Genomic DNA, 288,358 nt, shown 5'->3' with positions numbered 1-288,358 from the left:
AGTGTTCCGTCGACCTCCCTTGCTATATGTTCGGTCTTTTTGATACATGTATATAATATGTATTTGTATATGTATAGTAAAACTAATCTTCATTTCTCAATTTCCCCCCCTCCTTTCCTTTTAGATGAGCATAGTTTGTTTTCTAAGCCTGTGAGTGTCTTTCTCTTTGGAAATCTGTTCATCTGTGTCAGTTATTAGATAATGCCATAAGTGATAATATAGGCTGTAGGCCTTTTGCTTTCCGACCTACTTCATGTTCTGTGATTATCTCCAGGCTCATCTATGGTGCCTCAAAGAGCAGTGCTTCAATGTTTTCCATGGCTAATATTCCATTGTGTACATGGACCACTTCTTCTTGGTGCATTCCTCTGTTGATGGACATTTTCGTTGCTTCCAAGTGTTGCCTATGGTAAATATTGCTGGAGTGCAGGATTGCCAGCCTGTGATTTTTGATTTTCATTTTCTCAGGTGATAGACCCAGCAGTGGGTATGATTGATTGACTGGTATGGTAGCTCAACGTTTACCTTTTCAAGGCACCTCAATTGTGCTTTCATTAGTGGCTCTTACCACGTCCCCCTTAGAATCGAGGGTACGCATTTCTCCACAATCACGTCAGCATTTATTGTTTGCAGCATTTTTGTTGATGGCCATTCTGACTGGTGTGAGCTGATAGGTTTTTGTAATTTGGGTTTACGTGTCTGTAAAAATTCCTACAATTCATCATTTTTCCACGCCTTTTTCTTTTCTGTTAAAAGAAAAAAGAAAAAAAGTGTGAGTATAATATACCTCTTCAATTTTCCTTTTTGGAAGGTTGCACTCTAGAATTTTTTGGTCGATTTTCGACCTCAGTATTTTTTGGAGGGCAGGTGTCATTTACAGCACTGCAATTGGTGAATATTTAGTGACCTTTTGCAGTGGGTTTAAAGCTGCTGTTGTGGGAAACGGCCACAAGGATGCAGCATTTCTCCATTCCCAAATCTGGGTACTAGGGCAGCAGAGCCGTTCTGGAAGTCGTTTGCCTAGGTTGTAAATTTGAATGGAATGGGCCAGGAAAACCCCCCATAAGTTCATGTCTCATTACTCCTAGTTCGTGGTTTTAATTTTTTCAATTGGGGTAATGGTTAGAATGTTGCTTGTCCAAGGTATACGCACTCTGGTTCATCTACATATTCTATATACCTATTTATGTAGAGATCCTCTTCCCGTGTAAATTATTACAGAGTGTTGCGAAAACCTTCCTTGCTGTATGGTCGGTCTTTTTGATATATGTGTATAATACGTGTTTGTATACATATGATAACGCTAATCTTCATTTATCCATTCCCCACACCTTTCCTTTTAGATAAGCATAGTATTTTTTTTAATAAGTCTGTGATTGACTTTCTCTGTGGAAATATGTTCCTTTGTGTCAGTTATTAGATAACGCCTCTAAGTGATATCATAGGATATAGGACTTTTGCTTTCCGACTTACCTCATGTTCTGTGATTATCTCCAAGATCATCTATGGTGCCTCAAAAGCAGTGTTTCATTGTTTTCCATGGCTAGTATTCATTGTGTACATGGACCACTTCTTCTTTATCCTTTCATCTGTTGATGGACATTTTGGTTGCTTCACTGTCCTGTCTATTGTGAATAAGGCTGCAGTGCAGCTTTGGCAGCCCGGGTCTTCTTCATTCTGGTCTTCTCAGGTGAGAGGCCCATTGGTGCGCCTGCTGGATTGAATGGTACCTCAATTTTTCCTTTTAAACGCAGCTCCTTTCTGTTCTCATTATTAGCGTTTAACCCTTTTACATCTCACCAGCAGCTAGAGGGTACACAGTTCTCTAAAACCTCTTCAGCATTTATTGTTTGTAGACTTTTTGCCAATGGTCAGTCGACTGGTGCGAGTTGAAAACTTTTTGTAGATTAGATTGCATGAGTCTAATAATTCCTGAGGTTGAGCTTTTATCCATTTTCCTTTCTTTAAAAAGAGAGTGAGTAAAACTTACCTCTTCATACTATCTTCTTGAAAATTTTGCCTGTTTTGAATTTTTTTTATCCATTCCCTATCTCAGCACAATTTTGAGGGCAGGTGTCCTTTACAGCCCTGAGTCCTTGTGAATGGTAAGTGACCATTAGCTGTGGGTTAAAAGCTGCTCTTGCGGGAATCGGCCACAAGGCGGCAGCATTTCTCCTTTACCAAATCTGGTTACTAGGGCAACAGAGCCTTACTGGAAGTGGTGTTCTAGGTTGTAAATTAGAATGGAATGTGCGAGGAAAAAGCCCTTTAATTTATGTCTCATTACTTCTTGTTGGTATTTTTAACTTAATTTTGATTTTTTACCACAGCAAACTTGATTACAATGTTTTGTTTGTTCTAGGTGTGCAAGATGTGGTTCTTTCACACATATACATATATCTGTTCTTCTTCGGATCCTTTTCCCATGTAGGTTATGACACAATGTTGAGTAGTCTTCTCTTGGTATTGCGTAGGTCTTTGGTGATTATATATTTCATATGTGTATGTATCTCTCTGTTAACCTCAATATGGTAATGTATCCAATCCTCACACCATTCCATATGGTGAACCATAAGTTTTTTTAATGAATCTATGATAGTGTTTCTCTGTGGAAATATCTTTGTTTGTATCATTTTTTAGGTAACACCTATATGTGATATGATAGGATATGTGTCTTTCGTTTTCTCACTTACTCCAAGTTGCGTGATTACTTCTAGACTCATCTATGGTGCTGCAAATGGCATTGTTTCATTTTTTCACTAGCTCATATTCCATCTGTACGGGTAGCAGCTTTCTTTGTCCACCCATCTGTCGTTGGACTTTTTGGTTACTTCCATATCTTGGCTATTGTAATACTATGTAATGCAGATTTGCGTGCCTGTGTCCTTCCAATTCTGCCTTCTTAGTTTATAGGTCCAGGAATAGGTCTGCTGGATCATATGGTAGCTCAATGTTTACCTTTTCAAGGCACCTCTATTTTGTTCTCCTTAGTGGCTCTTTCCAGGTTACGTCCCACTTAAAGTGGAGGGTATGTATTTCTTCCCAGCACCTTCAGCATTTATTCTTTGTAGTTTTTGCTGATGGTTATTCTGAGTGGTGTGAGCTGATACCTCTTTGTGGTTGAATTTGCATGTGTCTCATAATGCGTTGAAATTGAGCTTTAAGACACGTCCTTTTTATTTTTCCAGCTGTGATTAGAGCTTATTTCTTCAAAGTGTTTTCTTAAAGTATGTGTCACCATTTGAAATATTTTGGCCGTTATCTCCCTCTAGACATTTTGAGGGCAGGTTTCATTTACAGCCCTGCAGTACTTGTTCACATGAAGTGACCGTTCGCTCAGGCTTTAAACCTGCTTTTGCAGGTAACGGCCAGAGAGCGGCAGCCTTTCTACGTTCCCCATGCTGGTACTAGGGAAACAGACCTACCGGCCAGGGGTGTTCTTCGGTTATAAATTAGAGTGCAATGTGCCCGGGTAAACCCACAAATGTTGATGTCTCCTTGCTTTTGTTTGTTTTTAAATTTAATTTATATTTATTATTAGAGTAATAGTCCATTGTGTACGTGGACCACTTCTTCTTGGTGCATTCCTCTGTTGATGGACATTTTCATGGCTTCCAAGTGCTGGCTGTGGTAAATCTTGCTGGCGTACAGGTTTGCCAGCCTGTGACTTTTTGATTCTCATTTTCTCAGGTGATAGGCCAAGCAGCGGTTGTGATTGATTGACTGGTAGCTCAATGTTTCCCTTTTCAAAGCACCTACATTGTGTTTTCATTAGTGGCTCTTTACATGCCCCCGCTTACAACCGAGGGTACGCATTTCTCCACACTCCCTTCACCATTTATTTTTTGCAGCATTTTTCCTAATGGCCATTCTGACTGCTGTGAGCTGATAGGTTTTTGTAATATGGGTATGCATGTCATTAAAATTTTTAAAATTCATCATATTCCTACGCCTTTTTCTTTTCTCTTAAAAGAAAAAATCGTGAGTACAATAGAGCTCTTGAAATTGTCTTCTTCGAAGGTTGCCCTCTTTTGAAATTTTTGGTCGATTTTTGACCCCAGACATTTTCTGGAGGGCTGGTGTCATTTACAGAACTGCAAGTTGGTGAAAATTTAGTGACCTTTTGCAGTGGGTTCAAAGCTGCTGTTGTGGGAAACGGCCACAAGGAGGTAGCATTTCTCCATGCCCCAATCTGGGTACTAGGGCAGCAGAGCCTTTCTGGAAGTCATTGTCCTAGGTTGTAAATTAGAATGGAATTTGCCAGGAGAAATCCCCATAAGTTTATGTCTCATTACTTCTTCTTGGTTTTTAAAATTTTTTTAATCTGGGTAAAGTTTAGAATATTGTTTGTCCTAGGTGTACACAATCTGGTTCATTTGTACATCATGTATGTCTATTAACGTACAGATCCTCTTCCCATGTAAAATATACCAGTGTTCCGTCGACCTCCCTTGCTATATGTTCGGTCTTTTTGATACATGTATATAATATGTATTTGTATATGTATAGTAACACTAATCTTCATTTCTCAATTTCCCCCCCTCCTTTCCTTTTAGATGAGCATAGTTTGTTTTCTAAGCCTGTGAGTGTCTTTCTCTTTGGAAATCTGTTCATCTGTGTCAGTTATTAGATAATGCCATAAGTGATAATATAGGCTGTAGGCCTTTTGCTTTCCGACCTACTTCATGTTCTGTGATTATCTCCAGGCTCATCTATGGTGCCTCAAAGAGCAGTGCTTCAATGTTTTCCATGGCTAATATTCCATGTGTACATGGACCACTTCTTCTTGGTGCATTCCTCTGTTGATGGACATTTTCGTTGCTTCCAAGTGTTGCCTATGGTAAATATTGCTGGAGTGCAGGATTGCCAGCCTGTGATTTTTGATTTTCATTTTCTCAGGTGATAGACCCAGCAGTGGGTATGATTGATTGACTGGTATGGTAGCTCAACGTTTACCTTTTCAAGGCACCTCAATTGTGCTTTCATTAGTGGCTCTTACCACGTCCCCCTTAGAATCGAGGGTCCGCATTTCTCCACAATCACGTCAGCATTTATTGTTTGCAGCATTTTTGTTGATGGCCATTCTGACTGGTGTGAGCTGATAGGTTTTTGTAATTTGGGTTTACGTGTCTGTAAAAATTCCTACAATTCATCATTTTTCCACGCCTTTTTCTTTTCTGTTAAAAGAAAAAAGAAAAAAAGTGTGAGTATAATATACCTCTTCAAATTTCCTTTTTGGAAGGTTGCACTCTAGAATTTTTTGGTCGATTTTCGACCTCAGTATTTTTTGGAGGGCAGGTGTCATTTACAGCACTGCAATTGGTGAATATTTAGTGACCTTTTGCAGTGGGTTTAAAGCTGCTGTTGTGGGAAACGGCCACAAGGATGCAGCATTTCTCCATTCCCAAATCTGGGTACTAGGGCAGCAGAGCCGTTCTGGAAGTCGTTTGCCTAGGTTGTAAATTTGAATGGAATGGGCCAGGAAAACCCCCCATAAGTTCATGTCTCATTACTCCTAGTTCGTGGTTTTAATTTTTTCAATTGGGGTAATGGTTAGAATGTTGCTTGTCCAAGGTATACGCACTCTGGTTCATCTACATATTCTATATACCTATTTATGTAGAGATCCTCTTCCCGTGTAAATTATTACAGAGTGTTGCGTAAACCTTCCTTGCTGTATGGTCGGTCTTTTTGATATATGTGTATAATATGTGTTTGTATACATATGGTAATGCTAATCTTCATTTATCCATTCCCCCCACCTTTCCTTTTAGATAAGCATAGTATTTTTTTTAATAAGTCTGTGATTGACTTTCTCTGTGGAAATATGTTCCTTTGTGTCAGTTATTAGATAACGCCTCTAAGTGATATCATAGGATATAGGACTTTTGCTTTCCGACTTACCTCATGTTCTGTGATTATCTCCAAGATCATCTATGGTGCCTCAAAGAGCAGTGTTTCATTGTTTTCCATGGCTAGTATTCATTGTGTACATGGACCACTTCTTCTTTATCCTTTCATCTGTTGATGGACATTTTGGTTGCTTCACTGTCCTGTCTATTGTGAATAAGGCTGCAGTGCAGCTTTGGCAGCCCGGGTCTTCTTCATTCTGGTCTTCTCAGGTGAGAGGCCCATTGGTGCGCCTGCTGGATTGAATGGTACCTCAATTTTTCCTTTTAAACGCAGCTCCTTTCTGTTCTCATTATTAGCGTTTAACCCTTTTACATCTCACCAGCAGCTAGAGGGTACACAGTTCTCTAAAACCTCTTCAGCATTATTGTTTGTAGACTTTTTGCCAATGGTCAGTCGACTGGTGCGAGTTGAAAACTTTTTGTAGATTAGATTGCATGAGTCTAATAATTCCTGAGGTTGAGCTTTTATCCATTTTCCTTTCTTTAAAAAGAGAGTGAGTAAAACTTACCTCTTCATACTATCTTCTTGAAAATTTTGCCTGTTTTGAATTTTTTTTATCCATTCCCTATCTCAGCACAATTTTGAGGGCAGGTGTCCTTTACAGCCCTGAGTCCTTGTGAATGGTAAGTGACCATTAGCTGTGGGTTAAAAGCTGCTCTTGCGGGAATCGGCCACAAGGCGGCAGCATTTCTCCTTTACCAAATCTGGTTACTAGGGCAACAGAGCCTTACTGGAAGTGGTGTTCTAGGTTGTAAATTAGAATGGAATGTGCGAGGAAAAAGCCCTTTAATTTATGTCTCATTACTTCTTGTTGGTATTTTTAACTTAATTTTTATTTTTTACCACAGCAAACTTCATTACAATGTTTTGTTTGTTCTAGGTGTGCAAGATGTGGTTCTTTCACACATATACATATATCTGTTCTTCTTCGGATCCTTTTCCCATGTAGGTTATGACACAATGTTGAGTAGTCTTCTCTTGGTATTGCGTAGGTCTTTGGTGATTATATATTTCATATGTGTATGTATCTCTCTGTTAACCTCAATATGGTAATGTATCCAATCCTCACACCATTCCATATGGTGAACCATAAGTTTTTTTAATGAATCTATGATAGTGTTTCTCTGTGGAAATATCTTTGTTTGTATCATTTTTTAGGTAACACCTATATGTGATATGATAGGATATGTGTCTTTCGTTTTCTCACTTACTCCAAGTTGCGTGATTACTTCTAGACTCATCTATGGTGCTGCAAATGGCATTGTTTCATTTTTTCACTAGCTCATATTCCATCTGTACGGGTAGCAGCTTTCTTTGTCCACCCATCTGTCGTTGGACTTTTTGGTTACTTCCATATCTTGGCTATTGTAATACTATGTAATGCAGATTTGCGTGCCTGTGTCCTTCCAATTCTGTCTTCTTAGTTTATAGGTCCAGGAATAGGTCTGCTGGATCATATGGTAGCTCAATGTTTACCTTTTCAAGGCACCTCTATTTTGTTCTCCTTAGTGGCTCTTTCCAGGTTACGTCCCACTTAAAGTGGAGGGTATGTATTTCTTCCCAGCACCTTCAGCATTTATTCTTTGTAGTTTTTGCTGATGGTTATTCTGAGTGGTGTGAGCTGATACCTCTTTGTGGTTGAATTTGCATGTGTCTCATAATGCGTTGAAATTGAGCTTTAAGACACGTCCTTTTTATTTTTCCAGCTGTGATTAGAGCTTATTTCTTCAAAGTGTTTTCTTAAAGTATGTGTCACCATTTGAAATATTTTAGCCGTTATCTCCCTCAAGACATTTTGAGGGCAGGTTTCATTTACAGCCCTGCAGTACTTGTTCACATGAAGTGACCGTTCGCTCAGGCTTTAAACCTGCTTTTGCAGGTAACGGCCAGAGAGCGGCAGCCTTTCTACGTTCCCCATGCTGGTACTAGGGAAACAGACCTACCGGCCAGGGGTGTTCTTCGGTTATAAATTAGAGTGCAATGTGCCCGGGTAAACCCACAAATGTTGATGTCTCCTTGCTTTTGTTTGTTTTTAAATTTAATTTATATTTATTATTAGAGTAATAGTCCATTGTGTACGTGGACCACTTCTTCTTGGTGCATTCCTCTGTTGATGGACATTTTCATGGCTTCCAAGTGCTGGCTGTGGTAAATCTTGCTGGCGTACAGGTTTGCCAGCCTGTGACTTTTTGATTCTCATTTTCTCAGGTGATAGGCCAAGCAGCGGTTGTGATTGATTGACTGGTAGCTCAATGTTTCCCTTTTCAAAGCACCTACATTGTGTTTTCATTAGTGGCTCTTTACATGCCCCCCCTTACAACCGAGGGTACGCATTTCTCCACACACCCTTCACCATTTATTTTTTGCAGCATTTATCCTAATGGCCATTCTGACTGCTGTGAGCTGATAGGTTTTTGTAATATGGGTATGCATGTCATTAAAATTTTTAAAATTCATCATATTCCTACGCCTTTTTCTTTTCTCTTAAAAGAAAAAACCGTGAGTACAATAGAGCTCTTGAAATTGTCTTCTTCGAAGGTTGCCCTCTTTTGAATTTTTTGGTCGATTTTTGACCCCAGACATTTTCTGGAGGGCTGGTGTCATTTACAGAACTGCAAGTTGGTGAAAATTTAGTGACCTTATGCAGTGGGTTCAAAGCTGCTGTTGTGGGAAACGGCCACAAGGAGGTAGCATTTCTCCATGCCCCAATCTGGGTACTAGGGCAGCAGAGCCTTTCTGGAAGTCATTGTCCTAGGTTGTAAATTAGAATGGAATTTGCCAGGAGAAATCCCCATAAGTTTATGTCTCATTACTTCTTCTTGGTTTTTAAAATTGTTTTAATCTGGGTAAAGTTTAGAATATTGTTTGTCCTAGGTGTACACAATCTGGTTCATTTGTACATCATGTATGTCTATTAACGTACAGATCCTCTTCCCATGTAAAATATACCAGTGTTCCGTCGACCTCCCTTGCTATATGTTCGGTCTTTTTGATACATGTATATAATATGTATTTGTATATGTATAGTAACACTAATCTTCATTTCTCAATTTCCCCCCCTCCTTTCCTTTTAGATGAGCATAGTTTGTTTTCTAAGCCTGTGAGTGTCTCTCTCTTTGGAAATCTGTTCATCTGTGTCAGTTATTAGATAATGCCATAAGTGATAATATAGGCTGTAGGCCTTTTGCTTTCCGACCTACTTCATGTTCTGTGATTATCTCCAGGCTCATCTATGGTGCCTCAAAGAGCAGTGCTTCAATGTTTTCCATGGCTAATATTCCATTGTGTACATGGACCACTTCTTCTTGGTGCATTCCTCTGTTGATGGACATTTTCGTTGCTTCCAAGTGTTGCCTATGGTAAATATTGCTGGAGTGCAGGATTGCCAGCCTGTGATTTTTGATTTTCATTTTCTCAGGTGATAGACCCAGCAGTGGGTATGATTGATTGACTGGTATGGTAGCTCAACGTTTACCTTTTCAAGGCACCTCAATTGTGCTTTCATTAGTGGCTCTTACCACGTCCCCCTTAGAATCGAGGGTACGCATTTCTCCACAATCACGTCAGCATTTATTGTTTGCAGCATTTTTGTTGATGGCCATTCTGACTGGTGTGAGCTGATAGGTTTTTGTAATTTGGGTTTACGTGTCTGTAAAAATTCCTACAATTCATCATTTTTCCACGCCTTTTTCTTTTCTGTTAAAAGAAAAAAGAAAAAAAGTGTGAGTATAATATACCTCTTCAAATTTCCTTTTTGGAAGGTTGCACTCTAGAATTTTTTGGTCGATTTTCGACCTCAGTATTTTTTGGAGGGCAGGTGTCATTTACAGCACTGCAATTGGTGAATATTTAGTGACCTTTTGCAGTGGGTTTAAAGCTGCTGTTGTGGGAAACGGCCACAAGGATGCAGCATTTCTCCATTCCCAAATCTGGGTACTAGGGCAGCAGAGCCGTTCTGGAAGTCGTTTGCCTAGGTTGTAAATTTGAATGGAATGGGCCAGGAAAACCCCCCATAAGTTCATGTCTCATTACTCCTAGTTCGTGGTTTTAATTTTTTCAATTGGGGTAATGGTTAGAATGTTGCTTGTCCAAGGTATACGCACTCTGGTTCATCTACATATTCTATATACCTATTTATGTAGAGATCCTCTTCCCGTGTAAATTATTACAGAGTGTTGCGTAAACCTTCCTTGCTGTATGGTCGGTCTTTTTGATATATGTGTATAATATGTGTTTGTATACATATGGTAATGCTAATCTTCATTTATCCATTCCCCCCACCTTTCCTTTTAGATAAGCATAGTATTTTTTTTAATAAGTCTGTGATTGACTTTCTCTGTGGAAATATGTTCCTTTGTGTCAGTTATTAGATAACGCCTCTAAGTGATATCATAGGATATAGGACTTTTGCTTTCCGACTTACCTCATGTTCTGTGATTATCTCCAAGATCATCTATGGTGCCTCAAAGAGCAGTGTTTCATTGTTTTCCATGGCTAGTATTCATTGTGTACATGGACCACTTCTTCTTTATCCTTTCATCTGTTGATGGACATTTTGGTTGCTTCACTGTCCTGTCTATTGTGAATAAGGCTGCAGTGCAGCTTTGGCAGCCCGGGTCTTCTTCATTCTGGTCTTCTCAGGTGAGAGGCCCATTGGTGCGCCTGCTGGATTGAATGGTACCTCAATTTTTCCTTTTAAACGCAGCTCCTTTCTGTTCTCATTATTAGCGTTTAACCCTTTTACATCTCACCAGCAGCTAGAGGGTACACAGTTCTCTAAAACCTCTTCAGCATTATTGTTTGTAGACTTTTTGCCAATGGTCAGTCGACTGGTGCGAGTTGAAAACTTTTTGTAGATTAGATTGCATGAGTCTAATAATTCCTGAGGTTGAGCTTTTATCCATTTTCCTTTCTTTAAAAAGAGAGTGAGTAAAACTTACCTCTTCATACTATCTTCTTGAAAATTTTGCCTGTTTTGAATTTTTTTTATCCATTCCCTATCTCAGCACAATTTTGAGGGCAGGTGTCCTTTACAGCCCTGAGTCCTTGTGAATGGTAAGTGACCATTAGCTGTGGGTTAAAAGCTGCTCTTGCGGGAATCGGCCACAAGGCGGCAGCATTTCTCCTTTACCAAATCTGGTTACTAGGGCAACAGAGCCTTACTGGAAGTGGTGTTCTAGGTTGTAAATTAGAATGGAATGTGCGAGGAAAAAGCCCTTTAATTTATGTCTCATTACTTCTTGTTGGTATTTTTAACTTAATTTTTATTTTTTACCACAGCAAACTTGATTACAATGTTTTGTTTGTTCTAGGTGTGCAAGATGTGGTTCTTTCACACATATACATATATCTGTTCTTCTTCGGATCCTTTTCCCATGTAGGTTATGACACAATGTTGAGTAGTCTTCTCTTGGTATTGCGTAAGTCTTTGGTGATTATATATTTCATATGTGTATGTATCTCTCTGTTAACCTCAATATGGTAATGTATCCAATCCTCACACCATTCCATATGGTGAACCATAAGTTTTTTTAATGAATCTATGATAGTGTTTCTCTGTGGAAATATCTTTGTTTGTATCATTTTTTAGGTAACACCTATATGTGATATGATAGGATATGTGTCTTTCGTTTTCTCACTTACTCCAAGTTGCGTGATTACTTCTAGACTCATCTATGGTGCTGCAAATGGCATTGTTTCATTTTTTCACTAGCTCATATTCCATCTGTACGGGTAGCAGCTTTCTTTGTCCACCCATCTGTCGTTGGACTTTTTGGTTACTTCCATATCTTGGCTATTGTAATACTATGTAATGCAGATTTGCGTGCCTGTGTCCTTCCAATTCTGTCTTCTTAGTTTATAGGTCCAGGAATAGGTCTGCTGGATCATATGGTAGCTCAATGTTTACCTTTTCAAGGCACCTCTATTTTGTTCTCCTTAGTGGCTCTTTCCAGGTTACGTCCCACTTAAAGTGGAGGGTATGTATTTCTTCCCAGCACCTTCAGCATTTATTCTTTGTAGTTTTTGCTGATGGTTATTCTGAGTGGTGTGAGCTGATACCTCTTTGTGGTTGAATTTGCATGTGTCTCATAATGCGTTGAAATTGAGCTTTAAGACACGTCCTTTTTATTTTTCCAGCTGTGATTAGAGCTTATTTCTTCAAAGTGTTTTCTTAAAGTATGTGTCACCATTTGAAATATTTTAGCCGTTATCTCCCTCAAGACATTTTGAGGGCAGGTTTCATTTACAGCCCTGCAGTACTTGTTCACATGAAGTGACCGTTCGCTCAGGCTTTAAACCTGCTTTTGCAGGTAACGGCCAGAGAGCGGCAGCCTTTCTACGTTCCCCATGCTGGTACTAGGGAAACAGACCTACCGGCCAGGGGTGTTCTTCGGTTATAAATTAGAGTGCAATGTGCCCGGGTAAACCCACAAATGTTGATGTCTCCTTGCTTTTGTTTGTTTTTAAATTTAATTTATATTTATTATTAGAGTAATAGTCCATTGTGTACGTGGACCACTTCTTCTTGGTGCATTCCTCTGTTGATGGACATTTTCATGGCTTCCAAGTGCTGGCTGTGGTAAATCTTGCTGGCGTACAGGTTTGCCAGCCTGTGACTTTTTGATTCTCATTTTCTCAGGTGATAGGCCAAGCAGCGGTTGTGATTGATTGACTGGTAGCTCAATGTTTCCCTTTTCAAAGCACCTACATTGTGTTTTCATTAGTGGCTCTTTACATGCCCCCCCTTACAACCGAGGGTACGCATTTCTCCACACACCCTTCACCATTTATTTTTTGCAGCATTTATCCTAATGGCCATTCTGACTGCTGTGAGCTGATAGGTTTTTGTAATATGGGTATGCATGTCATTAAAATTTTTAAAATTCATCATATTCCTACGCCTTTTTCTTTTCTCTTAAAAGAAAAAACCGTGAGTACAATAGAGCTCTTGAAATTGTCTTCTTCGAAGGTTGCCCTCTTTTGAATTTTTTGGTCGATTTTTGACCCCAGACATTTTCTGGAGGGCTGGTGTCATTTACAGAACTGCAAGTTGGTGAAAATTTAGTGACCTTATGCAGTGGGTTCAAAGCTGCTGTTGTGGGAAACGGCCACAAGGAGGTAGCATTTCTCCATGCCCCAATCTGGGTACTAGGGCAGCAGAGCCTTTCTGGAAGTCATTGTCCTAGGTTGTAAATTAGAATGGAATTTGCCAGGAGAAATCCCCATAAGTTTATGTCTCATTACTTCTTCTTGGTTTTTAAAATTGTTTTAATCTGGGTAAAGTTTAGAATATTGTTTGTCCTAGGTGTACACAATCTGGTTCATTTGTACATCATGTATGTCTATTAACGTACAGATCCTCTTCCCATGTAAAATATACCAGTGTTCCGTCGACCTCCCTTGCTATATGTTCGGTCTTTTTGATACATGTATATAATATGTATTTGTATATGTATAGTAACACTAATCTTCATTTCTCAATTTCCCCCCCTCCTTTCCTTTTAGATGAGCATAGTTTGTTTTCTAAGCCTGTGAGTGTCTCTCTCTTTGGAAATCTGTTCATCTGTGTCAGTTATTAGATAATGCCATAAGTGATAATATAGGCTGTAGGCCTTTTGCTTTCCGACCTACTTCATGTTCTGTGATTATCTCCAGGCTCATCTATGGTGCCTCAAAGAGCAGTGCTTCAATGTTTTCCATGGCTAATATTCCATTGTGTACATGGACCACTTCTTCTTGGTGCATTCCTCTGTTGATGGACATTTTCGTTGCTTCCAAGTGTTGCCTATGGTAAATATTGCTGGAGTGCAGGATTGCCAGCCTGTGATTTTTGATTTTCATTTTCTCAGGTGATAGACCCAGCAGTGGGTATGATTGATTGACTGGTATGGTAGCTCAACGTTTACCTTTTCAAGGCACCTCAATTGTGCTTTCATTAGTGGCTCTTACCACGTCCCCCTTAGAATCGAGGGTACGCATTTCTCCACAATCACGTCAGCATTTATTGTTTGCAGCATTTTTGTTGATGGCCATTCTGACTGGTGTGAGCTGATAGGTTTTTGTAATTTGGGTTTACGTGTCTGTAAAAATTCCTACAATTCATCATTTTTCCACGCCTTTTTCTTTTCTGTTAAAAGAAAAAAGAAAAAAAGTGTGAGTATAATATACCTCTTCAAATTTCCTTTTTGGAAGGTTGCACTCTAGAATTTTTTGGTCGATTTTCGACCTCAGTATTTTTTGGAGGGCAGGTGTCATTTACAGCACTGCAATTGGTGAATATTTAGTGACCTTTTGCAGTGGGTTTAAAGCTGCTGTTGTGGGAAACGGCCACAAGGATGCAGCATTTCTCCATTCCCAAATCTGGGTACTAGGGCAGCAGAGCCGTTCTGGAAGTCGTTTGCCTAGGTTGTAAATTTGAATGGAATGGGCCAGGAAAACCCCCCATAAGTTCATGTCTCATTACTCCTAGTTCGTGGTTTTAATTTTTTCAATTGGGGTAATGGTTAGAATGTTGCTTGTCCAAGGTATACGCACTCTGGTTCATCTACATATTCTATATACCTATTTATGTAGAGATCCTCTTCCCGTGTAAATTATTACAGAGTGTTGCGTAAACCTTCCTTGCTGTATGGTCGGTCTTTTTGATATATGTGTATAATATGTGTTTGTATACATATGGTAATGCTAATCTTCATTTATCCATTCCCCCCACCTTTCCTTTTAGATAAGCATAGTATTTTTTTTAATAAGTCTGTGATTGACTTTCTCTGTGGAAATATGTTCCTTTGTGTCAGTTATTAGATAACGCCTCTAAGTGATATCATAGGATATAGGACTTTTGCTTTCCGACTTACCTCATGTTCTGTGATTATCTCCAAGATCATCTATGGTGCCTCAAAGAGCAGTGTTTCATTGTTTTCCATGGCTAGTATTCATTGTGTACATGGACCACTTCTTCTTTATCCTTTCATCTGTTGATGGACATTTTGGTTGCTTCACTGTCCTGTCTATTGTGAATAAGGCTGCAGTGCAGCTTTGGCAGCCCGGGTCTTCTTCATTCTGGTCTTCTCAGGTGAGAGGCCCATTGGTGCGCCTGCTGGATTGAATGGTACCTCAATTTTTCCTTTTAAACGCAGCTCCTTTCTGTTCTCATTATTAGCGTTTAACCCTTTTACATCTCACCAGCAGCTAGAGGGTACACAGTTCTCTAAAACCTCTTCAGCATTATTGTTTGTAGACTTTTTGCCAATGGTCAGTCGACTGGTGCGAGTTGAAAACTTTTTGTAGATTAGATTGCATGAGTCTAATAATTCCTGAGGTTGAGCTTTTATCCATTTTCCTTTCTTTAAAAAGAGAGTGAGTAAAACTTACCTCTTCATACTATCTTCTTGAAAATTTTGCCTGTTTTGAATTTTTTTTATCCATTCCCTATCTCAGCACAATTTTGAGGGCAGGTGTCCTTTACAGCCCTGAGTCCTTGTGAATGGTAAGTGACCATTAGCTGTGGGTTAAAAGCTGCTCTTGCGGGAATCGGCCACAAGGCGGCAGCATTTCTCCTTTACCAAATCTGGTTACTAGGGCAACAGAGCCTTACTGGAAGTGGTGTTCTAGGTTGTAAATTAGAATGGAATGTGCGAGGAAAAAGCCCTTTAATTTATGTCTCATTACTTCTTGTTGGTATTTTTAACTTAATTTTTATTTTTTACCACAGCAAACTTGATTACAATGTTTTGTTTGTTCTAGGTGTGCAAGATGTGGTTCTTTCACACATATACATATATCTGTTCTTCTTCGGATCCTTTTCCCATGTAGGTTATGACACAATGTTGAGTAGTCTTCTCTTGGTATTGCGTAGGTCTTTGGTGATTATATATTTCATATGTGTATGTATCTCTCTGTTAACCTCAATATGGTAATGTATCCAATCCTCACACCATTCCATATGGTGAACCATAAGTTTTTTTAATGAATCTATGATAGTGTTTCTCTGTGGAAATATCTTTGTTTGTATCATTTTTTAGGTAACACCTATATGTGATATGATAGGATATGTGTCTTTCGTTTTCTCACTTACTCCAAGTTGCGTGATTACTTCTAGACTCATCTATGGTGCTGCAAATGGCATTGTTTCATTTTTTCACTAGCTCATATTCCATCTGTACGGGTAGCAGCTTTCTTTGTCCACCCATCTGTCGTTGGACTTTTTGGTTACTTCCATATCTTGGCTATTGTAATACTATGTAATGCAGATTTGCGTGCCTGTGTCCTTCCAATTCTGTCTTCTTAGTTTATAGGTCCAGGAATAGGTCTGCTGGATCATATGGTAGCTCAATGTTTACCTTTTCAAGGCACCTCTATTTTGTTCTCCTTAGTGGCTCTTTCCAGGTTACGTCCCACTTAAAGTGGAGGGTATGTATTTCTTCCCAGCACCTTCAGCATTTATTCTTTGTAGTTTTTGCTGATGGTTATTCTGAGTGGTGTGAGCTGATACCTCTTTGTGGTTGAATTTGCATGTGTCTCATAATGCGTTGAAATTGAGCTTTAAGACACGTCCTTTTTATTTTTCCAGCTGTGATTAGAGCTTATTTCTTCAAAGTGTTTTCTTAAAGTATGTGTCACCATTTGAAATATTTTAGCCGTTATCTCCCTCAAGACATTTTGAGGGCAGGTTTCATTTACAGCCCTGCAGTACTTGTTCACATGAAGTGACCGTTCGCTCAGGCTTTAAACCTGCTTTTGCAGGTAACGGCCAGAGAGCGGCAGCCTTTCTACGTTCCCCATGCTGGTACTAGGGAAACAGACCTACCGGCCAGGGGTGTTCTTCGGTTATAAATTAGAGTGCAATGTGCCCGGGTAAACCCACAAATGTTGATGTCTCCTTGCTTTTGTTTGTTTTTAAATTTAATTTATATTTATTATTAGAGTAATAGTCCATTGTGTACGTGGACCACTTCTTCTTGGTGCATTCCTCTGTTGATGGACATTTTCATGGCTTCCAAGTGCTGGCTGTGGTAAATCTTGCTGGCGTACAGGTTTGCCAGCCTGTGACTTTTTGATTCTCATTTTCTCAGGTGATAGGCCAAGCAGCGGTTGTGATTGATTGACTGGTAGCTCAATGTTTCCCTTTTCAAAGCACCTACATTGTGTTTTCATTAGTGGCTCTTTACATGCCCCCCCTTACAACCGAGGGTACGCATTTCTCCACACACCCTTCACCATTTATTTTTTGCAGCATTTATCCTAATGGCCATTCTGACTGCTGTGAGCTGATAGGTTTTTGTAATATGGGTATGCATGTCATTAAAATTTTTAAAATTCATCATATTCCTACGCCTTTTTCTTTTCTCTTAAAAGAAAAAACCGTGAGTACAATAGAGCTCTTGAAATTGTCTTCTTCGAAGGTTGCCCTCTTTTGAATTTTTTGGTCGATTTTTGACCCCAGACATTTTCTGGAGGGCTGGTGTCATTTACAGAACTGCAAGTTGGTGAAAATTTAGTGACCTTATGCAGTGGGTTCAAAGCTGCTGTTGTGGGAAACGGCCACAAGGAGGTAGCATTTCTCCATGCCCCAATCTGGGTACTAGGGCAGCAGAGCCTTTCTGGAAGTCATTGTCCTAGGTTGTAAATTAGAATGGAATTTGCCAGGAGAAATCCCCATAAGTTTATGTCTCATTACTTCTTCTTGGTTTTTAAAATTTTTTTAATCTGGGTAAAGTTTAGAATATTGTTTGTCCTAGGTGTACACAATCTGGTTCATTTGTACATCATGTATGTCTATTAACGTACAGATCCTCTTCCCATGTAAAATATACCAGTGTTCCGTCGACCTCCCTTGCTATATGTTCGGTCTTTTTGATACATGTATATAATATGTATTTGTATATGTATAGTAACACTAATCTTCATTTCTCAATTTCCCCCCCTCCTTTCCTTTTAGATGAGCATAGTTTGTTTTCTAAGCCTGTGAGTGTCTTTCTCTTTGGAAATCTGTTCATCTGTGTCAGTTATTAGATAATGCCATAAGTGATAATATAGGCTGTAGGCCTTTTGCTTTCCGACCTACTTCATGTTCTGTGATTATCTCCAGGCTCATCTATGGTGCCTCAAAGAGCAGTGCTTCAATGTTTTCCATGGCTAATATTCCATTGTGTACATGGACCACTTCTTGGTGCATTCCTCTGTTGATGGACATTTTCGTTACTTCCAAGTGTTGCCTATGGTAAATATTGCTGGAGTGCAGGATTGCCAGCCTGTGATTTTTGATTTTCATTTTCTCAGGTGATAGACCCAGCAGTGGGTATGATTGATTGACTGGTATGGTAGCTCAACGTTTACCTTTTCAAGGCACCTCAATTGTGCTTTCATTAGTGGCTCTTACCACGTCCCCCTTAGAATCGAGGGTCCGCATTTCTCCACAATCACGTCAGCATCTATTGTTTGCAGCATTTTTGTTGATGGCCATTCTGACTGGTGTGAGCTGATAGGTTTTTGTAATTTGGGTTTACGTGTCTGTAAAAATTCCTACAATTCATCATTTTTCCACGCCTTTTTCTTTTCTGTTAAAAGAAAAAAGAAAAAATGTGTGAGTATAATATACCTCTTCAATTTTCCTTTTTGGAAGGTTGCACTCTAGAATTTTTTGGTCGATTTTCGACCTCAGTATTTTTTGGAGGGCAGGTGTCATTTACAGCACTGCAATTGGTGAATATTTAGTGACCTTTTGCAGTGGGTTTAAAGCTGCTGTTGTGGGAAACGGCCACAAGGATGCAGCATTTCTCCATTCCCAAATCTGGGTACTAGGGCAGCAGAGCCGTTCTGGAAGTCGTTTGCCTAGGTTGTAAATTTGAATGGAATGGGCCAGGAAAACCCCCCATAAGTTCATGTCTCATTACTCCTAGTTCGTGGTTTTAATTTTTTCAATTGGGGTAATGGTTAGAATGTTGCTTGTCCAAGGTATACGCACTCTGGTTCATCTACATATTCTATATACCTATTTATGTAGAGATCCTCTTCCCGTGTAAATTATTACAGAGTGTTGCGTAAACCTTCCTTGCTGTATGGTCGGTCTTTTTGATATATGTGTATAATACGTGTTTGTATACATATGATAACGCTAATCTTCATTTATCCATTCCCCACACCTTTCCTTTTAGATAAGCATAGTATTTTTTTTAATAAGTCTGTGATTGACTTTCTCTGTGGAAATATGTTCCTTTGTGTCAGTTATTAGATAACGCCTCTAAGTGATATCATAGGATATAGGACTTTTGCTTTCCGACTTACCTCATGTTCTGTGATTATCTCCAAGATCATCTATGGTGCCTCAAAGAGCAGTGTTTCATTGTTTTCCATGGCTAGTATTCATTGTGTACATGGACCACTTCTTCTTTATCTTTTCATCTGTTGATGGACATTTTGGTTGCTTCACTGTCCTGTCTATTGTGAATAAGGCTGCAGTGCAGCTTTGGCAGCCCGGGTCTTCTTCATTCTGGTCTTCTCAGGTGAGAGGCCCATTGGTGCGCCTGCTGGATTGAATGGTACCTCAATTTTTCCTTTTAAACGCAGCTCCTTTCTGTTCTCATTATTAGCGTTTAACCCTTTTACATCTCACCAGCAGCTAGAGGGTACACAGTTCTCTAAAACCTCTTCAGCATTATTGTTTGTAGACTTTTTGCCAATGGTCAGTCGAATGGTGCGAGTTGAAAACTTTTTGTAGATTAGATTGCATGAGTCTAATAATTCCTGAGGTTGAGCTTTTATCCATTTTCCTTTCTTTAAAAAGAGAGTGAGTAAAACTTACCTCTTCATACTATCTTCTTGAAAATTTTGCCTGTTTTGAATTTTTTTTATCCATTCCCTATCTCAGCACAATTTTGAGGGCAGGTGTCCTTTACAGCCCTGAGTCCTTGTGAATGGTAAGTGACCATTAGCTGTGGGTTAAAAGCTGCTCTTGCGGGAATCGGCCACAAGGCGGCAGCATTTCTCCTTTACCAAATCTGGTTACTAGGGCAACAGAGCCTTACTGGAAGTGGTGTTCTAGGTTGTAAATTAGAATGGAATGTGCGAGGAAAAAGCCCTTTAATTTATGTCTCATTACTTCTTGTTGGTATTTTTAACTTAATTTTTATTTTTTACCACAGCAAACTTCATTACAATGTTTTGTTTGTTCTAGGTGTGCAAGATGTGGTTCTTTCACACATATACATATATCTGTTCTTCTTCGGATCCTTTTCCCATGTAGGTTATGACACAATGTTGAGTAGTCTTCTCTTGGTATTGCGTAGGTCTTTGGTGATTATATATTTCATATGTGTATGTATCTCTCTGTTAACCTCAATATGGTAATGTATCCAATCCTCACACCATTCCATATGGTGAACCATAAGTTTTTTTAATGAATCTATGATAGTGTTTCTCTGTGGAAATATCTTTGTTTGTATCATTTTTTAGGTAACACCTATATGTGATATGATAGGATATGTGTCTTTCGTTTTCTCACTTACTCCAAGTTGCGTGATTACTTCTAGACTCATCTATGGTGCTGCAAATGGCATTGTTTCATTTTTTCACTAGCTCATATTCCATCTGTACGGGTAGCAGCTTTCTTTGTCCACCCATCTGTCGTTGGACTTTTTGGTTACTTCCATATCTTGGCTATTGTAATACTATGTAATGCAGATTTGCGTGCCTGTGTCCTTCCAATTCTGTCTTCTTAGTTTATAGGTCCAGGAATAGGTCTGCTGGATCATATGGTAGCTCAATGTTTACCTTTTCAAGGCACCTCTATTTTGTTCTCCTTAGTGGCTCTTTCCAGGTTACGTCCCACTTAAAGTGGAGGGTATGTATTTCTTCCCAGCACCTTCAGCATTTATTCTTTGTAGTTTTTGCTGATGGTTATTCTGAGTGGTGTGAGCTGATACCTCTTTGTGGTTCAATTTGCATGTGTCTCATAATGCGTTGAAATTGAGCTTTAAGACACGTCCTTTTTATTTTTCCAGCTGTGATTAGAGCTTATTTCTTCAAAGTGTTTTCTTAAAGTATGTGTCACCATTTGAAATATTTTAGCCGTTATCTCCCTCAAGACATTTTGAGGGCAGGTTTCATTTACAGCCCTGCAGTACTTGTTCACATGAAGTGACCGTTCGCTCAGGCTTTAAACCTGCTTTTGCAGGTAACGGCCAGAGAGCGGCAGCCTTTCTACGTTCCCCATGCTGGTACTAGGGAAACAGACCTACCGGCCAGGGGTGTTCTTCGGTTATAAATTAGAGTGCAATGTGCCCGGGTAAACCCACAAATGTTGATGTCTCCTTGCTTTTGTTTGTTTTTAAATTTAATTTATATTTATTATTAGAGTAATAGTCCATTGTGTACGTGGACCACTTCTTCTTGGTGCATTCCTCTGTTGATGGACATTTTCATGGCTTCCAAGTGCTGGCTGTGGTAAATCTTGCTGGCGTACAGGTTTGCCAGCCTGTGACTTTTTGATTCTCATTTTCTCAGGTGATAGGCCAAGCAGCGGTTGTGATTGATTGACTGGTAGCTCAATGTTTCCCTTTTCAAAGCACCTACATTGTGTTTTCATTAGTGGCTCTTTACATGCCCCCCCTTACAACCGAGGGTACGCATTTCTCCACACTCCCTTCACCATTTATTTTTTGCAGCATTTATCCTAATGGCCATTCTGACTGCTGTGAGCTGATAGGTTTTTGTAATATGGGTATGCATGTCATTAAAATTTTTAAAATTCATCATATTCCTACGCCTTTTTCTTTACTCTTAAAAGAAAAAAACGTGAGTACAATAGAGCTCTTGAAATTGTCTTCTTCGAAGGTTGCCCTCTTTTGAATTTTTTGGTCGATTTTTGACCCCAGACATTTTCTGGAGGGCTGGTGTCATTTACAGAACTGCAAGTTGGTGAAAATTTAGTGACCTTATGCAGTGGGTTCAAAGCTGCTGTTGTGGGAAACGGCCACAAGGAGGTAGCATTTCTCCATGCCCCAATCTGGGTACTAGGGCAGCAGAGCCTTTCTGGAAGTCATTGTCCTAGGTTGTAAATTAGAATGGAATTTGCCAGGAGAAATCCCCATAAGTTTACTTCTCATTACTTCTTCTTGGTTTTTAAAATTTTTTTTAATCTGGGTAAAGTTTAGAATATTGTTTGTCCTAGGTGTACACAATCTGGTTCATTTGTACATCATGTATGTCTATTAACGTACAGATCCTCTTCCCATGTAAAATATACCAGTGTTCCGTCGACCTCCCTTGCTATATGTTCGGTCTTTTTGATACATGTATATAATATGTATTTGTATATGTATAGTAACACTAATCTTCATTTCTCAATTTCCCCCCCTCCTTTCCTTTTAGATGAGCATAGTTTGTTTTCTAAGCCTGTGAGTGTCTTTCTCTTTGGAAATCTGTTCATCTGTGTCAGTTATTAGATAATGCCATAAGTGATAATATAGGCTGTAGGCCTTTTGCTTTCCGACCTACTTCATGTTCTGTGATTATCTCCAGGCTCATCTATGGTGCCTCAAAGAGCAGTGCTTCAATGTTTTCCATGGCTAATATTCCTTTGTGTACATGGACCACTTCTTCTTGGTGCATTCCTCTGTTGATGGACATTTTCGTTGCTTCCAAGTGTTGCCTATGGTAAATATTGCTGGAGTGCAGGATTGCCAGCCTGTGATTTTTGATTTTCATTTTCTCAGGTGATAGACCCAGCAGTGGGTATGATTGATTGACTGGTATGGTAGCTCAACGTTTACCTTTTCAAGGCACCTCAATTGTGCTTTCATTAGTGGCTCTTACCACGTCCCGCTTAGAATCGAGGGTACGCATTTCTCCACAATCACGTCAGCATTTATTGTTTGCAGCATTTTTGTTGATGGCCATTCTGACTGGTGTGAGCTGATAGGTTTTTGTAATTTGGGTTTACGTGTCTGTAAAAATTCCTACAATTCATCATTTTTCCACGCCTTTTTCTTTTCTGTTAAAAGAAAAAAGAAAAAAAGTGTGAGTATAATATACCTCTTCAAATTTCCTTTTTGGAAGGTTGCACTCTAGAATTTTTTGGTCGATTTTCGACCTCAGTATTTTTTGGAGGGCAGGTGTCATTTACAGCACTGCAATTGGTGAATATTTAGTGACCGTTTGCAGTGGGTTTAAAGCTGCTGTTGTGGGAAACGGCCACAAGGATGCAGCATTTCTCCATTCCCAAATCTGGGTACTAGGGCAGCAGAGCCGTTCTGGAAGTCGTTTGCCTAGGTTGTAAATTTGAATGGAATGGGCCAGGAAAACCCCCCATAAGTTCATGTCTCATTACTCCTAGTTCGTGGTTTTAATTTTTTCAATTGGGGTAATGGTTAGAATGTTGCTTGTCCAAGGTATACGCACTCTGGTTCATCTACATATTCTATATACCTATTTATGTAGAGATCCTCTTCCCGTGTAAATTATTACAGAGTGTTGCGTAAACCTTCCTTGCTGTATGGTCGGTCTTTTTGATATATGTGTATAATACGTGTTTGTATACATATGATAACGCTAATCTTCATTTATCCATTCCCCACACCTTTCCTTTTAGATAAGCATAGTATTTTTTTTAATAAGTCTGTGATTGACTTTCTCTGTGGAAATATGTTCCTTTGTGTCAGTTATTAGATAACGCCTCTAAGTGATATCATAGGATATAGGACTTTTGCTTTCCGACTTACCTCATGTTCTGTGATTATCTCCAAGATCATCTATGGTGCCTCAAAGAGCAGTGTTTCATTGTTTTCCATGGCTAGTATTCATTGTGTACATGGACCACTTCTTCTTTATCTTTTCATCTGTTGATGGACATTTTGGTTGCTTCACTGTCCTGTCTATTGTGAATAAGGCTGCAGTGCAGTTTGGCAGCCCGGGTCTTCTTCATTCTGGTCTTCTCAGGTGAGAGGCCCATTGGTGCGCCTGCTGGATTGAATGGTACCTCAATTTTTCCTTTTAAACGCAGCTCCTTTCTGTTCTCATTATTAGCGTTTAACCCTTTTACATCTCACCAGCAGCTAGAGGGTACACAGTTCTCTAAAACCTCTTCAGCATTATTGTTTGTAGACTTTTTGCCAATGGTCAGTCGACTGGTGCGAGTTGAAAACTTTTTGTAGATTAGATTGCATGAGTCTAATAATTCCTGAGGTTGAGCTTTTATCCATTTTCCTTTCTTTAAAAAGAGAGTGAGTAAAACTTACCTCTTCATACTATCTTCTTGAAAATTTTGCCTGTTTTGAATTTTTTTTTATCCATTCCCTATCTCAGCACAATTTTGAGGGCAGGTGTCCTTTACAGCCCTGAGTCCTTGTGAATGGTAAGTGACCATTAGCTGTGGGTTAAAAGCTGCTCTTGCGGGAATCGGCCACAAGGCGGCAGCATTTCTCCTTTACCAAATCTGGTTACTAGGGCAACAGAGCCTTACTGGAAGTGGTGTTCTAGGTTGTAAAGTAGAATGGAATGTGCGAGGAAAAAGCCCTTTAATTTATGTCTCATTACTTCTTGTTGGTATTTTTAACTTAATTTTTATTTTTTACCACAGCAAACTTCATTACAATGTTTTGTTTGTTCTAGGTGTGCAAGATGTGGTTCTTTCACACATATACATATATCTGTTCTTCTTCGGATCCTTTTCCCATGTAGGTTATGACACAATGTTGAGTAGTCTTCTCTTGGTATTGCGTAGGTCTTTGGTGATTATATATTTCATATGTGTATGTATCTCTCTGTTAACCTCAATATGGTAATGTATCCAATCCTCACACCATTCCATATGGTGAACCATAAGTTTTTTTAATGAATCTATGATAGTGTTTCTCTGTGGAAATATCTTTGTTTGTATCATTTTTTAGGTAACACCTATATGTGATATGATAGGATATGTGTCTTTCGTTTTCTCACTTACTCCAAGTTGAGTGATTACTTCTAGACTCATCTATGGTGCTGCAAATGGCATTGTTTCATTTTTTCACTAGCTCATATTCCATCTGTACGGGTAGCAGCTTTCTTTGTCCACCCATCTGTCGTTGGACTTTTTGGTTACTTCCATATCTTGGCTATTGTAATACTATGTAATGCAGATTTGCGTGCCTGTGTCCTTCCAATTCTGTCTTCTTAGTTTATAGGTCCAGGAATAGGTCTGCTGGATCATATGGTAGCTCAATGTTTACCTTTTCAAGGCACCTCTATTTTGTTCTCCTTAGTGGCTCTTTCCAGGTTACGTCCCACTTAAAGTGGAGGGTATGTATTTCTTCCCAGCACCTTCAGCATTTATTCTTTGTAGTTTTTGCTGATGGTTATTCTGAGTGGTGTGAGCTGATACCTCTTTGTGGTTGAATTTGCATGTGTCTCATAATGCGTTGAAATTGAGCTTTAAGACACGTCCTTTTTATTTTTCCAGCTGTGATTAGAGCTTATTTCTTCAAAGTGTTTTCTTAAAGTATGTGTCACCATTTGAAATATTTTAGCCGTTATCTCCCTCAAGACATTTTGAGGGCAGGTTTCATTTACAGCCCTGCAGTACTTGTTCACATGAAGTGACCGTTCGCTCAGGCTTTAAACCTGCTTTTGCAGGTAACGGCCAGAGAGCGGCAGCCTTTCTACGTTCCCCATGCTGGTACTAGGGAAACAGACCTACCGGCCAGGGGTGTTCTTCGGTTATAAATTAGAGTGCAATGTGCCCGGGTAAACCCACAAATGTTGATGTCTCCTTGCTTTTGTTTGTTTTTAAATTTAATTTATATTTATTATTAGAGTAATAGTCCATTGTGTACGTGGACCACTTCTTCTTGGTGCATTCCTCTGTTGATGGACATTTTCATGGCTTCCAAGTGCTGGCTGTGGTAAATCTTGCTGGCGTACAGGTTTGCCAGCCTGTGACTTTTTGATTCTCATTTTCTCAGGTGATAGGCCAAGCAGCGGTTGTGATTGATTGACTGGTAGCTCAATGTTTCCCTTTTCAAAGCACCTACATTGTGTTTTCATTAGTGGCTCTTTACATGCCCCCCCTTACAACCGAGGGTACGCATTTCTCCACACTCCCTTCACCATTTATTTTTTGCAGCATTTATCCTAATGGCCATTCTGACTGCTGTGAGCTGATAGGTTTTTGTAATATGGGTATGCATGTCATTAAAATTTTTAAAATTCATCATATTCCTACGCCTTTTTCTTTACTCTTAAAAGAAAAAAACGTGAGTACAATAGAGCTCTTGAAATTGTCTTCTTCGAAGGTTGCCCTCTTTTGAATTTTTTGGTCGATTTTTGACCCCAGACATTTTCTGGAGGGCTGGTGTCATTTACAGAACTGCAAGTTGGTGAAAATTTAGTGACCTTATGCAGTGGGTTCAAAGCTGCTGTTGTGGGAAACGGCCACAAGGAGGTAGCATTTCTCCATGCCCCAATCTGGGTACTAGGGCAGCAGAGCCTTTCTGGAAGTCATTGTCCTAGGTTGTAAATTAGAATGGAATTTGCCAGGAGAAATCCCCATAAGTTTATGTCTCATTACTTCTTCTTGGTTTTTAAAATTTTTTTTAATCTGGGTAAAGTTTAGAATATTGTTTGTCCTAGGTGTACACAATCTGGTTCATTTGTACATCATGTATGTCTATTAACGTACAGATCCTCTTCCCATGTAAAATATACCAGTGTTCCGTCGACCTCCCTTGCTATATGTTCGGTCTTTTTGATACATGTATATAATATGTATTTGTATATGTATAGTAACACTAATCTTCATTTCTCAATTTCCCCCCCTCCTTTCCTTTTAGATGAGCATAGTTTGTTTTCTAAGCCTGTGAGTGTCTTTCTCTTTGGAAATCTGTTCATCTGTGTCAGTTATTAGATAATGCCATAAGTGATAATATAGGCTGTATGCCTTTTGCTTTCCGACCTACTTCATGTTCTGTGATTATCTCCAGGCTCATCTATGGTGCCTCAAAGAGCAGTGCTTCAATGTTTTCCATGGCTAATATTCCATTGTGTACATGGACCACTTCTTCTTGGTGCATTCCTCTGTTGATGGACATTTTCGTTGCTTCCAAGTGTTGCCTATGGTAAATATTGCTGGAGTGCAGGATTGCCAGCCTGTGATTTTTGATTTTCATTTTCTCAGGTGATAGACCCAGCAGTGGGTATGATTGATTGACTGGTATGGTAGCTCAACGTTTACCTTTTCAAGGCACCTCAATTGTGCTTTCATTAGTGGCTCTTACCACGTCCCCCTTAGAATCGAGGGTACGCATTTCTCCACAATCACGTCAGCATTTATTGTTTGCAGCATTTTTGTTGATGGCCATTCTGACTGGTGTGAGCTGATAGGTTTTTGTAATTTGGGTTTACGTGTCTGTAAAAATTCCTACAATTCATCATTTTTCCACGCCTTTTTCTTTTCTGTTAAAAGAAAAAAGAAAAAAAGTGTGAGTATAATATACCTCTTCAAATTTCCTTTTTGGAAGGTTGCACTCTAGAATTTTTTGGTCGATTTTCGACCTCAGTATTTTTTGGAGGGCAGGTGTCATTTACAGCACTGCAATTGGTGAATATTTAGTGACCTTTTGCAGTGGGTTTAAAGCTGCTGTTGTGGGAAACGGCCACAAGGATGCAGCATTTCTCCATTCCCAAATCTGGGTACTAGGGCAGCAGAGCCGTTCTGGAAGTCGTTTGCCTAGGTTGTAAATTTGAATGGAATGGGCCAGGAAAACCCCCCATAAGTTCATGTCTCATTACTCCTAGTTCGTGGTTTTAATTTTTTCAATTGGGGTAATGGTTAGAATGTTGCTTGTCCAAGGTATACGCACTCTGGTTCATCTACATATTCTATATACCTATTTATGTAGAGATCCTCTTCCCGTGTAAATTATTACAGAGTGTTGCGTAAACCTTCCTTGCTGTATGGTCGGTCTTTTTGATATATGTGTATAATACGTGTTTGTATACATATGATAACGCTAATCTTCATTTATCCATTCCCCACACCTTTCCTTTTAGATAAGCATAGTATTTTTTTTAATAAGTCTGTGATTGACTTTCTCTGTGGAAATATGTTCCTTTGTGTCAGTTATTAGATAACGCCTCTAAGTGATATCATAGGATATAGGACTTTTGCTTTCCGACTTACCTCATGTTCTGTGATTATCTCCAAGATCATCTATGGTGCCTCAAAGAGCAGTGTTTCATTGTTTTCCATGGCTAGTATTCATTGTGTACATGGACCACTTCTTCTTTATCTTTTCATCTGTTGATGGACATTTTGGTTGCTTCACTGTCCTGTCTATTGTGAATAAGGCTGCAGTGCAGCTTTGGCAGCCCGGGTCTTCTTCATTCTGGTCTTCTCAGGTGAGAGGCCCATTGGTGCGCCTGCTGGATTGAATGGTACCTCAATTTTTCCTTTTAAACGCAGCTCCTTTCTGTTCTCATTATTAGCGTTTAACCCTTTTACATCTCACCAGCAGCTAGAGGGTACACAGTTCTCTAAAACCTCTTCAGCATTATTGTTTGTAGACTTTTTGCCAATGGTCAGTCGACTGGTGCGAGTTGAAAACTTTTTGTAGATTAGATTGCATGAGTCTAATAATTCCTGAGGTTGAGCTTTTATCCATTTTCCTTTCTTTAAAAAGAGAGTGAGTAAAACTTACCTCTTCATACTATCTTCTTGAAAATTTTGCCTGTTTTGAATTTTTTTTATCCATTCCCTATCTCAGCACAATTTTGAGGGCAGGTGTCCTTTACAGCCCTGAGTCCTTGTGAATGGTAAGTGACCATTAGCTGTGGGTTAAAAGCTGCTCTTGCGGGAATCGGCCACAAGGCGGCAGCATTTCTCCTTTACCAAATCTGGTTACTAGGGCAACAGAGCCTTACTGGAAGTGGTGTTCTAGGTTGTAAATTAGAATGGAATGTGCGAGGAAAAAGCCCTTTAATTTATGTCTCATTACTTCTTGTTGGTATTTTTAACTTAATTTTTATTTTTTACCACAGCAAACTTCATTACAATGTTTTGTTTGTTCTAGGTGTGCAAGATGTGGTTCTTTCACACATATACATATATCTGTTCTTCTTCGGATCCTTTTCCCATGTAGGTTATGACACAATGTTGAGTAGACTTCTCTTGGTATTGCGTAGGTCTTTGGTGATTATATATTTCATATGTGTATGTATCTCTCTGTTAACCTCAATATGGTAATGTATCCAATCCTCACACCATTCCATATGGTGAACCATAAGTTTTTTTAATGAATCTATGATAGTGTTTCTCTGTGGAAATATCTTTGTTTGTATCATTTTTTAGGTAACACCTATATGTGATATGATAGGATATGTGTCTTTCGTTTTCTCACTTACTCCAAGTTGAGTGATTACTTCTAGACTCATCTATGGTGCTGCAAATGGCATTGTTTCATTTTTTCACTAGCTCATATTCCATCTGTACGGGTAGCAGCTTTCTTTGTCCACCCATCTGTCGTTGGACTTTTTGGTTACTTCCATATCTTGGCTATTGTAATACTATGTAATGCAGATTTGCGTGCCTGTGTCCTTCCAATTCTGTCTTCTTAGTTTATAGGTCCAGGAATAGGTCTGCTGGATCATATGGTAGCTCAATGTTTACCTTTTCAAGGCACCTCTATTTTGTTCTCCTTAGTGGCTCTTTCCAGGTTACGTCCCACTTAAAGTGGAGGGTATGTATTTCTTCCCAGCACCTTCAGCATTTATTCTTTGTAGTTTTTGCTGATGGTTATTCTGAGTGGTGTGAGCTGATACCTCTTTGTGGTTGAATTTGCATGTGTCTCATAATGCGTTGAAATTGAGCTTTAAGACACGTCCTTTTTATTTTTCCAGCTGTGATTAGAGCTTATTTCTTCAAAGTGTTTTCTTAAAGTATGTGTCACCATTTGAAATATTTTAGCCGTTATCTCCCTCAAGACATTTTGAGGGCAGGTTTCATTTACAGCCCTGCAGTACTTGTTCACATGAAGTGACCGTTCGCTCAGGCTTTAAACCTGCTTTTGCAGGTAACGGCCAGAGAGCGGCAGCCTTTCTACGTTCCCCATGCTGGTACTAGGGAAACAGACCTACCGGCCAGGGGTGTTCTTCGGTTATAAATTAGAGTGCAATGTGCCCGGGTAAACCCACAAATGTTGATGTCTCCTTGCTTTTGTTTGTTTTTAAATTTAATTTATATTTATTATTAGAGTAATAGTCCATTGTGTACGTGGACCACTTCTTCTTGGTGCATTCCTCTGTTGATGGACATTTTCATGGCTTCCAAGTGCTGGCTGTGGTAAATCTTGCTGGCGTACAGGTTTGCCAGCCTGTGACTTTTTGATTCTCATTTTCTCAGGTGATAGGCCAAGCAGCGGTTGTGATTGATTGACTGGTAGCTCAATGTTTCCCTTTTCAAAGCACCTACATTGTGTTTTCATTAGTGGCTCTTTACATGCCCCCCCTTACAACCGAGGGTACGCATTTCTCCACACTCCCTTCACCATTTATTTTTTGCAGCATTTATCCTAATGGCCATTCTGACTGCTGTGAGCTGATAGGTTTTTGTAATATGGGTATGCATGTCATTAAAATTTTTAAAATTCATCATATTCCTACGCCTTTTTCTTTTCTCTTATAAGAAAAAACCGTGAGTACAATAGAGCTCTTGAAATTGTCTTCTTCGAAGGTTGCCCTCTTTTGAAATTTTTGGTCGATTTTTGACCCCAGACATTTTCTGGAGGGCTGGTGTCATTTACAGAACTGCAAGTTGGTGAAAATTTAGTGACCTTATGCAGTGGGTTCAAAGCTGCTGTTGTGGGAAACGGCCACAAGGAGGTAGCATTTCTCCATGCCCCAATCTGGGTACTAGGGCAGCAGAGCCTTTCTGGAAGTCATTGTCCTAGGTTGTAAATTAGAATGGAATTTGCCAGGAGAAATCCCCATAAGTTTATGTCTCATTACTTCTTCTTGGTTTTTAAAATTTTTTTTAATCTGGGTAAAGTTTAGAATATTGTTTGTCCTAGGTGTACACAATCTGGTTCATTTGTACATCATGTATGTCTATTAACGTACAGATCCTCTTCCCATGTAAAATATACCAGTGTTCCGTCGACCTCCCTTGCTATATGTTCGGTCTTTTTGATACATGTATATAATATGTATTTGTATATGTATAGTAACACTAATCTTCATTTCTCAATTTCCCCCCCTCCTTTCCTTTTAGATGAGCATAGTTTGTTTTCTAAGCCTGTGAGTGTCTTTCTCTTTGGAAATCTGTTCATCTGTGTCAGTTATTAGATAATGCCATAAGTGATAATATAGGCTGTAGGCCTTTTGCTTTCCGACCTACTTCATGTTCTGTGATTATCTCCAGGCTCATCTATGGTGCCTCAAAGAGCAGTGCTTCAATGTTTTCCATGGCTAATATTCCATTGTGTACATGGACCACTTCTTCTTGGTGCATTCCTCTGTTGATGGACATTTTCGTTGCTTCCAAGTGTTGCCTATGGTAAATATTGCTGGAGTGCAGGATTGCCAGCCTGTGATTTTTGATTTTCATTTTCTCAGGTGATAGACCCAGCAGTGGGTATGATTGATTGACTGGTATGGTAGCTCAACGTTTACCTTTTCAAGGCACCTCAATTGTGCTTTCATTAGTGGCTCTTACCACGTCCCCCTTAGAATCGAGGGTACGCATTTCTCCACAATCACGTCAGCATTTATTGTTTGCAGCATTTTTGTTGATGGCCATTCTGACTGGTGTGAGCTGATAGGTTTTTGTAATTTGGGTTTACGTGTCTGTAAAAATTCCTACAATTCATCATTTTTCCACGCCTTTTTCTTTTCTGTTAAAAGAAAAAAGAAAAAATGTGTGAGTATAATATACCTCTTCAATTTTCCTTTTTGGAAGGTTGCACTCTAGAATTTTTTGGTCGATTTTCGACCTCAGTATTTTTTGGAGGGCAGGTGTCATTTACAGCACTGCAATTGGTGAATATTTAGTGACCTTTTGCAGTGGGTTTAAAGCTGCTGTTGTGGGAAACGGCCACAAGGATGCAGCATTTCTCCATTCCCAAATCTGGGTACTAGGGCAGCAGAGCCGTTCTGGAAGTCGTTTGCCTAGGTTGTAAATTTGAATGGAATGGGCCAGGAAAACCCCCCATAAGTTCATGTCTCATTACTCCTAGTTCGTGGTTTTAATTTTTTCAATTGGGGTAATGGTTAGAATGTTGCTTGTCCAAGGTATACGCACTCTGGTTCATCTACATATTCTATATACCTATTTATGTAGAGATCCTCTTCCCGTGTAAATTATTACAGAGTGTTGCGAAAACCTTCCTTGCTGTATGGTCGGTCTTTTTGATATATGTGTATAATACGTGTTTGTATACATATGATAACGCTAATCTTCATTTATCCATTCCCCACACCTTTCCTTTTAGATAAGCATAGTATTTTTTTTAATAAGTCTGTGATTGACTTTCTCTGTGGAAATATGTTCCTTTGTGTCAGTTATTAGATAACGCCTCTAAGTGATATCATAGGATATAGGACTTTTGCTTTCCGACTTACCTCATGTTCTGTGATTATCTCCAAGATCATCTATGGTGCCTCAAAGAGCAGTGTTTCATTGTTTTCCATGGCTAGTATTCATTGTGTACATGGACCACTTCTTCTTTATCTTTTCATCTGTTGATGGACATTTTGGTTGCTTCACTGTCCTGTCTATTGTGAATAAGGCTGCAGTGCAGCTTTGGCAGCCCGGGTCTTCTTCATTCTGGTCTTCTCAGGTGAGAGGCCCATTGGTGCGCCTGCTGGATTGAATGGTACCTCAATTTTTCCTTTTAAACGCAGCTCCTTTCTGTTCTCATTATTAGCGTTTAACCCTTTTACATCTCACCAGCAGCTAGAGGGTACACAGTTCTCTAAAACCTCTTCAGCATTATTGTTTGTAGACTTTTTGCCAATGGTCAGTCGAATGGTGCGAGTTGAAAACTTTTTGTAGATTAGATTGCATGAGTCTAATAATTCCTGAGGTTGAGCTTTTATCCATTTTCCTTTCTTTAAAAAGAGAGTGAGTAAAACTTACCTCTTCATACTATCTTCTTGAAAATTTTGCCTGTTTTGAATTTTTTTTATCCATTCCCTATCTCAGCACAATTTTGAGGGCAGGTGTCCTTTACAGCCCTGAGTCCTTGTGAATGGTAAGTGACCATTAGCTGTGGGTTAAAAGCTGCTCTTGCGGGAATCGGCCACAAGGCGGCAGCATTTCTCCTTTACCAAATCTGGTTACTAGGGCAACAGAGCCTTACTGGAAGTGGTGTTCTAGGTTGTAAATTAGAATGGAATGTGCGAGGAAAAAGCCCTTTAATTTATGTCTCATTACTTCTTGTTGGTATTTTTAACTTAATTTTTATTTTTTACCACAGCAAACTTGATTACAATGTTTTGTTTGTTCTAGGTGTGCAAGATGTGGTTCTTTCACACATATACATATATCTGTTCTTCTTCGGATCCTTTTCCCATGTAGGTTATGACACAATGTTGAGTAGTCTTCTCTTGGTATTGCGTAGGTCTTTGGTGATTATATATTTCATATGTGTATGTATCTCTCTGTTAACCTCAATATGGTAATGTATCCAATCCTCACACCATTCCATATGGTGAACCATAAGTTTTTTTAATGAATCTATGATAGTGTTTCTCTGTGGAAATATCTTTGTTTGTATCATTTTTTAGGTAACACCTATATGTGATATGATAGGATATGTGTCTTTCGTTTTCTCACTTACTCCAAGTTGCGTGATTACTTCTAGACTCATCTATGGTGCTGCAAATGGCATTGTTTCATTTTTTCACTAGCTCATATTCCATCTGTACGGGTAGCAGCTTTCTTTGTCCACCCATCTGTCGTTGGACTTTTTGGTTACTTCCATATCTTGGCTATTGTAATACTATGTAATGCAGATTTGCGTGCCTGTGTCCTTCCAATTCTGTCTTCTTAGTTTATAGGTCCAGGAATAGGTCTGCTGGATCATATGGTAGCTCAATGTTTACCTTTTCAAGGCACCTCTATTTTGTTCTCCTTAGTGGCTCTTTCCAGGTTACGTCCCACTTAAAGTGGAGGGTATGTATTTCTTCCCAGCACCTTCAGCATTTATTCTTTGTAGTTTTTGCTGATGGTTATTCTGAGTGGTGTGAGCTGATACCTCTTTGTGGTTCAATTTGCATGTGTCTCATAATGCGTTGAAATTGAGCTTTAAGACACGTCCTTTTTATTTTTCCAGCTGTGATTAGAGCTTATTTCTTCAAAGTGTTTTCTTAAAGTATGTGTCACCATTTGAAATATTTTAGCCGTTATCTCCCTCAAGACATTTTGAGGGCAGGTTTCATTTACAGCCCTGCAGTACTTGTTCACATGAAGTGACCGTTCGCTCAGGCTTTAAACCTGCTTTTGCAGGTAACGGCCAGAGAGCGGCAGCCTTTCTACGTTCCCCATGCTGGTACTAGGGAAACAGACCTACCGGCCAGGGGTGTTCTTCGGTTATAAATTAGAGTGCAATGTGCCCGGGTAAACCCACAAATGTTGATGTCTCCTTGCTTTTGTTTGTTTTTAAATTTAATTTATATTTATTATTAGAGTAATAGTCCATTGTGTACGTGGACCACTTCTTCTTGGTGCATTCCTCTGTTGATGGACATTTTCATGGCTTCCAAGTGCTGGCTGTGGTAAATCTTGCTGGCGTACAGGTTTGCCAGCCTGTGACTTTTTGATTCTCATTTTCTCAGGTGATAGGCCAAGCAGCGGTTGTGATTGATTGACTGGTAGCTCAATGTTTCCCTTTTCAAAGCACCTACATTGTGTTTTCATTAGTGGCTCTTTACATGCCCCCCCTTACAACCGAGGGTACGCATTTCTCCACACTCCCTTCACCATTTATTTTTTGCAGCATTTATCCTAATGGCCATTCTGACTGCTGTGAGCTGATAGGTTTTTGTAATATGGGTATGCATGTCATTAAAATTTTTAAAATTCATCATATTCCTACGCCTTTTTCTTTACTCTTAAAAGAAAAAAACGTGAGTACAATAGAGCTCTTGAAATTGTCTTCTTCGAAGGTTGCCCTCTTTTGAATTTTTTGGTCGATTTTTGACCCCAGACATTTTCTGGAGGGCTGGTGTCATTTACAGAACTGCAAGTTGGTGAAAATTTAGTGACCTTATGCAGTGGGTTCAAAGCTGCTGTTGTGGGAAACGGCCACAAGGAGGTAGCATTTCTCCATGCCCCAATCTGGGTACTAGGGCAGCAGAGCCTTTCTGGAAGTCATTGTCCTAGGTTGTAAATTAGAATGGAATTTGCCAGGAGAAATCCCCATAAGTTTACTTCTCATTACTTCTTCTTGGTTTTTAAAATTTTTTTTAATCTGGGTAAAGTTTAGAATATTGTTTGTCCTAGGTGTACACAATCTGGTTCATTTGTACATCATGTATGTCTATTAACGTACAGATCCTCTTCCCATGTAAAATATACCAGTGTTCCGTCGACCTCCCTTGCTATATGTTCGGTCTTTTTGATACATGTATATAATATGTATTTGTATATGTATAGTAACACTAATCTTCATTTCTCAATTTCCCCCCCTCCTTTCCTTTTAGATGAGCATAGTTTGTTTTCTAAGCCTGTGAGTGTCTTTCTCTTTGGAAATCTGTTCATCTGTGTCAGTTATTAGATAATGCCATAAGTGATAATATAGGCTGTAGGCCTTTTGCTTTCCGACCTACTTCATGTTCTGTGATTATCTCCAGGCTCATCTATGGTGCCTCAAAGAGCAGTGCTTCAATGTTTTCCATGGCTAATATTCCTTTGTGTACATGGACCACTTCTTCTTGGTGCATTCCTCTGTTGATGGACATTTTCGTTGCTTCCAAGTGTTGCCTATGGTAAATATTGCTGGAGTGCAGGATTGCCAGCCTGTGATTTTTGATTTTCATTTTCTCAGGTGATAGACCCAGCAGTGGGTATGATTGATTGACTGGTATGGTAGCTCAACGTTTACCTTTTCAAGGCACCTCAATTGTGCTTTCATTAGTGGCTCTTACCACGTCCCGCTTAGAATCGAGGGTACGCATTTCTCCACAATCACGTCAGCATTTATTGTTTGCAGCATTTTTGTTGATGGCCATTCTGACTGGTGTGAGCTGATAGGTTTTTGTAATTTGGGTTTACGTGTCTGTAAAAATTCCTACAATTCATCATTTTTCCACGCCTTTTTCTTTTCTGTTAAAAGAAAAAAGAAAAAAAGTGTGAGTATAATATACCTCTTCAAATTTCCTTTTTGGAAGGTTGCACTCTAGAATTTTTTGGTCGATTTTCGACCTCAGTATTTTTTGGAGGGCAGGTGTCATTTACAGCACTGCAATTGGTGAATATTTAGTGACCGTTTGCAGTGGGTTTAAAGCTGCTGTTGTGGGAAACGGCCACAAGGATGCAGCATTTCTCCATTCCCAAATCTGGGTACTAGGGCAGCAGAGCCGTTCTGGAAGTCGTTTGCCTAGGTTGTAAATTTGAATGGAATGGGCCAGGAAAACCCCCCATAAGTTCATGTCTCATTACTCCTAGTTCGTGGTTTTAATTTTTTCAATTGGGGTAATGGTTAGAATGTTGCTTGTCCAAGGTATACGCACTCTGGTTCATCTACATATTCTATATACCTATTTATGTAGAGATCCTCTTCCCGTGTAAATTATTACAGAGTGTTGCGTAAACCTTCCTTGCTGTATGGTCGGTCTTTTTGATATATGTGTATAATACGTGTTTGTATACATATGATAACGCTAATCTTCATTTATCCATTCCCCACACCTTTCCTTTTAGATAAGCATAGTATTTTTTTTAATAAGTCTGTGATTGACTTTCTCTGTGGAAATATGTTCCTTTGTGTCAGTTATTAGATAACGCCTCTAAGTGATATCATAGGATATAGGACTTTTGCTTTCCGACTTACCTCATGTTCTGTGATTATCTCCAAGATCATCTATGGTGCCTCAAAGAGCAGTGTTTCATTGTTTTCCATGGCTAGTATTCATTGTGTACATGGACCACTTCTTCTTTATCTTTTCATCTGTTGATGGACATTTTGGTTGCTTCACTGTCCTGTCTATTGTGAATAAGGCTGCAGTGCAGTTTGGCAGCCCGGGTCTTCTTCATTCTGGTCTTCTCAGGTGAGAGGCCCATTGGTGCGCCTGCTGGATTGAATGGTACCTCAATTTTTCCTTTTAAACGCAGCTCCTTTCTGTTCTCATTATTAGCGTTTAACCCTTTTACATCTCACCAGCAGCTAGAGGGTACACAGTTCTCTAAAACCTCTTCAGCATTATTGTTTGTAGACTTTTTGCCAATGGTCAGTCGACTGGTGCGAGTTGAAAACTTTTTGTAGATTAGATTGCATGAGTCTAATAATTCCTGAGGTTGAGCTTTTATCCATTTTCCTTTCTTTAAAAAGAGAGTGAGTAAAACTTACCTCTTCATACTATCTTCTTGAAAATTTTGCCTGTTTTGAATTTTTTTTTATCCATTCCCTATCTCAGCACAATTTTGAGGGCAGGTGTCCTTTACAGCCCTGAGTCCTTGTGAATGGTAAGTGACCATTAGCTGTGGGTTAAAAGCTGCTCTTGCGGGAATCGGCCACAAGGCGGCAGCATTTCTCCTTTACCAAATCTGGTTACTAGGGCAACAGAGCCTTACTGGAAGTGGTGTTCTAGGTTGTAAAGTAGAATGGAATGTGCGAGGAAAAAGCCCTTTAATTTATGTCTCATTACTTCTTGTTGGTATTTTTAACTTAATTTTTATTTTTTACCACAGCAAACTTCATTACAATGTTTTGTTTGTTCTAGGTGTGCAAGATGTGGTTCTTTCACACATATACATATATCTGTTCTTCTTCGGATCCTTTTCCCATGTAGGTTATGACACAATGTTGAGTAGTCTTCTCTTGGTATTGCGTAGGTCTTTGGTGATTATATATTTCATATGTGTATGTATCTCTCTGTTAACCTCAATATGGTAATGTATCCAATCCTCACACCATTCCATATGGTGAACCATAAGTTTTTTTAATGAATCTATGATAGTGTTTCTCTGTGGAAATATCTTTGTTTGTATCATTTTTTAGGTAACACCTATATGTGATATGATAGGATATGTGTCTTTCGTTTTCTCACTTACTCCAAGTTGAGTGATTACTTCTAGACTCATCTATGGTGCTGCAAATGGCATTGTTTCATTTTTTCACTAGCTCATATTCCATCTGTACGGGTAGCAGCTTTCTTTGTCCACCCATCTGTCGTTGGACTTTTTGGTTACTTCCATATCTTGGCTATTGTAATACTATGTAATGCAGATTTGCGTGCCTGTGTCCTTCCAATTCTGTCTTCTTAGTTTATAGGTCCAGGAATAGGTCTGCTGGATCATATGGTAGCTCAATGTTTACCTTTTCAAGGCACCTCTATTTTGTTCTCCTTAGTGGCTCTTTCCAGGTTACGTCCCACTTAAAGTGGAGGGTATGTATTTCTTCCCAGCACCTTCAGCATTTATTCTTTGTAGTTTTTGCTGATGGTTATTCTGAGTGGTGTGAGCTGATACCTCTTTGTGGTTGAATTTGCATGTGTCTCATAATGCGTTGAAATTGAGCTTTAAGACACGTCCTTTTTATTTTTCCAGCTGTGATTAGAGCTTATTTCTTCAAAGTGTTTTCTTAAAGTATGTGTCACCATTTGAAATATTTTAGCCGTTATCTCCCTCAAGACATTTTGAGGGCAGGTTTCATTTACAGCCCTGCAGTACTTGTTCACATGAAGTGACCGTTCGCTCAGGCTTTAAACCTGCTTTTGCAGGTAACGGCCAGAGAGCGGCAGCCTTTCTACGTTCCCCATGCTGGTACTAGGGAAACAGACCTACCGGCCAGGGGTGTTCTTCGGTTATAAATTAGAGTGCAATGTGCCCGGGTAAACCCACAAATGTTGATGTCTCCTTGCTTTTGTTTGTTTTTAAATTTAATTTATATTTATTATTAGAGTAATAGTCCATTGTGTACGTGGACCACTTCTTCTTGGTGCATTCCTCTGTTGATGGACATTTTCATGGCTTCCAAGTGCTGGCTGTGGTAAATCTTGCTGGCGTACAGGTTTGCCAGCCTGTGACTTTTTGATTCTCATTTTCTCAGGTGATAGGCCAAGCAGCGGTTGTGATTGATTGACTGGTAGCTCAATGTTTCCCTTTTCAAAGCACCTACATTGTGTTTTCATTAGTGGCTCTTTACATGCCCCCCCTTACAACCGAGGGTACGCATTTCTCCACACTCCCTTCACCATTTATTTTTTGCAGCATTTATCCTAATGGCCATTCTGACTGCTGTGAGCTGATAGGTTTTTGTAATATGGGTATGCATGTCATTAAAATTTTTAAAATTCATCATATTCCTACGCCTTTTTCTTTTCTCTTATAAGAAAAAACCGTGAGTACAATAGAGCTCTTGAAATTGTCTTCTTCGAAGGTTGCCCTCTTTTGAAATTTTTGGTCGATTTTTGACCCCAGACATTTTCTGGAGGGCTGGTGTCATTTACAGAACTGCAAGTTGGTGAAAATTTAGTGACCTTATGCAGTGGGTTCAAAGCTGCTGTTGTGGGAAACGGCCACAAGGAGGTAGCATTTCTCCATGCCCCAATCTGGGTACTAGGGCAGCAGAGCCTTTCTGGAAGTCATTGTCCTAGGTTGTAAATTAGAATGGAATTTGCCAGGAGAAATCCCCATAAGTTTATGTCTCATTACTTCTTCTTGGTTTTTAAAATTTTTTTTAATCTGGGTAAAGTTTAGAATATTGTTTGTCCTAGGTGTACACAATCTGGTTCATTTGTACATCATGTATGTCTATTAACGTACAGATCCTCTTCCCATGTAAAATATACCAGTGTTCCGTCGACCTCCCTTGCTATATGTTCGGTCTTTTTGATACATGTATATAATATGTATTTGTATATGTATAGTAACACTAATCTTCATTTCTCAATTTCCCCCCCTCCTTTCCTTTTAGATGAGCATAGTTTGTTTTCTAAGCCTGTGAGTGTCTTTCTCTTTGGAAATCTGTTCATCTGTGTCAGTTATTAGATAATGCCATAAGTGATAATATAGGCTGTAGGCCTTTTGCTTTCCGACCTACTTCATGTTCTGTGATTATCTCCAGGCTCATCTATGGTGCCTCAAAGAGCAGTGCTTCAATGTTTTCCATGGCTAATATTCCATTGTGTACATGGACCACTTCTTCTTGGTGCATTCCTCTGTTGATGGACATTTTCGTTGCTTCCAAGTGTTGCCTATGGTAAATATTGCTGGAGTGCAGGATTGCCAGCCTGTGATTTTTGATTTTCATTTTCTCAGGTGATAGACCCAGCAGTGGGTATGATTGATTGACTGGTATGGTAGCTCAACGTTTACCTTTTCAAGGCACCTCAATTGTGCTTTCATTAGTGGCTCTTACCACGTCCCCCTTAGAATCGAGGGTACGCATTTCTCCACAATCACGTCAGCATTTATTGTTTGCAGCATTTTTGTTGATGGCCATTCTGACTGGTGTGAGCTGATAGGTTTTTGTAATTTGGGTTTACGTGTCTGTAAAAATTCCTACAATTCATCATTTTTCCACGCCTTTTTCTTTTCTGTTAAAAGAAAAAAGAAAAAAAGTGTGAGTATAATATACCTCTTCAAATTTCCTTTTTGGAAGGTTGCATTCTAGAATTTTTTGGTCGATTTTCGACCTCAGTATTTTTTGGAGGGCAGGTGTCATTTACAGCACTGCAATTGGTGAATATTTAGTGACCTTTTGCAGTGGGTTTAAAGCTGCTGTTGTGGGAAACGGCCACAAGGATGCAGCATTTCTCCATTCCCAAATCTGGGTACTAGGGCAGCAGAGCCGTTCTGGAAGTCGTTTGCCTAGGTTGTAAATTTGAATGGAATGGGCCAGGAAAACCCCCCATAAGTTCATGTCTCATTACTCCTAGTTCGTGGTTTTAATTTTTTCAATTGGGGTAAAGGTTAGAATGTTGCTTGTCCAAGGTATACGCACTCTGGTTCATCTACATATTCTATATACCTATTTATGTAGAGATCCTCTTCCCGTGTAAATTATTACAGAGTGTTGCGTAAACCTTCCTTGCTGTATGGTCGGTCTTTTTGATATATGTGTATAATACGTGTTTGTATACATATGATAACGCTAATCTTCATTTATCCATTCCCCACACCTTTCCTTTTAGATAAGCATAGTATTTTTTTTAATAAGTCTGTGATTGACTTTCTCTGTGGAAATATGTTCCTTTGTGTCAGTTATTAGATAACGCCTCTAAGTGATATCATAGGATATAGGACTTTTGCTTTCCGACTTACCTCATGTTCTGTGATTATCTCCAAGATCATCTATGGTGCCTCAAAGAGCAGTGTTTCATTGTTTTCCATGGCTAGTATTCATTGTGTACATGGACCACTTCTTCTTTATCTTTTCATCTGTTGATGGACATTTTGGTTGCTTCACTGTCCTGTCTATTGTGAATAAGGCTGCAGTGCAGCTTTGGCAGCCCGGGTCTTCTTCATTCTGGTCTTCTCAGGTGAGAGGCCCATTGGTGCGCCTGCTGGATTGAATGGTACCTCAATTTTTCCTTTTAAACGCAGCTCCTTTCTGTTCTCATTATTAGCGTTTAACCCTTTTACATCTCACCAGCAGCTAGAGGGTACACAGTTCTCTAAAACCTCTTCAGCATTATTGTTTGTAGACTTTTTGCCAATGGTCAGTCGACTGGTGCGAGTTGAAAACTTTTTGTAGATTAGATTGCATGAGTCTAATAATTCCTGAGGTTGAGCTTTTATCCATTTTCCTTTCTTTAAAAAGAGAGTGAGTAAAACTTACCTCTTCATACTATCTTCTTGAAAATTTTGCCTGTTTTGAATTTTTTTTATCCATTCCCTATCTCAGCACAATTTTGAGGGCAGGTGTCCTTTACAGCCCTGAGTCCTTGTGAATGGTAAGTGACCATTAGCTGTGGGTTAAAAGCTGCTCTTGCGGGAATCGGCCACAAGGCGGCAGCATTTCTCCTTTACCAAATCTGGTTACTAGGGCAACAGAGCCTTACTGGAAGTGGTGTTCTAGGTTGTAAATTAGAATGGAATGTGCGAGGAAAAAGCCCTTTAATTTATGTCTCATTACTTCTTGTTGGTATTTTTAACTTAATTTTTATTTTTTACCACAGCAAACTTCATTACAATGTTTTGTTTGTTCTAGGTGTGCAAGATGTGGTTCTTTCACACATATACATATATCTGTTCTTCTTCGGATCCTTTTCCCATGTAGGTTATGACACAATGTTGAGTAGTCTTCTCTTGGTATTGCGTAGGTCTTTGGTGATTATATATTTCATATGTGTATGTATCTCTCTGTTAACCTCAATATGGTAATGTATCCAATCCTCACACCATTCCATATGGTGAACCATAAGTTTTTTTAATGAATCTATGATAGTGTTTCTCTGTGGAAATATCTTTGTTTGTATCATTTTTTAGGTAACACCTATATGTGATATGATAGGATATGTGTCTTTCGTTTTCTCACTTACTCCAAGTTGAGTGATTACTTCTAGACTCATCTATGGTGCTGCAAATGGCATTGTTTCATTTTTTCACTAGCTCATATTCCATCTGTACGGGTAGCAGCTTTCTTTGTCCACCCATCTGTCGTTGGACTTTTTGGTTACTTCCATATCTTGGCTATTGTAATACTATGTAATGCAGATTTGCGTGCCTGTGTCCTTCCAATTCTGTCTTCTTAGTTTATAGGTCCAGGAATAGGTCTGCTGGATCATATGGTAGCTCAATGTTTACCTTTTCAAGGCACCTCTATTTTGTTCTCCTTAGTGGCTCTTTCCAGGTTACGTCCCACTTAAAGTGGAGGGTATGTATTTCTTCCCAGCACCTTCAGCATTTATTCTTTGTAGTTTTTGCTGATGGTTATTCTGAGTGGTGTGAGCTGATACCTCTTTGTGGTTGAATTTGCATGTGTCTCATAATGCGTTGAAATTGAGCTTTAAGACACGTCCTTTTTATTTTTCCAGCTGTGATTAGAGCTTATTTCTTCAAAGTGTTTTCTTAAAGTATGTGTCACCATTTGAAATATTTTAGCCGTTATCTCCCTCAAGACATTTTGAGGGCAGGTTTCATTTACAGCCCTGCAGTACTTGTTCACATGAAGTGACCGTTCGCTCAGGCTTTAAACCTGCTTTTGCAGGTAACGGCCAGAGAGCGGCAGCCTTTCTACGTTCCCCATGCTGGTACTAGGGAAACAGACCTACCGGCCAGGGGTGTTCTTCGGTTATAAATTAGAGTGCAATGTGCCCGGGTAAACCCACAAATGTTGATGTCTCCTTGCTTTTGTTTGTTTTTAAATTTAATTTATATTTATTATTAGAGTAATAGTCCATTGTGTACGTGGACCACTTCTTCTTGGTGCATTCCTCTGTTGATGGACATTTTCATGGCTTCCAAGTGCTGGCTGTGGTAAATCTTGCTGGCGTACAGGTTTGCCAGCCTGTGACTTTTTGATTCTCATTTTCTCAGGTGATAGGCCAAGCAGCGGTTGTGATTGATTGACTGGTAGCTCAATGTTTCCCTTTTCAAAGCACCTACATTGTGTTTTCATTAGTGGCTCTTTACATGCCCCCCCTTACAACCGAGGGTACGCATTTCTCCACACTCCCTTCACCATTTATTTTTTGCAGCATTTATCCTAATGGCCATTCTGACTGCTGTGAGCTGATAGGTTTTTGTAATATGGGTATGCATGTCATTAAAATTTTTAAAATTCATCATATTCCTACGCCTTTTTCTTTACTCTTAAAAGAAAAAAACGTGAGTACAATAGAGCTCTTGAAAATGTCTTCTTCGAAGGTTGCCCTCTTTTGAATTTTTTGGTCGATTTTTGACCCCAGACATTTTCTGGAGGGCTGGTGTCATTTACAGAACTGCAAGTTGGTGAAAATTTAGTGACCTTATGCAGTGGGTTCAAAGCTGCTGTTGTGGGAAACGGCCACAAGGAGGTAGCATTTCTCCATGCCCCAATCTGGGTACTAGGGCAGCAGAGCCTTTCTGGAAGTCATTGTCCTAGGTTGTAAATTAGAATGGAATTTGCCAGGAGAAATCCCCATAAGTTTATGTCTCATTACTTCTTCTTGGTTTTTAAAATTTTTTTTAATCTGGGTAAAGTTTAGAATATTGTTTGTCCTAGGTGTACACAATCTGGTTCATTTGTACATCATGTATGTCTATTAACGTACAGATCCTCTTCCCATGTAAAATATACCAGTGTTCCGTCGACCTCCCTTGCTATATGTTCGGTCTTTTTGATACATGTATATAATATGTATTTGTATATGTATAGTAACACTAATCTTCATTTCTCAATTTCCCCCCCTCCTTTCCTTTTAGATGAGCATAGTTTGTTTTCTAAGCCTGTGAGTGTCTTTCTCTTTGGAAATCTGTTCATCTGTGTCAGTTATTAGATAATGCCATAAGTGATAATATAGGCTGTAGGCCTTTTGCTTTCCGACCTACTTCATGTTCTGTGATTATCTCCAGGCTCATCTATGGTGCCTCAAAGAGCAGTGCTTCAATGTTTTCCATGGCTAATATTCCATTGTGTACATGGACCACTTCTTCTTGGTGCATTCCTCTGTTGATGGACATTTTCGTTGCTTCCAAGTGTTGCCTATGGTAAATATTGCTGGAGTGCAGGATTGCCAGCCTGTGATTTTTGATTTTCATTTTCTCAGGTGATAGACCCAGCAGTGGGTATGATTGATTGACTGGTATGGTAGCTCAACGTTTACCTTTTCAAGGCACCTCAATTGTGCTTTCATTAGTGGCTCTTACCACGTCCCCCTTAGAATCGAGGGTACGCATTTCTCCACAATCACGTCAGCATTTATTGTTTGCAGCATTTTTGTTGATGGCCATTCTGACTGGTGTGAGCTGATAGGTTTTTGTAATTTGGGTTTACGTGTCTGTAAAAATTCCTACAATTCATCATTTTTCCACGCCTTTTTCTTTTCTGTTAAAAGAAAAAAGAAAAAAAGTGTGAGTATAATATACCTCTTCAAATTTCCTTTTTGGAAGGTTGCATTCTAGAATTTTTTGGTCGATTTTCGACCTCAGTATTTTTTGGAGGGCAGGTGTCATTTACAGCACTGCAATTGGTGAATATTTAGTGACCTTTTGCAGTGGGTTTAAAGCTGCTGTTGTGGGAAACGGCCACAAGGATGCAGCATTTCTCCATTCCCAAATCTGGGTACTAGGGCAGCAGAGCCGTTCTGGAAGTCGTTTGCCTAGGTTGTAAATTTGAATGGAATGGGCCAGGAAAACCCCCCATAAGTTCATGTCTCATTACTCCTAGTTCGTGGTTTTAATTTTTTCAATTGGGGTAATGGTTAGAATGTTGCTTGTCCAAGGTATACGCACTCTGGTTCATCTACATATTCTATATACCTATTTATGTAGAGATCCTCTTCCCGTGTAAATTATTACAGAGTGTTGCGTAAACCTTCCTTGCTGTATGGTCGGTCTTTTTGATATATGTGTATAATACGTGTTTGTATACATATGATAACGCTAATCTTCATTTATCCATTCCCCACACCTTTCCTTTTAGATAAGCATAGTATTTTTTTTAATAAGTCTGTGATTGACTTTCTCTGTGGAAATATGTTCCTTTGTGTCAGTTATTAGATAACGCCTCTAAGTGATATCATAGGATATAGGACTTTTGCTTTCCGACTTACCTCATGTTCTGTGATTATCTCCAAGATCATCTATGGTGCCTCAAAGAGCAGTGTTTCATTGTTTTCCATGGCTAGTATTCATTGTGTACATGGACCACTTCTTCTTTATCTTTTCATCTGTTGATGGACATTTTGGTTGCTTCACTGTCCTGTCTATTGTGAATAAGGCTGCAGTGCAGCTTTGGCAGCCCGGGTCTTCTTCATTCTGGTCTTCTCAGGTGAGAGGCCCATTGGTGCGCCTGCTGGATTGAATGGTACCTCAATTTTTCCTTTTAAACGCAGCTCCTTTCTGTTCTCATTATTAGCGTTTAACCCTTTTACATCTCACCAGCAGCTAGAGGGTACACAGTTCTCTAAAACCTCTTCAGCATTATTGTTTGTAGACTTTTTGCCAATGGTCAGTCGACTGGTGCGAGTTGAAAACTTTTTGTAGATTAGATTGCATGAGTCTACTAATTCCTGAGGTTGAGCTTTTATCCATTTTCCTTTCTTTAAAAAGAGAGTGAGTAAAACTTACCTCTTCATACTATCTTCTTGAAAATTTTGCCTGTTTTGAATTTTTTTTATCCATTCCCTATCTCAGCACAATTTTGAGGGCAGGTGTCCTTTACAGCCCTGAGTCCTTGTGAATGGTAAGTGACCATTAGCTGTGGGTTAAAAGCTGCTCTTGCGGGAATCGGCCACAAGGCGGCAGCATTTCTCCTTTACCAAATCTGGTTACTAGGGCAACAGAGCCTTACTGGAAGTGGTGTTCTAGGTTGTAAATTAGAATGGAATGTGCGAGGAAAAAGCCCTTTAATTTATGTCTCATTACTTCTTGTTGGTATTTTTAACTTAATTTTTATTTTTTACCACAGCAAACTTGATTACAATGTTTTGTTTGTTCTAGGTGTGCAAGATGTGGTTCTTTCACACATATACATATATCTGTTCTTCTTCGGATCCTTTTCCCATGTAGGTTATGACACAATGTTGAGTAGTCTTCTCTTGGTATTGCGTAGGTCTTTGGTGATTATATATTTCATATGTGTATGTATCTCTCTGTTAACCTCAATATGGTAATGTATCCAATCCTCACACCATTCCATATGGTGAACCATAAGTTTTTTTAATGAATCTATGATAGTGTTTCTCTGTGGAAATATCTTTGTTTGTATCATTTTTTAGGTAACACCTATATGTGATATGATAGGATATGTGTCTTTCGTTTTCTCACTTACTCCAAGTTGAGTGATTACTTCTAGACTCATCTATGGTGCTGCAAATGGCATTGTTTCATTTTTTCACTAGCTCATATTCCATCTGTACGGGTAGCAGCTTTCTTTGTCCACCCATCTGTCGTTGGACTTTTTGGTTACTTCCATATCTTGGCTATTGTAATACTATGTAATGCAGATTTGCGTGCCTGTGTCCTTCCAATTCTGTCTTCTTAGTTTATAGGTCCAGGAATAGGTCTGCTGGATCATATGGTAGCTCAATGTTTACCTTTTCAAGGCACCTCTATTTTGTTCTCCTTAGTGGCTCTTTCCAGGTTACGTCCCACTTAAAGTGGAGGGTATGTATTTCTTCCCAGCACCTTCAGCATTTATTCTTTGTAGTTTTTGCTGATGGTTATTCTGAGTGGTGTGAGCTGATACCTCTTTGTGGTTGAATTTGCATGTGTCTCATAATGCGTTGAAATTGAGCTTTAAGACACGTCCTTTTTATTTTTCCAGCTGTGATTAGAGCTTATTTCTTCAAAGTGTTTTCTTAAAGTATGTGTCACCATTTGAAATATTTTAGCCGTTATCTCCCTCAAGACATTTTGAGGGCAGGTTTCATTTACAGCCCTGCAGTACTTGTTCACATGAAGTGACCGTTCGCTCAGGCTTTAAACCTGCTTTTGCAGGTAACGGCCAGAGAGCGGCAGCCTTTCTACGTTCCCCATGCTGGTACTAGGGAAACAGACCTACCGGCCAGGGGTGTTCTTCGGTTATAAATTAGAGTGCAATGTGCCCGGGTAAACCCACAAATGTTGATGTCTCCTTGCTTTTGTTTGTTTTTTAATTTAATTTATATTTATTATTAGAGTAATAGTCCATTGTGTACGTGGACCACTTCTTCTTGGTGCATTCCTCTGTTGATGGACATTTTCATGGCTTCCAAGTGCTGGCTGTGGTAAATCTTGCTGGCGTACAGGTTTGCCAGCCTGTGACTTTTTGATTCTCATTTTCTCAGGTGATAGGCCAAGCAGCGGTTGTGATTGATTGACTGGTAGCTCAATGTTTCCCTTTTCAAAGCACCTACATTGTGTTTTCATTAGTGGCTCTTTACATGCCCCCCCTTACAACCGAGGGTACGCATTTCTCCACACTCCCTTCACCATTTATTTTTTGCAGCATTTATCCTAATGGCCATTCTGACTGCTGTGAGCTGATAGGTTTTTGTAATATGGGTATGCATGTCATTAAAATTTTTAAAATTCATCATATTCCTACGCCTTTTTCTTTACTCTTAAAAGAAAAAAACGTGAGTACAATAGAGCTCTTGAAAATGTCTTCTTCGAAGGTTGCCCTCTTTTGAATTTTTTGGTCGATTTTTGACCCCAGACATTTTCTGGAGGGCTGGTGTCATTTACAGAACTGCAAGTTGGTGAAAATTTAGTGACCTTATGCAGTGGGTTCAAAGCTGCTGTTGTGGGAAACGGCCACAAGGAGGTAGCATTTCTCCATGCCCCAATCTGGGTACTAGGGCAGCAGAGCCTTTCTGGAAGTCATTGTCCTAGGTTGTAAATTAGAATGGAATTTGCCAGGAGAAATCCCCATAAGTTTATGTCTCATTACTTCTTCTTGGTTTTTAAAATTTTTTTTAATCTGGGTAAAGTTTAGAATATTGTTTGTCCTAGGTGTACACAATCTGGTTCATTTGTACATCATGTATGTCTATTAACGTACAGATCCTCTTCCCATGTAAAATATACCAGTGTTCCGTCGACCTCCCTTGCTATATGTTCGGTCTTTTTGATACATGTATATAATATGTATTTGTATATGTATAGTAACACTAATCTTCATTTCTCAATTTCCCCCCCTCCTTTCCTTTTAGATGAGCATAGTTTGTTTTCTAAGCCTGTGAGTGTCTTTCTCTTTGGAAATCTGTTCATCTGTGTCAGTTATTAGATAATGCCATAAGTGATAATATAGGCTGTATGCCTTTTGCTTTCCGACCTACTTCATGTTCTGTGATTATCTCCAGGCTCATCTATGGTGCCTCAAAGAGCAGTGCTTCAATGTTTTCCATGGCTAATATTCCATTGTGTACATGGACCACTTCTTCTTGGTGCATTCCTCTGTTGATGTACATTTTCGTTGCTTCCAAGTGTTGCCTATGGTAAATATTGCTGGAGTGCAGGATTGCCAGCCTGTGATTTTTGATTTTCATTTTCTCAGGTGATAGACCCAGCAGTGGGTATGATTGATTGACTGGTATGGTAGCTCAACGTTTACCTTTTCAAGGCACCTCAATTGTGCTTTCATTAGTGGCTCTTACCACGTCCCCCTTAGAATCGAGGGTACGCATTTCTCCACAATCACGTCAGCATTTATTGTTTGCAGCATTTTTGTTGATGGCCATTCTGACTGGTGTGAGCTGATAGGTTTTTGTAATTTGGGTTTACGTGTCTGTAAAAATTCCTACAATTCATCATTTTTCCACGCCTTTTTCTTTTCTGTTAAAAGAAAAAAGAAAAAAAGTGTGAGTATAATATACCTCTTCAAATTTCCTTTTTGGAAGGTTGCACTCTAGAATTTTTTGGTCGATTTTCGACCTCAGTATTTTTTGGAGGGCAGGTGTCATTTACAGCACTGCAATTGGTGAATATTTAGTGACCTTTTGCAGTGGGTTTAAAGCTGCTGTTGTGGGAAACGGCCACAAGGATGCAGCATTTCTCCATTCCCAAATCTGGGTACTAGGGCAGCAGAGCCGTTCTGGAAGTCGTTTGCCTAGGTTGTAAATTTGAATGGAATGGGCCAGGAAAACCCCCCATAAGTTCATGTCTCATTACTCCTAGTTCGTGGTTTTAATTTTTTCAATTGGGGTAATGGTTAGAATGTTGCTTGTCCAAGGTATACGCACTCTGGTTCATCTACATATTCTATATACCTATTTATGTAGAGATCCTCTTCCCGTGTAAATTATTACAGAGTGTTGCGTAAACCTTCCTTGCTGTATGGTCGGTCTTTTTGATATATGTGTATAATACGTGTTTGTATACATATGATAACGCTAATCTTCATTTATCCATTCCCCACACCTTTCCTTTTAGATAAGCATAGTATTTTTTTTAATAAGTCTGTGATTGACTTTCTCTGTGGAAATATGTTCCTTTGTGTCAGTTATTAGATAACGCCTCTAAGTGATATCATAGGATATAGGACTTTTGCTTTCCGACTTACCTCATGTTCTGTGATTATCTCCAAGATCATCTATGGTGCCTCAAAGAGCAGTGTTTCATTGTTTTCCATGGCTAGTATTCATTGTGTACATGGACCACTTCTTCTTTATCTTTTCATCTGTTGATGGACATTTTGGTTGCTTCACTGTCCTGTCTATTGTGAATAAGGCTGCAGTGCAGCTTTGGCAGCCCGGGTCTTCTTCATTCTGGTCTTCTCAGGTGAGAGGCCCATTGGTGCGCCTGCTGGATTGAATGGTACCTCAATTTTTCCTTTTAAACGCAGCTCCTTTCTGTTCTCATTATTAGCGTTTAACCCTTTTACATCTCACCAGCAGCTAGAGGGTACACAGTTCTCTAAAACCTCTTCAGCATTATTGTTTGTAGACTTTTTGCCAATGGTCAGTCGACTGGTGCGAGTTGAAAACTTTTTGTAGATTAGATTGCATGAGTCTAATAATTCCTGAGGTTGAGCTTTTATCCATTTTCCTTTCTTTAAAAAGAGAGTGAGTAAAACTTACCTCTTCATACTATCTTCTTGAAAATTTTGCCTGTTTTGAATTTTTTTTATCCATTCCCTATCTCAGCACAATTTTGAGGGCAGGTGTCCTTTACAGCCCTGAGTCCTTGTGAATGGTAAGTGACCATTAGCTGTGGGTTAAAAGCTGCTCTTGCGGGAATCGGCCACAAGGCGGCAGCATTTCTCCTTTACCAAATCTGGTTACTAGGGCAACAGAGCCTTACTGGAAGTGGTGTTCTAGGTTGTAAATTAGAATGGAATGTGCGAGGAAAAAGCCCTTTAATTTATGTCTCATTACTTCTTGTTGGTATTTTTAACTTAATTTTTATTTTTTACCACAGCAAACTTCATTACAATGTTTTGTTTGTTCTAGGTGTGCAAGATGTGGTTCTTTCACACATATACATATATCTGTTCTTCTTCGGATCCTTTTCCCATGTAGGTTATGACACAATGTTGAGTAGTCTTCTCTTGGTATTGCGTAGGTCTTTGGTGATTATATATTTCATATGTGTATGTATCTCTCTGTTAACCTCAATATGGTAATGTATCCAATCCTCACACCATTCCATATGGTGAACCATAAGTTTTTTTAATGAATCTATGATAGTGTTTCTCTGTGGAAATATCTTTGTTTGTATCATTTTTTAGGTAACACCTATATGTGATATGATAGGATATGTGTCTTTCGTTTTCTCACTTACTCCAAGTTGAGTGATTACTTCTAGACTCATCTATGGTGCTGCAAATGGCATTGTTTCATTTTTTCACTAGCTCATATTCCATCTGTACGGGTAGCAGCTTTCTTTGTCCACCCATCTGTCGTTGGACTTTTTGGTTACTTCCATATCTTGGCTATTGTAATACTATGTAATGCAGATTTGCGTGCCTGTGTCCTTCCAATTCTGTCTTCTTAGTTTATAGGTCCAGGAATAGGTCTGCTGGATCATATGGTAGCTCAATGTTTACCTTTTCAAGGCACCTCTATTTTGTTCTCCTTAGTGGCTCTTTCCAGGTTACGTCCCACTTAAAGTGGAGGGTATGTATTTCTTCCCAGCACCTTCAGCATTTATTCTTTGTAGTTTTTGCTGATGGTTATTCTGAGTGGTGTGAGCTGATACCTCTTTGTGGTTGAATTTGCATGTGTCTCATAATGCGTTGAAATTGAGCTTTAAGACACGTCCTTTTTATTTTTCCAGCTGTGATTAGAGCTTATTTCTTCAAAGTGTTTTCTTAAAGTATGTGTCACCATTTGAAATATTTTAGCCGTTATCTCCCTCAAGACATTTTGAGGGCAGGTTTCATTTACAGCCCTGCAGTACTTGTTCACATGAAGTGACCGTTCGCTCAGGCTTTAAACCTGCTTTTGCAGGTAACGGCCAGAGAGCGGCAGCCTTTCTACGTTCCCCATGCTGGTACTAGGGAAACAGACCTACCGGCCAGGGGTGTTCTTCGGTTATAAATTAGAGTGCAATGTGCCCGGGTAAACCCACAAATGTTGATGTCTCCTTGCTTTTGTTTGTTTTTAAATTTAATTTATATTTATTATTAGAGTAATAGTCCATTGTGTACGTGGACCACTTCTTCTTGGTGCATTCCTCTGTTGATGGACATTTTCATGGCTTCCAAGTGCTGGCTGTGGTAAATCTTGCTGGCGTACAGGTTTGCCAGCCTGTGACTTTTTGATTCTCATTTTCTCAGGTGATAGGCCAAGCAGCGGCTGTGATTGATTGACTGGTAGCTCAATGTTTCCCTTTTCAAAGCACCTACATTGTGTTTTCATTAGTGGCTCTTTACATGCCCCCCCTTACAACCGAGGGTACGCATTTCTCCACACTCCCTTCACCATTTATTTTTTGCAGCATTTATCCTAATGGCCATTCTGACTGCTGTGAGCTGATAGGTTTTTGTAATATGGGTATGCATGTCATTAAAATTTTTAAAATTCATCATATTCCTACGCCTTTTTCTTTTCTCTTATAAGAAAAAACCGTGAGTACAATAGAGCTCTTGAAATTGTCTTCTTCGAAGGTTGCCCTCTTTTGAAATTTTTGGTCGATTTTTGACCCCAGACATTTTCTGGAGGGCTGGTGTCATTTACAGAACTGCAAGTTGGTGAAAATTTAGTGACCTTATGCAGTGGGTTCAAAGCTGCTGTTGTGGGAAACGGCCACAAGGAGGTAGCATTTCTCCATGCCCCAATCTGGGTACTAGGGCAGCAGAGCCTTTCTGGAAGTCATTGTCCTAGGTTGTAAATTAGAATGGAATTTGCCAGGAGAAATCCCCATAAGTTTATGTCTCATTACTTCTTCTTGGTTTTTAAAATTTTTTTTAATCTGGGTAAAGTTTAGAATATTGTTTGTCCTAGGTGTACACAATCTGGTTCATTTGTACATCATGTATGTCTATTAACGTACAGATCCTCTTCCCATGTAAAATATACCAGTGTTCCGTCGACCTCCCTTGCTATATGTTCGGTCTTTTTGATACATGTATATAATATGTATTTGTATATGTATAGTAACACTAATCTTCATTTCTCAATTTCCCCCCCTCCTTTCCTTTTAGATGAGCATAGTTTGTTTTCTAAGCCTGTGAGTGTCTTTCTCTTTGGAAATCTGTTCATCTGTGTCAGTTATTAGATAATGCCATAAGTGATAATATAGGCTGTATGCCTTTTGCTTTCCGACCTACTTCATGTTCTGTGATTATCTCCAGGCTCATCTATGGTGCCTCAAAGAGCAGTGCTTCAATGTTTTCCATGGCTAATATTCCATTGTGTACATGGACCACTTCTTCTTGGTGCATTCCTCTGTTGATGGACATTTTCGTTGCTTCCAAGTGTTGCCTATGGTAAATATTGCTGGAGTGCAGGATTGCCAGCCTGTGATTTTTGATTTTCATTTTCTCAGGTGATAGACCCAGCAGTGGGTATGATTGATTGACTGGTATGGTAGCTCAACGTTTACCTTTTCAAGGCACCTCAATTGTGCTTTCATTAGTGGCTCTTACCACGTCCCCCTTAGAATCGAGGGTACGCATTTCTCCACAATCACGTCAGCATTTATTGTTTGCAGCATTTTTGTTGATGGCCATTCTGACTGGTGTGAGCTGATAGGTTTTTGTAATTTGGGTTTACGTGTCTGTAAAAATTCCTACAATTCATCATTTTTCCACGCCTTTTTCTTTTCTGTTAAAAGAAAAAAGAAAAAAAAGTGTGAGTATAATATACCTCTTCAAATTTCCTTTTTGGAAGGTTGCACTCTAGAATTTTTTGGTCGATTTTCGACCTCAGTATTTTTTGGAGGGCAGGTGTCATTTACAGCACTGCAATTGGTGAATATTTAGTGACCTTTTGCAGTGGGTTTAAAGCTGCTGTTGTGGGAAACGGCCACAAGGATGCAGCATTTCTCCATTCCCAAATCTGGGTACTAGGGCAGCAGAGCCGTTCTGGAAGTCGTTTGCCTAGGTTGTAAATTTGAATGGAATGGGCCAGGAAAACCCCCCATAAGTTCATGTCTCATTACTCCTAGTTCGTGGTTTTAATTTTTTCAATTGGGGTAATGGTTAGAATGTTGCTTGTCCAAGGTATACGCACTCTGGTTCATCTACATATTCTATATACCTATTTATGTAGAGATCCTCTTCCCGTGTAAATTATTACAGAGTGTTGCGTAAACCTTCCTTGCTGTATGGTCGGTCTTTTTGATATATGTGTATAATACGTGTTTGTATACATATGATAACGCTAATCTTCATTTATCCATTCCCCACACCTTTCCTTTTAGATAAGCATAGTATTTTTTTTAATAAGTCTGTGATTGACTTTCTCTGTGGAAATATGTTCCTTTGTGTCAGTTATTAGATAACGCCTCTAAGTGATATCATAGGATATAGGACTTTTGCTTTCCGACTTACCTCATGTTCTGTGATTATCTCCAAGATCATCTATGGTGCCTCAAAGAGCAGTGTTTCATTGTTTTCCATGGCTAGTATTCATTGTGTACATGGACCACTTCTTCTTTATCTTTTCATCTGTTGATGGACATTTTGGTTGCTTCACTGTCCTGTCTATTGTGAATAAGGCTGCAGTGCAGCTTTGGCAGCCCGGGTCTTCTTCATTCTGGTCTTCTCAGGTGAGAGGCCCATTGGTGCGCCTGCTGGATTGAATGGTACCTCAATTTTTCCTTTTAAACGCAGCTCCTTTCTGTTCTCATTATTAGCGTTTAACCCTTTTACATCTCACCAGCAGCTAGAGGGTACACAGTTCTCTAAAACCTCTTCAGCATTATTGTTTGTAGACTTTTTGCCAATGGTCAGTCGACTGGTGCGAGTTGAAAACTTTTTGTAGATTAGATTGCATGAGTCTACTAATTCCTGAGGTTGAGCTTTTATCCATTTTCCTTTCTTTAAAAAGAGAGTGAGTAAAACTTACCTCTTCATACTATCTTCTTGAAAATTTTGCCTGTTTTGAATTTTTTTTATCCATTCCCTATCTCAGCACAATTTTGAGGGCAGGTGTCCTTTACAGCCCTGAGTCCTTGTGAATGGTAAGTGACCATTAGCTGTGGGTTAAAAGCTGCTCTTGCGGGAATCGGCCACAAGGCGGCAGCATTTCTCCTTTACCAAATCTGGTTACTAGGGCAACAGAGCCTTACTGGAAGTGGTGTTCTAGGTTGTAAATTAGAATGGAATGTGCGAGGAAAAAGCCCTTTAATTTATGTCTCATTACTTCTTGTTGGTATTTTTAACTTAATTTTTATTTTTTACCACAGCAAACTTGATTACAATGTTTTGTTTGTTCTAGGTGTGCAAGATGTGGTTCTTTCACACATATACATATATCTGTTCTTCTTCGGATCCTTTTCCCATGTAGGTTATGACACAATGTTGAGTAGTCTTCTCTTGGTATTGCGTAGGTCTTTGGTGATTATATATTTCATATGTGTATGTATCTCTCTGTTAACCTCAATATGGTAATGTATCCAATCCTCACACCATTCCATATGGTGAACCATAAGTTTTTTTAATGAATCTATGATAGTGTTTCTCTGTGGAAATATCTTTGTTTGTATCATTTTTTAGGTAACACCTATATGTGATATGATAGGATATGTGTCTTTCGTTTTCTCACTTACTCCAAGTTGAGTGATTACTTCTAGACTCATCTATGGTGCTGCAAATGGCATTGTTTCATTTTTTCACTAGCTCATATTCCATCTGTACGGGTAGCAGCTTTCTTTGTCCACCCATCTGTCGTTGGACTTTTTGGTTACTTCCATATCTTGGCTATTGTAATACTATGTAATGCAGATTTGCGTGCCTGTGTCCTTCCAATTCTGTCTTCTTAGTTTATAGGTCCAGGAATAGGTCTGCTGGATCATATGGTAGCTCAATGTTTACCTTTTCAAGGCACCTCTATTTTGTTCTCCTTAGTGGCTCTTTCCAGGTTACGTCCCACTTAAAGTGGAGGGTATGTATTTCTTCCCAGCACCTTCAGCATTTATTCTTTGTAGTTTTTGCTGATGGTTATTCTGAGTGGTGTGAGCTGATACCTCTTTGTGGTTGAATTTGCATGTGTCTCATAATGCGTTGAAATTGAGCTTTAAGACACGTCCTTTTTATTTTTCCAGCTGTGATTAGAGCTTATTTCTTCAAAGTGTTTTCTTAAAGTATGTGTCACCATTTGAAATATTTTAGCCGTTATCTCCCTCAAGACATTTTGAGGGCAGGTTTCATTTACAGCCCTGCAGTACTTGTTCACATGAAGTGACCGTTCGCTCAGGCTTTAAACCTGCTTTTGCAGGTAACGGCCAGAGAGCGGCAGCCTTTCTACGTTCCCCATGCTGGTACTAGGGAAACAGACCTACCGGCCAGGGGTGTTCTTCGGTTATAAATTAGAGTGCAATGTGCCCGGGTAAACCCACAAATGTTGATGTCTCCTTGCTTTTGTTTGTTTTTAAATTTAATTTATATTTATTATTAGAGTAATAGTCCATTGTGTACGTGGACCACTTCTTCTTGGTGCATTCCTCTGTTGATGGACATTTTCATGGCTTCCAAGTGCTGGCTGTGGTAAATCTTGCTGGCGTACAGGTTTGCCAGCCTGTGACTTTTTGATTCTCATTTTCTCAGGTGATAGGCCAAGCAGCGGTTGTGATTGATTGACTGGTAGCTCAATGTTTCCCTTTTCAAAGCACCTACATTGTGTTTTCATTAGTGGCTCTTTACATGCCCCCCCTTACAACCGAGGGTACGCATTTCTCCACACTCCCTTCACCATTTATTTTTTGCAGCATTTATCCTAATGGCCATTCTGACTGCTGTGAGCTGATAGGTTTTTGTAATATGGGTATGCATGTCATTAAAATTTTTAAAATTCATCATATTCCTACGCCTTTTTCTTTTCTCTTATAAGAAAAAACCGTGAGTACAATAGAGCTCTTGAAATTGTCTTCTTCGAAGGTTGCCCTCTTTTGAAATTTTTGGTCGATTTTTGACCCCAGACATTTTCTGGAGGGCTGGTGTCATTTACAGAACTGCAAGTTGGTGAAAATTTAGTGACCTTATGCAGTGGGTTCAAAGCTGCTGTTGTGGGAAACGGCCACAAGGAGGTAGCATTTCTCCATGCCCCAATCTGGGTACTAGGGCAGCAGAGCCTTTCTGGAAGTCATTGTCCTAGGTTGTAAATTAGAATGGAATTTGCCAGGAGAAATCCCCATAAGTTTATGTCTCATTACTTCTTCTTGGTTTTTAAAATTTTTTTAATCTGGGTAAAGTTTAGAATATTGTTTGTCCTAGGTGTACACAATCTGGTTCATTTGTACATCATGTATGTCTATTAACGTACAGATCCTCTTCCCATGTAAAATATACCAGTGTTCCGTCGACCTCCCTTGCTATATGTTCGGTCTTTTTGATACATGTATATAATATGTATTTGTATATGTATAGTAACACTAATCTTCATTTCTCAATTTCCCCCCCTCCTTTCCTTTTAGATGAGCATAGTTTGTTTTCTAAGCCTGTGAGTGTCTTTCTCTTTGGAAATCTGTTCATCTGTGTCAGTTATTAGATAATGCCATAAGTGATAATATAGGCTGTAGGCCTTTTGCTTTCCGACCTACTTCATGTTCTGTGATTATCTCCAGGCTCATCTATGGTGCCTCAAAGAGCAGTGCTTCAATGTTTTCCATGGCTAATATTCCATTGTGTACATGGACCACTTCTTCTTGGTGCATTCCTCTGTTGATGGACATTTTCGTTGCTTCCAAGTGTTGCCTATGGTAAATATTGCTGGAGTGCAGGATTGCCAGCCTGTGATTTTTGATTTTCATTTTCTCAGGTGATAGACCCAGCAGTGGGTATGATTGATTGACTGGTATGGTAGCTCAACGTTTACCTTTTCAAGGCACCTCAATTGTGCTTTCATTAGTGGCTCTTACCACGTCCCCCTTAGAATCGAGGGTACGCATTTCTCCACAATCACGTCAGCATTTATTGTTTGCAGCATTTTTGTTGATGGCCATTCTGACTGGTGTGAGCTGATAGGTTTTTGTAATTTGGGTTTACGTGTCTGTAAAAATTCCTACAATTCATCATTTTTCCACGCCTTTTTCTTTTCTGTTAAAAGAAAAAAGAAAAAAAGTGTGAGTATAATATACCTCTTCAAATTTCCTTTTTGGAAGGTTGCACTCTAGAATTTTTTGGTCGATTTTCGACCTCAGTATTTTTTGGAGGGCAGGTGTCATTTACAGCACTGCAATTGGTGAATATTTAGTGACCTTTTGCAGTGGGTTTAAAGCTGCTGTTGTGGGAAACGGCCACAAGGATGCAGCATTTCTCCATTCCCAAATCTGGGTACTAGGGCAGCAGAGCCGTTCTGGAAGTCGTTTGCCTAGGTTGTAAATTTGAATGGAATGGGCCAGGAAAACCCCCCATAAGTTCATGGCTCATTACTCCTAGTTCGTGGTTTTAATTTTTTCAATTGGGGTAATGGTTAGAATGTTGCTTGTCCAAGGTATACGCACTCTGGTTCATCTACATATTCTATATACCTATTTATGTAGAGATCCTCTTCCCGTGTAAATTATTACAGAGTGTTGCGTAAACCTTCCTTGCTGTATGGTCGGTCTTTTTGATATATGTGTATAATATGTGTTTGTATACATATGGTAATGCTAATCTTCATTTATCCATTCCCCCCACCTTTCCTTTTAGATAAGCATAGTATTTTTTTTAATAAGTCTGTGATTGACTTTCTCTGTGGAAATATGTTCCTTTGTGTCAGTTATTAGATAACGCCTCTAAGTGATATCATAGGATATAGGACTTTTGCTTTCCGACTTACCTCATGTTCTGTGATTATCTCCAAGATCATCTATGGTGCCTCAAAGAGCAGTGTTTCATTGTTTTCCATGGCTAGTATTCATTGTGTACATGGACCACTTCTTCTTTATCTTTTCATCTGTTGATGGACATTTTGGTTGCTTCACTGTCCTGTCTATTGTGAATAAGGCTGCAGTGCAGCTTTGGCAGCCCGGGTCTTCTTCATTCTGGTCTTCTCAGGTGAGAGGCCCATTGGTGCGCCTGCTGGATTGAATGGTACCTCAATTTTTCCTTTTAAACGCAGCTCCTTTCTGTTCTCATTATTAGCGTTTAACCCTTTTACATCTCACCAGCAGCTAGAGGGTACACAGTTGTCTAAAACCTCTTCAGCATTTATTGTTTGTAGACTTTTTGCCAATGGTCAGTCGACTGGTGCGAGTTGAAAACTTTTTGTAGATTAGATTGCATGAGTCTACTAATTCCTGAGGTTGAGCTTTTATCCATTTTCCTTTCTTTAAAAAGAGAGTGAGTAAAACTTACCTCTTCATACTATCTTCTTGAAAATTTTGCCTGTTTTGAATTTTTTTTATCCATTCCCTACCTCAGCACAATTTTGAGGGCAGGTGTCCTTTACAGCCCTGAGTCCTTGTGAATGGTAAGTGACCATTAGCTGTGGGTTAAAAGCTGCTCTTGCGGGAATCGGCCACAAGGCGGCAGCATTTCTCCTTTACCAAATCTGGTTACTAGGGCAACAGAGCCTTACTGGAAGTGGTGTTCTAGGTTGTAAATTAGAATGGAATGTGCGAGGAAAAAGCCCTTTAATTTATGTCTCATTACTTCTTGTTGGTATTTTTAACTTAATTTTTATTTTTTACCACAGCAAACTTGATTACAATGTTTTGTTTGTTCTAGGTGTGCAAGATGTGGTTCTTTCACACATATACATATATCTGTTCTTCTTCGGATCCTTTTCCCATGTAGGTTATGACACAATGTTGAGTAGTCTTCTCTTGGTATTGCGTAGGTCTTTGGTGATTATATATTTCATATGTGTATGTATCTCTCTGTTAACCTCAATATGGTAATGTATCCAATCCTCACACCATTCCATATGGTGAACCATAAGTTTTTTTAATGAATCTATGATAGTGTTTCTCTGTGGAAATATCTTTGTTTGTATCATTTTTTAGGTAACACCTATATGTGATATGATAGGATATGTGTCTTTCGTTTTCTCACTTACTCCAAGTTGCGTGATTACTTCTAGACTCATCTATGGTGCTGCAAATGGCATTGTTTCATTTTTTCACTAGCTCATATTCCATCTGTACGGGTAGCAGCTTTCTTTGTCCACCCATCTGTCGTTGGACTTTTTGGTTACTTCCATATCTTGGCTATTGTAATACTATGCAATGCAGATTTGCGTGCCTGTGTCCTTCCAATTCTGTCTTCTTAGTTTATAGGTCCAGGAATAGGTCTGCTGGATCATATGGTAGCTCAATGTTTACCTTTTCAAGGCACCTCTATTTTGTTCTCCTTAGTGGCTCTTTCCAGGTTACGTCCCACTTAAAGTGGAGGGTATGTATTTCTTCCCAGCACCTTCAGCATTTATTCTTTGTAGTTTTTGCTGATGGTTATTCTGAGTGGTGTGAGCTGATACCTCTTTGTGGTTCAATTTGCATGTGTCTCATAATGCGTTGAAATTGAGCTTTAAGACACGTCCTTTTTATTTTTCCAGCTGTGATTAGAGCTTATTTCTTCAAAGTGTTTTCTTAAAGTATGTGTCACCATTTGAAATATTTTAGCCGTTATCTCCCTCAAGACATTTTGAGGGCAGGTTTCATTTACAGCCCTGCAGTACTTGTTCACATGAAGTGACCGTTCGCTCAGGCTTTAAACCTGCTTTTGCAGGTAACGGCCAGAGAGCGGCAGCCTTTCTACGTTCCCCATGCTGGTACTAGGGAAACAGACCTACCGGCCAGGGGTGTTCTTCGGTTATAAATTAGAGTGCAATGTGCCCGGGTAAACCCACAAATGTTGATGTCTCCTTGCTTTTGTTTGTTTTTAAATTTAATTTATATTTATTATTAGAGTAATAGTCCATTGTGTACGTGGACCACTTCTTCTTGGTGCATTCCTCTGTTGATGGACATTTTCATGGCTTCCAAGTGCTGGCTGTGGTAAATCTTGCTGGCGTACAGGTTTGCCAGCCTGTGACTTTTTGATTCTCATTTTCTCAGGTGATAGGCCAAGCAGCGGTTGTGATTGATTGACTGGTAGCTCAATGTTTCCCTTTTCAAAGCACCTACATTGTGTTTTCATTAGTGGCTCTTTACATGCCCCCCCTTACAACCGAGGGTACGCATTTCTCCACACTCCCTTCACCATTTATTTTTTGCAGCATTTATCCTAATGGCCATTCTGACTGCTGTGAGCTGATAGGTTTTTGTAATATGGGTATGCATGTCATTAAAATTTTTAAAATTCATCATATTCCTACGCCTTTTTCTTTTCTCTTATAAGAAAAAACCGTGAGTACAATAGAGCTCTTGAAATTGTCTTCTTCGAAGGTTGCCCTCTTTTGAAATTTTTGGTCGATTTTTGACCCCAGACATTTTCTGGAGGGCTGGTGTCATTTACAGAACTGCAAGTTGGTGAAAATTTAGTGACCTTATGCAGTGGGTTCAAAGCTGCTGTTGTGGGAAACGGCCACAAGGAGGTAGCATTTCTCCATGCCCCAATCTGGGTACTAGGGCAGCAGAGCCTTTCTGGAAGTCATTGTCCTAGGTTGTAAATTAGAATGGAATTTGCCAGGAGAAATCCCCATAAGTTTATGTCTCATTACTTCTTCTTGGTTTTTAAAATTTTTTTAATCTGGGTAAAGTTTAGAATATTGTTTGTCCTAGGTGTACACAATCTGGTTCATTTGTACATCATGTATGTCTATTAACGTACAGATCCTCTTCCCATGTAAAATATACCAGTGTTCCGTCGACCTCCCTTGCTATATGTTCGGTCTTTTTGATACATGTATATAATATGTATTTGTATATGTATAGTAACACTAATCTTCATTTCTCAATTTCCCCCCCTCCTTTCCTTTTAGATGAGCATAGTTTGTTTTCTAAGCCTGTGAGTGTCTTTCTCTTTGGAAATCTGTTCATCTGTGTCAGTTATTAGATAATGCCATAAGTGATAATATAGGCTGTAGGCCTTTTGCTTTCCGACCTACTTCATGTTCTGTGATTATCTCCAGGCTCATCTATGGTGCCTCAAAGAGCAGTGCTTCAATGTTTTCCATGGCTAATATTCCATTGTGTACATGGACCACTTCTTCTTGGTGCATTCCTCTGTTGATGGACATTTTCGTTGCTTCCAAGTGTTGCCTATGGTAAATATTGCTGGAGTGCAGGATTGCCAGCCTGTGATTTTTGATTTTCATTTTCTCAGGTGATAGACCCAGCAGTGGGTATGATTGATTGACTGGTATGGTAGCTCAACGTTTACCTTTTCAAGGCACCTCAATTGTGCTTTCATTAGTGGCTCTTACCACGTCCCCCTTAGAATCGAGGGTACGCATTTCTCCACAATCACGTCAGCATTTATTGTTTGCAGCATTTTTGTTGATGGCCATTCTGACTGGTGTGAGCTGATAGGTTTTTGTAATTTGGGTTTACGTGTCTGTAAAAATTCCTACAATTCATCATTTTTCCACGCCTTTTTCTTTTCTGTTAAAAGAAAAAAGAAAAAAAGTGTGAGTATAATATACCTCTTCAAATTTCCTTTTTGGAAGGTTGCACTCTAGAATTTTTTGGTCGATTTTCGACCTCAGTATTTTTTGGAGGGCAGGTGTCATTTACAGCACTGCAATTGGTGAATATTTAGTGACCTTTTGCAGTGGGTTTAAAGCTGCTGTTGTGGGAAACGGCCACAAGGATGCAGCATTTCTCCATTCCCAAATCTGGGTACTAGGGCAGCAGAGCCGTTCTGGAAGTCGTTTGTCTAGGTTGTAAATTTGAATGGAATGGGCCAGGAAAACCCCCCATAAGTTCATGGCTCATTACTCCTAGTTCGTGGTTTTAATTTTTTCAATTGGGGTAATGGTTAGAATGTTGCTTGTCCAAGGTATACGCACTCTGGTTCATCTACATATTCTATATACCTATTTATGTAGAGATCCTCTTCCCGTGTAAATTATTACAGAGTGTTGCGTAAACCTTCCTTGCTGTATGGTCGGTCTTTTTGATATATGTGTATAATATGTGTTTGTATACATATGGTAATGCTAATCTTCATTTATCCATTCCCCCCACCTTTCCTTTTAGATAAGCATAGTATTTTTTTTAATAAGTCTGTGATTGACTTTCTCTGTGGAAATATGTTCCTTTGTGTCAGTTATTAGATAACGCCTCTAAGTGATATCATAGGATATAGGACTTTTGCTTTCCGACTTACCTCATGTTCTGTGATTATCTCCAAGATCATCTATGGTGCCTCAAAGAGCAGTGTTTCATTGTTTTCCATGGCTAGTATTCATTGTGTACATGGACCACTTCTTCTTTATCTTTTCATCTGTTGATGGACATTTTGGTTGCTTCACTGTCCTGTCTATTGTGAATAAGGCTGCAGTGCAGCTTTGGCAGCCCGGGTCTTCTTCATTCTGGTCTTCTCAGGTGAGAGGCCCATTGGTGCGCCTGCTGGATTGAATGGTACCTCAATTTTTCCTTTTAAATGCAGCTCCTTTCTGTTCTCATTATTAGCGTTTAACCCTTTTACATCTCACCAGCAGCTAGAGGGTACACAGTTGTCTAAAACCTCTTCAGCATTTATTGTTTGTAGACTTTTTGCCAATGGTCAGTCGACTGGTGCGAGTTGAAAACTTTTTGTAGATTAGATTGCATGAGTCTACTAATTCCTGAGGTTGAGCTTTTATCCATTTTCCTTTCTTTAAAAAGAGAGTGAGTAAAACTTACCTCTTCATACTATCTTCTTGAAAATTTTGCCTGTTTTGAATTTTTTTTATCCATTCCCTACCTCAGCACAATTTTGAGGGCAGGTGTCCTTTACAGCCCTGAGTCCTTGTGAATGGTAAGTGACCATTAGCTGTGGGTTAAAAGCTGCTCTTGCGGGAATCGGCCACAAGGCGGCAGCATTTCTCCTTTACCAAATCTGGTTACTAGGGCAACAGAGCCTTACTGGAAGTGGTGTTCTAGGTTGTAAATTAGAATGGAATGTGCGAGGAAAAAGCCCTTTAATTTATGTCTCATTACTTCTTGTTGGTATTTTTAACTTAATTTTTATTTTTTACCACAGCAAACTTGATTACAATGTTTTGTTTGTTCTAGGTGTGCAAGATGTGGTTCTTTCACACATATACATATATCTGTTCTTCTTCGGATCCTTTTCCCATGTAGGTTATGACACAATGTTGAGTAGTCTTCTCTTGGTATTGCGTAGGTCTTTGGTGATTATATATTTCATATGTGTATGTATCTCTCTGTTAACCTCAATATGGTAATGTATCCAATCCTCACACCATTCCATATGGTGAACCATAAGTTTTTTTAATGAATCTATGATAGTGTTTCTCTGTGGAAATATCTTTGTTTGTATCATTTTTTAGGTAACACCTATATGTGATATGATAGGATATGTGTCTTTCGCTTTCTCACTTACTCCAAGTTGCGTGATTACTTCTAGACTCATCTATGGTGCTGCAAATGGCATTGTTTCATTTTTTCACTAGCTCATATTCCATCTGTACGGGTAGCAGCTTTCTTTGTCCACCCATCTGTCGTTGGACTTTTTGGTTACTTCCATATCTTGGCTATTGTAATACTATGCAATGCAGATTTGCGTGCCTGTGTCCTTCCAATTCTGTCTTCTTAGTTTATAGGTCCAGGAATAGGTCTGCTGGATCATATGGTAGCTCAATGTTTACCTTTTCAAGGCACCTCTATTTTGTTCTCCTTAGTGGCTCTTTCCAGGTTACGTCCCACTTAAAGTGGAGGGTATGTATTTCTTCCCAGCACCTTCAGCATTTATTCTTTGTAGTTTTTGCTGATGGTTATTCTGAGTGGTGTGAGCTGATACCTCTTTGTGGTTGAAATTGCATGTGTCTCATAATGCGTTGAAATTGAGCTTTAAGACACGTCCTTTTTATTTTTCCAGCTGTGATTGGAGCTTATTTCTTCAAAGTGTTTTCTTAAAGTATGTGTCACCATTTGAAATATTTTGGCCGTTATCTCCCTCAAGACATTTTGAGGGCAGGTTTCATTTACAGCCCTGCAGTACTTGTTCATATGAAGTGACCGTTCGCTCAGGCTTTAAACCTGCTTTTGCAGGTAACGGCCAGAGAGCGGCAGCCTTTCTACGTTCCCCATGCTGGTACTAGGGAAACAGACCTACCGGCCATGGGTGTTCTTCGGTTATAAATTAGAGTGCAATGTGCGCGGGTAAACCCACAAATGTTGATGTCTCCTTGCTTTTGTTTGTTTTTAAATTTAATTTCTATTTATTATTAGAGTAATAGTCCATTGTGTACGTGGACCACTTCTTCTTGGTGCATTCCTCTGTTGATGGACATTTTCATGGCTTCCAAGTGCTGGCTGTGGTAAATCTTGCTGGCGTACAGGTTTGCCAGCCTGTGACTTTTTGATTCTCATTTTCTCAGGTGATAGGCCAAGCAGCGGTTGTGATTGATTGACTGGTAGCTCAATGTTTCCCTTTTCAAAGCACCTACATTGTGTTTTCATTAGTGGCTCTTTACATGCCCCCCCTTACAACCGAGGGTACGCATTTCTCCACACTCCCTTCACCATTTATTTTTTGCAGCATTTATCCTAATGGCCATTCTGACTGCTGTGAGCTGATAGGTTTTTGTAATATGGGTATGCATGTCATTAAAATTTTTAAAATTCATCATATTCCTACGCCTTTTTCTTTTCTCTTAAAAGAAAAAACCGTGAGTACAATAGAGCTCTTGAAATTGTCTTCTTCGAAGGTTGCCCTCTTTTGAATTTTTTGGTCGATTTTTGACCCTAGACATTTTCTGGAGGGCTGGTGTCATTTACAGAACTGCAAGTTGGTGAAAATTTAGTGACCTTTTGCAGTGGGTTCAAAGCTGCTGCTGTGGGAAACGGCCACAAGGAGGTAGCATTTCTCCATGCCCCAATCTGGGTACTAGGGCAGCAGAGCCTTTCTGGAAGTCATTGTCCTAGTTTGTAAATTAGAATGGAATTTGCCAGGAGAAATCCCCAAAAGTTTATGTCTCATTACTTCTTCTTTGTTTTTAAAATTTTTTTAATCTGGGTAAAGTTTAGAATATTGTTTGTCCTAGGTGTACACAATCTGGTTCATTTGTACATCATGTATGTCTATTAACGTACAGATCCTCTTCCCATGTAAAATATACCAGTGTTCCGTCGACCTCCCTTGCTATATGTTCGGTCTTTTTGATACATGTATATAATATGTATTTGTATATGTATAGTAACACTAATCTTCATTTCTCAATTTCCCCCCCTCCTTTCCTTTTAGATGAGCATAGTTTGTTTTCTAAGCCTGTGAGTGTCTTTCTCTTTGGAAATCTGTTCATCTGTGTCAGTTATTAGATAATGCTATAAGTGATAATATAGGCTGTAGGCCTTTTGCTTTCCGACCTACTTCATGTTCTGTGATTATCTCCAGGCTCATCTATGGTGCCTCAAAGAGCAGTGCTTCAATGTTTTCCATGGCTAATATTCCATTGTGTACATGGACCACTTCTTCTTGGTGCATTCCTCTGTTGATGGACATTTTCGTTGCTTCCAAGTGTTGCCTATGGTAAATATTGCTGGAGTGCAGGATTGCCAGCCTGTGATTTTTGATTTTCATTTTCTCAGGTGATAGACCCAGCAGTGGGTATGATTGATTGACTGGTATGGTAGCTCAACGTTTACCTTTTCAAGGCACCTCAATTGTGCTTTCATTAGTGGCTCTTACCACGTCCCCCTTAGAATCGAGGGTACGCATTTCTCCACAATCACGTCAGCATTTATTGTTTGCAGCATTTTTGTTGATGGCCATTCTGACTGGTGTGAGCTGATAGGTTTTTGTAATTTGGGTTTACGTGTCTGTAAAAATTCCTACAATTCATCATTTTTCCACGCCTTTTTCTTTTCTGTTAAAAGAAAAAAGAAAAAAAGTGTGAGTATAATATACCTCTTCAAATTTCCTTTTTGGAAGGTTGCACTCTAGAATTTTTTGGTCGATTTTCGACCTCAGTATTTTTTGGAGGGCAGGTGTCATTTACAGCACTGCAATTGGTGAATATTTAGTGACCTTTTGCAGTGGGTTTAAAGCTGCTGTTGTGGGAAACGGCCACAAGGATGCAGCATTTCTCCATTCCCAAATCTGGGTACTAGGGCAGCAGAGCCGTTCTGGAAGTCGTTTGCCTAGGTTGTAAATTTGAATGGAATGGGCCAGGAAAACCCCCCATAAGTTCATGGCTCATTACTCCTAGTTCGTGGTTTTAATTTTTTCAATTGGGGTAATGGTTAGAATGTTGCTTGTCCAAGGTATATGCACTCTGGTTCATCTACATATTCTATATACCTATTTATGTAGAGATCCTCTTCCCGTGTAAATTATTACAGAGTGTTGCGTAAACCTTCCTTGCTGTATGGTCGGTCTTTTTGATATATGTGTATAATATGTGTTTGTATACATATGGTAATGCTAATCTTCATTTATCCATTCCCCCCACCTTTCCTTTTAGATAAGCATAGTATTTTTTTTAATAAGTCTGTGATTGACTTTCTCTGTGGAAATATGTTCCTTTGTGTCAGTTATTAGATAACGCCTCTAAGTGATATCATAGGATATAGGACTTTTGCTTTCCGACTTACCTCATGTTCTGTGATTATCTCCAAGATCATCTATGGTGCCTCAAAGAGCAGTGTTTCATTGTTTTCCATGGCTAGTATTCATTGTGTACATGGACCACTTCTTCTTTATCCTTTCATCTGTTGATGGACATTTTGGTTGCTTCACTGTCCTGTCTATTGTGAATAAGGCTGCAGTGCAGCTTTGGCAGCCCGGGTCTTCTTCATTCTGGTCTTCTCAGGTGAGAGGCCCATTGGTGCGCCTGCTGGATTGAATGGTACCTCAATTTTTCCTTTTAAACGCAGCTCCTTTCTGTTCTCATTATTAGCGTTTAACCCTTTTACATCTCACCAGCAGCTAGAGGGTACACAGTTGTCTAAAACCTCTTCAGCATTTATTGTTTGTAGACTTTTTGCCAATGGTCAGTCGACTGGTGCGAGTTGAAAACTTTTTGTAGATTAGATTGCATGAGTCTACTAATTCCTGAGGTTGAGCTTTTATCCATTTTCCTTTCTTTAAAAAGAGAGTGAGTAAAACTTACCTCTTCATACTATCTTCTTGAAAATTTTGCCTGTTTTGAATTTTTTTTATCCATTCCCTACCTCAGCACAATTTTGAGGGCAGGTGTCCTTTACAGCCCTGAGTCCTTGTGAATGGTAAGTGACCATTAGCTGTGGGTTAAAAGCTGCTCTTGCGGGAATCGGCCACAAGGCGGCAGCATTTCTCCTTTACCAAATCTGGTTACTAGGGCAACAGAGCCTTACTGGAAGTGGTGTTCTAGGTTGTAAATTAGAATGGAATGTGCGAGGAAAAAGCCCTTTAATTTATGTCTCATTACTTCTTGTTGGTATTTTTAACTTAATTTTTATTTTTTACCACAGCAAACTTGATTACAATGTTTTGTTTGTTCTAGGTGTGCAAGATGTGGTTCTTTCACACATATACATATATCTGTTCTTCTTCGGATCCTTTTCCCATGTAGGTTATGACACAATGTTGAGTAGTCTTCTCTTGGTATTGCGTAGGTCTTTGGTGATTATATATTTCATATGTGTATGTATCTCTCTGTTAACCTCAATATGGTAATGTATCCAATCCTCACACCATTCCATATGGTGAACCATAAGTTTTTTTAATGAATCTATGATAGTGTTTCTCTGTGGAAATATCTTTGTTTGTATCATTTTTTAGGTAACACCTATATGTGATATGATAGGATATGTGTCTTTCGCTTTCTCACTTACTCCAAGTTGCGTGATTACTTCTAGACTCATCTATGGTGCTGCAAATGGCATTGTTTCATTTTTTCACTAGCTCATATTCCATCTGTACGGGTAGCAGCTTTCTTTGTCCACCCATCTGTCGTTGGACTTTTTGGTTACTTCCATATCTTGGCTATTGTAATACTATGCAATGCAGATTTGCGTGCCTGTGTCCTTCCAATTCTGTCTTCTTAGTTTATAGGTCCAGGAATAGGTCTGCTGGATCATATGGTAGCTCAATGTTTACCTTTTCAAGGCACCTCTATTTTGTTCTCCTTAGTGGCTCTTTCCAGGTTACGTCCCACTTAAAGTGGAGGGTATGTATTTCTTCCCAGCACCTTCAGCATTTATTCTTTGTAGTTTTTGCTGATGGTTATTCTGAGTGGTGTGAGCTGATACCTCTTTGTGGTTGAAATTGCATGTGTCTCATAATGCGTTGAAATTGAGCTTTAAGACACGTCCTTTTTATTTTTCCAGCTGTGATTAGAGCTTATTTCTTCAAAGTGTTTTCTTAAAGTATGTGTCACCATTTGAAATATTTTGGCCGTTATCTCCCTCAAGACATTTTGAGGGCAGGTTTCATTTACAGCCCTGCAGTACTTGTTCACATGAAGTGACCGTTCGCTCAGGCTTTAAACCTGCTTTTGCAGGTAACGGCCAGAGAGCGGCAGCCTTTCTACGTTCCCCATGCTGGTACTAGGGAAACAGACCTACCGGCCAGGGGTGTTCTTCGGTTATAAATTAGAGTGCAATGTGCCCGGGTAAACCCACAAATGTTGATGTCTCCTTGCTTTTGTTTGTTTTTAAATTTAATTTCTATTTATTATTAGAGTAATAGTCCATTGTGTACGTGGACCACTTCTTCTTGGTGCATTCCTCTGTTGATGGACATTTTCATGGCTTCCAAGTGCTGGCTGTGGTAAATCTTGCTGGCGTACAGGTTTGCCAGCCTGTGACTTTTTGATTCTCATTTTCTCAGGTGATAGGCCAAGCAGCGGTTGTGATTGATTGACTGGTAGCTCAATGTTTCCCTTTTCAAAGCACCTACATTGTGTTTTCATTAGTGGCTCTTTACATGCCCCCCCTTACAACCGAGGGTACGCATTTCTCCACACTCCCTTCACCATTTATTTTTTGCAGCATTTATCCTAATGGCCATTCTGACTGCTGTGAGCTGATAGGTTTTTGTAATATGGGTATGCATGTCATTAAAATTTTTAAAATTCATCATATTCCTACGCCTTTTTCTTTTCTCTTAAAAGAAAAAACCGTGAGTACAATAGAGCTCTTGAAATTGTCTTCTTCGAAGGTTGCCCTCTTTTGAATTTTTTGGTCGATTTTTGACCCTAGACATTTTCTGGAGGGCTGGTGTCATTTACAGAACTGCAAGTTGGTGAAAATTTAGTGACCTTTTGCAGTGGGTTCAAAGCTGCTGCTGTGGGAAACGGCCACAAGGAGGTAGCATTTCTCCATGCCCCAATCTGGGTACTAGGGCAGCAGAGCCTTTCTGGAAGTCATTGTCCTAGTTTGTAAATTAGAATGGAATTTGCCAGGAGAAATCCCCAAAAGTTTATGTCTCATTACTTCTTCTTGGTTTTTAAAATTTTTTTAATCTGGGTAAAGTTTAGAATATTGTTTGTCCTAGGTGTACACAATCTGGTTCATTTGTACATCATGTATGTCTATTAACGTACAGATCCTCTTCCCATGTAAAATATACCAGTGTTCCGTCGACCTCCCTTGCTATATGTTCGGTCTTTTTGATACATGTATATAATATGTATTTGTATATGTATAGTAACACTAATCTTCATTTCTCAATTTCCCCCCCTCCTTTCCTTTTAGATGAGCATAGTTTGTTTTCTAAGCCTGTGAGTGTCTTTCTCTTTGGAAATCTGTTCATCTGTGTCAGTTATTAGATAATGCCATAAGTGATAATATAGGCTGTAGGCCTTTTGCTTTCCGACCTACTTCATGTTCTGTGATTATCTCCAGGCTCATCTATGGTGCCTCGAAGAGCAGTGCTTCAATGTTTTCCATGGCTAATATTCCATTGTGTACATGGACCACTTCTTCTTGGTGCATTCCTCTGTTGATGGACATTTTCGTTGCTTCCAAGTGTTGCCTATGGTAAATATTGCTGGAGTGCAGGATTGCCAGCCTGTGATTTTTGATTTTCATTTTCTCAGGTGATAGACCCAGCAGTGGGTATGATTGATTGACTGGTATGGTAGCTCAACGTTTACCTTTTCAAGGCACCTCAATTGTGCTTTCATTAGTGGCTCTTACCACGTCCCCCTTAGAATCGAGGGTACGCATTTCTCCACAATCACGTCAGCATTTATTGTTTGCAGCATTTTTGTTGATGGCCATTCTGACTGGTGTGAGCTGATAGGTTTTTGTAATTTGGGTTTACGTGTCTGTAAAAATTCCTACAATTCATCATTTTTCCACGCCTTTTTCTTTTCTGTTAAAAGAAAAAAGAAAAAAAGTGTGAGTATAATATACCTCTTCAAATTTCCTTTTTGGAAGGTTGCACTCTAGAATTTTTTGGTCGATTTTCGACCTCAGTATTTTTTGGAGGGCAGGTGTCATTTACAGCACTGCAATTGGTGAATATTTAGTGACCTTTTGCAGTGGGTTTAAAGCTGCTGTTGTGGGAAACGGCCACAAGGATGCAGCATTTCTCCATTCCCAAATCTGGGTACTAGGGCAGCAGAGCCGTTCTGGAAGTCGTTTGCCTAGGTTGTAAATTTGAATGGAATGGGCCAGGAAAACCCCCCATAAGTTCATGGCTCATTACTCCTAGTTCGTGGTTTTAATTTTTTCAATTGGGGTAATGGTTAGAATGTTGCTTGTCCAAGGTATACGCACTCTGGTTCATCTACATATTCTATATACCTATTTATGTAGAGATCCTCTTCCCGTGTAAATTATTACAGAGTGTTGCGTAAACCTTCCTTGCTGTATGGTCGGTCTTTTTGATATATGTGTATAATATGTGTTTGTATACATATGGTAATGCTAATCTTCATTTATCCATTCCCCCCACCTTTCCTTTTAGATAAGCATAGTATTTTTTTTAATAAGTCTGTGATTGACTTTCTCTGTGGAAATATGTTCCTTTGTGTCAGTTATTAGATAACGCCTCTAAGTGATATCATAGGATATAGGACTTTTGCTTTCCGACTTACCTCATGTTCTGTGATTATCTCCAAGATCATCTATGGTGCCTCAAAGAGCAGTGTTTCATTGTTTTCCATGGCTAGTATTCATTGTGTACATGGACCACTTCTTCTTTATCCTTTCATCTGTTGATGGACATTTTGGTTGCTTCACTGTCCTGTCTATTGTGAATAAGGCTGCAGTGCAGCTTTGGCAGCCCGGGTCTTCTTCATTCTGGTCTTCTCAGGTGAGAGGCCCATTGGTGCGCCTGCTGGATTGAATGGTACCTCAATTTTTCCTTTTAAACGCAGCTCCTTTCTGTTCTCATTATTAGCGTTTAACCCTTTTACATCTCACCAGCAGCTAGAGGGTACACAGTTGTCTAAAACCTCTTCAGCATTTATTGTTTGTAGACTTTTTGCCAATGGTCAGTCGACTGGTGCGAGTTGAAAACTTTTTGTAGATTAGATTGCATGAGTCTACTAATTCCTGAGGTTGAGCTTTTATCCATTTTCCTTTCTTTAAAAAGAGAGTGAGTAAAACTTACCTCTTCATACTATCTTCTTGAAAATTTTGCCTGTTTTGAATTTTTTTTATCCATTCCCTACCTCAGCACAATTTTGAGGGCAGGTGTCCTTTACAGCCCTGAGTCCTTGTGAATGGTAAGTGACCATTAGCTGTGGGTTAAAAGCTGCTCTTGCGGGAATCGGCCACAAGGCGGCAGCATTTCTCCTTTACCAAATCTGGTTACTAGGGCAACAGAGCCTTACTGGAAGTGGTGTTCTAGGTTGTAAATTAGAATGGAATGTGCGAGGAAAAAGCCCTTTAATTTATGTCTCATTACTTCTTGTTGGTATTTTTAACTTAATTTTTATTTTTTACCACAGCAAACTTGATTACAATGTTTTGTTTGTTCTAGGTGTGCAAGATGTGGTTCTTTCACACATATACATATATCTGTTCTTCTTCGGATCCTTTTCCCATGTAGGTTATGACACAATGTTGAGTAGTCTTCTCTTGGTATTGCGTAGGTCTTTGGTGATTATATATTTCATATGTGTATGTATCTCTCTGTTAACCTCAATATGGTAATGTATCCAATCCTCACACCATTCCATATGGTGAACCATAAGTTTTTTTAATGAATCTATGATAGTGTTTCTCTGTGGAAATATCTTTGTTTGTATCATTTTTTAGGTAACACCTATATGTGATATGATAGGATATGTGTCTTTCGCTTTCTCACTTACTCCAAGTTGCGTGATTACTTCTAGACTCATCTATGGTGCTGCAAATGGCATTGTTTCATTTTTTCACTAGCTCATATTCCATCTGTACGGGTAGCAGCTTTCTTTGTCCACCCATCTGTCGTTGGACTTTTTGGTTACTTCCATATCTTGGCTATTGTAATACTATGCAATGCAGATTTGCGTGCCTGTGTCCTTCCAATTCTGTCTTCTTAGTTTATAGGTCCAGGAATAGGTCTGCTGGATCATATGGTAGCTCAATGTTTACCTTTTCAAGGCACCTCTATTTTGTTCTCCTTAGTGGCTCTTTCCAGGTTACGTCCCACTTAAAGTGGAGGGTATGTATTTCTTCCCAGCACCTTCAGCATTTATTCTTTGTAGTTTTTGCTGATGGTTATTCTGAGTGGTGTGAGCTGATACCTCTTTGTGGTTGAAATTGCATGTGTCTCATAATGCGTTGAAATTGAGCTTTAAGACACGTCCTTTTTATTTTTCCAGCTGTGATTAGAGCTTATTTCTTCAAAGTGTTTTCTTAAAGTATGTGTCACCATTTGAAATATTTTGGCCGTTATCTCCCTCAAGACATTTTGAGGGCAGGTTTCATTTACAGCCCTGCAGTACTTGTTCATATGAAGTGACCGTTCGCTCAGGCTTTAAACCTGCTTTTGCAGGTAACGGCCAGAGAGCGGCAGCCTTTCTACGTTCCCCATGCTGGTACTAGGGAAACAGACCTACCGGCCAGGGGTGTTCTTCGGTTATAAATTAGAGTGCAATGTGCCCGGGTAAACCCACAAATGTTGATGTCTCCTTGCTTTTGTTTGTTTTTAAATTTAATTTCTATTTATTATTAGAGTAATAGTCCATTGTGTACGTGGACCACTTCTTCTTGGTGCATTCCTCTGTTGATGGACATTTTCATGGCTTCCAAGTGCTGGCTGTGGTAAATCTTGCTGGCGTACAGGTTTGCCAGCCTGTGACTTTTTGATTCTCATTTTCTCAGGTGATAGGCCAAGCAGCGGTTGTGATTGATTGACTGGTAGCTCAATGTTTCCCTTTTCAAAGCACCTACATTGTGTTTTCATTAGTGGCTCTTTACATGCCCCCCCTTACAACCGAGGGTACGCATTTCTCCACACTCCCTTCACCATTTATTTTTTGCAGCATTTATCCTAATGGCCATTCTGACTGCTGTGAGCTGATAGGTTTTTGTAATATGGGTATGCATGTCATTAAAATTTTTAAAATTCATCATATTCCTACGCCTTTTTCTTTTCTCTTAAAAGAAAAAACCGTGAGTACAATAGAGCTCTTGAAATTGTCTTCTTCGAAGGTTGCCCTCTTTTGAATTTTTTGGTCGATTTTTGACCCTAGACATTTTCTGGAGGGCTGGTGTCATTTACAGAACTGCAAGTTGGTGAAAATTTAGTGACCTTTTGCAGTGGGTTCAAAGCTGCTGCTGTGGGAAACGGCCACAAGGAGGTAGCATTTCTCCATGCCCCAATCTGGGTACTAGGGCAGCAGAGCCTTTCTGGAAGTCATTGTCCTAGTTTGTAAATTAGAATGGAATTTGCCAGGAGAAATCCCCAAAAGTTTATGTCTCATTACTTCTTCTTGGTTTTTAAAATTTTTTTAATCTGGGTAAAGTTTAGAATATTGTTTGTCCTAGGTGTACACAATCTGGTTCATTTGTACATCATGTATGTCTATTAACGTACAGATCCTCTTCCCATGTAAAATATACCAGTGTTCCGTCGACCTCCCTTGCTATATGTTCGGTCTTTTTGATACATGTATATAATATGTATTTGTATATGTATAGTAACACTAATCTTCATTTCTCAATTTCCCCCCCTCCTTTCCTTTTAGATGAGCATAGTTTGTTTTCTAAGCCTGTGAGTGTCTTTCTCTTTGGAAATCTGTTCATCTGTGTCAGTTATTAGATAATGCCATAAGTGATAATATAGGCTGTAGGCCTTTTGCTTTCCGACCTACTTCATGTTCTGTGATTATCTCCAGGCTCATCTATGGTGCCTCGAAGAGCAGTGCTTCAATGTTTTCCATGGCTAATATTCCATTGTGTACATGGACCACTTCTTCTTGGTGCATTCCTCTGTTGATGGACATTTTCGTTGCTTCCAAGTGTTGCCTATGGTAAATATTGCTGGAGTGCAGGATTGCCAGCCTGTGATTTTTGATTTTCATTTTCTCAGGTGATAGACCCAGCAGTGGGTATGATTGATTGACTGGTATGGTAGCTCAACGTTTACCTTTTCAAGGCACCTCAATTGTGCTTTCATTAGTGGCTCTTACCACGTCCCCCTTAGAATCGAGGGTACGCATTTCTCCACAATCACGTCAGCATTTATTGTTTGCAGCATTTTTGTTGATGGCCATTCTGACTGGTGTGAGCTGATAGGTTTTTGTAATTTGGGTTTACGTGTCTGTAAAAATTCCTACAATTCATCATTTTTCCACGCCTTTTTCTTTTCTGTTAAAAGAAAAAAGAAAAAAAGTGTGAGTATAATATACCTCTTCAAATTTCCTTTTTGGAAGGTTGCACTCTAGAATTTTTTGGTCGATTTTCGACCTCAGTATTTTTTGGAGGGCAGGTGTCATTTACAGCACTGCAATTGGTGAATATTTAGTGACCTTTTGCAGTGGGTTTAAAGCTGCTGTTGTGGGAAACGGCCACAAGGATGCAGCATTTCTCCATTCCCAAATCTGGGTACTAGGGCAGCAGAGCCGTTCTGGAAGTCGTTTGCCTAGGTTGTAAATTTGAATGGAATGGGCCAGGAAAACCCCCCATAAGTTCATGGCTCATTACTCCTAGTTCGTGGTTTTAATTTTTTCAATTGGGGTAATGGTTAGAATGTTGCTTGTCCAAGGTATACGCACTCTGGTTCATCTACATATTCTATATACCTATTTATGTAGAGATCCTCTTCCCGTGTAAATTATTACAGAGTGTTGCGTAAACCTTCCTTGCTGTATGGTCGGTCTTTTTGATATATGTGTATAATATGTGTTTGTATACATATGGTAATGCTAATCTTCATTTATCCATTCCCCCCACCTTTCCTTTTAGATAAGCATAGTATTTTTTTTAATAAGTCTGTGATTGACTTTCTCTGTGGAAATATGTTCCTTTGTGTCAGTTATTAGATAACGCCTCTAAGTGATATCATAGGATATAGGACTTTTGCTTTCCGACTTACCTCATGTTCTGTGATTATCTCCAAGATCATCTATGGTGCCTCAAAGAGCAGTGTTTCATTGTTTTCCATGGCTAGTATTCATTGTGTACATGGACCACTTCTTCTTTATCCTTTCATCTGTTGATGGACATTTTGGTTGCTTCACTGTCCTGTCTATTGTGAATAAGGCTGCAGTGCAGCTTTGGCAGCCCGGGTCTTCTTCATTCTGGTCTTCTCAGGTGAGAGGCCCATTGGTGCGCCTGCTGGATTGAATGGTACCTCAATTTTTCCTTTTAAACGCAGCTCCTTTCTGTTCTCATTATTAGCGTTTAACCCTTTTACATCTCACCAGCAGCTAGAGGGTACACAGTTGTCTAAAACCTCTTCAGCATTTATTGTTTGTAGACTTTTTGCCAATGGTCAGTCGACTGGTGCGAGTTGAAAACTTTTTGTAGATTAGATTGCATGAGTCTACTAATTCCTGAGGTTGAGCTTTTATCCATTTTCCTTTCTTTAAAAAGAGAGTGAGTAAAACTTACCTCTTCATACTATCTTCTTGAAAATTTTGCCTGTTTTGAATTTTTTTTATCCATTCCCTACCTCAGCACAATTTTGAGGGCAGGTGTCCTTTACAGCCCTGAGTCCTTGTGAATGGTAAGTGACCATTAGCTGTGGGTTAAAAGCTGCTCTTGCGGGAATCGGCCACAAGGCGGCAGCATTTCTCCTTTACCAAATCTGGTTACTAGGGCAACAGAGCCTTACTGGAAGTGGTGTTCTAGGTTGTAAATTAGAATGGAATGTGCGAGGAAAAAGCCCTTTAATTTATGTCTCATTACTTCTTGTTGGTATTTTTAACTTAATTTTTATTTTTTACCACAGCAAACTTGATTACAATGTTTTGTTTGTTCTAGGTGTGCAAGATGTGGTTCTTTCACACATATACATATATCTGTTCTTCTTCGGATCCTTTTCCCATGTAGGTTATGACACAATGTTGAGTAGTCTTCTCTTGGTATTGCGTAGGTCTTTGGTGATTATATATTTCATATGTGTATGTATCTCTCTGTTAACCTCAATATGGTAATGTATCCAATCCTCACACCATTCCATATGGTGAACCATAAGTTTTTTTAATGAATCTATGATAGTGTTTCTCTGTGGAAATATCTTTGTTTGTATCATTTTTTAGGTAACACCTATATGTGATATGATAGGATATGTGTCTTTCGCTTTCTCACTTACTCCAAGTTGCGTGATTACTTCTAGACTCATCTATGGTGCTGCAAATGGCATTGTTTCATTTTTTCACTAGCTCATATTCCATCTGTACGGGTAGCAGCTTTCTTTGTCCACCCATCTGTCGTTGGACTTTTTGGTTACTTCCATATCTTGGCTATTGTAATACTATGCAATGCAGATTTGCGTGCCTGTGTCCTTCCAATTCTGTCTTCTTAGTTTATAGGTCCAGGAATAGGTCTGCTGGATCATATGGTAGCTCAATGTTTACCTTTTCAAGGCACCTCTATTTTGTTCTCCTTAGTGGCTCTTTCCAGGTTACGTCCCACTTAAAGTGGAGGGTATGTATTTCTTCCCAGCACCTTCAGCATTTATTCTTTGTAGTTTTTGCTGATGGTTATTCTGAGTGGTGTGAGCTGATACCTCTTTGTGGTTGAAATTGCATGTGTCTCATAATGCGTTGAAATTGAGCTTTAAGACACGTCCTTTTTATTTTTCCAGCTGTGATTAGAGCTTATTTCTTCAAAGTGTTTTCTTAAAGTATGTGTCACCATTTGAAATATTTTGGCCGTTATCTCCCTCAAGACATTTTGAGGGCAGGTTTCATTTACAGCCCTGCAGTACTTGTTCATATGAAGTGACCGTTCGCTCAGGCTTTAAACCTGCTTTTGCAGGTAACGGCCAGAGAGCGGCAGCCTTTCTACGTTCCCCATGCTGGTACTAGGGAAACAGACCTACCGGCCAGGGGTGTTCTTCGGTTATAAATTAGAGTGCAATGTGCCCGGGTAAACCCACAAATGTTGATGTCTCCTTGCTTTTGTTTGTTTTTAAATTTAATTTCTATTTATTATTAGAGTAATAGTCCATTGTGTACGTGGACCACTTCTTCTTGGTGCATTCCTCTGTTGATGGACATTTTCATGGCTTCCAAGTGCTGGCTGTGGTAAATCTTGCTGGCGTACAGGTTTGCCAGCCTGTGACTTTTTGATTCTCATTTTCTCAGGTGATAGGCCAAGCAGCGGTTGTGATTGATTGACTGGTAGCTCAATGTTTCCCTTTTCAAAGCACCTACATTGTGTTTTCATTAGTGGCTCTTTACATGCCCCCCCTTACAACTGAGGGTACGCATTTCTCCACACTCCCTTCACCATTTATTTTTTGCAGCATTTATCCTAATGGCCATTCTGACTGCTGTGAGCTGATAGGTTTTTGTAATATGGGTATGCATGTCATTAAAATTTTTAAAATTCATCATATTCCTACGCCTTTTTCTTTTCTCTTAAAAGAAAAAACCGTGAGTACAATAGAGCTCTTGAAATTGTCTTCTTCGAAGGTTGCCCTCTTTTGAATTTTTTGGTCGATTTTTGACCCTAGACATTTTCTGGAGGGCTGGTGTCATTTACAGAACTGCAAGTTGGTGAAAATTTAGTGACCTTTTGCAGTGGGTTCAAAGCTGCTGCTGTGGGAAACGGCCACAAGGAGGTAGCATTTCTCCATGCCCCAATCTGGGTACTAGGGCAGCAGAGCCTTTCTGGAAGTCATTGTCCTAGTTTGTAAATTAGAATGGAATTTGCCAGGAGAAATCCCCAAAAGTTTATGTCTCATTACTTCTTCTTGGTTTTTAAAATTTTTTTAATCTGGGTAAAGTTTAGAATATTGTTTGTCCTAGGTGTACACAATCTGGTTCATTTGTACATCATGTATGTCTATTAACGTACAGATCCTCTTCCCATGTAAAATATACCAGTGTTCCATCGACCTCCCTTGCTATATGTTCGGTCTTTTTGATACATGTATATAATATGTATTTGTATATGTATAGTAACACTAATCTTCATTTCTCAATTTCCCCCCCTCCTTTCCTTTTAGATGAGCATAGTTTGTTTTCTAAGCCTGTGAGTGTCTTTCTCTTTGGAAATCTGTTCATCTGTGTCAGTTATTAGATAATGCCATAAGTGATAATATAGGCTGTAGGCCTTTTGCTTTCCGACCTACTTCATGTTCTGTGATTATCTCCAGGCTCATCTATGGTGCCTCAAAGAGCAGTGCTTCAATGTTTTCCATGGCTAATATTCCATTGTGTACATGGACCACTTCTTCTTGGTGCATTCCTCTGTTGATGGACATTTTCGTTGCTTCCAAGTGTTGCCTATGGTAAATATTGCTGGAGTGCAGGATTGCCAGCCTGTGATTTTTGATTTTCATTTTCTCAGGTGATAGACCCAGCAGTGGGTATGATTGATTGACTGGTATGGTAGCTCAACGTTTACCTTTTCAAGGCACCTCAATTGTGCTTTCATTAGTGGCTCTTACCACGTCCCCCTTAGAATCGAGGGTACGCATTTCTCCACAATCACGTCAGCATTTATTGTTTGCAGCATTTTTGTTGATGGCCATTCTGACTGGTGTGAGCTGATAGGTTTTTGTAATTTGGGTTTACGTGTCTGTAAAAATTCCTACAATTCATCATTTTTCCACGCCTTTTTCTTTTCTGTTAAAAGAAAAAAGAAAAAAAGTGTGAGTATAATATACCTCTTCAAATTTCCTTTTTGGAAGGTTGCAGTCTAGAAATTTTTGGTCGATTTTCGACCTCAGTATTTTTTGGAGGGCAGGTGTCATTTACAGCACTGCAATTGGTGAATATTTAGTGACCTTTTGCAGTGGGTTTAAAGCTGCTGTTGTGGGAAACGGCCACAAGGATGCAGCATTTCTCCATTCCCAAATCTGGGTACTAGGGCAGCAGAGCCGTTCTGGAAGTCGTTTGCCTAGGTTGTAAATTTGAATGGAATGGGCCAGGAAAACCCCCCATAAGTTCATGGCTCATTACTCCTAGTTCGTGGTTTTAATTTTTTCAATTGGGGTAATGGTTAGAATGTTGCTTGTCCAAGGTATACGCACTCTGGTTCATCTACATATTCTATATACCTATTTATGTAGAGATCCTCTTCCCGTGTAAATTATTACAGAGTGTTGCGTAAACCTTCCTTGCTGTATGGTCGGTCTTTTTGATATATGTGTATAATATGTGTTTGTATACATATGGTAATGCTAATCTTCATTTATCCATTCCCCCCACCTTTCCTTTTAGATAAGCATAGTATTTTTTTTAATAAGTCTGTGATTGACTTTCTCTGTGGAAATATGTTCCTTTGTGTCAGTTATTAGATAACGCCTCTAAGTGATATCATAGGATATAGGACTTTTGCTTTCCGACTTACCTCATGTTCTGTGATTATCTCCAAGATCATCTATGGTGCCTCAAAGAGCAGTGTTTCATTGTTTTCCATGGCTAGTATTCATTGTGTACATGGACCACTTCTTCTTTATCCTTTCATCTGTTGATGGACATTTTGGTTGCTTCACTGTCCTGTCTATTGTGAATAAGGCTGCAGTGCAGCTTTGGCAGCCCGGGTCTTCTTCATTCTGGTCTTCTCAGGTGAGAGGCCCATTGGTGCGCCTGCTGGATTGAATGGTACCTCAATTTTTCCTTTTAAACGCAGCTCCTTTCTGTTCTCATTATTAGCGTTTAACCCTTTTACATCTCACCAGCAGCTAGAGGGTACACAGTTGTCTAAAACCTCTTCAGCATTTATTGTTTGTAGACTTTTTGCCAATGGTCAGTCGACTGGTGCGAGTTGAAAACTTTTTGTAGATTAGATTGCATGAGTCTACTAATTCCTGAGGTTGAGCTTTTATCCATTTTCCTTTCTTTAAAAAGAGAGTGAGTAAAACTTACCTCTTCATACTATCTTCTTGAAAATTTTGCCTGTTTTGAATTTTTTTTATCCATTCCCTACCTCAGCACAATTTTGAGGGCAGGTGTCCTTTACAGCCCTGAGTCCTTGTGAATGGTAAGTGACCATTAGCTGTGGGTTAAAAGCTGCTCTTGCGGGAATCGGCCACAAGGCGGCAGCATTTCTCCTTTACCAAATCTGGTTACTAGGGCAACAGAGCCTTACTGGAAGTGGTGTTCTAGGTTGTAAATTAGAATGGAATGTGCGAGGAAAAAGCCCTTTAATTTATGTCTCATTACTTCTTGTTGGTATTTTTAACTTAATTTTTATTTTTTACCACAGCAAACTTGATTACAATGTTTTGTTTGTTCTAGGTGTGCAAGATGTGGTTCTTTCACACATATACATATATCTGTTCTTCTTCGGATCCTTTTCCCATGTAGGTTATGACACAATGTTGAGTAGTCTTCTCTTGGTATTGCGTAGGTCTTTGGTGATTATATATTTCATATGTGTATGTATCTCTCTGTTAACCTCAATATGGTAATGTATCCAATCCTCACACCATTCCATATGGTGAACCATAAGTTTTTTTAATGAATCTATGATAGTGTTTCTCTGTGGAAATATCTTTGTTTGTATCATTTTTTAGGTAACACCTATATGTGATATGATAGGATATGTGTCTTTCGCTTTCTCACTTACTCCAAGTTGCGTGATTACTTCTAGACTCATCTATGGTGCTGCAAATGGCATTGTTTCATTTTTTCACTAGCTCATATTCCATCTGTACGGGTAGCAGCTTTCTTTGTCCACCCATCTGTCGTTGGACTTTTTGGTTACTTCCATATCTTGGCTATTGTAATACTATGCAATGCAGATTTGCGTGCCTGTGTCCTTCCAATTCTGTCTTCTTAGTTTATAGGTCCAGGAATAGGTCTGCTGGATCATATGGTAGCTCAATGTTTACCTTTTCAAGGCACCTCTATTTTGTTCTCCTTAGTGGCTCTTTCCAGGTTACGTCCCACTTAAAGTGGAGGGTATGTATTTCTTCCCAGCACCTTCAGCATTTATTCTTTGTAGTTTTTGCTGATGGTTATTCTGAGTGGTGTGAGCTGATACCTCTTTGTGGTTGAAATTGCATGTGTCTCATAATGCGTTGAAATTCAGCTTTAAGACACGTCCTTTTTATTTTTCCAGCTGTGATTGGAGCTTATTTCTTCAAAGTGTTTTCTTAAAGTATGTGTCACCATTTGAAATATTTTGGCCGTTATCTCCCTCAAGACATTTTGAGGGCAGGTTTCATTTACAGCCCTGCAGTACTTGTTCATATGAAGTGACCGTTCGCTCAGGCTTTAAACCTGCTTTTGCAGGTAACGGCCAGAGAGCGGCAGCCTTTCTACGTTCCCCATGCTGGTACTAGGGAAACAGACCTACCGGCCATGGGTGTTCTTCGGTTATAAATTAGAGTGCAATGTGCGCGGGTAAACCCACAAATGTTGATGTCTCCTTGCTTTTGTTTGTTTTTAAATTTAATTTCTATTTATTATTAGAGTAATAGTCCATTGTGTACGTGGACCACTTCTTCTTGGTGCATTCCTCTGTTGATGGACATTTTCGTGGCTTCCAAGTGCTGGCTGTGGTAAATCTTGCTGGCGTACAGGTTTGCCAGCCTGTGACTTTTTGATTCTCATTTTCTCAGGTGATAGGCCAAGCAGCGGTTGTGATTGATTGACTGGTAGCTCAATGTTTCCCTTTTCAAAGCACCTACATTGTGTTTTCATTAGTGGCTCTTTACATGCCCCCCCTTACAACCGAGGGTACGCATTTCTCCACACTCCCTTCACCATTTATTTTTTGCAGCATTTATCCTAATGGCCATTCTGACTGCTGTGAGCTGATAGGTTTTTGTAATATGGGTATGCATGTCATTAAAATTTTTAAAATTCATCATATTCCTACGCCTTTTTCTTTTCTCTTAAAAGAAAAAACCGTGAGTACAATAGAGCTCTTGAAATTGTCTTCTTCGAAGGTTGCCCTCTTTTGAATTTTTTGGTCGATTTTTGACCCTAGACATTTTCTGGAGGGCTGGTGTCATTTACAGAACTGCAAGTTGGTGAAAATTTAGTGACCTTTTGCAGTGGGTTCAAAGCTGCTGCTGTGGGAAACGGCCACAAGGAGGTAGCATTTCTCCATGCCCCAATCTGGGTACTAGGGCAGCAGAGCCTTTCTGGAAGTCATTGTCCTAGTTTGTAAATTAGAATGGAATTTGCCAGGAGAAATCCCCAAAAGTTTATGTCTCATTACTTCTTCTTGGTTTTTAAAATTTTTTTAATCTGGGTAAAGTTTAGAATATTGTTTGTCCTAGGTGTACACAATCTGGTTCATTTGTACATCATGTATGTCTATTAACGTACAGATCCTCTTCCCATGTAAAATATACCAGTGTTCCATCGACCTCCCTTGCTATATGTTCGGTCTTTTTGATACATGTATATAATATGTATTTGTATATGTATAGTAACACTAATCTTCATTTCTCAATTTCCCCCCCTCCTTTCCTTTTAGATGAGCATAGTTTGTTTTCTAAGCCTGTGAGTGTCTTTCTCTTTGGAAATCTGTTCATCTGTGTCAGTTATTAGATAATGCCATAAGTGATAATATAGGCTGTAGGCCTTTTGCTTTCCGACCTACTTCATGTTCTGTGATTATCTCCAGGCTCATCTATGGTGCCTCAAAGAGCAGTGCTTCAATGTTTTCCATGGCTAATATTCCATTGTGTACATGGACCACTTCTTCTTGGTGCATTCCTCTGTTGATGGACATTTTCGTTGCTTCCAAGTGTTGCCTATGGTAAATATTGCTGGAGTGCAGGATTGCCAGCCTGTGATTTTTGATTTTCATTTTCTCAGGTGATAGACCCAGCAGTGGGTATGATTGATTGACTGGTATGGTAGCTCAACGTTTACCTTTTCAAGGCACCTCAATTGTGCTTTCATTAGTGGCTCTTACCACGTCCCCCTTAGAATCGAGGGTACGCATTTCTCCACAATCACGTCAGCATTTATTGTTTGCAGCATTTTTGTTGATGGCCATTCTGACTGGTGTGAGCTGATAGGTTTTTGTAATTTGGGTTTACGTGTCTGTAAAAATTCCTACAATTCATCATTTTTCCACGCCTTTTTCTTTTCTGTTAAAAGAAAAAAGAAAAAAAGTGTGAGTATAATATACCTCTTCAAATTTCCTTTTTGGAAGGTTGCAGTCTAGAAATTTTTGGTCGATTTTCGACCTCAGTATTTTTTGGAGGGCAGGTGTCATTTACAGCACTGCAATTGGTGAATATTTAGTGACCTTTTGCAGTGGGTTTAAAGCTGCTGTTGTGGGAAACGGCCACAAGGATGCAGCATTTCTCCATTCCCAAATCTGGGTACTAGGGCAGCAGAGCCGTTCTGGAAGTCGTTTGCCTAGGTTGTAAATTTGAATGGAATGGGCCAGGAAAACCCCCCATAAGTTCATGGCTCATTACTCCTAGTTCGTGGTTTTAATTTTTTCAATTGGGGTAATGGTTAGAATGTTGCTTGTCCAAGGTATACGCACTCTGGTTCATCTACATATTCTATATACCTATTTATGTAGAGATCCTCTTCCCGTGTAAATTATTACAGAGTGTTGCGTAAACCTTCCTTGCTGTATGGTCGGTCTTTTTGATATATGTGTATAATATGTGTTTGTATACATATGGTAATGCTAATCTTCATTTATCCATTCCCCCCACCTTTCCTTTTAGATAAGCATAGTATTTTTTTTAATAAGTCTGTGATTGACTTTCTCTGTGGAAATATGTTCCTTTGTGTCAGTTATTAGATAACGCCTCTAAGTGATATCATAGGATATAGGACTTTTGCTTTCCGACTTACCTCATGTTCTGTGATTATCTCCAAGATCATCTATGGTGCCTCAAAGAGCAGTGTTTCATTGTTTTCCATGGCTAGTATTCATTGTGTACATGGACCACTTCTTCTTTATCCTTTCATCTGTTGATGGACATTTTGGTTGCTTCACTGTCCTGTCTATTGTGAATAAGGCTGCAGTGCAGCTTTGGCAGCCCGGGTCTTCTTCATTCTGGTCTTCTCAGGTGAGAGGCCCATTGGTGCGCCTGCTGGATTGAATGGTACCTCAATTTTTCCTTTTAAACGCAGCTCCTTTCTGTTCTCATTATTAGCGTTTAACCCTTTTACATCTCACCAGCAGCTAGAGGGTACACAGTTGTCTAAAACCTCTTCAGCATTTATTGTTTGTAGACTTTTTGCCAATGGTCAGTCGACTGGTGCGAGTTGAAAACTTTTTGTAGATTAGATTGCATGAGTCTACTAATTCCTGAGGTTGAGCTTTTATCCATTTTCCTTTCTTTAAAAAGAGAGTGAGTAAAACTTACCTCTTCATACTATCTTCTTGAAAATTTTGCCTGTTTTGAATTTTTTTTATCCATTCCCTACCTCAGCACAATTTTGAGGGCAGGTGTCCTTTACAGCCCTGAGTCCTTGTGAATGGTAAGTGACCATTAGCTGTGGGTTAAAAGCTGCTCTTGCGGGAATCGGCCACAAGGCGGCAGCATTTCTCCTTTACCAAATCTGGTTACTAGGGCAACAGAGCCTTACTGGAAGTGGTGTTCTAGGTTGTAAATTAGAATGGAATGTGCGAGGAAAAAGCCCTTTAATTTATGTCTCATTACTTCTTGTTGGTATTTTTAACTTAATTTTTATTTTTTACCACAGCAAACTTGATTACAATGTTTTGTTTGTTCTAGGTGTGCAAGATGTGGTTCTTTCACACATATACATATATCTGTTCTTCTTCGGATCCTTTTCCCATGTAGGTTATGACACAATGTTGAGTAGTCTTCTCTTGGTATTGCGTAGGTCTTTGGTGATTATATATTTCATATGTGTATGTATCTCTCTGTTAACCTCAATATGGTAATGTATCCAATCCTCACACCATTCCATATGGTGAAACATAAGTTTTTTTAATGAATCTATGATAGTGTTTCTCTGTGGAAATATCTTTGTTTGTATCATTTTTTAGGTAACACCTATATGTGATATGATAGGATATGTGTCTTTCGCTTTCTCACTTACTCCAAGTTGCGTGATTACTTCTAGACTCATCTATGGTGCTGCAAATGGCATTGTTTCATTTTTTCACTAGCTCATATTCCATCTGTACGGGTAGCAGCTTTCTTTGTCCACCCATCTGTCGTTGGACTTTTTGGTTACTTCCATATCTTGGCTATTGTAATACTATGCAATGCAGATTTGCGTGCCTGTGTCCTTCCAATTCTGTCTTCTTAGTTTATAGGTCCAGGAATAGGTCTGCTGGATCATATGGTAGCTCAATGTTTACCTTTTCAAGGCACCTCTATTTTGTTCTCCTTAGTGGCTCTTTCCAGGTTACGTCCCACTTAAAGTGGAGGGTATGTATTTCTTCCCAGCACCTTCAGCATTTATTCTTTGTAGTTTTTGCTGATGGTTATTCTGAGTGGTGTGAGCTGATACCTCTTTGTGGTTGAAATTGCATGTGTCTCATAATGCGTTGAAATTCAGCTTTAAGACACGTCCTTTTTATTTTTCCAGCTGTGATTGGAGCTTATTTCTTCAAAGTGTTTTCTTAAAGTATGTGTCACCATTTGAAATATTTTGGCCGTTATCTCCCTCAAGACATTTTGAGGGCAGGTTTCATTTACAGCCCTGCAGTACTTGTTCATATGAAGTGACCGTTCGCTCAGGCTTTAAACCTGCTTTTGCAGGTAACGGCCAGAGAGCGGCAGCCTTTCTACGTTCCCCATGCTGGTACTAGGGAAACAGACCTACCGGCCATGGGTGTTCTTCGGTTATAAATTAGAGTGCAATGTGCGCGGGTAAACCCACAAATGTTGATGTCTCCTTGCTTTTGTTTGTTTTTAAATTTAATTTCTATTTATTATTAGAGTAATAGTCCATTGTGTACGTGGACCACTTCTTCTTGGTGCATTCCTCTGTTGATGGACATTTTCGTGGCTTCCAAGTGCTGGCTGTGGTAAATCTTGCTGGCGTACAGGTTTGCCAGCCTGTGACTTTTTGATTCTCATTTTCTCAGGTGATAGGCCAAGCAGCGGTTGTGATTGATTGACTGGTAGCTCAATGTTTCCCTTTTCAAAGCACCTACATTGTGTTTTCATTAGTGGCTCTTTACATGCCCCCCCTTACAACCGAGGGTACGCATTTCTCCACACTCCCTTCACCATTTATTTTTTGCAGCATTTATCCTAATGGCCATTCTGACTGCTGTGAGCTGATAGGTTTTTGTAATATGGGTATGCATGTCATTAAAATTTTTAAAATTCATCATATTCCTACGCCTTTTTCTTTTCTCTTAAAAGAAAAAACCGTGAGTACAATAGAGCTCTTGAAATTGTCTTCTTCGAAGGTTGCCCTCTTTTGAATTTTTTGGTCGATTTTTGACCCTAGACATTTTCTGGAGGGCTGGTGTCATTTACAGAACTGCAAGTTGGTGAAAATTTAGTGACCTTTTGCAGTGGGTTCAAAGCTGCTGCTGTGGGAAACGGCCACAAGGAGGTAGCATTTCTCCATGCCCCAATCTGGGTACTAGGGCAGCAGAGCCTTTCTGGAAGTCATTGTCCTAGGTTGTAAATTAGAATGGAATTTGCCAGGAGAAATCCCCATAAGTTTATGTCTCATTACTTCTTCTTGGTTTTTAAAATTTTTTTAATCTGGGTAAAGTTTAGAATATTGTTTGTCCTAGGTGTACACAATCTGGTTCATTTGTACATCATGTATGTCTATTAACGTACAGATCCTCTTCCCATGTAAAATATTCAGGTGTTCCGTCGACCTCCCTTGCTATATGTTCGGTCTTTTTGATACATGTATATAATATGTATTTGTATGTGTATAGTACCACTAATCTTCATTTCTCAATTTCCCCCCCTCCTTTCCTTTTAGATGAGCATAGTTTGTTTTCTAAGCCTGTGAGTGTCTTTCTCTTTGGAAATCTGTTCATCTGTGTCAGTTATTAGATAATGCCATAAGTGATAATATAGGCTGTAGGCCTTTTGCTTTCCGACCTACTTCATGTTTTGTGATTATCTCCAGGCTCCTCTATGGTGCCTCAAAGAGCAGTGCTTCAATGTTTTCCATGGCTAATATTCCATTGTGTACATGGACCACTTCTTCTTGGTGCATTCCTCTGTTGATGGACATTTTCGTTGCTTCCAAGTGTTGCCTATGGTAAATATTGCTGGAGTGCAGGATTGCCAGCCTGTGATTTTTGATTTTCATTTTCTCAGGTGATAGACCCAGCAGTGGGTATGATTGATTGACTGGTATGGTAGCTCAACGTTTACCTTTTCAAGGCACCTCAATTGTGCTTTCATTAGTGGCTCTTACCACGTCCCCCTTAGAATCGAGGGTACGCATTTCTCCACAATCACGTCAGCATTTATTGTTTGCAGCATTTTTGTTGATGGCCATTCTGACTGGTGTGAGCTGATAGGTTTTTGTAATTTGGGTTTACGTGTCTGTAAAAATTCCTACAATTCATCATTTTTCCACGCCTTTTTCTTTTCTGTTAAAAGAAAAAAGAAAAAAAGTGTGAGTATAATATACCTCTTCAAATTTCCTTTTTGGAAGGTTGCACTCTAGAATTTTTTGGTCGATTTTCGACCTCAGTATTTTTTGGAGGGCAGGTGTCATTTACAGCACTGCAATTGGTGAATATTTAGTGACCTTTTGCAGTGGGTTTAAAGCTGCTGTTGTGGGAAACGGCCACAAGGATGCAGCATTTCTCCATTCCCAAATCTGGGTACTAGGGCAGCAGAGCCGTTCTGGAAGTCGTTTGCCTAGGTTGTAAATTTGAATGGAATGGGCCAGGAAAACCCCCCATAAGTTCATGGCTCATTACTCCTAGTTCGTGGTTTTAATTTTTTCAATTGGGGTAATGGTTAGAATGTTGCTTGTCCAAGGTATATGCACTCTGGTTCATCTACATATTCTATATACCTATTTATGTAGAGATCCTCTTCCCGTGTAAATTATTACAGAGTGTTGCGTAAACCTTCCTTGCTGTATGGTCGGTCTTTTTGATATATGTGTATAATATGTGTTTGTATACATATGGTAATGCTAATCTTCATTTATCCATTCCCCCCACCTTTCCTTTTAGATAAGCATAGTATTTTTTTTAATAAGTCTGTGATTGACTTTCTCTGTGGAAATATGTTCCTTTGTGTCAGTTATTAGATAACGCCTCTAAGTGATATCATAGGATATAGGACTTTTGCTTTCCGACTTACCTCATGTTCTGTGATTATCTCCAAGATCATCTATGGTGCCTCAAAGAGCAGTGTTTCATTGTTTTCCATGGCTAGTATTCATTGTGTACATGGACCACTTCTTCTTTATCCTTTCATCTGTTGATGGACATTTTGGTTGCTTCACTGTCCTGTCTATTGTGAATAAGGCTGCAGTGCAGCTTTGGCAGCCCGGGTCTTCTTCATTCTGGTCTTCTCAGGTGAGAGGCCCATTGGTGCGCCTGCTGGATTGAATGGTACCTCAATTTTTCCTTTTAAACGCAGCTCCTTTCTGTTCTCATTATTAGCGTTTAACCCTTTTACATCTCACCAGCAGCTAGAGGGTACACAGTTGTCTAAAACCTCTTCAGCATTTATTGTTTGTAGACTTTTTGCCAATGGTCAGTCGACTGGTGCGAGTTGAAAACTTTTTGTAGATTAGATTGCATGAGTCTACTAATTCCTGAGGTTGAGCTTTTATCCATTTTCCTTTCTTTAAAAAGAGAGTGAGTAAAACTTACCTCTTCATACTATCTTCTTGAAAATTTTGCCTGTTTTGAATTTTTTTTATCCATTCCCTACCTCAGCACAATTTTGAGGGCAGGTGTCCTTTACAGCCCTGAGTCCTTGTGAATGGTAAGTGACCATTAGCTGTGGGTTAAAAGCTGCTCTTGCGGGAATCGGCCACAAGGCGGCAGCATTTCTCCTTTACCAAATCTGGTTACTAGGGCAACAGAGCCTTACTGGAAGTGGTGTTCTAGGTTGTAAATTAGAATGGAATGTGCGAGGAAAAAGCCCTTTAATTTATGTCTCATTACTTCTTGTTGGTATTTTTAACTTAATTTTTATTTTTTACCACAGCAAACTTGATTACAATGTTTTGTTTGTTCTAGGTGTGCAAGATGTGGTTCTTTCACACATATACATATATCTGTTCTTCTTCGGATCCTTTTCCCATGTAGGTTATGACACAATGTTGAGTAGTCTTCTCTTGGTATTGCGTAGGTCTTTGGTGATTATATATTTCATATGTGTATGTATCTCTCTGTTAACCTCAATATGGTAATGTATCCAATCCTCACACCATTCCATATGGTGAACCATAAGTTTTTTTAATGAATCTATGATAGTGTTTCTCTGTGGAAATACCTTTGTTTGTATCATTTTTTAGGTAACACCTATATGTGATATGATAGGATATGTGTCTTTCGCTTTCTCACTTACTCCAAGTTGCGTGATTACTTCTAGACTCATCTATGGTGCTGCAAATGGCATTGTTTCATTTTTTCACTAGCTCATATTCCATCTGTACGGGTAGCAGCTTTCTTTGTCCACCCATCTGTCGTTGGACTTTTTGGTTACTTCCATATCTTGGCTATTGTAATACTATGCAATGCAGATTTGCGTGCCTGTGTCCTTCCAATTCTGTCTTCTTAGTTTATAGGTCCAGGAATAGGTCTGCTGGATCATATGGTAGCTCAATGTTTACCTTTTCAAGGCACCTCTATTTTGTTCTCCTTAGTGGCTCTTTCCAGGTTACGTCCCACTTAAAGTGGAGGGTATGTATTTCTTCCCAGCACCTTCAGCATTTATTCTTTGTAGTTTTTGCTGATGGTTATTCTGAGTGGTGTGAGCTGATACCTCTTTGTGGTTGAAATTGCATGTGTCTCATAATGCGTTGAAATTGAGCTTTAAGACACGTCCTTTTTATTTTTCCAGCTGTGATTAGAGCTTATTTCTTCAAAGTGTTTTCTTAAAGTATGTGTCACCATTTGAAATATTTTGGCCGTTATCTCCCTCAAGACATTTTGAGGGCAGGTTTCATTTACAGCCCTGCAGTACTTGTTCATATGAAGTGACCGTTCGCTCAGGCTTTAAACCTGCTTTTGCAGGTAACGGCCAGAGAGCGGCAGCCTTTCTACGTTCCCCATGCTGGTACTAGGGAAACAGACCTACCGGCCAGGGGTGTTCTTCGGTTATAAATTAGAGTGCAATGTGCCCGGGTAAACCCACAAATGTTGATGTCTCCTTGCTTTTGTTTGTTTTTAAATTTAATTTCTATTTATTATTAGAGTAATAGTCCATTGTGTACGTGGACCACTTCTTCTTGGTGCATTCCTCTGTTGATGGACATTTTCATGGCTTCCAAGTGCTGGCTGTGGTAAATCTTGCTGGCGTACAGGTTTGCCAGCCTGTGACTTTTTGATTCTCATTTTCTCAGGTGATAGGCCAAGCAGCGGTTGTGATTGATTGACTGGTAGCTCAATGTTTCCCTTTTCAAAGCACCTACATTGTGTTTTCATTAGTGGCTCTTTACATGCCCCCCCTTACAACCGAGGGTACGCATTTCTCCACACTCCCTTCACCATTTATTTTTTGCAGCATTTATCCTAATGGCCATTCTGACTGCTGTGAGCTGATAGGTTTTTGTAATATGGGTATGCATGTCATTAAAATTTTTAAAATTCATCATATTCCTACGCCTTTTTCTTTTCTCTTAAAAGAAAAAACCGTGAGTACAATAGAGCTCTTGAAATTGTCTTCTTCGAAGGTTGCCCTCTTTTGAATTTTTTGGTCGATTTTTGACCGTAGACATTTTCTGGAGGGCTGGTGTCATTTACAGAACTGCAAGTTGGTGAAAATTTAGTGACCTTTTGCAGTGGGTTCAAAGCTGCTGCTGTGGGAAACGGCCACAAGGAGGTAGCATTTCTCCATGCCCCAATCTGGGTACTAGGGCAGCAGAGCCTTTCTGGAAGTCATTGTCCTAGTTTGTAAATTAGAATGGAATTTGCCAGGAGAAATCCCCAAAAGTTTATGTCTCATTACTTCTTCTTGGTTTTTAAAATTTTTTTAATCTGGGTAAAGTTTAGAATATTGTTTGTCCTAGGTGTACACAATCTGGTTCATTTGTACATCATGTATGTCTATTAACGTACAGATCCTCTTCCCATGTAAAATATACCAGTGTTCCGTCGACCTCCCTTGCTATATGTTCGGTCTTTTTGATACATGTATATAATATGTATTTGTATATGTATAGTAACACTAATCTTCATTTCTCAATTTCCCCCCCTCCTTTCCTTTTAGATGAGCATAGTTTGTTTTCTAAGCCTGTGAGTGTCTTTCTCTTTGGAAATCTGTTCATCTGTGTCAGTTATTAGATAATGCCATAAGTGATAATATAGGCTGTAGGCCTTTTGCTTTCCGACCTACTTCATGTTCTGTGATTATCTCCAGGCTCATCTATGGTGCCTCGAAGAGCAGTGCTTCAATGTTTTCCATGGCTAATATTCCATTGTGTACATGGACCACTTCTTCTTGGTGCATTCCTCTGTTGATGGACATTTTCGTTGCTTCCAAGTGTTGCCTATGGTAAATATTGCTGGAGTGCAGGATTGCCAGCCTGTGATTTTTGATTTTCATTTTCTCAGGTGATAGACCCAGCAGTGGGTATGATTGATTGACTGGTATGGTAGCTCAACGTTTACCTTTTCAAGGCACCTCAATTGTGCTTTCATTAGTGGCTCTTACCACGTCCCCCTTAGAATCGAGGGTACGCATTTCTCCACAATCACGTCAGCATTTATTGTTTGCAGCATTTTTGTTGATGGCCATTCTGACTGGTGTGAGCTGATAGGTTTTTGTAATTTGGGTTTACGTGTCTGTAAAAATTCCTACAATTCATCATTTTTCCACGCCTTTTTCTTTTCTGTTAAAAGAAAAAAGAAAAAAAGTGTGAGTATAATATACCTCTTCAAATTTCCTTTTTGGAAGGTTGCACTCTAGAATTTTTTGGTCGATTTTCGACCTCAGTATTTTTTGGAGGGCAGGTGTCATTTACAGCACTGCAATTGGTGAATATTTAGTGACCTTTTGCAGTGGGTTTAAAGCTGCTGTTGTGGGAAACGGCCACAAGGATGCAGCATTTCTCCATTCCCAAATCTGGGTACTAGGGCAGCAGAGCCGTTCTGGAAGTCGTTTGCCTAGGTTGTAAATTTGAATGGAATGGGCCAGGAAAACCCCCCATAAGTTCATGGCTCATTACTCCTAGTTCGTGGTTTTAATTTTTTCAATTGGGGTAATGGTTAGAATGTTGCTTGTCCAAGGTATACGCACTCTGGTTCATCTACATATTCTATATACCTATTTATGTAGAGATCCTCTTCCCGTGTAAATTATTACAGAGTGTTGCGTAAACCTTCCTTGCTGTATGGTCGGTCTTTTTGATATATGTGTATAATATGTGTTTGTATACATATGGTAATGCTAATCTTCATTTATCCATTCCCCCCACCTTTCCTTTTAGATAAGCATAGTATTTTTTTTTAATAAGTCTGTGATTGACTTTCTCTGTGGAAATATGTTCCTTTGTGTCAGTTATTAGATAACGCCTCTAAGTGATATCATAGGATATAGGACTTTTGCTTTCCGACTTACCTCATGTTCTGTGATTATCTCCAAGATCATCTATGGTGCCTCAAAGAGCAGTGTTTCATTGTTTTCCATGGCTAGTATTCATTGTGTACATGGACCACTTCTTCTTTATCCTTTCATCTGTTGATGGACATTTTGGTTGCTTCACTGTCCTGTCTATTGTGAATAAGGCTGCAGTGCAGCTTTGGCAGCCCGGGTCTTCTTCATTCTGGTCTTCTCAGGTGAGAGGCCCATTGGTGCGCCTGCTGGATTGAATGGTACCTCAATTTTTCCTTTTAAACGCAGCTCCTTTCTGTTCTCATTATTAGCGTTTAACCCTTTTACATCTCACCAGCAGCTAGAGGGTACACAGTTGTCTAAAACCTCTTCAGCATTTATTGTTTGTAGACTTTTTGCCAATGGTCAGTCGACTGGTGCGAGTTGAAAACTTTTTGTAGATTAGATTGCATGAGTCTACTAATTCCTGAGGTTGAGCTTTTATCCATTTTCCTTTCTTTAAAAAGAGAGTGAGTAAAACTTACCTCTTCATACTATCTTCTTGAAAATTTTGCCTGTTTTGAATTTTTTTTATCCATTCCCTACCTCAGCACAATTTTGAGGGCAGGTGTCCTTTACAGCCCTGAGTCCTTGTGAATGGTAAGTGACCATTAGCTGTGGGTTAAAAGCTGCTCTTGCGGGAATCGGCCACAAGGCGGCAGCATTTCTCCTTTACCAAATCTGGTTACTAGGGCAACAGAGCCTTACTGGAAGTGGTGTTCTAGGTTGTAAATTAGAATGGAATGTGCGAGGAAAAAGCCCTTTAATTTATGTCTCATTACTTCTTGTTGGTATTTTTAACTTAATTTTTATTTTTTACCACAGCAAACTTGATTACAATGTTTTGTTTGTTCTAGGTGTGCAAGATGTGGTTCTTTCACACATATACATATATCTGTTCTTCTTCGGATCCTTTTCCCATGTAGGTTATGACACAATGTTGAGTAGTCTTCTCTTGGTATTGCGTAGGTCTTTGGTGATTATATATTTCATATGTGTATGTATCTCTCTGTTAACCTCAATATGGTAATGTATCCAATCCTCACACCATTCCATATGGTGAACCATAAGTTTTTTTAATGAATCTATGATAGTGTTTCTCTGTGGAAATACCTTTGTTTGTATCATTTTTTAGGTAACACCTATATGTGATATGATAGGATATGTGTCTTTCGCTTTCTCACTTACTCCAAGTTGCGTGATTACTTCTAGACTCATCTATGGTGCTGCAAATGGCATTGTTTCATTTTTTCACTAGCTCATATTCCATCTGTACGGGTAGCAGCTTTCTTTGTCCACCCATCTGTCGTTGGACTTTTTGGTTACTTCCATATCTTGGCTATTGTAATACTATGCAATGCAGATTTGCGTGCCTGTGTCCTTCCAATTCTGTCTTCTTAGTTTATAGGTCCAGGAATAGGTCTGCTGGATCATATGGTAGCTCAATGTTTACCTTTTCAAGGCACCTCTATTTTGTTCTCCTTAGTGGCTCTTTCCAGGTTACGTCCCACTTAAAGTGGAGGGTATGTATTTCTTCCCAGCACCTTCAGCATTTATTCTTTGTAGTTTTTGCTGATGGTTATTCTGAGTGGTGTGAGCTGATACCTCTTTGTGGTTGAAATTGCATGTGTCTCATAATGCGTTGAAATTGAGCTTTAAGACACGTCCTTTTTATTTTTCCAGCTGTGATTAGAGCTTATTTCTTCAAAGTGTTTTCTTAAAGTATGTGTCACCATTTGAAATATTTTGGCCGTTATCTCCCTCAAGACATTTTGAGGGCAGGTTTCATTTACAGCCCTGCAGTACTTGTTCATATGAAGTGACCGTTCGCTCAGGCTTTAAACCTGCTTTTGCAGGTAACGGCCAGAGAGCGGCAGCCTTTCTACGTTCCCCATGCTGGTACTAGGGAAACAGACCTACCGGCCAGGGGTGTTCTTCGGTTATAAATTAGAGTGCAATGTGCCCGGGTAAACCCACAAATGTTGATGTCTCCTTGCTTTTGTTTGTTTTTAAATTTAATTTCTATTTATTATTAGAGTAATAGTCCATTGTGTACGTGGACCACTTCTTCTTGGTGCATTCCTCTGTTGATGGACATTTTCATGGCTTCCAAGTGCTGGCTGTGGTAAATCTTGCTGGCGTACAGGTTTGCCAGCCTGTGACTTTTTGATTCTCATTTTCTCAGGTGATAGGCCAAGCAGCGGTTGTGATTGATTGACTGGTAGCTCAATGTTTCCCTTTTCAAAGCACCTACATTGTGTTTTCATTAGTGGCTCTTTACATGCCCCCCCTTACAACCGAGGGTACGCATTTCTCCACACTCCCTTCACCATTTATTTTTTGCAGCATTTATCCTAATGGCCATTCTGACTGCTGTGAGCTGATAGGTTTTTGTAATATGGGTATGCATGTCATTAAAATTTTTTAAATTCATCATATTCCTACGCCTTTTTCTTTTCTCTTAAAAGAAAAAACCGTGAGTACAATAGAGCTCTTGAAATTGTCTTCTTCGAAGGTTGCCCTCTTTTGAATTTTTTGGTCGATTTTTGACCCTAGACATTTTCTGGAGGGCTGGTGTCATTTACAGAACTGCAAGTTGGTGAAAATTTAGTGACCTTTTGCAGTGGGTTCAAAGCTGCTGCTGTGGGAAACGGCCACAAGGAGGTAGCATTTCTCCATGCCCCAATCTGGGTACTAGGGCAGCAGAGCCTTTCTGGAAGTCATTGTCCTAGTTTGTAAATTAGAATGGAATTTGCCAGGAGAAATCCCCAAAAGTTTATGTCTCATTACTTCTTCTTGGTTTTTAAAATTTTTTTAATCTGGGTAAAGTTTAGAATATTGTTTGTCCTAGGTGTACACAATCTGGTTCATTTGTACATCATGTATGTCTATTAACGTACAGATCCTCTTCCCATGTAAAATATACCAGTGTTCCATCGACCTCCCTTGCTATATGTTCGGTCTTTTTGATACATGTATATAATATGTATTTGTATATGTATAGTAACACTAATCTTCATTTCTCAATTTCCCCCCCTCCTTTCCTTTTAGATGAGCATAGTTTGTTTTCTAAGCCTGTGAGTGTCTTTCTCTTTGGAAATCTGTTCATCTGTGTCAGTTATTAGATAATGCCATAAGTGATAATATAGGCTGTAGGCCTTTTGCTTTCCGACCTACTTCATGTTCTGTGATTATCTCCAGGCTCATCTATGGTGCCTCAAAGAGCAGTGCTTCAATGTTTTCCATGGCTAATATTCCATTGTGTACATGGACCACTTCTTCTTGGTGCATTCCTCTGTTGATGGACATTTTCGTTGCTTCCAAGTGTTGCCTATGGTAAATATTGCTGGAGTGCAGGATTGCCAGCCTGTGATTTTTGATTTTCATTTTCTCAGGTGATAGACCCAGCAGTGGGTATGATTGATTGACTGGTATGGTAGCTCAACGTTTACCTTTTCAAGGCACCTCAATTGTGCTTTCATTAGTGGCTCTTACCACGTCCCCCTTAGAATCGAGGGTACGCATTTCTCCACAATCACGTCAGCATTTATTGTTTGCAGCATTTTTGTTGATGGCCATTCTGACTGGTGTGAGCTGATAGGTTTTTGTAATTTGGGTTTACGTGTCTGTAAAAATTCCTACAATTCATCATTTTTCCACGCCTTTTTCTTTTCTGTTAAAAGAAAAAAGAAAAAAAGTGTGAGTATAATATACCTCTTCAAATTTCCTTTTTGGAAGGTTGCAGTCTAGAAATTTTTGGTCGATTTTCGACCTCAGTATTTTTTGGAGGGCAGGTGTCATTTACAGCACTGCAATTGGTGAATATTTAGTGACCTTTTGCAGTGGGTTTAAAGCTGCTGTTGTGGGAAACGGCCACAAGGATGCAGCATTTCTCCATTCCCAAATCTGGGTACTAGGGCAGCAGAGCCGTTCTGGAAGTCGTTTGCCTAGGTTGTAAATTTGAATGGAATGGGCCAGGAAAACCCCCCATAAGTTCATGGCTCATTACTCCTAGTTCGTGGTTTTAATTTTTTCAATTGGGGTAATGGTTAGAATGTTGCTTGTCCAAGGTATACGCACTCTGGTTCATCTACATATTCTATATACCTATTTATGTAGAGATCCTCTTCCCGTGTAAATTATTACAGAGTGTTGCGTAAACCTTCCTTGCTGTATGGTCGGTCTTTTTGATATATGTGTATAATATGTGTTTGTATACATATGGTAATGCTAATCTTCATTTATCCATTCCCCCCACCTTTCCTTTTAGATAAGCATAGTATTTTTTTTAATAAGTCTGTGATTGACTTTCTCTGTGGAAATATGTTCCTTTGTGTCAGTTATTAGATAACGCCTCTAAGTGATATCATAGGATATAGGACTTTTGCTTTCCGACTTACCTCATGTTCTGTGATTATCTCCAAGATCATCTATGGTGCCTCAAAGAGCAGTGTTTCATTGTTTTCCATGGCTAGTATTCATTGTGTACATGGACCACTTCTTCTTTATCCTTTCATCTGTTGATGGACATTTTGGTTGCTTCACTGTCCTGTCTATTGTGAATAAGGCTGCAGTGCAGCTTTGGCAGCCCGGGTCTTCTTCATTCTGGTCTTCTCAGGTGAGAGGCCCATTGGTGCGCCTGCTGGATTGAATGGTACCTCAATTTTTCCTTTTAAACGCAGCTCCTTTCTGTTCTCATTATTAGCGTTTAACCCTTTTACATCTCACCAGCAGCTAGAGGGTACACAGTTGTCTAAAACCTCTTCAGCATTTATTGTTTGTAGACTTTTTGCCAATGGTCAGTCGACTGGTGCGAGTTGAAAACTTTTTGTAGATTAGATTGCATGAGTCTACTAATTCCTGAGGTTGAGCTTTTATCCATTTTCCTTTCTTTAAAAAGAGAGTGAGTAAAACTTACCTCTTCATACTATCTTCTTGAAAATTTTGCCTGTTTTGAATTTTTTTTATCCATTCCCTACCTCAGCACAATTTTGAGGGCAGGTGTCCTTTACAGCCCTGAGTCCTTGTGAATGGTAAGTGACCATTAGCTGTGGGTTAAAAGCTGCTCTTGCGGGAATCGGCCACAAGGCGGCAGCATTTCTCCTTTACCAAATCTGGTTACTAGGGCAACAGAGCCTTACTGGAAGTGGTGTTCTAGGTTGTAAATTAGAATGGAATGTGCGAGGAAAAAGCCCTTTAATTTATGTCTCATTACTTCTTGTTGGTATTTTTAACTTAATTTTTATTTTTTACCACAGCAAACTTGATTACAATGTTTTGTTTGTTCTAGGTGTGCAAGATGTGGTTCTTTCACACATATACATATATCTGTTCTTCTTCGGATCCTTTTCCCATGTAGGTTATGACACAATGTTGAGTAGTCTTCTCTTGGTATTGCGTAGGTCTTTGGTGATTATATATTTCATATGTGTATGTATCTCTCTGTTAACCTCAATATGGTAATGTATCCAATCCTCACACCATTCCATATGGTGAACCATAAGTTTTTTTAATGAATCTATGATAGTGTTTCTCTGTGGAAATATCTTTGTTTGTATCATTTTTTAGGTAACACCTATATGTGATATGATAGGATATGTGTCTTTCGCTTTCTCACTTACTCCAAGTTGCGTGATTACTTCTAGACTCATCTATGGTGCTGCAAATGGCATTGTTTCATTTTTTCACTAGCTCATATTCCATCTGTACGGGTAGCAGCTTTCTTTGTCCACCCATCTGTCGTTGGACTTTTTGGTTACTTCCATATCTTGGCTATTGTAATACTATGCAATGCAGATTTGCGTGCCTGTGTCCTTCCAATTCTGTCTTCTTAGTTTATAGGTCCAGGAATAGGTCTGCTGGATCATATGGTAGCTCAATGTTTACCTTTTCAAGGCACCTCTATTTTGTTCTCCTTAGTGGCTCTTTCCAGGTTACGTCCCACTTAAAGTGGAGGGTATGTATTTCTTCCCAGCACCTTCAGCATTTATTCTTTGTAGTTTTTGCTGATGGTTATTCTGAGTGGTGTGAGCTGATACCTCTTTGTGGTTGAAATTGCATGTGTCTCATAATGCGTTGAAATTCAGCTTTAAGACACGTCCTTTTTATTTTTCCAGCTGTGATTGGAGCTTATTTCTTCAAAGTGTTTTCTTAAAGTATGTGTCACCATTTGAAATATTTTGGCCGTTATCTCCCTCAAGACATTTTGAGGGCAGGTTTCATTTACAGCCCTGCAGTACTTGTTCATATGAAGTGACCGTTCGCTCAGGCTTTAAACCTGCTTTTGCAGGTAACGGCCAGAGAGCGGCAGCCTTTCTACGTTCCCCATGCTGGTACTAGGGAAACAGACCTACCGGCCATGGGTGTTCTTCGGTTATAAATTAGAGTGCAATGTGCGCGGGTAAACCCACAAATGTTGATGTCTCCTTGCTTTTGTTTGTTTTTAAATTTAATTTCTATTTATTATTAGAGTAATAGTCCATTGTGTACGTGGACCACTTCTTCTTGGTGCATTCCTCTGTTGATGGACATTTTCGTGGCTTCCAAGTGCTGGCTGTGGTAAATCTTGCTGGCGTACAGGTTTGCCAGCCTGTGACTTTTTGATTCTCATTTTCTCAGGTGATAGGCCAAGCAGCGGTTGTGATTGATTGACTGGTAGCTCAATGTTTCCCTTTTCAAAGCACCTACATTGTGTTTTCATTAGTGGCTCTTTACATGCCCCCCCTTACAACCGAGGGTACGCATTTCTCCACACTCCCTTCACCATTTATTTTTTGCAGCATTTATCCTAATGGCCATTCTGACTGCTGTGAGCTGATAGGTTTTTGTAATATGGGTATGCATGTCATTAAAATTTTTAAAATTCATCATATTCCTACGCCTTTTTCTTTTCTCTTAAAAGAAAAAACCGTGAGTACAATAGAGCTCTTGAAATTGTCTTCTTCGAAGGTTGCCCTCTTTTGAATTTTTTGGTCGATTTTTGACCCCAGACATTTTCTGGAGGGCTGGTGTCATTTACAGAACTGCAAGTTGGTGAAAATTTAGTGACCTTTTGCAGTGGGTTCAAAGCTGCTGTTGTGGGAAAAGGCCACAAGGAGGTAGCATTTCTCCATGCCCCAATCTGGGTACTAGGGCAGCAGAGCCTTTCTGGAAGTCATTGTCCTAGGTTGTAAATTAGAATGGAATTTGCCAGGAGAAATCCCCATAAGTTTATGTCTCATTACTTCTTCTTGGTTTTTAAAATTTTTTTAATCTGGGTAAAGTTTAGAATATTGTTTGTCCTAGGTGTACACAATCTGGTTCATTTGTACATCATGTATGTCTATTAACGTACAGATCCTCTTCCCATGTAAAATATTCAGGTGTTCCGTCGACCTCCCTTGCTATATGTTCGGTCTTTTTGATACATGTATATAATATGTATTTGTATGTGTATAGTACCACTAATCTTCATTTCTCAATTTCCCCCCCTCCTTTCCTTTTAGATGAGCATAGTTTGTTTTCTAAGCCTGTGAGTGTCTTTCTCTTTGGAAATCTGTTCATCTGTGTCAGTTATTAGATAATGCCATAAGTGATAATATAGGCTGTAGGCCTTTTGCTTTCCGACCTACTTCATGTTTTGTGATTATCTCCAGGCTCCTCTATGGTGCCTCAAAGAGCAGTGCTTCAATGTTTTCCATGGCTAATATTCCATTGTGTACATGGACCACTTCTTCTTGGTGCATTCCTCTGTTGATGGACATTTTCGTTGCTTCCAAGTGTTGCCTATGGTAAATATTGCTGGAGTGCAGGATTGCCAGCCTGTGATTTTTGATTTTCATTTTCTCAGGTGATAGACCCAGCAGTGGGTATGATTGATTGACTGGTATGGTAGCTCAACGTTTACCTTTTCAAGGCACCTCAATTGTGCTTTCATTAGTGGCTCTTACCACGTCCCCCTTAGAATCGAGGGTACGCATTTCTCCACAATCACGTCAGCATTTATTGTTTGCAGCATTTTTGTTGATGGCCATTCTGACTGGTGTGAGCTGATAGGTTTTTGTAATTTGGGTTTACGTGTCTGTAAAAATTCCTACAATTCATCATTTTTCCACGCCTTTTTCTTTTCTGTTAAAAGAAAAAAGAAAAAAAGTGTGAGTATAATATACCTCTTCAAATTTCCTTTTTGGAAGGTTGCACTCTAGAATTTTTTGGTCGATTTTCGACCTCAGTATTTTTTGGAGGGCAGGTGTCATTTACAGCACTGCAATTGGTGAATATTTAGTGACCTTTTGCAGTGGGTTTAAAGCTGCTGTTGTGGGAAACGGCCACAAGGATGCAGCATTTCTCCATTCCCAAATCTGGGTACTAGGGCAGCAGAGCCGTTCTGGAAGTCGTTTGCCTAGGTTGTAAATTTGAATGGAATGGGCCAGGAAAACCCCCCATAAGTTCATGGCTCATTACTCCTAGTTCGTGGTTTTAATTTTTTCAATTGGGGTAATGGTTAGAATGTTGCTTGTCCAAGGTATATGCACTCTGGTTCATCTACATATTCTATATACCTATTTATGTAGAGATCCTCTTCCCGTGTAAATTATTACAGAGTGTTGCGTAAACCTTCCTTGCTGTATGGTCGGTCTTTTTGATATATGTGTATAATATGTGTTTGTATACATATGGTAATGCTAATCTTCATTTATCCATTCCCCCCACCTTTCCTTTTAGATAAGCATAGTATTTTTTTTAATAAGTCTGTGATTGACTTTCTCTGTGGAAATATGTTCCTTTGTGTCAGTTATTAGATAACGCCTCTAAGTGATATCATAGGATATAGGACTTTTGCTTTCCGACTTACCTCATGTTCTGTGATTATCTCCAAGATCATCTATGGTGCCTCAAAGAGCAGTGTTTCATTGTTTTCCATGGCTAGTATTCATTGTGTACATGGACCACTTCTTCTTTATCCTTTCATCTGTTGATGGACATTTTGGTTGCTTCACTGTCCTGTCTATTGTGAATAAGGCTGCAGTGCAGCTTTGGCAGCCCGGGTCTTCTTCATTCTGGTCTTCTCAGGTGAGAGGCCCATTGGTGCGCCTGCTGGATTGAATGGTACCTCAATTTTTCCTTTTAAACGCAGCTCCTTTCTGTTCTCATTATTAGCGTTTAACCCTTTTACATCTCACCAGCAGCTAGAGGGTACACAGTTGTCTAAAACCTCTTCAGCATTTATTGTTTGTAGACTTTTTGCCAATGGTCAGTCGACTGGTGCGAGTTGAAAACTTTTTGTAGATTAGATTGCATGAGTCTACTAATTCCTGAGGTTGAGCTTTTATCCATTTTCCTTTCTTTAAAAAGAGAGTGAGTAAAACTTACCTCTTCATACTATCTTCTTGAAAATTTTGCCTGTTTTGAATTTTTTTTATCCATTCCCTACCTCAGCACAATTTTGAGGGCAGGTGTCCTTTACAGCCCTGAGTCCTTGTGAATGGTAAGTGACCATTAGCTGTGGGTTAAAAGCTGCTCTTGCGGGAATCGGCCACAAGGCGGCAGCATTTCTCCTTTACCAAATCTGGTTACTAGGGCAACAGAGCCTTACTGGAAGTGGTGTTCTAGGTTGTAAATTAGAATGGAATGTGCGAGGAAAAAGCCCTTTAATTTATGTCTCATTACTTCTTGTTGGTATTTTTAACTTAATTTTTATTTTTTACCACAGCAAACTTGATTACAATGTTTTGTTTGTTCTAGGTGTGCAAGATGTGGTTCTTTCACACATATACATATATCTGTTCTTCTTCGGATCCTTTTCCCATGTAGGTTATGACACAATGTTGAGTAGTCTTCTCTTGGTATTGCGTAGGTCTTTGGTGATTATATATTTCATATGTGTATGTATCTCTCTGTTAACCTCAATATGGTAATGTATCCAATCCTCACACCATTCCATATGGTGAACCATAAGTTTTTTTAATGAATCTATGATAGTGTTTCTCTGTGGAAATATCTTTGTTTGTATCATTTTTTAGGTAACACCTATATGTGATATGATAGGATATGTGTCTTTCGCTTTCTCACTTACTCCAAGTTGCGTGATTACTTCTAGACTCATCTATGGTGCTGCAAATGGCATTGTTTCATTTTTTCACTAGCTCATATTCCATCTGTACGGGTAGCAGCTTTCTTTGTCCACCCATCTGTCGTTGGACTTTTTGGTTACTTCCATATCTTGGCTATTGTAATACTATGCAATGCAGATTTGCGTGCCTGTGTCCTTCCAATTCTGTCTTCTTAGTTTATAGGTCCAGGAATAGGTCTGCTGGATCATATGGTAGCTCAATGTTTACCTTTTCAAGGCACCTCTATTTTGTTCTCCTTAGTGGCTCTTTCCAGGTTACGTCCCACTTAAAGTGGAGGGTATGTATTTCTTCCCAGCACCTTCAGCATTTATTCTTTGTAGTTTTTGCTGATGGTTATTCTGAGTGGTGTGAGCTGATACCTCTTTGTGGTTGAAATTGCATGTGTCTCATAATGCGTTGAAATTGAGCTTTAAGACACGTCCTTTTTATTTTTCCAGCTGTGATTAGAGCTTATTTCTTCAAAGTGTTTTCTTAAAGTATGTGTCACCATTTGAAATATTTTGGCCGTTATCTCCCTCAAGACATTTTGAGGGCAGGTTTCATTTACAGCCCTGCAGTACTTGTTCATATGAAGTGACCGTTCGCTCAGGCTTTAAACCTGCTTTTGCAGGTAACGGCCAGAGAGCGGCAGCCTTTCTACGTTCCCCATGCTGGTACTAGGGAAACAGACCTACCGGCCAGGGGTGTTCTTCGGTTATAAATTAGAGTGCAATGTGCCCGGGTAAACCCACAAATGTTGATGTCTCCTTGCTTTTGTTTGTTTTTAAATTTAATTTCTATTTATTATTAGAGTAATAGTCCATTGTGTACGTGGACCACTTCTTCTTGGTGCATTCCTCTGTTGATGGACATTTTCATGGCTTCCAAGTGCTGGCTGTGGTAAATCTTGCTGGCGTACAGGTTTGCCAGCCTGTGACTTTTTGATTCTCATTTTCTCAGGTGATAGGCCAAGCAGCGGTTGTGATTGATTGACTGGTAGCTCAATGTTTCCCTTTTCAAAGCACCTACATTGTGTTTTCATTAGTGGCTCTTTACATGCCCCCCCTTACAACCGAGGGTACGCATTTCTCCACACTCCCTTCACCATTTATTTTTTGCAGCATTTATCCGAATGGCCATTCTGACTGCTGTGAGCTGATAGGTTTTTGTAATATGGGTATGCATGTCATTAAAATTTTTAAAATTCATCATATTCCTACGCCTTTTTCTTTTCTCTTAAAAGAAAAAACCGTGAGTACAATAGAGCTCTTGAAATTGTCTTCTTCGAAGGTTGCCCTCTTTTGAATTTTTTGGTCGATTTTTGACCCTAGACATTTTCTGGAGGGCTGGTGTCATTTACAGAACTGCAAGTTGGTGAAAATTTAGTGACCTTTTGCAGTGGGTTCAAAGCTGCTGCTGTGGGAAACGGCCACAAGGAGGTAGCATTTCTCCATGCCCCAATCTGGGTACTAGGGCAGCAGAGCCTTTCTGGAAGTCATTGTCCTAGTTTGTAAATTAGAATGGAATTTGCCAGGAGAAATCCCCAAAAGTTTATGTCTCATTACTTCTTCTTGGTTTTTAAAATTTTTTTAATCTGGGTAAAGTTTAGAATATTGTTTGTCCTAGGTGTACACAATCTGGTTCATTTGTACATCATGTATGTCTATTAACGTACAGATCCTCTTCCCATGTAAAATATACCAGTGTTCCGTCGACCTCCCTTGCTATATGTTCGGTCTTTTTGATACATGTATATAATATGTATTTGTATATGTATAGTAACACTAATCTTCATTTCTCAATTTCCCCCCCTCCTTTCCTTTTAGATGAGCATAGTTTGTTTTCTAAGCCTGTGAGTGTCTTTCTCTTTGGAAATCTGTTCATCTGTGTCAGTTATTAGATAATGCCATAAGTGATAATATAGGCTGTAGGCCTTTTGCTTTCCGACCTACTTCATGTTCTGTGATTATCTCCAGGCTCATCTATGGTGCCTCGAAGAGCAGTGCTTCAATGTTTTCCATGGCTAATATTCCATTGTGTACATGGACCACTTCTTCTTGGTGCATTCCTCTGTTGATGGACATTTTCGTTGCTTCCAAGTGTTGCCTATGGTAAATATTGCTGGAGTGCAGGATTGCCAGCCTGTGATTTTTGATTTTCATTTTCTCAGGTGATAGACCCAGCAGTGGGTATGATTGATTGACTGGTATGGTAGCTCAACGTTTACCTTTTCAAGGCACCTCAATTGTGCTTTCATTAGTGGCTCTTACCACGTCCCCCTTAGAATCGAGGGTACGCATTTCTCCACAATCACGTCAGCATTTATTGTTTGCAGCATTTTTGTTGATGGCCATTCTGACTGGTGTGAGCTGATAGGTTTTTGTAATTTGGGTTTACGTGTCTGTAAAAATTCCTACAATTCATCATTTTTCCACGCCTTTTTCTTTTCTGTTAAAAGAAAAAAGAAAAAAAGTGTGAGTATAATATACCTCTTCAAATTTCCTTTTTGGAAGGTTGCACTCTAGAATTTTTTGGTCGATTTTCGACCTCAGTATTTTTTGGAGGGCAGGTGTCATTTACAGCACTGCAATTGGTGAATATTTAGTGACCTTTTGCAGTGGGTTTAAAGCTGCTGTTGTGGGAAACGGCCACAAGGATGCAGCATTTCTCCATTCCCAAATCTGGGTACTAGGGCAGCAGAGCCGTTCTGGAAGTCGTTTGCCTAGGTTGTAAATTTGAATGGAATGGGCCAGGAAAACCCCCCATAAGTTCATGGCTCATTACTCCTAGTTCGTGGTTTTAATTTTTTCAATTGGGGTAATGGTTAGAATGTTGCTTGTCCAAGGTATACGCACTCTGGTTCATCTACATATTCTATATACCTATTTATGTAGAGATCCTCTTCCCGTGTAAATTATTACAGAGTGTTGCGTAAACCTTCCTTGCTGTATGGTCGGTCTTTTTGATATATGTGTATAATATGTGTTTGTATACATATGGTAATGCTAATCTTCATTTATCCATTCCCCCCACCTTTCCTTTTAGATAAGCATAGTATTTTTTTTTAATAAGTCTGTGATTGACTTTCTCTGTGGAAATATGTTCCTTTGTGTCAGTTATTAGATAACGCCTCTAAGTGATATCATAGGATATAGGACTTTTGCTTTCCGACTTACCTCATGTTCTGTGATTATCTCCAAGATCATCTATGGTGCCTCAAAGAGCAGTGTTTCATTGTTTTCCATGGCTAGTATTCATTGTGTACATGGACCACTTCTTCTTTATCCTTTCATCTGTTGATGGACATTTTGGTTGCTTCACTGTCCTGTCTATTGTGAATAAGGCTGCAGTGCAGCTTTGGCAGCCCGGGTCTTCTTCATTCTGGTCTTCTCAGGTGAGAGGCCCATTGGTGCGCCTGCTGGATTGAATGGTACCTCAATTTTTCCTTTTAAACGCAGCTCCTTTCTGTTCTCATTATTAGCGTTTAACCCTTTTACATCTCACCAGCAGCTAGAGGGTACACAGTTGTCTAAAACCTCTTCAGCATTTATTGTTTGTAGACTTTTTGCCAATGGTCAGTCGACTGGTGCGAGTTGAAAACTTTTTGTAGATTAGATTGCATGAGTCTACTAATTCCTGAGGTTGAGCTTTTATCCATTTTCCTTTCTTTAAAAAGAGAGTGAGTAAAACTTACCTCTTCATACTATCTTCTTGAAAATTTTGCCTGTTTTGAATTTTTTTTATCCATTCCCTACCTCAGCACAATTTTGAGGGCAGGTGTCCTTTACAGCCCTGAGTCCTTGTGAATGGTAAGTGACCATTAGCTGTGGGTTAAAAGCTGCTCTTGCGGGAATCGGCCACAAGGCGGCAGCATTTCTCCTTTACCAAATCTGGTTACTAGGGCAACAGAGCCTTACTGGAAGTGGTGTTCTAGGTTGTAAATTAGAATGGAATGTGCGAGGAAAAAGCCCTTTAATTTATGTCTCATTACTTCTTGTTGGTATTTTTAACTTAATTTTTATTTTTTACCACAGCAAACTTGATTACAATGTTTTGTTTGTTCTAGGTGTGCAAGATGTGGTTCTTTCACACATATACATATATCTGTTCTTCTTCGGATCCTTTTCCCATGTAGGTTATGACACAATGTTGAGTAGTCTTCTCTTGGTATTGCGTAGGTCTTTGGTGATTATATATTTCATATGTGTATGTATCTCTCTGTTAACCTCAATATGGTAATGTATCCAATCCTCACACCATTCCATATGGTGAACCATAAGTTTTTTTAATGAATCTATGATAGTGTTTCTCTGTGGAAATACCTTTGTTTGTATCATTTTTTAGGTAACACCTATATGTGATATGATAGGATATGTGTCTTTCGCTTTCTCACTTACTCCAAGTTGCGTGATTACTTCTAGACTCATCTATGGTGCTGCAAATGGCATTGTTTCATTTTTTCACTAGCTCATATTCCATCTGTACGGGTAGCAGCTTTCTTTGTCCACCCATCTGTCGTTGGACTTTTTGGTTACTTCCATATCTTGGCTATTGTAATACTATGCAATGCAGATTTGCGTGCCTGTGTCCTTCCAATTCTGTCTTCTTAGTTTATAGGTCCAGGAATAGGTCTGCTGGATCATATGGTAGCTCAATGTTTACCTTTTCAAGGCACCTCTATTTTGTTCTCCTTAGTGGCTCTTTCCAGGTTACGTCCCACTTAAAGTGGAGGGTATGTATTTCTTCCCAGCACCTTCAGCATTTATTCTTTGTAGTTTTTGCTGATGGTTATTCTGAGTGGTGTGAGCTGATACCTCTTTGTGGTTGAAATTGCATGTGTCTCATAATGCGTTGAAATTGAGCTTTAAGACACGTCCTTTTTATTTTTCCAGCTGTGATTAGAGCTTATTTCTTCAAAGTGTTTTCTTAAAGTATGTGTCACCATTTGAAATATTTTGGCCGTTATCTCCCTCAAGACATTTTGAGGGCAGGTTTCATTTACAGCCCTGCAGTACTTGTTCATATGAAGTGACCGTTCGCTCAGGCTTTAAACCTGCTTTTGCAGGTAACGGCCAGAGAGCGGCAGCCTTTCTACGTTCCCCATGCTGGTACTAGGGAAACAGACCTACCGGCCAGGGGTGTTCTTCGGTTATAAATTAGAGTGCAATGTGCCCGGGTAAACCCACAAATGTTGATGTCTCCTTGCTTTTGTTTGTTTTTAAATTTAATTTCTATTTATTATTAGAGTAATAGTCCATTGTGTACGTGGACCACTTCTTCTTGGTGCATTCCTCTGTTGATGGACATTTTCATGGCTTCCAAGTGCTGGCTGTGGTAAATCTTGCTGGCGTACAGGTTTGCCAGCCTGTGACTTTTTGATTCTCATTTTCTCAGGTGATAGGCCAAGCAGCGGTTGTGATTGATTGACTGGTAGCTCAATGTTTCCCTTTTCAAAGCACCTACATTGTGTTTTCATTAGTGGCTCTTTACATGCCCCCCCTTACAACCGAGGGTACGCATTTCTCCACACTCCCTTCACCATTTATTTTTTGCAGCATTTATCCTAATGGCCATTCTGACTGCTGTGAGCTGATAGGTTTTTGTAATATGGGTATGCATGTCATTAAAATTTTTTAAATTCATCATATTCCTACGCCTTTTTCTTTTCTCTTAAAAGAAAAAACCGTGAGTACAATAGAGCTCTTGAAATTGTCTTCTTCGAAGGTTGCCCTCTTTTGAATTTTTTGGTCGATTTTTGACCCTAGACATTTTCTGGAGGGCTGGTGTCATTTACAGAACTGCAAGTTGGTGAAAATTTAGTGACCTTTTGCAGTGGGTTCAAAGCTGCTGCTGTGGGAAACGGCCACAAGGAGGTAGCATTTCTCCATGCCCCAATCTGGGTACTAGGGCAGCAGAGCCTTTCTGGAAGTCATTGTCCTAGTTTGTAAATTAGAATGGAATTTGCCAGGAGAAATCCCCAAAAGTTTATGTCTCATTACTTCTTCTTGGTTTTTAAAATTTTTTTAATCTGGGTAAAGTTTAGAATATTGTTTGTCCTAGGTGTACACAATCTGGTTCATTTGTACATCATGTATGTCTATTAACGTACAGATCCTCTTCCCATGTAAAATATACCAGTGTTCCGTCGACCTCCCTTGCTATATGTTCGGTCTTTTTGATACATGTATATAATATGTATTTGTATATGTATAGTAACACTAATCTTCATTTCTCAATTTCCCCCCCTCCTTTCCTTTTAGATGAGCATAGTTTGTTTTCTAAGCCTGTGAGTGTCTTTCTCTTTGGAAATCTGTTCATCTGTGTCAGTTATTAGATAATGCCATAAGTGATAATATAGGCTGTAGGCCTTTTGCTTTCCGACCTACTTCATGTTCTGTGATTATCTCCAGGCTCATCTATGGTGCCTCGAAGAGCAGTGCTTCAATGTTTTCCATGGCTAATATTCCATTGTGTACATGGACCACTTCTTCTTGGTGCATTCCTCTGTTGATGGACATTTTCGTTGCTTCCAAGTGTTGCCTATGGTAAATATTGCTGGAGTGCAGGATTGCCAGCCTGTGATTTTTGATTTTCATTTTCTCAGGTGATAGACCCAGCAGTGGGTATGATTGATTGACTGGTATGGTAGCTCAACGTTTACCTTTTCAAGGCACCTCAATTGTGCTTTCATTAGTGGCTCTTACCACGTCCCCCTTAGAATCGAGGGTACGCATTTCTCCACAATCACGTCAGCATTTATTGTTTGCAGCATTTTTGTTGATGGCCATTCTGACTGGTGTGAGCTGATAGGTTTTTGTAATTTGGGTTTACGTGTCTGTAAAAATTCCTACAATTCATCATTTTTCCACGCCTTTTTCTTTTCTGTTAAAAGAAAAAAGAAAAAAAGTGTGAGTATAATATACCTCTTCAAATTTCCTTTTTGGAAGGTTGCACTCTAGAATTTTTTGGTCGATTTTCGACCTCAGTATTTTTTGGAGGGCAGGTGTCATTTACAGCACTGCAATTGGTGAATATTTAGTGACCTTTTGCAGTGGGTTTAAAGCTGCTGTTGTGGGAAACGGCCACAAGGATGCAGCATTTCTCCATTCCCAAATCTGGGTACTAGGGCAGCAGAGCCGTTCTGGAAGTCGTTTGCCTAGGTTGTAAATTTGAATGGAATGGGCCAGGAAAACCCCCCATAAGTTCATGGCTCATTACTCCTAGTTCGTGGTTTTAATTTTTTCAATTGGGGTAATGGTTAGAATGTTGCTTGTCCAAGGTATACGCACTCTGGTTCATCTACATATTCTATATACCTATTTATGTAGAGATCCTCTTCCCGTGTAAATTATTACAGAGTGTTGCGTAAACCTTCCTTGCTGTATGGTCGGTCTTTTTGATATATGTGTATAATATGTGTTTGTATACATATGGTAATGCTAATCTTCATTTATCCATTCCCCCCACCTTTCCTTTTAGATAAGCATAGTATTTTTTTTTAATAAGTCTGTGATTGACTTTCTCTGTGGAAATATGTTCCTTTGTGTCAGTTATTAGATAACGCCTCTAAGTGATATCATAGGATATAGGACTTTTGCTTTCCGACTTACCTCATGTTCTGTGATTATCTCCAAGATCATCTATGGTGCCTCAAAGAGCAGTGTTTCATTGTTTTCCATGGCTAGTATTCATTGTGTACATGGACCACTTCTTCTTTATCCTTTCATCTGTTGATGGACATTTTGGTTGCTTCACTGTCCTGTCTATTGTGAATAAGGCTGCAGTGCAGCTTTGGCAGCCCGGGTCTTCTTCATTCTGGTCTTCTCAGGTGAGAGGCCCATTGGTGCGCCTGCTGGATTGAATGGTACCTCAATTTTTCCTTTTAAACGCAGCTCCTTTCTGTTCTCATTATTAGCGTTTAACCCTTTTACATCTCACCAGCAGCTAGAGGGTACACAGTTGTCTAAAACCTCTTCAGCATTTATTGTTTGTAGACTTTTTGCCAATGGTCAGTCGACTGGTGCGAGTTGAAAACTTTTTGTAGATTAGATTGCATGAGTCTACTAATTCCTGAGGTTGAGCTTTTATCCATTTTCCTTTCTTTAAAAAGAGAGTGAGTAAAACTTACCTCTTCATACTATCTTCTTGAAAATTTTGCCTGTTTTGAATTTTTTTTATCCATTCCCTACCTCAGCACAATTTTGAGGGCAGGTGTCCTTTACAGCCCTGAGTCCTTGTGAATGGTAAGTGACCATTAGCTGTGGGTTAAAAGCTGCTCTTGCGGGAATCGGCCACAAGGCGGCAGCATTTCTCCTTTACCAAATCTGGTTACTAGGGCAACAGAGCCTTACTGGAAGTGGTGTTCTAGGTTGTAAATTAGAATGGAATGTGCGAGGAAAAAGCCCTTTAATTTATGTCTCATTACTTCTTGTTGGTATTTTTAACTTAATTTTTATTTTTTACCACAGCAAACTTGATTACAATGTTTTGTTTGTTCTAGGTGTGCAAGATGTGGTTCTTTCACACATATACATATATCTGTTCTTCTTCGGATCCTTTTCCCATGTAGGTTATGACACAATGTTGAGTAGTCTTCTCTTGGTATTGCGTAGGTCTTTGGTGATTATATATTTCATATGTGTATGTATCTCTCTGTTAACCTCAATATGGTAATGTATCCAATCCTCACACCATTCCATATGGTGAACCATAAGTTTTTTTAATGAATCTATGATAGTGTTTCTCTGTGGAAATATCTTTGTTTGTATCATTTTTTAGGTAACACCTATATGTGATATGATAGGATATGTGTCTTTCGCTTTCTCACTTACTCCAAGTTGCGTGATTACTTCTAGACTCATCTATGGTGCTGCAAATGGCATTGTTTCATTTTTTCACTAGCTCATATTCCATCTGTACGGGTAGCAGCTTTCTTTGTCCACCCATCTGTCGTTGGACTTTTTGGTTACTTCCATATCTTGGCTATTGTAATACTATGCAATGCAGATTTGCGTGCCTGTGTCCTTCCAATTCTGTCTTCTTAGTTTATAGGTCCAGGAATAGGTCTGCTGGATCATATGGTAGCTCAATGTTTACCTTTTCAAGGCACCTCTATTTTGTTCTCCTTAGTGGCTCTTTCCAGGTTACGTCCCACTTAAAGTGGAGGGTATGTATTTCTTCCCAGCACCTTCAGCATTTATTCTTTGTAGTTTTTGCTGATGGTTATTCTGAGTGGTGTGAGCTGATACCTCTTTGTGGTTGAAATTGCATGTGTCTCATAATGCGTTGAAATTGAGCTTTAAGACACGTCCTTTTTATTTTTCCAGCTGTGATTAGAGCTTATTTCTTCAAAGTGTTTTCTTAAAGTATGTGTCACCATTTGAAATATTTTGGCCGTTATCTCCCTCAAGACATTTTGAGGGCAGGTTTCATTTACAGCCCTGCAGTACTTGTTCATATGAAGTGACCGTTCGCTCAGGCTTTAAACCTGCTTTTGCAGGTAACGGCCAGAGAGCGGCAGCCTTTCTACGTTCCCCATGCTGGTACTAGGGAAACAGACCTACCGGCCAGGGGTGTTCTTCGGTTATAAATTAGAGTGCAATGTGCCCGGGTAAACCCACAAATGTTGATGTCTCCTTGCTTTTGTTTGTTTTTAAATTTAATTTCTATTTATTATTAGAGTAATAGTCCATTGTGTACGTGGACCACTTCTTCTTGGTGCATTCCTCTGTTGATGGACATTTTCATGGCTTCCAAGTGCTGGCTGTGGTAAATCTTGCTGGCGTACAGGTTTGCCAGCCTGTGACTTTTTGATTCTCATTTTCTCAGGTGATAGGCCAAGCAGCGGTTGTGATTGATTGACTGGTAGCTCAATGTTTCCCTTTTCAAAGCACCTACATTGTGTTTTCATTAGTGGCTCTTTACATGCCCCCCCTTACAACCGAGGGTACGCATTTCTCCACACTCCCTTCACCATTTATTTTTTGCAGCATTTATCCGAATGGCCATTCTGACTGCTGTGAGCTGATAGGTTTTTGTAATATGGGTATGCATGTCATTAAAATTTTTAAAATTCATCATATTCCTACGCCTTTTTCTTTTCTCTTAAAAGAAAAAACCGTGAGTACAATAGAGCTCTTGAAATTGTCTTCTTCGAAGGTTGCCCTCTTTTGAATTTTTTGGTCGATTTTTGACCCTAGACATTTTCTGGAGGGCTGGTGTCATTTACAGAACTGCAAGTTGGTGAAAATTTAGTGACCTTTTGCAGTGGGTTCAAAGCTGCTGCTGTGGGAAACGGCCACAAGGAGGTAGCATTTCTCCATGCCCCAATCTGGGTACTAGGGCAGCAGAGCCTTTCTGGAAGTCATTGTCCTAGTTTGTAAATTAGAATGGAATTTGCCAGGAGAAATCCCCAAAAGTTTATGTCTCATTACTTCTTCTTGGTTTTTAAAATTTTTTTAATCTGGGTAAAGTTTAGAATATTGTTTGTCCTAGGTGTACACAATCTGGTTCATTTGTACATCATGTATGTCTATTAACGTACAGATCCTCTTCCCATGTAAAATATACCAGTGTTCCGTCGACCTCCCTTGCTATATGTTCGGTCTTTTTGATACATGTATATAATATGTATTTGTATATGTATAGTAACACTAATCTTCATTTCTCAATTTCCCCCCCTCCTTTCCTTTTAGATGAGCATAGTTTGTTTTCTAAGCCTGTGAGTGTCTTTCTCTTTGGAAATCTGTTCATCTGTGTCAGTTATTAGATAATGCCATAAGTGATAATATAGGCTGTAGGCCTTTTGCTTTCCGACCTACTTCATGTTCTGTGATTATCTCCAGGCTCATCTATGGTGCCTCGAAGAGCAGTGCTTCAATGTTTTCCATGGCTAATATTCCATTGTGTACATGGACCACTTCTTCTTGGTGCATTCCTCTGTTGATGGACATTTTCGTTGCTTCCAAGTGTTGCCTATGGTAAATATTGCTGGAGTGCAGGATTGCCAGCCTGTGATTTTTGATTTTCATTTTCTCAGGTGATAGACCCAGCAGTGGGTATGATTGATTGACTGGTATGGTAGCTCAACGTTTACCTTTTCAAGGCACCTCAATTGTGCTTTCATTAGTGGCTCTTACCACGTCCCCCTTAGAATCGAGGGTACGCATTTCTCCACAATCACGTCAGCATTTATTGTTTGCAGCATTTTTGTTGATGGCCATTCTGACTGGTGTGAGCTGATAGGTTTTTGTAATTTGGGTTTACGTGTCTGTAAAAATTCCTACAATTCATCATTTTTCCACGCCTTTTTCTTTTCTGTTAAAAGAAAAAAGAAAAAAAGTGTGAGTATAATATACCTCTTCAAATTTCCTTTTTGGAAGGTTGCACTCTAGAATTTTTTGGTCGATTTTCGACCTCAGTATTTTTTGGAGGGCAGGTGTCATTTACAGCACTGCAATTGGTGAATATTTAGTGACCTTTTGCAGTGGGTTTAAAGCTGCTGTTGTGGGAAACGGCCACAAGGATGCAGCATTTCTCCATTCCCAAATCTGGGTACTAGGGCAGCAGAGCCGTTCTGGAAGTCGTTTGCCTAGGTTGTAAATTTGAATGGAATGGGCCAGGAAAACCCCCCATAAGTTCATGGCTCATTACTCCTAGTTCGTGGTTTTAATTTTTTCAATTGGGGTAATGGTTAGAATGTTGCTTGTCCAAGGTATACGCACTCTGGTTCATCTACATATTCTATATACCTATTTATGTAGAGATCCTCTTCCCGTGTAAATTATTACAGAGTGTTGCGTAAACCTTCCTTGCTGTATGGTCGGTCTTTTTGATATATGTGTATAATATGTGTTTGTATACATATGGTAATGCTAATCTTCATTTATCCATTCCCCCCACCTTTCCTTTTAGATAAGCATAGTATTTTTTTTTAATAAGTCTGTGATTGACTTTCTCTGTGGAAATATGTTCCTTTGTGTCAGTTATTAGATAACGCCTCTAAGTGATATCATAGGATATAGGACTTTTGCTTTCCGACTTACCTCATGTTCTGTGATTATCTCCAAGATCATCTATGGTGCCTCAAAGAGCAGTGTTTCATTGTTTTCCATGGCTAGTATTCATTGTGTACATGGACCACTTCTTCTTTATCCTTTCATCTGTTGATGGACATTTTGGTTGCTTCACTGTCCTGTCTATTGTGAATAAGGCTGCAGTGCAGCTTTGGCAGCCCGGGTCTTCTTCATTCTGGTCTTCTCAGGTGAGAGGCCCATTGGTGCGCCTGCTGGATTGAATGGTACCTCAATTTTTCCTTTTAAACGCAGCTCCTTTCTGTTCTCATTATTAGCGTTTAACCCTTTTACATCTCACCAGCAGCTAGAGGGTACACAGTTGTCTAAAACCTCTTCAGCATTTATTGTTTGTAGACTTTTTGCCAATGGTCAGTCGACTGGTGCGAGTTGAAAACTTTTTGTAGATTAGATTGCATGAGTCTACTAATTCCTGAGGTTGAGCTTTTATCCATTTTCCTTTCTTTAAAAAGAGAGTGAGTAAAACTTACCTCTTCATACTATCTTCTTGAAAATTTTGCCTGTTTTGAATTTTTTTTATCCATTCCCTACCTCAGCACAATTTTGAGGGCAGGTGTCCTTTACAGCCCTGAGTCCTTGTGAATGGTAAGTGACCATTAGCTGTGGGTTAAAAGCTGCTCTTGCGGGAATCGGCCACAAGGCGGCAGCATTTCTCCTTTACCAAATCTGGTTACTAGGGCAACAGAGCCTTACTGGAAGTGGTGTTCTAGGTTGTAAATTAGAATGGAATGTGCGAGGAAAAAGCCCTTTAATTTATGTCTCATTACTTCTTGTTGGTATTTTTAACTTAATTTTTATTTTTTACCACAGCAAACTTGATTACAATGTTTTGTTTGTTCTAGGTGTGCAAGATGTGGTTCTTTCACACATATACATATATCTGTTCTTCTTCGGATCCTTTTCCCATGTAGGTTATGACACAATGTTGAGTAGTCTTCTCTTGGTATTGCGTAGGTCTTTGGTGATTATATATTTCATATGTGTATGTATCTCTCTGTTAACCTCAATATGGTAATGTATCCAATCCTCACACCATTCCATATGGTGAACCATAAGTTTTTTTAATGAATCTATGATAGTGTTTCTCTGTGGAAATATCTTTGTTTGTATCATTTTTTAGGTAACACCTATATGTGATATGATAGGATATGTGTCTTTCGCTTTCTCACTTACTCCAAGTTGCGTGATTACTTCTAGACTCATCTATGGTGCTGCAAATGGCATTGTTTCATTTTTTCACTAGCTCATATTCCATCTGTACGGGTAGCAGCTTTCTTTGTCCACCCATCTGTCGTTGGACTTTTTGGTTACTTCCATATCTTGGCTATTGTAATACTATGCAATGCAGATTTGCGTGCCTGTGTCCTTCCAATTCTGTCTTCTTAGTTTATAGGTCCAGGAATAGGTCTGCTGGATCATATGGTAGCTCAATGTTTACCTTTTCAAGGCACCTCTATTTTGTTCTCCTTAGTGGCTCTTTCCAGGTTACGTCCCACTTAAAGTGGAGGGTATGTATTTCTTCCCAGCACCTTCAGCATTTATTCTTTGTAGTTTTTGCTGATGGTTATTCTGAGTGGTGTGAGCTGATACCTCTTTGTGGTTGAAATTGCATGTGTCTCATAATGCGTTGAAATTGAGCTTTAAGACACGTCCTTTTTATTTTTCCAGCTGTGATTAGAGCTTATTTCTTCAAAGTGTTTTCTTAAAGTATGTGTCACCATTTGAAATATTTTGGCCGTTATCTCCCTCAAGACATTTTGAGGGCAGGTTTCATTTACAGCCCTGCAGTACTTGTTCATATGAAGTGACCGTTCGCTCAGGCTTTAAACCTGCTTTTGCAGGTAACGGCCAGAGAGCGGCAGCCTTTCTACGTTCCCCATGCTGGTACTAGGGAAACAGACCTACCGGCCAGGGGTGTTCTTCGGTTATAAATTAGAGTGCAATGTGCCCGGGTAAACCCACAAATGTTGATGTCTCCTTGCTTTTGTTTGTTTTTAAATTTAATTTCTATTTATTATTAGAGTAATAGTCCATTGTGTACGTGGACCACTTCTTCTTGGTGCATTCCTCTGTTGATGGACATTTTCATGGCTTCCAAGTGCTGGCTGTGGTAAATCTTGCTGGCGTACAGGTTTGCCAGCCTGTGACTTTTTGATTCTCATTTTCTCAGGTGATAGGCCAAGCAGCGGTTGTGATTGATTGACTGGTAGCTCAATGTTTCCCTTTTCAAAGCACCTACATTGTGTTTTCATTAGTGGCTCTTTACATGCCCCCCCTTACAACCGAGGGTACGCATTTCTCCACACTCCCTTCACCATTTATTTTTTGCAGCATTTATCCGAATGGCCATTCTGACTGCTGTGAGCTGATAGGTTTTTGTAATATGGGTATGCATGTCATTAAAATTTTTAAAATTCATCATATTCCTACGCCTTTTTCTTTTCTCTTAAAAGAAAAAACCGTGAGTACAATAGAGCTCTTGAAATTGTCTTCTTCGAAGGTTGCCCTCTTTTGAATTTTTTGGTCGATTTTTGACCCTAGACATTTTCTGGAGGGCTGGTGTCATTTACAGAACTGCAAGTTGGTGAAAATTTAGTGACCTTTTGCAGTGGGTTCAAAGCTGCTGCTGTGGGAAACGGCCACAAGGAGGTAGCATTTCTCCATGCCCCAATCTGGGTACTAGGGCAGCAGAGCCTTTCTGGAAGTCATTGTCCTAGTTTGTAAATTAGAATGGAATTTGCCAGGAGAAATCCCCAAAAGTTTATGTCTCATTACTTCTTCTTGGTTTTTAAAATTTTTTTAATCTGGGTAAAGTTTAGAATATTGTTTGTCCTAGGTGTACACAATCTGGTTCATTTGTACATCATGTATGTCTATTAACGTACAGATCCTCTTCCCATGTAAAATATACCAGTGTTCCGTCGACCTCCCTTGCTATATGTTCGGTCTTTTTGATACATGTATATAATATGTATTTGTATATGTATAGTAACACTAATCTTCATTTCTCAATTTCCCCCCCTCCTTTCCTTTTAGATGAGCATAGTTTGTTTTCTAAGCCTGTGAGTGTCTTTCTCTTTGGAAATCTGTTCATCTGTGTCAGTTATTAGATAATGCCATAAGTGATAATATAGGCTGTAGGCCTTTTGCTTTCCGACCTACTTCATGTTCTGTGATTATCTCCAGGCTCATCTATGGTGCCTCGAAGAGCAGTGCTTCAATGTTTTCCATGGCTAATATTCCATTGTGTACATGGACCACTTCTTCTTGGTGCATTCCTCTGTTGATGGACATTTTCGTTGCTTCCAAGTGTTGCCTATGGTAAATATTGCTGGAGTGCAGGATTGCCAGCCTGTGATTTTTGATTTTCATTTTCTCAGGTGATAGACCCAGCAGTGGGTATGATTGATTGACTGGTATGGTAGCTCAACGTTTACCTTTTCAAGGCACCTCAATTGTGCTTTCATTAGTGGCTCTTACCACGTCCCCCTTAGAATCGAGGGTACGCATTTCTCCACAATCACGTCAGCATTTATTGTTTGCAGCATTTTTGTTGATGGCCATTCTGACTGGTGTGAGCTGATAGGTTTTTGTAATTTGGGTTTACGTGTCTGTAAAAATTCCTACAATTCATCATTTTTCCACGCCTTTTTCTTTTCTGTTAAAAGAAAAAAGAAAAAAAGTGTGAGTATAATATACCTCTTCAAATTTCCTTTTTGGAAGGTTGCACTCTAGAATTTTTTGGTCGATTTTCGACCTCAGTATTTTTTGGAGGGCAGGTGTCATTTACAGCACTGCAATTGGTGAATATTTAGTGACCTTTTGCAGTGGGTTTAAAGCTGCTGTTGTGGGAAACGGCCACAAGGATGCAGCATTTCTCCATTCCCAAATCTGGGTACTAGGGCAGCAGAGCCGTTCTGGAAGTCGTTTGCCTAGGTTGTAAATTTGAATGGAATGGGCCAGGAAAACCCCCCATAAGTTCATGGCTCATTACTCCTAGTTCGTGGTTTTAATTTTTTCAATTGGGGTAATGGTTAGAATGTTGCTTGTCCAAGGTATACGCACTCTGGTTCATCTACATATTCTATATACCTATTTATGTAGAGATCCTCTTCCCGTGTAAATTATTACAGAGTGTTGCGTAAACCTTCCTTGCTGTATGGTCGGTCTTTTTGATATATGTGTATAATATGTGTTTGTATACATATGGTAATGCTAATCTTCATTTATCCATTCCCCCCACCTTTCCTTTTAGATAAGCATAGTATTTTTTTTTAATAAGTCTGTGATTGACTTTCTCTGTGGAAATATGTTCCTTTGTGTCAGTTATTAGATAACGCCTCTAAGTGATATCATAGGATATAGGACTTTTGCTTTCCGACTTACCTCATGTTCTGTGATTATCTCCAAGATCATCTATGGTGCCTCAAAGAGCAGTGTTTCATTGTTTTCCATGGCTAGTATTCATTGTGTACATGGACCACTTCTTCTTTATCCTTTCATCTGTTGATGGACATTTTGGTTGCTTCACTGTCCTGTCTATTGTGAATAAGGCTGCAGTGCAGCTTTGGCAGCCCGGGTCTTCTTCATTCTGGTCTTCTCAGGTGAGAGGCCCATTGGTGCGCCTGCTGGATTGAATGGTACCTCAATTTTTCCTTTTAAACGCAGCTCCTTTCTGTTCTCATTATTAGCGTTTAACCCTTTTACATCTCACCAGCAGCTAGAGGGTACACAGTTGTCTAAAACCTCTTCAGCATTTATTGTTTGTAGACTTTTTGCCAATGGTCAGTCGACTGGTGCGAGTTGAAAACTTTTTGTAGATTAGATTGCATGAGTCTACTAATTCCTGAGGTTGAGCTTTTATCCATTTTCCTTTCTTTAAAAAGAGAGTGAGTAAAACTTACCTCTTCATACTATCTTCTTGAAAATTTTGCCTGTTTTGAATTTTTTTTATCCATTCCCTACCTCAGCACAATTTTGAGGGCAGGTGTCCTTTACAGCCCTGAGTCCTTGTGAATGGTAAGTGACCATTAGCTGTGGGTTAAAAGCTGCTCTTGCGGGAATCGGCCACAAGGCGGCAGCATTTCTCCTTTACCAAATCTGGTTACTAGGGCAACAGAGCCTTACTGGAAGTGGTGTTCTAGGTTGTAAATTAGAATGGAATGTGCGAGGAAAAAGCCCTTTAATTTATGTCTCATTACTTCTTGTTGGTATTTTTAACTTAATTTTTATTTTTTACCACAGCAAACTTGATTACAATGTTTTGTTTGTTCTAGGTGTGCAAGATGTGGTTCTTTCACACATATACATATATCTGTTCTTCTTCGGATCCTTTTCCCATGTAGGTTATGACACAATGTTGAGTAGTCTTCTCTTGGTATTGCGTAGGTCTTTGGTGATTATATATTTCATATGTGTATGTATCTCTCTGTTAACCTCAATATGGTAATGTATCCAATCCTCACACCATTCCATATGGTGAACCATAAGTTTTTTTAATGAATCTATGATAGTGTTTCTCTGTGGAAATATCTTTGTTTGTATCATTTTTTAGGTAACACCTATATGTGATATGATAGGATATGTGTCTTTCGCTTTCTCACTTACTCCAAGTTGCGTGATTACTTCTAGACTCATCTATGGTGCTGCAAATGGCATTGTTTCATTTTTTCACTAGCTCATATTCCATCTGTACGGGTAGCAGCTTTCTTTGTCCACCCATCTGTCGTTGGACTTTTTGGTTACTTCCATATCTTGGCTATTGTAATACTATGCAATGCAGATTTGCGTGCCTGTGTCCTTCCAATTCTGTCTTCTTAGTTTATAGGTCCAGGAATAGGTCTGCTGGATCATATGGTAGCTCAATGTTTACCTTTTCAAGGCACCTCTATTTTGTTCTCCTTAGTGGCTCTTTCCAGGTTACGTCCCACTTAAAGTGGAGGGTATGTATTTCTTCCCAGCACCTTCAGCATTTATTCTTTGTAGTTTTTGCTGATGGTTATTCTGAGTGGTGTGAGCTGATACCTCTTTGTGGTTGAAATTGCATGTGTCTCATAATGCGTTGAAATTGAGCTTTAAGACACGTCCTTTTTATTTTTCCAGCTGTGATTAGAGCTTATTTCTTCAAAGTGTTTTCTTAAAGTATGTGTCACCATTTGAAATATTTTGGCCGTTATCTCCCTCAAGACATTTTGAGGGCAGGTTTCATTTACAGCCCTGCAGTACTTGTTCATATGAAGTGACCGTTCGCTCAGGCTTTAAACCTGCTTTTGCAGGTAACGGCCAGAGAGCGGCAGCCTTTCTACGTTCCCCATGCTGGTACTAGGGAAACAGACCTACCGGCCAGGGGTGTTCTTCGGTTATAAATTAGAGTGCAATGTGCCCGGGTAAACCCACAAATGTTGATGTCTCCTTGCTTTTGTTTGTTTTTAAATTTAATTTCTATTTATTATTAGAGTAATAGTCCATTGTGTACGTGGACCACTTCTTCTTGGTGCATTCCTCTGTTGATGGACATTTTCATGGCTTCCAAGTGCTGGCTGTGGTAAATCTTGCTGGCGTACAGGTTTGCCAGCCTGTGACTTTTTGATTCTCATTTTCTCAGGTGATAGGCCAAGCAGCGGTTGTGATTGATTGACTGGTAGCTCAATGTTTCCCTTTTCAAAGCACCTACATTGTGTTTTCATTAGTGGCTCTTTACATGCCCCCCCTTACAACCGAGGGTACGCATTTCTCCACACTCCCTTCACCATTTATTTTTTGCAGCATTTATCCGAATGGCCATTCTGACTGCTGTGAGCTGATAGGTTTTTGTAATATGGGTATGCATGTCATTAAAATTTTTAAAATTCATCATATTCCTACGCCTTTTTCTTTTCTCTTAAAAGAAAAAACCGTGAGTACAATAGAGCTCTTGAAATTGTCTTCTTCGAAGGTTGCCCTCTTTTGAATTTTTTGGTCGATTTTTGACCCTAGACATTTTCTGGAGGGCTGGTGTCATTTACAGAACTGCAAGTTGGTGAAAATTTAGTGACCTTTTGCAGTGGGTTCAAAGCTGCTGCTGTGGGAAACGGCCACAAGGAGGTAGCATTTCTCCATGCCCCAATCTGGGTACTAGGGCAGCAGAGCCTTTCTGGAAGTCATTGTCCTAGTTTGTAAATTAGAATGGAATTTGCCAGGAGAAATCCCCAAAAGTTTATGTCTCATTACTTCTTCTTGGTTTTTAAAATTTTTTTAATCTGGGTAAAGTTTAGAATATTGTTTGTCCTAGGTGTACACAATCTGGTTCATTTGTACATCATGTATGTCTATTAACGTACAGATCCTCTTCCCATGTAAAATATACCAGTGTTCCGTCGACCTCCCTTGCTATATGTTCGGTCTTTTTGATACATGTATATAATATGTATTTGTATATGTATAGTAACACTAATCTTCATTTCTCAATTTCCCCCCCTCCTTTCCTTTTAGATGAGCATAGTTTGTTTTCTAAGCCTGTGAGTGTCTTTCTCTTTGGAAATCTGTTCATCTGTGTCAGTTATTAGATAATGCCATAAGTGATAATATAGGCTGTAGGCCTTTTGCTTTCCGACCTACTTCATGTTCTGTGATTATCTCCAGGCTCATCTATGGTGCCTCGAAGAGCAGTGCTTCAATGTTTTCCATGGCTAATATTCCATTGTGTACATGGACCACTTCTTCTTGGTGCATTCCTCTGTTGATGGACATTTTCGTTGCTTCCAAGTGTTGCCTATGGTAAATATTGCTGGAGTGCAGGATTGCCAGCCTGTGATTTTTGATTTTCATTTTCTCAGGTGATAGACCCAGCAGTGGGTATGATTGATTGACTGGTATGGTAGCTCAACGTTTACCTTTTCAAGGCACCTCAATTGTGCTTTCATTAGTGGCTCTTACCACGTCCCCCTTAGAATCGAGGGTACGCATTTCTCCACAATCACGTCAGCATTTATTGTTTGCAGCATTTTTGTTGATGGCCATTCTGACTGGTGTGAGCTGATAGGTTTTTGTAATTTGGGTTTACGTGTCTGTAAAAATTCCTACAATTCATCATTTTTCCACGCCTTTTTCTTTTCTGTTAAAAGAAAAAAGAAAAAAAGTGTGAGTATAATATACCTCTTCAAATTTCCTTTTTGGAAGGTTGCACTCTAGAATTTTTTGGTCGATTTTCGACCTCAGTATTTTTTGGAGGGCAGGTGTCATTTACAGCACTGCAATTGGTGAATATTTAGTGACCTTTTGCAGTGGGTTTAAAGCTGCTGTTGTGGGAAACGGCCACAAGGATGCAGCATTTCTCCATTCCCAAATCTGGGTACTAGGGCAGCAGAGCCGTTCTGGAAGTCGTTTGCCTAGGTTGTAAATTTGAATGGAATGGGCCAGGAAAACCCCCCATAAGTTCATGGCTCATTACTCCTAGTTCGTGGTTTTAATTTTTTCAATTGGGGTAATGGTTAGAATGTTGCTTGTCCAAGGTATACGCACTCTGGTTCATCTACATATTCTATATACCTATTTATGTAGAGATCCTCTTCCCGTGTAAATTATTACAGAGTGTTGCGTAAACCTTCCTTGCTGTATGGTCGGTCTTTTTGATATATGTGTATAATATGTGTTTGTATACATATGGTAATGCTAATCTTCATTTATCCATTCCCCCCACCTTTCCTTTTAGATAAGCATAGTATTTTTTTTTAATAAGTCTGTGATTGACTTTCTCTGTGGAAATATGTTCCTTTGTGTCAGTTATTAGATAACGCCTCTAAGTGATATCATAGGATATAGGACTTTTGCTTTCCGACTTACCTCATGTTCTGTGATTATCTCCAAGATCATCTATGGTGCCTCAAAGAGCAGTGTTTCATTGTTTTCCATGGCTAGTATTCATTGTGTACATGGACCACTTCTTCTTTATCCTTTCATCTGTTGATGGACATTTTGGTTGCTTCACTGTCCTGTCTATTGTGAATAAGGCTGCAGTGCAGCTTTGGCAGCCCGGGTCTTCTTCATTCTGGTCTTCTCAGGTGAGAGGCCCATTGGTGCGCCTGCTGGATTGAATGGTACCTCAATTTTTCCTTTTAAACGCAGCTCCTTTCTGTTCTCATTATTAGCGTTTAACCCTTTTACATCTCACCAGCAGCTAGAGGGTACACAGTTGTCTAAAACCTCTTCAGCATTTATTGTTTGTAGACTTTTTGCCAATGGTCAGTCGACTGGTGCGAGTTGAAAACTTTTTGTAGATTAGATTGCATGAGTCTACTAATTCCTGAGGTTGAGCTTTTATCCATTTTCCTTTCTTTAAAAAGAGAGTGAGTAAAACTTACCTCTTCATACTATCTTCTTGAAAATTTTGCCTGTTTTGAATTTTTTTTATCCATTCCCTACCTCAGCACAATTTTGAGGGCAGGTGTCCTTTACAGCCCTGAGTCCTTGTGAATGGTAAGTGACCATTAGCTGTGGGTTAAAAGCTGCTCTTGCGGGAATCGGCCACAAGGCGGCAGCATTTCTCCTTTACCAAATCTGGTTACTAGGGCAACAGAGCCTTACTGGAAGTGGTGTTCTAGGTTGTAAATTAGAATGGAATGTGCGAGGAAAAAGCCCTTTAATTTATGTCTCATTACTTCTTGTTGGTATTTTTAACTTAATTTTTATTTTTTACCACAGCAAACTTGATTACAATGTTTTGTTTGTTCTAGGTGTGCAAGATGTGGTTCTTTCACACATATACATATATCTGTTCTTCTTCGGATCCTTTTCCCATGTAGGTTATGACACAATGTTGAGTAGTCTTCTCTTGGTATTGCGTAGGTCTTTGGTGATTATATATTTCATATGTGTATGTATCTCTCTGTTAACCTCAATATGGTAATGTATCCAATCCTCACACCATTCCATATGGTGAACCATAAGTTTTTTTAATGAATCTATGATAGTGTTTCTCTGTGGAAATATCTTTGTTTGTATCATTTTTTAGGTAACACCTATATGTGATATGATAGGATATGTGTCTTTCGCTTTCTCACTTACTCCAAGTTGCGTGATTACTTCTAGACTCATCTATGGTGCTGCAAATGGCATTGTTTCATTTTTTCACTAGCTCATATTCCATCTGTACGGGTAGCAGCTTTCTTTGTCCACCCATCTGTCGTTGGACTTTTTGGTTACTTCCATATCTTGGCTATTGTAATACTATGCAATGCAGATTTGCGTGCCTGTGTCCTTCCAATTCTGTCTTCTTAGTTTATAGGTCCAGGAATAGGTCTGCTGGATCATATGGTAGCTCAATGTTTACCTTTTCAAGGCACCTCTATTTTGTTCTCCTTAGTGGCTCTTTCCAGGTTACGTCCCACTTAAAGTGGAGGGTATGTATTTCTTCCCAGCACCTTCAGCATTTATTCTTTGTAGTTTTTGCTGATGGTTATTCTGAGTGGTGTGAGCTGATACCTCTTTGTGGTTGAAATTGCATGTGTCTCATAATGCGTTGAAATTGAGCTTTAAGACACGTCCTTTTTATTTTTCCAGCTGTGATTAGAGCTTATTTCTTCAAAGTGTTTTCTTAAAGTATGTGTCACCATTTGAAATATTTTGGCCGTTATCTCCCTCAAGACATTTTGAGGGCAGGTTTCATTTACAGCCCTGCAGTACTTGTTCATATGAAGTGACCGTTCGCTCAGGCTTTAAACCTGCTTTTGCAGGTAACGGACAGAGAGCAGCAGCCTTTCTACGTTCCCCATGCTGGTACTAGGGAAACAGACCTACCGGCCAGGGGTGTTCTTCGGTTATAAATTAGAGTGCAATGTGCCCGGGTAAACCCACAAATGTTGATGTCTCCTTGCTTTTGTTTGTTTTTAAATTTAATTTCTATTTATTATTAGAGTAATAGTCCATTGTGTACGTGGACCACTTCTTCTTGGTGCATTCCTCTGTTGATGGACATTTTCATGGCTTCCAAGTGCTGGCTGTGGTAAATCTTGCTGGCGTACAGGTTTGCCAGCCTGTGACTTTTTGATTCTCATTTTCTCAGGTGATAGGCCAAGCAGCGGTTGTGATTGATTGACTGGTAGCTCAATGTTTCCCTTTTCAAAGCACCTACATTGTGTTTTCATTAGTGGCTCTTTACATGCCCCCCCTTACAACCGAGGGTACGCATTTCTCCACACTCCCTTCACCATTTATTTTTTGCAGCATTTATCCTAATGGCCATTCTGACTGCTGTGAGCTGATAGGTTTTTGTAATATGGGTATGCATGTCATTAAAATTTTTAAAATTCATCATATTCCTACGCCTTTTTCTTTTCTCTTAAAAGAAAAAACCGTGAGTACAATAGAGCTCTTGAAATTGTCTTCTTCGAAGGTTGCCCTCTTTTGAATTTTTTGGTCGATTTTTGACCCTAGACATTTTCTGGAGGGCTGGTGTCATTTACAGAACTGCAAGTTGGTGAAAATTTAGTGACCTTTTGCAGTGGGTTCAAAGCTGCTGCTGTGGGAAACGGCCACAAGGAGGTAGCATTTCTCCATGCCCCAATCTGGGTACTAGGGCAGCAGAGCCTTTCTGGAAGTCATTGTCCTAGTTTGTAAATTAGAATGGAATTTGCCAGGAGAAATCCCCAAAAGTTTATGTCTCATTACTTCTTCTTGGTTTTTAAAATTTTTTTAATCTGGGTAAAGTTTAGAATATTGTTTGTCCTAGGTGTACACAATCTGGTTCATTTGTACATCATGTATGTCTATTAACGTACAGATCCTCTTCCCATGTAAAATATACCAGTGTTCCATCGACCTCCCTTGCTATATGTTCGGTCTTTTTGATACATGTATATAATATGTATTTGTATATGTATAGTAACACTAATCTTCATTTCTCAATTTCCCCCCCTCCTTTCCTTTTAGATGAGCATAGTTTGTTTTCTAAGCCTGTGAGTGTCTTTCTCTTTGGAAATCTGTTCATCTGTGTCAGTTATTAGATAATGCCATAAGTGATAATATAGGCTGTAGGCCTTTTGCTTTCCGACCTACTTCATGTTCTGTGATTATCTCCAGGCTCATCTATGGTGCCTCAAAGAGCAGTGCTTCAATGTTTTCCATGGCTAATATTCCATTGTGTACATGGACCACTTCTTCTTGGTGCATTCCTCTGTTGATGGACATTTTCGTTGCTTCCAAGTGTTGCCTATGGTAAATATTGCTGGAGTGCAGGATTGCCAGCCTGTGATTTTTGATTTTCATTTTCTCAGGTGATAGACCCAGCAGTGGGTATGATTGATTGACTGGTATGGTAGCTCAACGTTTACCTTTTCAAGGCACCTCAATTGTGCTTTCATTAGTGGCTCTTACCACGTCCCCCTTAGAATCGAGGGTACGCATTTCTCCACAATCACGTCAGCATTTATTGTTTGCAGCATTTTTGTTGATGGCCATTCTGACTGGTGTGAGCTGATAGGTTTTTGTAATTTGGGTTTACGTGTCTGTAAAAATTCCTACAATTCATCATTTTTCCACGCCTTTTTCTTTTCTGTTAAAAGAAAAAAGAAAAAAAGTGTGAGTATAATATACCTCTTCAAATTTCCTTTTTGGAAGGTTGCAGTCTAGAAATTTTTGGTCGATTTTCGACCTCAGTATTTTTTGGAGGGCAGGTGTCATTTACAGCACTGCAATTGGTGAATATTTAGTGACCTTTTGCAGTGGGTTTAAAGCTGCTGTTGTGGGAAACGGCCACAAGGATGCAGCATTTCTCCATTCCCAAATCTGGGTACTAGGGCAGCAGAGCCGTTCTGGAAGTCGTTTGCCTAGGTTGTAAATTTGAATGGAATGGGCCAGGAAAACCCCCCATAAGTTCATGGCTCATTACTCCTAGTTCGTGGTTTTAATTTTTTCAATTGGGGTAATGGTTAGAATGTTGCTTGTCCAAGGTATACGCACTCTGGTTCATCTACATATTCTATATACCTATTTATGTAGAGATCCTCTTCCCGTGTAAATTATTACAGAGTGTTGCGTAAACCTTCCTTGCTGTATGGTCGGTCTTTTTGATATATGTGTATAATATGTGTTTGTATACATATGGTAATGCTAATCTTCATTTATCCATTCCCCCCACCTTTCCTTTTAGATAAGCATAGTATTTTTTTTAATAAGTCTGTGATTGACTTTCTCTGTGGAAATATGTTCCTTTGTGTCAGTTATTAGATAACGCCTCTAAGTGATATCATAGGATATAGGACTTTTGCTTTCCGACTTACCTCATGTTCTGTGATTATCTCCAAGATCATCTATGGTGCCTCAAAGAGCAGTGTTTCATTGTTTTCCATGGCTAGTATTCATTGTGTACATGGACCACTTCTTCTTTATCCTTTCATCTGTTGATGGACATTTTGGTTGCTTCACTGTCCTGTCTATTGTGAATAAGGCTGCAGTGCAGCTTTGGCAGCCCGGGTCTTCTTCATTCTGGTCTTCTCAGGTGAGAGGCCCATTGGTGCGCCTGCTGGATTGAATGGTACCTCAATTTTTCCTTTTAAACGCAGCTCCTTTCTGTTCTCATTATTAGCGTTTAACCCTTTTACATCTCACCAGCAGCTAGAGGGTACACAGTTGTCTAAAACCTCTTCAGCATTTATTGTTTGTAGACTTTTTGCCAATGGTCAGTCGACTGGTGCGAGTTGAAAACTTTTTGTAGATTAGATTGCATGAGTCTACTAATTCCTGAGGTTGAGCTTTTATCCATTTTCCTTTCTTTAAAAAGAGAGTGAGTAAAACTTACCTCTTCATACTATCTTCTTGAAAATTTTGCCTGTTTTGAATTTTTTTTATCCATTCCCTACCTCAGCACAATTTTGAGGGCAGGTGTCCTTTACAGCCCTGAGTCCTTGTGAATGGTAAGTGACCATTAGCTGTGGGTTAAAAGCTGCTCTTGCGGGAATCGGCCACAAGGCGGCAGCATTTCTCCTTTACCAAATCTGGTTACTAGGGCAACAGAGCCTTACTGGAAGTGGTGTTCTAGGTTGTAAATTAGAATGGAATGTGCGAGGAAAAAGCCCTTTAATTTATGTCTCATTACTTCTTGTTGGTATTTTTAACTTAATTTTTATTTTTTACCACAGCAAACTTCATTACAATGTTTTGTTTGTTCTAGGTGTGCAAGATGTGGTTCTTTCACACATATACATATATCTGTTCTTCTTCGGATCCTTTTCCCATGTAGGTTATGACACAATGTTGAGTAGTCTTCTCTTGGTATTGCGTAGGTCTTTGGTGATTATATATTTCATATGTGTATGTATCTCTCTGTTAACCTCAATATGGTAATGTATCCAATCCTCACACCATTCCATATGGTGAACCATAAGTTTTTTTAATGAATCTATGATAGTGTTTCTCTGTGGAAATATCTTTGTTTGTATCATTTTTTAGGTAACACCTATATGTGATATGATAGGATATGTGTCTTTCGCTTTCTCACTTACTCCAAGTTGCATGATTACTTCTAGACTCATCTATGGTGCTGCAAATGGCATTGTTTCATTTTTTCACTAGCTCATATTCCATCTGTAGGGGTAGCAGCTTTCTTTGTCCACCCATCTGTCGTTGGACTTTTTGGTTACTTCCATATCTTGGCTATTGTAATACTATGCAATGCAGATTTGCGTGCCTGTGTCCTTCCAATTCTGTCTTCTTAGTTTATAGGTCCAGGAATAGGTCTGCTGGATCATATGGTAGCTCAATGTTTACCTTTTCAAGGCACCTCTATTTTGTTCTCCTTAGTGGCTCTTTCCAGGTTACGTCCCACTTAAAGTGGAGGGTATGTATTTCTTCCCAGCACCTTCAGCATTTATTCTTTGTAGTTTTTGCTGATGGTTATTCTGAGTGGTGTGAGCTGATACCTCTTTGTGGTTGAAATTGCATGTGTCTCATAATGCGTTGAAATTCAGCTTTAAGACACGTCCTTTTTATTTTTCCAGCTGTGATTAGAGCTTATTTCTTCAAAGTGTTTTCTTAAAGTATGTGTCACCATTTGAAATATTTTGGCCATTATCTCCCTCAAGACATTTTGAGGGCAGGTTTCATTTACAGCCCTGCAGTACTTGTTCATATGAAGTGACCGTTCGCTCAGGCTTTAAACCTGCTTTTGCAGGTAACGGCCAGAGAGCGGCAGCCTTTCTACGTTCCCCATGCTGGTACTAGGGAAACAGACCTACCGGCCAGGGGTGTTCTTCGGTTATAAATTAGAGTGCAATGTGCCCGGGTAAACCCACAAATGTTGATGTCTCCTTGCTTTTGTTTGTTTTTAAATTTAATTTCTATTTATTATTAGAGTAATAGTCCATTGTGTACGTGGACCACTTCTTCTTGGTGCATTCCTCTGTTGATGGACATTTTCATGGCTTCCAAGTGCTGGCTGTGGTAAATCTTGCTGGCGTACAGGTTTGCCAGCCTGTGACTTTTTGATTCTCATTTTCTCAGGTGATAGGCCAAGCAGCGGTTGTGATTGATTGACTGGTAGCTCAATGTTTCCCTTTTCAAAGCACCTACATTGTGTTTTCATTAGTGGCTCTTTACATGCCCCCCCTTACAACCGAGGGTACGCATTTCTCCACACTCCCTTCACCATTTATTTTTTGCAGCATTTATCCTAATGGCCATTCTGACTGCTGTGAGCTGATAGGTTTTTGTAATATGGGTATGCATGTCATTAAAATTTTTAAAATTCATCATATTCCTACGCCTTTTTCTTTTCTCTTAAAAGAAAAAACCGTGAGTACAATAGAGCTCTTGAAATTGTCTTCTTCGAAGGTTGCCCTCTTTTGAATTTTTTGGTCGATTTTTGACCCCAGACATTTTCTGGAGGGCTGGTGTCATTTACAGAACTGCAAGTTGGTGAAAATTTAGTGACCTTTTGCAGTGGGTTCAAAGCTGCTGTTGTGGGAAAAGGCCACAAGGAGGTAGCATTTCTCCATGCCCCAATCTGGGTACTAGGGCAGCAGAGCCTTTCTGGAAGTCATTGTCCTAGGTTGTAAATTAGAATGGAATTTGCCAGGAGAAATCCCCATAAGTTTATGTCTCATTACTTCTTCTTGGTTTTTAAAATTTTTTTAATCTGGGTAAAGTTTAGAATATTGTTTGTCCTAGGTGTACACAATCTGGTTCATTTGTACATCATGTATGTCTATTAACGTACAGATCCTCTTCCCATGTAAAATATTCAGGTGTTCCGTCGACCTCCCTTGCTATATGTTCGGTCTTTTTGATACATGTATATAATATGTATTTGTATGTGTATAGTACCACTAATCTTCATTTCTCAATTTCCCCCCCTCCTTTCCTTTTAGATGAGCATAGTTTGTTTTCTAAGCCTGTGAGTGTCTTTCTCTTTGGAAATCTGTTCATCTGTGTCAGTTATTAGATAATGCCATAAATGATAATATAGGCTGTAGGCCTTTTGCTTTCCGACCTACTTCATGTTTTGTGATTATCTCCAGGCTCCTCTATGGTGCCTCAAAGAGCAGTGCTTCAATGTTTTCCATGGCTAATATTCCATTGTGTACATGGACCACTTCTTCTTGGTGCATTCCTCTGTTGATGGACATTTTCGTTGCTTCCAAGTGTTGCCTATGGTAAATATTGCTGGAGTGCAGGATTGGCAGCCTGTGATTTTTGATTTTCATTTTCTCAGGTGATAGACCCAGCAGTGGGTATGATTGATTGACTGGTATGGTAGCTCAACGTTTACCTTTTCAAGGCACCTAAATTGTGCTTTCATTAGTGGCTCTTACCACGTCCCCCTTAGAATCGAGGGTACGCATTTCTCCACAATCACGTCAGCATCTATTGTTTGCAGCATTTTTGTTGATGGCCATTCTGACTGGTGTGAGCTGATAGGTTTTTGTAATTTGGGTTTACGTGTCTGTAAAAATTCCTACAATTCATCATTTTTCCACGCCTTTTTCTTTTCTGTTAAAAGAAAAAAGAAAAAAAGTGTGAGTATAATATACCTCTTCAAATTTCCTTTTTGGAAGGTTGCACTCTAGAATTTTTTGGTCGATTTTCGACCTCAGTATTTTTTGGAGGGCAGGTGTCATTTACAGCACTGCAATTGGTGAATATTTAGTGACCTTTTGCAGTGGGTTTAAAGCTGCTGTTGTGGGAAACGGCCACAAGGATGCAGCATTTCTCCATTCCCAAATCTGGGTACTAGGGCAGCAGAGCCGTTCTGGAAGTCGTTTGCCTAGGTTGTAAATTTGAATGGAATGGGCCAGGAAAACCCCCCATAAGTTCATGTCTCATTACTCCTAGTTCGTGGTTTTAATTTTTTCAATTGGGGTAATGGTTAGAATGTTGCTTGTCCAAGGTGTACGCACTCTGGTTCATCTACATATTCTATATACCTATTTATGTAGAGATCCTCTTCCCGTGTAAATTATTACAGAGTGTTGCGTAAACCCTCCTTGCTGTATGGTCGGTCTTTTTGATATATGTGTATAATATGTGTTTGTATACATATGGTAACGCTAATCTTCATTTATCCATTCCCCCCACCTTTCCTTTTAGATAAGCATAGTATTTTTTTTAATAAGTCTGTGATTGACTTTCTCTGTGGAAATATGTTCCTTTGTGTCAGTTATTAGATAACGCCTCTAAGTGATATCATAGTATATAGGACTTTTGCTTTCCGACTTACCTCATGTTCTGTGATTATCTCCAAGATCATCTATGGTGCCTCAAAGAGCAGTGTTTCATTGTTTTCCATGGCTAGTATTCATTGTGTACATGGACCACTTCTTCTTTACCCTTTCATCTGTTGATGGACATTTTGGTTGCTTCACTGTCCTGTCTATTGTGAATAAGGCTGCAGTGCAGCTTTGGCAGCCCGGGTCTTCTTCATTCTGGTCTTCTCAGGTGAGAGGCCCATTGGTGCGCCTGCTGGATTGAATGGTACCTCAATTTTTCCTTTTAAACGCAGCTCCTTTCTGTTCTCATTATTAGCGTTTAACCCTTTTACATCTCACCAGCAGCTAGAGGGTACACAGTTGTCTAAAACCTCTTCAGCATTTATTGTTTGTAGACTTTTTGCCAATGGTCAGTCGACTGGTGCGAGTTGAAAACTTTTTGTAGATTAGATTGCATGAGTCTACTAATTCCTGAGGTTGAGCTTTTATCCATTTTCCTTTCTTTAAAAAGAGAGTGAGTAAAACTTACCTCTTCATACTATCTTCTTGAAAATTTTGCCTGTTTTGAATTTTTTTTATCCATTCCCTACCTCAGCACAATTTTGAGGGCAGGTGTCCTTTACAGCCCTGAGTCCTTGTGAATGGTAAGTGACCATTAGCTGTGGGTTAAAAGCTGCTCTTGCGGGAATCGGCCACAAGGCGGCAGCATTTCTCCTTTACCAAATCTGGTTACTAGGGCAACAGAGCCTTAGTGGAAGTGGTGTTTTAGGTTGTAAATTAGAATGGAATGTGCGAGGAAACAGCCCTTTAATTTATGTCTCATTACTTCCTGTTGGTATTTTTAACTTAATTTTTATTTTGTATCACAGCAAACTTGATTACAATGTTTTGTTTGTTCTAGGTGTGCAAGATGTGGTTCTTTCACACATATACATATATCTGTTCTTCTTCGGATCCTTTTCCCATGTAGGTTATGACACAATGTTGAGTAGTCTTCTCTTGGTATTGCGTAGGTCTTTGGTGATTATATATTTCATATGTGTATGTATCTCTCTGTTAACCTCAATATGGTAATGTATCCAATCCTCACACCATTCCATATGGCGAAGTATAAGTTTTTTTTAATGAATCTATGATAGTGTTTCTCTGTGGAAATATCTTTGTTTGTATCATTTTTTAGGTAACACCTATGTGTGATATGATAGGATATGTGTCTTTCGCTTTCTCACTTACTCCAAGTTGCGTGATTACTTCTAGACTCATCTATGGTGCTGCAAATGGCATTGTTTCATTTTTTCACTAGCTCATATTCCATCTGTACAGGTAGCAGCTTTCTTTGTCCACCCATCTGTCGTTGGACTTTTTGGTTACTTCCATATCTTGGCTATTGTAATACTATGCAATGCAGATTTGCGTGCCTGTGTCCTTCCAATTCTGTCTTCTTAGTTTATAGGTCCAGGAATAGGTCTGCTGGATCATATGGTAGCTCAATGTTTACCTTTTCAAGGCACCTCTATTTTGTTCTCCTTAGTGGCTCTTTCCAGGTTACGTCCCATTTAAAGTGGAGAGTATGTATTTCTTCCCAGCACCTTCAGCATTTATTCTTTGTAGTTTTTGCTGATGGTTATTCTGAGTGGTGTGAGCTGATACCTCTTTGTGGTTGAATTTGCATGTGTCACATAATGCGTTGAAATTGAGCTTTAAGACATGTCCTTTTTATTTTTCCAGCTGTGATTAGAGCTTATTTCTTCAAAGTGTTTTCTTAAAGTATGTGTCACCTTTTGAAATATTTTGGCCATTATCTCCCTCAAGACATTTTGAGGGCAGGTTTCATTTACAGCCCTGCAGTACTTGTTCATATGAAGTGACCGTTAGCTCAGGCTTTAAACCTGCTTTTGCAGGTAACGGCCAGAGAGCGGCAGCCTTTCTACGTTCCCCATGCTGGTACTAGGGAAACAGACCTACCGGCCAGTGGTGTTCTTCGGTTATAAATTAGAGTGCAATGTGCCCGGGTAAACCCACAAATGTTGATGTCTCCTTGCTTTTGTTTGTTTTTAAATTTAATTTATATTTATTTTTAGAGTAATAGTCCATTGTGTACGTGGACCACTTCTTCTTGGTGCATTTCTCTGGTGATGCACATATTCATTGCTTCCAAATATTGGCTATGGCAAATGTTGCTTGAGTGCAGGATTGCCAACTCTTGTCTTTTTGATCCTCATCTTCTCAGGTGATAGCCCCAGCAGTGGGCATGGAAAAATGCTCAACCTCTTGAATTAATAAAGACATGCTAATCCAATCTACAGAAACATTTACCTCACAACAGTCAGAATGATCATCACCAAAAAATCTACAAACGATAAATGCTGAACAGGTATTAGAGAACTGTGTACCCTCTAGCAGCTGATTGGATGTAAACTGGTAACAGTCAGTAGTGAGAACATAATGGAGGTGAGTTTAAAGGTAAACACTGAGCTACTATATGATCTGGAAAGCCCACTGCTGGGACTACCACCTCAGAAGACCAGAATCAGAAAGAAACAGGCTGGCAATCCTGCACTGAAGCAATATTTACCATAGCCAAAGTTGGAAACAACCAAAATGTCCTTCAACAGATGAATGCACAAAGAAGAAGTTTTCATTGTACACAGTCGAATATTAGCCATGGAAAAGAATGAAACAGTGACGTTTGCAACACCATAGAAAGACCTAGAGATAATCACACAACTTGAAGTAACGAAGAAACTGAAAGACAGATATCGTATGATATCACTTTTAGGTTTTACCTAAAAATTGATACACATGAACTTATTTCCAAGACAAGGGCCCTAATGGATGAAGAAAACAAAATTATATTTAACCAAATGGAAAGGAGTGAGGCATGTATAAATTAGGATATGCTGGATGACAGACCTATACTAATACATATGAAAAATATAAATCACCAAAACCTAGGCTATACCTACAGAGGTCTACTCAACACTCTGTAATAACCTACGTGGGATAGGATCCAAAGATCTATAGATACATATATAGAATGAACCAGATTCTGTACACCTAGAAGAAACACAACATTTTAATCAAATTTGCTCTAATAAAAAATAAATTTAAAAATCAAACAGAAAGTAAGGAGATATAAGCTGTTGGGTGTTGTCTTGGCACATTCCACTCTAATTTTCAGCCTACTAACACGATTTCCAGGAAGGCTCTTTTGCCCAAGTGCCGAGAGTTGGAAATGTAGAAATGCTGCCTCCTTGTGGCCATTTAACGCAAGACCAGCTTTAACCCCACAGCTAATGGTCAGTTAATATTCACAAGGACTCAGGGCTGTAAAGGACACCTGCCCTCAAAAAATGTCCTGAGGCAGGGAATGGGCAAAAAACTCAACACACAAAAATTTTTCAAGAAGATCATAGGTAAGTTTTACTCATTTTTTAAGGGGTAAGTTTTACTCACTTTTTTTTAAAAAGGAAAATGGATACAAACTAAACATAAAGAATTATTAGACTAATGCAAATCTAATCTACACAAAGTTTCAACTCGCACCAGTCAAATAACCATTAGAAAAACGTCTACGAACAATAAATGCTGAAGGGGTTTTAGCCAACTCTGTGCCCTGTAGCGGCTGGTGAGATGTAAAGTGGTAAGAGGCAATAATGAGAAGAGAAAGGAGCTGAGTTTAAAAGTAAAAATTGAGCCACCATTTGATCCAGCAGGCCCAGAGCTGGGCCTATCACCAGAGAAGAGCAGAATCGAGAAGACAGAGGCTGCAAAAGCTGCACTGCAGCAGTATTCACAATAGACAAGACAAGGAAACAACAAAAATGCCCATCAACATGAATAGACAAAGAAGAAGTGGTCGGGGTACACAATGGAATATTTGCCATGGAAACAATGAAACACTGCTCTTTGCAGCACCATAGATGAGTCTAGATATAATCACAGAACATGAGGTAATTCAGAAAGCAAAAGAAAAATATACTATGATATTATTTATAGGTATTATCTAACAACTGACACAAATGAACATATTTCCACAGAGAAAGACCCAGAGTTAGAAGAAAAACTATGCTTATGTTTAATATAACAGTGAGCATACGTAAAGAAATACATATTAAATACATATACCAAAAAGACCGACCATATAGAAATGGAGGTCTATGGAACACTCTAAATAATTTACATGAGAAGGTGATCTGTACATGAAGAAATATATGTAATGTACAATTGAAACAGAATATGTACACCTGAGAAAAAACATATTCTAAAAATTAAAATAATGAACAAGAAGTAATGAGACATAAACTTCAGGGTCTTCTTCCTGGCACATTCCATTCTAATTTACAACCTAGAACACCACTTCCAGTAAGCCTCTGTTTCCCTAGTAACCAAATTTGGTAAAGGAGAAATGCTGCCACCTTGTGGCCGTTTCCTGCAAGAGCAGCTTTAAACTCACAGCTAATGGTCACTTAACACTCAGAAGGACTCAGGGCTGTAAAGGACACCTGCCCTAAAAAACTGTGCTGAAGTAGGGAGTGGACAAAAAAATTCAAAACAGGCAAATGTTTCAAGAGGAGAGTATGAAGAGTTAAGTTTTATTCACACTCTTTTTAAAAAGAAGGAAAATGGATAAAAGCTCAACCTCAGGGAGTGTTAGACCCATGCAATCTAATCTACAAAAAGTTTCAACTTACACCAGTCCACTGACCATCAGCAAAAAGTCTACAAACAATAAATGCTGAAGGGGTTTTAGAGAACTGTGTACCCTCTACCTGCTGGTGAGACGTAAAGGGGTCACAGCCAATAATGAGAACAGAAAGGAGCTCTGTTTCAAAGTAAAAATGGAGGTACCGTTCAATCCAGCAGGCGCACCATTGGACCTCTCACCTGAGAAGACAAGAATCGAGAAGACACAGGCCGCAAAAGCTGCAGAGCAGCCTTATTCACAAGAGCCAAGAGAGTAAAGCAATCAAAATGTACAACAACAGGTGAATGGATAAAGAAGAAGTGGTCCATGTACACAATGGAATATTAGCTATGGAAAACAATGAACCATTGCTCTCTGAGGCACCACAAATGAGTCTGGAGATAATCATGAAACATGAGGTAGGTCGGAAAGCAAAAGACCTATACTCTATGATATCACTTATAGGCGTTATCTAATAACTGACACAAATGAACATATTTCCACAGAGAAAGACACTCACAGAGTTAGAAAACAAACTATGCTCATCTAAAAGGAAAGGTGGGGGGAATGGATAAATTAAGATTAGTGTTACTATATGTATACAAACACATATTATATACATATCTCAAAAAGACCGACAATATAGCAAGGGAGGTCTGCGGAACCCTCTGTAACATTTTACAAGGGAAGAGGATCTGTACTTGAATAGACATATGTAATGTACAAATGAACCAGATTGTGTACACCTAGGACAAACAATATGCTAAGCTTTGCCCCAATTAAAAAAAAATTTTAAAACCAAGAAGAAATAATGAGACATAAACTTATGGGGGTTTCTCCATGCACATTCCAATGTAATTTACAACCTAGGAACACGACTTCCAGAAAGGCTCTGCTGCCCTAGTACCCAGATTTGGGAATGGAGAAATGCTGCCTGCTTGACGCCTCTTCCCACAACAGCAGCTTTAAACCCATTGCTAAAGGTCACTAAATATTCACCACACTTGCAGTTCGGTAAATGACACCTGCTCTCTAAAAAAATTCTGGGGTGGAAAATCGACCAAAAATTTCAAAAGAGGGCAACCTTCCAAGAGGACAATTTCAAGAGTTATACTGTACGCCCAACTGTTTCCTTTTTTGAACAGAAAAGAAAACGGCGGAGAAAAATAATGAGTTTTACGAATTTTCAACGACATGCAAACCCAAATTACAAAATCCTATCAGCTCACAGCAGCCAGAAGGGCCATTAGCATACAGGCTGCAAACAATAAATGCTGAAGCGATTGTGGAGAAATGCGTACCCTCGATTCTAAGGGGGACGTGGTAAGTGCCACTAATGAAAACGCAAAGAAGGTGCTTTGAAAAGGGAAACACGGTGCTACCAGTCAGTCAATCACACCCACTGCTGGGCCTATCACCTGAGAACATGAGAATCAAAAAGTCACAGGCTGGCAATCCTGCACTCCAACAATATTTACCATAGCCAACGCTTGGAAGCAATGAAAATGTCCATCAACCGAGGAATGCACAAAGTAGAAGTGGTCCACGTACACAGTGGAAAATTACTCCAATAAGAAATAAAAATTAAGTTTAAAAATCCAACAAAAGTAAGGAGACATCAGATTGTGTGGGTGTGTCCGGGCACACTCCACTCTAATTTATAACCGAGAAACACCACAGGCCGCAAGGGCTTTTCCCTAGGTACCAGGGTGGGGAACATAGAAAGGCTGCCACCCTCTGGCAGTTACCTGCACAAGCAGCTTTAAAGCCTGTGCTAATGGTCATTGCATAGGAACAAGTACTGCAGAACTGTAAATGAAACCTGCCCTCAAAATGTCTTGAGGGAGGTAATGGCCAAAACATTTCAAAATGTGACACATACTTTAAGAGAACCCTCTGAAGAACGAAGGGGTAATCACAGCTTGAAAAATAAAAAGGACATGTCTTAAAGCTCAATTTCAACGGATTATGAGGCACGTGCGAATTCAACCACAAAGCGGTATCAGCTCACAAGTGGCAGAATAACCATCAGCAAGAAAACTACAAACAATAAATGCTGAAGGTGTTGTGGAGAAATGCCTACCCTCAACTTCAAGGGGGACGTAACTTGGAAAGGGCCACGAACGAGAACAGAAGGGAGGTGCCTTAAAAAGGTAAACATTGAGCTACCATATGATCCAGCAGGCCCACTCCTCGACCTATAATCTAAGAAGAGAGAATTGGAAAGACACAGGCAGGCAAATCTGCATGGCACAGTATTACAATAGCCAAGATATGGAAGTAACCAAGAAGTCCACCAACAGACGGGTGGACACAGAAGAACTCCTCCATGTACAGATGGAATAGTCGCTAGTGAAAAAAATGAAACAATGCCATTTGCAGCACCATAGATGAGTCTAGACGTAATCACGCCACCTGTAGTAAGTGAGAAAGCAAAAGACACATATCCTATCATATCACTTTCAGGAGTTACTTCAAAATTGATACCAGTGAAGATATTGCCACAGAGAAAGGCAATCACAGATTCATTAAAAAACTTATGGTTCACCAAATAGAAAGGGATGAGGATTGGACACACTACCATATTGGGGTTAACAGAGATATACAAACCATGTGAAATATATAATCACCAAAGATGTACGGAAGGCCAGGAGAAGACTACTCAACATTGTGTCATAACCTACATGGGAAAAGGATGCGAGGAAGAATAGATACACGTATATGTGTGAAAGAACCACATCTTGCACACCTAGAACAAACAAGGCATTGTAATCAAATGTGCTGGGATAAAAAATAAAAAGTAAATTACAAATATGAACAAGAAGTAATGAGACATAACCTTAAAGGGCTTTTTCCTGGCACATTCCATTCTAATTTACAACCTAGAACACCACTTCCATTAAGCCTCTGTTTCCCTAGTAACCAAATTTGGTAAAGGAGAAATGCTGCCACCTTGTGGCCGTTTCCTGCAAGAGCAGCTTTAAACTCACAGCTAATGGTCACTTAACACTCAGAAGGACTGAGGGCTGTAAAGGACACCTGCCCTAAAAAACTGTGCTGAAGTAGGGAGTGGACAAAAAAATTCAAAACAGGCAAATGTTTCAAGAGGAGGGTATGAAGAGTTAAGTTTTATTCACACTCTTTTTAAAAAGAAGGAAAATGGATAAAAGCTCAACCTCAGGGAGTGTTAGACCCATGCAATCTAATCTACAAAAAGTTTCAACTTACACCAGTCGACTGACCATCAGCAAAAAGTCTACAAACAATAAATGCTGAAGGGGTTTTAGAGAACTGTGTACCCTCTACCTGCTGGTGAGACGTAAAGGGGTCACAGCCAATAATGAGAACAGAAAGGAGCTCTGTTTCAAAGTAAAAATGGAGGTACCGTTCAATCCAGCAGGCGCACCATTGGACCTCTCACCTGAGAAGACAAGAATCGAGAAGACACAGGCCGCAAAAGCTGCAGAGCAGCCTTATTCACAAGAGCCAAGAGAGTAAAGCAATCAAAATGTACAACAACAGGTGAATGGATAAAGAAGAAGTGGTCCATGTACACAATGGAATATTAGCTATGGAAAACAATGAACCATTGCTCTCTGAGGCACCACAAATGAGTCTGGAGATAATCATGAAACATGAGGTAGGTCGGAAAGCAAAAGACCTATACTCTATGATATCACTTATAGGCGTTATCTAATAACTGACACAAATGAACATATTTCCACAGAGAAAGACACTCACAGAGTTAGAAAACAAACTATGCTCATCTAAAAGGAAAGGTGGGGGGAATGGATAAATTAAGATTAGTGTTACTATATGTATACAAACACATATTATATACATATCTCAAAAAGACCGACAATATAGCAAGGGAGGTCTGCGGAACCCTCTGTAACATTTTACAAGGGAAGAGGATCTGTACTTGAATAGACATATGTAATGTACAAATGAACCAGATTGTGTACACCTAGGACAAACAATATGCTAAGCTTTGCCCCAATTAAAAAAAAATTTTAAAACCAAGAAGAAATAATGAGACATAAACTTATGGGGGTTTCTCCATGCACATTCCAATGTAATTTACAACCTAGGAACACGACTTCCAGAAAGGCTCTGCTGCCCTAGTACCCAGATTTGGGAATGGAGAAATGCTGCCTGCTTGACGCCTCTTCCCACAACAGCAGCTTTAAACCCATTGCTAAAGGTCACTAAATATTCACCACACTTGCAGTTCGGTAAATGACACCTGCTCTCTAAAAAAATTCTGGGGTGGAAAATCGACCAAAAATTTCAAAAGAGGGCAACCTTCCAAGAGGACAATTTCAAGAGTTATACTGTACGCCCAACTGTTTCCTTTTTTGAACAGAAAAGAAAACGGCGGAGAAAAATAATGAGTTTTACGAATTTTCAACGACATGCAAACCCAAATTACAAAATCCTATCAGCTCACAGCAGCCAGAAGGGCCATTAGCATACAGGCTGCAAACAATAAATGCTGAAGCGATTGTGGAGAAATGCGTACCCTCGATTCTAAGGGGGACGTGGTAAGTGCCACTAATGAAAACGCAAAGAAGGTGCTTTGAAAAGGGAAACACGGTGCTACCAGTCAGTCAATCACACCCACTGCTGGGCCTATCACCTGAGAACATGAGAATCAAAAAGTCACAGGCTGGCAATCCTGCACTCCAACAATATTTACCATCGCCAACGCTTGGAAGCAATGAAAATGTCCATCAACCGAGGAATGCACAAAGTAGAAGTGGTCCACGTACACAGTGGAAAATTACTCCAATAAGAAATAAAAATTAAGTTTAAAAATCCAACAAAAGTAAGGAGACATCAGATTGTGTGGGTGTGTCCGGGCACACTCCACTCTAATTTATAACCGAGAAACACCACAGGCCGCAAGGGCTTTTCCCTAGGTACCAGGGTGGGGAACATAGAAAGGCTGCCACCCTCTGGCAGTTACCTGCACAAGCAGCTTTAAAGCCTGTGCTAATGGTCATTGCATAGGAACAAGTACTGCAGAACTGTAAATGAAACCTGCCCTCAAAATGTCTTGAGGGAGGTAATGGCCAAAACATTTCAAAATGTGACACATACTTTAAGAGAACCCTCTGAAGAACGAAGGGGTAATCACAGCTTGAAAAATAAAAAGGACATGTCTTAAAGCTCAATTTCAACGGATTATGAGGCACGTGTGAATTCAACCACAAAGCGGTATCAGCTCACAAGTGGCAGAATAACCATCAGCAAGAAAACTACAAACAATAAATGCTGAAGGTGTTGTGGAGAAATGCCTACCCTCAACTTCAAGGGGGACGTAACTTGGAAAGGGCCACGAACGAGAACAGAAGGGAGGTGCCTTAAAAAGGTAAACATTGAGCTACCATATGATCCAGCAGGCCCACTCCTCGACCTATAATCTAAGAAGAGAGAATTGGAAAGACACAGGCAGGCAAATCTGCATGGCACAGTATTACAATAGCCAAGATATGGAAGTAACCAAGAAGTCCACCAACAGACGGGTGGACACAGAAGAACTCCTCCATGTACAGATGGAATAGTCGCTAGTGAAAAAAATGAAACAATGCCATTTGCAGCACCATAGATGAGTCTAGACGTAATCACGCCACCTGTAGTAAGTGAGAAAGCAAAAGACACATATCCTATCATATCACTTTCAGGAGTTACTTCAAAATTGATACCAGTGAAGATATTGCCACAGAGAAAGGCAATCACAGATTCATTAAAAAACTTATGGTTCACCAAATAGAAAGGGATGAGGATTGGATACACTACCATTTTGGGGTTAACAGAGATATACAAACCATGTGAAATATATAATCACCAAAGATGTACGGAAGGCCAGGAGAAGACTACTCAACATTGTGTCATAACCTACATGGGAAAAGGATGCGAGGAAGAATAGATACACGTATATGTGTGAAAGAACCACATCTTGCACACCTAGAACAAACAAGGCATTGTAATCAAATGTGCTGGGATAAAAAATAAAAAGTAAATTACAAATATGAACAAGAAGTAATGAGACATAACCTTAAAGGGCTTTTTCCTGGCACATTCCATTCTAATTTACAACCTAGAACACCACTTCCATTAAGCCTCTGTTTCCCTAGTAACCAAATTTGGTAAAGGAGAAATGCTGCCACCTTGTGGCCGTTTCCTGCAAGAGCAGCTTTAAACTCACAGCTAATGGTCACTTAACACTCAGAAGGACTGAGGGCTGTAAAGGACACCTGCCCTAAAAAAGTGTGCTGAAGTAGGGAGTGGACAAAAAAATTCAAAACAGGCAAATGTTTCAAGAGGAGGGTATGAAGAGTTAAGTTTTATTCACACTCTTTTTAAAAAGAAGGAAAATGGATAAAAGCTCAACCTCAGGGAGTGTTAGACCCATGCAATCTAATCTACAAAAAGTTTCAACTTACACCAGTCGACTGACCATCAGCAAAAAGTCTACAAACAATAAATGCTGAAGGGGTTTTAGAGAACTGTGTACCCTCTACCTGCTGGTGAGACGTAAAGGGGTCACAGCCAATAATGAGAACAGAAAGGAGCTCTGTTTCAAAGTAAAAATGGAGGTACCGTTCAATCCAGCAGGCGCACCATTGGACCTCTCACCTGAGAAGACAAGAATCGAGAAGACACAGGCCGCAAAAGCTGCAGAGCAGCCTTATTCACAAGAGCCAAGAGAGTAAAGCAATCAAAATGTACAACAACAGGTGAATGGATAAAGAAGAAGTGGTCCATGTACACAATGGAATATTAGCTATGGAAAACAATGAACCATTGCTCTCTGAGGCACCACAAATGAGTCTGGAGATAATCATGAAACATGAGGTAGGTCGGAAAGCAAAAGACCTATACTCTATGATATCACTTATAGGCGTTATCTAATAACTGACACAAATGAACATATTTCCACAGAGAAAGACACTCACAGAGTTAGAAAACAAACTATGCTCATCTAAAAGGAAAGGTGGGGGGAATGGATAAATTAAGATTAGTGTTACTATATGTATACAAACACATATTATATACATATCTCAAAAAGACCGACAATATAGCAAGGGAGGTCTGCGGAACCCTCTGTAACATTTTACAAGGGAAGAGGATCTGTACTTGAATAGACATATGTAATGTACAAATGAACCAGATTGTGTACACCTAGGACAAACAATATGCTAAGCTTTGCCCCAATTAAAAAAAAATTTTAAAACCAAGAAGAAATAATGAGACATAAACTTATGGGGGTTTCTCCATGCACATTCCAATGTAATTTACAACCTAGGAACACGACTTCCAGAAAGGCTCTGCTGCCCTAGTACCCAGATTTGGGAATGGAGAAATGCTGCCTGCTTGAGGCCTCTTCCCACAACAGCAGCTTTAAACCCATTGCTAAAGGTCACTAAATATTCACCACACTTGCAGTTCGGTAAATGACACCTGCTCTCTAAAAAAATTCTGGGGTGGAAAATCGACCAAAAATTTCAAAAGAGGGCAACCTTCCAAGAGGACAATTTCAAGAGTTATACTGTACGCCCAACTGTTTCCTTTTTTGAACAGAAAAGAAAACGGCGGAGAAAAATAATGAGTTTTACGAATTTTCAACGACATGCAAACCCAAATTACAAAATCCTATCAGCTCACAGCAGCCAGAAGGGCCATTAGCATACAGGCTGCAAACAATAAATGCTGAAGCGATTGTGGAGAAATGCATACCCTCGATTCTAAGGGGGACGTGGTAAGTGCCACTAATGAAAACGCAAAGAAGGTGCTTTGAAAAGGGAAACACGGTGCTACCAGTCAGTCAATCACACCCACTGCTGGGCCTATCACCTGAGAACATGAGAATCAAAAAGTCACAGGCTGGCAATCCTGCACTCCAACAATATTTACCATAGCCAACGCTTGGAAGCAATGAAAATGTCCATCAACCGAGGAATGCACAAAGTAGAAGTGGTCCACGTACACAGTGGAAAATTACTCCAATAAGAAATAAAAATTAAGTTTAAAAATCCAACAAAAGTAAGGAGACATCAGATTGTGTGGGTGTGTCCGGGCACACTCCACTCTAATTTATAACCGAGAAACACCACAGGCCGCAAGGGCTTTTCCCTAGGTACCAGGGTGGGGAACATAGAAAGGCTGCCACCCTCTGGCAGTTACCTGCACAAGCAGCTTTAAAGCCTGTGCTAATGGTCATTGCATAGGAACAAGTACTGCAGAACTGTAAATGAAACCTGCCCTCAAAATGTCTTGAGGGAGGTAATGGCCAAAACATTTCAAAATGTGACACATACTTTAAGAGAACCCTCTGAAGAACGAAGGGGTAATCACAGCTTCAAAAATAAAAAGGACATGTCTTAAAGCTCAATTTCAACGGATTATGAGGCACGTGTGAATTCAACCACAAAGCGGTATCAGCTCACAAGTGGCAGAATAACCATCAGCAAGAAAACTACAAACAATAAATGCTGAAGGTGTTGTGGAGAAATGCCTACCCTCAACTTCAAGGGGGACGTAACTTGGAAAGGGCCACGAACGAGAACAGAAGGGAGGTGCCTTAAAAAGGTAAACATTGAGCTACCATATGATCCAGCAGGCCCAGTCCTCGACCTATAATCTAAGAAGAGAGAATTGGAAAGACACAGGCAGGCAAATCTGCATGGCACAGTATTACAATAGCCAAGATATGGAAGTAACCAAGAAGTCCACCAACAGACGGGTGGACACAGAAGAACTCCTCCATGTACAGATGGAATATTCGCTAGTGAAAAAAATGAAACAATGCCATTTGCAGCACCATAGATGAGTCTAGACGTAATCACGCCACCTGTAGTAAGTGAGAAAGCAAAAGACACATATCCTATCATATCACTTTCAGGAGTTACTTCAAAATTGATACCAGTGAAGATATTTCCACAGAGAAAGGCAATCACAGATTCATTAAAAAACTTATGGTTCACCAAATAGAAAGGGATGAGGATTGGACACACTACCATATTGGGGTTAACAGAGATATACAAACCATGTGAAATATATAATCACCAAAGATGTACGGAAGACCAGGAGAAGACTACTCAACATTGTGTCATAACCTACATGGGAAAAGGATGCGAGGAAGAATAGATACACGTATATGTGTGAAAGAAGCACATCTTGCACACCTAGAACAAACAAGGCATTGTAATCAAATGTGCTGGGATAAAAAATAAAAAGTAAATTACAAATATGAACAAGAAGTAATGAGACATAACCTTAAAGGGCTTTTTCCTGGCACATTCCATTCTAATTTACAACCTAGAACACCACTTCCATTAAGCCTCTGTTTCCCTAGTAACCAAATTTGGTAAAGGAGAAATGCTGCCACCTTGTGGCCGTTTCCTGCAAGAGCAGCTTTAAACTCACAGCTAATGGTCACTTAACACTCAGAAGGACTGAGGGCTGTAAAGGACACCTGCCCTAAAAAAGTGTGCTGAAGTAGGGAGTGGACAAAAAAATTCAAAACAGGCAAATGTTTCAAGAGGAGGGTATGAAGAGTTAAGTTTTATTCACACTCTTTTTAAAAAGAAGGAAAATGGATAAAAGCTCAACCTCAGGGAGTGTTAGACCCATGCAATCTAATCTACAAAAAGTTTCAACTTACACCAGTCGACTGACCATCAGCAAAAAGTCTACAAACAATAAATGCTGAAGGGGTTTTAGAGAACTGTGTACCCTCTACCTGCTGGTGAGACGTAAAGGGGTCACAGCCAATAATGAGAACAGAAAGGAGCTCTGTTTCAAAGTAAAAATGGAGGTACCGTTCAATCCAGCAGGCGCACCATTGGACCTCTCACCTGAGAAGACAAGAATCGAGAAGACACAGGCCGCAAAAGCTGCAGAGCAGCCTTATTCACAAGAGCCAAGAGAGTAAAGCAATCAAAATGTACAACAACAGGTGAATGGATAAAGAAGAAGTGGTCCATGTACACAATGGAATATTAGCTACGGAAAACAATGAACCATTGCTCTCTGAGGCACCACAAATGAGTCTGGAGATAATCATGAAACATGAGGTAGGTCGGAAAGCAAAAGACCTATACTCTATGATATCACTTACAGGCGTTATCTAATAACTGACACAAATGAACATATTTCCACAGAGAAAGACACTCACAGAGTTAGAAAACAAACTATGCTCATCTAAAAGGAAAGGTGGGGGGAATGGATAAATTAAGATTAGTGTTACTATATGTATACAAACACATATTATATACATATCTCAAAAAGACCGACAATATAGCAAGGGAGGTCTGCGGAACCCTCTGTAACATTTTACAAGGGAAGAGGATCTGTACTTGAATAGACATATGTAATGTACAAATGAACCAGATTGTGTACACCTAGGACAAACAATATGCTAAGCTTTACCCCAATTAAAAAAATTTTTAAAACCAAGAAGAAATAATGAGACATAAACTTATGGGGGTTTCTCCATGCACATTCCAATGTAATTTACAACCTAGGAACACGACTTCCAGAAAGGCTCTGCTGCCCTAGTACCCAGATTTGGGAATGGAGAAATGCTGCCTGCTTGAGGCCTCTTCCCACAACAGCAGCTTTAAACCCATTGCTAAAGGTCACTAAATATTCACCACACTTGCAGTTCGGTAAATGACACCTGCTCTCTAAAAAAATTCTGGGGTGGAAAATCGACCAAAAATTTCAAAAGAGGGCAACCTTCCAAGAGGACAATTTCAAGAGTTATACTGTACGCCCAACTGTTTCCTTTTTTGAACAGAAAAGAAAACGGCGGAGAAAAATAATGAGTTTTACGAATTTTCAAAGACATGCAAACCCAAATTACAAAATCCTATCAGCTCACAGCAGCCAGAAGGGCCATTAGCATACAGGCTGCAAACAATAAATGCTGAAGCGATTGTGGAGAAATGCGTACCCTCGATTCTAAGGGGGACGTGGTAAGTGCCACTAATGAAGACGCAAAGAAGGTGCTTTGAAAAGGGAAACACGGTGCTACCAGTCAGTCAATCACACCCACTGCTGGGCCTATCACCTGAGAACATGAGAATCAAAAAGTCACAGGCTGGCAATCCTGCACTCCAACAATATTTACCATCGCCAACGCTTGGAAGCAATGAAAATGTCCATCAACCGAGGAATGCACAAAGTAGAAGTGGTCCACGTACACAGTCGAAAATTACTCCAATAAGAAATAAAAATTAAGTTTAAAAATCCAACAAAAGTAAGGAGACATCAGATTGTGTGGGTGTGTCCGGGCACACTCCACTCTAATTTATAACCGAGAAACACCACAGGCCGCAAGGGCTTTTCCCTAGGTACCAGGGTGGGGAACATAGAAAGGCTGCCCCCCTCTGGCAGTTACCTGCACAAGCAGCTTTAAAGCCTGTGCTAATGGTCATTGCATAGGAACAAGTACTGCAGAACTGTAAATGAAACCTGCCCTCAAAATGTCTTGAGGGAGGTAATGGCCAAAACATTTCAAAATGTGACACATACTTTAAGAGAACCCTCTGAAGAACGAAGGGGTAATCACAGCTTGAAAAATAAAAAGGACATGTCTTAAAGCTCAATTTCAACGGATTATGAGGCACGTGCGAATTCAACCACAAAGCGGTATCAGCTCACAAGTGGCAGAATAACCATCAGCAAGAAAACTACAAACAATAAATGCTGAAGGTGTTGTGGAGAAATGCCTACCCTCAACTTCAAGGGGGACGTAACTTGGAAAGGGCCACGAACGAGAACAGAAGGGAGGTGCCTTAAAAAGGTAAACATTGAGCTACCATATGATCCAGCAGGCCCACTCCTCGACCTATAATCTAAGAAGAGAGAATTGGAAAGACACAGGCAGGCAAATCTGCATGGCACAGTATTACAATAGCCAAGATATGGAAGTAACCAAGAAGTCCACCAACAGACGGGTGGACACAGAAGAACTCCTCCATGTACAGATGGAATATTCGCTAGTGAAAAAAATGAAACAATGCCATTTGCAGCACCATAGATGAGTCTAGACGTAATCACGCCACCTGTAGTAAGTGAGAAAGCAAAAGACACATATCCTATCATATCACTTTCAGGAGTTACTTCAAAATTGATACCAGTGAAGATATTTCCACAGAGAAAGGCAATCACAGATTCATTAAAAAACTTATGGTTCACCAAATAGAAAGGGATGAGGATTGGACACACTACCATATTGGGGTTAACAGAGATATACAAACCATGTGAAATATATAATCACCAAAGATGTACGGAAGACCAGGAGAAGACTACTCAACATTGTGTCATAACCTACATGGGAAAAGGATGCGAGGAAGAATAGATACACGTATATGTGTGAAAGAAGCACATCTTGCACACCTAGAACAAACAAGGCATTGTAATCAAATGTGCTGGGATAAAAAATAAAAAGTAAATTACAAATATGAACAAGAAGTAATGAGACATAACCTTAAAGGGCTTTTTCCTGGCACATTCCATTCTAATTTACAACCTAGAACACCACTTCCATTAAGCCTCTGTTTCCCTAGTAACCAAATTTGGTAAAGGAGAAATGCTGCCACCTTGTGGCCGTTTCCTGCAAGAGCAGCTTTAAACTCACAGCTAATGGTCACTTAACACTCAGAAGGACTGAGGGCTGTAAAGGACACCTGCCCTAAAAAAGTGTGCTGAAGTAGGGAGTGGACAAAAAAATTCAAAACAGGCAAATGTTTCAAGAGGAGGGTATGAAGAGTTAAGTTTTATTCACACTCTTTTTAAAAAGAAGGAAAATGGATAAAAGCTCAACCTCAGGGAGTGTTAGACCCATGCAATCTAATCTACAAAAAGTTTCAACTTACACCAGTCGACTGACCATCAGCAAAAAGTCTACAAACAATAAATGCTGAAGGGGTTTTAGAGAACTGTGTACCCTCTACCTGCTGGTGAGACGTAAAGGGGTCACAGCCAATAATGAGAACAGAAAGGAGCTCTGTTTCAAAGTAAAAATGGAGGTACCGTTCAATCCAGCAGGCGCACCATTGGACCTCTCACCTGAGAAGACAAGAATCGAGAAGACACAGGCCGCAAAATCTGCAGAGCAGCCTTATTCACAAGAGCCAAGAGAGTAAAGCAATCAAAATGTACAACAACAGGTGAATGGATAAAGAAGAAGTGGTCCATGTACACAATGGAATATTAGCTACGGAAAACAATGAACCATTGCTCTCTGAGGCACCACAAATGAGTCTGGAGATAATCATGAAACATGAGGTAGGTCGGAAAGCAAAAGACCTATACTCTATGATATCACTTACAGGCGTTATCTAATAACTGACACAAATGAACATATTTCCACAGAGAAAGACACTCACAGAGTTAGAAAACAAACTATGCTCATCTAAAAGGAAAGGTGGGGGGAATGGATAAATTAAGATTAGTGTTACTATATGTATACAAACACATATTATATACATATCTCAAAAAGACCGACAATATAGCAAGGGAGGTCTGCGGAACCCTCTGTAACATTTTACAAGGGAAGAGGATCTGTACTTGAATAGACATATGTAATGTACAAATGAACCAGATTGTGTACACCTAGGACAAACAATATGCTAAGCTTTACCCCAATTAAAAAAAATTTTAAAACCAAGAAGAAATAATGAGACATAAACTTATGGGGGTTTCTCCATGCACATTCCAATGTAATTTACAACCTAGGAACACGACTTCCAGAAAGGCTCTGCTGCCCTAGTACCCAGATTTGGGAATGGAGAAATGCTGCCTGCTTGAGGCCTCTTCCCACAACAGCAGCTTTAAACCCATTGCTAAAGGTCACTAAATATTCACCACACTTGCAGTTCGGTAAATGACACCTGCTCTCTAAAAAAATTCTGGGGTGGAAAATCGACCAAAAATTTCAAAAGAGGGCAACCTTCCAAGAGGACAATTTCAAGAGTTATACTGTACGCCCAACTGTTTCCTTTTTTGAACAGAAAAGAAAACGGCAGAGAAAAATAATGAGTTTTACGAATTTTCAAAGACATGCAAACCCAAATTACAAAATCCTATCAGCTCACAGCAGCCAGAAGGGCCATTAGCATACAGGCTGCAAACAATAAATGCTGAAGCGATTGTGGAGAAATGCGTACCCTCGATTCTAAGGGGGACGTGGTAAGTGCCACTAATGAAAACGCAAAGAAGGTGCTTTGAAAAGGGAAACACGGTGCTACCAGTCAGTCAATCACACCCACTGCTGGGCCTATCACCTGAGAACATGAGAATCAAAAAGTCACAGGCTGGCAATCCTGCACTCCAACAATATTTACCATCGCCAACGCTTGGAAGCAATGAAAATGTCCATCAACCGAGGAATGCACAAAGTAGAAGTGGTCCACGTACACAGTCGAAAATTACTCCAATAAGAAATAAAAATTAAGTTTAAAAATCCAACAAAAGTAAGGAGACATCAGATTGTGTGGGTGTGTCCGGGCACACTCCACTCTAATTTATAACCGAGAAACACCACAGGCCGCAAGGGCTTTTCCCTAGGTACCAGGGTGGGGAACATAGAAAGGCTGCCCCCCTCTGGCAGTTACCTGCACAAGCAGCTTTAAAGCCTGTGCTAATGGTCATTGCATAGGAACAAGTACTGCAGAACTGTAAATGAAACCTGCCCTCAAAATGTCTTGAGGGAGGTAATGGCCAAAACATTTCAAAATGTGACACATACTTTAAGAGAACCCTCTGAAGAACGAAGGGGTAATCACAGCTTGAAAAATAAAAAGGACATGTCTTAAAGCTCAATTTCAACGGATTATGAGGCACGTGCGAATTCAACCACAAAGCGGTATCAGCTCACAAGTGGCAGAATAACCATCAGCAAGAAAACTACAAACAATAAATGCTGAAAGTGTTGTGGAGAAATGCCTACCCTCAACTTCAAGGGGGACGTAACTTGGAAAGGGCCACGAACGAGAACAGAAGGGAGGTGCCTTAAAAAGGTAAACATTGAGCTACCATATGATCCAGCAGGCCCAGTCCTCGACCTATAATCTAAGAAGAGAGAATTGGAAAGACACAGGCAGGCAAATCTGCATGGCACAGTATTACAATAGCCAAGATATGGAAGTAACCAAGAAGTCCACCAACAGACGGGTGGACACAGAAGAACTCCTCCATGTACAGATGGAATATTCGCTAGTGAAAAAAATGAAACAATGCCATTTGCAGCACCATAGATGAGTCTAGACGTAATCACGCCACCTGTAGTAAGTGAGAAAGCAAAAGACACATATCCTATCATATCACTTTCAGGAGTTACTTCAAAATTGATACCAGTGAAGATATTTCCACAGAGAAAGGCAATCACAGATTCATTAAAAAACTTATGGTTCACCAAATAGAAAGGGATGAGGATTGGACACACTACCATATTGGGGTTAACAGAGATATACAAACCATGTGAAATATATAATCACCAAAGATGTACGGAAGACCAGGAGAAGACTACTCAACATTGTGTCATAACCTACATGGGAAAAGGATGCGAGGAAGAATAGATACACGTATATGTGTGAAAGAAGCACATCTTGCACACCTAGAACAAACAAGGCATTGTAATCAAATGTGCTGGGATAAAAAATAAAAAGTAAATTACAAATATGAACAAGAAGTAATGAGACATAACCTTAAAGGGCTTTTTCCTGGCACATTCCATTCTAATTTACAACCTAGAACACCACTTCCATTAAGCCTCTGTTTCCCTAGTAACCAAATTTGGTAAAGGAGAAATGCTGCCACCTTGTGGCCGTTTCCTGCAAGAGCAGCTTTAAACTCACAGCTAATGGTCACTTAACACTCAGAAGGACTGAGGGCTGTAAAGGACACCTGCCCTAAAAAAGTGTGCTGAAGTAGGGAGTGGACAAAAAAATTCAAAACAGGCAAATGTTTCAAGAGGAGGGTATGAAGAGTTAAGTTTTATTCACACTCTTTTTAAAAAGAAGGAAAATGGATAAAAGCTCAACCTCAGGGAGTGTTAGACCCATGCAATCTAATCTACAAAAAGTTTCAACTTACACCAGTCGACTGACCATCAGCAAAAAGTCTACAAACAATAAATGCTGAAGGGGTTTTAGAGAACTGTGTACCCTCTACCTGCTGGTGAGACGTAAAGGGGTCACAGCCAATAATGAGAACAGAAAGGAGCTCTGTTTCAAAGTAAAAATGGAGGTACCGTTCAATCCAGCAGGCGCACCATTGGACCTCTCACCTGAGAAGACAAGAATCGAGAAGACACAGGCCGCAAAAGCTGCAGAGCAGCCTTATTCACAAGAGCCAAGAGAGTAAAGCAATCAAAATGTACAACAACAGGTGAATGGATAAAGAAGAAGTGGTCCATGTACACAATGGAATATTAGCTACGGAAAACAATGAACCATTGCTCTCTGAGGCACCACAAATGAGTCTGGAGATAATCATGAAACATGAGGTAGGTCGGAAAGCAAAAGACCTATACTCTATGATATCACTTACAGGCGTTATCTAATAACTGACACAAATGAACATATTTCCACAGAGAAAGACACTCACAGAGTTAGAAAACAAACTATGCTCATCTAAAAGGAAAGGTGGGGGGAATGGATAAATTAAGATTAGTGTTACTATATGTATACAAACACATATTATATACATATCTCAAAAAGACCGACAATATAGCAAGGGAGGTCTGCGGAACCCTCTGTAACATTTTACAAGGGAAGAGGATCTGTACTTGAATAGACATATGTAATGTACAAATGAACCAGATTGTGTACACCTAGGACAAACAATATGCTAAGCTTTACCCCAATTAAAAAAATTTTTAAAACCAAGAAGAAATAATGAGACATAAACTTATGGGGGTTTCTCCATGCACATTCCAATGTAATTTACAACCTAGGAACACGACTTCCAGAAAGGCTCTGCTGCCCTAGTACCCAGATTTGGGAATGGAGAAATGCTGCCTGCTTGAGGCCTCTTCCCACAACAGCAGCTTTAAACCCATTGCTAAAGGTCACTAAATATTCACCACACTTGCAGTTCGGTAAATGACACCTGCTCTCTAAAAAAATTCTGGGGTGGAAAATCGACCAAAAATTTCAAAAGAGGGCAACCTTCCAAGAGGACAATTTCAAGAGTTATACTGTACGCCCAACTGTTTCCTTTTTTGAACAGAAAAGAAAACGGCGGAGAAAAATAATGAGTTTTACGAATTTTCAAAGACATGCAAACCCAAATTACAAAATCCTATCAGCTCACAGCAGCCAGAAGGGCCATTAGCATACAGGCTGCAAACAATAAATGCTGAAGCGATTGTGGAGAAATGCGTACCCTCGATTCTAAGGGGGACGTGGTAAGTGCCACTAATGAAAACGCAAAGAAGGTGCTTTGAAAAGGGAAACACGGTGCTACCAGTCAGTCAATCACACCCACTGCTGGGCCTATCACCTGAGAACATGAGAATCAAAAAGTCACAGGCTGGCAATCCTGCACTCCAACAATATTTACCATAGCCAACGCTTGGAAGCAATGAAAATGTCCATCAACCGAGGAATGCACAAAGTAGAAGTGGTCCACGTACACAGTCGAAAATTACTCCAATAAGAAATAAAAATTAAGTTTAAAAATCCAACAAAAGTAAGGAGACATCAGATTGTGTGGGTGTGTCCGGGCACACTCCACTCTAATTTATAACCGAGAAACACCACAGGCCGCAAGGGCTTTTCCCTAGGTACCAGGGTGGGGAACATAGAAAGGCTGCCCCCCTCTGGCAGTTACCTGCACAAGCAGCTTTAAAGCCTGTGCTAATGGTCATTGCATAGGAACAAGTACTGCAGAACTGTAAATGAAACCTGCCCTCAAAATGTCTTGAGGGAGGTAATGGCCAAAACATTTCAAAATGTGACACATACTTTAAGAGAACCCTCTGAAGAACGAAGGGGTAATCACAGCTTGAAAAATAAAAAGGACATGTCTTAAAGCTCAATTTCAACGGATTATGAGGCACGTGCGAATTCAACCACAAATCGGTATCAGCTCACAAGTGGCAGAATAACCATCAGCAAGAAAACTACAAACAATAAATGCTGAAGGTGTTGTGGAGAAATGCCTACCCTCAACTTCAAGGGGGACGTAACTTGGAAAGGGCCACGAACGAGAACAGAAGGGAGGTGCCTTGAAAAGGTAAACATTGAGCTACCATATGATCCAGCAGGCCCACTCCTCGACCTATAATCTAAGAAGAGAGAATTGGAAAGACACAGGCAGGCAAATCTGCATGGCACAGTATTACAATAGCCAAGATATGGAAGTAACCAAGAAGTCCACCAACAGACGGGTGGACACAGAAGAACTCCTCCATGTACAGATGGAATATTCGCTAGTGAAAAAAATGAAACAATGCCATTTGCAGCACCATAGATGAGTCTAGACGTAATCACGCCACCTGTAGTAAGTGAGAAAGCAAAAGACACATATCCTATCATATAACTTTCAGGAGTTACTTCAAAATTGATACCAGTGAAGATATTTCCACAGAGAAAGGCAATCACAGATTCATTAAAAAACTTATGGTTCACCAAATAGAAAGGGATGAGGATTGGACACACTACCATATTGGGGTTAACAGAGATATACAAACCATGTGAAATATATAATCACCAAAGATGTACGGAAGACCAGGAGAAGACTACTCAACATTGTGTCATAACCTACATGGGAAAAGGATGCGAGGAAGAATAGATACACGTATATGTGTGAAAGAAGCACATCTTGCACACCTAGAACAAACAAGGCATTGTAATCAAATGTGCTGGGATAAAAAATAAAAAGTAAATTACAAATATGAACAAGAAGTAATGAGACATAACCTTAAAGGGCTTTTTCCTGGCACATTCCATTCTAATTTACAACCTAGAACACCACTTCCATTAAGCCTCTGTTTCCCTAGTAACCAAATTTGGTAAAGGAGAAATGCTGCCACCTTGTGGCCGTTTCCTGCAAGAGCAGCTTTAAACTCACAGCTAATGGTCACTTAACACTCAGAAGGACTGAGGGCTGTAAAGGACACCTGCCCTAAAAAAGTGTGCTGAAGTAGGGAGTGGACACAAAAATTCAAAACAGGCAAATGTTTCAAGAGGAGGGTATGAAGAGTTAAGTTTTATTCACACTCTTTTTAAAAAGAAGGAAAATGGATAAAAGCTCAACCTCAGGGAGTGTTAGACCCATGCAATCTAATCTACAAAAAGTTTCAACTTACACCAGTCGACTGACCATCAGCAAAAAGTCTACAAACAATAAATGCTGAAGGGGTTTTAGAGAACTGTGTACCCTCTACCTGCTGGTGAGACGTAAAGGGGTCACAGCCAATAATGAGAACAGAAAGGAGCTCTGTTTCAAAGTAAAAATGGAGGTACCGTTCAATCCAGCAGGCGCACCATTGGACCTCTCACCTGAGAAGACAAGAATCGAGAAGACACAGGCCGCAAAAGCTGCAGAGCAGCCTTATTCACAAGAGCCAAGAGAGTAAAGCAATCAAAATGTACAACAACAGGTGAATGGATAAAGAAGAAGTGGTCCATGTACACAATGGAATATTAGCTACGGAAAACAATGAACCATTGCTCTCTGAGGCACCACAAATGAGTCTGGAGATAATCATGAAACATGAGGTAGGTCGGAAAGCAAAAGACCTATACTCTATGATATCACTTACAGGCGTTATCTAATAACTGACACAAATGAACATATTTCCACAGAGAAAGACACTCACAGAGTTAGAAAACAAACTATGCTCATCTAAAAGGAAAGGTGGGGGGAATGGATAAATTAAGATTAGTGTTACTATATGTATACAAACACATATTATATACATATCTCAAAAAGACCGACAATATAGCAAGGGAGGTCTGCGGAACCCTCTGTAACATTTTACAAGGGAAGAGGATCTGTACTTGAATAGACATATGTAATGTACAAATGAACCAGATTGTGTACACCTAGGACAAACAATATGCTAAGCTTTACCCCAATTAAAAAAATTTTTAAAACCAAGAAGAAATAATGAGACATAAACTTATGGGGGTTTCTCCATGCACATTCCAATGTAATTTACAACCTAGGAACACGACTTCCAGAAAGGCTCTGCTGCCCTAGTACCCAGATTTGGGAATGGAGAAATGCTGCCTGCTTGAGGCCTCTTCCCACAACAGCAGCTTTAAACCCATTGCTAAAGGTCACTAAATATTCACCACACTTGCAGTTCGGTAAATGACACCTGCTCTCTAAAAAAATTCTGGGGTGGAAAATCGACCAAAAATTTCAAAAGAGGGCAACCTTCCAAGAGGACAATTTCAAGAGTTATACTGTACGCCCAACTGTTTCCTTTTTTGAACAGAAAAGAAAACGGCGGAGAAAAATAATGAGTTTTACGAATTTTCAAAGACATGCAAACCCAAATTACAAAATCCTATCAGCTCACAGCAGCCAGAAGGGCCATTAGCATACAGGCTGCAAACAATAAATGCTGAAGCGATTGTGGAGAAATGCGTACCCTCGATTCTAAGGGGGACGTGGTAAGTGCCACTAATGAAAACGCAAAGAAGGTGCTTTGAAAAGGGAAACACGGTGCTACCAGTCAGTCAATCACACCCACTGCTGGGCCTATCACCTGAGAACATGAGAATCAAAAAGTCACAGGCTGGCAATCCTGCACTCCAACAATATTTACCATAGCCAACGCTTGGAAGCAATGAAAATGTCCATCAACCGAGGAATGCACAAAGTAGAAGTGGTCCACGTACACAGTCGAAAATTACTCCAATAAGAAATAAAAATTAAGTTTAAAAATCCAACAAAAGTAAGGAGACATCAGATTGTGTGGGTGTGTCCGGGCACACTCCACTCTAATTTATAACCGAGAAACACCACAGGCCGCAAGGGCTTTTCCCTAGGTACCAGGGTGGGGAACATAGAAAGGCTGCCCCCCTCTGGCAGTTACCTGCACAAGCAGCTTTAAAGCCTGTGCTAATGGTCATTGCATAGGAACAAGTACTGCAGAACTGTAAATGAAACCTGCCCTCAAAATGTCTTGAGGGAGGTAATGGCCAAAACATTTCAAAATGTGACACATACTTTAAGAGAACCCTCTGAAGAACGAAGGGGTAATCACAGCTTGAAAAATAAAAAGGACATGTCTTAAAGCTCAATTTCAACGGATTATGAGGCACGTGCGAATTCAACCACAAATCGGTATCAGCTCACAAGTGGCAGAATAACCATCAGCAAGAAAACTACAAACAATAAATGCTGAAGGTGTTGTGGAGAAATGCCTACCCTCAACTTCAAGGGGGACGTAACTTGGAAAGGGCCACGAACGAGAACAGAAGGGAGGTGCCTTGAAAAGGTAAACATTGAGCTACCATATGATCCAGCAGGCCCACTCCTCGACCTATAATCTAAGAAGAGAGAATTGGAAAGACACAGGCAGGCAAATCTGCATGGCACAGTATTACAATAGCCAAGATATGGAAGTAACCAAGAAGTCCAGCAACAGACGGGTGGACACAGAAGAACTCCTCCATGTACAGATGGAATATTCGCTAGTGAAAAAAATGAAACAATGCCATTTGCAGCACCATAGATGAGTCTAGACGTAATCACGCCACCTGTAGTAAGTGAGAAAGCAAAAGACACATATCCTATCATATAACTTTCAGGAGTTACTTCAAAATTGATACCAGTGAAGATATTTCCACAGAGAAAGGCAATCACAGATTCATTAAAAAACTTATGGTTCACCAAATAGAAAGGGATGAGGATTGGACACACTACCATATTGGGGTTAACAGAGATATACAAACCATGTGAAATATATAATCACCAAAGATGTACGGAAGACCAGGAGAAGACTACTCAACATTGTGTCATAACCTACATGGGAAAAGGATGCGAGGAAGAATAGATACACGTATATGTGTGAAAGAAGCACATCTTGCACACCTAGAACAAACAAGGCATTGTAATCAAATGTGCTGGGATAAAAAATAAAAAGTAAATTACAAATATGAACAAGAAGTAATGAGACATAACCTTAAAGGGCTTTTTCCTGGCACATTCCATTCTAATTTACAACCTAGAACACCACTTCCATTAAGCCTCTGTTTCCCTAGTAACCAAATTTGGTAAAGGAGAAATGCTGCCACCTTGTGGCCGTTTCCTGCAAGAGCAGCTTTAAACTCACAGCTAATGGTCACTTAACACTCAGAAGGACTGAGGGCTGTAAAGGACACCTGCCCTAAAAAAGTGTGCTGAAGTAGGGAGTGGACACAAAAATTCAAAACAGGCAAATGTTTCAAGAGGAGGGTATGAAGAGTTAAGTTTTATTCACACTCTTTTTAAAAAGAAGGAAAATGGATAAAAGCTCAACCTCAGGGAGTGTTAGACCCATGCAATCTAATCTACAAAAAGTTTCAACTTACACCAGTCGACTGACCATCAGCAAAAAGTCTACAAACAATAAATGCTGAAGGGGTTTTAGAGAACTGTGTACCCTCTACCTGCTGGTGAGACGTAAAGGGGTCACAGCCAATAATGAGAACAGAAAGGAGCTCTGTTTCAAAGTAAAAATGGAGGTACCGTTCAATCCAGCAGGCGCACCATTGGACCTCTCACCTGAGAAGACAAGAATCGAGAAGACACAGGCCGCAAAAGCTGCAGAGCAGCCTTATTCACAAGAGCCAAGAGAGTAAAGCAATCAAAATGTACAACAACAGGTGAATGGATAAAGAAGAAGTGGTCCATGTACACAATGGAATATTAGCTACGGAAAACAATGAACCATTGCTCTCTGAGGCACCACAAATGAGTCTGGAGATAATCATGAAACATGAGGTAGGTCGGAAAGCAAAAGACCTATACTCTATGATATCACTTACAGGCGTTATCTAATAACTGACACAAATGAACATATTTCCACAGAGAAAGACACTCACAGAGTTAGAAAACAAACTATGCTCATCTAAAAGGAAAGGTGGGGGGAATGGATAAATTAAGATTAGTGTTACTATATGTATACAAACACATATTATATACATATCTCAAAAAGACCGACAATATAGCAAGGGAGGTCTGCGGAACCCTCTGTAACATTTTACAAGGGAAGAGGATCTGTACTTGAATAGACATATGTAATGTACAAATGAACCAGATTGTGTACACCTAGGACAAACAATATGCTAAGCTTTACCCCAATTAAAAAAATTTTTAAAACCAAGAAGAAATAATGAGACATAAACTTATGGGGGTTTCTCCATGCACATTCCAATGTAATTTACAACCTAGGAACACGACTTCCAGAAAGGCTCTGCTGCCCTAGTACCCAGATTTGGGAATGGAGAAATGCTGCCTGCTTGAGGCCTCTTCCCACAACAGCAGCTTTAAACCCATTGCTAAAGGTCACTAAATATTCACCACACTTGCAGTTCGGTAAATGACACCTGCTCTCTAAAAAAATTCTGGGGTGGAAAATCGACCAAAAATTTCAAAAGAGGGCAACCTTCCAAGAGGACAATTTCAAGAGTTATACTGTACGCCCAACTGTTTCCTTTTTTGAACAGAAAAGAAAACGGCGGAGAAAAATAATGAGTTTTACGAATTTTCAAAGACATGCAAACCCAAATTACAAAATCCTATCAGCTCACAGCAGCCAGAAGGGCCATTAGCATACAGGCTGCAAACAATAAATGCTGAAGCGATTGTGGAGAAATGCGTACCCTCGATTCTAAGGGGGACGTGGTAAGTGCCACTAATGAAAACGCAAAGAAGGTGCTTTGAAAAGGGAAACACGGTGCTACCAGTCAGTCAATCACACCCACTGCTGGGCCTATCACCTGAGAACATGAGAATCAAAAAGTCACAGGCTGGCAATCCTGCACTCCAACAATATTTACCATAGCCAACGCTTGGAAGCAATGAAAATGTCCATCAACCGAGGAATGCACAAAGTAGAAGTGGTCCCCGTACACAGTCGAAAATTACTCCAATAAGAAATAAAAATTAAGTTTAAAAATCCAACAAAAGTAAGGAGACATCAGATTGTGTGGGTGTGTCCGGGCACACTCCACTCTAATTTATAACCGAGAAACACCACAGGCCGCAAGGGCTTTTCCCTAGGTACCAGGGTGGGGAACATAGAAAGGCTGCCCCCCTCTGGCAGTTACCTGCACAAGCAGCTTTAAAGCCTGTGCTAATGGTCATTGCATAGGAACAAGTACTGCAGAACTGTAAATGAAACCTGCCCTCAAAATGTCTTGAGGGAGGTCATGGCCAAAACATTTCAAAATGTGACACATACTTTAAGAGAACCCTCTGAAGAACGAAGGGGTAATCACAGCTTGAAAAATAAAAAGGACATGTCTTAAAGCTCAATTTCAACGGATTATGAGGCACGTGCGAATTCAACCACAAATCGGTATCAGCTCACAAGTGGCAGAATAACCATCAGCAAGAAAACTACAAACAATAAATGCTGAAGGTGTTGTGGAGAAATGCCTACCCTCAACTTCAAGGGGGACGTAACTTGGAAAGGGCCACGAACGAGAACAGAAGGGAGGTGCCTTGAAAAGGTAAACATTGAGCTACCATATGATCCAGCAGGCCCACTCCTCGACCTATAATCTAAGAAGAGAGAATTGGAAAGACACAGGCAGGCAAATCTGCATGGCACAGTATTACAATAGCCAAGATATGGAAGTAACCAAGAAGTCCACCAACAGACGGGTGGACACAGAAGAACTCCTCCATGTACAGATGGAATATTCGCTAGTGAAAAAAATGAAACAATGCCATTTGCAGCACCATAGATGAGTCTAGACGTAATCACGCCACCTGTAGTAAGTGAGAAAGCAAAAGACACATATCCTATCATATCACTTTCAGGAGTTACTTCAAAATTGATACCAGTGAAGATATTTCCACAGAGAAAGGCAATCACAGATTCATTAAAAAACTTATGGTTCACCAAATAGAAAGGGATGAGGATTGGACACACTACCATATTGGGGTTAACAGAGATATACAAACCATGTGAAATATATAATCACCAAAGATGTACGGAAGACCAGGAGAAGACTACTCAACATTGTGTCATAACCTACATGGGAAAAGGATGCGAGGAAGAATAGATACACGTATATGTGTGAAAGAAGCACATCTTGCACACCTAGAACAAACAAGGCATTGTAATCAAATGTGCTGGGATAAAAAATAAAAAGTAAATTACAAATATGAACAAGAAGTAATGAGACATAACCTTAAAGGGCTTTTTCCTGGCACATTCCATTCTAATTTACAACCTAGAACACCACTTCCATTAAGCCTCTGTTTCCCTAGTAACCAAATTTGGTAAAGGAGAAATGCTGCCACCTTGTGGCCGTTTCCTGCAAGAGCAGCTTTAAACTCACAGCTAATGGTCACTTAACACTCAGAAGGACTGAGGGCTGTAAAGGACACCTGCCCTAAAAAACTGTGCTGAAGTAGGGAGTGGACAAAAAAATTCAAAACAGGCAAATGTTTCAAGAGGAGGGTATGAAGAGTTAAGTTTTATTCACACTCTTTTTAAAAAGAAGGAAAATGGATAAAAGCTCAACCTCAGGGAGTGTTAGACCCATGCAATCTAATCTACAAAAAGTTTCAACTTACACCAGTCGACTGACCATCAGCAAAAAGTCTACAAACAATAAATGCTGAAGGGGTTTTAGAGAACTGTGTACCCTCTACCTGCTGGTGAGACGTAAAGGGGTCACAGCCAATAATGAGAACAGAAAGGAGCTCTGTTTCAAAGTAAAAATGGAGGTACCGTTCAATCCAGCAGGCGCACCATTGGACCTCTCACCTGAGAAGACAAGAATCGAGAAGACACAGGCCGCAAAAGCTGCAGAGCAGCCTTATTCACAAGAGCCAAGAGAGTAAAGCAATCAAAATGTACAACAACAGGTGAATGGATAAAGAAGAAGTGGTCCATGTACACAATGGAATATTAGCTATGGAAAACAATGAACCATTGCTCTCTGAGGCACCACAAATGAGTCTGGAGATAATCATGAAACATGAGGTAGGTCGGAAAGCAAAAGACCTATACTCTATGATATCACTTATAGGCGTTATCTAATGACTGACACAAATGAACATATTTCCACAGAGAAAGACACTCACAGAGTTAGAAAACAAACTATGCTCATCTAAAAGGAAAGGTGGGGGGAATGGATAAATTAAGATTAGTGTTACTATATGTATACAAACACATATTATATACATATCTCAAAAAGACCGACAATATAGCAAGGGAGGTCTGCGGAACCCTCTGTAACATTTTACAAGGGAAGAGGATCTGTACTTGAATAGACATATGTAATGTACAAATGAACCAGATTGTGTACACCTAGGACAAACAATATGCTAAGCTTTGCCCCAATTAAAAAAAAATTTTAAAACCAAGAAGAAATAATGAGACATAAACTTATGGGGGTTTCTCCATGCACATTCCAATGTAATTTCCAACCTAGGAACACGACTTCCAGAAAGGCTCTGCTGCCCTAGTACCCAGATTTGGGAATGGAGAAATGCTGCCTGCTTGAGGCCTCTTCCCACAACAGCAGCTTTAAACCCATTGCTAAAGGTCACTAAATATTCACCACACTTGCAGTTCGGTAAATGACACCTGCTCTCTAAAAAAATTCTGGGGTGGAAAATCGACCAAAAATTTCAAAAGAGGGCAACCTTCCAAGAAGACGATTTCAAGAGTTCTACTGTACTCCCAACTGTTTCCTTTTTTGAACAGAAAAGAAAACGGCGGCGAAAAATAATGAGTTTTACGAATTTTCAACGACATGCAAACCCAAATTACAAAATCCTATCAGCTCACAGCAGCCAGAAGGGCCATTAGCATACAGGCTGCAAACAATAAATGCTGAAGCGATTGTGGAGAAATGCGTACCCTCGATTCTAAGGGGGACATGGTAAGTGCCACTAATGAAAACGCAAAGGAGGTGCTTTGAAAAGGGAAACACGGTGCTACCAGTCAGTCAATCACACCCACAGCTGGGCCTATCACCTGAGAACATGAGAATCAAAAAGTCACAGGCTGGCAATCCTGCACTCCAACAATATTTACCATCGCCAACGCTTGGAAGCAATGAAAATGTCCATCAACCGAGGAATGCACAAAGTAGAAGTGGTCCACGTACACAGTGGAAAATTACTCCAATAAGAAATAAAAATTAAGTTTAAAAATCCAACAAAAGTAAGGAGACATCAGATTGTGTGGGTGTGTCCGGGCACACTCCACTCTAATTTATAACCGAGAAACACCACAGGCCGCAAGGGCTTTTCCCTAGGTACCAGGGTGGGGAACATAGAAAGGCTGCCCCCCTCTGGCAGTTACCTGCACAAGCAGCTTTAAAGCCTGTGCTAATGGTCATTGCATAGGAACAAGTACTGCAGAACTGTAAATGAAACCTGCCCTCAAAATGTCTTGAGGGAGGTAATGGCCAAAACATTTCAAAATGTGACACATACTTTAAGAGAACCCTCTGAAGAACGAAGGGGTAATCACAGCTTGAAAAATAAAAAGGACATGTCTTAAAGCTCAATTTCAACGGATTATGAGGCACGTGCGAATTCAACCACAAATCGGTATCAGCTCACAAGTGGCAGAATAACCATCAGCAAGAAAACTACAAACAATAAATGCTGAAGGTGTTGTGGAGAAATGCCTACCCTCAACTTCAAGGGGGACGTAACTTGGAAAGGGCCACGAACGAGAACAGAAGGGAGGTGCCTTGAAAAGGTAAACATTGAGCTACCATATGATCCAGCAGGCCCACTCCTCGACCTATAATCTAAGAAGAGAGAATTGGAAAGACACAGGCAGGCAAATCTGCATGGCACAGTATTACAATAGCCAAGATATGGAAGTAACCAAGAAGTCCACCAACAGACGGGTGGACACAGAAGAACTCCTCCATGTACAGATGGAATATTCGCTAGTGAAAAAAATGAAACAATGCCATTTGCAGCACCATAGATGAGTCTAGACGTAATCACGCCACCTGTAGTAAGTGAGAAAGCAAAAGACACATATCCTATCATATCACTTTCAGGAGTTACTTCAAAATTGATACCAGTGAAGATATTTCCACAGAGAAAGGCAATCACAGATTCATTAAAAAACTTATGGTTCACCAAATAGAAAGGGATGAGGATTGGACACACTACCATATTGGGGTTAACAGAGATATACAAACCATGTGAAATATATAATCACCAAAGATGTACGGAAGACCAGGAGAAGACTACTCAACATTGTGTCATAACCTACATGGGAAAAGGATGCGAGGAAGAATAGATACACGTATATGTGTGAAAGAAGCACATCTTGCACACCTAGAACAAACAAGGCATTGTAATCAAATGTGCTGGGATAAAAAATAAAAAGTAAATTACAAATATGAACAAGAAGTAATGAGACATAACCTTAAAGGGCTTTTTCCTGGCACATTCCATTCTAATTTACAACCTAGAACACCACTTCCATTAAGCCTCTGTTTCCCTAGTAACCAAATTTGGTAAAGGAGAAATGCTGCCACCTTGTGGCCGTTTCCTGCAAGAGCAGCTTTAAACTCACAGCTAATGGTCACTTAACACTCAGAAGGACTGAGGGCTGTAAAGGACACCTGCCCTAAAAAAGTGTGCTGAAGTAGGGAGTGGACACAAAAATTCAAAACAGGCAAATGTTTCAAGAGGAGGGTATGAAGAGTTAAGTTTTATTCACACTCTTTTTAAAAAGAAGGAAAATGGATAAAAGCTCAACCTCAGGGAGTGTTAGACCCATGCAATCTAATCTACAAAAAGTTTCAACTTACACCAGTCGACTGACCATCAGCAAAAAGTCTACAAACAATAAATGCTGAAGGGGTTTTAGAGAACTGTGTACCCTCTACCTGCTGGTGAGACGTAAAGGGGTCACAGCCAATAATGAGAACAGAAAGGAGCTCTGTTTCAAAGTAAAAATGGAGGTACCGTTCAATCCAGCAGGCGCACCATTGGACCTCTCACCTGAGAAGACAAGAATCGAGAAGACACAGGCCGCAAAAGCTGCAGAGCAGCCTTATTCACAAGAGCCAAGAGAGTAAAGCAATCAAAATGTACAACAACAGGTGAATGGATAAAGAAGAAGTGGTCCATGTACACAATGGAATATTAGCTACGGAAAACAATGAACCATTGCTCTCTGAGGCACCACAAATGAGTCTGGAGATAATCATGAAACATGAGGTAGGTCGGAAAGCAAAAGACCTATACTCTATGATATCACTTACAGGCGTTATCTAATAACTGACACAAATGAACATATTTCCACAGAGAAAGACACTCACAGAGTTAGAAAACAAACTATGCTCATCTAAAAGGAAAGGTGGGGGGAATGGATAAATTAAGATTAGTGTTACTATATGTATACAAACACATATTATATACATATCTCAAAAAGACCGACAATATAGCAAGGGAGGTCTGCGGAACCCTCTGTAACATTTTACAAGGGAAGAGGATCTGTACTTGAATAGACATATGTAATGTACAAATGAACCAGATTGTGTACACCTAGGACAAACAATATGCTAAGCTTTACCCCAATTAAAAAAATTTTTAAAACCAAGAAGAAATAATGAGACATAAACTTATGGGGGTTTCTCCATGCACATTCCAATGTAATTTACAACCTAGGAACACGACTTCCAGAAAGGCTCTGCTGCCCTAGTACCCAGATTTGGGAATGGAGAAATGCTGCCTGCTTGAGGCCTCTTCCCACAACAGCAGCTTTAAACCCATTGCTAAAGGTCACTAAATATTCACCACACTTGCAGTTCGGTAAATGACACCTGCTCTCTAAAAAAATTCTGGGGTGGAAAATCGACCAAAAATTTCAAAAGAGGGCAACCTTCCAAGAGGACAATTTCAAGAGTTATACTGTACGCCCAACTGTTTCCTTTTTTGAACAGAAAAGAAAACGGCGGAGAAAAATAATGAGTTTTACGAATTTTCAAAGACATGCAAACCCAAATTACAAAATCCTATCAGCTCACAGCAGCCAGAAGGGCCATTAGCATACAGGCTGCAAACAATAAATGCTGAAGCGATTGTGGAGAAATGCGTACCCTCGATTCTAAGGGGGACGTGGTAAGTGCCACTAATGAAAACGCAAAGAAGGTGCTTTGAAAAGGGAAACACGGTGCTACCAGTCAGTCAATCACACCCACTGCTGGGCCTATCACCTGAGAACATGAGAATCAAAAAGTCACAGGCTGGCAATCCTGCACTCCAACAATATTTACCATAGCCAACGCTTGGAAGCAATGAAAATGTCCATCAACCGAGGAATGCACAAAGTAGAAGTGGTCCCCGTACACAGTCGAAAATTACTCCAATAAGAAATAAAAATTAAGTTTAAAAATCCAACAAAAGTAAGGAGACATCAGATTGTGTGGGTGTGTCCGGGCACACTCCACTCTAATTTATAACCGAGAAACACCACAGGCCGCAAGGGCTTTTCCCTAGGTACCAGGGTGGGGAACATAGAAAGGCTGCCCCCCTCTGGCAGTTACCTGCACAAGCAGCTTTAAAGCCTGTGCTAATGGTCATTGCATAGGAACAAGTACTGCAGAACTGTAAATGAAACCTGCCCTCAAAATGTCTTGAGGGAGGTCATGGCCAAAACATTTCAAAATGTGACACATACTTTAAGAGAACCCTCTGAAGAACGAAGGGGTAATCACAGCTTGAAAAATAAAAAGGACATGTCTTAAAGCTCAATTTCAACGGATTATGAGGCACGTGCGAATTCAACCACAAATCGGTATCAGCTCACAAGTGGCAGAATAACCATCAGCAAGAAAACTACAAACAATAAATGCTGAAGGTGTTGTGGAGAAATGCCTACCCTCAACTTCAAGGGGGACGTAACTTGGAAAGGGCCACGAACGAGAACAGAAGGGAGGTGCCTTGAAAAGGTAAACATTGAGCTACCATATGATCCAGCAGGCCCACTCCTCGACCTATAATCTAAGAAGAGAGAATTGGAAAGACACAGGCAGGCAAATCTGCATGGCACAGTATTACAATAGCCAAGATATGGAAGTAACCAAGAAGTCCACCAACAGACGGGTGGACACAGAAGAACTCCTCCATGTACAGATGGAATATTCGCTAGTGAAAAAAATGAAACAATGCCATTTGCAGCACCATAGATGAGTCTAGACGTAATCACGCCACCTGTAGTAAGTGAGAAAGCAAAAGACACATATCCTATCATATCACTTTCAGGAGTTACTTCAAAATTGATACCAGTGAAGATATTTCCACAGAGAAAGGCAATCACAGATTCATTAAAAAACTTATGGTTCACCAAATAGAAAGGGATGAGGATTGGACACACTACCATATTGGGGTTAACAGAGATATACAAACCATGTGAAATATATAATCACCAAAGATGTACGGAAGACCAGGAGAAGACTACTCAACATTGTGTCATAACCTACATGGGAAAAGGATGCGAGGAAGAATAGATACACGTATATGTGTGAAAGAAGCACATCTTGCACACCTAGAACAAACAAGGCATTGTAATCAAATGTGCTGGGATAAAAAATAAAAAGTAAATTACAAATATGAACAAGAAGTAATGAGACATAACCTTAAAGGGCTTTTTCCTGGCACATTCCATTCTAATTTACAACCTAGAACACCACTTCCATTAAGCCTCTGTTTCCCTAGTAACCAAATTTGGTAAAGGAGAAATGCTGCCACCTTGTGGCCGTTTCCTGCAAGAGCAGCTTTAAACTCACAGCTAATGGTCACTTAACACTCAGAAGGACTGAGGGCTGTAAAGGACACCTGCCCTAAAAAACTGTGCTGAAGTAGGGAGTGGACAAAAAAATTCAAAACAGGCAAATGTTTCAAGAGGAGGGTATGAAGAGTTAAGTTTTATTCACACTCTTTTTAAAAAGAAGGAAAATGGATAAAAGCTCAACCTCAGGGAGTGTTAGACCCATGCAATCTAATCTACAAAAAGTTTCAACTTACACCAGTCGACTGACCATCAGCAAAAAGTCTACAAACAATAAATGCTGAAGGGGTTTTAGAGAACTGTGTACCCTCTACCTGCTGGTGAGACGTAAAGGGGTCACAGCCAATAATGAGAACAGAAAGGAGCTCTGTTTCAAAGTAAAAATGGAGGTACCGTTCAATCCAGCAGGCGCACCATTGGACCTCTCACCTGAGAAGACAAGAATCGAGAAGACACAGGCCGCAAAAGCTGCAGAGCAGCCTTATTCACAAGAGCCAAGAGAGTAAAGCAATCAAAATGTACAACAACAGGTGAATGGATAAAGAAGAAGTGGTCCATGTACACAATGGAATATTAGCTATGGAAAACAATGAACCATTGCTCTCTGAGGCACCACAAATGAGTCTGGAGATAATCATGAAACATGAGGTAGGTCGGAAAGCAAAAGACCTATACTCTATGATATCACTTATAGGCGTTATCTAATGACTGACACAAATGAACATATTTCCACAGAGAAAGACACTCACAGAGTTAGAAAACAAACTATGCTCATCTAAAAGGAAAGGTGGGGGGAATGGATAAATTAAGATTAGTGTTACTATATGTATACAAACACATATTATATACATATCTCAAAAAGACCGACAATATAGCAAGGGAGGTCTGCGGAACCCTCTGTAACATTTTACAAGGGAAGAGGATCTGTACTTGAATAGACATATGTAATGTACAAATGAACCAGATTGTGTACACCTAGGACAAACAATATGCTAAGCTTTGCCCCAATTAAAAAAAAATTTTAAAACCAAGAAGAAATAATGAGACATAAACTTATGGGGGTTTCTCCATGCACATTCCAATGTAATTTCCAACCTAGGAACACGACTTCCAGAAAGGCTCTGCTGCCCTAGTACCCAGATTTGGGAATGGAGAAATGCTGCCTGCTTGAGGCCTCTTCCCACAACAGCAGCTTTAAACCCATTGCTAAAGGTCACTAAATATTCACCACACTTGCAGTTCGGTAAATGACACCTGCTCTCTAAAAAAATTCTGGGGTGGAAAATCGACCAAAAATTTCAAAAGAGGGCAACCTTCCAAGAAGACGATTTCAAGAGTTCTACTGTACTCCCAACTGTTTCCTTTTTTGAACAGAAAAGAAAACGGCGGCGAAAAATAATGAGTTTTACGAATTTTCAACGACATGCAAACCCAAATTACAAAATCCTATCAGCTCACAGCAGCCAGAAGGGCCATTAGCATACAGGCTGCAAACAATAAATGCTGAAGCGATTGTGGAGAAATGCGTACCCTCGATTCTAAGGGGGACATGGTAAGTGCCACTAATGAAAACGCAAAGGAGGTGCTTTGAAAAGGGAAACACGGTGCTACCAGTCAGTCAATCACACCCACAGCTGGGCCTATCACCTGAGAACATGAGAATCAAAAAGTCACAGGCTGGCAATCCTGCACTCCAACAATATTTACCATCGCCAACGCTTGGAAGCAATGAAAATGTCCATCAACCGAGGAATGCACAAAGTAGAAGTGGTCCACGTACACAGTGGAAAATTACTCCAATAAGAAATAAAAATTAAGTTTAAAAATCCAACAAAAGTAAGGAGACATCAGATTGTGTGGGTGTGTCCGGGCACACTCCACTCTAATTTATAACCGAGAAACACCACAGGCCGCAAGGGCTTTTCCCTAGGTACCAGGGTGGGGAACATAGAAAGGCTGCCCCCCTCTGGCAGTTACCTGCACAAGCAGCTTTAAAGCCTGTGCTAATGGTCATTGCATAGGAACAAGTACTGCAGAACTGTAAATGAAACCTGCCCTCAAAATGTCTTGAGGGAGGTAATGGCCAAAACATTTCAAAATGTGACACATACTTTAAGAGAACCCTCTGAAGAACGAAGGGGTAATCACAGCTTGAAAAATAAAAAGGACATGTCTTAAAGCTCAATTTCAACGGATTATGAGGCACGTGCGAATTCAACCACAAAGCGGTATCAGCTCACAAGTGGCAGAATAACCATCAGCAAGAAAACTACAAACAATAAATGCTGAAGGTGTTGTGGAGAAATGCCTACCCTCAACTTCAAGGGGGACGTAACTTGGAAAGGGCCACGAACGAGAACAGAAGGGAGGTGCCTTGAAAAGGTAAACATTGAGCTACCATATGATCCAGCAGGCCCACTCCTCGACCTATAATCTAAGAAGAGAGAATTGGAAAGACACAGGCAGGCAAATCTGCATGGCACAGTATTACAATAGCCAAGATATGGAAGTAACCAAGAAGTCCACCAACAGACGGGTGGACACAGAAGAACTCCTCCATGTACAGATGGAATATTCGCTAGTGAAAAAAATGAAACAATGCCATTTGCAGCACCATAGATGAGTCTAGACGTAATCACGCCACCTGTAGTAAGTGAGAAAGCAAAAGACACATATCCTATCATATCACTTTCAGGAGTTACTTCAAAATTGATACCAGTGAAGATATTTCCACAGAGAAAGGCAATCACAGATTCATTAAAAAACTTATGGTTCACCAAATAGAAAGGGATGAGGATTGGACACACTACCATATTGGGGTTAACAGAGATATACAAACCATGTGAAATATATAATCACCAAAGATGTACGGAAGACCAGGAGAAGACTACTCAACATTGTGTCATAACCTACATGGGAAAAGGATGCGAGGAAGAATAGATACACGTATATGTGTGAAAGAAGCACATCTTGCACACCTAGAACAAACAAGGCATTGTAATCAAATGTGCTGGGATAAAAAATAAAAAGTAAATTACAAATATGAACAAGAAGTAATGAGACATAACCTTAAAGGGCTTTTTCCTGGCACATTCCATTCTAATTTACAACCTAGAACACCACTTCCATTAAGCCTCTGTTTCCCTAGTAACCAAATTTGGTAAAGGAGAAATGCTGCCACCTTGTGGCCGTTTCCTGCAAGAGCAGCTTTAAACTCACAGCTAATGGTCACTTAACACTCAGAAGGACTGAGGGCTGTAAAGGACACCTGCCCTAAAAAACTGTGCTGAAGTAGGGAGTGGACAAAAAAATTCAAAACAGGCAAATGTTTCAAGAGGAGGGTATGAAGAGTTAAGTTTTATTCACACTCTTTTTAAAAAGAAGGAAAATGGATAAAAGCTCAACCTCAGGGAGTGTTAGACCCATGCAATCTAATCTACAAAAAGTTTCAACTTACACCAGTCGACTGACCATCAGCAAAAAGTCTACAAACAATAAATGCTGAAGGGGTTTTAGAGAACTGTGTACCCTCTACCTGCTGGTGAGACGTAAAGGGGTCACAGCCAATAATGAGAACAGAAAGGAGCTCTGTTTCAAAGTAAAAATGGAGGTACCGTTCAATCCAGCAGGCGCACCATTGGACCTCTCACCTGAGAAGACAAGAATCGAGAAGACACAGGCCGCAAAAGCTGCAGAGCAGCCTTATTCACAAGAGCCAAGAGAGTAAAGCAATCAAAATGTACAACAACAGGTGAATGGATAAAGAAGAAGTGGTCCATGTACACAATGGAATATTAGCTATGGAAAACAATGAACCATTGCTCTCTGAGGCACCACAAATGAGTCTGGAGATAATCATGAAACATGAGGTAGGTCGGAAAGCAAAAGACCTATACTCTATGATATCACTTATAGGCGTTATCTAATGACTGACACAAATGAACATATTTCCACAGAGAAAGACACTCACAGAGTTAGAAAACAAACTATGCTCATCTAAAAGGAAAGGTGGGGGGAATGGATAAATTAAGATTAGTGTTACTATATGTATACAAACACATATTATATACATATCTCAAAAAGACCGACAATATAGCAAGGGAGGTCTGCGGAACCCTCTGTAACACTTTACAAGGGAAGAGGATCTGTACTTGAATAGACATATGTAATGTACAAATGAACCAGATTGTGTACACCTAGGACAAACAATATGCTAAGCTTTGCCCCAATTAAAAAAAAATTTTAAAACCAAGAAGAAATAATGAGACATAAACTTATGGGGGTTTCTCCATGCACATTCCAATGTAATTTCCAACCTAGGAACACGACTTCCAGAAAGGCTCTGCTGCCCTAGTACCCAGATTTGGGAATGGAGAAATGCTGCCTGCTTGAGGCCTCTTCCCACAACAGCAGCTTTAAACCCATTGCTAAAGGTCACTAAATATTCACCACACTTGCAGTTCGGTAAATGACACCTGCTCTCTAAAAAAATTCTGGGGTGGAAAATCGACCAAAAATTTCAAAAGAGGGCAACCTTCCAAGAAGACGATTTCAAGAGTTCTACTGTACTCCCAACTGTTTCCTTTTTTGAACAGAAAAGAAAACGGCGGAGAAAAATAATGAGTTTTACGAATTTTCAACGACATGCAAACCCAAATTACAAAATCCTATCAGCTCACAGCAGCCAGAAGGGCCATTAGCATACAGGCTGCAAACAATAAATGCTGAAGCGATTGTGGAGAAATGCGTACCCTCGATTCTAAGGGGGACATGGTAAGTGCCACTAATGAAAACGCAAAGGAGGTGCTTTGAAAAGGGAAACACGGTGCTACCAGTCAGTCAATCACACCCACAGCTGGGCCTATCACCTGAGAACATGAGAATCAAAAAGTCACAGGCTGGCAATCCTGCACTCCAACAATATTTACCATCGCCAACGCTTGGAAGCAATGAAAATGTCCATCAACCGAGGAATGCACAAAGTAGAAGTGGTCCACGTACACAGTGGAAAATTACTCCAATAAGAAATAAAAATTAAGTTTAAAAATCCAACAAAAGTAAGGAGACATCAGATTGTGTGGGTGTGTCCGGGCACACTCCACTCTAATTTATAACCGAGAAACACCACAGGCCGCAAGGGCTTTTCCCTAGGTACCAGGGTGGGGAACATAGAAAGGCTGCCCCCCTCTGGCAGTTACCTGCACAAGCAGCTTTAAAGCCTGTGCTAATGGTCATTGCATAGGAACAAGTACTGCAGAACTGTAAATGAAACCTGCCCTCAAAATGTCTTGAGGGAGGTAATGGCCAAAACATTTCAAAATGTGACACATACTTTAAGAGAACCCTCTGAAGAACGAAGGGGTAATCACAGCTTGAAAAATAAAAAGGACATGTCTTAAAGCTCAATTTCAACGGATTATGAGGCACGTGCGAATTCAACCACAAATCGGTATCAGCTCACAAGTGGCAGAATAACCATCAGCAAGAAAACTACAAACAATAAATGCTGAAGGTGTTGTGGAGAAATGCCTACCCTCAACTTCAAGGGGGACGTAACTTGGAAAGGGCCACGAACGAGAACAGAAGGGAGGTGCCTTGAAAAGGTAAACATTGAGCTACCATATGATCCAGCAGGCCCACTCCTCGACCTATAATCTAAGAAGAGAGAATTGGAAAGACACAGGCAGGCAAATCTGCATGGCACAGTATTACAATAGCCAAGATATGGAAGTAACCAAGAAGTCCACCAACAGACGGGTGGACACAGAAGAACTCCTCCATGTACAGATGGAATATTCGCTAGTGAAAAAAATGAAACAATGCCATTTGCAGCACCATAGATGAGTCTAGACGTAATCACGCCACCTGTAGTAAGTGAGAAAGCAAAAGACACATATCCTATCATATCACTTTCAGGAGTTACTTCAAAATTGATACCAGTGAAGATATTTCCACAGAGAATGGCAATCACAGATTCATTAAAAAACTTATGGTTCACCAAATAGAAAGGGATGAGGATTGGACACACTACCATATTGGGGTTAACAGAGATATACAAACCATGTGAAATATATAATCACCAAAGATGTACGGAAGACCAGGAGAAGACTACTCAACATTGTGTCATAACCTACATGGGAAAAGGATGCGAGGAAGAATAGATACACGTATATGTGTGAAAGAAGCACATCTTGCACACCTAGAACAAACAAGGCATTGTAATCAAATGTGCTGGGATAAAAAATAAAAAGTAAATTACAAATATGAACAAGAAGTAATGAGACATAACCTTAAAGGGCTTTTTCCTGGCACATTCCATTCTAATTTACAACCTAGAACACCACTTCCATTAAGCCTCTGTTTCCCTAGTAACCAAATTTGGTAAAGGAGAAATGCTGCCACCTTGTGGCCGTTTCCTGCAAGAGCAGCTTTAAACTCACAGCTAATGGTCACTTAACACTCAGAAGGACTGAGGGCTGTAAAGGACACCTGCCCTAAAAAACTGTGCTGAAGTAGGGAGTGGACAAAAAAATTCAAAACAGGCAAATGTTTCAAGAGGAGGGTATGAAGAGTTAAGTTTTATTCACACTCTTTTTAAAAAGAAGGAAAATGGATAAAAGCTCAACCTCAGGGAGTGTTAGACCCATGCAATCTAATCTACAAAAAGTTTCAACTTACACCAGTCGACTGACCATCAGCAAAAAGTCTACAAACAATAAATGCTGAAGGGGTTTTAGAGAACTGTGTACCCTCTACCTGCTGGTGAGACGTAAAGGGGTCACAGCCAATAATGAGAACAGAAAGGAGCTCTGTTTCAAAGTAAAAATGGAGGTACCGTTCAATCCAGCAGGCGCACCATTGGACCTCTCACCTGAGAAGACAAGAATCGAGAAGACACAGGCCGCAAAAGCTGCAGAGCAGCCTTATTCACAAGAGCCAAGAGAGTAAAGCAATCAAAATGTACAACAACAGGTGAATGGATAAAGAAGAAGTGGTCCATGTACACAATGGAATATTAGCTATGGAAAACAATGAACCATTGCTCTCTGAGGCACCACAAATGAGTCTGGAGATAATCATGAAACATGAGGTAGGTCGGAAAGCAAAAGACCTATACTCTATGATATCACTTATAGGCGTTATCTAATGACTGACACAAATGAACATATTTCCACAGAGAAAGACACTCACAGAGTTAGAAAACAAACTATGCTCATCTAAAAGGAAAGGTGGGGGGAATGGATAAATTAAGATTAGTGTTACTATATGTATACAAACACATATTATATACATATCTCAAAAAGACCGACAATATAGCAAGGGAGGTCTGCGGAACCCTCTGTAACATTTTACAAGGGAAGAGGATCTGTACTTGAATAGACATATGTAATGTACAAATGAACCAGATTGTGTACACCTAGGACAAACAATATGCTAAGCTTTGCCCCAATTAAAAAAAAATTTTAAAACCAAGAAGAAATAATGAGACATAAACTTATGGGGGTTTCTCCATGCACATTCCAATGTAATTTCCAACCTAGGAACACGACTTCCAGAAAGGCTCTGCTGCCCTAGTACCCAGATTTGGGAATGGAGAAATGCTGCCTGCTTGAGGCCTCTTCCCACAACAGCAGCTTTAAACCCATTGCTAAAGGTCACTAAATATTCACCACACTTGCAGTTCGGTAAATGACACCTGCTCTCTAAAAAAATTCTGGGGTGGAAAATCGACCAAAAATTTCAAAAGAGGGCAACCTTCCAAGAAGACGATTTCAAGAGTTCTACTGTACTCCCAACTGTTTCCTTTTTTGAACAGAAAAGAAAACGGCGGCGAAAAATAATGAGTTTTACGAATTTTCAACGACATGCAAACCCAAATTACAAAATCCTATCAGCTCACAGCAGCCAGAAGGGCCATTAGCATACAGGCTGCAAACAATAAATGCTGAAGCGATTGTGGAGAAATGCGTACCCTCGATTCTAAGGGGGACATGGTAAGTGCCACTAATGAAAACGCAAAGGAGGTGCTTTGAAAAGGGAAACACGGTGCTACCAGTCAGTCAATCACACCCACAGCTGGGCCTATCACCTGAGAACATGAGAATCAAAAAGTCACAGGCTGGCAATCCTGCACTCCAACAATATTTACCATCGCCAACGCTTGGAAGCAATGAAAATGTCCATCAACCGAGGAATGCACAAAGTAGAAGTGGTCCACGTACACAGTGGAAAATTACTCCAATAAGAAATAAAAATTAAGTTTAAAAATCCAACAAAAGTAAGGAGACATCAGATTGTGTGGGTGTGTCCGGGCACACTCCACTCTAATTTATAACCGAGAAACACCACAGGCCGCAAGGGCTTTTCCCTAGGTACCAGGGTGGGGAACATAGAAAGGCTGCCCCCCTCTGGCAGTTACCTGCACAAAAAGCTTTAAAACCTGTGCTAATGGTCATTGCATAGGAACAAGTACTGCAGAACTGTAAATGAAACCTGCCCTCAAAATGTCTTGAGGGAGGTAATGGCCAAAACATTTCAAAATGTGACACATACTTTAAGAGAACCCTCTGAAGAACGAAGGGGTAATCACAGCTTGAAAAATAAAAAGGACATGTCTTAAAGCTCAATTTCAACGGATTATGAGGCACGTGCGAATTCAACCACAAAGCGGTATCAGCTCACAAGTGGCAGAATAACCATCAGCAAGAAAACTACAAACAATAAATGCTGAAGGTGTTGTGGAGAAATGCCTACCCTCAACTTCAAGGGGGACGTAACTTGGAAAGGGCCACGAACGAGAACAGAAGGGAGGTGCCTTGAAAAGGTAAACATTGAGCTACCATATGATCCAGCAGGCCCACTCCTCGACCTATAATCTAAGAAGAGAGAATTGGAAAGACACAGGCAGGCAAATCTGCATGGCACAGTATTACAATAGCCAAGATATGGAAGTAACCAAGAAGTCCACCAACAGACGGGTGGACACAGAAGAACTCCTCCATGTACAGATGGAATATTCGCTAGTGAAAAAAATGAAACAATGCCATTTGCAGCACCATAGATGAGTCTAGACGTAATCACGCCACCTGTAGTAAGTGAGAAAGCAAAAGACACATATCCTATCATATCACTTTCAGGAGTTACTTCAAAATTGATACCAGTGAAGATATTTCCACAGAGAAAGGCAATCACAGATTCATTAAAAAACTTATGGTTCACCAAATAGAAAGGGATGAGGATTGGACACACTACCATATTGGGGTTAACAGAGATATACAAACCATGTGAAATATATAATCACCAAAGATGTACGGAAGACCAGGAGAAGACTACTCAACATTGTGTCATAACCTACATGGGAAAAGGATGCGAGGAAGAATAGATACACGTATATGTGTGAAAGAAGCACATCTTGCACACCTAGAACAAACAAGGCATTGTAATCAAATGTGCTGGGATAAAAAATAAAAAGTAAATTACAAATATGAACAAGAAGTAATGAGACATAACCTTAAAGGGCTTTTTCCTGGCACATTCCATTCTAATTTACAACCTAGAACACCACTTCCATTAAGCCTCTGTTTCCCTAGTAACCAAATTTGGTAAAGGAGAAATGCTGCCACCTTGTGGCCGTTTCCTGCAAGAGCAGCTTTAAACTCACAGCTAATGGTCACTTAACACTCAGAAGGACTGAGGGCTGTAAAGGACACCTGCCCTAAAAAAGTGTGCTGAAGTAGGGAGTGGACAAAAAAATTCAAAACAGGCAAATGTTTCAAGAGGAGGGTATGAAGAGTTAAGTTTTATTCACACTCTTTTTAAAAAGAAGGAAAATGGATAAAAGCTCAACCTCAGGGAGTGTTAGACCCATGCAATCTAATCTACAAAAAGTTTCAACTTACACCAGTCGACTGACCATCAGCAAAAAGTCTACAAACAATAAATGCTGAAGGGGTTTTAGAGAACTGTGTACCCTCTACCTGCTGGTGAGACGTAAAGGGGTCACAGCCAATAATGAGAACAGAAAGGAGCTCTGTTTCAAAGTAAAAATGGAGGTACCGTTCAATCCAGCAGGCGCACCATTGGACCTCTCACCTGAGAAGACAAGAATCGAGAAGACACAGGCCGCAAAAGCTGCAGAGCAGCCTTATTCACAAGAGCCAAGAGAGTAAAGCAATCAAAATGTACAACAACAGGTGAATGGATAAAGAAGAAGTGGTCCATGTACACAATGGAATATTAGCTATGGAAAACAATGAACCATTGCTCTCTGAGGCACCACAAATGAGTCTGGAGATAATCATGAAACATGAGGTAGGTCGGAAAGCAAAAGACCTATACTCTATGATATCACTTATAGGCGTTATCTAATGACTGACACAAATGAACATATTTCCACAGAGAAAGACACTCACAGAGTTAGAAAACAAACTATGCTCATCTAAAAGGAAAGGTGGGGGGAATGGATAAATTAAGATTAGTGTTACTATATGTATACAAACACATATTATATACATATCTCAAAAAGACCGACAATATAGCAAGGGAGGTCTGCGGAACCCTCTGTAACATTTTACAAGGGAAGAGGATCTGTACTTGAATAGACATATGTAATGTACAAATGAACCAGATTGTGTACACCTAGGACAAACAATATGCTAAGCTTTACCCCAATTAAAAAAATTTTTAAAACCAAGAAGAAATAATGAGACATAAACTTATGGGGGTTTCTCCATGCACATTCCAATGTAATTTCCAACCTAGGAACACGACTTCCAGAAAGGCTCTGCTGCCCTAGTACCCAGATTTGGGAATGGAGAAATGCTGCCTGCTTGAGGCCTCTTCCCACAACAGCAGCTTTAAACCCATTGCTAAAGGTCACTAAATATTCACCACACTTGCAGTTCGGTAAATGACACCTGCTCTCTAAAAAAATTCTGGGGTGGAAAATCGACCAAAAATTTCAAAAGAGGGCAACCTTCCAAGACGACGATTTCAAGAGTTATACTGTACTCCCAACTGTTTCCTTTTTTGAACAGAAAAGAAAACGGCGGAGAAAAATAATGAGTTTTACGAATTTTCAACGACATGCAAACCCAAATTACAAAATCCTATCAGCTCACAGCAGCCAGAAGGGCCATTAGCATAAATGCTGCAAACAATAAATGCTGAAGCAATTGTGGAGAAATGCGTACCCTCGATTCTAAGGGGGACGTGGTAAGTGCCACTAATGAAAACGCAAAGAAGGTGCTTTGAAAAGGGAAACACGGTGCTACCAGTCAGTCAATCACACCCACTGCTGGGCCTATCACCTGAGAACATGAGAATCAAAAAGTCACAGTCTGGCAATCCTGCACTCCAACAATATTTACCATAGCCAACACTTGAAAGCAATGAAAATGTCCATCAACCGAGGAATGCACAAAGTAGAAGCGGTCCACGTACACAGTGGAAAATTACTCCAATAAGAAATAAAAATTAAGTTTAAAAATCCAACAAAAGTAAGGAGACATCAGATTGTGTGGGTGTGTCCGGGCACACTCCACTCTAATTTATAACCGAGAAACACCACAGGCCGCAAGGGCTTTTCCCTAGGTACCAGGGTGGGGAACATAGAAAGGCTGCCACCCTCTGGCAGTTACCTGCACAAGCAGCTTTAAAGCCTGTGCTAATGGTCATTGCATAGGAACAAGTACTGCAGAACTGTAAATGAAACCTGCCCTCAAAATGTCTTGAGGGAGGTAATGGCCAAAACATTTCAAAATGTGACACATACTTTAAGAGAACCCTCTGAAGAACGAAGGGGTAATCACAGCTTGAAAAATAAAAAGGACATGTCTTAAAGCTCAATTTCAACGGATTATGAGGCACGTGCGAATTCAACCACAAAGCGGTATCAGCTCACAAGTGGCAGAATAACCATCAGCAAGAAAACTACAAACAATAAATGCTGAAGGTGTTGTGGAGAAATGCCTACCCTCAACTTCAAGGGGGACGTAACTTGGAAAGGGCCACGAACGAGAACAGAAGGGAGGTGCCTTAAAAAGGTAAACATTGAGCTACCATATGATCCAGCAGGCCCACTCCTCGACCTATAATCTAAGAAGAGAGAATTGGAAAGACACAGGCAGGCAAATCTGCATGGCACAGTATTACAATAGCCAAGATATGGAAGTAACCAAGAAGTCCACCAACAGACGGGTGGACACAGAAGAACTCCTCCATGTACAGATGGAATAGTCGCTAGTGAAAAAAATGAAACAATGCCATTTGCAGCACCATAGATGAGTCTAGACGTAATCACGCCACCTGTAGTAAGTGAGAAAGCAAAAGACACATATCCTATCATATCACTTTCAGGAGTTACTTCAAAATTGATACCAGTGAAGATATTTCCACAGAGAAAGGCAATCACAGATTCATTAAAAAACTTATGGTTCACCAAATAGAAAGGGATGAGGATTGGACACACTACCATATTGGGGTTAACAGAGATATACAAACCATGTGAAATATATAATCACCAAAGATGTACGGAAGGCCAGGAGAAGACTACTCAACATTGTGTCATAACCTACATGGGAAAAGGATGCGAGGAAGAATAGATACACGTATATGTGTGAAAGAAGCACATCTTGCACACCTAGAACAAACAAGGCATTGTAATCAAATGTGCTGGGATAAAAAATAAAAAGTAAATTACAAATATGAACAAGAAGTAATGAGACATAACCTTAAAGGGCTTTTTCCTGGCACATTCCATTCTAATTTACAACCTAGAACACCACTTCCATTAAGCCTCTGTTTCCCTAGTAACCAAATTTGGTAAAGGAGAAATGCTGCCACCTTGTGGCCGTTTCCTGCAAGAGCAGCTTTAAACTCACAGCTAATGGTCACTTAACACTCAGAAGGACTGAGGGCTGTAAAGGACACCTGCCCTAAAAAAGTGTGCTGAAGTAGGGAGTGGACAAAAAAATTCAAAACAGGCAAATGTTTCAAGAGGAGGGTATGAAGAGTTAAGTTTTATTCACACTCTTTTTAAAAAGAAGGAAAATGGATAAAAGCTCAACCTCAGGGAGTGTTAGACCCATGCAATCTAATCTACAAAAAGTTTCAACTTACACCAGTCGACTGACCATCAGCAAAAAGTCTACAAACAATAAATGCTGAAGGGGTTTTAGAGAACTGTGTACCCTCTACCTGCTGGTGAGACGTAAAGGGGTCACAGCCAATAATGAGAACAGAAAGGAGCTCTGTTTCAAAGTAAAAATGGAGGTACCGTTCAATCCAGCAGGCGCCCCATTGGACCTCTCACCTGAGAAGACAAGAATCGAGAAGACACAGGCCGCTAAAGCTGCAGAGCAGCCTTATTCACAATAGCCAAGAGAGTAAAGCAATCAAAATGTACAACAACAGGTGAATGGATAAAGAAGAAGTGGTCCATGTACACAATGGAATATTAGCTATGGAAAAAAATGAACCATTGCTCTCTGAGGCACCACAAATGAGTCTGGAGATAATCATGAAACATGAGGTAGGTCGGAAAGCAAAAGACCTATACTCTATGATATCACTTATAGGCGTTATCTAATGACTGACACAAATGAACATATTTCCACAGAGAAAGACACTCACAGAGTTAGAAAACAAACTATGCTCATCTAAAAGGAAAGGTGGGGGGAATGGATAAATTAAGATTAGTGTTACTATATGTATACAAACACATATTATATACATATCTCAAAAAGACCGACAATATAGCAAGGGAGGTCTGCGGAACCCTCTGTAACATTTTACAAGGGAAGAGGATCTGTACTTGAATAGACATATGTAATGTACAAATGAACCAGATTGTGTACACCTAGGACAAACAATATGCTAAGCTTTACCCCAATTAAAAAAATTTTTAAAACCAAGAAGAAATAATGAGACATAAACTTATGGGGGTTTCTCCATGCACATTCCAATGTAATTTCCAACCTAGGAACACGACTTCCAGAAAGGCTCTGCTGCCCTAGTACCCAGATTTGGGAATGGAGAAATGCTGCCTGCTTGAGGCCTCTTCCCACAACAGCAGCTTTAAACCCATTGCTAAAGGTCACTAAATATTCACCACACTTGCAGTTCGGTAAATGACACCTGCTCTCTAAAAAAATTCTGGGGTGGAAAATCGACCAAAAATTTCAAAAGAGGGCAACCTTCCAAGACGACGATTTCAAGAGTTATACTGTACTCCCAACTGTTTCCTTTTTTGAACAGAAAAGAAAACGGCGGAGAAAAATAATGAGTTTTACGAATTTTCAACGACATGCAAACCCAAATTACAAAATCCTATCAGCTCACAGCAGCCAGAAGGGCCATTAGCATAAATGCTGCAAACAATAAATGCTGAAGCGATTGTGGAGAAATGCGTACCCTCGATTCTAAGGGGGACGTGGTAAGTGCCACTAATGAAAACGCAAAGAAGGTGCTTTGAAAAGGGAAACACGGTGCTACCAGTCAGTCAATCACACCCACTGCTGGGCCTATCACCTGAGAACATGAGAATCAAAAAGTCACAGTCTGACAATCCTGCACTCCAACAATATTTACCATAGCCAACGCTTGAAAGCAATGAAAATGTCCATCAACCGAGGAATGCACAAAGTAGAAGCGGTCCACGTACACAGTGGAAAATTACTCCAATAAGAAATAAAAATTAAGTTTAAAAATCCAACAAAAGTAAGGAGACATCAGATTGTGTGGGTGTGTCCGGGCACACTCCACTCTAATTTATAACCGAGAAACACCACAGGCCGCAAGGGCTTTTCCCTAGGTACCAGGGTGGGGAACATAGAAAGGCTGCCACCCTCTGGCAGTTACCTGCACAAGCAGCTTTAAAGCCTGTGCTAATGGTCATTGCATAGGAACAAGTACTGCAGAACTGTAAATGAAACCTGCCCTCAAAATGTCTTGAGGGAGGTAATGGCCAAAACATTTCAAAATGTGACACATACTTTAAGAGAACCCTCTGAAGAACGAAGGGGTAATCACAGCTTGAAAAATAAAAAGGACATGTCTTAAAGCTCAATTTCAACGGATTATGAGGCACGTGCGAATTCAACCACAAAGCGGTATCAGCTCACAAGTGGCAGAATAACCATCAGCAAGAAAACTACAAACAATAAATGCTGAAGGTGTTGTGGAGAAATGCCTACCCTCAACTTCAAGGGGGACGTAACTTGGAAAGGGCCACGAACGAGAACAGAAGGGAGGTGCCTTAAAAAGGTAAACATTGAGCTACCATATGATCCAGCAGGCCCACTCCTCGACCTATAATCTAAGAAGAGAGAATTGGAAAGACACAGGCAGGCAAATCTGCATGGCACAGTATTACAATAGCCAAGATATGGAAGTAACCAAGAAGTCCACCAACAGACGGGTGGACACAGAAGAACTCCTCCATGTACAGATGGAATAGTCGCTAGTGAAAAAAATGAAACAATGCCATTTGCAGCACCATAGATGAGTCTAGACGTAATCACGCCACCTGTAGTAAGTGAGAAAGCAAAAGACACATATCCTATCATATCACTTTCAGGAGTTACTTCAAAATTGATACCAGTGAAGATATTTCCACAGAGAAAGGCAATCACAGATTCATTAAAAAACTTATGGTTCACCAAATAGAAAGGGATGAGGATTGGACACACTACCATATTGGGGTTAACAGAGATATACAAACCATGTGAAATATATAATCACCAAAGATGTACGGAAGGCCAGGAGAAGACTACTCAACATTGTGTCATAACCTACATGGGAAAAGGATGCGAGGAAGAATAGATACACGTATATGTGTGAAAGAAGCACATCTTGCACACCTAGAACAAACAAGGCATTGTAATCAAATGTGCTGGGATAAAAAATAAAAAGTAAATTACAAATATGAACAAGAAGTAATGAGACATAACCTTAAAGGGCTTTTTCCTGGCACATTCCATTCTAATTTACAACCTAGAACACCACTTCCATTAAGCCTCTGTTTCCCTAGTAACCAAATTTGGTAAAGGAGAAATGCTGCCACCTTGTGGCCGTTTCCTGCAAGAGCAGCTTTAAACTCACAGCTAATGGTCACTTAACACTCAGAAGGACTGAGGGCTGTAAAGGACACCTGCCCTAAAAAAGTGTGCTGAAGTAGGGAGTGGACAAAAAAATTCAAAACAGGCAAATGTTTCAAGAGGAGGGTATGAAGAGTTAAGTTTTATTCACACTCTTTTTAAAAAGAAGGAAAATGGATAAAAGCTCAACCTCAGGGAGTGTTAGACCCATGCAATCTAATCTACAAAAAGTTTCAACTTACACCAGTCGACTGACCATCAGCAAAAAGTCTACAAACAATAAATGCTGAAGGGGTTTTAGAGAACTGTGTACCCTCTACCTGCTGGTGAGACGTAAAGGGGTCACAGCCAATAATGAGAACAGAAAGGAGCTCTGTTTCAAAGTAAAAATGGAGGTACCGTTCAATCCAGCAGGCGCACCATTGGACCTCTCACCTGAGAAGACAAGAATCGAGAAGACACAGGCCGCAAAAGCTGCAGAGCAGCCTTATTCACAAGAGCCAAGAGAGTAAAGCAATCAAAATGTACAACAACAGGTGAATGGATAAAGAAGAAGTGGTCCATGTACACAATGGAATATTAGCTATGGAAAACAATGAACCATTGCTCTCTGAGGCACCACAAATGAGTCTGGAGATAATCATGAAACATGAGGTAGGTCGGAAAGCAAAAGACCTATACTCTATGATATCACTTATAGGCGTTATCTAATAACTGACACAAATGAACATATTTCCACAGAGAAAGACACTCACAGAGTTAGAAAACAAACTATGCTCATCTAAAAGGAAAGGTGGGGGGAATGGATAAATTAAGATTAGTGTTACTATATGTATACAAACACATATTATATACATATCTCAAAAAGACCGACAATATAGCAAGGGAGGTCTGCGGAACCCTCTGTAACATTTTACAAGGGAAGAGGATCTGTACTTGAATAGACATATGTAATGTACAAATGAACCAGATTGTGTACACCTAGGACAAACAATATGCTAAGCTTTGCCCCAATTAAAAAAAAATTTTAAAACCAAGAAGAAATAATGAGACATAAACTTATGGGGGTTTCTCCATGCACATTCCAATGTAATTTACAACCTAGGAACACGACTTCCAGAAAGGCTCTGCTGCCCTAGTACCCAGATTTGGGAATGGAGAAATGCTGCCTGCTTGACGCCTCTTCCCACAACAGCAGCTTTAAACCCATTGCTAAAGGTCACTAAATATTCACCACACTTGCAGTTCGGTAAATGACACCTGCTCTCTAAAAAAATTCTGGGGTGGAAAATCGACCAAAAATTTCAAAAGAGGGCAACCTTCCAAGAGGACAATTTCAAGAGTTATACTGTACGCCCAACTGTTTCCTTTTTTGAACAGAAAAGAAAACGGCGGAGAAAAATAATGAGTTTTACGAATTTTCAACGACATGCAAACCCAAATTACAAAATCCTATCAGCTCACAGCAGCCAGAAGGGCCATTAGCATACAGGCTGCAAACAATAAATGCTGAAGCGATTGTGGAGAAATGCGTACCCTCGATTCTAAGGGGGACGTGGTAAGTGCCACTAATGAAAACGCAAAGAAGGTGCTTTGAAAAGGGAAACACGGTGCTACCAGTCAGTCAATCACACCCACTGCTGGGCCTATCACCTGAGAACATGAGAATCAAAAAGTCACAGGCTGGCAATCCTGCACTCCAACAATATTTACCATCGCCAACGCTTGGAAGCAATGAAAATGTCCATCAACCGAGGAATGCACAAAGTAGAAGCGGTCCACGTACACAGTGGAAAATTACTCCAATAAGAAATAAAAATTAAGTTTAAAAATCCAACAAAAGTAAGGAGACATCAGATTGTGTGGGTGTGTCCGGGCACACTCCACTCTAATTTATAACCGAGAAACACCACAGGCCGCAAGGGCTTTTCCCTAGGTACCAGGGTGGGGAACATAGAAAGGCTGCCACCCTCTGGCAGTTACCTGCACAAGCAGCTTTAAAGCCTGTGCTAATGGTCATTGCATAGGAACAAGTACTGCAGAACTGTAAATGAAACCTGCCCTCAAAATGTCTTGAGGGAGGTAATGGCCAAAACATTTCAAAATGTGACACATACTTTAAGAGAACCCTCTGAAGAACGAAGGGGTAATCACAGCTTGAAAAATAAAAAGGACATGTCTTAAAGCTCAATTTCAACGGATTATGAGGCACGTGCGAATTCAACCACAAAGCGGTATCAGCTCACAAGTGGCAGAATAACCATCAGCAAGAAAACTACAAACAATAAATGCTGAAGGTGTTGTGGAGAAATGCCTACCCTCAACTTCAAGGGGGACGTAACTTGGAAAGGGCCACGAACGAGAACAGAAGGGAGGTGCCTTAAAAAGGTAAACATTGAGCTACCATATGATCCAGCAGGCCCACTCCTCGACCTATAATCTAAGAAGAGAGAATTGGAAAGACACAGGCAGGCAAATCTGCATGGCACAGTATTACAATAGCCAAAATATGGAAGTAACCAAGAAGTCCACCAACAGACGGGTGGACACAGAAGAACTCCTCCATGTACAGATGGAATAGTCGCTAGTGAAAAAAATGAAACAATGCCATTTGCAGCACCATAGATGAGTCTAGACGTAATCACGCCACCTGTAGTAAGTGAGAAAGCAAAAGACACATATCCTATCATATCACTTTCAGGAGTTACTTCAAAATTGATACCAGTGAAGATATTTCCACAGAGAAAGGCAATCACAGATTCATTAAAAAACTTATGGTTCACCAAATAGAAAGGGATGAGGATTGGACACACTACCATATTGGGGTTAACAGAGATATACAAACCATGTGAAATATATAATCACCAAAGATGTACGGAAGGCCAGGAGAAGACTACTCAACATTGTGTCATAACCTACATGGGAAAAGGATGCGAGGAAGAATAGATACACGTATATGTGTGAAAGAACCACATCTTGCACACCTAGAACAAACAAGGCATTGTAATCAAATGTGCTGGGATAAAAAATAAAAAGTAAATTACAAATATGAACAAGAAGTAATGAGACATAACCTTAAAGGGCTTTTTCCTGGCACATTCCATTCTAATTTACAACCTAGAACACCACTTCCATTAAGCCTCTGTTTCCCTAGTAACCAAATTTGGTAAAGGAGAAATGCTGCCACCTTGTGGCCGTTTCCTGCAAGAGCAGCTTTAAACTCACAGCTAATGGTCACTTAACACTCAGAAGGACTGAGGGCTGTAAAGGACACCTGCCCTAAAAAAGTGTGCTGAAGTAGGGAGTGGACACAAAAATTCAAAACAGGCAAATGTTTCAAGAGGAGGGTATGAAGAGTTAAGTTTTATTCACACTCTTTTTAAAAAGAAGGAAAATGGATAAAAGCTCAACCTCAGGGAGTGTTAGACCCATGCAATCTAATCTACAAAAAGTTTCAACTTACACCAGTCGACTGACCATCAGCAAAAAGTCTACAAACAATAAATGCTGAAGGGGTTTTAGAGAACTGTGTACCCTCTACCTGCTGGTGAGACGTAAAGGGGTCACAGCCAATAATGAGAACAGAAAGGAGCTCTGTTTCAAAGTAAAAATGGAGGTACCGTTCAATCCAGCAGGCGCACCATTGGACCTCTCACCTGAGAAGACAAGAATCGAGAAGACACAGGCCGCAAAAGCTGCAGAGCAGCCTTATTCACAAGAGCCAAGAGAGTAAAGCAATCAAAATGTACAACAACAGGTGAATGGATAAAGAAGAAGTGGTCCATGTACACAATGGAATATTAGCTATGGAAAACAATGAACCATTGCTCTCTGAGGCACCACAAATGAGTCTGGAGATAATCATGAAACATGAGGTAGGTCGGAAAGCAAAAGACCTATACTCTATGATATCACTTATAGGCGTTATCTAATAACTGACACAAATGAACATATTTCCACAGAGAAAGACACTCACAGAGTTAGAAAACAAACTATGCTCATCTAAAAGGAAAGGTGGGGGGAATGGATAAATTAAGATTAGTGTTACTATATGTATACAAACACATATTATATACATATCTCAAAAAGACCGACAATATAGCAAGGGAGGTCTGCGGAACCCTCTGTAACATTTTACAAGGGAAGAGGATCTGTACTTGAATAGACATATGTAATGTACAAATGAACCAGATTGTGTACACCTAGGACAAACAATATGCTAAGCTTTGCCCCAATTAAAAAAAAATTTTAAAACCAAGAAGAAATAATGAGACATAAACTTATGGGGGTTTCTCCATGCACATTCCAATGTAATTTACAACCTAGGAACACGACTTCCAGAAAGGCTCTGCTGCCCTAGTACCCAGATTTGGGAATGGAGAAATGCTGCCTGCTTGACGCCTCTTCCCACAACAGCAGCTTTAAACCCATTGCTAAAGGTCACTAAATATTCACCACACTTGCAGTTCGGTAAATGACACCTGCTCTCTAAAAAAATTCTGGGGTGGAAAATCGACCAAAAATTTCAAAAGAGGGCAACCTTCCAAGAGGACAATTTCAAGAGTTATACTGTACGCCCAACTGTTTCCTTTTTTGAACAGAAAAGAAAACGGCGGAGAAAAATAATGAGTTTTACGAATTTTCAACGACATGCAAACCCAAATTACAAAATCCTATCAGCTCACAGCAGCCAGAAGGGCCATTAGCATACAGGCTGCAAACAATAAATGCTGAAGCGATTGTGGAGAAATGCGTACCCTCGATTCTAAGGGGGACGTGGTAAGTGCCACTAATGAAAACGCAAAGAAGGTGCTTTGAAAAGGGAAACACGGTGCTACCAGTCAGTCAATCACACCCACTGCTGGGCCTATCACCTGAGAACATGAGAATCAAAAAGTCACAGGCTGGCAATCCTGCACTCCAACAATATTTACCATCGCCAACGCTTGGAAGCAATGAAAATGTCCATCAACCGAGGAATGCACAAAGTAGAAGCGGTCCACGTACACAGTGGAAAATTACTCCAATAAGAAATAAAAATTAAGTTTAAAAATCCAACAAAAGTAAGGAGACATCAGATTGTGTGGGTGTGTCCGGGCACACTCCACTCTAATTTATAACCGAGAAACACCACAGGCCGCAAGGGCTTTTCCCTAGGTACCAGGGTGGGGAACATAGAAAGGCTGCCCCCCTCTGGCAGTTACCTGCACAAGCAGCTTTAAAGCCTGTGCTAATGGTCATTGCATAGGAACAAGTACTGCAGAACTGTAAATGAAACCTGCCCTCAAAATGTCTTGAGGGAGGTAATGGCCAAAACATTTCAAAATGTGACACATACTTTAAGAGAACCCTCTGAAGAACGAAGGGGTAATCACAGCTTGAAAAATAAAAAGGACATGTCTTAAAGCTCAATTTCAACGGATTATGAGGCACGTGTGAATTCAACCACAAAGCGGTATCAGCTCACAAGTGGCAGAATAACCATCAGCAAGAAAACTACAAACAATAAATGCTGAAGGTGTTGTGGAGAAATGCCTACCCTCAACTTCAAGGGGGACGTAACTTGGAAAGGGCCACGAACGAGAACAGAAGGGAGGTGCCTTAAAAAGGTAAACATTGAGCTACCATATGATCCAGCAGGCCCACTCCTCGACCTATAATCTAAGAAGAGAGAATTGGAAAGACACAGGCAGGCAAATCTGCATGGCACAGTATTACAATAGCCAAGATATGGAAGTAACCAAGAAGTCCACCAACAGACGGGTGGACACAGAAGAACTCCTCCATGTACAGATGGAATAGTCGCTAGTGAAAAAAATGAAACAATGCCATTTGCAGCACCATAGATGAGTCTAGACGTAATCACGCCACCTGTAGTAAGTGAGAAAGCAAAAGACACATATCCTATCATATCACTTTCAGGAGTTACTTCAAAATTGATACCAGTGAAGATATTGCCACAGAGAAAGGCAATCACAGATTCATTAAAAAACTTATGGTTCACCAAATAGAAAGGGATGAGGATTGGATACACTACCATTTTGGGGTTAACAGAGATATACAAACCATGTGAAATATATAATCACCAAAGATGTACGGAAGGCCAGGAGAAGACTACTCAACATTGTGTCATAACCTACATGGGAAAAGGATGCGAGGAAGAATAGATACACGTATATGTGTGAAAGAACCACATCTTGCACACCTAGAACAAACAAGGCATTGTAATCAAATGTGCTGGGATAAAAAATAAAAAGTAAATTACAAATATGAACAAGAAGTAATGAGACATAACCTTAAAGGGCTTTTTCCTGGCACATTCCATTCTAATTTACAACCTAGAACACCACTTCCATTAAGCCTCTGTTTCCCTAGTAACCAAATTTGGTAAAGGAGAAATGCTGCCACCTTGTGGCCGTTTCCTGCAAGAGCAGCTTTAAACTCACAGCTAATGGTCACTTAACACTCAGAAGGACTGAGGGCTGTAAAGGACACCTGCCCTAAAAAAGTGTGCTGAAGTAGGGAGTGGACACAAAAATTCAAAACAGGCAAATGTTTCAAGAGGAGGGTATGAAGAGTTAAGTTTTATTCACACTCTTTTTAAAAAGAAGGAAAATGGATAAAAGCTCAACCTCAGGGAGTGTTAGACCCATGCAATCTAATCTACAAAAAGTTTCAACTTACACCAGTCGACTGACCATCAGCAAAAAGTCTACAAACAATAAATGCTGAAGGGGTTTTAGAGAACTGTGTACCCTCTACCTGCTGGTGAGACGTAAAGGGGTCACAGCCAATAATGAGAACAGAAAGGAGCTCTGTTTCAAAGTAAAAATGGAGGTACCGTTCAATCCAGCAGGCGCACCATTGGACCTCTCACCTGAGAAGACAAGAATCGAGAAGACACAGGCCGCAAAAGCTGCAGAGCAGCCTTATTCACAAGAGCCAAGAGAGTAAAGCAATCAAAATGTACAACAACAGGTGAATGGATAAAGAAGAAGTGGTCCATGTACACAATGGAATATTAGCTATGGAAAACAATGAACCATTGCTCTCTGAGGCACCACAAATGAGTCTGGAGATAATCATGAAACATGAGGTAGGTCGGAAAGCAAAAGACCTATACTCTATGATATCACTTATAGGCGTTATCTAATAACTGACACAAATGAACATATTTCCACAGAGAAAGACACTCACAGAGTTAGAAAACAAACTATGCTCATCTAAAAGGAAAGGTGGGGGGAATGGATAAATTAAGATTAGTGTTACTATATGTATACAAACACATATTATATACATATCTCAAAAAGACCGACAATATAGCAAGGGAGGTCTGCGGAACCCTCTGTAACATTTTACAAGGGAAGAGGATCTGTACTTGAATAGACATATGTAATGTACAAATGAACCAGATTGTGTACACCTAGGACAAACAATATGCTAAGCTTTGCCCCAATTAAAAAAAAATTTTAAAACCAAGAAGAAATAATGAGACATAAACTTATGGGGGTTTCTCCATGCACATTCCAATGTAATTTACAACCTAGGAACACGACTTCCAGAAAGGCTCTGCTGCCCTAGTACCCAGATTTGGGAATGGAGAAATGCTGCCTGCTTGACGCCTCTTCCCACAACAGCAGCTTTAAACCCATTGCTAAAGGTCACTAAATATTCACCACACTTGCAGTTCGGTAAATGACACCTGCTCTCTAAAAAAATTCTGGGGTGGAAAATCGACCAAAAATTTCAAAAGAGGGCAACCTTCCAAGAGGACAATTTCAAGAGTTATACTGTACGCCCAACTGTTTCCTTTTTTGAACAGAAAAGAAAACGGCGGAGAAAAATAATGAGTTTTACGAATTTTCAACGACATGCAAACCCAAATTACAAAATCCTATCAGCTCACAGCAGCCAGAAGGGCCATTAGCATACAGGCTGCAAACAATAAATGCTGAAGCGATTGTGGAGAAATGCGTACCCTCGATTCTAAGGGGGACGTGGTAAGTGCCACTAATGAAAACGCAAAGAAGGTGCTTTGAAAAGGGAAACACGGTGCTACCAGTCAGTCAATCACACCCACTGCTGGGCCTATCACCTGAGAACATGAGAATCAAAAAGTCACAGGCTGGCAATCCTGCACTCCAACAATATTTACCATCGCCAACGCTTGGAAGCAATGAAAATGTCCATCAACCGAGGAATGCACAAAGTAGAAGTGGTCCACGTACACAGTGGAAAATTACTCCAATAAGAAATAAAAATTAAGTTTAAAAATCCAACAAAAGTAAGGAGACATCAGATTGTGTGGGTGTGTCCGGGCACACTCCACTCTAATTTATAACCGAGAAACACCACAGGCCGCAAGGGCTTTTCCCTAGGTACCAGGGTGGGGAACATAGAAAGGCTGCCCCCCTCTGGCAGTTACCTGCACAAGCAGCTTTAAAGCCTGTGCTAATGGTCATTGCATAGGAACAAGTACTGCAGAACTGTAAATGAAACCTGCCCTCAAAATGTCTTGAGGGAGGTAATGGCCAAAACATTTCAAAATGTGACACATACTTTAAGAGAACCCTCTGAAGAACGAAGGGGTAATCACAGCTTGAAAAATAAAAAGGACATGTCTTAAAGCTCAATTTCAACGGATTATGAGGCACGTGTGAATTCAACCACAAAGCGGTATCAGCTCACAAGTGGCAGAATAACCATCAGCAAGAAAACTACAAACAATAAATGCTGAAGGTGTTGTGGAGAAATGCCTACCCTCAACTTCAAGGGGGACGTAACTTGGAAAGGGCCACGAACGAGAACAGAAGGGAGGTGCCTTAAAAAGGTAAACATTGAGCTACCATATGATCCAGCAGGCCCACTCCTCGACCTATAATCTAAGAAGAGAGAATTGGAAAGACACAGGCAGGCAAATCTGCATGGCACAGTATTACAATAGCCAAGATATGGAAGTAACCAAGAAGTCCACCAACAGACGGGTGGACACAGAAGAACTCCTCCATGTACAGATGGAATAGTCGCTAGTGAAAAAAATGAAACAATGCCATTTGCAGCACCATAGATGAGTCTAGACGTAATCACGCCACCTGTAGTAAGTGAGAAAGCAAAAGACACATATCCTATCATATCACTTTCAGGAGTTACTTCAAAATTGATACCAGTGAAGATATTGCCACAGAGAAAGGCAATCACAGATTCATTAAAAAACTTATGGTTCACCAAATAGAAAGGGATGAGGATTGGATACACTACCATTTTGGGGTTAACAGAGATATACAAACCATGTGAAATATATAATCACCAAAGATGTACGGAAGGCCAGGAGAAGACTACTCAACATTGTGTCATAACCTACATGGGAAAAGGATGCGAGGAAGAATAGATACACGTATATGTGTGAAAGAACCACATCTTGCACACCTAGAACAAACAAGGCATTGTAATCAAATGTGCTGGGATAAAAAATAAAAAGTAAATTACAAATATGAACAAGAAGTAATGAGACATAACCTTAAAGGGCTTTTTCCTGGCACATTCCATTCTAATTTACAACCTAGAACACCACTTCCATTAAGCCTCTGTTTCCCTAGTAACCAAATTTGGTAAAGGAGAAATGCTGCCACCTTGTGGCCGTTTCCTGCAAGAGCAGCTTTAAACTCACAGCTAATGGTCACTTAACACTCAGAAGGACTGAGGGCTGTAAAGGACACCTGCCCTAAAAAAGTGTGCTGAAGTAGGGAGTGGACAAAAAAATTCAAAACAGGCAAATGTTTCAAGAGGAGGGTATGAAGAGTTAAGTTTTATTCACACTCTTTTTAAAAAGAAGGAAAATGGATAAAAGCTCAACCTCAGGGAGTGTTAGACCCATGCAATCTAATCTACAAAAAGTTTCAACTTACACCAGTCGACTGACCATCAGCAAAAAGTCTACAAACAATAAATGCTGAAGGGGTTTTAGAGAACTGTGTACCCTCTACCTGCTGGTGAGACGTAAAGGGGTCACAGCCAATAATGAGAACAGAAAGGAGCTCTGTTTCAAAGTAAAAATGGAGGTACTGTTCAATCCAGCAGGCGCACCATTGGACCTCTCACCTGAGAAGACAAGAATCGAGAAGACACAGGCCGCAAAAGCTGCAGAGCAGCCTTATTCACAAGAGCCAAGAGAGTAAAGCAATCAAAATGTACAACAACAGGTGAATGGATAAAGAAGAAGTGGTCCATGTACACAATGGAATATTAGCTATGGAAAACAATGAACCATTGCTCTCTGAGGCACCACAAATGAGTCTGGAGATAATCATGAAACATGAGGTAGGTCGGAAAGCAAAAGACCTATACTCTATGATATCACTTATAGGCGTTATCTAATAACTGACACAAATGAACATATTTCCACAGAGAAAGACACTCACAGAGTTAGAAAACAAACTATGCTCATCTAAAAGGAAAGGTGGGGGGAATGGATAAATTAAGATTAGTGTTACTATATGTATACAAACACATATTATATACATATCTCAAAAAGACCGACAATATAGCAAGGGAGGTCTGCGGAACCCTCTGTAACATTTTACAAGGGAAGAGGATCTGTACTTGAATAGACATATGTAATGTACAAATGAACCAGATTGTGTACACCTAGGACAAACAATATGCTAAGCTTTGCCCCAATTAAAAAAAAAATTTTAAAACCAAGAAGAAATAATGAGACATAAACTTATGGGGGTTTCTCCATGCACATTCCAATGTAATTTACAACCTAGGAACACGACTTCCAGAAAGGCTCTGCTGCCCTAGTACCCAGATTTGGGAATGGAGAAATGCTGCCTGCTTGACGCCTCTTCCCACAACAGCAGCTTTAAACCCATTGCTAAAGGTCACTAAATATTCACCACACTTGCAGTTCGGTAAATGACACCTGCTCTCTAAAAAAATTCTGGGGTGGAAAATCGACCAAAAATTTCAAAAGAGGGCAACCTTCCAAGAGGACAATTTCAAGAGTTATACTGTACGCCCAACTGTTTCCTTTTTTGAACAGAAAAGAAAACGGCGGAGAAAAATAATGAGTTTTACGAATTTTCAACGACATGCAAACCCAAATTACAAAATCCTATCAGCTCACAGCAGCCAGAAGGGCCATTAGCATACAGGCTGCAAACAATAAATGCTGAAGCGATTGTGGAGAAATGCGTACCCTCGATTCTAAGGGGGACGTGGTAAGTGCCACTAATGAAAACGCAAAGAAGGTGCTTTGAAAAGGGAAACACGGTGCTACCAGTCAGTCAATCACACCCACTGCTGGGCCTATCACCTGAGAACATGAGAATCAAAAAGTCACAGGCTGGCAATCCTGCACTCCAACAATATTTACCATCGCCAACGCTTGGAAGCAATGAAAATGTCCATCAACCGAGGAATGCACAAAGTAGAAGTGGTCCACGTACACAGTGGAAAATTACTCCAATAAGAAATAAAAATTAAGTTTAAAAATCCAACAAAAGTAAGGAGACATCAGATTGTGTGGGTGTGTCCGGGCACACTCCACTCTAATTTATAACCGAGAAACACCACAGGCCGCAAGGGCTTTTCCCTAGGTACCAGGGTGGGGAACATAGAAAGGCTGCCACCCTCTGGCAGTTACCTGCACAAGCAGCTTTAAAGCCTGTGCTAATGGTCATTGCATAGGAACAAGTACTGCAGAACTGTAAATGAAACCTGCCCTCAAAATGTCTTGAGGGAGGTAATGGCCAAAACATTTCAAAATGTGACACATACTTTAAGAGAACCCTCTGAAGAACGAAGGGGTAATCACAGCTTGAAAAATAAAAAGGACATGTCTTAAAGCTCAATTTCAACGGATTATGAGGCACGTGTGAATTCAACCACAAAGCGGTATCAGCTCACAAGTGGCAGAATAACCATCAGCAAGAAAACTACAAACAATAAATGCTGAAGGTGTTGTGGAGAAATGCCTACCCTCAACTTCAAGGGGGACGTAACTTGGAAAGGGCCACGAACGAGAACAGAAGGGAGGTGCCTTAAAAAGGTAAACATTGAGCTACCATATGATCCAGCAGGCCCACTCCTCGACCTATAATCTAAGAAGAGAGAATTGGAAAGACACAGGCAGGCAAATCTGCATGGCACAGTATTACAATAGCCAAGATATGGAAGTAACCAAGAAGTCCACCAACAGACGGGTGGACACAGAAGAACTCCTCCATGTACAGATGGAATAGTCGCTAGTGAAAAAAATGAAACAATGCCATTTGCAGCACCATAGATGAGTCTAGACGTAATCACGCCACCTGTAGTAAGTGAGAAAGCAAAAGACACATATCCTATCATATCACTTTCAGGAGTTACTTCAAAATTGATACCAGTGAAGATATTGCCACAGAGAAAGGCAATCACAGATTCATTAAAAAACTTATGGTTCACCAAATAGAAAGGGATGAGGATTGGATACACTACCATTTTGGGGTTAACAGAGATATACAAACCATGTGAAATATATAATCACCAAAGATGTACGGAAGGCCAGGAGAAGACTACTCAACATTGTGTCATAACCTACATGGGAAAAGGATGCGAGGAAGAATAGATACACGTATATGTGTGAAAGAACCACATCTTGCACACCTAGAACAAACAAGGCATTGTAATCAAATGTGCTGGGATAAAAAATAAAAAGTAAATTACAAATATGAACAAGAAGTAATGAGACATAACCTTAAAGGGCTTTTTCCTGGCACATTCCATTCTAATTTACAACCTAGAACACCACTTCCATTAAGCCTCTGTTTCCCTAGTAACCAAATTTGGTAAAGGAGAAATGCTGCCACCTTGTGGCCGTTTCCTGCAAGAGCAGCTTTAAACTCACAGCTAATGGTCACTTAACACTCAGAAGGACTGAGGGCTGTAAAGGACACCTGCCCTAAAAAAGTGTGCTGAAGTAGGGAGTGGACAAAAAAATTCAAAGCAGGCAAATGTTTCAAGAGGAGGGTATGAAGAGTTAAGTTTTATTCACACTCTTTTTAAAAAGAAGGAAAATGGATAAAAGCTCAACCTCAGGGAGTGTTAGACCCATGCAATCTAATCTACAAAAAGTTTCAACTTACACCAGTCGACTGACCATCAGCAAAAAGTCTACAAACAATAAATGCTGAAGGGGTTTTAGAGAACTGTGTACCCTCTACCTGCTGGTGAGACGTAAAGGGGTCACAGCCAATAATGAGAACAGAAAGGAGCTCTGTTTCAAAGTAAAAATGGAGGTACCGTTCAATCCAGCAGGCGCACCATTGGACCTCTCACCTGAGAAGACAAGAATCGAGAAGACACAGGCCGCAAAAGCTGCAGAGCAGCCTTATTCACAAGAGCCAAGAGAGTAAAGCAATCAAAATGTACAACAACAGGTGAATGGATAAAGAAGAAGTGGTCCATGTACACAATGGAATATTAGCTATGGAAAACAATGAACCATTGCTCTCTGAGGCACCACAAATGAGTCTGGAGATAATCATGAAACATGAGGTAGGTCGGAAAGCAAAAGACCTATACTCTATGATATCACTTATAGGCGTTATCTAATAACTGACACAAATGAACATATTTCCACAGAGAAAGACACTCACAGAGTTAGAAAACAAACTATGCTCATCTAAAAGGAAAGGTGGGGGGAATGGATAAATTAAGATTAGTGTTACTATATGTATACAAACACATATTATATACATATCTCAAAAAGACCGACAATATAGCAAGGGAGGTCTGCGGAACCCTCTGTAACATTTTACAAGGGAAGAGGATCTGTACTTGAATAGACATATGTAATGTACAAATGAACCAGATTGTGTACACCTAGGACAAACAATATGCTAAGCTTTGCCCCAATTAAAAAAAAAAATTTAAAACCAAGAAGAAATAATGAGACATAAACTTATGGGGGTTTCTCCATGCACATTCCAATGTAATTTACAACCTAGGAACACGACTTCCAGAAAGGCTCTGCTGCCCTAGTACCCAGATTTGGGAATGGAGAAATGCTGCCTGCTTGACGCCTCTTCCCACAACAGCAGCTTTAAACCCATTGCTAAAGGTCACTAAATATTCACCACACTTGCAGTTCGGTAAATGACACCTGCTCTCTAAAAAAATTCTGGGGTGGAAAATCGACCAAAAATTTCAAAAGAGGGCAACCTTCCAAGAGGACAATTTCAAGAGTTATACTGTACGCCCAACTGTTTCCTTTTTTGAACAGAAAAGAAAACGGCGGAGAAAAATAATGAGTTTTACGAATTTTCAACGACATGCAAACCCAAATTACAAAATCCTATCAGCTCACAGCAGCCAGAAGGGCCATTAGCATACAGGCTGCAAACAATAAATGCTGAAGCGATTGTGGAGAAATGCGTACCCTCGATTCTAAGGGGGACGTGGTAAGTGCCACTAATGAAAACGCAAAGAAGGTGCTTTGAAAAGGGAAACACGGTGCTACCAGTCAGTCAATCACACCCACTGCTGGGCCTATCACCTGAGAACATGAGAATCAAAAAGTCACAGGCTGGCAATCCTGCACTCCAACAATATTTACCATCGCCAACGCTTGGAAGCAATGAAAATGTCCATCAACCGAGGAATGCACAAAGTAGAAGTGGTCCACGTACACAGTGGAAAATTACTCCAATAAGAAATAAAAATTAAGTTTAAAAATCCAACAAAAGTAAGGAGACATCAGATTGTGTGGGTGTGTCCGGGCACACTCCACTCTAATTTATAACCGAGAAACACCACAGGCCGCAAGGGCTTTTCCCTAGGTACCAGGGTGGGGAACATAGAAAGGCTGCCACCCTCTGGCAGTTACCTGCACAAGCAGCTTTAAAGCCTGTGCTAATGGTCATTGCATAGGAACAAGTACTGCAGAACTGTAAATGAAACCTGCCCTCAAAATGTCTTGAGGGAGGTAATGGCCAAAACATTTCAAAATGTGACACATACTTTAAGAGAACCCTCTGAAGAACGAAGGGGTAATCACAGCTTGAAAAATAAAAAGGACATGTCTTAAAGCTCAATTTCAACGGATTATGAGGCACGTGTGAATTCAACCACAAAGCGGTATCAGCTCACAAGTGGCAGAATAACCATCAGCAAGAAAACTACAAACAATAAATGCTGAAGGTGTTGTGGAGAAATGCCTACCCTCAACTTCAAGGGGGACGTAACTTGGAAAGGGCCACGAACGAGAACAGAAGGGAGGTGCCTTAAAAAGGTAAACATTGAGCTACCATATGATCCAGCAGGCCCACTCCTCGACCTATAATCTAAGAAGAGAGAATTGGAAAGACACAGGCAGGCAAATCTGCATGGCACAGTATTACAATAGCCAAGATATGGAAGTAACCAAGAAGTCCACCAACAGACGGGTGGACACAGAAGAACTCCTCCATGTACAGATGGAATAGTCGCTAGTGAAAAAAATGAAACAATGCCATTTGCAGCACCATAGATGAGTCTAGACGTAATCACGCCACCTGTAGTAAGTGAGAAAGCAAAAGACACATATCCTATCATATCACTTTCAGGAGTTACTTCAAAATTGATACCAGTGAAGATATTGCCACAGAGAAAGGCAATCACAGATTCATTAAAAAACTTATGGTTCACCAAATAGAAAGGGATGAGGATTGGATACACTACCATTTTGGGGTTAACAGAGATATACAAACCATGTGAAATATATAATCACCAAAGATGTACGGAAGGCCAGGAGAAGACTACTCAACATTGTGTCATAACCTACATGGGAAAAGGATGCGAGGAAGAATAGATACACGTATATGTGTGAAAGAACCACATCTTGCACACCTAGAACAAACAAGGCATTGTAATCAAATGTGCTGGGATAAAAAATAAAAAGTAAATTACAAATATGAACAAGAAGTAATGAGACATAACCTTAAAGGGCTTTTTCCTGGCACATTCCATTCTAATTTACAACCTAGAACACCACTTCCATTAAGCCTCTGTTTCCCTAGTAACCAAATTTGGTAAAGGAGAAATGCTGCCACCTTGTGGCCGTTTCCTGCAAGAGCAGCTTTAAACTCACAGCTAATGGTCACTTAACACTCAGAAGGACTGAGGGCTGTAAAGGACACCTGCCCTAAAAAAGTGTGCTGAAGTAGGGAGTGGACAAAAAAATTCAAAGCAGGCAAATGTTTCAAGAGGAGGGTATGAAGAGTTAAGTTTTATTCACACTCTTTTTAAAAAGAAGGAAAATGGATAAAAGCTCAACCTCAGGGAGTGTTAGACCCATGCAATCTAATCTACAAAAAGTTTCAACTTACACCAGTCGACTGACCATCAGCAAAAAGTCTACAAACAATAAATGCTGAAGGGGTTTTAGAGAACTGTGTACCCTCTACCTGCTGGTGAGACGTAAAGGGGTCACAGCCAATAATGAGAACAGAAAGGAGCTCTGTTTCAAAGTAAAAATGGAGGTACCGTTCAATCCAGCAGGCGCACCATTGGACCTCTCACCTGAGAAGACAAGAATCGAGAAGACACAGGCCGCAAAAGCTGCAGAGCAGCCTTATTCACAAGAGCCAAGAGAGTAAAGCAATCAAAATGTACAACAACAGGTGAATGGATAAAGAAGAAGTGGTCCATGTACACAATGGAATATTAGCTATGGAAAACAATGAACCATTGCTCTCTGAGGCACCACAAATGAGTCTGGAGATAATCATGAAACATGAGGTAGGTCGGAAAGCAAAAGACCTATACTCTATGATATCACTTATAGGCGTTATCTAATGACTGACACAAATGAACATATTTCCACAGAGAAAGACACTCACAGAGTTAGAAAACAAACTATGCTCATCTAAAAGGAAAGGTGGGGGGAATGGATAAATTAAGATTAGTGTTACTATATGTATACAAACACATATTATATACATATCTCAAAAAGACCGACAATATAGCAAGGGAGGTCTGCGGAACCCTCTGTAACATTTTACAAGGGAAGAGGATCTGTACTTGAATAGACATATGTAATGTACAAATGAACCAGATTGTGTACACCTAGGACAAACAATATGCTAAGCTTTGCCCCAATTAAAAAAAAAATTTTAAAACCAAGAAGAAATAATGAGACATAAACTTATGGGGGTTTCTCCATGCACATTCCAATGTAATTTACAACCTAGGAACACGACTTCCAGAAAGGCTCTGCTGCCCTAGTACCCAGATTTGGGAATGGAGAAATGCTGCCTGCTTGACGCCTCTTCCCACAACAGCAGCTTTAAACCCATTGCTAAAGGTCACTAAATATTCACCACACTTGCAGTTCGGTAAATGACACCTGCTCTCTAAAAAAATTCTGGGGTGGAAAATCGACCAAAAATTTCAAAAGAGGGCAACCTTCCAAGAGGACAATTTCAAGAGTTATACTGTACGCCCAACTGTTTCCTTTTTTGAACAGAAAAGAAAACGGCGGAGAAAAATAATGAGTTTTACGAATTTTCAACGACATGCAAACCCAAATTACAAAATCCTATCAGCTCACAGCAGCCAGAAGGGCCATTAGCATACAGGCTGCAAACAATAAATGCTGAAGCGATTGTGGAGAAATGCGTACCCTCGATTCTAAGGGGGACGTGGTAAGTGCCACTAATGAAAACGCAAAGAAGGTGCTTTGAAAAGGGAAACACGGTGCTACCAGTCAGTCAATCACACCCACTGCTGGGCCTATCACCTGAGAACATGAGAATCAAAAAGTCACAGGCTGGCAATCCTGCACTCCAACAATATTTACCATCGCCAACGCTTGGAAGCAATGAAAATGTCCATCAACCGAGGAATGCACAAAGTAGAAGTGGTCCACGTACACAGTGGAAAATTACTCCAATAAGAAATAAAAATTAAGTTTAAAAATCCAACAAAAGTAAGGAGACATCAGATTGTGTGGGTGTGTCCGGGCACACTCCACTCTAATTTATAACCGAGAAACACCACAGGCCGCAAGGGCTTTTCCCTAGGTACCAGGGTGGGGAACATAGAAAGGCTGCCACCCTCTGGCAGTTACCTGCACAAGCAGCTTTAAAGCCTGTGCTAATGGTCATTGCATAGGAACAAGTACTGCAGAACTGTAAATGAAACCTGCCCTCAAAATGTCTTGAGGGAGGTAATGGCCAAAACATTTCAAAATGTGACACATACTTTAAGAGAACCCTCTGAAGAACGAAGGGGTAATCACAGCTTGAAAAATAAAAAGGACATGTCTTAAAGCTCAATTTCAACGGATTATGAGGCACGTGTGAATTCAACCACAAAGCGGTATCAGCTCACAAGTGGCAGAATAACCATCAGCAAGAAAACTACAAACAATAAATGCTGAAGGTGTTGTGGAGAAATGCCTACCCTCAACTTCAAGGGGGACGTAACTTGGAAAGGGCCACGAACGAGAACAGAAGGGAGGTGCCTTGAAAAGGTAAACATTGAGCTACCATATGATCCAGCAGGCCCACTCCTCGACCTATAATCTAAGAAGAGAGAATTGGAAAGACACAGGCAGGCAAATCTGCATGGCACAGTATTACAATAGCCAAGATATGGAAGTAACCAAGAAGTCCACCAACAGACGGGTGGACACAGAAGAACTCCTCCATGTACAGATGGAGTAGTCGCTAGTGAAAAAAATGAAACAATGCCATTTGCAGCACCATAGATGAGTCTAGACGTAATCACGCCACCTGTAGTAAGTGAGAAAGCAAAAGACACATATCCTATCATATCACTTTCAGGAGTTACTTCAAAATTGATACCAGTGAAGATATTGCCACAGAGAAAGGCAATCACAGATTCATTAAAAAACTTATGGTTCACCAAATAGAAAGGGATGAGGATTGGATACACTACCATTTTGGGGTTAACAGAGATATACAAACCATGTGAAATATATAATCACCAAAGATGTACGGAAGGCCAGGAGAAGACTACTCAACATTGTGTCATAACCTACATGGGAAAAGGATGCGAGGAAGAATAGATACACGTATATGTGTGAAAGAACCACATCTTGCACACCTAGAACAAACAAGGCATTGTAATCAAATGTGCTGGGATAAAAAATAAAAAGTAAATTACAAATATGAACAAGAAGTAATGAGACATAACCTTAAAGGGCTTTTTCCTGGCACATTCCATTCTAATTTACAACCTAGAACACCACTTCCATTAAGCCTCTGTTTCCCTAGTAACCAAATTTGGTAAAGGAGAAATGCTGCCACCTTGTGGCCGTTTCCTGCAAGAGCAGCTTTAAACTCACAGCTAATGGTCACTTAACACTCAGAAGGACTGAGGGCTGTAAAGGACACCTGCCCTAAAAAAGTGTGCTGAAGTAGGGAGTGGACAAAAAAATTCAAAGCAGGCAAATGTTTCAAGAGGAGGGTATGAAGAGTTAAGTTTTATTCACACTCTTTTTAAAAAGAAGGAAAATGGATAAAAGCTCAACCTCAGGGAGTGTTAGACCCATGCAATCTAATCTACAAAAAGTTTCAACTTACACCAGTCGACTGACCATCAGCAAAAAGTCTACAAACAATAAATGCTGAAGGGGTTTTAGAGAACTGTGTACCCTCTACCTGCTGGTGAGACGTAAAGGGGTCACAGCCAATAATGAGAACAGAAAGGAGCTCTGTTTCAAAGTAAAAATGGAGGTACCGTTCAATCCAGCAGGCGCACCATTGGACCTCTCACCTGAGAAGACAAGAATCGAGAAGACACAGGCCGCAAAAGCTGCAGAGCAGCCTTATTCACAAGAGCCAAGAGAGTAAAGCAATCAAAATGTACAACAACAGGTGAATGGATAAAGAAGAAGTGGTCCATGTACACAATGGAATATTAGCTATGGAAAACAATGAACCATTGCTCTCTGAGGCACCACAAATGAGTCTGGAGATAATCATGAAACATGAGGTAGGTCGGAAAGCAAAAGACCTATACTCTATGATATCACTTATAGGCGTTATCTAATGACTGACACAAATGAACATATTTCCACAGAGAAAGACACTCACAGAGTTAGAAAACAAACTATGCTCATCTAAAAGGAAAGGTGGGGGGAATGGATAAATTAAGATTAGTGTTACTATATGTATACAAACACATATTATATACATATCTCAAAAAGACCGACAATATAGCAAGGGAGGTCTGCGGAACCCTCTGTAACATTTTACAAGGGAAGAGGATCTGTACTTGAATAGACATATGTAATGTACAAATGAACCAGATTGTGTACACCTAGGACAAACAATATGCTAAGCTTTGCCCCAATTAAAAAAAAATTTTAAAACCAAGAAGAAATAATGAGACATAAACTTATGGGGGTTTCTCCATGCACATTCCAATGTAATTTCCAACCTAGGAACACGACTTCCAGAAAGGCTCTGCTGCCCTAGTACCCAGATTTGGGAATGGAGAAATGCTGCCTGCTTGAGGCCTCTTCCCACAACAGCAGCTTTAAACCCATTGCTAAAGGTCACTAAATATTCACCACACTTGCAGTTCGGTAAATGACACCTGCTCTCTAAAAAAATTCTGGGGTGGAAAATCGACCAAAAATTTCAAAAGAGGGCAACCTTCCAAGAAGACGATTTCAAGAGTTCTACTGTACTCCCAACTGTTTCCTTTTTTGAACAGAAAAGAAAACGGCGGCGAAAAATAATGAGTTTTACGAATTTTCAACGACATGCAAACCCAAATTACAAAATCCTATCAGCTCACAGCAGCCAGAAGGGCCATTAGCATACAGGCTGCAAACAATAAATGCTGAAGCGATTGTGGAGAAATGCGTACCCTCGATTCTAAGGGGGACATGGTAAGTGCCACTAATGAAAACGCAAAGGAGGTGCTTTGAAAAGGGAAACACGGTGCTACCAGTCAGTCAATCACACCCACAGCTGGGCCTATCACCTGAGAACATGAGAATCAAAAAGTCACAGGCTGGCAATCCTGCACTCCAACAATATTTACCATCGCCAACGCTTGGAAGCAATGAAAATGTCCATCAACCGAGGAATGCACAAAGTAGAAGTGGTCCACGTACACAGTGGAAAATTACTCCAATAAGAAATAAAAATTAAGTTTAAAAATCCAACAAAAGTAAGGAGACATCAGATTGTGTGGGTGTGTCCGGGCACACTCCACTCTAATTTATAACCGAGAAACACCACAGGCCGCAAGGGCTTTTCCCTAGGTACCAGGGTGGGGAACATAGAAAGGCTGCCCCCCTCTGGCAGTTACCTGCACAAGCAGCTTTAAAACCTGTGCTAATGGTCATTGCATAGGAACAAGTACTGCAGAACTGTAAATGAAACCTGCCCTCAAAATATCTTGAGGGAGGTAATGGCCAAAACATTTCAAAATGTGACACATACTTTAAGAGAACCCTCTGAAGAACGAAGGGGTAATCACAGCTTGAAAAATAAAAAGGACATGTCTTAAAGCTCAATTTCAACGGATTATGAGGCACGTGCGAATTCAACCACAAAGCGGTATCAGCTCACAAGTGGCAGAATAACCATCAGCAAGAAAACTACAAACAATAAATGCTGAAGGTGTTGTGGAGAAATGCCTACCCTCAACTTCAAGGGGGACGTAACTTGGAAAGGGCCACGAACGAGAACAGAAGGGAGGTGCCTTGAAAAGGTAAACATTGAGCTACCATATGATCCAGCAGGCCCACTCCTCGACCTATAATCTAAGAAGAGAGAATTGGAAAGACACAGGCAGGCAAATCTGCATGGCACAGTATTACAATAGCCAAGATATGGAAGTAACCAAGAAGTCCACCAACAGACGGGTGGACACAGAAGAACTCCTCCATGTACAGATGGAATATTCGCTAGTGAAAAAAATGAAACAATGCCATTTGCAGCACCATAGATGAGTCTAGACGTAATCACGCCACCTGTAGTAAGTGAGAAAGCAAAAGACACATATCCTATCATATCACTTTCAGGAGTTACTTCAAAATTGATACCAGTGAAGATATTTCCACAGAGAAAGGCAATCACAGATTCATTAAAAAACTTATGGTTCACCAAATAGAAAGGGATGAGGATTGGACACACTACCATATTGGGGTTAACAGAGATATACAAACCATGTGAAATATATAATCACCAAAGATGTACGGAAGACCAGGAGAAGACTACTCAACATTGTGTCATAACCTACATGGGAAAAGGATGCGAGGAAGAATAGATACACGTATATGTGTGAAAGAAGCACATCTTGCACACCTAGAACAAACAAGGCATTGTAATCAAATGTGCTGGGATAAAAAATAAAAAGTAAATTACAAATATGAACAAGAAGTAATGAGACATAACCTTAAAGGGCTTTTTCCTGGCACATTCCATTCTAATTTACAACCTAGAACACCACTTCCATTAAGCCTCTGTTTCCCTAGTAACCAAATTTGGTAAAGGAGAAATGCTGCCACCTTGTGGCCGTTTCCTGCAAGAGCAGCTTTAAACTCACAGCTAATGGTCACTTAACACTCAGAAGGACTGAGGGCTGTAAAGGACACCTGCCCTAAAAAAGTGTGCTGAAGTAGGGAGTGGACAAAAAAATTCAAAACAGGCAAATGTTTCAAGAGGAGGGTATGAAGAGTTAAGTTTTATTCACACTCTTTTTAAAAAGAAGGAAAATGGATAAAAGCTCAACCTCAGGGAGTGTTAGACCCATGCAATCTAATCTACAAAAAGTTTCAACTTACACCAGTCGACTGACCATCAGCAAAAAGTCTACAAACAATAAATGCTGAAGGGGTTTTAGAGAACTGTGTACCCTCTACCTGCTGGTGAGACGTAAAGGGGTCACAGCCAATAATGAGAACAGAAAGGAGCTCTGTTTCAAAGTAAAAATGGAGGTACCGTTCAATCCAGCAGGCGCCCCATTGGACCTCTCACCTGAGAAGACAAGAATCGAGAAGACACAGGCCGCTAAAGCTGCAGAGCAGCCTTATTCACAATAGCCAAGAGAGTAAAGCAATCAAAATGTACAACAACAGGTGAATGGATAAAGAAGAAGTGGTCCATGTACACAATGGAATATTAGCTATGGAAAACAATGAACCATTGCTCTCTGAGGCACCACAAATGAGTCTGGAGATAATCATGAAACATGAGGTAGGTCGGAAAGCAAAAGACCTATACTCTATGATATCACTTATAGGCGTTATCTAATGACTGACACAAATGAACATATTTCCACAGAGAAAGACACTCACAGAGTTAGAAAACAAACTATGCTCATCTAAAAGGAAAGGTGGGGGGAATGGATAAATTAAGATTAGTGTTACTATATGTATACAAACACATATTATATACATATCTCAAAAAGACCGACAATATAGCAAGGGAGGTCTGCGGAACCCTCTGTAACATTTTACAAGGGAAGAGGATCTGTACTTGAATAGACATATGTAATGTACAAATGAACCAGATTGTGTACACCTAGGACAAACAATATGCTAAGCTTTACCCCAATTAAAAAAATTTTTAAAACCAAGAAGAAATAATGAGACATAAACTTATGGGGGTTTCTCCATGCACATTCCAATGTAATTTCCAACCTAGGAACACGACTTCCAGAAAGGCTCTGCTGCCCTAGTACCCAGATTTGGGAATGGAGAAATGCTGCCTGCTTGAGGCCTCTTCCCACAACAGCAGCTTTAAACCCATTGCTAAAGGTCACTAAATATTCACCACACTTGCAGTTCGGTAAATGACACCTGCTCTCTAAAAAAATTCTGGGGTGGAAAATCGACCAAAAATTTCAAAAGAGGGCAACCTTCCAAGACGACGATTTCAAGAGTTATACTGTACTCCCAACTGTTTCCTTTTTTGAACAGAAAAGAAAACGGCGGAGAAAAATAATGAGTTTTACGAATTTTCAACGACATGCAAACCCAAATTACAAAATCCTATCAGCTCACAGCAGCCAGAAGGGCCATTAGCATAAATGCTGCAAACAATAAATGCTGAAGCGATTGTGGAGAAATGCGTACCCTCGATTCTAAGGGGGACGTGGTAAGTGCCACTAATGAAAACGCAAAGAAGGTGCTTTGAAAAGGGAAACACGGTGCTACCAGTCAGTCAATCACACCCACTGCTGGGCCTATCACCTGAGAACATGAGAATCAAAAAGTCACAGTCTGGCAATCCTGCACTCCAACAATATTTACCATAGCCAACACTTGAAAGCAATGAAAATGTCCATCAACCGAGGAATGCACAAAGTAGAAGCGGTCCACGTACACAGTGGAAAATTACTCCAATAAGAAATAAAAATTAAGTTTAAAAATCCAACAAAAGTAAGGAGACATCAGATTGTGTGGGTGTGTCCGGGCACACTCCACTCTAATTTATAACCGAGAAACACCACAGGCCGCAAGGGCTTTTCCCTAGGTACCAGGGTGGGGAACATAGAAAGGCTGCCACCCTCTGGCAGTTACCTGCACAAGCAGCTTTAAAGCCTGTGCTAATGGTCATTGCATAGGAACAAGTACTGCAGAACTGTAAATGAAACCTGCCCTCAAAATGTCTTGAGGGAGGTAATGGCCAAAACATTTCAAAATGTGACACATACTTTAAGAGAACCCTCTGAAGAACGAAGGGGTAATCACAGCTTGAAAAATAAAAAGGACATGTCTTAAAGCTCAATTTCAACGGATTATGAGGCACGTGCGAATTCAACCACAAAGCGGTATCAGCTCACAAGTGGCAGAATAACCATCAGCAAGAAAACTACAAACAATAAATGCTGAAGGTGTTGTGGAGAAATGCCTACCCTCAACTTCAAGGGGGACGTAACTTGGAAAGGGCCACGAACGAGAACAGAAGGGAGGTGCCTTAAAAAGGTAAACATTGAGCTACCATATGATCCAGCAGGCCCACTCCTCGACCTATAATCTAAGAAGAGAGAATTGGAAAGACACAGGCAGGCAAATCTGCATGGCACAGTATTACAATAGCCAAGATATGGAAGTAACCAAGAAGTCCACCAACAGACGGGTGGACACAGAAGAACTCCTCCATGTACAGATGGAATAGTCGCTAGTGAAAAAAATGAAACAATGCCATTTGCAGCACCATAGATGAGTCTAGACGTAATGACGCCACCTGTAGTAAGTGAGAAAGCAAAAGACACATATCCTATCATATCACTTTCAGGAGTTACTTCAAAATTGATACCAGTGAAGATATTTCCACAGAGAAAGGCAATCACAGATTCATTAAAAAACTTATGGTTCACCAAATAGAAAGGGATGAGGATTGGACACACTACCATATTGGGGTTAACAGAGATATACAAACCATGTGAAATATATAATCACCAAAGATGTACGGAAGGCCAGGAGAAGACTACTCAACATTGTGTCATAACCTACATGGGAAAAGGATGCGAGGAAGAATAGATACACGTATATGTGTGAAAGAAGCACATCTTGCACACCTAGAACAAACAAGGCATTGTAATCAAATGTGCTGGGATAAAAAATAAAAAGTAAATTACAAATATGAACAAGAAGTAATGAGACATAACCTTAAAGGGCTTTTTCCTGGCACATTCCATTCTAATTTACAACCTAGAACACCACTTCCATTAAGCCTCTGTTTCCCTAGTAACCAAATTTGGTAAAGGAGAAATGCTGCCACCTTGTGGCCGTTTCCTGCAAGAGCAGCTTTAAACTCACAGCTAATGGTCACTTAACACTCAGAAGGACTGAGGGCTGTAAAGGACACCTGCCCTAAAAAAGTGTGCTGAAGTAGGGAGTGGACAAAAAAATTCAAAACAGGCAAATGTTTCAAGAGGAGGGTATGAAGAGTTAAGTTTTATTCACACTCTTTTTAAAAAGAAGGAAAATGGATAAAAGCTCAACCTCAGGGAGTGTTAGACCCATGCAATCTAATCTACAAAAAGTTTCAACTTACACCAGTCGACTGACCATCAGCAAAAAGTCTACAAACAATAAATGCTGAAGGGGTTTTAGAGAACTGTGTACCCTCTACCTGCTGGTGAGACGTAAAGGGGTCACAGCCAATAATGAGAACAGAAAGGAGCTCTGTTTCAAAGTAAAAATGGAGGTACCGTTCAATCCAGCAGGCGCCCCATTGGACCTCTCACCTGAGAAGACAAGAATCGAGAAGACACAGGCCGCAAAAGCTGCAGAGCAGCCTTATTCACAATAGCCAAGAGAGTAAAGCAATCAAAATGTACAACAACAGGTGAATGGATAAAGAAGAAGTGGTCCATGTACACAATGGAATATTAGCTATGGAAAACAATGAACCATTGCTCTCTGAGGCACCACAAATGAGTCTGGAGATAATCATGAAACATGAGGTAGGTCGGAAAGCAAAAGACCTATACTCTATGATATCACTTATAGGCGTTATCTAATAACTGACACAAATGAACATATTTCCACAGAGAAAGACACTCACAGAGTTAGAAAACAAACTATGCTCATCTAAAAGGAAAGGTGGGGGGAATGGATAAATTAAGATTAGTGTTACTATATGTATACAAACACATATTATATACATATCTCAAAAAGACCGACAATATAGCAAGGGAGGTCTGCGGAACCCTCTGTAACATTTTACAAGGGAAGAGGATCTGTACTTGAATAGACATATGTAATGTACAAATGAACCAGATTGTGTACACCTAGGACAAACAATATGCTAAGCTTTGCCCCAATTAAAAAAAAATTTTAAAACCAAGAAGAAATAATGAGACATAAACTTATGGGGGTTTCTCCATGCACATTCCAATGTAATTTACAACCTAGGAACACGACTTCCAGAAAGGCTCTGCTGCCCTAGTACCCAGATTTGGGAATGGAGAAATGCTGCCTGCTTGACGCCTCTTCCCACAACAGCAGCTTTAAACCCATTGCTAAAGGTCACTAAATATTCACCACACTTGCAGTTCGGTAAATGACACCTGCTCTCTAAAAAAATTCTGGGGTGGAAAATCGACCAAAAATTTCAAAAGAGGGCAACCTTCCAAGAGGACAATTTCAAGAGTTATACTGTACGCCCAACTGTTTCCTTTTTTGAACAGAAAAGAAAACGGCGGAGAAAAATAATGAGTTTTACGAATTTTCAACGACATGCAAACCCAAATTACAAAATCCTATCAGCTCACAGCAGCCAGAAGGGCCATTAGCATACAGGCTGCAAACAATAAATGCTGAAGCGATTGTGGAGAAATGCGTACCCTCGATTCTAAGGGGGACGTGGTAAGTGCCACTAATGAAAACGCAAAGAAGGTGCTTTGAAAAGGGAAACACGGTGCTACCAGTCAGTCAATCACACCCACTGCTGGGCCTATCACCTGAGAACATGAGAATCAAAAAGTCACAGGCTGGCAATCCTGCACTCCAACAATATTTACCATCGCCAACGCTTGGAAGCAATGAAAATGTCCATCAACCGAGGAATGCACAAAGTAGAAGCGGTCCACGTACACAGTGGAAAATTACTCCAATAAGAAATAAAAATTAAGTTTAAAAATCCAACAAAAGTAAGGAGACATCAGATTGTGTGGGTGTGTCCGGGCACACTCCACTCTAATTTATAACCGAGAAACACCACAGGCCGCAAGGGCTTTTCCCTAGGTACCAGGGTGGGGAACATAGAAAGGCTGCCACCCTCTGGCAGTTACCTGCACAAGCAGCTTTAAAGCCTGTGCTAATGGTCATTGCATAGGAACAAGTACTGCAGAACTGTAAATGAAACCTGCCCTCAAAATGTCTTGAGGGAGGTAATGGCCAAAACATTTCAAAATGTGACACATACTTTAAGAGAACCCTCTGAAGAACGAAGGGGTAATCACAGCTTGAAAAATAAAAAGGACATGTCTTAAAGCTCAATTTCAACGGATTATGAGGCACGTGCGAATTCAACCACAAAGCGGTATCAGCTCACAAGTGGCAGAATAACCATCAGCAAGAAAACTACAAACAATAAATGCTGAAGGTGTTGTGGAGAAATGCCTACCCTCAACTTCAAGGGGGACGTAACTTGGAAAGGGCCACGAACGAGAACAGAAGGGAGGTGCCTTAAAAAGGTAAACATTGAGCTACCATATGATCCAGCAGGCCCACTCCTCGACCTATAATCTAAGAAGAGAGAATTGGAAAGACACAGGCAGGCAAATCTGCATGGCACAGTATTACAATAGCCAAGATATGGAAGTAACCAAGAAGTCCACCAACAGACGGGTGGACACAGAAGAACTCCTCCATGTACAGATGGAATAGTCGCTAGTGAAAAAAATGAAACAATGCCATTTGCAGCACCATAGATGAGTCTAGACGTAATGACGCCACCTGTAGTAAGTGAGAAAGCAAAAGACACATATCCTATCATATCACTTTCAGGAGTTACTTCAAAATTGATACCAGTGAAGATATTTCCACAGAGAAAGGCAATCACAGATTCATTAAAAAACTTATGGTTCACCAAATAGAAAGGGATGAGGATTGGACACACTACCATATTGGGGTTAACAGAGATATACAAACCATGTGAAATATATAATCACCAAAGATGTACGGAAGGCCAGGAGAAGACTACTCAACATTGTGTCATAACCTACATGGGAAAAGGATGCGAGGAAGAATAGATACACGTATATGTGTGAAAGAAGCACATCTTGCACACCTAGAACAAACAAGGCATTGTAATCAAATGTGCTGGGATAAAAAATAAAAAGTAAATTACAAATATGAACAAGAAGTAATGAGACATAACCTTAAAGGGCTTTTTCCTGGCACATTCCATTCTAATTTACAACCTAGAACACCACTTCCATTAAGCCTCTGTTTCCCTAGTAACCAAATTTGGTAAAGGAGAAATGCTGCCACCTTGTGGCCGTTTCCTGCAAGAGCAGCTTTAAACTCACAGCTAATGGTCACTTAACACTCAGAAGGACTGAGGGCTGTAAAGGACACCTGCCCTAAAAAAGTGTGCTGAAGTAGGGAGTGGACACAAAAATTCAAAACAGGCAAATGTTTCAAGAGGAGGGTATGAAGAGTTAAGTTTTATTCACACTCTTTTTAAAAAGAAGGAAAATGGATAAAAGCTCAACCTCAGGGAGTGTTAGACCCATGCAATCTAATCTACAAAAAGTTTCAACTTACACCAGTCGACTGACCATCAGCAAAAAGTCTACAAACAATAAATGCTGAAGGGGTTTTAGAGAACTGTGTACCCTCTACCTGCTGGTGAGACGTAAAGGGGTCACAGCCAATAATGAGAACAGAAAGGAGCTCTGTTTCAAAGTAAAAATGGAGGTACCGTTCAATCCAGCAGGCGCACCATTGGACCTCTCACCTGAGAAGACAAGAATCGAGAAGACACAGGCCGCAAAAGCTGCAGAGCAGCCTTATTCACAATAGCCAAGAGAGTAAAGCAATCAAAATGTACAACAACAGGTGAATGGATAAAGAAGAAGTGGTCCATGTACACAATGGAATATTAGCTATGGAAAACAATGAACCATTGCTCTCTGAGGCACCACAAATGAGTCTGGAGATAATCATGAAACATGAGGTAGGTCGGAAAGCAAAAGACCTATACTCTATGATATCACTTATAGGCGTTATCTAATAACTGACACAAATGAACATATTTCCACAGAGAAAGACACTCACAGAGTTAGAAAACAAACTATGCTCATCTAAAAGGAAAGGTGGGGGGAATGGATAAATTAAGATTAGTGTTACTATATGTATACAAACACATATTATATACATATCTCAAAAAGACCGACAATATAGCAAGGGAGGTCTGCGGAACCCTCTGTAACATTTTACAAGGGAAGAGGATCTGTACTTGAATAGACATATGTAATGTACAAATGAACCAGATTGTGTACACCTAGGACAAACAATATGCTAAGCTTTGCCCCAATTAAAAAAAAATTTTAAAACCAAGAAGAAATAATGAGACATAAACTTATGGGGGTTTCTCCATGCACATTCCAATGTAATTTACAACCTAGGAACACGACTTCCAGAAAGGCTCTGCTGCCCTAGTACCCAGATTTGGGAATGGAGAAATGCTGCCTGCTTGACGCCTCTTCCCACAACAGCAGCTTTAAACCCATTGCTAAAGGTCACTAAATATTCACCACACTTGCAGTTCGGTAAATGACACCTGCTCTCTAAAAAAATTCTGGGGTGGAAAATCGACCAAAAATTTCAAAAGAGGGCAACCTTCCAAGAGGACAATTTCAAGAGTTATACTGTACGCCCAACTGTTTCCTTTTTTGAACAGAAAAGAAAACGGCGGAGAAAAATAATGAGTTTTACGAATTTTCAACGACATGCAAACCCAAATTACAAAATCCTATCAGCTCACAGCAGCCAGAAGGGCCATTAGCATACAGGCTGCAAACAATAAATGCTGAAGCGATTGTGGAGAAATGCGTACCCTCGATTCTAAGGGGGACGTGGTAAGTGCCACTAATGAAAACGCAAAGAAGGTGCTTTGAAAAGGGAAACACGGTGCTACCAGTCAGTCAATCACACCCACTGCTGGGCCTATCACCTGAGAACATGAGAATCAAAAAGTCACAGGCTGGCAATCCTGCACTCCAACAATATTTACCATCGCCAACGCTTGGAAGCAATGAAAATGTCCATCAACCGAGGAATGCACAAAGTAGAAGCGGTCCACGTACACAGTGGAAAATTACTCCAATAAGAAATAAAAATTAAGTTTAAAAATCCAACAAAAGTAAGGAGACATCAGATTGTGTGGGTGTGTCCGGGCACACTCCACTCTAATTTATAACCGAGAAACACCACAGGCCGCAAGGGCTTTTCCCTAGGTACCAGGGTGGGGAACATAGAAAGGCTGCCACCCTCTGGCAGTTACCTGCACAAGCAGCTTTAAAGCCTGTGCTAATGGTCATTGCATAGGAACAAGTACTGCAGAACTGTAAATGAAACCTGCCCTCAAAATGTCTTGAGGGAGGTAATGGCCAAAACATTTCAAAATGTGACACATACTTTAAGAGAACCCTCTGAAGAACGAAGGGGTAATCACAGCTTGAAAAATAAAAAGGACATGTCTTAAAGCTCAATTTCAACGGATTATGAGGCACGTGCGAATTCAACCACAAAGCGGTATCAGCTCACAAGTGGCAGAATAACCATCAGCAAGAAAACTACAAACAATAAATGCTGAAGGTGTTGTGGAGAAATGCCTACCCTCAACTTCAAGGGGGACGTAACTTGGAAAGGGCCACGAACGAGAACAGAAGGGAGGTGCCTTAAAAAGGTAAACATTGAGCTACCATATGATCCAGCAGGCCCACTCCTCGACCTATAATCTAAGAAGAGAGAATTGGAAAGACACAGGCAGGCAAATCTGCATGGCACAGTATTACAATAGCCAAGATATGGAAGTAACCAAGAAGTCCACCAACAGACGGGTGGACACAGAAGAACTCCTCCATGTACAGATGGAATAGTCGCTAGTGAAAAAAATGAAACAATGCCATTTGCAGCACCATAGATGAGTCTAGACGTAATCACGCCACCTGTAGTAAGTGAGAAAGCAAAAGACACATATCCTATCATATCACTTTCAGGAGTTACTTCAAAATTGATACCAGTGAGGATATTTCCACAGAGAAAGGCAATCACAGATTCATTAAAAAACTTATGGTTCACCAAATAGAAAGGGATGAGGATTGGACACACTACCATATTGGGGTTAACAGAGATATACAAACCATGTGAAATATATAATCACCAAAGATGTACGGAAGGCCAGGAGAAGACTACTCAACATTGTGTCATAACCTACATGGGAAAAGGATGCGAGGAAGAATAGATACACGTATATGTGTGAAAGAACCACATCTTGCACACCTAGAACAAACAAGGCATTGTAATCAAATGTGCTGGGATAAAAAATAAAAAGTAAATTACAAATATGAACAAGAAGTAATGAGACATAACCTTAAAGGGCTTTTTCCTGGCACATTCCATTCTAATTTACAACCTAGAACACCACTTCCATTAAGCCTCTGTTTCCCTAGTAACCAAATTTGGTAAAGGAGAAATGCTGCCACCTTGTGGCCGTTTCCTGCAAGAGCAGCTTTAAACTCACAGCTAATGGTCACTTAACACTCAGAAGGACTGAGGGCTGTAAAGGACACCTGCCCTAAAAAAGTGTGCTGAAGTAGGGAGTGGACAAAAAAATTCAAAACAGGCAAATGTTTCAAGAGGAGGGTATGAAGAGTTAAGTTTTATTCACACTCTTTTTAAAAAGAAGGAAAATGGATAAAAGCTCAACCTCAGGGAGTGTTAGACCCATGCAATCTAATCTACAAAAAGTTTCAACTTACACCAGTCGACTGACCATCAGCAAAAAGTCTACAAACAATAAATGCTGAAGGGGTTTTAGAGAACTGTGTACCCTCTACCTGCTGGTGAGACGTAAAGGGGTCACAGCCAATAATGAGAACAGAAAGGAGCTCTGTTTCAAAGTAAAAATGGAGGTACCGTTCAATCCAGCAGGCGCACCATTGGACCTCTCACCTGAGAAGACAAGAATCGAGAAGACACAGGCCGCAAAAGCTGCAGAGCAGCCTTATTCACAAGAGCCAAGAGAGTAAAGCAATCAAAATGTACAACAACAGGTGAATGGATAAAGAAGAAGTGGTCCATGTACACAATGGAATATTAGCTATGGAAAACAATGAACCATTGCTCTCTGAGGCACCACAAATGAGTCTGGAGATAATCATGAAACATGAGGTAGGTCGGAAAGCAAAAGACCTATACTCTATGATATCACTTATAGGCGTTATCTAATAACTGACACAAATGAACATATTTCCACAGAGAAAGACACTCACAGAGTTAGAAAACAAACTATGCTCATCTAAAAGGAAAGGTGGGGGGAATGGATAAATTAAGATTAGTGTTACTATATGTATACAAACACATATTATATACATATCTCAAAAAGACCGACAATATAGCAAGGGAGGTCTGCGGAACCCTCTGTAACATTTTACAAGGGAAGAGGATCTGTACTTGAATAGACATATGTAATGTACAAATGAACCAGATTGTGTACACCTAGGACAAACAATATGCTAAGCTTTGCCCCAATTAAAAAAAAAATTTTAAAACCAAGAAGAAATAATGAGACATAAACTTATGGGGGTTTCTCCATGCACATTCCAATGTAATTTACAACCTAGGAACACGACTTCCAGAAAGGCTCTGCTGCCCTAGTACCCAGATTTGGGAATGGAGAAATGCTGCCTGCTTGACGCCTCTTCCCACAACAGCAGCTTTAAACCCATTGCTAAAGGTCACTAAATATTCACCACACTTGCAGTTCGGTAAATGACACCTGCTCTCTAAAAAAATTCTGGGGTGGAAAATCGACCAAAAATTTCAAAAGAGGGCAACCTTCCAAGAGGACAATTTCAAGAGTTATACTGTACGCCCAACTGTTTCCTTTTTTGAACAGAAAAGAAAACGGCGGAGAAAAATAATGAGTTTTACGAATTTTCAACGACATGCAAACCCAAATTACAAAATCCTATCAGCTCACAGCAGCCAGAAGGGCCATTAGCATACAGGCTGCAAACAATAAATGCTGAAGCGATTGTGGAGAAATGCGTACCCTCGATTCTAAGGGGGACGTGGTAAGTGCCACTAATGAAAACGCAAAGAAGGTGCTTTGAAAAGGGAAACACGGTGCTACCAGTCAGTCAATCACACCCACTGCTGGGCCTATCACCTGAGAACATGAGAATCAAAAAGTCACAGGCTGGCAATCCTGCACTCCAACAATATTTACCATCGCCAACGCTTGGAAGCAATGAAAATGTCCATCAACCGAGGAATGCACAAAGTAGAAGTGGTCCACGTACACAGTGGAAAATTACTCCAATAAGAAATAAAAATTAAGTTTAAAAATCCAACAAAAGTAAGGAGACATCAGATTGTGTGGGTGTGTCCGGGCACACTCCACTCTAATTTATAACCGAGAAACACCACAGGCCGCAAGGGCTTTTCCCTAGGTACCAGGGTGGGGAACATAGAAAGGCTGCCACCCTCTGGCAGTTACCTGCACAAGCAGCTTTAAAGCCTGTGCTAATGGTCATTGCATAGGAACAAGTACTGCAGAACTGTAAATGAAACCTGCCCTCAAAATGTCTTGAGGGAGGTAATGGCCAAAACATTTCAAAATGTGACACATACTTTAAGAGAACCCTCTGAAGAACGAAGGGGTAATCACAGCTTGAAAAATAAAAAGGACATGTCTTAAAGCTCAATTTCAACGGATTATGAGGCACGTGTGAATTCAACCACAAAGCGGTATCAGCTCACAAGTGGCAGAATAACCATCAGCAAGAAAACTACAAACAATAAATGCTGAAGGTGTTGTGGAGAAATGCCTACCCTCAACTTCAAGGGGGACGTAACTTGGAAAGGGCCACGAACGAGAACAGAAGGGAGGTGCCTTAAAAAGGTAAACATTGAGCTACCATATGATCCAGCAGGCCCACTCCTCGACCTATAATCTAAGAAGAGAGAATTGGAAAGACACAGGCAGGCAAATCTGCATGGCACAGTATTACAATAGCCAAGATATGGAAGTAACCAAGAAGTCCACCAACAGACGGGTGGACACAGAAGAACTCCTCCATGTACAGATGGAATAGTCGCTAGTGAAAAAAATGAAACAATGCCATTTGCAGCACCATAGATGAGTCTAGACGTAATCACGCCACCTGTAGTAAGTGAGAAAGCAAAAGACACATATCCTATCATATCACTTTCAGGAGTTACTTCAAAATTGATACCAGTGAAGATATTGCCACAGAGAAAGGCAATCACAGATTCATTAAAAAACTTATGGTTCACCAAATAGAAAGGGATGAGGATTGGATACACTACCATTTTGGGGTTAACAGAGATATACAAACCATGTGAAATATATAATCACCAAAGATGTACGGAAGGCCAGGAGAAGACTACTCAACATTGTGTCATAACCTACATGGGAAAAGGATGCGAGGAAGAATAGATACACGTATATGTGTGAAAGAACCACATCTTGCACACCTAGAACAAACAAGGCATTGTAATCAAATGTGCTGGGATAAAAAATAAAAAGTAAATTACAAATATGAACAAGAAGTAATGAGACATAACCTTAAAGGGCTTTTTCCTGGCACATTCCATTCTAATTTACAACCTAGAACACCACTTCCATTAAGCCTCTGTTTCCCTAGTAACCAAATTTGGTAAAGGAGAAATGCTGCCACCTTGTGGCCGTTTCCTGCAAGAGCAGCTTTAAACTCACAGCTAATGGTCACTTAACACTCAGAAGGACTGAGGGCTGTAAAGGACACCTGCCCTAAAAAAGTGTGCTGAAGTAGGGAGTGGACAAAAAAATTCAAAGCAGGCAAATGTTTCAAGAGGAGGGTATGAAGAGTTAAGTTTTATTCACACTCTTTTTAAAAAGAAGGAAAATGGATAAAAGCTCAACCTCAGGGAGTGTTAGACCCATGCAATCTAATCTACAAAAAGTTTCAACTTACACCAGTCGACTGACCATCAGCAAAAAGTCTACAAACAATAAATGCTGAAGGGGTTTTAGAGAACTGTGTACCCTCTACCTGCTGGTGAGACGTAAAGGGGTCACAGCCAATAATGAGAACAGAAAGGAGCTCTGTTTCAAAGTAAAAATGGAGGTACCGTTCAATCCAGCAGGCGCACCATTGGACCTCTCACCTGAGAAGACAAGAATCGAGAAGACACAGGCCGCAAAAGCTGCAGAGCAGCCTTATTCACAAGAGCCAAGAGAGTAAAGCAATCAAAATGTACAACAACAGGTGAATGGATAAAGAAGAAGTGGTCCATGTACACAATGGAATATTAGCTATGGAAAACAATGAACCATTGCTCTCTGAGGCACCACAAATGAGTCTGGAGATAATCATGAAACATGAGGTAGGTCGGAAAGCAAAAGACCTATACTCTATGATATCACTTATAGGCGTTATCTAATAACTGACACAAATGAACATATTTCCACAGAGAAAGACACTCACAGAGTTAGAAAACAAACTATGCTCATCTAAAAGGAAAGGTGGGGGGAATGGATAAATTAAGATTAGTGTTACTATATGTATACAAACACATATTATATACATATCTCAAAAAGACCGACAATATAGCAAGGGAGGTCTGCGGAACCCTCTGTAACATTTTACAAGGGAAGAGGATCTGTACTTGAATAGACATATGTAATGTACAAATGAACCAGATTGTGTACACCTAGGACAAACAATATGCTAAGCTTTGCCCCAATTAAAAAAAAAATTTTAAAACCAAGAAGAAATAATGAGACATAAACTTATGGGGGTTTCTCCATGCACATTCCAATGTAATTTACAACCTAGGAACACGACTTCCAGAAAGGCTCTGCTGCCCTAGTACCCAGATTTGGGAATGGAGAAATGCTGCCTGCTTGACGCCTCTTCCCACAACAGCAGCTTTAAACCCATTGCTAAAGGTCACTAAATATTCACCACACTTGCAGTTCGGTAAATGACACCTGCTCTCTAAAAAAATTCTGGGGTGGAAAATCGACCAAAAATTTCAAAAGAGGGCAACCTTCCAAGAGGACAATTTCAAGAGTTATACTGTACGCCCAACTGTTTCCTTTTTTGAACAGAAAAGAAAACGGCGGAGAAAAATAATGAGTTTTACGAATTTTCAACGACATGCAAACCCAAATTACAAAATCCTATCAGCTCACAGCAGCCAGAAGGGCCATTAGCATACAGGCTGCAAACAATAAATGCTGAAGCGATTGTGGAGAAATGCGTACCCTCGATTCTAAGGGGGACGTGGTAAGTGCCACTAATGAAAACGCAAAGAAGGTGCTTTGAAAAGGGAAACACGGTGCTACCAGTCAGTCAATCACACCCACTGCTGGGCCTATCACCTGAGAACATGAGAATCAAAAAGTCACAGGCTGGCAATCCTGCACTCCAACAATATTTACCATCGCCAACGCTTGGAAGCAATGAAAATGTCCATCAACCGAGGAATGCACAAAGTAGAAGTGGTCCACGTACACAGTGGAAAATTACTCCAATAAGAAATAAAAATTAAGTTTAAAAATCCAACAAAAGTAAGGAGACATCAGATTGTGTGGGTGTGTCCGGGCACACTCCACTCTAATTTATAACCGAGAAACACCACAGGCCGCAAGGGCTTTTCCCTAGGTACCAGGGTGGGGAACATAGAAAGGCTGCCACCCTCTGGCAGTTACCTGCACAAGCAGCTTTAAAGCCTGTGCTAATGGTCATTGCATAGGAACAAGTACTGCAGAACTGTAAATGAAACCTGCCCTCAAAATGTCTTGAGGGAGGTAATGGCCAAAACATTTCAAAATGTGACACATACTTTAAGAGAACCCTCTGAAGAACGAAGGGGTAATCACAGCTTCAAAAATAAAAAGGACATGTCTTAAAGCTCAATTTCAACGGATTATGAGGCACGTGTGAATTCAACCACAAAGCGGTATCAGCTCACAAGTGGCAGAATAACCATCAGCAAGAAAACTACAAACAATAAATGCTGAAGGTGTTGTGGAGAAATGCCTACCCTCAACTTCAAGGGGGACGTAACTTGGAAAGGGCCACGAACGAGAACAGAAGGGAGGTGCCTTAAAAAGGTAAACATTGAGCTACCATATGATCCAGCAGGCCCACTCCTCGACCTATAATCTAAGAAGAGAGAATTGGAAAGACACAGGCAGGCAAATCTGCATGGCACAGTATTACAATAGCCAAGATATGGAAGTAACCAAGAAGTCCACCAACAGACGGGTGGACACAGAAGAACTCCTCCATGTACAGATGGAATAGTCGCTAGTGAAAAAAATGAAACAATGCCATTTGCAGCACCATAGATGAGTCTAGACGTAATCACGCCACCTGTAGTAAGTGAGAAAGCAAAAGACACATATCCTATCATATCACTTTCAGGAGTTACTTCAAAATTGATACCAGTGAAGATATTGCCACAGAGAAAGGCAATCACAGATTCATTAAAAAACTTATGGTTCACCAAATAGAAAGGGATGAGGATTGGATACACTACCATTTTGGGGTTAACAGAGATATACAAACCATGTGAAATATATAATCACCAAAGATGTACGGAAGGCCAGGAGAAGACTACTCAACATTGTGTCATAACCTACATGGGAAAAGGATGCGAGGAAGAATAGATACACGTATATGTGTGAAAGAACCACATCTTGCACACCTAGAACAAACAAGGCATTGTAATCAAATGTGCTGGGATAAAAAATAAAAAGTAAATTACAAATATGAACAAGAAGTAATGAGACATAACCTTAAAGGGCTTTTTCCTGGCACATTCCATTCTAATTTACAACCTAGAACACCACTTCCATTAAGCCTCTGTTTCCCTAGTAACCAAATTTGGTAAAGGAGAAATGCTGCCACCTTGTGGCCGTTTCCTGCAAGAGCAGCTTTAAACTCACAGCTAATGGTCACTTAACACTCAGAAGGACTGAGGGCTGTAAAGGACACCTGCCCTAAAAAAGTGTGCTGAAGTAGGGAGTGGACAAAAAAATTCAAAACAGGCAAATGTTTCAAGAGGAGGGTATGAAGAGTTAAGTTTTATTCACACTCTTTTTAAAAAGAAGGAAAATGGATAAAAGCTCAACCTCAGGGAGTGTTAGACCCATGCAATCTAATCTACAAAAAGTTTCAACTTACACCAGTCGACTGACCATCAGCAAAAAGTCTACAAACAATAAATGCTGAAGGGGTTTTAGAGAACTGTGTACCCTCTACCTGCTGGTGAGACGTAAAGGGGTCACAGCCAATAATGAGAACAGAAAGGAGCTCTGTTTCAAAGTAAAAATGGAGGTACCGTTCAATCCAGCAGGCGCACCATTGGACCTCTCACCTGAGAAGACAAGAATCGAGAAGACACAGGCCGCAAAAGCTGCAGAGCAGCCTTATTCACAAGAGCCAAGAGAGTAAAGCAATCAAAATGTACAACAACAGGTGAATGGATAAAGAAGAAGTGGTCCATGTACACAATGGAATATTAGCTATGGAAAACAATGAACCATTGCTCTCTGAGGCACCACAAATGAGTCTGGAGATAATCATGAAACATGAGGTAGGTCGGAAAGCAAAAGACCTATACTCTATGATATCACTTATAGGCGTTATCTAATAACTGACACAAATGAACATATTTCCACAGAGAAAGACACTCACAGAGTTAGAAAACAAACTATGCTCATCTAAAAGGAAAGGTGGGGGGAATGGATAAATTAAGATTAGTGTTACTATATGTATACAAACACATATTATATACATATCTCAAAAAGACCGACAATATAGCAAGGGAGGTCTGCGGAACCCTCTGTAACATTTTACAAGGGAAGAGGATCTGTACTTGAATAGACATATGTAATGTACAAATGAACCAGATTGTGTACACCTAGGACAAACAATATGCTAAGCTTTGCCCCAATTAAAAAAAAAATTTTAAAACCAAGAAGAAATAATGAGACATAAACTTATGGGGGTTTCTCCATGCACATTCCAATGTAATTTACAACCTAGGAACACGACTTCCAGAAAGGCTCTGCTGCCCTAGTACCCAGATTTGGGAATGGAGAAATGCTGCCTGCTTGACGCCTCTTCCCACAACAGCAGCTTTAAACCCATTGCTAAAGGTCACTAAATATTCACCACACTTGCAGTTCGGTAAATGACACCTGCTCTCTAAAAAAATTCTGGGGTGGAAAATCGACCAAAAATTTCAAAAGAGGGCAACCTTCCAAGAGGACAATTTCAAGAGTTATACTGTACGCCCAACTGTTTCCTTTTTTGAACAGAAAAGAAAACGGCGGAGAAAAATAATGAGTTTTACGAATTTTCAACGACATGCAAACCCAAATTACAAAATCCTATCAGCTCACAGCAGCCAGAAGGGCCATTAGCATACAGGCTGCAAACAATAAATGCTGAAGCGATTGTGGAGAAATGCGTACCCTCGATTCTAAGGGGGACGTGGTAAGTGCCACTAATGAAAACGCAAAGAAGGTGCTTTGAAAAGGGAAACACGGTGCTACCAGTCAGTCAATCACACCCACTGCTGGGCCTATCACCTGAGAACATGAGAATCAAAAAGTCACAGGCTGGCAATCCTGCACTCCAACAATATTTACCATCGCCAACGCTTGGAAGCAATGAAAATGTCCATCAACCGAGGAATGCACAAAGTAGAAGTGGTCCACGTACACAGTGGAAAATTACTCCAATAAGAAATAAAAATTAAGTTTAAAAATCCAACAAAAGTAAGGAGACATCAGATTGTGTGGGTGTGTCCGGGCACACTCCACTCTAATTTATAACCGAGAAACACCACAGGCCGCAAGGGCTTTTCCCTAGGTACCAGGGTGGGGAACATAGAAAGGCTGCCACCCTCTGGCAGTTACCTGCACAAGCAGCTTTAAAGCCTGTGCTAATGGTCATTGCATAGGAACAAGTACTGCAGAACTGTAAATGAAACCTGCCCTCAAAATGTCTTGAGGGAGGTAATGGCCAAAACATTTCAAAATGTGACACATACTTTAAGAGAACCCTCTGAAGAACGAAGGGGTAATCACAGCTTGAAAAATAAAAAGGACATGTCTTAAAGCTCAATTTCAACGGATTATGAGGCACGTGTGAATTCAACCACAAAGCGGTATCAGCTCACAAGTGGCAGAATAACCATCAGCAAGAAAACTACAAACAATAAATGCTGAAGGTGTTGTGGAGAAATGCCTACCCTCAACTTCAAGGGGGACGTAACTTGGAAAGGGCCACGAACGAGAACAGAAGGGAGGTGCCTTAAAAAGGTAAACATTGAGCTACCATATGATCCAGCAGGCCCACTCCTCGACCTATAATCTAAGAAGAGAGAATTGGAAAGACACAGGCAGGCAAATCTGCATGGCACAGTATTACAATAGCCAAGATATGGAAGTAACCAAGAAGTCCACCAACAGACGGGTGGACACAGAAGAACTCCTCCATGTACAGATGGAATAGTCGCTAGTGAAAAAAATGAAACAATGCCATTTGCAGCACCATAGATGAGTCTAGACGTAATCACGCCACCTGTAGTAAGTGAGAAAGCAAAAGACACATATCCTATCATATCACTTTCAGGAGTTACTTCAAAATTGATACCAGTGAAGATATTGCCACAGAGAAAGGCAATCACAGATTCATTAAAAAACTTATGGTTCACCAAATAGAAAGGGATGAGGATTGGATACACTACCATTTTGGGGTTAACAGAGATATACAAACCATGTGAAATATATAATCACCAAAGATGTACGGAAGGCCAGGAGAAGACTACTCAACATTGTGTCATAACCTACATGGGAAAAGGATGCGAGGAAGAATAGATACACGTATATGTGTGAAAGAACCACATCTTGCACACCTAGAACAAACAAGGCATTGTAATCAAATGTGCTGGGATAAAAAATAAAAAGTAAATTACAAATATGAACAAGAAGTAATGAGACATAACCTTAAAGGGCTTTTTCCTGGCACATTCCATTCTAATTTACAACCTAGAACACCACTTCCATTAAGCCTCTGTTTCCCTAGTAACCAAATTTGGTAAAGGAGAAATGCTGCCACCTTGTGGCCGTTTCCTGCAAGAGCAGCTTTAAACTCACAGCTAATGGTCACTTAACACTCAGAAGGACTGAGGGCTGTAAAGGACACCTGCCCTAAAAAAGTGTGCTGAAGTAGGGAGTGGACAAAAAAATTCAAAACAGGCAAATGTTTCAAGAGGAGGGTATGAAGAGTTAAGTTTTATTCACACTCTTTTTAAAAAGAAGGAAAATGGATAAAAGCTCAACCTCAGGGAGTGTTAGACCCATGCAATCTAATCTACAAAAAGTTTCAACTTACACCAGTCGACTGACCATCAGCAAAAAGTCTACAAACAATAAATGCTGAAGGGGTTTTAGAGAACTGTGTACCCTCTACCTGCTGGTGAGACGTAAAGGGGTCACAGCCAATAATGAGAACAGAAAGGAGCTCTGTTTCAAAGTAAAAATGGAGGTACCGTTCAATCCAGCAGGCGCACCATTGGACCTCTCACCTGAGAAGACAAGAATCGAGAAGACACAGGCCGCAAAAGCTGCAGAGCAGCCTTATTCACAAGAGCCAAGAGAGTAAAGCAATCAAAATGTACAACAACAGGTGAATGGATAAAGAAGAAGTGGTCCATGTACACAATGGAATATTAGCTATGGAAAACAATGAACCATTGCTCTCTGAGGCACCACAAATGAGTCTGGAGATAATCATGAAACATGAGGTAGGTCGGAAAGCAAAAGACCTATACTCTATGATATCACTTATAGGCGTTATCTAATAACTGACACAAATGAACATATTTCCACAGAGAAAGACACTCACAGAGTTAGAAAACAAACTATGCTCATCTAAAAGGAAAGGTGGGGGGAATGGATAAATTAAGATTAGTGTTACTATATGTATACAAACACATATTATATACATATCTCAAAAAGACCGACAATATAGCAAGGGAGGTCTGCGGAACCCTCTGTAACATTTTACAAGGGAAGAGGATCTGTACTTGAATAGACATATGTAATGTACAAATGAACCAGATTGTGTACACCTAGGACAAACAATATGCTAAGCTTTGCCCCAATTAAAAAAAAAATTTTAAAACCAAGAAGAAATAATGAGACATAAACTTATGGGGGTTTCTCCATGCACATTCCAATGTAATTTACAACCTAGGAACACGACTTCCAGAAAGGCTCTGCTGCCCTAGTACCCAGATTTGGGAATGGAGAAATGCTGCCTGCTTGACGCCTCTTCCCACAACAGCAGCTTTAAACCCATTGCTAAAGGTCACTAAATATTCACCACACTTGCAGTTCGGTAAATGACACCTGCTCTCTAAAAAAATTCTGGGGTGGAAAATCGACCAAAAATTTCAAAAGAGGGCAACCTTCCAAGAGGACAATTTCAAGAGTTATACTGTACGCCCAACTGTTTCCTTTTTTGAACAGAAAAGAAAACGGCGGAGAAAAATAATGAGTTTTACGAATTTTCAACGACATGCAAACCCAAATTACAAAATCCTATCAGCTCACAGCAGCCAGAAGGGCCATTAGCATACAGGCTGCAAACAATAAATGCTGAAGCGATTGTGGAGAAATGCGTACCCTCGATTCTAAGGGGGACGTGGTAAGTGCCACTAATGAAAACGCAAAGAAGGTGCTTTGAAAAGGGAAACACGGTGCTACCAGTCAGTCAATCACACCCACTGCTGGGCCTATCACCTGAGAACATGAGAATCAAAAAGTCACAGGCTGGCAATCCTGCACTCCAACAATATTTACCATCGCCAACGCTTGGAAGCAATGAAAATGTCCATCAACCGAGGAATGCACAAAGTAGAAGTGGTCCACGTACACAGTGGAAAATTACTCCAATAAGAAATAAAAATTAAGTTTAAAAATCCAACAAAAGTAAGGAGACATCAGATTGTGTGGGTGTGTCCGGGCACACTCCACTCTAATTTATAACCGAGAAACACCACAGGCCGCAAGGGCTTTTCCCTAGGTACCAGGGTGGGGAACATAGAAAGGCTGCCACCCTCTGGCAGTTACCTGCACAAGCAGCTTTAAAGCCTGTGCTAATGGTCATTGCATAGGAACAAGTACTGCAGAACTGTAAATGAAACCTGCCCTCAAAATGTCTTGAGGGAGGTAATGGCCAAAACATTTCAAAATGTGACACATACTTTAAGAGAACCCTCTGAAGAACGAAGGGGTAATCACAGCTTCAAAAATAAAAAGGACATGTCTTAAAGCTCAATTTCAACGGATTATGAGGCACGTGTGAATTCAACCACAAAGCGGTATCAGCTCACAAGTGGCAGAATAACCATCAGCAAGAAAACTACAAACAATAAATGCTGAAGGTGTTGTGGAGAAATGCCTACCCTCAACTTCAAGGGGGACGTAACTTGGAAAGGGCCACGAACGAGAACAGAAGGGAGGTGCCTTAAAAAGGTAAACATTGAGCTACCATATGATCCAGCAGGCCCAGTCCTCGACCTATAATCTAAGAAGAGAGAATTGGAAAGACACAGGCAGGCAAATCTGCATGGCACAGTATTACAATAGCCAAGATATGGAAGTAACCAAGAAGTCCACCAACAGACGGGTGGACACAGAAGAACTCCTCCATGTACAGATGGAATATTCGCTAGTGAAAAAAATGAAACAATGCCATTTGCAGCACCATAGATGAGTCTAGACGTAATCACGCCACCTGTAGTAAGTGAGAAAGCAAAAGACACATATCCTATCATATCACTTTCAGGAGTTACTTCAAAATTGATACCAGTGAAGATATTTCCACAGAGAAAGGCAATCACAGATTCATTAAAAAACTTATGGTTCACCAAATAGAAAGGGATGAGGATTGGACACACTACCATATTGGGGTTAACAGAGATATACAAACCATGTGAAACATATAATCACCAAAGATGTACGGAAGACCAGGAGAAGACTACTCAACATTGTGTCATAACCTACATGGGAAAAGGATGCGAGGAAGAATAGATACACGTATATGTGTGAAAGAAGCACATCTTGCACACCTAGAACAAACAAGGCATTGTAATCAAATGTGCTGGGATAAAAAATAAAAAGTAAATTACAAATATGAACAAGAAGTAATGAGACATAACCTTAAAGGGCTTTTTCCTGGCACATTCCATTCGAATTTACAACCTAGAACACCACTTCCATTAAGCCTCTGTTTCCCTAGTAACCAAATTTGGTAAAGGAGAAATGCTGCCACCTTGTGGCCGTTTCCTGCAAGAGCAGCTTTAAACTCACAGCTAATGGTCACTTAACACTCAGAAGGACTGAGGGCTGTAAAGGACACCTGCCCTAAAAAAGTGTGCTGAAGTAGGGAGTGGACAAAAAAATTCAAAACAGGCAAATGTTTCAAGAGGAGGGTATGAAGAGTTAAGTTTTATTCACACTCTTTTTAAAAAGAAGGAAAATGGATAAAAGCTCAACCTCAGGGAGTGTTAGACCCATGCAATCTAATCTACAAAAAGTTTCAACTTACACCAGTCGACTGACCATCAGCAAAAAGTCTACAAACAATAAATGCTGAAGGGGTTTTAGAGAACTGTGTACCCTCTACCTGCTGGTGAGACGTAAAGGGGTCACAGCCAATAATGAGAACAGAAAGGAGCTCTGTTTCAAAGTAAAAATGGAGGTACCGTTCAATCCAGCAGGCGCACCATTGGACCTCTCACCTGAGAAGACAAGAATCGAGAAGACACAGGCCGCAAAAGCTGCAGAGCAGCCTTATTCACAAGAGCCAAGAGAGTAAAGCAATCAAAATGTACAACAACAGGTGAATGGATAAAGAAGAAGTGGTCCATGTACACAATGGAATATTAGCTACGGAAAACAATGAACCATTGCTCTCTGAGGCACCACAAATGAGTCTGGAGATAATCATGAAACATGAGGTAGGTCGGAAAGAAAAAGACCTATACTCTATGATATCACTTACAGGCGTTATCTAATGACTGACACAAATGAACATATTTCCACAGAGAAAGACACTCACAGAGTTAGAAAACAAACTATGCTCATCTAAAAGGAAAGGTGGGGGGAATGGATAAATTAAGATTAGTGTTACTATATGTATACAAACACATATTATATACATATCTCAAAAAGACCGACAATATAGCAAGGGAGGTCTGCGGAACCCTCTGTAACATTTTACAAGGGAAGAGGATCTGTACTTGAATAGACATATGTAATGTACAAATGAACCAGATTGTGTACACCTAGGACAAAAAATATGCTAAGCTTTGCCCCAATTAAAAAAAAATTTTAAAACCAAGAAGAAATAATGAGACATAAACTTATGGGGGTTTCTCCATGCACATTCCAATGTAATTTCCAACCTAGGAACACGACTTCCAGAAAGGCTCTGCTGCCCTAGTACCCAGATTTGGGAATGGAGAAATGCTGCCTGCTTGAGGCCTCTTCCCACAACAGCAGCTTTAAACCCATTGCTAAAGGTCACTAAATATTCACCACACTTGCAGTTCGGTAAATGACACCTGCTCTCTAAAAAAATTCTGGGGTGGAAAATCGACCAAAAATTTCAAAAGAGGGCAACCTTCCAAGAAGACGATTTCAAGAGTTCTACTGTACTCCCAACTGTTTCCTTTTTTGAACAGAAAAGAAAACGGCGGAGAAAAATAATGAGTTTTACGAATTTTCAACGACATGCAAACCCAAATTACAAAATCCTATCAGCTCACAGCAGCCAGAAGGGCCATTAGCATACAGGCTGCAAACAATAAATGCTGAAGCGATTGTGGAGAAATGCGTACCCTCGATTCTAAGGGGGACATGGTAAGTGCCACTAATGAAAACGCAAAGGAGGTGCTTTGAAAAGGGAAACACGGTGCTACCAGTCAGTCAATCACACCCACAGCTGGGCCTATCACCTGAGAACATGAGAATCAAAAAGTCACAGGCTGGCAATCCTGCACTCCAACAATATTTACCATCGCCAACGCTTGGAAGCAATGAAAATGTCCATCAACCGAGGAATGCACAAAGTAGAAGTGGTCCACGTACACAGTGGAAAATTACTCCAATAAGAAATAAAAATTAAGTTTAAAAATCCAACAAAAGTAAGGAGACATCAGATTGTGTGGGTGTGTCCGGGCACACTCCACTCTAATTTATAACCGAGAAACACCACAGGCCGCAAGGGCTTTTCCCTAGGTACCAGGGTGGGGAACATAGAAAGGCTGCCCCCCTCTGGCAGTTACCTGCACAAGCAGCTTTAAAGCCTGTGCTAATGGTCATTTCATAGGAACAAGTACTGCAGAACTGTAAATGAAACCTGCCCTCAAAATGTCTTGAGGGAGGTAATGGCCAAAACATTTCAAAATGTGACACATACTTTAAGAGAACCCTCTGAAGAACGAAGGGGTAATCACAGCTTGAAAAATAAAAAGGACATGTCTTAAAGCTCAATTTCAACGGATTATGAGGCACGTGCGAATTCAACCACAAATCGGTATCAGCTCACAAGTGGCAGAATAACCATCAGCAAGAAAACTACAAACAATAAATGCTGAAGGTGTTGTGGAGAAATGCCTACCCTCAACTTCAAGGGGGACGTAACTTGGAAAGGGCCACGAACGAGAACAGAAGGGAGGTGCCTTGAAAAGGTAAACATTGAGCTACCATATGATCCAGCAGGCCCACTCCTCGACCTATAATCTAAGAAGAGAGAATTGGAAAGACACAGGCAGGCAAATCTGCATGGCACAGTATTACAATAGCCAAGATATGGAAGTAACCAAGAAGTCCACCAACAGACGGGTGGACACAGAAGAACTCCTCCATGTACAGATGGAATATTCGCTAGTGAAAAAAATGAAACAATGCCATTTGCAGCACCATAGATGAGTCTAGACGTAATCACGCCACCTGTAGTAAGTGAGAAAGCAAAAGACACATAACCTATCATATCACTTTCAGGAGTTACTTCAAAATTGATACCAGTGAAGATATTTCCACAGAGAAAGGCAATCACAGATTCATTAAAAAACTTATGGTTCACCAAATAGAAAGGGATGAGGATTGGACACACTACCATATTGGGGTTAACAGAGATATACAAACCATGTGAAATATATAATCACCAAAGATGTACGGAAGACCAGGAGAAGACTACTCAACATTGTGTCATAACCTACATGGGAAAAGGATGCGAGGAAGAATAGATACACGTATATGTGTGAAAGAAGCACATCTTGCACACCTAGAACAAACAAGGCATTGTAATCAAATGTGCTGGGATAAAAAATAAAAAGTAAATTACAAATATGAACAAGAAGTAATGAGACATAACCTTAAAGGGCTTTTTCCTGGCACATTCCATTCTAATTTACAACCTAGAACACCACTTCCATTAAGCCTCTGTTTCCCTAGTAACCAAATTTGGTAAAGGAGAAATGCTGCCACCTTGTGGCCGTTTCCTGCAAGAGCAGCTTTAAACTCACAGCTAATGGTCACTTAACACTCAGAAGGACTGAGGGCTGTAAAGGACACCTGCCCTAAAAAAGTGTGCTGAAGTAGGGAGTGGACAAAAAAATTCAAAACAGGCAAATGTTTCAAGAGGAGGGTATGAAGAGTTAAGTTTTATTCACACTCTTTTTAAAAAGAAGGAAAATGGATAAAAGCTCAACCTCAGGGAGTGTTAGACCCATGCAATCTAATCTACAAAAAGTTTCAACTTACACCAGTCGACTGACCATCAGCAAAAAGTCTACAAACAATAAATGCTGAAGGGGTTTTAGAGAACTGTGTACCCTCTACCTGCTGGTGAGACGTAAAGGGGTCACAGCCAATAATGAGAACAGAAAGGAGCTCTGTTTCAAAGTAAAAATGGAGGTACCGTTCAATCCAGCAGGTGCACCATTGGACCTCTCACCTGAGAAGACAAGAATCGAGAAGACACAGGCCGCAAAAGCTGCAGAGCAGCCTTATTCACAAGAGCCAAGAGAGTAAAGCAATCAAAATGTACAACAACAGGTGAATGGATAAAGAAGAAGTGGTCCATGTACACAATGGAATATTAGCTACGGAAAACAATGAACCATTGCTCTCTGAGGCACCACAAATGAGTCTGGAGATAATCATGAAACATGAGGTAGGTCGGAAAGCAAAAGACCTATACTCTATGATATCACTTATAGGCGTTATCTAATGACTGACACAAATGAACATATTTCCACAGAGAAAGACACTCACAGAGTTAGAAAACAAACTATGCTCATCTAAAAGGAAAGGTGGGGGGAATGGATAAATTAAGATTAGTGTTACTATATGTATACAAACACATATTATATACATATCTCAAAAAGACCGACAATATAGCAAGGGAGGTCTGCGGAACCCTCTGTAACATTTTACAAGGGAAGAGGATCTGTACTTGAATAGACATATGTAATGTACAAATGAACCAGATTGTGTACACCTAGGACAAACAATATGCTAAGCTTTGCCCCAATTAAAAAAAAATTTTAAAACCAAGAAGAAATAATGAGACATAAACTTATGGGGGTTTCTCCATGCACATTCCAATGTAATTTCCAACCTAGGAACACGACTTCCAGAAAGGCTCTGCTGCCCTAGTACCCAGATTTGGGAATGGAGAAATGCTGCCTGCTTGAGGCCTCTTCCCACAACAGCAGCTTTAAACCCATTGCTAAAGGTCACTAAATATTCACCACACTTGCAGTTCGGTAAATGACACCTGCTCTCTAAAAAAATTCTGGGGTGGAAAATCGACCAAAAATTTCAAAAGAGGGCAACCTTCCAAGAAGACGATTTCAAGAGTTCTACTGTACTCCCAACTGTTTCCTTTTTTGAACAGAAAAGAAAACGGCGGCGAAAAATAATGAGTTTTACGAATTTTCAACGACATGCAAACCCAAATTACAAAATCCTATCAGCTCACAGCAGCCAGAAGGGCCATTAGCATACAGGCTGCAAACAATAAATGCTGAAGCGATTGTGGAGAAATGCGTACCCTCGATTCTAAGGGGGACATGGTAAGTGCCACTAATGAAAACGCAAAGGAGGTGCTTTGAAAAGGGAAACACGGTGCTACCAGTCAGTCAATCACACCCACAGCTGGGCCTATCACCTGAGAACATGAGAATCAAAAAGTCACAGGCTGGCAATCCTGCACTCCAACAATATTTACCATCGCCAACGCTTGGAAGCAATGAAAATGTCCATCAACCGAGGAATGCACAAAGTAGAAGTGGTCCACGTACACAGTGGAAAATTACTCCAATAAGAAATAAAAATTAAGTTTAAAAATCCAACAAAAGTAAGGAGACATCAGATTGTGTGGGTGTGTCCGGGCACACTCCACTCTAATTTATAACCGAGAAACACCACAGGCCGCAAGGGCTTTTCCCTAGGTACCAGGGTGGGGAACATAGAAAGGCTGCCCCCCTCTGGCAGTTACCTGCACAAAAAGCTTTAAAACCTGTGCTAATGGTCATTGCATAGGAACAAGTACTGCAGAACTGTAAATGAAACCTGCCCTCAAAATGTCTTGAGGGAGGTAATGGCCAAAACATTTCAAAATGTGACACATACTTTAAGAGAACCCTCTGAAGAACGAAGGGGTAATCACAGCTTGAAAAATAAAAAGGACATGTCTTAAAGCTCAATTTCAACGGATTATGAGGCACGTGCGAATTCAACCACAAAGCGGTATCAGCTCACAAGTGGCAGAATAACCATCAGCAAGAAAACTACAAACAATAAATGCTGAAGGTGTTGTGGAGAAATGCCTACCCTCAACTTCAAGGGGGACGTAACTTGGAAAGGGCCACGAACGAGAACAGAAGGGAGGTGCCTTGAAAAGGTAAACATTGAGCTACCATATGATCCAGCAGGCCCACTCCTCGACCTATAATCTAAGAAGAGAGAATTGGAAAGACACAGGCAGGCAAATCTGCATGGCACAGTATTACAATAGCCAAGATATGGAAGTAACCAAGAAGTCCACCAACAGACGGGTGGACACAGAAGAACTCCTCCATGTACAGATGGAATATTCGCTAGTGAAAAAAATGAAACAATGCCATTTGCAGCACCATAGATGAGTCTAGACGTAATCACGCCACCTGTAGTAAGTGAGAAAGCAAAAGACACATAACCTATCATATCACTTTCAGGAGTTACTTCAAAATTGATACCAGTGAAGATATTTCCACAGAGAAAGGCAATCACAGATTCATTAAAAAACTTATGGTTCACCAAATAGAAAGGGATGAGGATTGGACACACTACCATATTGGGGTTAACAGAGATATACAAACCATGTGAAATATATAATCACCAAAGATGTACGGAAGACCAGGAGAAGACTACTCAACATTGTGTCATAACCTACATGGGAAAAGGATGCGAGGAAGAATAGATACACGTATATGTGTGAAAGAAGCACATCTTGCACACCTAGAACAAACAAGGCATTGTAATCAAATGTGCTGGGATAAAAAATAAAAAGTAAATTACAAATATGAACAAGAAGTAATGAGACATAACCTTAAAGGGCTTTTTCCTGGCACATTCCATTCTAATTTACAACCTAGAACACCACTTCCATTAAGCCTCTGTTTCCCTAGTAACCAAATTTGGTAAAGGAGAAATGCTGCCACCTTGTGGCCGTTTCCTGCAAGAGCAGCTTTAAACTCACAGCTAATGGTCACTTAACACTCAGAAGGACTGAGGGCTGTAAAGGACACCTGCCCTAAAAAAGTGTGCTGAAGTAGGGAGTGGACAAAAAAATTCAAAACAGGCAAATGTTTCAAGAGGAGGGTATGAAGAGTTAAGTTTTATTCACACTCTTTTTAAAAAGAAGGAAAATGGATAAAAGCTCAACCTCAGGGAGTGTTAGACCCATGCAATCTAATCTACAAAAAGTTTCAACTTACACCAGTCGACTGACCATCAGCAAAAAGTCTACAAACAATAAATGCTGAAGGGGTTTTAGAGAACTGTGTACCCTCTACCTGCTGGTGAGACGTAAAGGGGTCACAGCCAATAATGAGAACAGAAAGGAGCTCTGTTTCAAAGTAAAAATGGAGGTACCGTTCAATCCAGCAGGTGCACCATTGGACCTCTCACCTGAGAAGACAAGAATCGAGAAGACACAGGCCGCAAAAGCTGCAGAGCAGCCTTATTCACAAGAGCCAAGAGAGTAAAGCAATCAAAATGTACAACAACAGGTGAATGGATAAAGAAGAAGTGGTCCATGTACACAATGGAATATTAGCTACGGAAAACAATGAACCATTGCTCTCTGAGGCACCACAAATGAGTCTGGAGATAATCATGAAACATGAGGTAGGTCGGAAAGCAAAAGACCTATACTCTATGATATCACTTATAGGCGTTATCTAATGACTGACACAAATGAACATATTTCCACAGAGAAAGACACTCACAGAGTTAGAAAACAAACTATGCTCATCTAAAAGGAAAGGTGGGGGGAATGGATAAATTAAGATTAGTGTTACTATATGTATACAAACACATATTATATACATATCTCAAAAAGACCGACAATATAGCAAGGGAGGTCTGCGGAACCCTCTGTAACATTTTACAAGGGAAGAGGATCTGTACTTGAATAGACATATGTAATGTACAAATGAACCAGATTGTGTACACCTAGGACAAACAATATGCTAAGCTTTGCCCCAATTAAAAAAAAATTTTAAAACCAAGAAGAAATAATGAGACATAAACTTATGGGGGTTTCTCCATGCACATTCCAATGTAATTTCCAACCTAGGAACACGACTTCCAGAAAGGCTCTGCTGCCCTAGTACCCAGATTTGGGAATGGAGAAATGCTGCCTGCTTGAGGCCTCTTCCCACAACAGCAGCTTTAAACCCATTGCTAAAGGTCACTAAATATTCACCACACTTGCAGTTCGGTAAATGACACCTGCTCTCTAAAAAAATTCTGGGGTGGAAAATCGACCAAAAATTTCAAAAGAGGGCAACCTTCCAAGAAGACGATTTCAAGAGTTCTACTGTACTCCCAACTGTTTCCTTTTTTGAACAGAAAAGAAAACGGCGGCGAAAAATAATGAGTTTTACGAATTTTCAACGACATGCAAACCCAAATTACAAAATCCTATCAGCTCACAGCAGCCAGAAGGGCCATTAGCATACAGGCTGCAAACAATAAATGCTGAAGCGATTGTGGAGAAATGCGTACCCTCGATTCTAAGGGGGACATGGTAAGTGCCACTAATGAAAACGCAAAGGAGGTGCTTTGAAAAGGGAAACACGGTGCTACCAGTCAGTCAATCACACCCACAGCTGGGCCTATCACCTGAGAACATGAGAATCAAAAAGTCACAGGCTGGCAATCCTGCACTCCAACAATATTTACCATCGCCAACGCTTGGAAGCAATGAAAATGTCCATCAACCGAGGAATGCACAAAGTAGAAGTGGTCCACGTACACAGTGGAAAATTACTCCAATAAGAAATAAAAATTAAGTTTAAAAATCCAACAAAAGTAAGGAGACATCAGATTGTGTGGGTGTGTCCGGGCACACTCCACTCTAATTTATAACCGAGAAACACCACAGGCCGCAAGGGCTTTTCCCTAGGTACCAGGGTGGGGAACATAGAAAGGCTGCCCCCCTCTGGCAGTTACCTGCACAAAAAGCTTTAAAACCTGTGCTAATGGTCATTGCATAGGAACAAGTACTGCAGAACTGTAAATGAAACCTGCCCTCAAAATGTCTTGAGGGAGGTAATGGCCAAAACATTTCAAAATGTGACACATACTTTAAGAGAACCCTCTGAAGAACGAAGGGGTAATCACAGCTTGAAAAATAAAAAGGACATGTCTTAAAGCTCAATTTCAACGGATTATGAGGCACGTGCGAATTCAACCACAAAGCGGTATCAGCTCACAAGTGGCAGAATAACCATCAGCAAGAAAACTACAAACAATAAATGCTGAAGGTGTTGTGGAGAAATGCCTACCCTCAACTTCAAGGGGGACGTAACTTGGAAAGGGCCACGAACGAGAACAGAAGGGAGGTGCCTTGAAAAGGTAAACATTGAGCTACCATATGATCCAGCAGGCCCACTCCTCGACCTATAATCTAAGAAGAGAGAATTGGAAAGACACAGGCAGGCAAATCTGCATGGCACAGTATTACAATAGCCAAGATATGGAAGTAACCAAGAAGTCCACCAACAGACGGGTGGACACAGAAGAACTCCTCCATGTACAGATGGAATATTCGCTAGTGAAAAAAATGAAACAATGCCATTTGCAGCACCATAGATGAGTCTAGACGTAATCACGCCACCTGTAGTAAGTGAGAAAGCAAAAGACACATATCCTATCATATCACTTTCAGGAGTTACTTCAAAATTGATACCAGTGAAGATATTTCCACAGAGAAAGGCAATCACAGATTCATTAAAAAACTTATGGTTCACCAAATAGAAAGGGATGAGGATTGGACACACTACCATATTGGGGTTAACAGAGATATACAAACCATGTGAAATATATAATCACCAAAGATGTACGGAAGACCAGGAGAAGACTACTCAACATTGTGTCATAACCTACATGGGAAAAGGATGCGAGGAAGAATAGATACACGTATATGTGTGAAAGAAGCACATCTTGCACACCTAGAACAAACAAGGCATTGTAATCAAATGTGCTGGGATAAAAAATAAAAAGTAAATTACAAATATGAACAAGAAGTAATGAGACATAACCTTAAAGGGCTTTTTCCTGGCACATTCCATTCTAATTTACAACCTAGAACACCACTTCCATTAAGCCTCTGTTTCCCTAGTAACCAAATTTGGTAAAGGAGAAATGCTGCCACCTTGTGGCCGTTTCCTGCAAGAGCAGCTTTAAACTCACAGCTAATGGTCACTTAACACTCAGAAGGACTGAGGGCTGTAAAGGACACCTGCCCTAAAAAAGTGTGCTGAAGTAGGGAGTGGACAAAAAAATTCAAAACAGGCAAATGTTTCAAGAGGAGGGTATGAAGAGTTAAGTTTTATTCACACTCTTTTTAAAAAGAAGGAAAATGGATAAAAGCTCAACCTCAGGGAGTGTTAGACCCATGCAATCTAATCTACAAAAAGTTTCAACTTACACCAGTCGACTGACCATCAGCAAAAAGTCTACAAACAATAAATGCTGAAGGGGTTTTAGAGAACTGTGTACCCTCTACCTGCTGGTGAGACGTAAAGGGGTCACAGCCAATAATGAGAACAGAAAGGAGCTCTGTTTCAAAGTAAAAATGGAGGTACCGTTCAATCCAGCAGGCGCCCCATTGGACCTCTCACCTGAGAAGACAAGAATCGAGAAGACACAGGCCGCTAAAGCTGCAGAGCAGCCTTATTCACAATAGCCAAGAGAGTAAAACAATCAAAATGTACAACAACAGGTGAATGGATAAAGAAGAAGTGGTCCATGTACACAATGGAATATTAGCTATGGAAAACAATGAACCATTGCTCTCTGAGGCACCACAAATGAGTCTGGAGATAATCATGAAACATGAGGTAGGTCGGAAAGCAAAAGACCTATACTCTATGATATCACTTATAGGCGTTATCTAATGACTGACACAAATGAACATATTTCCACAGAGAAAGACACTCACAGAGTTAGAAAACAAACTATGCTCATCTAAAAGGAAAGGTGGGGGGAATGGATAAATTAAGATTAGTGTTACTATATGTATACAAACACATATTATATACATATCTCAAAAAGACCGACAATATAGCAAGGGAGGTCTGCGGAACCCTCTGTAACATTTTACAAGGGAAGAGGATCTGTACTTGAATAGACATATGTAATGTACAAATGAACCAGATTGTGTACACCTAGGACAAACAATATGCTAAGCTTTACCCCAATTAAAAAAATTTTTAAAACCAAGAAGAAATAATGAGACATAAACTTATGGGGGTTTCTCCATGCACATTCCAATGTAATTTCCAACCTAGGAACACGACTTCCAGAAAGGCTCTGCTGCCCTAGTACCCAGATTTGGGAATGGAGAAATGCTGCCTGCTTGAGGCCTCTTCCCACAACAGCAGCTTTAAACCCATTGCTAAAGGTCACTAAATATTCACCACACTTGCAGTTCGGTAAATGACACCTGCTCTCTAAAAAAATTCTGGGGTGGAAAATCGACCAAAAATTTCAAAAGAGGGCAACCTTCCAAGACGACGATTTCAAGAGTTATACTGTACTCCCAACTGTTTCCTTTTTTGAACAGAAAAGAAAACGGCGGAGAAAAATAATGAGTTTTACGAATTTTCAACGACATGCAAACCCAAATTACAAAATCCTATCAGCTCACAGCAGCCAGAAGGGCCATTAGCATACAGGCTGCAAACAATAAATGCTGAAGCGATTGTGGAGAAATGCGTACCCTCGATTCTAAGGGGGACGTGGTAAGTGCCACTAATGAAAACGCAAAGAAGGTGCTTTGAAAAGGGAAACACTGTGCTACCAGTCAGTCAATCACACCCACTGCTGGGCCTATCACCTGAGAACATGAGAATCAAAAAGTCACAGGCTGGCAATCCTGCACTCCAACAATATTTACCATCGCCAACGCTTGGAAGCAATGAAAATGTCCATCAACCGAGGAATGCACAAAGTAGAAGTGGTCCACGTACACAGTGGAAAATTACTCCAATAAGAAATAAAAATTAAGTTTAAAAATCCAACAAAAGTAAGGAGACATCAGATTGTGTGGGTGTGTCCGGGCACACTCCACTCTAATTTATAACCGAGAAACACCACAGGCCGCAAGGGCTTTTCCCTAGGTACCAGGGTGGGGAACATAGAAAGGCTGCCCCCCTCTGGCAGTTACCTGCACAAAAAGCTTTAAAACCTGTGCTAATGGTCATTGCATAGGAACAAGTACTGCAGAACTGTAAATGAAACCTGCCCTCAAAATGTCTTGAGGGAGGTAATGGCCAAAACATTTCAAAATGTGACACATACTTTAAGAGAACCCTCTGAAGAACGAAGGGGTAATCACAGCTTGAAAAATAAAAAGGACATGTCTTAAAGCTCAATTTCAACGGATTATGAGGCACGTGCGAATTCAACCACAAAGCGGTATCAGCTCACAAGTGGCAGAATAACCATCAGCAAGAAAACTACAAACAATAAATGCTGAAGGTGTTGTGGAGAAATGCCTACCCTCAACTTCAAGGGGGACGTAACTTGGAAAGGGCCACGAACGAGAACAGAAGGGAGGTGCCTTGAAAAGGTAAACATTGAGCTACCATATGATCCAGCAGGCCCACTCCTCGACCTATAATCTAAGAAGAGAGAATTGGAAAGACACAGGCAGGCAAATCTGCATGGCACAGTATTACAATAGCCAAGATATGGAAGTAACCAAGAAGTCCACCAACAGACGGGTGGACACAGAAGAACTCCTCCATGTACAGATGGAATATTCGCTAGTGAAAAAAATGAAACAATGCCATTTGCAGCACCATAGATGAGTCTAGACGTAATCACGCCACCTGTAGTAAGTGAGAAAGCAAAAGACACATATCCTATCATATCACTTTCAGGAGTTACTTCAAAATTGATACCAGTGAAGATATTTCCACAGAGAAAGGCAATCACAGATTCATTAAAAAACTTATGGTTCACCAAATAGAAAGGGATGAGGATTGGACACACTACCATATTGGGGTTAACAGAGATATACAAACCATGTGAAATATATAATCACCAAAGATGTACGGAAGACCAGGAGAAGACTACTCAACATTGTGTCATAACCTACATGGGAAAAGGATGCGAGGAAGAATAGATACACGTATATGTGTGAAAGAAGCACATCTTGCACACCTAGAACAAACAAGGCATTGTAATCAAATGTGCTGGGATAAAAAATAAAAAGTAAATTACAAATATGAACAAGAAGTAATGAGACATAACCTTAAAGGGCTTTTTCCTGGCACATTCCATTCTAATTTACAACCTAGAACACCACTTCCATTAAGCCTCTGTTTCCCTAGTAACCAAATTTGGTAAAGGAGAAATGCTGCCACCTTGTGGCCGTTTCCTGCAAGAGCAGCTTTAAACTCACAGCTAATGGTCACTTAACACTCAGAAGGACTGAGGGCTGTAAAGGACACCTGCCCTAAAAAAGTGTGCTGAAGTAGGGAGTGGACAAAAAAATTCAAAACAGGCAAATGTTTCAAGAGGAGGGTATGAAGAGTTAAGTTTTATTCACACTCTTTTTAAAAAGAAGGAAAATGGATAAAAGCTCAACCTCAGGGAGTGTTAGACCCATGCAATCTAATCTACAAAAAGTTTCAACTTACACCAGTCGACTGACCATCAGCAAAAAGTCTACAAACAATAAATGCTGAAGGGGTTTTAGAGAACTGTGTACCCTCTACCTGCTGGTGAGACGTAAAGGGGTCACAGCCAATAATGAGAACAGAAAGGAGCTCTGTTTCAAAGTAAAAATGGAGGTACCGTTCAATCCAGCAGGCGCACCATTGGACCTCTCACCTGAGAAGACAAGAATCGAGAAGACACAGGCCGCAAAAGCTGCAGAGCAGCCTTATTCACAAGAGCCAAGAGAGTAAAGCAATCAAAATGTACAACAACAGGTGAATGGATAAAGAAGAAGTGGTCCATGTACACAATGGAATATTAGCTATGGAAAACAATGAACCATTGCTCTCTGAGGCACCACAAATGAGTCTGGAGATAATCATGAAACATGAGGTAGGTCGGAAAGCAAAAGACCTATACTCTATGATATCACTTATAGGCGTTATCTAATAACTGACACAAATGAACATATTTCCACAGAGAAAGACACTCACAGAGTTAGAAAACAAACTATGCTCATCTAAAAGGAAAGGTGGGGGGAATGGATAAATTAAGATTAGTGTTACTATATGTATACAAACACATATTATATACATATCTCAAAAAGACCGACAATATAGCAAGGGAGGTCTGCGGAACCCTCTGTAACATTTTACAAGGGAAGAGGATCTGTACTTGAATAGACATATGTAATGTACAAATGAACCAGATTGTGTACACCTAGGACAAACAATATGCTAAGCTTTGCCCCAATTAAAAAAAAATTTTAAAACCAAGAAGAAATAATGAGACATAAACTTATGGGGGTTTCTCCATGCACATTCCAATGTAATTTACAACCTAGGAACACGACTTCCAGAAAGGCTCTGCTGCCCTAGTACCCAGATTTGGGAATGGAGAAATGCTGCCTGCTTGACGCCTCTTCCCACAACAGCAGCTTTAAACCCATTGCTAAAGGTCACTAAATATTCACCACACTTGCAGTTCGGTAAATGACACCTGCTCTCTAAAAAAATTCTGGGGTGGAAAATCGACCAAAAATTTCAAAAGAGGGCAACCTTCCAAGAGGACAATTTCAAGAGTTATACTGTACGCCCAACTGTTTCCTTTTTTGAACAGAAAAGAAAACGGCGGAGAAAAATAATGAGTTTTACGAATTTTCAACGACATGCAAACCCAAATTACAAAATCCTATCAGCTCACAGCAGCCAGAAGGGCCATTAGCATACAGGCTGCAAACAATAAATGCTGAAGCGATTGTGGAGAAATGCGTACCCTCGATTCTAAGGGGGACGTGGTAAGTGCCACTAATGAAAACGCAAAGAAGGTGCTTTGAAAAGGGAAACACGGTGCTACCAGTCAGTCAATCACACCCACTGCTGGGCCTATCACCTGAGAACATGAGAATCAAAAAGTCACAGGCTGGCAATCCTGCACTCCAACAATATTTACCATCGCCAACGCTTGGAAGCAATGAAAATGTCCATCAACCGAGGAATGCACAAAGTAGAAGTGGTCCACGTACACAGTCGAAAATTACTCCAATAAGAAATAAAAATTAAGTTTAAAAATCCAACAAAAGTAAGGAGACATCAGATTGTGTGGGTGTGTCCGGGCACACTCCACTCTAATTTATAACCGAGAAACACCACAGGCCGCAAGGGCTTTTCCCTAGGTACCAGGGTGGGGAACATAGAAAGGCTGCCACCCTCTGGCAGTTACCTGCACAAGCAGCTTTAAAGCCTGTGCTAATGGTCATTGCATAGGAACAAGTACTGCAGAACTGTAAATGAAACCTGCCCTCAAAATGTCTTGAGGGAGGTAATGGCCAAAACATTTCAAAATGTGACACATACTTTAAGAGAACCCTCTGAAGAACGAAGGGGTAATCACAGCTTGAAAAATAAAAAGGACATGTCTTAAAGCTCAATTTCAACGGATTATGAGGCACGTGCGAATTCAACCACAAAGCGGTATCAGCTCACAAGTGGCAGAATAACCATCAGCAAGAAAACTACAAACAATAAATGCTGAAGGTGTTGTGGAGAAATGCCTACCCTCAACTTCAAGGGGGACGTAACTTGGAAAGGGCCACGAACGAGAACAGAAGGGAGGTGCCTTAAAAAGGTAAACATTGAGCTACCATATGATCCAGCAGGCCCAGTCCTCGACCTATAATCTAAGAAGAGAGAATTGGAAAGACACAGGCAGGCAAATCTGCATGGCACAGTATTACAATAGCCAAGATATGGAAGTAACCAAGAAGTCCACCAACAGACGGGTGGACACAGAAGAACTCCTCCATGTACAGATGGAATATTCGCTAGTGAAAAAAATGAAACAATGCCATTTGCAGCACCATAGATGAGTCTAGACGTAATCACGCCACCTGTAGTAAGTGAGAAAGCAAAAGACACATATCCTATCATATCACTTTCAGGAGTTACTTCAAAATTGATACCAGTGAAGATATTTCCACAGAGAAAGGCAATCACAGATTCATTAAAAAACTTATGGTTCACCAAATAGAAAGGGATGAGGATTGGACACACTACCATATTGGGGTTAACAGAGATATACAAACCATGTGAAACATATAATCACCAAAGATGTACGGAAGACCAGGAGAAGACTACTCAACATTGTGTCATAACCTACATGGGAAAAGGATGCGAGGAAGAATAGATACACGTATATGTGTGAAAGAAGCACATCTTGCACACCTAGAACAAACAAGGCATTGTAATCAAATGTGCTGGGATAAAAAATAAAAAGTAAATTACAAATATGAACAAGAAGTAATGAGACATAACCTTAAAGGGCTTTTTCCTGGCACATTCCATTCGAATTTACAACCTAGAACACCACTTCCATTAAGCCTCTGTTTCCCTAGTAACCAAATTTGGTAAAGGAGAAATGCTGCCACCTTGTGGCCGTTTCCTGCAAGAGCAGCTTTAAACTCACAGCTAATGGTCACTTAACACTCAGAAGGACTGAGGGCTGTAAAGGACACCTGCCCTAAAAAAGTGTGCTGAAGTAGGGAGTGGACAAAAAAATTCAAAACAGGCAAATGTTTCAAGAGGAGGGTATGAAGAGTTAAGTTTTATTCACACTCTTTTTAAAAAGAAGGAAAATGGATAAAAGCTCAACCTCAGGGAGTGTTAGACCCATGCAATCTAATCTACAAAAAGTTTCAACTTACACCAGTCGACTGACCATCAGCAAAAAGTCTACAAACAATAAATGCTGAAGGGGTTTTAGAGAACTGTGTACCCTCTACCTGCTGGTGAGACGTAAAGGGGTCACAGCCAATAATGAGAACAGAAAGGAGCTCTGTTTCAAAGTAAAAATGGAGGTACCGTTCAATCCAGCAGGCGCACCATTGGACCTCTCACCTGAGAAGACAAGAATCGAGAAGACACAGGCCGCAAAAGCTGCAGAGCAGCCTTATTCACAAGAGCCAAGAGAGTAAAGCAATCAAAATGTACAACAACAGGTGAATGGATAAAGAAGAAGTGGTCCATGTACACAATGGAATATTAGCTACGGAAAACAATGAACCATTGCTCTCTGAGGCACCACAAATGAGTCTGGAGATAATCATGAAACATGAGGTAGGTCGGAAAGAAAAAGACCTATACTCTATGATATCACTTACAGGCGTTATCTAATGACTGACACAAATGAACATATTTCCACAGAGAAAGACACTCACAGAGTTAGAAAACAAACTATGCTCATCTAAAAGGAAAGGTGGGGGGAATGGATAAATTAAGATTAGTGTTACTATATGTATACAAACACATATTATATACATATCTCAAAAAGACCGACAATATAGCAAGGGAGGTCTGCGGAACCCTCTGTAACATTTTACAAGGGAAGAGGATCTGTACTTGAATAGACATATGTAATGTACAAATGAACCAGATTGTGTACACCTAGGACAAAAAATATGCTAAGCTTTGCCCCAATTAAAAAAAAATTTTAAAACCAAGAAGAAATAATGAGACATAAACTTATGGGGGTTTCTCCATGCACATTCCAATGTAATTTCCAACCTAGGAACACGACTTCCAGAAAGGCTCTGCTGCCCTAGTACCCAGATTTGGGAATGGAGAAATGCTGCCTGCTTGAGGCCTCTTCCCACAACAGCAGCTTTAAACCCATTGCTAAAGGTCACTAAATATTCACCACACTTGCAGTTCGGTAAATGACACCTGCTCTCTAAAAAAATTCTGGGGTGGAAAATCGACCAAAAATTTCAAAAGAGGGCAACCTTCCAAGAAGACGATTTCAAGAGTTCTACTGTACTCCCAACTGTTTCCTTTTTTGAACAGAAAAGAAAACGGCGGAGAAAAATAATGAGTTTTACGAATTTTCAACGACATGCAAACCCAAATTACAAAATCCTATCAGCTCACAGCAGCCAGAAGGGCCATTAGCATACAGGCTGCAAACAATAAATGCTGAAGCGATTGTGGAGAAATGCGTACCCTCGATTCTAAGGGGGACATGGTAAGTGCCACTAATGAAAACGCAAAGGAGGTGCTTTGAAAAGGGAAACACGGTGCTACCAGTCAGTCAATCACACCCACAGCTGGGCCTATCACCTGAGAACATGAGAATCAAAAAGTCACAGGCTGGCAATCCTGCACTCCAACAATATTTACCATCGCCAACGCTTGGAAGCAATGAAAATGTCCATCAACCGAGGAATGCACAAAGTAGAAGTGGTCCACGTACACAGTGGAAAATTACTCCAATAAGAAATAAAAATTAAGTTTAAAAATCCAACAAAAGTAAGGAGACATCAGATTGTGTGGGTGTGTCCGGGCACACTCCACTCTAATTTATAACCGAGAAACACCACAGGCCGCAAGGGCTTTTCCCTAGGTACCAGGGTGGGGAACATAGAAAGGCTGCCCCCCTCTGGCAGTTACCTGCACAAGCAGCTTTAAAGCCTGTGCTAATGGTCATTTCATAGGAACAAGTACTGCAGAACTGTAAATGAAACCTGCCCTCAAAATGTCTTGAGGGAGGTAATGGCCAAAACATTTCAAAATGTGACACATACTTTAAGAGAACCCTCTGAAGAACGAAGGGGTAATCACAGCTTGAAAAATAAAAAGGACATGTCTTAAAGCTCAATTTCAACGGATTATGAGGCACGTGCGAATTCAACCACAAATCGGTATCAGCTCACAAGTGGCAGAATAACCATCAGCAAGAAAACTACAAACAATAAATGCTGAAGGTGTTGTGGAGAAATGCCTACCCTCAACTTCAAGGGGGACGTAACTTGGAAAGGGCCACGAACGAGAACAGAAGGGAGGTGCCTTGAAAAGGTAAACATTGAGCTACCATATGATCCAGCAGGCCCACTCCTCGACCTATAATCTAAGAAGAGAGAATTGGAAAGACACAGGCAGGCAAATCTGCATGGCACAGTATTACAATAGCCAAGATATGGAAGTAACCAAGAAGTCCACCAACAGACGGGTGGACACAGAAGAACTCCTCCATGTACAGATGGAATATTCGCTAGTGAAAAAAATGAAACAATGCCATTTGCAGCACCATAGATGAGTCTAGACGTAATCACGCCACCTGTAGTAAGTGAGAAAGCAAAAGACACATAACCTATCATATCACTTTCAGGAGTTACTTCAAAATTGATACCAGTGAAGATATTTCCACAGAGAAAGGCAATCACAGATTCATTAAAAAACTTATGGTTCACCAAATAGAAAGGGATGAGGATTGGACACACTACCATATTGGGGTTAACAGAGATATACAAACCATGTGAAATATATAATCACCAAAGATGTACGGAAGACCAGGAGAAGACTACTCAACATTGTGTCATAACCTACATGGGAAAAGGATGCGAGGAAGAATAGATACACGTATATGTGTGAAAGAAGCACATCTTGCACACCTAGAACAAACAAGGCATTGTAATCAAATGTGCTGGGATAAAAAATAAAAAGTAAATTACAAATATGAACAAGAAGTAATGAGACATAACCTTAAAGGGCTTTTTCCTGGCACATTCCATTCTAATTTACAACCTAGAACACCACTTCCATTAAGCCTCTGTTTCCCTAGTAACCAAATTTGGTAAAGGAGAAATGCTGCCACCTTGTGGCCGTTTCCTGCAAGAGCAGCTTTAAACTCACAGCTAATGGTCACTTAACACTCAGAAGGACTGAGGGCTGTAAAGGACACCTGCCCTAAAAAAGTGTGCTGAAGTAGGGAGTGGACAAAAAAATTCAAAACAGGCAAATGTTTCAAGAGGAGGGTATGAAGAGTTAAGTTTTATTCACACTCTTTTTAAAAAGAAGGAAAATGGATAAAAGCTCAACCTCAGGGAGTGTTAGACCCATGCAATCTAATCTACAAAAAGTTTCAACTTACACCAGTCGACTGACCATCAGCAAAAAGTCTACAAACAATAAATGCTGAAGGGGTTTTAGAGAACTGTGTACCCTCTACCTGCTGGTGAGACGTAAAGGGGTCACAGCCAATAATGAGAACAGAAAGGAGCTCTGTTTCAAAGTAAAAATGGAGGTACCGTTCAATCCAGCAGGTGCACCATTGGACCTCTCACCTGAGAAGACAAGAATCGAGAAGACACAGGCCGCAAAAGCTGCAGAGCAGCCTTATTCACAAGAGCCAAGAGAGTAAAGCAATCAAAATGTACAACAACAGGTGAATGGATAAAGAAGAAGTGGTCCATGTACACAATGGAATATTAGCTACGGAAAACAATGAACCATTGCTCTCTGAGGCACCACAAATGAGTCTGGAGATAATCATGAAACATGAGGTAGGTCGGAAAGCAAAAGACCTATACTCTATGATATCACTTATAGGCGTTATCTAATGACTGACACAAATGAACATATTTCCACAGAGAAAGACACTCACAGAGTTAGAAAACAAACTATGCTCATCTAAAAGGAAAGGTGGGGGGAATGGATAAATTAAGATTAGTGTTACTATATGTATACAAACACATATTATATACATATCTCAAAAAGACCGACAATATAGCAAGGGAGGTCTGCGGAACCCTCTGTAACATTTTACAAGGGAAGAGGATCTGTACTTGAATAGACATATGTAATGTACAAATGAACCAGATTGTGTACACCTAGGACAAACAATATGCTAAGCTTTGCCCCAATTAAAAAAAAATTTTAAAACCAAGAAGAAATAATGAGACATAAACTTATGGGGGTTTCTCCATGCACATTCCAATGTAATTTCCAACCTAGGAACACGACTTCCAGAAAGGCTCTGCTGCCCTAGTACCCAGATTTGGGAATGGAGAAATGCTGCCTGCTTGAGGCCTCTTCCCACAACAGCAGCTTTAAACCCATTGCTAAAGGTCACTAAATATTCACCACACTTGCAGTTCGGTAAATGACACCTGCTCTCTAAAAAAATTCTGGGGTGGAAAATCGACCAAAAATTTCAAAAGAGGGCAACCTTCCAAGAAGACGATTTCAAGAGTTCTACTGTACTCCCAACTGTTTCCTTTTTTGAACAGAAAAGAAAACGGCGGCGAAAAATAATGAGTTTTACGAATTTTCAACGACATGCAAACCCAAATTACAAAATCCTATCAGCTCACAGCAGCCAGAAGGGCCATTAGCATACAGGCTGCAAACAATAAATGCTGAAGCGATTGTGGAGAAATGCGTACCCTCGATTCTAAGGGGGACATGGTAAGTGCCACTAATGAAAACGCAAAGGAGGTGCTTTGAAAAGGGAAACACGGTGCTACCAGTCAGTCAATCACACCCACAGCTGGGCCTATCACCTGAGAACATGAGAATCAAAAAGTCACAGGCTGGCAATCCTGCACTCCAACAATATTTACCATCGCCAACGCTTGGAAGCAATGAAAATGTCCATCAACCGAGGAATGCACAAAGTAGAAGTGGTCCACGTACACAGTGGAAAATTACTCCAATAAGAAATAAAAATTAAGTTTAAAAATCCAACAAAAGTAAGGAGACATCAGATTGTGTGGGTGTGTCCGGGCACACTCCACTCTAATTTATAACCGAGAAACACCACAGGCCGCAAGGGCTTTTCCCTAGGTACCAGGGTGGGGAACATAGAAAGGCTGCCCCCCTCTGGCAGTTACCTGCACAAAAAGCTTTAAAACCTGTGCTAATGGTCATTGCATAGGAACAAGTACTGCAGAACTGTAAATGAAACCTGCCCTCAAAATGTCTTGAGGGAGGTAATGGCCAAAACATTTCAAAATGTGACACATACTTTAAGAGAACCCTCTGAAGAACGAAGGGGTAATCACAGCTTGAAAAATAAAAAGGACATGTCTTAAAGCTCAATTTCAACGGATTATGAGGCACGTGCGAATTCAACCACAAAGCGGTATCAGCTCACAAGTGGCAGAATAACCATCAGCAAGAAAACTACAAACAATAAATGCTGAAGGTGTTGTGGAGAAATGCCTACCCTCAACTTCAAGGGGGACGTAACTTGGAAAGGGCCACGAACGAGAACAGAAGGGAGGTGCCTTGAAAAGGTAAACATTGAGCTACCATATGATCCAGCAGGCCCACTCCTCGACCTATAATCTAAGAAGAGAGAATTGGAAAGACACAGGCAGGCAAATCTGCATGGCACAGTATTACAATAGCCAAGATATGGAAGTAACCAAGAAGTCCACCAACAGACGGGTGGACACAGAAGAACTCCTCCATGTACAGATGGAATATTCGCTAGTGAAAAAAATGAAACAATGCCATTTGCAGCACCATAGATGAGTCTAGACGTAATCACGCCACCTGTAGTAAGTGAGAAAGCAAAAGACACATATCCTATCATATCACTTTCAGGAGTTACTTCAAAATTGATACCAGTGAAGATATTTCCACAGAGAAAGGCAATCACAGATTCATTAAAAAACTTATGGTTCACCAAATAGAAAGGGATGAGGATTGGACACACTACCATATTGGGGTTAACAGAGATATACAAACCATGTGAAATATATAATCACCAAAGATGTACGGAAGACCAGGAGAAGACTACTCAACATTGTGTCATAACCTACATGGGAAAAGGATGCGAGGAAGAATAGATACACGTATATGTGTGAAAGAAGCACATCTTGCACACCTAGAACAAACAAGGCATTGTAATCAAATGTGCTGGGATAAAAAATAAAAAGTAAATTACAAATATGAACAAGAAGTAATGAGACATAACCTTAAAGGGCTTTTTCCTGGCACATTCCATTCTAATTTACAACCTAGAACACCACTTCCATTAAGCCTCTGTTTCCCTAGTAACCAAATTTGGTAAAGGAGAAATGCTGCCACCTTGTGGCCGTTTCCTGCAAGAGCAGCTTTAAACTCACAGCTAATGGTCACTTAACACTCAGAAGGACTGAGGGCTGTAAAGGACACCTGCCCTAAAAAAGTGTGCTGAAGTAGGGAGTGGACAAAAAAATTCAAAACAGGCAAATGTTTCAAGAGGAGGGTATGAAGAGTTAAGTTTTATTCACACTCTTTTTAAAAAGAAGGAAAATGGATAAAAGCTCAACCTCAGGGAGTGTTAGACCCATGCAATCTAATCTACAAAAAGTTTCAACTTACACCAGTCGACTGACCATCAGCAAAAAGTCTACAAACAATAAATGCTGAAGGGGTTTTAGAGAACTGTGTACCCTCTACCTGCTGGTGAGACGTAAAGGGGTCACAGCCAATAATGAGAACAGAAAGGAGCTCTGTTTCAAAGTAAAAATGGAGGTACCGTTCAATCCAGCAGGCGCCCCATTGGACCTCTCACCTGAGAAGACAAGAATCGAGAAGACACAGGCCGCTAAAGCTGCAGAGCAGCCTTATTCACAATAGCCAAGAGAGTAAAACAATCAAAATGTACAACAACAGGTGAATGGATAAAGAAGAAGTGGTCCATGTACACAATGGAATATTAGCTATGGAAAACAATGAACCATTGCTCTCTGAGGCACCACAAATGAGTCTGGAGATAATCATGAAACATGAGGTAGGTCGGAAAGCAAAAGACCTATACTCTATGATATCACTTATAGGCGTTATCTAATGACTGACACAAATGAACATATTTCCACAGAGAAAGACACTCACAGAGTTAGAAAACAAACTATGCTCATCTAAAAGGAAAGGTGGGGGGAATGGATAAATTAAGATTAGTGTTACTATATGTATACAAACACATATTATATACATATCTCAAAAAGACCGACAATATAGCAAGGGAGGTCTGCGGAACCCTCTGTAACATTTTACAAGGGAAGAGGATCTGTACTTGAATAGACATATGTAATGTACAAATGAACCAGATTGTGTACACCTAGGACAAACAATATGCTAAGCTTTACCCCAATTAAAAAAATTTTTAAAACCAAGAAGAAATAATGAGACATAAACTTATGGGGGTTTCTCCATGCACATTCCAATGTAATTTCCAACCTAGGAACACGACTTCCAGAAAGGCTCTGCTGCCCTAGTACCCAGATTTGGGAATGGAGAAATGCTGCCTGCTTGAGGCCTCTTCCCACAACAGCAGCTTTAAACCCATTGCTAAAGGTCACTAAATATTCACCACACTTGCAGTTCGGTAAATGACACCTGCTCTCTAAAAAAATTCTGGGGTGGAAAATCGACCAAAAATTTCAAAAGAGGGCAACCTTCCAAGACGACGATTTCAAGAGTTATACTGTACTCCCAACTGTTTCCTTTTTTGAACAGAAAAGAAAACGGCGGAGAAAAATAATGAGTTTTACGAATTTTCAACGACATGCAAACCCAAATTACAAAATCCTATCAGCTCACAGCAGCCAGAAGGGCCATTAGCATACAGGCTGCAAACAATAAATGCTGAAGCGATTGTGGAGAAATGCGTACCCTCGATTCTAAGGGGGACGTGGTAAGTGCCACTAATGAAAACGCAAAGAAGGTGCTTTGAAAAGGGAAACACTGTGCTACCAGTCAGTCAATCACACCCACTGCTGGGCCTATCACCTGAGAACATGAGAATCAAAAAGTCACAGGCTGGCAATCCTGCACTCCAACAATATTTACCATCGCCAACGCTTGGAAGCAATGAAAATGTCCATCAACCGAGGAATGCACAAAGTAGAAGTGGTCCACGTACACAGTGGAAAATTACTCCAATAAGAAATAAAAATTAAGTTTAAAAATCCAACAAAAGTAAGGAGACATCAGATTGTGTGGGTGTGTCCGGGCACACTCCACTCTAATTTACAACCGAGAAACACCACAGGCCGCAAGGGCTTTTCCCTAGGTACCAGGGTGGGGAACATAGAAAGGCTGCCCCCCTCTGGCAGTTACCTGCACAAAAAGCTTTAAAACCTGTGCTAATGGTCATTGCATAGGAACAAGTACTGCAGAACTGTAAATGAAACCTGCCCTCAAAATGTCTTGAGGGAGGTAATGGCCAAAACATTTCAAAATGTGACACATACTTTAAGAGAACCCTCTGAAGAACGAAGGGGTAATCACAGCTTGAAAAATAAAAAGGACATGTCTTAAAGCTCAATTTCAACGGATTATGAGGCACGTGCGAATTCAACCACAAAGCGGTATCAGCTCACAAGTGGCAGAATAACCATCAGCAAGAAAACTACAAACAATAAATGCTGAAGGTGTTGTGGAGAAATGCCTACCCTCAACTTCAAGGGGGACGTAACTTGGAAAGGGCCACGAACGAGAACAGAAGGGAGGTGCCTTGAAAAGGTAAACATTGAGCTACCATATGATCCAGCAGGCCCACTCCTCGACCTATAATCTAAGAAGAGAGAATTGGAAAGACACAGGCAGGCAAATCTGCATGGCACAGTATTACAATAGCCAAGATATGGAAGTAACCAAGAAGTCCACCAACAGACGGGTGGACACAGAAGAACTCCTCCATGTACAGATGGAATATTCGCTAGTGAAAAAAATGAAACAATGCCATTTGCAGCACCATAGATGAGTCTAGACGTAATCACGCCACCTGTAGTAAGTGAGAAAGCAAAAGACACATATCCTATCATATCACTTTCAGGAGTTACTTCAAAATTGATACCAGTGAAGATATTTCCACAGAGAAAGGCAATCACAGATTCATTAAAAAACTTATGGTTCACCAAATAGAAAGGGATGAGGATTGGACACACTACCATATTGGGGTTAACAGAGATATACAAACCATGTGAAATATATAATCACCAAAGATGTACGGAAGACCAGGAGAAGACTACTCAACATTGTGTCATAACCTACATGGGAAAAGGATGCGAGGAAGAATAGATACACGTATATGTGTGAAAGAAGCACATCTTGCACACCTAGAACAAACAAGGCATTGTAATCAAATGTGCTGGGATAAAAAATAAAAAGTAAATTACAAATATGAACAAGAAGTAATGAGACATAACCTTAAAGGGCTTTTTCCTGGCACATTCCATTCTAATTTACAACCTAGAACACCACTTCCATTAAGCCTCTGTTTCCCTAGTAACCAAATTTGGTAAAGGAGAAATGCTGCCACCTTGTGGCCGTTTCCTGCAAGAGCAGCTTTAAACTCACAGCTAATGGTCACTTAACACTCAGAAGGACTGAGGGCTGTAAAGGACACCTGCCCTAAAAAAGTGTGCTGAAGTAGGGAGTGGACAAAAAAATTCAAAACAGGCAAATGTTTCAAGAGGAGGGTATGAAGAGTTAAGTTTTATTCACACTCTTTTTAAAAAAAAGGAAAATGGATAAAAGCTCAACCTCAGGGAGTGTTAGACCCATGCAATCTAATCTACAAAAGGTTTCAACTTACACCAGTCGACTGACCATCAGCAAAAAGTCTACAAACAATAAATGCTGAAGGGGTTTTAGAGAACTGTGTACCCTCTACCTGCTGGTGAGACGTAAAGGGGTCACAGCCAATAATGAGAACAGAAAGGAGCTCTGTTTCAAAGTAAAAATGGAGGTACCGTTCAATCCAGCAGGCGCACCATTGGACCTCTCACCTGAGAAGACAAGAATCGAGAAGACACAGGCCGCAAAAGCTGCAGAGCAGCCTTATTCACAAGAGCCAAGAGAGTAAAGCAATCAAAATGTACAACAACAGGTGAATGGATAAAGAAGAAGTGGTCCATGTACACAATGGAATATTAGCTATGGAAAACAATGAACCATTGCTCTCTGAGGCACCACAAATGAGTCTGGAGATAATCATGAAACATGAGGTAGGTCGGAAAGCAAAAGACCTATACTCTATGATATCACTTATAGGCGTTATCTAATGACTGACACAAATGAACATATTTCCACAGAGAAAGACACTCACAGAGTTAGAAAACAAACTATGCTCATCTAAAAGGAAAGGTGGGGGGAATGGATAAATTAAGATTAGTGTTACTATATGTATACAAACACATATTATATACATATCTCAAAAAGACCGACAATATAGCAAGGGAGGTCTGCGGAACCCTCTGTAACATTTTACAAGGGAAGAGGATCTGTACTTGAATAGACATATGTAATGTACAAATGAACCAGATTGTGTACACCTAGGACAAACAATATGCTAAGCTTTGCCCCAATTAAAAAAAATTTTAAAACCAAGAAGAAATAATGAGACATAAACTTATGGGGGTTTCTCCATGCACATTCCAATGTAATTTCCAACCTAGGAACACGACTTCCAGAAAGGCTCTGCTGCCCTAGTACCCAGATTTGGGAATGGAGAAATGCTGCCTGCTTGAGGCCTCTTCCCACAACAGCAGCTTTAAACCCATTGCTAAAGGTCACTAAATATTCACCACACTTGCAGTTCGGTAAATGACACCTGCTCTCTAAAAAAATTCTGGGGTGGAAAATCGACCAAAAATTTCAAAAGAGGGCAACCTTCCAAGAAGACGATTTCAAGAGTTCTACTGTACTCCCAACTGTTTCCTTTTTTGAACAGAAAAGAAAACGGCGGCGAAAAATAATGAGTTTTACGAATTTTCAACGACATGCAAACCCAAATTACAAAATCCTATCAGCTCACAGCAGCCAGAAGGGCCATTAGCATACAGGCTGCAAACAATAAATGCTGAAGCGATTGTGGAGAAATGCGTACCCTCGATTCTAAGGGGGACATGGTAAGTGCCACTAATGAAAACGCAAAGGAGGTGCTTTGAAAAGGGAAACACGGTGCTACCAGTCAGTCAATCACACCCACAGCTGGGCCTATCACCTGAGAACATGAGAATCAAAAAGACACAGGCTGGCAATCCTGCACTCCAACAATATTTACCATCGCCAACGCTTGGAAGCAATGAAAATGTCCATCAACCGAGGAATGCACAAAGTAGAAGTGGTCCACGTACACAGTGGAAAATTACTCCAATAAGAAATAAAAATTAAGTTTAAAAATCCAACAAAAGTAAGGAGACATCAGATTGTGTGGGTGTGTCCGGGCACACTCCACTCTAATTTATAACCGAGAAACACCACAGGCCGCAAGGGCTTTTCCCTAGGTACCAGGGTGGGGAACATAGAAAGGCTGCCCCCCTCTGGCAGTTACCTGCACAAAAAGCTTTAAAACCTGTGCTAATGGTCATTTCATAGGAACAAGTACTGCAGAACTGTAAATGAAACCTGCCCTCAAAATGTCTTGAGGGAGGTAATGGCCAAAACATTTCAAAATGTGACACATACTTTAAGAGAACCCTCTGAAGAACGAAGGGGTAATCACAGCTTGAAAAATAAAAAGGACATGTCTTAAAGCTCAATTTCAACGGATTATGAGGCACGTGCGAATTCAACCACAAAGCGGTATCAGCTCACAAGTGGCAGAATAACCATCAGCAAGAAAACTACAAACAATAAATGCTGAAGGTGTTGTGGAGAAATGCCTACCCTCAACTTCAAGGGGGACGTAACTTGGAAAGGGCCACGAACGAGAACAGAAGGGAGGTGCCTTGAAAAGGTAAACATTGAGCTACCATATGATCCAGCAGGCCCACTCCTCGACCTATAATCTAAGAAGAGAGAATTGGAAAGACACAGGCAGGCAAATCTGCATGGCACAGTATTACAATAGCCAAGATATGGAAGTAACCAAGAAGTCCACCAACAGACGGGTGGACACAGAAGAACTCCTCCATGTACAGATGGAATATTCGCTAGTGAAAAAAATGAAACAATGCCATTTGCAGCACCATAGATGAGTCTAGACGTAATCACGCCACCTGTAGTAAGTGAGAAAGCAAAAGACACATATCCTATCATATCACTTTCAGGAGTTACTTCAAAATTGATACCAGTGAAGATATTTCCACAGAGAAAGGCAATCACAGATTCATTAAAAAACTTATGGTTCACCAAATAGAAAGGGATGAGGATTGGACACACTACCATATTGGGGTTAACAGAGATATACAAACCATGTGAAATATATAATCACCAAAGATGTACGGAAGACCAGGAGAAGACTACTCAACATTGTGTCATAACCTACATGGGAAAAGGATGCGAGGAAGAATAGATACACGTATATGTGTGAAAGAAGCACATCTTGCACACCTAGAACAAACAAGGCATTGTAATCAAATGTGCTGGGATAAAACATAAAAAGTAAATTACAAATATGAACAAGAAGTAATGAGACATAACCTTAAAGGGCTTTTTCCTGGCACATTCCATTCTAATTTACAACCTAGAACACCACTTCCATTAAGCCTCTGTTTCCCTAGTAACCAAATGTGGTAAAGGAGAAATGCTGCCACCTTGTGGCCGTTTCCTGCAAGAGCAGCTTTAAACTCACAGCTAATGGTCACTTAACACTCAGAAGGACTGAGGGCTGTAAAGGACACCTGCCCTAAAAAAGTGTGCTGAAGTAGGGAGTGGACAAAAAAATTCAAAACAGGCAAATGTTTCAAGAGGAGGGTATGAAGAGTTAAGTTTTATTCACACTCTTTTTAAAAAGAAGGAAAATGGATAAAAGCTCAACCTCAGGGAGTGTTAGACCCATGCAATCTAATCTACAAAAGGTTTCAACTTACACCAGTCGACTGACCATCAGCAAAAAGTCTACAAACAATAAATGCTGAAGGGGTTTTAGAGAACTGTGTACCCTCTACCTGCTGGTGAGACGTAAAGGGGTCACAGCCAATAATGAGAACAGAAAGGAGCTCTGTTTCAAAGTAAAAATGGAGGTACCGTTCAATCCAGCAGGCGCACCATTGGACCTCTCACCTGAGAAGACAAGAATCGAGAAGACACAGGCCGCAAAAGCTGCAGAGCAGCCTTATTCACAAGAGCCAAGAGAGTAAAGCAATCAAAATGTACAACAACAGGTGAATGGATAAAGAAGAAGTGGTCCATGTACACAATGGAATATTAGCTATGGAAAACAATGAACCATTGCTCTCTGAGGCACCACAAATGAGTCTGGAGATAATCATGAAACATGAGGTAGGTCGGAAAGCAAAAGACCTATACTCTATGATATCACTTATAGGCGTTATCTAATGACTGACACAAATGAACATATTTCCACAGAGAAAGACACTCACAGAGTTAGAAAACAAACTATGCTCATCTAAAAGGAAAGGTGGGGGGAATGGATAAATTAAGATTAGTGTTACTATATGTATACAAACACATATTATATACATATCTCAAAAAGACCGACAATATAGCAAGGGAGGTCTGCGGAACCCTCTGTAACATTTTACAAGGGAAGAGGATCTGTACTTGAATAGACATATGTAATGTACAAATGAACCAGATTGTGTACACCTAGGACAAACAATATGCTAAGCTTTGCCCCAATTAAAAAAAAAATTTAAAACCAAGAAGAAATAATGAGACATAAACTTATGGGGGTTTCTCCATGCACATTCCAATGTAATTTCCAACCTAGGAACACGACTTCCAGAAAGTCTCTGCTGCCCTAGTACCCAGATTTGGGAATGGAGAAATGCTGCCTGCTTGAGGCCTCTTCCCACAACAGCAGCTTTAAACCCATTGCTAAAGGTCACTAAATATTCACCACACTTGCAGTTCGGTAAATGACACCTGCTCTCTAAAAAAATTCTGGGGTGGAAAATCGACCAAAAATTTCAAAAGAGGGCAACCTTCCAAGAAGACGATTTCAAGAGTTCTACTGTACTCCCAACTGTTTCCTTTTTTGAACAGAAAAGAAAACGGCGGAGAAAAATAATGAGTTTTACGAATTTTCAACGACATGCAAACCCAAATTACAAAATCCTATCAGCTCACAGCAGCCAGAAGGGCCATTAGCATACAGGCTGCAAACAATAAATGCTGAAGCGATTGTGGAGAAATGCGTACCCTCGATTCTAAGGGGGACATGGTAAGTGCCACTAATGAAAACGCAAAGGAGGTGCTTTGAAAAGGGAAACACGGTGCTACCAGTCAGTCAATCACACCCACAGCTGGGCCTATCACCTGAGAACATGAGAATCAAAAAGTCACAGGCTGGCAATCCTGCACTCCAACAATATTTACCATCGCCAACGCTTGGAAGCAATGAAAATGTCCATCAACCGAGGAATGCACAAAGTAGAAGTGGTCCACGTACACAGTGGAAAATTACTCCAATAAGAAATAAAAATTAAGTTTAAAAATCCAACAAAAGTAAGGAGACATCAGATTGTGTGGGTGTGTCCGGGCACACTCCACTCTAATTTATAACCGAGAAACACCACAGGCCGCAAGGGCTTTTCCCTAGGTACCAGGGTGGGGAACATAGAAAGGCTGCCCCCCTCTGGCAGTTACCTGCAAAAGCAGCTTTAAAGCCTGTGCTAATGGTCATTTCATAGGAACAAGTACTGCAGAACTGTAAATGAAACCTGCCCTCAAAATGTCTTGAGGGAGGTAATGGCCAAAACATTTCAAAATGTGACACATACTTTAAGAGAACCCTCTGAAGAACGAAGGGGTAATCACAGCTTGAAAAATAAAAAGGACATGTCTTAAAGCTCAATTTCAACGGATTATGAGGCACGTGTGAATTCAACCACAAAGAGGTATCAGCTCACAAGTGGCAGAATAACCATCAGCAATAAAACTACAAACAATAAATGCTGAAGGTGTTGTGGAGAAATGCCTACCGTCAACTTCAAAGGGGACGTAACTTGGAAAGGGCCACGAACGAGAACAGAATGGAGGTGCCATATGATCCAGCAGGCCCACTCCTCGACCTATAATCTAAGAAGAGAGAATTGGAAAGACACAGGCAGGCAAATCTGCATGGCAGAGTATTACAATAGCCAAGATATGGAAGTAACGAAAAAGTCCACCAACAGACGGGTGGACACAGAAGAACTCCTCCATGTACAGACGGAATATGCGCTAGTGAAAAAAATGAAACAATGCCATTTGCAGCACCATAGATGAGTCTAGACGTAATCACGCCACCTGTAGTAAGTGAGAAAGCAAAAGACACATATCCTATCATATCACTTTCAGGAGTTACTTCAAAATTGATACCAGTGAAGATATTTCCACAGAGAAAGGCAATCACAGATTCATTAAAAAACTTATGGTTCACCAAATAGAAAGGGATGAGGATTGGATACACTACCATTTTGGGGTTAACAGAGATATACAAACCATGTGAAATATATAATCACCAAAGATGTACGGAAGGCCAGGAGAAGACTACTCAACATTGTGTCATAACCTACATGGGAAAAGGATGTGAGGAAGAATAGATACACGTATGTGTGTGAAAGAACCACATCTTGCACACCTAGAACAAACAAGGCATTGTAATCAAATTTGCTGGGATAAAAAATAAAAAGTAAATTACAAATATGAACAAGAAGTAATGAGACATAACCTTAAAGGGCTTTTTCCTGGCACATTCCATTCTAATTTACAACCTAGAACACCACTTCCATTAAGCCTCTGTTTCCCTAGTAACCAAATTTGGTAAAGGAGAAATGCTGCCACCTTGTGGCCATTTCCTGCAAGAGCAGCTTTAAACTCACAGCTAATGGTCACTTAACACTCACAAGGACTCAGGGCTGTAAAGGACACCTGCCCTAAAAAAACTGTGCTGAAGTAGGGAATGGACAAAAAAATTCAAAACAGGCAAATGTTTCAAGAGGAGAGTATGAGAGTGAAGTTTTATTCACACTCTTTTTAAAAAAAAGGAAAATGGATAAAAGCTCAACCTCAGGGAATGTTAGACCCATGCAATCTAATCTACAAAAAGTTTCAAATTACACCAGTCGACTGACCATCAGCAAAAAGTCTACAAACAGTAAATGCTGAAGGGATTTTAGAGAACTGTGTACCCTCTACCTGCTGGTGAGACGTAAAGGGGTCACAGCCAATAATGAGAACAGAAAGGAGCTGTGTTTCAAAGTAAAAATGGAGGTACCGTTCAATCCAGCAGGCGCACCATTGGACCTCTCACCTGAGAAGACAAGAATCGAGAAGACACAGGCCGCAAAAGTGGCAGAGCAGCCTTATTCACAATAGCCAAGACAGTAAAGCAATCAAAATGTCCAACAACAGGTGAATGGATAAAGAAGAAGTGGTCCATGTACACAATGGAATATTAGCTACGGAAAACAATGAACCATTGCTCTCTGAGGCACCACAAATGAGTCTGGAGATAATCAGGAAACATGAGGTAGGTCGGAAAGCAAAAGACCTATATTCTATGATATCACTTATAGGCGTTATCTAATAACTGACACAAATGAACATATTTCCACAGAGAAAGACGCTCACAGAGTTAGAAAACAAACTATGCTCATCTAAAAGGAAAGGTGGGGGGAATGGATAAATTAAGATTAGTTTTACTATATGGATACAAACACATATTATATACATATCTCAAAAAGACCGACAATATAGCAAGGGAGGTCTGCGGAACCCTCTGTAACATTTTACAAGGGAAGAGGATCTGTACTTGAATAGACATGTGTAATGTACAAATGAACCAGATTGTGTACACCTAGGACAAACAATATGCTAAGCTTTACCCCAGTTTAAAAAAAAAAAAAATTAAAACCAAGAAGAAATAATGAGACATAAACTTATGGGGGTTTCTCCATGCACATTCCAATGTAATTTCCAACCTAGGAACACGACTTCCAGAAAGGCTCTGCTGCCCTAGTACCCAGATTTGAGAATGGAGAAATGCTGCCTGCTTGAGGCCTCTTCCCACAACAGCAGCTTTAAACCCATTGCTAAAGGTCACTAAATATTCACCACACTTGCAGTTCGGTAAATGACACCTGCTCTCTAAAAAAATTCTGGGGTGGAAAATCGACCAAAAATTTCAAAAGAGGGCAACCTTCCAAGAAGACGATTTCAAGAGTTCTACTGTACTCCCAACTGTTTCCTTTTTTGAACAGAAAAGAAAACGGCGGAGAAAAATAATGAGTTTTACGAATTTTCAACGACATGCAAACCCAAATTACAAAATCCTATCAGCTCACAGCAGCCAGAAGGGCCATTAGCATACAGGCTGCAAACAATAAATGCTGAAGCGATTGTGGAGAAATGCGTACCCTCGATTCTAAGGGGGACATGGTAAGTGCCACTAATGAAAATGGAAAGAAGGTGCTTTGAAAAGGGAAATACGGTGCTACCAGTCAGTCAATCACACCCACAGCTGGGCCTATCACCTGAGAACATGAGAATCAAAAAGTCACAGGCTGGCAATCCTGCACTCCAACCATATTTACCATAGCCAACGCTTGGAAGCAATGAAAATGTCCATCAACCGAGGAATGCACAAAGTAGAAGTGGTCCACGTAAACTGTGGAAAATTACTCCAATAAAAAATAAAAATTAAATTTAAAAATCCAACAAAAGTAAGGAGACATCAGATTGTGTGGGTGTGTCCGGGCACACTCCACTCTAATTTATAACCGAGAAACACCACAGGCCGCAAGGGCTTTTCCCTAGGTACCAGGGTGGGGAACATAGAAAGGCTGCCCCCCTCTGGCAGTTACCTGCAAAAGCAGCTTTAAAGCCTGTGCTAATGGTCATTGCATAGGAACAAGTACTGCAGAACTGTAAATGAAACCTGCCCTCAAAAGGTCTTGAGGGAGGTAATGGCCAAAACATTTCAAAATGTGACACATACTTTAAGAGAACCCTCTGAAGAACGAAGGGGTAATCACAGCTTGAAAAATAAAAAGCACATGTCTTAAAGCTCAATTTCAATGGATTATGAGGCACGTGTGAATTCAACCACAAAGAGGTATCAGCAAACAAGTGGCAGAATAACCATCAGCAAGAAAACTACAAACAATAAATGCTGAAGGTGTTGTGGAGAAATGCCTACCCTCAACTTCAAGGGGGACGTAACTTGGAAAGGGCCACGAACGAGAACAGAATGGAGGTGCCATATGATCCAGCAGGCCCACTCCTCGACCTATAATCTAAGAAGAGAGAATTGGAAAGACACAGGCAGGCAAATCTGCATGGCACAGTATTACAATAGCCAAGATATGGAAGTAACGAAAAAGTCCACCAACAGACGGGTGGACACAGAAGAACTCCTCCATGTACAGACGGAATATGCGCTAGTGAAAAAAATGAAACAATGCCATTTGCAGCACCGTAGATGAGTCTAGACGTAATCACGCCACCTGTAGTAAGTGAGAAAGCAAAAGACACATATCCTATCATATCACTTTCAGGAGTTACTTCAAAATTGATACCAGTGAAGATATTTCCACAGAGAAAGGCAATCACAGATTCATTAAAAAACTTATGGTTCACCAAATAGAAAGGGATGAGTATTGGACACACTACCATATTGGGGTTAACAGAGATATACAAACCATGTGAAATATATAATCACCAAAGATGTACGGAAGACCAGGAGAAGACTACTCAACATTGTGTCATAACCTACATGGGAAAAGGATGCGAGGAAGAATAGATACACGTATATGTGTGAAAGAAGCACATCTTGCACACCTAGAACAAACAAGGCATTGTAATCAAATGTGCTGGGATAAAAAATAAAAAGTAAATTACAAATATGAACAAGAAGTAATGAGACATAACCTTAAAGGGCTTTTTCCTGGCACATTCCATTCTAATTTACAACCTAGAACACCACTTCCATTAAGCCTCTGTTTCCCTAGTAACCAAATTTGGTAAAGGAGAAATGCTGCCACCTTGTGGCCGTTTCCTGCAAGAGCAGCTTTAAACTCACAGCTAATGGTCACTTAACACTCACAAGGACTCAGGGCTGTAAAGGACACCTGCCCTAAAAAAACTGTGCTGAAGTAGGGAATGGACAAAAAAATTCAAAACAGGCAAATGTTTCAAGAGGAGAGTATGAGAGTGAAGTTTTATTCACACTCTTTTTAAAAAAAAGGAAAATGGATAAAAGCTCAACCTCAGGGAGTGTTAGACCCATGCAATCTAATCTACAAAAAGTTTCAACTTACACCAGTCGACTGACCATCAGCAAAAAGTCTACAAACAATAAATGCTGAATGGTGTTTTAGAGAACTGTGTACCCTCTACCTGCTGGTGAGACGTAAAGGGGTAACAGCCAATAATGAGAACAGAAAGGAGCTGTGTTTCAAAGTAAAAATGGAGGTACCGTTCAATCCAGCAGGCGCACCATTGGACCTCTCACCTGAGAAGACAAGAATCGAGAAGACACAGGCCGCAAAAGCTGCAGAGCAGCCTTATTCACAATAGCCAAGACAGTAAAGCAATCAAAATGTCCAACAACAGGTGAATGGATAAAGAAGAAGTGGTCCATGTACAGAATGGAATATTAGCTATGGAAAACAATGAACCATTGCTCTCTGAGGCACCACAAATGAGTCTGGAGATAATCAGGAAACATGAGGTAGGTCGGAAAGCAAAAAACCTATACACTATGATATCACTTATAGGCGTTATCTAATAACTGACACAAATGAACATATTTCCACAGAGAAAGACGCTCACAGACTTAGAAAACAAACTATGCTCATCTAAAAGGAAAGGTGGGGGGAATGGATAAATTAAGATTAGTGTTACTATATGTATACAAACACATATTATATACATATCTCAAAAAGACCGACAATATAGCAAGGGAGGTCTGCGGAACCCTCTGTAACATTTTACAAGGGAAGAGGATCTGTACTTGAATAGACATGTGTAATGTACAAATGAACCAGATTGTGTACACCTAGGACAAACAATATGCTCAGCTTTACCCCAATTAAAAAAAAAAAATTAAAACCAAGAAGAAATAATGAGACATAAACTTATGGGGGTTTCTCCATGCACATTCCAATGTAATTTACAACCTAGGAACACGACTTCCAGAAAGGCTCTGCTGCCCTAGTACCCAGATTTGGGAATGGAGAAATGCTGCCTGCTTGAGGCCTCTTCCCACAACAGCAGCTTTAAACCCATTGCTAAAGGTCACTAAATATTCACCACACTTGCAGTTCGGTAAATGACACCTGCTCTCTAAAAAAATTCTGGGGTGGAAAATCGACCAAAAATTTCAAAAGAGGGCAACCTTCCAAGAGGACAATTTCAAGAGTTATACTGTACGCCCAACTGTTTCCTTTTTTGAACAGAAAAGAAAACGGCGGAGAAAAATAATGAGTTTTACGAATTTTCAACGACATGCAAACCCAAATTACAAAATCCTATCAGCTCACAGCAGCCAGAAGGGCCATTAGCATACAGGCTGCAAACAATAAATGCTGAAGCGATTGTGGAGAAATGCGTACCCTCGATTCTAAGGGGGACGTGGTAAGTGCCACTAATGAAAACGCAAAGAAGGTGCTTTGAAAAGGGAAACACGGTGCTACCAGTCAGTCAATCACACCCACTGCTGGGCCTATCACCTGAGAACATGAGAATCAAAAAGTCACAGGCTGGCAATCCTGCACTCCAACAATATTTACCATCGCCAACGCTTGGAAGCAATGAAAATGTCCATCAACCGAGGAATGCACAAAGTAGAAGTGGTCCACGTACACAGTGGAAAATTACTCCAATAAGAAATAAAAATTAAGTTTAAAAATCCAACAAAAGTAAGGAGACATCAGATTGTGTGGGTGTGTCCGGGCACACTCCACTCTAATTTATAACCGAGAAACACCACAGGCCGCAAGGGCTTTTCCCTAGGTACCAGGGTGGGGAACATAGAAAGGCTGCCACCCTCTGGCAGTTACCTGCACAAGCAGCTTTAAAGCCTGTGCTAATGGTCATTGCATAGGAACAAGTACTGCAGAACTGTAAATGAAACCTGCCCTCAAAATGTCTTGAGGGAGGTAATGGCCAAAACATTTCAAAATGTGACACATACTTTAAGAGAACCCTCTGAAGAACGAAGGGGTAATCACAGCTTGAAAAATAAAAAGGACATGTCTTAAAGCTCAATTTCAACGGATTATGAGGCACGTGCGAATTCAACCACAAAGCGGTATCAGCTCACAAGTGGCAGAATAACCATCAGCAAGAAAACTACAAACAATAAATGCTGAAGGTGTTGTGGAGAAATGCCTACCCTCAACTTCAAGGGGGACGTAACTTGGAAAGGGCCACGAACGAGAACAGAAGGGAGGTGCCTTAAAAAGGTAAACATTGAGCTACCATATGATCCAGCAGGCCCACTCCTCGACCTATAATCTAAGAAGAGAGAATTGGAAAGACACAGGCAGGCAAATCTGCATGGCACAGTATTACAATAGCCAAGATATGGAAGTAACCAAGAAGTCCACCAACAGACGGGTGGACACAGAAGAACTCCTCCATGTACAGATGGAATATTCGCTAGTGAAAAAAATGAAACAATGCCATTTGCAGCACCATAGATGAGTCTAGACGTAATCACGCCACCTGTAGTAAGTGAGAAAGCAAAAGACACATATCCTATCATATCACTTTCAGGAGTTACTTCAAAATTGATACCAGTGAAGATATTTCCACAGAGAAAGGCAATCACAGATTCATTAAAAAACTTATGGTTCACCAAATAGAAAGGGATGAGGATTGGACACACTACCATATTGGGGTTAACAGAGATATACAAACCATGTGAAATATATAATCACCAAAGATGTACGGAAGACCAGGAGAAGACTACTCAACATTGTGTCATAACCTACATGGGAAAAGGATGCGAGGAAGAATAGATACACGTATATGTGTGAAAGAAGCACATCTTGCACACCTAGAACAATCAAGGCATTGTAATCAAATGTGCTGGGATGAAAAATAAAAAGTAAATTACAAATATGAACAAGAAGTAATGAGACATAACCTTAAAGGGCTTTTTCCTGGCACATTCCATTCTAATTTACAACCTAGAACACCACTTCCATTAAGCCTCTGTTTCCCTAGTAACCAAATTTGGTAAAGGAGAAATGCTGCCACCTTGTGGCCGTTTCCTGCAAGAGCAGCTTTAAACTCACAGCTAATGGTCACTTAACACTCAGAAGGACTGAGGGCTGTAAAGGACCCCTGCCCTAAAAAAGTGTGCTGAAGTAGTGAGTGGACAAAAAAATTCAAAACAGGCAAATGTTTCAAGAGGAGGGTATGAAGAGTTAAGTTTTATTCACACTCTTTTTAAAAAGAAGGAAAATGGATAAAAGCTCAACCTCAGGGAGCGTTAGACCCATGCAATCTAATCTACAAAAAGTTTCAACTTACACCAGTCGACTGACCATCAGCAAAAAGTCTACAAACAATAAATGCTGAAGGGGTTTTAGAGAACTGTGTACCCTCTACCTGCTGGTGAGACGTAAAGGGGTCACAGCCAATAATGAGAACAGAAAGGAGCTCTGTTTCAAAGTAAAAATGGAGGTACCGTTCAATCCAGCAGGCGCACCATGGGACCTCTCACCTGAGAAGACAAGAATCAAGAAGACACAGGCCGCAAAAGCTGCAGAGCAGCCTTATTCACAATAGCCAAGAGAGTAAAGCAATCAAAATGTACAACAACAGGTGAATGGATAAAGAAGAAGTGGTCCATGTACACAATGGAATATTAGCTACGGAAAACAATGAACCATTGCTCTCTGAGGCACCACAAATGAGTCTGGAGATAATCATGAAACATGAGGTAGGTCGGAAAGCAGAAGACCTATACTCTATGATATCACTTATAGGCGTTATCTAATAACTGACACAAATGAACATATTTCCACAGAGAAAGACACTCACAGAGTTAGAAAACAAACTATGCTCATCTAAAAGGAAAGGTGGGGGGAATGGATAAATTAAGATTAGTGTTACTATATGTATACAAACACATATTATATACATATCTCAAAAAGACCGACAATATAGCAAGGGAGGTCTGCGGAACCCTCTGTATCATTTTACAAGGGAAGAGGATCTGTACTTGAATAGACATATGTAATGTACAAATGAACCCGATTGTGTACACCTAGGACAAACAATATGCTAAGCTTTGCCCCAATTAAAAAAAAATTTTAAAACCAAGAAGAAATAATGAGACATAAACTTATGGGGGTTTCTCCATGCACATTCCAATGTAATTTACAACCTAGGAACACGACTTCCAGAAAGGCTCTGCTGCCCTAGTACCCAGATTTGGGAATGGAGAAATGCTGCCTGCTTGAGGCCTCTTCCCACAACAGCAGCTTTAAACCCATTGCTAAAGGTCACTAAATATTCACCACACTTGCAGTTCGGTAAATGACACCTGCTCTCTAAAAAAATTCTGGGGTGGAAAATCGACCAAAAATTTCAAAAGAGGGCAACCTTCCAAGACGACGATTTCAAGAGTTCTACTGTACTCCCAACTGTTTCCTTTTTTGAACAGAAAAGAAAACGGCGGAGAAAAATAATGAGTTTTACGAATTTTCAACGACATGCAAACCCAAATTACAAAATCCTATCAGCTCACAGCAGCCAGAAGGGCCATTAGCATACAGGCTGCAAACAATAAATGCTGAAGCGATTGTGGAGAAATGCGTACCCTCGATTCTAAGGGGGACGTGGTAAGTGCCACTAATGAAAACGCAAAGAAGGTGCTTTGAAAAGGGAAACACGGTGCTACCAGTCAGTCAATCACACCCACAGCTGGGCCTATCACCTGAGAACATGAGAATCAAAAAGTCACAGGCTGGCAATCCTGCACTCCAACAATATTTACCATCGCCAACGCTTGGAAGCAATGAAAATGTCCATCAACCGAGGAATGCACAAAGTAGAAGTGGTCCACGTACACAGTGGAAAATTACTCCAATAAAAAATAAAAATTAAATTTAAAAATCCAACAAAAGTAAGGAGACATCAGATTGTGTGGGTGGGTCCGGGCACACTCCACTCTAATTTATAACCGAGAAACACCACAGGCCGCAAGGGCTTTTCCCTAGGTACCAGGGTGGGGAACATAGAAAGGCTGCCCCCCTCTGGCAGTTACCTGCAAAAGCAGCTTTAAAGCCTGTGCTAATGGTCATTTCATAGGAACAAGTACTGCAGAACTGTAAATGAAACCTGCCCTCAAAATGTCTTGAGGGAGGTAATGGCCAAAACATTTCAAAATGTGACACATACTTTAAGAGAACCCTCTGAAGAACGAAGGGGTAATCACAGCTTGAAAAATAAAAAGGACATGTCTTAAAGCTCAATTTCAACGGATTATGAGGCACGTGTGAATTCAACCACAAAGAGGTATCAGCTCACAAGTGGCAGAATAACCATCAGCAATAAAACTACAAACAATAAATGCTGAAGGTGTTGTGGAGAAATGCCTACCCTCAACTTCAAAGGGGACGTAACTTGGAAAGGGCCACGAACGAGAACAGAATGGAGGTGCCATATGATCCAGCAGGCCCACTCCTCGACCTATAATCTAAGAAGAGAGAATTGGAAAGACACAGGCAGGCAAATCTGCATGGCACAGTATTACAATAGCCAAGATATGGAAGTAACGAAAAAGTCCACCAACAGACGGGTGGACACAGAAGAACTCCTCCATGTACAGACGGAATATGCGCTAGTGAAAAAAATGAAACAATGCCATTTGCAGCACCATAGATGAGTCTAGACGTAATCACGCCACCTGTAGTAAGTGAGAAAGCAAAAGACACATATCCTATCATATCACTTTCAGGAGTTACTTCAAAATTGATACCAGTGAAGATATTTCCACAGAGAAAGGCAATCACAGATTCATTAAAAAACTTATGGTTCACCAAATAGAAAGGGATGAGGATTGGATACACTACCATTTTGGGGTTAACAGAGATATACAAACCATGTGAAATATATAATCACCAAAGATGTACGGAAGGCCAGGAGAAGACTACTCAACATTGTGTCATAACCTACATGGGAAAAGGATGTGAGGAAGAATAGATACACGTATGTGTGTGAAAGAACCACATCTTGCACACCTAGAACAAACAAGGCATTGTAATCAAATTTGCTGGGATAAAAAATAAAAAGTAAATTACAAATATGAACAAGAAGTAATGAGACATAACCTTAAAGGGCTTTTTCCTGGCACATTCCATTCTAATTTACAACCTAGAACACCACTTCCATTAAGCCTCTGTTTCCCTAGTAACCAAATTTGGTAAAGGAGAAATGCTGCCACCTTGTGGCCATTTCCTGCAAGAGCAGCTTTAAACTCACAGCTAATGGTCACTTAACACTCACAAGGACTCAGGGCTGTAAAGGACACCTGCCCTAAAAAAACTGTGCTGAAGTAGGGAATGGACAAAAAAATTCAAAACAGGCAAATGTTTCAAGAGGAGAGTATGAGAGTGAAGTTTTATTCACACTCTTTTTAAAAAAAAGGAAAATGGATAAAAGCTCAACCTCAGGAAATGTTAGACCCATGCAATCTAATCTACAAAAAGTTTCAACTTACACCAGTCGACTGACCATCAGCAAAAAGTCTACAAACAATAAATGCTGAATGGTGTTTTAGAGAACTGTGTACCCTCTACCTGCTGGTGAGACGTAAAGGGGTAACAGCCAATAATGAGAACAGAAAGGAGCTGTGTTTCAAAGTAAAAATGGAGGTACCGTTCAATCCAGCAGGCGCACCATTGGACCTCTCACCTGAGAAGACAAGAATCGAGAAGACACAGGCCGCAAAGCGGCAGAGCAGCCTTATTCACAATAGCCAAGACAGTAAAGCAATCAAAATGTCCAACAACAGGTGAATGGATAAAGAAGAAGTGGTCCATGTACACAATGGAATATTAGCTATGGAAAACAATGAACCATTGCTCTCTGAGGCACCACAAATGAGTCTGGAGATAATCAGGAAACATGAGGTAGGTCGGAAAGCAAAAGACCTATACACTATGATATCACTTATAGGCGTTATCTAATAACTGACACAAATGAACATATTTCCACAGAGAAAGACGCTCACAGAGTTAGAAAACAAACTATGCTCATCTAAAAGGAAAGGTGGGGGGAATGGATAAATTAAGATTAGTGTTACTATATGTATACAAACACATATTATATACATATCTCAAAAAGACCGACAATATAGCAAGGGAGGTCTGCGGAACCCTCTGTAACATTTTACAAGGGAAGAGGATCTGTACTTGAATAGACATGTGTAATGTACAAATGAACCAGATTGTGTACACCTAGGACAAACAATATGCTAAGCTTTACCCCAATTAAAAAAAAAAAATTAAAACCAAGAAGAAATAATGAGACATAAACTTATGGGGGTTTCTCCATGCACATTCCAATGTAATTTACAACCTAGGAACACGACTTCCAGAAAGGCTCTGCTGCCCTAGTACCCAGATTTGGGAATGGAGAAATGCTGCCTGCTTGAGGCCTCTTCCCACAACAGCAGCTTTAAACCCATTGCTAAAGGTCACTAAATATTCACCACACTTGCAGTTCGGTAAATGACACCTGCTCTCTAAAAAAATTCTGGGGTGGAAAATCGACCAAAAATTTCAAAAGAGGGCAACCTTCCAAGACGACGATTTCAAGAGTTATACTGTACGCCCAACTGTTTCCTTTTTTGAACAGAAAAGAAAACGGCGGAGAAAAATAATGAGTTTTACGAATTTTCAACGACATGCAAACCCAAATTACAAAATCCTATCAGCTCACAGCAGCCAGAAGGGCCATTAGCATACAGGCTGCAAACAATAAATGCTGAAGCGATTGTGGAGAAATGCGTACCCTCGATTCTAAGGGGGACGTGGTAAGTGCCACTAATGAAAACGCAAAGAAGGTGCTTTGAAAAGGGAAACACGGTGCTACCAGTCAGTCAATCACACCCACTGCTGGGCCTATCACCTGAGAACATGAGAATCAAAAAGTCACAGGCTGGCAATCCTGCACTCCAACAATATTTAACATCGCCAATGCTTGGAAGCAATGAAAATGTCCATCAACCGAGGAATGCACAAAGTAGAAGTGGTCCACGTACACAGTGGAAAATTACTCCAATAAGAAATAAAAATTAAGTTTAAAAATCCAACAAAAGTAAGGAGACATCAGATTGTGTGGGTGTGTCCGGGCACACTCCACTCTAATTTATAACCGAGAAACACCACAGGCCGCAAGGGCTTTTCCCTAGGTACCAGGGTGGGGAACATAGAAAGGCTGCCACCCTCTGGCAGTTACCTGCACAAGCAGCTTTAAAGCCTGTGCTAATGGTCATTGCATAGGAACAAGTACTGCAGAACTGTAAATGAAACCTGCCCTCAAAATGTCTTGAGGGAGGTAATGGCCAAAACATTTCAAAATGTGACACATACTTTAAGAGAACCCTCTGAAGAACGAAGGGGTAATCACAGCTTGAAAAATAAAAAGGACATGTCTTAAAGCTCAATTTCAACGGATTATGAGGCACGTGCGAATTCAACCACAAAGCGGTATCAGCTCACAAGTGGCAGAATAACCATCAGCAAGAAAACTACAAACAATAAATGCTGAAGGTGTTGTGGAGAAATGCCTACCGTCAACTTCAAGGGGGACGTAACTTGGAAAGGGCCACGAACGAGAACAGAAGGGAGGTGCCTTAAAAAGGTAAACATTGAGCTACCATATGATCCAGCAGGCCCACTCCTCGACCTATAATCTAAGAAGAGAGAATTGGAAAGACACAGGCAGGCAAATCTGCATGGCACAGTATTACAATAGCCAAGATATGGAAGTAACCAAGAAGTCCACCAACAGACGGGTGGACACAGAAGAACTCCTCCATGTACAGATGGAATATTCGCTAGTGAAAAAAATGAAACAATGCCATTTGCAGCACCATAGATGAGTCTAGACGTAATCACGCCACCTGTAGTAAGTGAGAAAGCAAAAGACACATATCCTATCATATCACTTTCAGGAGTTACTTCAAAATTGATACCAGTGAAGATATTTCCACAGAGAAAGGCAATCACAGATTCATTAAAAAACTTATGGTTCACCAAATAGAAAGGGATGAGGATTGGACACACTACCATATTGGGGTTAACAGAGATATACAAACCATGTGAAATATATAATCACCAAAGATGTACGGAAGACCAGGAGAAGACTACTCAACATTGTGTCATAACCTACATGGGAAAAGGATGCGAGGAAGAATAGATACACGCATATGTGTGAAAGAAGCACATCTTGCACACCTAGAACAAACAAGGCATTGTAATCAAATGTGCTGGGATAAAAAATAAAAAGTAAATTACAAATATGAACAAGAAGTAATGAGACATAACCTTAAAGGGCTTTTTCCTGGCACATTCCATTCTAATTTACAACCTAGAACACCACTTCCATTAAGCCTCTGTTTCCCTAGTAACCAAATTTGGTAAAGGAGAAATGCTGCCACCTTGTGGCCGTTTCCTGCAAGAGCAGCTTTAAACTCACAGCTAATGGTCACTTAACACTCAGAAGGACTGAGGGCTGTAAAGGACACCTGCCCTAAAAAAGTGTGCTGAAGTAGTGAGTGGACAAAAAAATTCAAAACAGGCAAATGTTTCAAGAGGAGGGTATGAAGAGTTAAGTTTTATTCACACTCTTTTTAAAAAGAAGGAAAATGGATAAAAGCTCAACCTCAGGGAGCGTTAGATCCATGCAATCTAATCTACAAAGAGTTTCAACTTACACCAGTCGACTGACCATCAGCAAAAAGTCTACAAACAATAAATGCTGAAGGGGTTTTAGAGAACTGTGTACCCTCTACCTGCTGGTGAGACGTAAAGGGGTCACAGCCAATAATGAGAACAGAAAGGAGCTGTGTTTCAAAGTAAAAATGGAGGTACCGTTCAATCCAGCAGGCGCACCATTGGACCTCTCACCTGAGAAGACAAGAATCGAGAAGACACAGGCCGCAAAAGCTGCAGAGCAGCCTTATTCACAATAGCCAAGAGAGTAAAGCAATCAAAATGTACAACAACAGGTGAATGGATAAAGAAGAAGTGGTCCATGTACACAATGGAATATTAGCTACGGAAAACAATGAACCATTGCTCTCTGAGGCACCACAAATGAGTCTGGAGATAATCATGAAACATGAGGTAGGTCGGAAAGCAAAAGACCTATACTCTATGATATCACGTATAGGCGTTATCTAATAACTGACACAAATGAACATATTTCCACAGAGAAAGACACTCACAGAGTTAGAAAACAAACTATGCTCATCTAAAAGGATAGGTGGGGGGAATGGATAAATTAAGATTAGTGTTACTATATGTATACAAACACATATTATATACATATCTCAAAAAGACCGACAATATAGCAAGGGAGGTCTGCGGATCCCTCTGTAACATTTTACAAGGGAAGAGGATCTGTACTTGAATAGACATATGTAATGTACAAATGAACCAGATTGTGTACACCTAGGACAAACAATATGCTAAGCTTTGCCCCAATTAAAAAAAAATTTTAAAACCAAGAAGAAATAATGAGACATAAACTTATGGGGGTTTCTCCATGCACATTCCAATGTAATTTACAACCTAGGAACACGACTTCCAGAAAGGCTCTGCTGCCCTAGTACCCAGATTTGGGAATGGAGAAATGCTGCCTGCTTGAGGCCTCTTCCCACAACAGCAGCTTTAAACCCATTGCTAAAGGTCACTAAATATTCACCACACTTGCAGTTCGGTAAATGACACCTGCTCTCTAAAAAAATTCTGGGGTGGAAAATCGACCAAAAATTTCAAAAGAGGGCAACCTTCCAAGAGGACAATTTCAAGAGTTATACTGTACGCCCAACTGTTTCCTTTTTTGAACAGAAAAGAAAACGGCGGAGAAAAATAATGAGTTTTACGAATTTTCAACGACATGCAAACCCAAATTACAAAATCCTATCAGCTCACAGCAGCCAGAAGGGCCATTAGCATACAGGCTGCAAACAATAAATGCTGAAGCGATTGTGGAGAAATGCGTACCCTCGATTCTAAGGGGGACGTGGTAAGTGCCACTAATGAAAACGCAAAGAAGGTGCTTTGAAAAGGGAAACACGGTGCTACCAGTCAGTCAATCACACCCACTGCTGGGCCTATCACCTGAGAACATGAGAATCAAAAACTCACAGGCTGGCAATCCTGCACTCCAACAATATTTACCATAGCCAACGCTTGGAAGCAATGAAAATGTCCATCAACCGAGGAATGCACAAAGTAGAAGTGGTCCACGTACACAGTGGAAAATTACTCCAATAAGAAATAAAAATTAAGTTTAAAAATCCAACAAAAGTAAGGAGACATCAGATTGTGTGGGTGTGTCCGGGCACACTCCACTCTAATTTATAACCGAGAAACACCACAGGCCGCAAGGGCTTTTCCCTAGGTACCAGGGTGGGGAACATAGAAAGGCTGCCACCCTCTGGCAGTTACCTGCACAAGCAGCTTTAAAGCCTGTGCTAATGGTCATTGCATAGGAACAAGTACTGCAGAACTGTAAATGAAACCTGCCCTCAAAATGTCTTGAGGGAGGTAATGGCCAAAACATTTCAAAATGTGACACATACTTTAAGAGAACCCTCTGAAGAACGAAGGGGTAATCACAGCTTGAAAAATAAAAAGGACATGTCTTAAAGCTCAATTTCAACGGATTATGAGGCACGTGCGAATTCAACCACAAAGCGGTATCAGCTCACAAGTGGCAGAATAACCATCAGCAAGAAAACTACAAACAATAAATGCTGAAGGTGTTGTGGAGAAATGCCTACCCTCAACTTCAAGGGGGACGTAACTTGGAAAGGGCCACGAACGAGAACAGAAGGGAGGTGCCTTAAAAAGGTAAACATTGAGCTACCATATGATCCAGCAGGCCCACTCCTCGACCTATAATCTAAGAAGAGAGAATTGGAAAGACACAGGCAGGCAAATCTGCATGGCACAGTATTACAATAGCCAAGATATGGAAGTAACCAAGAAGTCCACCAACAGACGGGTGGACACAGAAGAACTCCTCCATGTACAGATGGAATATTCGCTAGTGAAAAAAATGAAACAATGCCATTTGCAGCACCATAGATGAGTCTAGACGTAATCACGCCACCTGTAGTAAGTGAGAAAGCAAAAGACACATATCCTATCATATCACTTTCAGGAGTTACTTCAAAATTGATACCAGTGAAGATATTTCCACAGAGAAAGGCAATCACAGATTCATTAAAAAACTTATGGTTCACCAAATAGAAAGGGATGAGGATTGGACACACTACCATATTGGGGTTAACAGAGATATACAAACCATGTGAAATATATAATCACCAAAGATGTACGGAAGACCAGGAGAAGACTACTCAACATTGTGTCATAACCTACATGGGAAAAGGATGCGAGGAAGAATAGATACACGTATATGTGTGAAAGAAGCACATCTTGCACACCTAGAACAATCAAGGCATTGTAATCAAATGTGCTGGGATGAAAAATAAAAAGTAAATTACAAATATGAACAAGAAGTAATGAGACATAACCTTAAAGGGCTTTTTCCTGGCACATTCCATTCTAATTTACAACCTAGAACACCACTTCCATTAAGCCTCTGTTTCCCTAGTAACCAAATTTGGTAAAGGAGAAATGCTGCCACCTTGTGGCCGTTTCCTGCAAGAGCAGCTTTAAACTCACAGCTAATGGTCACTTAACACTCAGAAGGACTGAGGGCTGTAAAGGACCCCTGCCCTAAAAAAGTGTGCTGAAGTAGTGAGTGGACAAAAAAATTCAAAACAGGCAAATGTTTCAAGAGGAGGGTATGAAGAGTTAAGTTTTATTCACACTCTTTTTAAAAAGAAGGAAAATGGATAAAAGCTCAACCTCAGGGAGCGTTAGACCCATGCAATCTAATCTACAAAAAGTTTCAACTTACACCAGTCGACTGACCATCAGCAAAAAGTCTACAAACAATAAATGCTGAAGGGGTTTTAGAGAACTGTGTACCCTCTACCTGCTGGTGAGACGTAAAGGGGTCACAGCCAATAATGAGAACAGAAAGGAGCTCTGTTTCAAAGTAAAAATGGAGGTACCGTTCAATCCAGCAGGCGCACCATTGGACCTCTCACCTGAGAAGACAAGAATCGAGAAGACACAGGCCGCAAAAGCTGCAGAGCAGCCTTATTCACAAGAGCCAAGAGAGTAAAGCAATCAAAATGTACAACAACAGGTGAATGGATAAAGAAGAAGTGGTCCATGTACACAATGGAATATTAGCTACGGAAAACAATGAACCATTGCTCTCTGAGGCACCACAAATGAGTCTGGAGATAATCATGAAACATGAGGTAGGTCGGAAAGCAAAAGACCTATACTCTATGATATCACTTATAGGCGTTATCTAATAACTGACACAAATGAACATATTTCCACAGAGAAAGACACTCACAGAGTTAGAAAACAAACTATGCTCATCTAAAAGGAAAGGTGGGGGGAATGGATAAATTAAGATTAGTGTTACTATATGTATACAAACACATATTATATACATATCTCAAAAAGACCGACAATATAGCAAGGGAGGTCTGCGGAACCCTCTGTAACATTTTACAAGGGAAGAGGATCTGTACTTGAATAGACATATGTAATGTACAAATGAACCAGATTGTGTACACCTAGGACAAACAATATGCTAAGCTTTGCCCCAATTAAAAAAAAATTTTAAAACCAAGAAGAAATAATGAGACATAAACTTATGGGGGTTTCTCCATGCACATTCCAATGTAATTTACAACCTAGGAACACGACTTCCAGAAAGGCTCTGCTGCCCTAGTACCCAGATTTGGGAATGGAGAAATGCTGCCTGCTTGAGGCCTCTTCCCACAACAGCAGCTTTAAACCCATTGCTAAAGGTCACTAAATATTCACCACACTTGCAGTTCGGTAAATGACACCTGCTCTCTAAAAAAATTCTGGGGTGGAAAATCGACCAAAAATTTCAAAAGAGGGCAACCTTCCAAGACGACGATTTCAAGAGTTCTACTGTACTCCCAACTGTTTCCTTTTTTGAACAGAAAAGAAAACGGCGGAGAAAAATAATGAGTTTTACGAATTTTCAACGACATGCAAACCCAAATTACAAAATCCTATCAGCTCACAGCAGCCAGAAGGGCCATTAGCATACAGGCTGCAAACAATAAATGCTGAAGCGATTGTGGAGAAATGCGTACCCTCGATTCTAAGGGGGACGTGGTAAGTGCCACTAATGAAAACGCAAAGAAGGTGCTTTGAAAAGGGAAACACGGTGCTACCAGTCAGTCAATCACACCCACTGCTGGGCCTATCACCTGAGAACATGAGAATCAAAAAGTCACAGGCTGGCAATCCTGCACTCCAACAATATTTACCATCGCCAACGCTTGGAAGCAATGAAAATGTCCATCAACCGAGGAATGCACAAAGTAGAAGTGGTCCACGTACACAGTGGAAAATTACTCCAATAAGAAATAAAAATTAAGTTTAAAAATCCAACAAAAGTAAGGAGACATCAGATTGTGTGGGTGTGTCCGGGCACACTCCACTCTAATTTATAACCGAGAAACACCACAGGCCGCAAGGGCTTTTCCCTAGGTACCAGGGTGGGGAACATAGAAAGGCTGCCACCCTCTGGCAGTTACCTGCACAAGCAGCTTTAAAGCCTGTGCTAATGGTCATTGCATAGGAACAAGTACTGCAGAACTGTAAATGAAACCTGCCCTCAAAATGTCTTGAGGGAGGTAATGGCCAAAACATTTCAAAATGTGACACATACTTTAAGAGAACCCTCTGAAGAACGAAGGGGTAATCACAGCTTGAAAAATAAAAAGGACATGTCTTAAAGCTCAATTTCAACGGATTATGAGGCACGTGCGAATTCAACCACAAAGCGGTATCAGCTCACAAGTGGCAGAATAACCATCAGCAAGAAAACTACAAACAATAAATGCTGAAGGTGTTGTGGAGAAATGCCTACCCTCAACTTCAAGGGGGACGTAACTTGGAAAGGGCCACAAACGAGAACAGAAGGGAGGTGCCTTAAAAAGGTAAACATTGAGCTACCATATGATCCAGCAGGCCCACTCCTCGACCTATAATCTAAGAAGAGAGAATTGGAAAGACACAGGCAGGCAAATCTGCATGGCACAGTATTACAATAGCCAAGATATGGAAGTAACCAAGAAGTCCACCAACAGACGGGTGGACACAGAAGAACTCCTCCATGTACAGATGGAATATTCGCTAGTGAAAAAAATGAAACAATGCCATTTGCAGCACCATAGATGAGTCTAGACGTAATCACGCCACCTGTAGTAAGTGAGAAAGCAAAAGACACATATCCTATCATATCACTTTCAGGAGTTACTTCAAAATTGATACCAGTGAAGATATTTCCACAGAGAAAGGCAATCACAGATTCATTAAAAAACTTATGGTTCACCAAATAGAAAGGGATGAGGATTGGATACACTACCATTTTGGGGTTAACAGAGATATACAAACCATGTGAAATATATAATCACCAAAGATGTACGGAAGACCAGGAGAAGACTACTCAACATTGTGTCATAACCTACATGGGAAAAGGATGCGAGGAAGAATAGATACACGTATATGTGTGAAAGAAGCACATCTTGCACACCTAGAACAAACAAGGCATTGTAATCAAATGTGCTGGGATAAAAAATAAAAAGTAAATTACAAATATGAACAAGAAGTAATGAGACATAACCTTAAAGGGCTTTTTCCTGGCACATTCCATTCTAATTTACAACCTAGAACACCACTTCCATTAAGCCTCTGTTTCCCTAGTAACCAAATTTGGTAAAGGAGAAATGCTGCCACCTTGTGGCCGTTTCCTGCAAGAGCAGCTTTAAACTCACAGCTAATGGTCACTTAACACTCAGAAGGACTGAGGGCTGTAAAGGACACCTGCCCTAAAAAAGTGTGCTGAAGTAGTGAGTGGACAAAAAAATTCAAAACAGGCAAATGTTTCAAGAGGAGGGTATGAAGAGTTAAGTTTTATTCACACTCTTTTTAAAAAGAAGGAAAATGGATAAAAGCTCAACCTCAGGGAGCGTTAGACCCATGCAATCTAATCTACAAAAAGTTTCAACTTACACCAGTCGACTGACCATCAGCAAAAAGTCTACAAACAATAAATGCTGAAGGGGTTTTAGAGAACTGTGTACCCTCTACCTGCTGGTGAGACGTAAAGGGGTCACAGCCAATAATGAGAACAGAAAGGAGCTCTGTTTCAAAGTAAAAATGGAGGTACCGTTCAATCCAGCAGGCGCACCATGGGACCTCTCACCTGAGAAGACAAGAATCAAGAAGACACAGGCCGCAAAAGCTGCAGAGCAGCCTTATTCACAATAGCCAAGAGAGTAAAGCAATCAAAATGTACAACAACAGGTGAATGGATAAAGAAGAAGTGGTCCATGTACACAATGGAATATTAGCTACGGAAAACAATGAACCATTGCTCTCTGAGGCACCACAAATGAGTCTGGAGATAATCATGAAACATGAGGTAGGTCGGAAAGCAGAAGACCTATACTCTATGATATCACTTATAGGCGTTATCTAATAACTGACACAAATGAACATATTTCCACAGAGAAAGACACTCACAGAGTTAGAAAACAAACTATGCTCATCTAAAAGGAAAGGTGGGGGGAATGGATAAATTAAGATTAGTGTTACTATATGTATACAAACACATATTATATACATATCTCAAAAAGACCGACAATATAGCAAGGGAGGTCTGCGGAACCCTCTGTATCATTTTACAAGGGAAGAGGATCTGTACTTGAATAGACATATGTAATGTACAAATGAACCCGATTGTGTACACCTAGGACAAACAATATGCTAAGCTTTGCCCCAATTAAAAAAAAATTTTAAAACCAAGAAGAAATAATGAGACATAAACTTATGGGGGTTTCTCCATGCACATTCCAATGTAATTTACAACCTAGGAACACGACTTCCAGAAAGGCTCTGCTGCCCTAGTACCCAGATTTGGGAATGGAGAAATGCTGCCTGCTTGAGGCCTCTTCCCACAACAGCAGCTTTAAACCCATTGCTAAAGGTCACTAAATATTCACCACACTTGCAGTTCGGTAAATGACACCTGCTCTCTAAAAAAATTCTGGGGTGGAAAATCGACCAAAAATTTCAAAAGAGGGCAACCTTCCAAGACGACGATTTCAAGAGTTCTACTGTACTCCCAACTGTTTCCTTTTTTGAACAGAAAAGAAAACGGCGGAGAAAAATAATGAGTTTTACGAATTTTCAACGACATGCAAACCCAAATTACAAAATCCTATCAGCTCACAGCAGCCAGAAGGGCCATTAGCATACAGGCTGCAAACAATAAATGCTGAAGCGATTGTGGAGAAATGCGTACCCTCGATTCTAAGGGGGACGTGGTAAGTGCCACTAATGAAAACGCAAAGAAGGTGCTTTGAAAAGGGAAACACGGTGCTACCAGTCAGTCAATCACACCCACAGCTGGGCCTATCACCTGAGAACATGAGAATCAAAAAGTCACAGGCTGGCAATCCTGCACTCCAACAATATTTACCATCGCCAACGCTTGGAAGCAATGAAAATGTCCATCAACCGAGGAATGCACAAAGTAGAAGTGGTCCACGTACACAGTGGAAAATTACTCCAATAAAAAATAAAAATTAAATTTAAAAATCCAACAAAAGTAAGGAGACATCAGATTGTGTGGGTGGGTCCGGGCACACTCCACTCTAATTTATAACCGAGAAACACCACAGGCCGCAAGGGCTTTTCCCTAGGTACCAGGGTGGGGAACATAGAAAGGCTGCCCCCCTCTGGCAGTTACCTGCAAAAGCAGCTTTAAAGCCTGTGCTAATGGTCATTTCATAGGAACAAGTACTGCAGAACTGTAAATGAAACCTGCCCTCAAAATGTCTTGAGGGAGGTAATGGCCAAAACATTTCAAAATGTGACACATACTTTAAGAGAACCCTCTGAAGAACGAAGGGGTAATCACAGCTTGAAAAATAAAAAGGACATGTCTTAAAGCTCAATTTCAACGGATTATGAGGCACGTGTGAATTCAACCACAAAGAGGTATCAGCTCACAAGTGGCAGAATAACCATCAGCAATAAAACTACAAACAATAAATGCTGAAGGTGTTGTGGAGAAATGCCTACCCTCAACTTCAAAGGGGACGTAACTTGGAAAGGGCCACGAACGAGAACAGAATGGAGGTGCCATATGATCCAGCAGGCCCACTCCTCGACCTATAATCTAAGAAGAGAGAATTGGAAAGACACAGGCAGGCAAATCTGCATGGCACAGTATTACAATAGCCAAGATATGGAAGTAACGAAAAAGTCCACCAACAGACGGGTGGACACAGAAGAACTCCTCCATGTACAGACGGAATATGCGCTAGTGAAAAAAATGAAACAATGCCATTTGCAGCACCATAGATGAGTCTAGACGTAATCACGCCACCTGTAGTAAGTGAGAAAGCAAAAGACACATATCCTATCATATCACTTTCAGGAGTTACTTCAAAATTGATACCAGTGAAGATATTTCCACAGAGAAAGGCAATCACAGATTCATTAAAAAACTTATGGTTCACCAAATAGAAAGGGATGAGGATTGGATACACTACCATTTTGGGGTTAACAGAGATATACAAACCATGTGAAATATATAATCACCAAAGATGTACGGAAGGCCAGGAGAAGACTACTCAACATTGTGTCATAACCTACATGGGAAAAGGATGTGAGGAAGAATAGATACACGTATGTGTGTGAAAGAACCACATCTTGCACACCTAGAACAAACAAGGCATTGTAATCAAATTTGCTGGGATAAAAAATAAAAAGTAAATTACAAATATGAACAAGAAGTAATGAGACATAACCTTAAAGGGCTTTTTCCTGGCACATTCCATTCTAATTTACAACCTAGAACACCACTTCCATTAAGCCTCTGTTTCCCTAGTAACCAAATTTGGTAAAGGAGAAATGCTGCCACCTTGTGGCCATTTCCTGCAAGAGCAGCTTTAAACTCACAGCTAATGGTCACTTAACACTCACAAGGACTCAGGGCTGTAAAGGACACCTGCCCTAAAAAAACTGTGCTGAAGTAGGGAATGGACAAAAAAATTCAAAACAGGCAAATGTTTCAAGAGGAGAGTATGAGAGTGAAGTTTTATTCACACTCTTTTTAAAAAAAAGGAAAATGGATAAAAGCTCAACCTCAGGAAATGTTAGACCCATGCAATCTAATCTACAAAAAGTTTCAACTTACACCAGTCGACTGACCATCAGCAAAAAGTCTACAAACAATAAATGCTGAATGGTGTTTTAGAGAACTGTGTACCCTCTACCTGCTGGTGAGACGTAAAGGGGTAACAGCCAATAATGAGAACAGAAAGGAGCTGTGTTTCAAAGTAAAAATGGAGGTACCGTTCAATCCAGCAGGCGCACCATTGGACCTCTCACCTGAGACGACAAGAATCGAGAAGACACAGGCCGCAAAGCGGCAGAGCAGCCTTATTCACAATAGCCAAGACAGTAAAGCAATCAAAATGTCCAACAACAGGTGAATGGATAAAGAAGAAGTGGTCCATGTACACAATGGAATATTAGCTATGGAAAACAATGAACCATTGCTCTCTGAGGCACCACAAATGAGTCTGGAGATAATCAGGAAACATGAGGTAGGTCGGAAAGCAAAAGACCTATACACTATGATATCACTTATAGGCGTTATCTAATAACTGACACAAATGAACATATTTCCACAGAGAAAGACGCTCACAGAGTTAGAAAACAAACTATGCTCATCTAAAAGGAAAGGTGGGGGGAATGGATAAATTAAGATTAGTGTTACTATATGTATACAAACACATATTATATACATATCTCAAAAAGACCGACAATATAGCAAGGGAGGTCTGCGGAACCCTCTGTAACATTTTACAAGGGAAGAGGATCTGTACTTGAATAGACATGTGTAATGTACAAATGAACCAGATTGTGTACACCTAGGACAAACAATATGCTAAGCTTTACCCCAATTAAAAAAAAAAAATTAAAACCAAGAAGAAATAATGAGACATAAACTTATGGGGGTTTCTCCATGCACATTCCAATGTAATTTACAACCTAGGAACACGACTTCCAGAAAGGCTCTGCTGCCCTAGTACCCAGATTTGGGAATGGAGAAATGCTGCCTGCTTGAGGCCTCTTCCCACAACAGCAGCTTTAAACCCATTGCTAAAGGTCACTAAATATTCACCACACTTGCAGTTCGGTAAATGACACCTGCTCTCTAAAAAAATTCTGGGGTGGAAAATCGACCAAAAATTTCAAAAGAGGGCAACCTTCCAAGACGACGATTTCAAGAGTTATACTGTACGCCCAACTGTTTCCTTTTTTGAACAGAAAAGAA

The sequence above is a fragment of the Eschrichtius robustus genome, chromosome 8 (assembly GCF_028021215.1).
Source record: "Eschrichtius robustus isolate mEscRob2 chromosome 8, mEscRob2.pri, whole genome shotgun sequence".
Lineage (NCBI taxonomy): Eukaryota > Metazoa > Chordata > Mammalia > Artiodactyla > Eschrichtiidae > Eschrichtius > Eschrichtius robustus.
This window is presented reverse-complemented; position numbering follows the sequence as displayed.